The 279,998-nt window shown below is 49.6% G+C and overlaps 5 protein-coding genes, 1 non-coding gene and 1 pseudogene across 13 annotated transcripts; 4 read left to right on the top strand and 3 right to left on the bottom strand.

The window, feature by feature from the left end:
* The first annotated feature begins 38,774 nt into the window (after positions 1-38,774).
* On the top strand, positions 38,775-140,834 carry LTBP2 (latent transforming growth factor beta binding protein 2). 8 transcript variants are annotated; one of them, XM_032622087.1, is made up of 37 exons: positions 38,775-42,571; positions 48,949-49,019; positions 61,631-61,877; positions 89,278-89,468; positions 91,478-91,648; positions 92,173-92,379; positions 93,383-93,669; positions 94,711-94,813; positions 105,156-105,230; positions 108,174-108,296; positions 109,926-110,090; positions 110,347-110,562; positions 111,680-111,699; positions 112,900-112,939; positions 113,852-113,965; positions 116,090-116,218; positions 116,917-117,045; positions 121,731-121,850; positions 126,653-126,772; positions 127,860-127,982; positions 128,195-128,320; positions 128,747-128,865; position 129,172; positions 129,883-130,005; positions 130,103-130,228; positions 130,617-130,739; positions 131,403-131,534; positions 131,809-131,934; positions 132,506-132,649; positions 133,516-133,707; positions 133,835-133,918; positions 134,619-134,747; positions 135,025-135,162; positions 135,252-135,419; positions 135,678-135,959; positions 137,274-137,423; positions 137,872-140,834. In XM_032622087.1, the coding sequence occupies exons 1-37, from the start codon at positions 42,093-42,095 to the stop codon at positions 138,015-138,017; spliced, it is 5,439 nt and encodes a 1,812-aa protein (XP_032477978.1). In that variant the 5' UTR covers positions 38,775-42,092; the 3' UTR covers positions 138,018-140,834. The 8 variants fall into 8 exon arrangements, 3 of the variants coding, with proteins under 3 accessions (XP_032477978.1, XP_032477976.1, XP_032477977.1); XM_032622085.1 differs by lacking the exons at positions 128,747-128,865; position 129,172; XR_004348344.1 differs by lacking the exons at positions 128,747-128,865; position 129,172 and having other exon boundaries at positions 135,678-137,423.
* On the bottom strand, positions 139,795-145,193 carry ISCA2 (iron-sulfur cluster assembly 2). The gene is given in 7 exon segments (XM_032622088.1): positions 139,795-144,057; positions 144,059-144,134; positions 144,579-144,595; positions 144,597-144,695; positions 144,816-144,886; positions 144,889-144,917; positions 145,123-145,193. Coding segments are annotated over 7 exon segments (468 nt in total). The 3' UTR covers positions 139,795-143,952.
* Positions 145,194-145,386: 193 nt separating this feature from the next.
* NPC2 (NPC intracellular cholesterol transporter 2) lies at positions 145,387-154,735 on the top strand. Its single transcript, XM_032622090.1, is given in 5 exon segments — positions 145,387-145,690; positions 145,692-145,728; positions 148,946-149,053; positions 150,658-150,830; positions 153,884-154,735. Coding segments are annotated over 5 exon segments (450 nt in total). The 5' UTR covers positions 145,387-145,645; the 3' UTR covers positions 153,971-154,735.
* Positions 154,736-213,129: 58,394 nt separating this feature from the next.
* SYNDIG1L (synapse differentiation inducing 1 like) lies at positions 213,130-215,254 on the top strand. Its single transcript, XM_032624890.1, has 4 exons — positions 213,130-213,255; positions 213,456-213,955; positions 214,818-214,958; positions 215,096-215,254. Exons 2-4 carry the CDS (start codon positions 213,533-213,535, stop codon positions 215,252-215,254), a joined length of 723 nt encoding a protein of 240 aa, XP_032480781.1. The 5' UTR covers positions 213,130-213,255; positions 213,456-213,532.
* Positions 215,255-256,562: 41,308 nt separating this feature from the next.
* Positions 256,563-258,704, bottom strand: VRTN (vertebrae development associated). The gene has a single exon (XM_032617808.1). It carries the CDS (start codon positions 258,702-258,704, stop codon positions 256,563-256,565), a length of 2,142 nt encoding a protein of 713 aa, XP_032473699.1.
* A 14,360-nt stretch (positions 258,705-273,064) lies between these two features.
* LOC116746134 lies at positions 273,065-273,695 on the top strand (annotated as a pseudogene).
* A 2,147-nt stretch (positions 273,696-275,842) lies between these two features.
* Positions 275,843-275,949, bottom strand: LOC116750293. Its single transcript, XR_004348989.1, has one exon. It is a non-coding gene; the product is annotated as a U6 spliceosomal RNA (small nuclear RNA).
* Positions 275,950-279,998: the final 4,049 nt, after the last annotated feature.

Below are 279,998 nucleotides of genomic sequence, written 5' to 3'. Positions count from 1 at the left end.
CTTTTAAAAATGAATAATTCTTTTTTCTTTTATTTTGAGAAGAACATATTTAAAAAAAAGGCATACAAGCATGTACATTTTAACAAATAATTATAAGGGAAGAGCACATGTAACCACTATCCAGGAAAGAAAGAAAACATTACAGCACTGCAGAGCAAGTCTCCTCCCACCCTTCTAGAGGTAACTTTTCCTGACTTTTAGAGTAATTGTTTTACCAGTTCCCTGTTCAAACAGCATGCCCTAAAAAATCACAGTGGGGAGGGGGAAAAAAGAGCCCATGTGATCTTTTATTTATTTATTTATTTATGGCCGTGTTGGGTCTTCGTTGCCGTGCACAGGCTTTCTCTAGTTGTGATGAGCAGGGGCTACTGTTGCAGTGTGGGGGCTTCTCATTGCAGTGGCTTCTCTTGTTGCGGAGCACAGGCTCTAGGTGTGTGGGCCTCAGTAGTTGTGGTATGCGGGCTCAGTAGTTTGTGGCGCACGGGCTTAGTTGCTCTGCGGCATGTGGGATCTTCCCGGACCAGGGCTCGAACCCGTGTCACCTGCATCGGCAGGCGGATTCTTATCCACTGCACCACCAGGGAAGTCCCCCCATGTGATCTCTTGATAAGATGCTAACCAAAGTCAATTTCTCCATAGTAATTCCTGTACCTCACAATTAGTTTTAAAAGTCTTCTGAAACCACTGTTGGCCTGTGAGAATCTAGTTCCCGTTCCTGATGCTGAATCTGAGGAATGATATTCAAAGACCACCAGGTCTCTGCAGAGGTCTTTCCCCAGATACCGTAAATTGGACACTCCTTTGCTTTCATACCCCGAAGAGGTTTTATGGATCGATCTGATGTGATCATGATTCTCTTTGGTGGTCAGTAGCAGGTTCTTGAGTGTAGTCGTATTGAAAATGACTTGGTACTAAATCGTCCCCCAAACTGTGGGATGGGCTAGTATTTCTGATTCAGAGTACTGAATCTGTGCACCTTCTAACAGAAAGCCATCCCAAAGTTCTTGGAGAGCTTAGGCTTTCGCTTGGAGTACAAAGGGAGGGGATTTAGAAATCTGCAGAGGCTATGGTGATGATCTTGGTCTGTATGTGATAGAGGGGTGCTGCTAGTTGGGATATGCCTTGCTACAAATACCTTCCTTCCCAGATCAGTTCACTTTAACGTTGCTTGTATATGAATACTTTGTGGTAGCCACAGCAGGGACCTGGTTCGCTGTGGTGAACTCAGGTGTGGTCTCTACAAGATGCTCAGTGAATTCCTGGTGAGGAGATGTAGAGGACACAGCCTCTTTCGAGAAGTTAGAGGAGTGTTAGCTATAGTTCTTTTTTTGTTTTTCGGTACATGGGCCTCCCACTGCTGTGGCCTCTCCTGTTGCGGAGCACAGGCTCCGGACGCGCAGGCTCAGCGGCCATGGCTCACGGGCCCAACCGCTCCGCGGCATGTGGGAACTTCCCGGACTGGGGTACGAACCCGTGTCCCCTGCATTGGCAGGCGGACTGTCAACCACTGCGCTGCCAGGGAAGCCCGCTATAGTTCTTTTGATATGGCATCAGAGGTGGCTTTAGCAAAGTTGTCCAGGTTGTCGGTAGGGTCCTGGCTTGTTAATACCAGCCAGCAGCCACAGCTTCTTAAACACAAGGTGGAAATAATGTTGATACGTCTAAGGGCAGGGATCAGACACACTAGCACAGAACCAGAGCATCTAGTCACCTTGTAAGAACAGTAAGAGACTCTCCTTGTAGTCTTTCTTCAGGGAGATGATGGATAATTTTTCCAGGATGAAGCCTGTGGATATGGTTGCTACTTCCTTGCAGTCCCCAGTTAGCAGGCCAGCACGGCCTTTGTAGTCTTTGATGGCCATGAATGCCTTAAACCATGCTTGGCCGGCCAGCCAGGCAACTTTCCGAGTGAGCAAGGTCTTAGGACTTCATCTCTTAGGGGTGAAGAAGTCAGTCGAGCTAGGTGAGGATACAAATTTCTTTTACAAACTTCATTGTGTCCTAGACCAGGTGGCTCCTCCTGATGACAGGAACCCACCTGTATCCTGTGTTTCTGACTCCAGAGCCCCTGGGCCTCCAGCCTCCCCTGCGGGACGGTCATCTCCTGTCATTTGGCCTTTTCTAAAAGAAGATGCCCCTGAATGCTTTTGCATCCAGTGTGCAGAATGGAACCCTCAAAGGGTAGAGAGCCATGAATTGATGAACTTGGACTTTCATATTTTATTTTTAACTCCCACGGTTCAACCTTGGGCAAGACAACCTTTTAGTATTAGTTTTCTGACCTGCAAAATGATGTTGTTCACTAAAGAAAATTGACTAATAACTTGGAGCCCTTGGAAAAGTTTTCCTATATATAATATGTGTGACACCATATTGATTATGGCTTAGGGCCCTGGTAACTTCCACAGCAGGAGACTGTATGGGTCTGGGGGCAGTAGGGGATGCTAGAGTGGATGACTGGTGTGCGGTGGGGCTCTGGCTCCACCTTGCCATGGCCAGGCAGGCCAGAGAGAATGGGTATTCAGGATACCTAGTCCAAACACCTGTGAAGAAGAGCCCAGGTCAGAAGAGACCACCTCTCTCTTCTTCATGTGACCCTCCAAAGGCCAGAGGAAGTATTTGAAGGGACTGCATCTCAAGCCGTGTCATGCGGTAGGCAACCTAATACCCTTGACTTGCCTTAACTCACCCGATTACTGAATCATAATAATAGCTACTGATTTTTGAGCTCTTCCCTTATGCTAGGAGCTTTAATATATATTGTCTCATGTTGACAGTGACCCTGCAAGGTAAGTCTTGTTTTCTCCATTCTACACGAGACACAGTTGAGACTCAGAAAGGGTAAGTAGCTGCCAAGGTTCCTTAGCTAGTAAGTGGCAGAGCAGTATTTGAACTTGGGTCTGTTTTATGTCAAAGCCCAAACTCTTTCCACATTGCTGGTTTGTCTCTAGCAGGTTAGCTTAGACTAAGAAACAACCCAGGCACTGGGCCACCTGTGTTCACTGACTCTGTCTCACATTCACTTGGTGACACTGCGTGACAGATGAATACTTTACCTTTGTTTACCTGTCAGTCATTTCAGGCTTTGGGGTTTATGAGGAGAGGACCCTATTGATTCAGCATAGAGAGCTTCTAAGAGATAGAGCTATTGGCAGTAGCTCTAACATTTTTTTGTGTAGAAAGTTCCAAAGAAAACCAGCTAATGACTTGAGTGAAGTGACTTCCAAGTTTAAATGAATCCTGCATAAAGTGTACAAGACACCGTTGAGGATATAACTGAGGAAGAATATCCTGAAATTTTAATATCCCCACTTTGGTTGAAAATCCATAGGTTGCAAGCAAATGAAATACTAGAATGAGGTCCGACATGCTACCCAATACCCTGATGTTTATCTCTGGTAACTAAGTCTGCAGAAAAAGCCTCATTTAAAAAATCTTTTGTCTCTAAACTCTCCTGACATGAAACGCAGCACCGTTTGGCATAGGCCAAATCTCTGGTGGTTATCTTGCTGAGGAAGTAAACATTTTCAAGAATGCCAGAGTTAAAGGGAGACACACACCTCAAACAAGACTGACTCTATTGGAACTATAAACATAGTATCTTCTGCAGGGTGAGGGGTCCTGTGCCTCTCTAGGGTGAGGTCACTGTTTCTATGGATTTGCACATGGAGGAGTCTTTCTGAATCTTCCCATCTTTAGATGGACCAACAGTGTTCCCTCTCTATGCAGAACTCCCACTCGAAGGAGTTGCCAAGACAGTCTTCTGTTTGCCCATTAGCAGAGTCAGGGATCTCAGTATTTGCAAGCCAGCGGGAGAGCCTTTGATGGTGTTTATGTTATGTTGAAAACAAAATGTTGTGTTATTATGTAAGAGGAAGATTATGTGTGTGTCATCATTTTGTGCTAGTTCTCATAAATCCTGGGTCTAATCCTACTCTCAAGTTGTCATTTCATTTCCTATAAGTGTACCCCTTGCCCCCACTACCAAAAAAAGAATCTGATGTTTCTGTTCCATCACTGGGTTTATGGCCTCCCGTTTCCCTTTAGTTCTTTGCATCTCTGCATTTCAGCAAACATCTGTGGATCAGGCACTATGCAGGGAGCTGGGGACACAAGATAGAATGTGATCCCTGCTTCTGAACAGCTCACAGTCTCATGGGGGGAGACAGACACATAAACAATGCATTTTCCTTAGAGTTTCCTTCCCCCAAGGCTTGAGCACCCAAAGCCATCACCACCTACCCCCATAGTTTCTCTCATTCCTGTTTAATCTGGTGGGGGAGGGGCATTTCTGTTTATGCATTTAGAGATTTCCCAAAGGATAGAGTAACAGCTGCAAGTGAAATTTGTTGAGCTCCTTACACATATACAAAGGGAGAGAAGTTAGTCTCCCTGTTGATCTTCAGAGAAGCAAGAACCCTTGCAAGGATGGATTCCAAACCAAGACCCCAAGCAGCAAGCCCCTAACTGTGCCATAAGTCAGCCATCACGCCTGAGCCATTCCCAGAAAAGGGAAGTCGGTCATCTTAGGACCCCACTCCCCCTTTAACCTTCTCTCCCAGACAAAGCAGACCTGAGGTGTTGACTTCGGCAGCAGGGGACTGGCTAGTAGCCTGCAGATCAGTGAATGAAGGTAAAATCTTGAGTGAATGGGGAGAGGGACGTATCTCCAACACTAACAGCAATCAAAGGGTTCCTCCTATGGTCAGAATAACTAGGGGGTGGCAGAGGAAAGGCAATGTTATTTCCCAGGAACCGAGAGGCATGAAGAGGCAAGTCAATTTCACGAGTAGCCATGCAGTTGGTTGTGGCCACTGTAGGTGGAAACACCTTCACTCCAGTTTCCCCTGGAGTTTCTCAAGCCCAGGAAGCTGGAGTCCTTGGTCATGTCTTTGTAGCGTGCTGCAGCTGACACTTAGCCCTCTGTGGTTTGGGCAGATCTTAAAGGTGATCCCCCTAGCTTCTGGGCTGCATTGCAGCTGGATGGGCCATTGCCTTGAGGATAACTTTCAGGCTGCTTTTCCCAGAGTGATTTCTCTGATACCTTGCCATGGTCATGCCAGGCTGCATCTCCTCAACAAGTCAGAGCAGCGGAATTACACTTGGGTGTTCTCCTATAATCTGACATTTGCTATCCCGGTAGGGGTAGACAGACGTGTTGTCGGATCCTGGCAGGCGCACGTGTGGCGCTCTGGAGAGGTCTGGAGGTGGGTGTGGGTACCACAGCGACGCATCTGCCTGCTCCATAAGGGTCTGGTTTCAACAATTCTGACTGAGATCCCGCTACACCTTGAAAGTTCTGTTGTTTTGGCATGCAAAGCTGTGTATTCCAGACAGCCTCTCATACTCGGAAGCAGCACGAAACTCTTTTGTCAGATCATATCTTGGGTTTTGGCTCCAAAAATATCACTGGGGATTAACTATGGGAGGATGAAAAAAAAAAAAGCAAAACTCCAGTCCTGACTTTTGGGGGTCAGGCTGGGCTTAGGGGCTTGGCATGGTGGGGAAAGGGGGCCAAGACAGTGGTTGGCACAAGGATATGGAGAACTTCGGAAGCAGAGCCAGAGACTCTGAGGACTGAGGCCCAGGAAAGCCTGGCACGAGTAAACGCTGGGTATTTAACCAGGAACAGTCGCTCTGTTTTTCTCAGCCTTGGCAGTAAGTCAGGGCAACAAGCAGTTCTAGCAGGGTCCACATCCTTCCTGTTGTCTCCACCCCAGCCTCACTCCTCATCCCAAACATCTGCTTCAGATTTGGGCCCTTTCCTTCTCCCCGATTCCTGTACCAAACCACGGGTGGCAAGGGTGAGGGGTCTGCAGGTGTGGGACAAGGAAGAAGAGGAGGAAAACTCTGGGAAAAGCTTCTGAAACAGAAAAGTTCTGCTTCAGGTGCTGCAGAAGGGTCTGACCTTTTTTTTTTTTTTAATGTGCCTATATATCACCAGAATCTTACCAGTAAGTTGTTTCCCTCTCGGAGTAGAGGGAGCAACCAAGGGAGGGAATTGGGACCAGATGGGGAAATCTCCGGGCATCACATGGCCTGCTTTTCAAAGGCAGCTCAGGGTCACTGCAGAGGGAGCAATAGATTAGTTCCCACGATGAGCAGTCGAGTGGTGGGGAGGTGCTAACGGGCTATTAAACACCTCTTCTCTGGCGAGCAGCTGCGATGACAGCCTGTGAGCCAGAGCAGCAGAACTAGCCTAGGACTGGAGGCGGCAGGAGAGAAGAAACAAGCCAGTGCTAGCCGTCAGTCACAGAAGCCTCAGAAGTCTCACTAGAAGGGATCTAAGTTTCTCCGGTACTTGCCCTGAAATCCCAATCCATTTTAAGTGACAGGGACACCCCAAGAGAGAACGCTGGGACATCTAAGGGAGTAATCTCAAAATTCTTGTAAAAATAACAATAGCCAGGGCTTCCCTGGTGGCGCAGTGGTTGAGGGTCCGCCTGCCGATGCAGGGGACACGGGTTCGTGCCCCGGTCCGGGAAGATCCCACATGGCGTGGAGCGGCTGGGCCCGTGAGCCATGGCCGCTGAGCCTGCGTGTCCGGAGCCTGTGCTCCGCAACGGGAGAGGCCACAACAGTGAGAGTCCTGCGTACCGCAAAAAAAAAAAATTAATTAATAAAAATAACAATAGCCAGCATCTAACACTGTGCCTTGCCCTGTTCTAAGCACCACCTATATTAACTCATTTAATCTTCACATTGGTCTACAAGGTAAAGACAATTACTATTCCCATTTTACGGAAGAGGAAAATGAGGCACAGAGAAGCAGCTCGCCAAGGTTACATGTCCAGTGATGTGTCTAGGTGTCAAGCGGGCCCTAACACCTTGTATCACACAAGGTCAAAGGAAGTGGAGTTTGGGGGCAGGACAGTCAAATCCAGAGTGTTCTGTTCATCCTCCAAACCAGAGACAGGTTGTGTGGGCTCTGATTTCTGGGACCACAGGGAGCCCGTCTGGCAGGCACTTCTCCATCCAGTCCCACTGTTCTGTGCCTCCTCAGCCTTCTGCTGCCCTTTGAGCCTTTGGTTTCTACCTCCGCCTGCAGGGCAAGTGGCACCCCTCCATCTCCAGACCGAAATCAGCTGGGGGAGGTTCCTCAGGAAGTTGCCTGGGCTCCTGGCCCCTAGCGGGGAGTGGAAGAGGAGCTAAAGTGCAGGAGCTGGCCAAGGTCTGCAGACCAGGAGTCCCATTAAACTTCAAAGCTGTGGGGTAGGAGCCAAGCCCATCATTTGGCCTCACTGACATCCAGCTCACCCTGGCAGGCCTCTATCTTGTATAGTGACAGGCTGCAGGCCTCTTCCAGCTGCTGCTGCCAGGACTATGCCAGAGCCCACTTTCCACTTTATGTGGTTGCAGCCCCTTTCCACCAAGAGGGAAGAGTGCGCTGGTCCTAGGAGGCCCACCTGACTGGCCGGGGGCCCGAGGACAGCGGTTCTGCAGTCATGGTGAATATGGTCTGGCCAGGCCCAGCTCATCCTGCCTTCCAGCCTTTGCTTATATTGTGGCTCCATGAGGACTGCTGCCCTTCTCATTCCATCCAGTGACCCCGTCCTTCAAACCTAGCACGTGTCAGAGAATGTGAGGATTCATGAAAATGCGTGAAAGCGCTAGCAGAGCCTGACACATATCAAGCCTTAAAAAATAACAGAGAGGTATCATCATCATCATTAACAATGGTAAACCGATATCCATAGCTATCTTTGGCTTTATTGTGGATTTGAAGTTGGAAGATCTGGGTTCAAATCCTGACCTTGCCACTTCTTGGTTGAATACTCTTTGGATAAATTGCTCAACCTCTCTTAACTAGAAAAGATGGATTCTAACACCCACACAGTGTACCCCACAGAGGGAGTAGGAAACTCAGATAAGATAAAAGATGTGAACAATATTTTGTAAATCACAGAACCTGCTGCAAATGCTGGCATTGCCTTTCTTACCTCCACTGGCTCACAGGGACCTCTGGTGCTTGTGAACCTCCTGCCCGCACCATGCCTGTCCCTTGGGATGATCTCATCCCTGCTACTGGCCTAGCCTGGGGGTGGCTAAATCCATTTGTCCTTCTAGCCAACAAAAACAAAAGTGGAATTTTTTCAGAAGAAACTTTGGTTTCAAAATTAAGGAGGTAGGGACTTTTCTGGTGGTACAGTGGTTAAGAATCCGCCTGCCAATGCAGGGGACACAGGTTCGAGCCCTAGCCTGGGAAGATCCCACATGCCGCGGAGAAACTAAGCCTGTGCGCCACAACTACTGAGCCTGCGCTCTAGAGCCCATGAGCCACAGTTACTGAGCCCACACGCCTAGAGCCCGTGCTCTGCAACAAGAGAAACCACTGCAATGAGAAGCCCGCGCACCGCAATGAAGAGTAGCCCCCGCTCGCCGCAACTAGAGAAAGCCTGCACGCAGCAACGAAGACCCAACACAACCAAAAATAAATAAATAAATAATTTTTTGTTTTATTTAAGAAGGTAAATGAAACCAAGAAAATGCAAAAGAAGAGGAGCAAGTGGACTTACAAATACTGATGTCTCCTGCTATGAAGTCCAACCTCAGGGGCCAAATTCATTGTGAGCCCTGACCCCAGGTCTCAGCCTTGCCTGGTGGATTTGGGGTTGAAAAGCACCAAAGGAAAAGAGAGCCCAGAACAACAGTGAACCACGCTACACACACACACACACACACACACACACACACACACCCACACACACACGGTGGGGATAAAACACACAGACCTTACAATGTTATGTGTCTGAGCCTCAAGTGAGTCTGGCCACCAAAGGCAGATGTCCTGAGAAGCTAACGAGGTACACAAGCCCTTTCCAAGTTTATGTATTTTTTCAAGGTCATAGATTTTATAATACTTGCTAAAGTTAAGATTTTTTAACTGTAGTAGGTTTAGAACACTGTCTCCACCCCAGTTTCTCCTCTGTCACGCCTCCCTTTGTGTCAGTGAGGGGAGGTGGCTGTAGCATTTGGAAGTGTGACTAAGGGAATTTGAGTTGGCGATATATTCAGTTGGATTTACTGTCATATATTCATTGGTTATTTTGGGAAAACATCCATTTGGGTCATGTGTAATACATTTATGTCTTGTAATATATTTACTGCTAGCCAACCTGGTTAGAAATGGCTTTCTGGAATATTCCCACCGCACATTCTGGGGGTATTCTTACCTGATGCTGTGACAGGTGCAGAGCCAGAGCCTTATCACATCTGGCACCAGAAGTCTGCAGGCGAGGGAAGAGAAACAAGGGTTGAGATGGATGGAGCAGAAGCCAGTCTGTGAGAAATTCTTCCACGCCTCAGATGGTCAAAGCATGTTGAGGTTTTCTGTTGCCTGAAGCTTATAAAATTTGGGGAGCCTGCTTTAAGAAAAAATACAAAATTAGGTGTGAATGAGAATATTTACTTAGAATAAGAAAAAGAATCACAAATTACAAAATTTTTAAAAGCTAGTAAATACCACAAACATCACGAAGTCCAGAAAAATAATCCAGACCAGCGTCTGGATCTGCCCCTGCCAGTGCTGTGTGTAGATCTGCCATTTCTCCTCTGATGGGATGTGGGCAGAGGGACAATAAAGACAACTTCAGCTTACCCATTTAGGGTTCCCAGGAACGGAGAAAGGTGGCAGTAATTAAATATGAATTTTATGCCATCTTTTGGCACCCTGTGCAGGCCCCTGGAGGGAGGACACAAACACTCCTGAAGCCAGTGGCTCAGACAGTTTCCCGAATTGAGGGCTGAGAGCTACAGGCCAGCGTCCCACGTCACTGGCCTTTGCCATGTTCAGATGCAGGGAGCAGAGATTTCCTCCGAGTTAGAAGGCTACAGTGACTGATTCCTTAGGAACTTGGGAGGACCTGCCTAGGCCAGAGGGTGGCTCTGCAGGAAGACTGGGTCACACAGCTTAGCGGACAACTCCTAATGTTTACTTGGCACTTCCCTGTGTCTTAAATCGTGTCCCTCAAAAGGAGACCCTGCAACAAGGATTTGTGTGAAAGTGAAATTCTTAGGAGTCTTCCCAGGAGTTGGGGAGGGAGACTGAGAGGAGAGAGAGGCCAAGCGAGGATGTGATGTCAAGCAAGAGGTCACGGGGGGTGGGGAGGGGGGGAGTGGTTCAGTGTGCAGGGAGCTTGGGAGATGGAGGTGTTTATACCCCTCACTCAGAGCCGTTGTCGGTTAAGGGCTGCCTGGGGCCTGAGGGAAGCAACTTCCCACGCACTTCCCTGACCTCCATGCAGGCAGCCAAAGCAGGTTCCAGCAGCTGCGGACAGGTGCTGGCAGCGGGGGATGGGGGCGGGGCGGGTCCTGAAGTGATACGGGGACCTGAGGACCCGTGGGCAGAGCACCGACAGCATATGCTATGCCCATGCCCTGTCTGCTGCTACTAGCCACTGTAGCTGCCTGGTCCTTATCTGTGCTTTGTTATCACTACCAGTTACCATGCATTGATCTCAGTGACTCCTCAAAACAGCCCCATTATCGCCCCCACTTCACGGGTGAAGCAACTGAAGTCAGAGACAGCAGCTGTGACCTGCTCCAGGCCCTTCCTGGCTGCCACCCCAGGTCTTACCACCCCGTTTGCTTCCTTCAGGAGCTAAGACACCCTGTCTGGTTTGTGCACCACTCCTACACACTGCCTAGTGTAGCATCGGCACGAAATAGGTGCTCAATGCATAAAGGATTCCAGAACAAAGGGCTCAGCCGGGGACCATGTCTCATGATACAGCACTGTGGTGATGCCCCCTTGGTGCCAGCCCTGTGCCAGGGACTACAGGGTGCCCCTGGGGCCGGGAGCAAATGCCTCAGGGCAAAGGCAGCCCTGAGCACAGGCTAGGAGAGTGCCAGGCTGACGGGCCCCAGCTGTATTCTGATAGCACCCTCTTTCGCCTCGGCAGCAGCATTTGTGAAATCGCCCTCTAAACGATTCCCGTCTCCTGGGAACGGCAGCAGCCTACTTGGGGATGGTTTTCAGTGTGTCCCTCGAGTTTCCCCAAAAAGTTGTGTCACATTCTCAGCCTGTACATGAGTTTAACGTTAACGTGTGGGACCATTAGTGGTCTCTGGAACGTGCCACAAGTGGTCCCAAGATCCTGCCTGAGAGCTCAGAGGGCTATGGACAGCCTCATAGGGGAAAATAAGGCAACTGGAGGTGGAGCCCATATCAACTGGATAAAGTATTTAGACTGTACACAAGCCAACGAAAAAGCACGTTTGCCTTTGGAGGCTGTCTGAGGCCCTGCAGGGGTTGAAAGGGAAGAGCAGTGAGGAATATAAAATACCCCATTCCGTCCTGCTTGCAGTGACCATGGTGCCTGGCTGTGCTGCCTCTCCCTGCTGCTGGAGTGGGTAGGGTCTGGGCCAGGAGGGAGAGAGAAATGTTACACTGAAGGGAACCTCAAGCTGGGGAGGGGCTGCAGCCGAGCTGCTCTTGCAGGCTCGGGAGCTCCAGGCTGGTTGCCACCTGCCCTCCCCAGCTCAGACTAAATATCCAGCCCTGCGGGTAAGTGAGAAATTCTTGGCCTCGGCCTGCCTGGGCCTCCCTGGCTTAAAATCGCTTTCCTTCATGGAACAGGGGCTGCCGTCTGCCCTTGGCCTGTTCTTCCTATTCCTCACTCTGCGGGCTCAAGCTGATTGGCAGACTTATCCAAGCATGGAGGGTAGGGGCACTGCCCTTGGGAAGCAGTCAGGAAGAGTGAGGGAGTGAGATCCAGAGACCAAGCACAGACATGGGGTCAGAGACTGAGACAAGAGACAGGGTAAGACAGGCAGTGACATGAAGACAAAGAGATGGAGTGAGAGAAACGGAGAGAGACTGCAAGACAGAAAGAGAGACAGAAGCAGAGAGAGGCAGAGGAGAGGTGGGGAAATAGATATATCGCATAGGACTGCCAGAGAAAGAGAAATGCAAATAAAGGAGAAAAGAGGGGGCAACAGCTGAGCAGACTAACTGGGCCCTGAGCTGGGATTCCCACATCTGAGCGCAGCCTTGCCCATCAGCCTTCCGCAGGGACAGGAATGAGTTCTCCAAGGTGGGCCTTAGTGGATGGAGCGGGGACTTCGCACATCCCCACATCTGCTTCCCATCTGCATCCCACTCGTGGATTTGCATCCCCAGGCTTTTTCTCCAGAGCCACAATCCATTCAAAACAAACCTCAGCTTTTCATCTGTAGCTGCAAATCCATGTAGAAGTCTGTGGCTCTCTTGAGTTGTAGGGGGCCCCGCAGGCTCTGGCAGCGCCAGTGCAGAACCAGGGAAGGGGAGGAGAGGCTGGAGGAGTGGAAGAGAGAGAGATACTGGCCCCCTGGCTCTGACCTGGAGAGGACTTGGAGTCCACGCTGAAAGGCTTTTGGGAGGCGCCCAAGACCACCAGACCTCCCAGGCCCCTCCCCAGAGGCTGTACCTGCTGTGCTGGTGACATGGCCAGCTGTCCTTTCCACATCTAGGGGAGAGATACACCAGAGCAGAGCCCTCAGCCATCAAGACTGGCCACGTCAAAGCAAGATGCACAAAGTTCTTGATGAATGACACTTATATTAAAAAAAAAAAAAGTTTTAAAAGCTAATAAATGGGCTCTGTAAAGGAGTCCGGGCCCAAGCCCCAGCATCTGTCTCCTTCACGTCATTCTGCCATGGTAGCTACCTATCCTCTCCTGTCTCCTTTCTCTGCTCCTCCCTTCTCTGGGCCCACCCCCTCTAGGGCTTTTTGATCCTTCTATCATGTCACTCCAGTCCTACTACTGCCTCTCCTCATTAGTCCATTCATTTAGTCATTCACTCACTCATGTCAACCATTCATTCAATAATTCACATATTCAACCACTGATTTCTTCATTCAGTGTTCCCTGAGCACTGCCCTAGGCTTACAGTCCCGTTGCTGTGGATTGAATGTTTGTGTCCTTCAAGAATTCATATGTTGGAGCCCTAATCCCCGGTGTGATGGTACTTGGAGGTGGGTTTGAGAGGTAGTTAGGTTTAGAAAAGGTCACAAAAGTAGAGGCCCCATGATGGAATTAGTGTCCTTATAAGAAGAAGAAGAGACCAGAGCTCACTCACCCTCTCTCTCTGCCGTGTGGGGACACAGCAAGAAGACGGCCATCTGCAAACCAGGAAGAGGGCTCTCACCAGACCCTGAACCTGCTGGCTCTCTGATGTTGGACTTCCCAACCTCCAGACTGTGAGAAATCAATTTCCATCGTTTGAGCCAGCCAGTCTGTGGTATTTTGTTATGGCAGCCCGAGCTGACCAAGACACCAGTCAGTCAAAGAGGCAAATCATATACTGAGTGAAAGTTAACAGGAGAGGGGTTAGAGGACAGCACAAGAAATGTCATAAGTCAAGGTATGATGATGAAGTAGTTTAGACAGCAAGTTCTCTAGAATATTGGAGAAGGGAGATGAAAATTTTGTGAAAGGAAGTGGAAGTTTGGATTCCCCTGGTCTCCCTTAGGATACGGCTTCTACCAGGACATGGAGGGGGAGAGCTCCAACATCCTCAAGTCAGCCCTGAAGCTGCCCAGGCCTAGAGTTACAGGAAGACCCCAGGGACAGATTAGGTAATGAAGGGGGGCCTTCTGAGGTGGGAGTCTTAGTGTGACTCCTGAGGTTGCCCGCGGCACTCTCCCGCTGACCATAGGGGACTGCGCAGGGCTCCCTCAGTCCTGCCGGAGAGGCAGGGCAGGGCCACAAGAGGCAAGACTGAAGGCTGGGAATTCAGCCAGACTTGCCTCCAAGGAGAGGCTTGGGCAGAAGAGTTTGGGGGGTGGGAGGGTCTAGGTGAGCAGCGGGAGAGACTCCAGCTCTGGAGGATGGGGGAGGGGAGGCTGATTACTGTCCTGGGGCTTTCCTGGGGAGGAAGCAGGGGTGAGTGGGCCAGGGGTGGGAAGCGGGATGGAGTGGAGATGTGTGGGGTGGGGGGGAGCGGTAGGGGGTGGTGGTTTACACTTGGGGACAAGGCAGGAGATGAAGCACTGCTCAGATTGGGAGAAGGAGCTCAGAACAGCGCCCAGCTTCCTGCTTGGGCATCAGCTTTCTCGGGGATTGAAGCTCAGGACTTCCTCAGTAATGAATAGTAAAAGAGAATGTATTGGGCTTCCCTGGTGGCGCAGTGGTTGAGAGTCCACCTGCCGATGCAGGGGACACGGTCCGTGCCCCGGTCCGGGAAGATCCCACATGCCGCGGAGCGGCTGGGCCCGTGAGCCATGGCCGCTGAGCCTGCGCGTCCGGAGCCTGTGCTCCGCAACGGGAGAGGCCACAACAGTGAGAGGCCCGCGTACCGCAAAAAAAAAAAAGAGAGAATGTATTTGCTGTGTACCTGAAAAGTGCAGGTTAGGACAGACTTCAAACCCATTCTCGACATCATCAGGACTTGGTTTCCCTCCACTCTTGGCTCCACCCTATGGCAGTGGCTTATTCTCAGGCCAAGTCCCCTGCCCGCCGGCTCTTTGCTCATCGGTTCTAACCGTTAGCAGCCCCAGTGCAAAAGTCTCTCTGGTGCTGACTGGGTGTGTCCTTGCCTCAACCAATCCCTGTGGCTAAGACAATACAATGCTTTGATTGGTTAAGACCTCCATCCCATGATACCTTGGGGAAAATTACTTTCACCAGAAAAGTGTGAATGGTTTAGAAACACAATTGTCCCCATCCCCTCACTACTGTCTTAAAAAAGTATTGCAATCTCTTGTAGGGTTGGATTACTTTTATTCCAGGAGAATGTAAGCTCCATAAGAACAGACTTTGTCACTTTTGTTCAGTGTTGGAAACACAGCACAACAGTGCATGCTACAATGCTCAGTAAATAACTGCTGAATGGATTCACAAGGCTGAGTTCATTGCTGTAAACACCAGACTCCTGGCTAGTGATTATTCAGCGTTTAGTGTACCATAGACTGTTCTAAGCAGTTCAAACATTTAAACTTATTTAGCTATTACACAATTCCATGACAAGTACTGTTATTATCACCTGCATGTTACTGATGGGGAAATAGAGGCATAGGGAAGTTATGCAGCAAGTGGCAGACCTAGACTTCAGACCCAGGCATATGGTTCCAGCACATGTGTTCGTAAGCACTACCTCATCTGCTCAGTAGATGTGGCAAGTCCACGAGTTGGATTTCCAAGGCAGACAAATTTCCCAGACTATAATTTCTACAGATACTGTTTCTTTTCTCTTCAGGTTAAAAGTTCCTTCAGCTTTCCTTGACCCTCATAGGGCAGTGGAAGTGAGTGAGTCTGTGGGACTTGGGAACAGTACCTGTTCCTCCTCCCAGCTGAAAATTGAGTTGGATACAGCTTCCTAGTTGGGGAATCACAGAGGGGCTGAGTTTCTATACATGCACCTTCTTTTTCATTCTATCATTCAGTCATTCAAAAAGACTTACTGAATCAAATGAGACTGGAACATCTTGTGGTGCTAGAAAATAAGGAAGTGTTCGGAAAAGGATGGGGCATGGCAGAAGGACAAGAAACCAACTTGTGGGAGTTTCCAGTGGGCGGAGCAATTTGAACAACACAATAAAATAATAGTAAGACTGGATTATAACCCATAGAATAAAATAAATAGCCATGAATCCCTACTGAAGTCAAAAAAATTGAAAGAAAATGAGGAAGAAGGAACAGCTCTTCTTTATAGAAGAATTCCAATTAATAAATATAGAAGTAATGAGGGAAATACAAAATCACCATTAGGCAAACACAATAGTAATAATCGTAGGCAAGATTCACCAGTGATGGGTGCTAAAATCAGTGGGGAAATGTTTGAGGAGAATCAGGATATTTGCATAGCTTCAAAAAATCTCCCCCTACCAAGATACTTACTAATTACAAAGGGAAGGAGAGTAGTGATTTTTACAGCAGAGAAACAGTTGAGAAACCCGGCAGACACAAGCTTAACCAAGTGATCAAGTTTAACATCATCAGTAATAGACATGTCCTCATGTCCTGATGAGGAGGGACCAGCATCACTTCCGTGGTATTCTTACCCAAAATGAATAACCTCAGTATAATCACAAAAAAACATCAGATATACTCAGGCTGAGAGATAGACTTAAAAAATAACTGAGGAGCACTCATTAGAAGAGTTAAGGTTGGGACTTCCCTGGTGGCACAGTGATTAAGAATCCACCTGACAATGCAGGGAACACGGGTTCAAGCCCGGGTCCGGGAAGATCCCACACACCACGGAGCAACTAAGCCCATGCGCCACAACTACTGAGCCTGCGCTCTAGAGCCTGCAAGCCACAACTACTGAGCCCGTGTGCCACAACTACTGAAGCCCACACACCTAGAACCCATGGTCCGCAACAAGAGAAGCCTGTGTGTCACAACTACTGAGCCTGCGCTCTAGAGCCCGCAAGCCACAACTACTGAGCCCACGTGCCACAACTACTAAAGCCCATGCGCCTAGAGCCCATGATCCACAAGAGAAGCTAACGCAATGAGAAGCCCGCACACTGCAACAAGTGGCCCCCGCTCGCCGCAACTAGAGAAAGCCCATGTGCAGCAACGAAGACCCAATGCAGCCAAAAATAAATTAATTAAATAAATAAAATAAAAGAGTTAATTTCATGAAAAACAAGAACAGACTAAAAAACTGTCACAGATTAGAGGAGACTGAAGAGACTCAACAACTAAATGCCACAAAGGGTTCTGGAACAGAAGAAGGACATTAGGGGCCAAACAGATGAATTCGAAAAGGGTCTGTGGTTCTGTTAATAGTCTCATAACTCTGTTAGTTTACCCATGTTAATTTGGTTGTTGTGCTATGGCTACATAAACTGTGACCGTTAGGGGAAGCTGGTGAGGGTATGTGTGAACACTGTACTATTTTTGCAACTTTTCTCTAAGTGTAAAATCGTTTCAAAGTAAAAAGTTAAAACATATATTTATCAAGCACCTACTTACTGCCAAGCACCTGGGATACAAAAGCTTACTTGTACAAAGATAACTCTGCGGGGGACAACTCCTGCTTCCACGTAGCAGTGTTTCTCAGACTTCAGTGTGCATTCAAATCCCTGGGGATCTTGTTAATAAACAGATTCTGATCCGATGTGTCTGTGATGAGATTCTACATTTCTAACGAGCTCTCAGGTGATGCTGTTGCCGCTGGTCCATGGACCACACTCTGAGTGACAATGACTTGAAGTATAATAGGAGAGCAAAACGTGCACACACAGGGCCATGATGAAAGCTGGAGAGTACGCTGTGTGATGATGGCTGGAGGGCACGTGGGCCAAGAACCACAGGCTTCTCACATGGGCTCCTGCACAGAGAAGGATCCTCCAGGCTACTCGCTCCTTCTGGCCTCAGCCTGCTTCTCAGAAGTATTGGCCACTTCTTTCCAGGCTGCCTCTGGCTGCAGCCTTTCTGGGCCAGGCCAGGCTGGAGCTAAGTGAGAAGGGACAGGTGCAGAGCTACTGACACACTCAGAAATTCCGTCAACGACACGAGAGCCGGGCCTGGGCCTGCGGTTGCACACACGTTCCCAGTTCATCTGCTGGCCAGCACCAGTGTCCCTTTCCCAGGAGCTGTCCCTCTGGTCAGCCCCTAGGCAAGGAAGTGCTGTGTGACACATTGGATTAAACTCCACCCCCGGCCCAGCCCCATCATTTTTATAGCTTAAGTGAAGTTCGAGCTTCTCCCTAAAATTTCTGTGAACTCCTACAGACTTGCAGACGCACAGATCCTTCTGCATTCATACTTGCTGGGGCAACCCTACCACAGTTATAGCAAAACAAAAGAGCTTCCTCAAAGCAAACCAGTGGTCAGTGTGGAGATGACGGAGCAGGGGTTGGTCAATCTGACTCTGGCCAACCCTCTGCCAGGGCCTCCCAAGGGATCTGTTGCCATTATTTCTCTCCATTCTGATGCTGGACTCTCTAAGCAGACCTCACAGGTTCTGGTTCATGCTCTGAATCCTTTCTTGGACAACCAAGTTGGCCAAATGACACTACATCAGAGGGAAGCAATCCCTTGTGTTCTAAGGACGGGGGACCTCCTGAGGTTGCATTTTTGAGTCCTATGAGACTTCAGGGATCATCATCCAGCTTAAAACATCTCTCTCTTTTTTTAAAATTGAAGTATAGTTAATTAACAATGTTGTGTTAGTTTCTGGTGTACAGCAAAGTGATTCAGTTATATATATAATATATATATATATTCTTTTCCATATTATTTTCTATTATAGTTTATCACAGGATATTGAATATAGTTCCCTGTGCTATACAGTAGGACCTGTTATTTATCTATTTTATATGTAGTAGTATGTATCTGCTAATCCCAAACTCCTAATTTATCCCCCACCCCTTTCCCCTTTGGTAACCATACGTTTGTTTTCTAAAACATGTCTCTCTTTTGCTTTACCCATTTGGTCCTTCCTTCAGGATCCTGTAGGGCCCACGGCCTCCAGAAAGCTTCTTTTGACTACCCCAGCACACAACATCTTCCTTCTATCCCCTGTAACGTAATTGTATTGTCAGATGCATCATCAGAGGTGTAGAGTGTAGAGCTTTCTAGGGCAGGTTCTGGATTGAGCTGTCTGGGTTCAGATCTCAGCCCTGCCATTTGGGAGTTGTGTGACCTTGTTGCTTAATATTTCCAGGCCTCGGTGTCATCATCTGTAAAAGGGAAACAAAAACAATTCCTATCTCATCGAATTGTTATGAAGATTAAAAGAGGTAATGTATGTAAGCTACTCAGACTAAAACCTGGCATGCAGTAACTGCTCAGTAAATATTACTCATTAATAGCTATTGGTATCAACTATTCAATCAGTACCTAATTTTATATTGTTTTGTATCAAGGAAATCAGGGGTAACTTGGTGATGTGATCACAAGAAGAGTTCTCTTAATAATAATAATCATTGGACTTCCCTGGAGGCACAGTGGTTAAGAATCCGCCTGCCAATGCAGGGGACATGGGTTCGGGCCCTGGTCCAGGAAGATCCCACATGCCACAGCACAGCTAAGCCCGTGCGCCACAACTACTGAGCCTGCGCTGTAGAGCCCACAAGCCACAACTACTGAGCTCACATACCACAACTACTGAAGCCTGCACGCCTAGAGCCCATGCTCTGCAACAAGAGGAGCCACCGCAATGAGAAGCCCGCGCACCGCAATGAAGAGTAGCCCCACTCCTGCAACTAGAGAAAGCCTGCGTGCAGCAACAAAGACCCAACACAGCCATAAATTAATTAATTAATTAAAAAAAATAAAAATAAAGCTTCACTCACATTATCTCCCAACCTCAGGAGCCATTTGTCCAATGATTAACCAATGAAATCCTGTGGAAAACATAATGTGTCACGAGGGTAATTTGAAATAAAGGACAAGTGCAAATACAAAGGTTTTAATGTTTTGGCTTGTTTTTGGTTCTGCTTTGTTTTGTTTTGGTCAGCATAAGTTGGAACAGAGAACTGAAAGGTACGGATTTGCCAAAGTTTTTCCATCCTTCTCCAGGAGGAAAAGTGTTATGATTCTTTCCTGAGGAAGAGCTGTAAATCTACCAGATGGTGCAGAGGGGCCAACCTGAAACCCTTCGGTGTAGATTCTGGGTAGCTTCATCAAATCCCTCCATCAGACCTAAATGAGGCCCGGAAGACAGAGGCCCGTCAGCTGGGAGAGTTGTGCTTACCATGCACATTCTCTACGATTAGGTGGTTAAAAGAAAAGGCTAGTTTGGCTCCCAGCTCCACTGCTTATAAGCTGTGTTACATGGACAAGTTGCTTAACCTCTCTGAGCATCTGTTTCCTTATTTGTGAAATGAGGCTAATAATACTTGTCTCATCGGTTACCCTTGAGGATAAAACGAAATACCATATATCAAGAGTATAGTGTCTGATACTTGGCATAACCAAAAGCTATCCTTACTTTCCTTATCTTAGAATATGAAAACTGCTTTATAAACTCCTCTCTTCCCAGATTCTTGGCTTTTTATATTTTAATTTTGTTCTGTTTTCTTCTAAGTTTTCTAGATAAGCTCCTTTTGAAAAATTCTGACCATGCCTTGGCTGGCCTTTGGGAAAATGAACACGTCTACCCCTAGAACCGTGAGGGCTGCCCTTTGAGCGGTCACCATGGTGGCAGCTGGAAACCTGTGGAAACTGAGGCAGATGGTGATGGGAAACTAAGAAGTGGGCTACTTGGGATGGTGGGGAACATTTCAGATTCTGTTCTCTTCTCTCATGGGGACATGAACCTGTAGTCTTGCCTCCCCAACAGATGATAAGCCCCTTGGTTAAAATTCTTACTTACCCCGTGCCTAAGTTTCTCCATCTGTAAAATAGGAATAATAATGATGTCAGCTACGTAGGGTTGTTATGGGGATTAAATGAGATAATACACATAAGTGCTTAGAGCCTGGCAAATAGAGTGTGCTCAAAAATATTCACTTTTCCTCTTTTACAGCGTGGTGATGCTGAGCAGTGCTGGGCATACAGCGAGGTCCCTGAGTCCTGGCTTCCACTCCCAGGGGTCGGTGCTGTCTGCCCTAAGTTCAGTCCCACCTTGTTGATCCAATTGGGAAACGATGTTGAAAGCAAGTGATGCTCTGTTTGAGGACTCTGAATTGTTTCTGGACCTTGTGTCAGCAGTGTTAAAGGGAGCCAGGTTACAGCCATACTTAACGAGGAAAACAGAAGCTGAGTGCCTGCCAGAGGGCAATGGAGCGTAGAACACCAGCCCTTCCTCCAGAGGAGACGCTGTCTGCCTGGGCTCTTGGCTGAGGTGTGTTGTGAGGTCTGACTTCCCTCTTTCTGTTTTCTTTTTAAAAGAGAATAACTTTCCCTAACCTCAGGCCCTCACCACCCACTCTCCAGCCCAGCCTCTAGCTTGGAAATGGGGTTTAAAACCATGACTGGGGCTTCCCTGGTGGCGCAGTGGTTGAGAGTCCGTCTGCCGATGCAGGGGACGCGGGTTCGTGCCCCGGTCCGGGAAGATCCCACATGCTGCGGAGCGGCTGGGCCCGTGAGCCATGGCCGCTGAGCCTGCGCGTCCGGAGCCTGTGCTCCGCAACGGGAGAGGCCACAACAGTGAGAGGCCCGCGTACCGCAAAAAAAAAAAAAAAAAAAACATGGCTAACTAAATGATAGCTAACTAAGATCATTCTTTTGTTTCATCATTCAATCCTTTCTATGGTTCTACGAGGTAGGTCTTCTTCTTCTTCTTCTTCTTATTATTATTTTAAACTCTGCCTACTGGACACCACCTCTTGGATGTCCCATTAGCATGTCATAGTCTAGAAGTATTCATCCCAGTTTTACAGAAGAGGAAGTGGAGTCTCAGAGAAGTAAGTTGTGATCTTCACTGAAGAGCACACAGCTAAAACGGGGAGCAGTTAGGGCTTGAAATCAGGCCTCTGACCCCTGCACCCTCGCTCCCCTGTACCTGCCTTCCTCTGCAGGAGGATGGCAGGTGCCCGATGCTCACAGAGCAGGAGGGAAAAGTGGGAAGGAAGGAGGCTGATGTGGCACAGTTCTGCCTCAGGCCAGCCTTGGCTGATGTAACGGCCTTCAGGCCCCAAGGGACTTCTTGCCCTACGGCGCCTCCTTGTCTGGCCTGGGTGTGACTGCCTCTGCCTCCTCCTCCATCTACGCAGCCTTCTCACAGCCCTGACTTGCTTGGGCTTTGGGCCCTTGCAGGGCTGCAGAGGGCTCGGCCATGCTTGTACTGCCTGGTCCTGCTGGGGGGGCTCTTGGTCCAGCTGCCGTCTCCAGACTGGCGGCCGCCTTTGGCTTCTGCCCCAGGAGCTGCGGAGGCCAGCAAGGGTCACCAGAGAGGCCAGACTCCAGGGTTAATTAGCTGAGAACTGGCTGGCTTGGGGCAGGAAAATCCCCACCTCAGCTCAGATCCCTGCCATGCGCCCCTTTTCCCATCACCAGCTTCTACTTCTACTTCCTTTCAGGCCCCTCCTCCCTGAAGCCCTCCCCGAAGCCCTCTTGGTGCAGCTCTGCAGCAAGAGCCAGGTGAATGCTCTCCTATCCAGCCTGTCTTCCCCGGTAGATGCCCTTCTAGGCCGGGGCAGTAGCTGTACATGTCAGGAGGCGCCTCTGCTCTCCAGGCCATGGGAAAATACCCCACATCTGACCCTGACCCCCGGGTGGAGAGGAATGTTGAGGCCGGAGCTTGAGTGGGATCTGCTGTCCTGGCAGGCGGCCTTTCCCTGCCTCGGGTTGAGTGATGGGGAAGGGCCCAGGGGGTCAGGGACTCTGGCAGCACGGGGGGGATAGTTTGAGAGCCCCAGGGGCAGGCAAGGGACAAAATCCCATCCTTGGGGCCCATCCCCCATGCCAGACACTGGACTGACTCTTGAGGCTCCTTCTTGAAACATTAAGATGTGCAGTGTTCTTGGAGCCTGTCCCTAGATCACACCCGGCCAGTCTTCTCTCCAGGGAGGCTGGGATAGGTGCCCAGAGTTAACAGAGAGGACCCTGGGGGTGGATGACCATCAAGTCTCACTCTTAGCATCTGAAAATGGCAAGTAGGGCTGGATTAGTGGTTTCCAAGCCATGTTCTGATAAGCTGTGTCGTTCGTCTGAGATCCCTCAGAGGCCACAAGTCAAGGGGATGAGTGTGTGTTGGGGGGTGAGGAGGCAGGGCCGGGCCCCTTTTCAGCCAGAGCAGCTCCCCAGTTTCATTTTCATCCTTGAGCCGGCCCATGAGGCCCTGTGGTCCGGTCCCTGCATCCTTCTGTCTTCATCCGAGCTACCCTGCCTGCCTGGCTTCACCACAGCCATCTGCAGTTTCCTCCAATACAAGGGCTTTCTTGCCTCTGGAATTTCTCTTGTAATATGTCTTGTCTGGACCTCTTTGCTTATTTCCTATGCACCCTTCAGATCTCAACTCAAAAGTCACTTCTTTGGGGATGCCTTCCCCAACGTCTCTCAAGGCTATGTTAGGCCCCCTAGCTGCATACATCTTTTTCATAGCTCTACTCCAATTGTAGCTCATAATTGAGTCACAATTATTTGTTCAACGTCTGCCTCTCCCACCAGACTGTAAACTCACGAGGCCAGGAATCAGGTCTGCGCTGCTGCTGTGCCCCCTAGTGCAGCGCCTGGTACACAGTAGCCACTCAGTAAACATTTGCTGAATGCTGAAATACTGCACAAATGTTCTTGCTAATCTTTTTTTTTTTTTTTTTTTATGCGTTACGCGGGCCTCTCACTGTTGTGGCCTCTCCCGTTGCGGAGGACAGGCTCCGGACGCGCAGGCTCAGCGGCCATGGCTCACGGGCCCAGCCGCTCCGCGGCATGTGGGATCTTCCCAGACCGGGGCACGAACCCGTGTCCCCTGCATCGGCAGGCGGACTCCCAACCACTGCGCCACCAGGGAAGCCCTCTTGCTAATCTTTGAAAAAGTTTGGGAAGCGCTGACCTACAGTCTCCTTAGCCTTGTCCAGTTTTGCATTTACATCTTGAAAACTTGGATGCAGTGACTTTCACCACCAAAATATTTAATGGGCCCCCCCCCCATTAAAACCTTACCTGGCCTTTTCTTAACTTCCAGGGTGCCCAGAAGGGAGTGATGTGGACTGTAACGGAAAGAAAAATAAAGGAATCCCAAGAAAGGCAGGGCAAGAGCCCCTCCCCGCGCCAACACTGGAGAAGCAGGTTGGGGTGGGGAGGACAGCCATGCGCAGGACCCAGGATTGAGTCCCAGGGCACACCTGTCCCATATGCATCAAGCTGCCTTGTGGGGGAGGGGTGGGGAGCCCCTCAGGCCACAGTGACCACAGCTCTCAGGCCAGCTGTTTGCTTGCCTTTGAATCAGTGGCTGACCCCATGCTGTCCCCAGTCTGTTCCAAGCATCTGGGGAGACTTCCAAGCATGTCTTTTGCGAGCCAGATGTGTGTCCACTGGCTGTGAATTCTTGCATGGAGAACAGGTGGGTGGTAATTATTCTAGCAGGAGCCTAGCGTGACTGGAAGCTAAGTAGACAATTCTGCCGAGCTCTGAAGAACAGAAAAACAGCATTCTTTCTCTGAGCTTGCTTTTATAGGGAGAGAGGAAGATGGAATCTAGGGCTGGAGCAAGAGCCTTGGTCCCCATGGCAGATTCTGGAGTGTCCTGCAATTTCCTATACCCCACCCCTTTCATCTCCCTCCTCTGTAAATAGACATGCCGTGTGTAGTGAACATCTGTTGCGTGCATATGCCCAGCACTCCTTCTCCTTCCTTAGATAATGGAAACTCAACTTTCCTTTGGGGAACTCTGCCTTGCCAATTCCAGGCATTCCTGGTGGGGCTGTCAGCCATTGGGACCCTCCCACCCATCCACCCCAAAGGGTGGGCACAGGACCCCAGGTACGTCCATGAAACTGTCTCCTAGGGAATTTGAATCTGGGATGGAGTTGCTACTGACTACGGAAGGCAGTTGGCTTAGAATCATCCAAAGCCCTGCAGCCCATGGGTTCCTGCCACATGGGCTCCCATAGCTGCCCTGGTCTCTGGCTTCCCAGGCCTGGCTGTTGATCACCTCCTTCAGGACCCTGTATCTTTCCAATAAATTCGTTTTCCCCAGTTAAGTTTACTAGAGACGGCTTCTAGAACTTGCAGTCAAAGCTGATGCGTAGCCCATATTCTTGTACCTCCCTGCTTTTCTAGCCCCTCCCCTTCCTCTCAACCTACCTGCAGACCCGTTTTCACTTTCCACACCCTGAAAAACCTGATGCTCCCAACCATTTTCTCCTGTCCAGGTCTTCTCTCAGGAAATGGTCTACACCCATCACTACACTTCAGAGTGAATGAAAACTTTGTCTTGCTCTTCTAAGAGAAGATGGATTTCCAGCCCTGTGTCTAAGTGTTCACTGAGTGCCTTTGTCTCTTGTTTCAGGAATGAGAGGTATTCATGAAGAGGTGGAAGAGATATTTTGGGGACAGAGTGGGCCTTCCCCCAAACACCCTGAAATGGGTCCTGACCACTTCTCGCTGGCACTCATCACTTGCATGCAGTGGGAACTGCCTTCTCCAGAAACTGCTTATATCTGCCCTCCACAAGTATCATGCTAAGTTTCGTCCCCACTGGAGTTACCTGCTTCAAGTGGTGAGATCTTGATTCAGTGCAAATGAGCACCTACAGCGCGCAAGACCCTCAACCATTTGTATCCAGGATACAAATGTGCTTAGTTGTTGATGGTAGTCTTGTTGAGCAAACAGACTCCACCCCACCATGTCTCCTACATGAGGGGAATGTTGTTGGAGAGCTGAGCTAATGGCCCTGGCACCACAAAGGAGGGAGGACGGTAGAGAGGAGGGACCCACCATCTAAGCCACGCGGCTTTTCTCTCTTGGTTTGTGTATAAATTAGGATTCTTCGCTTGCAAGCAACAAAGAGCACTCTGACTAATTTGTACATTAAAAAAAAAGAAGAATAGGGTTACCAGAAGGATTTTAGGAGCAAACAGAATAGATCAAAGAACTGAATAGATAAGCATCAAGAAGGTCAGGAATCTAGGCAGGGACGGGGTTCTCAGGCCCAGAAACTCCTTGGAGCATGTCTGTTTTGGGAGCTGCCATTGGGTATTCCAATTATAAGCCATGTGTCTCTGGGTCAAATCATGAGAGAAAATCTGATTGGCCAGTTTGGGTCATGTGCCCCCTGGCAGGTATTGTAATTGGCTGCCCCATCAGAATGATCTAGAAAATGGAAGCACAGTTACCATTTAAAGGAAAAGGAATGTTGATAGCAGAATAAGAGAGAGGAGGAATGCTGGGCAGATGAAATGACAAAGCTCTCCTTAATCATAGGCTAGAGGATGATACCCCTGTCTGCTGGATCCACCTTTGACTTGGGCTGTACCCACGGCAACCACAGGCTGAGCAAAAGGCTGTAACTGATGAAAATCATGTTGTATAGAGCAGACTCAGTCTGCTCATGTTGCAGGTGGATAAACTAGAGACAGGAGGTGACTTGTCACAGCCTCGGTTCTAACGGGCAGCCAGTGCTGAACGAGGAGCACACAGAAAGTCAGGCTGGACCCACAGGCTTCTGCCCCTGGTAGAAATTTTCCACGCCAGCGATGGAGTAGGGGTGAGGGTCCCTATAAACACCATTGGGAGGGGGTCCTAGGATCCTGCACGGGAAAGGTTAATGTGGGTGCTCCATAAATATTTGTCCAGCTGCCCTGGTTCCACCCTGGTGCTGGAGGGCAAAGTGGGCTCCCCCTACCCCCACTTCTAGTGCCATGCCCAGGATCCAGACAGACATGCCAACACCGAGTCCCCAGATCCTGTGCCCCTGCAGGAGTGACTGTGTCTGGGGCTGTGTCCAGACCCTGACTCTGGTGGGGCTCTCTGAGCTGGCCTTGGGGCTCCCAAAGCGACGCTTCTTCCAGGGCCTCGGGACGGTCCACTGCAGAGAATGCCAGGCTCAGGCCTCTGTCTTGGTCCTGCCCCTCCCTGCTCAGCCTCGCCAGGTCCCTGCTGACCCAGACAAGGCCCGTCCCTCTTGGTGTTTACAGTCTGTGAATGCTTATGGCCATTTCTGCCACCCCGGCAGGGCTGGGAGGACTCATCCATCCTGCCTGCCCTTATTAAGTCAGCCAACTGTCAGATTTGCCTCTTTTTGGCTACAGCTGACGACCGCCCTGGGGCCTTTTCCCTCCCCAGCGTTGGCAGGGTGCCTCAGCAGCCCCTTGGCTCTCTCTCCCCCTATGCCACCGACGCTTGGCATCTTTCTAATCCCCTTTCCCCTAGGAGGTCTCATTTTAGCCTTAGCCGATCTGCCCTTACCTCCCAAGTCCGCTCTCTTGGAAGTTCCAGCCTCCAGCTTGAGAATTCAGGGTGTGGAGAGGGGATGGGCCCTGTTCCCGCCCGTTTGGTCCTCTCCTGTCCAGCTGGCATGGGGAGGCCCTTCCCTTTGCTGGCCTTCACATGCTGGGCCATTTCCGCCTGCTTCTAGCTCATTAGCGCAGGTACGCTGGGAGCCAGACCTGTCTCCTGCCTAACACTGAGCTCACAGCCCTGCTCCTTCCTGGACGGCCCCTCCCTGCTTCCCTGTCCCTGTACCCTGCATTTCCCACCCAGTCTGGAGTGCTTGGCACGTGGTGTGCCACCCTCCTCCCCTCCCCCACCCCCACAGGTCCTCTCTCTCTCTCTCTCTCTCTCTCTCTGGTTTTCCCTGGCCTGGCTCTTTCCAGTGTCTGGAAATGGGGAAGCCTTTCTGCTTGGGGATCCTACGGATCTAGCCCAGCCTTCCTCAGCCAATATGGAACCAGTGCAAAAGTCCACGGGCAGGTTTTGTGGGGTGAACTTAAGAGGTCATGACTCCTAGCGCTGGATGGGACCGCCTCAAGCCATCTAGCCCTTTCCCTGTCTTCTGGAAAAAACGTTAAAACCATCCTGCTTCCTTGGCACTTTGGGGCAGTTCTCCTTGTACCTCAAAATGAACAGACTGCGGGCTCTATGAGGGGGCCTGGCACGTAGAAGATGCCCCACGAATATCTTCTGGATGAATGAATTGTAAGTGTCTGTTGTGGTGAACAGGCAGCACCACAGTTTGTCAGATCCACTCTAGGGGCTGTTAAGAAGGAGCCCTTCCCCTTCACAATGGAATCAGAGTTCATGCTGGAGCAGTGCCAGCAGCTACAGTCATGACCATAGGCAACCGGGGCCATGCAGAAGCTCCACACAGCTTTCCAAGTCCTTGAAAATAAGCCTCTTCCAACTTCTAGATGCTGGTTTTTATTTCTACACCATGGTGGCCATTCCTGGTGCGTGACGAAGACAGGGCATCAAATAAACGAAGCCCCTATTAAGAAATCTGCATTCAATTCTTCTTGAACTCACTCACATGATGGGTCCCCAGCTCCCTTTTGCCCCTCAGGAGATGTGCAGATACATTTGTGTTTCATCTCCTCCTCTCCTTCCTCCCTCAGGAACCCTCCACGTGTTTACCAGGAACTTCATCTTGCATCCTCTCCCTCGCATATCTTACCTCTGGGGGGTGTTGGATGAGTGTGTCAGAGACAAAGGCAGCACTGGTCCTCTCATAGCATCTCTCAGGCAGTTCAGCCTACTTCCTCCGGTCCCCCAGGATTACTCATTTCTCTGCACTGACTTTGGTGAAACCTGCTGTTGTCTGACCACTGACCTGAAGCCAGCTCATGGCTCGAGGGAACTCTCAGCGGCTGAAGGACTCCTGGACCACAGCAGTGGGGTCCCTGGGGGTTCAGGAGGCAGAGCCACTCTGCCTTCCCAAAGGTCAACTCTCAATGTCTGAGATGAGGAGCCCAAGGCCAAGAGTGGAGAGGAGGCCTTGGGCAAAGAGAGGTAATGAAATCTTAGGAAAACCCTGGGCCTTTCACATACTGAGATGCTCCTTAGAGGTCTTCCTCCCGTGTAGAAATCCTTTCTAAACGCCCATCCAGCCTCTCTCTGAGCACTTCAGAGAGTACATTGCTCAGCAATGGTATCGGTCCTGCTGTTGGCCAACTCTGAAAGTTGCATTTACTGTAAGTGGAAATCTGTGTTCACATGATTTTTCTTGTTCCTGACTCTGGATCTGGAACCATACTGTGAACCCTACTGTGACAGAGACAAGAAAATTAACCTTCCATTTTATGTGACATGTCAGTAGCTTTGACTACAGTTGGCCATGCTTTCTTTCTTTAAATCTTCTCTTTCCTTGGATTCTGTGCCACTTCCTCCTTCCACTTTGAATAATCCTTTACTATATCCCTTGTAGGATTATTCTCTTTCCCCCAACCTCAAAATACGAAACCCTTAACTCTTGAAAAATAACATTATTGACGCATATATATATATATATATATATATATATATTTTTTTTTTTTTTTTTTTTTTGTGGTACGCAGGCCTCTCACTGTTGTGGCCTCTCCCGTTGCGGAGCACAGGCTCCGGATGCACAGGCTCAATGGCCATGGCTCACGGGCCCAGCCGCTCCACGGCACGTGGGATCTTCCCAGACCGGGGCACGAACCGGCGTCCCCTGCATCGGCAGGCGGACTCTCAACCACTGCGCCACCAGGGAAGCCCATTGACACATATTTTGTAATCATGTAATGCACCATGTTCAAATTTACAATTCAATTATTTTTTTAGTAAATTTACCAAGTTGTGCAACCATTACTAGAAATCAGGTTTAGAATATTTTTATCACCCCAATAAGACCTCTTGTGCTCATCTACTGTTAATACCCCTCCCCCTACTCCCACCCCTGTCCCTTGGATCTATTTTCTGTCTCCATAGCCTTGCCCTTTTTGGATATTTCATATAAACGCCATCATACAATATACGGTGTTATGACTGGCTTCTTTCACTGAGCATAATATGGTCGAAGTTCATCAAAGTGGTAGTTGAAGTTCATCCATATACTGGTAATTTACTCCTTTTTATTGCTGAATAGTATTTCTTTGCATGGATATACCAGGTTTCGTCTGTCCATTTACCAGTCTATGGGCGTTTAGACAATAGCTAACCTTTGATTTTTATGAATAATGATGTTAAGTTTGTATTATTCATGTGTAAGTCTTTATTTACATAGATATACTCTAACCCTTAACTCTTCTTACTCCTAAGGCAGTCTCTTCCAAATCCACAATTCTAAAGCCCACACCCACAGCCTTTTTCCTCCTGGGCCCACAGTTAGAATACATTTTCCAGCCTTCCTTGTTGTAAGGTATGGCCCTGTGACTGAGTTCTAGTCAATGAAATGTTGACAGAGTGATGTTTGTCTCTTCCAGACATTGCTCTTAGAAAACCTGTGTTATTCTCCACATTTTTTTCTCTCCCTTCATTTATTGGCTGAATGACAAGGAGGAAGAATCTCTATATTGGCACTCCAGATGGAAGGATCCTAGGGCCCAGCATGACCGTGTGGATCAGAGCTCCACTTGACGTGAACAAAAATAAACTTACTTTTTTGGGATTATTTGTTACTGCAGTTAACCTGTTATGACTAATGCAAACATAGAACAACTCAATCCCTCTCTTACCTGATAATCCTGCAATGGTTGAAGATTGCCAGACTCTCCTCTAACAGGATTTCTCTCCTCCAGTATCTCAACTATTCCTCCTGGGTTATTTTTTATCTTCATTCAGGTCACCTTCTCCTAGACATACTTCAGGGTTGTGATAAGCCGTTTAAGACATGGCAGCAGAATTAAGCACAAAACTGTTATTGTGCTATAACAGCTTGGAGTACACTGTTACCCTGCCTGTACTGAGCCCTGGATTCTACCCTAGATGGCACTAGACCTTTTAGAAGTTTACATTGTTGGTTTATTTCAAACCAATGGTTAACTAGGATCTTCCTTGTCAACAGTCTCTGCCCACCCCCACCCCAACCCCCAAAATACAGTCATTTCACTGAAACTGCTATCGAAGCAAGTGTCTCTCATTCTTTAATTATTGCCTTTTTTGGACTAAGATGCAAGCCTTTTTCACTTACCTCTATTAAATCTCAATTTATCTGTATCAGTATAAATCTTGCTTCTATCCTCCAGTTTCTCATTTATCCCTCCAGTTCTATGTCATGTGATAATTTGATAAAAATGCTTTTTCTGACTTCATCCAAATTGTGAGAAGTCTTGCACAGGCCCCAGCCCTGTCTTATGTGCTACTATAGATCTCAGTGACCTCCATCCATCCTTCAATGTGGGGAGTAATTGTTTCCCCACATAATTGCCTTACTGTAGGCTCTGTATTTTTCCCAGCCTATCCACATTAAATATCACTTGAATTTCATTCTACTATCATTCAAAAACCTGACAAAATTTCTCTGATCAGGGACCCCATCCCAAAAAGGAAATGGGGTAGACCCTGGTGTGATTTAATTTTTGCAAACTTGGCTCTAGTAGTCATCACTGTGCCTCTTCCTCACCATCTCTTCCACCTTCTCTGAGCTGAGACTTGCCCTGCCTTCCAGACCCCACTCAGATAGAATCCTCTCTAGGATCTTCCCTGACCAGTTGTCCCGTATTCCCAGCCTGGGGTGCTCTGCCCTTGTACTCACATTGCTCCCTGAGATTATTTCAGTCACAGCACTTACCATGATAGGTGTTGCTGCCTTTCCTACTACACTGGACACTCCTTGAGGACAGGGACTAAACCTTATTCTTCTTGGCAATGCTGATGCCCGACAAAAAGATGTTCAATAAGTGATGGCTGAAATGCACAGGGCACTCCCCAGAATATCTGTTTGACATCAAGCCCATATGGCTTACCTCTCTATGGGGCAGAGCTATGAGGGAGGCTGCAGAGTGCGTGGGCTTGGATATGTATATTATGACACTCAGGCATGATGTAACTTCAGCAACATGAGCTTGTGGGATTACAGAGGGACCTGAGGCCCAGGACGAGTGAGACTGGGGGACAGGAGCCTGACTGGGGGGCTGAGTCTCCAGGGGTTCAGAGAGAGGGGGGAATTCAGACAATAGAGGTACCTGGGGAAAGGGTTGGCAAAGAAGGGGCATAGTTGGGTTGGTGGGTCATGGCATCAGGAGGACAGGAGTCGGGCAAGACTTGCTCTATTGGCAGTTCCACAATTTCTATAATAGAGGAACCATGTTGGGGGACAGACTGGCTGGAGGGAATTGTTTTTAAGCATGGCGAATTCACTGGTTTCGTGTCGATTGGTGTTCATTTGGGATGACTTTGGGTGGGTTGATGGAGATTAAGAGCATGCCACGTCCTCCTCACACAAATGACTCCTTGCAATTGACCAGAGGACATCAGTCTCAGAATTCCAGATAAATAGTCTGTCCCCTCCAGGGCCAGCTGGTGGCTTAGATGTGGGGAACGGGTCCTTCTTTCTGAGAAAAGGAGCTGACTAGAGCTAAGCACGCCATTAATTGACCCCAGCCTACCCCTCCAGCCTCATCTCCTTCCATAACCCCATTCCTATCCAAACTCCAACCACATAAGTTACTTGTCATTCCCCCTAACAGCCCAGGCTTCATCTTACATCCCTGCCTTTCCCTATGCACTGCTTCTCCTTGACATGTCCCCCCTCCTACATAGTGAACTCTCCCTTAGCCTTCAAGATTCAAGTCAAAGTCAGGGCTCTCTGAGAAATGCTCCCTAGCCAACCCCACTCGCATGGTTAGTGGTTTTTCTTCAGTGAGCCCGCCAGATGGTTAATTCCCATCCCACAAGCACTGAGGATGTCCTACCCACCCCCAGTGCCTAACACAGTGTTTGGCACAAACCAGGTGCTCAAAAAATGTTTGTGGAATGGGAAGGCCTCCTGATGCCAGCCAAGCAGGCTAAGCATTAGAAGGTAGGCAGGAGCTCAGAGGCAGCTCAGGCAGCGAAAGGAACTCCAAGCCCCACCAAATAGTACACCTGAGAATGTCAGTACACATCTTGAGACTGAAACTGCAGGTGGCAGAACACAGCAGCTAAATAGAGTGTGTGTGTCTGTCTGTGGGGTGTGTGTGTGTGTGTGTGTGTGTGTGTGAAAGAGAGAAAGAGAGAGAGAAAGAGGAGAGGGGGCAGAGAGGGAGGCCAGTCCTCTGTGGAGCAATGGCTCGATCAGAAAAGGGGACTGTTTCCCCTCAATCATCATGGACCCTTCTGTGTTTCTTCTTGCCATCTGGAAGAAGGGAGATGCTGACAGCTTATCTCCAGTACACCCTCCCTGGCTCCCAGCCCGCTCCCTCCCCACCAGCGGCTTTGCCACTTGCACCTACGCTGTCAGAGATGTTCTCAGGCTCTGAGGCCCCACTGCTGACATGCACAGCCACTCTTGGCTCCCCGGGCCCAGACAGCCAAATAGCTCCCAGCTTCTTGAGGGAGTTGAAAGAGAAAGAGTTGAGAGGCCTGGGAGTCAGGAGACCCTGGTTCAAGTGCTGGGGCTGCCAGTAGCCAGTCATGTGACCTTGGACAAGCATCTCTCCAGCTTCGGGCCTCAGTTTCCTCAACTGTGAATTGAAGGAATGGGCTGGCTGCTCTCTCAGGGGGGTCCTCTCCAGGGTTCACATTCTGTGGATCCTGCAGTTCTTGGATCCACACCCATCCCTTGTCTGCCTGCTCCTCAGATCAAAATCAGTGTTGACAGGGAATTTGAGTTCATCCAGTAAAACCCTCTCTTTTATACATGAGGAAACTGAAGTCCGGGAAGGGCCAGGGGCACGACAGGGAGACACTGGGGGCATATGCAGGACCAGAACCAGGGTCTGTGCCCCCTGCTGTGATCTGAGCTTGTCCTTGAAGGACTGCCTTGTTCCCAAGCTGCCCAGAGCAGGTTGATGCAGGGCATGGTGGAGCCTTGGTCTTCTTCAGGCAATCAGCTCAGGGCCACTGCCTTTTGAGCCTGTCAAAGAAGCCCACTACCCTGGACCAAACTCAGGTCCAGAGACCTGAGCTTCAGCCCTCTCTGTGTTACTGTCCAGCAGCGTGACCCCAGGCAAGTCATTATACCTCTTCGGCTTTATTGTTCTCTGGTTATATGGACCCCCTTCGACTGTGAGCTCTCAGGAATGAGGACTTACCTGTTGTTTTAATCCCAGGGCTTGGCTTTCAAAATCAAGTGGCTTAGTTCAAATTTTCAAGAGAGGATCTTATTTGGCCAGTAACCAATGACGTATGCATTCAAATCAGACCACAGAAGTCTTAGGTACAGAAGTCTTAGGTCACTGACCAGCCAATGTAAAGGCTGCCTTGGGTCATGTGTTCATCCCTGGTCCAGTCGGCTGTGGTCCGGAGTGTTGTGTTGGTAAATACAGTTGTATCTAGGCGCTGTGTTTTAAAGGACTACTATGACAGTCTCTTGCTGGTGAGGAAACTGGCTCAAAGAAGTTAAGTCACTTTAGCCAAAATACACAGCTGGTGAATGATCGAGCCGAGTGGCACTCCAAAGCCCCGTGTATTTCCCACTTCTCCGGGACCTTCGGTGGTGGACTAGTCATGCGGGGCAGAGGGCGGTACAGGAGTTCATTGGAAGGAGCGAGCTTTCTGGATTTGGCGGTGGGGTTCTAGGAAGTCTTCTTGGAAGAAGTGGGAGTTTTCAGATGGGAATTAAAGGACAGGCAGGCAGGGGTGGGAAGAACATCCCAGGTGATGAAAATGGTGTGAGCCGAAGAATTTGGGTAAGGGGACGTGGGTGGGGAAACTGGGGGGAATTCTGGGTGAGTGGGACTGTGTTGAGTATCTGCAAACAGGAGGGGAAGGGTATGAGACCCGCTTGGGTGTGGGGCCAGTAAGAAGTCTGGGCTTGATTTGTGAGGTAGTGGGGAGCCACTGAAGACTGTTGAGCAGGTTTTGGCCTCATCAAACCTGTGCAACCAGAAAAATGTATGATTCGTTGTTTACAAGTCTGTTTCTCCCTCACTGCTGTCTTCGGGCAGAGGTGGGGAGGGGTGGAGTGCTGCCGAGGAGGTGCTGGTGGCACCAGCATCTTCACCAGGGCCTGAGCGGGAGTGAGAAGAAAGTGCGTGGTGGCCAGGGCTTCAGGACTGGAGGTGGAGGGTGAGGAGGAGGGGAGGGGCCAGAGATGCCTTTCCTCCCTCCCTTGGCCATCAGCCCCCTCCGGCCTGAGGTCTGGTCTGGTGAGGCAGAGCACGGAGCATGCCTCTGCTGTCTGTGTGAGTTCCTGAGGAGTGAGATCTTTAATTTTTGTCTGCTGAGTCCCGATGGGCGAGGGGCCAGCCTGTGTTACAACCTCCCCGAGGCCCCTGGGCCAAGGCACTCAGACCAGAGTGGACGGAAACAAGGAATGAGTCATGTAGACTGGCAGGGGCCCACTGGGATCTGCACCTCCTCCTACCCGCCCCCCACCCCACCGAAGCCTGGTGTCTGTACCCTGTCCTGGGGAGTCTGGGGGTTTGGGCCTGTCCCTAAGGGCTCGGGGTCCTAGAGAGAGGGGATGCAGGGCACCAGGGAAAACCTCACTGAGTATCCCGATTCTCAGCGTATAATTAGGGGAAAATGGACATCAGAAGGTGGAGGCAGAAGGTGTCATCCCTCTTTCTTTGTCTTGATCAAGAGTGAGCTGCTTATGGGCTTATTCTGGGAAAGACCCTACGGCAGACCCTGTGCTCTCTCCCCCCAAACCCCTATCCCTTGGGCTGTGAGGGATGCTGCCGTGTCCCAGCGGGAAGCCAGATGGGGACAGGCTGGGAGACCTCAGCAACAGCCGAGGAAAATTGTTTCCTGCTCAACTTGTCCTCAAATCCCTGCCCAGCCGTTCCAGAATCCAGGATAGGGCTGCATCGCCCTTCAGCCCACAGGGCTTTCTCCCTGGGCATTTGGAAAGGATAATACAGTGTGTAATCTGTCCCTATCTGAATAACTCCCTCATCGCAGGGAGAGCACCTGAAACCCCTGTGGTCTTACGGGGGGAATTAAAAGAAGGAGACCTTCCGGGCTGCTCACATCGTTTTCCTGCTCAGGTCTTCAGAGACTCAGCTCGGGGAGAAGTTATGCTTCAGCCCCCAGGAGTTCTAGAGGATTCCACTCCAGCCAGAGGCTGAAGGGATTTATGTAGGTAAATAGGAAATGTGGTCTGAACTTTAGCTAAATGCACAGAGCTTTCAGGTCGGCCCACCCTTGTATCAGGGATTGAAAATGAAGGGAAACGGAGTGAAATCAGTGATTTTGAAGAGCTGCCATTCCACATCATTGCAGGACATCCTGGAGTGAGTGCAGTGTGCTGTAGTGGAAACAGCACGGACTTTGGAGCCAGTCAGAACTTTTAGTTGAATCCTGGCTCGACTCCTGGCTGTATGACCTTGAGCAAGAGACTTCACCCCTCTGAGTCTGTGAAGTGGAAATTACGATGCCTACCTCACAGGGCCACGTAGATGCTCTATCTGTGCTCTAAAGAGAAAAGCTGAGGGTTGAGATGAGGCTTACTCAGAAATGGAGAACGACGACTTGATGTAGGGTAAGCTTATTTCCTTCCTTCCCCTTGGTGAGAGGGAATCAGATTCAGTGAAACTCCCCGTGATGACTTTTGCCTGCCCTTGACCTAAAATAGACCCCTAGCTGTAAATAGGCCTGAGAAGAGTGGGGTGTGCTTGATGGGGGCCAGCTCGTGACAGCCATTTCATGTGTCCATCAGCACCAAAACACCCCACCCCACACCACAAAAGGCTGTGAAAGCTTCTGGTTCCCAGACATCAGCAGCCAGAGGTGCGATTCCTGAGAAATGCTCCTCTGGAAGCTGGCCTGTGTATAGTGTCTGGAACCAGAGAAACCAGGAGTGAATCCTAGTGTAACCAAGTACTGGCTTTGTGATTGTGGGTAAGTCATTTTACCTCTCTGAGCTTTCACTCCCTCTTCTGCTACATGATGAAATAACAGTACTTTCTTCAGAAGGTTATTATGAGGATTAAAGGAGAATGACTGTAAAACACTTAGCACAGTGCCTGGTACCTTTTAAAAGCTCCAGAAATATCAGCTGGCAAATGAAAGTAGCAGTCATTGAACCCCTCCCATCACAGGGTAGATAGGGCTGGTTATCTATTTGCCCTGAAGGTGGGGTGGCAAGAAAAGCATCATTATCTCTATTTTCAGATGGGAAAATAGAAGCCAAGCATAGCTGAGAGCTGAGCTCACCAAAGACAGAAACATTCACTGCACCCGGAGGGGACAGTACTGGCAGACCAGAGCAGGGTGGCTGTGAGTACTGGGGGGTTGCCAGGCCACGGCGTCTGAGGTGGCGTGGTCTTGGCAGCCCCTGTGGGCCTTGGAGGCCTTGAGCAGGAGGGAACTGGCGCCTTTTCATACAGCCTCTACCTTCCAGACTGGAGGCTGAGGCTGCACGGTGCAGGGTCCCAGCTGCCCAGTCTCTGGACAAGGACGTCTGAGCCCGTGAGCTGCTCCCATCTGGAAGGCTGGGGGCCCAATCAACCTTCCTTCAGCTCTTCCGCCCACTGATTAACCAGGAAATGTGTTATTTGTTCTAAGCAGGGTAACAAGCTCTCCTGGGGAGAGGAATTCAGGACTGGAGGTCCAGTCACTTCCAAGGAAGAAAAATCCCTGGAATTCTGTCCAGAGTCTGGGTCTCAGCAAAGGGAGCAGAAATGCGGTCCTTGTTTTTGGTCCTTATTTACCAAGTTAGTTCAGGTTCTGGTAGCTCTCTGGCTGCCGGCGTTATTCCAAGACATGGGAAAGCAATGAGGTCGCCTCTGAGTGTCTAGCAGACTGCCATCCCCTCTCATGGTGCACGTGTCCCGGCAAACCTTTCCCCACTGGAATCTTTTTAGCAGCCCCTTGGGACTCTCTCTGCAGGGTTTCCAGAGACGATTTCCCTCCCCAGACCCACGGGGTGGGTTAGTTGGCTTAGCAACATTTTGTGCCTCTTTAGGGGGGAAGCGGGAATCAGGGGTAGGGAAGTGACACGTGGTGAGTCAGGGGCCTTGCTGGAAACGGTTAGCTCCCCTTCTTTTCCTGAGCAGGGAAGGGAGAGGGGAACAGAAAGTTCTGATACCCATTCCCTGGGAATTGAGTGGTGGGCTAGCTGTCAGGGAAGAGGCTGGGGAATGTGCGGTGGAGAGTCTTAGGTGGGGACAGCTGCAGAGATGGCTGGAAAAGGTACCACTCAATTGTCAGGAGGGCTGCCGAGGCTCAAGCCCAGAGTGAAGGCAACGTGGTGCAGTCTTAGAAGCTTGGGCTCAGGTGGCAGACGACCAAGGTTGGAACACTTCCTCAGCTGTGTGATTGTGGGCAAGCCAGTAGCTATTCCCAGCCTCAGTTTCCTCCTTTGTGTACGTGGAAATCAAAACACCTCCTTTCTTTGGTTAAAGGAGCCAATTCACGCAGCAAGCGTAGCACAGTGCTTGGATCATAGTAGACTCCATAAATGTTCGCAGCTTCAAAAAGGGAAAACAAACGAAAAACGCCACTGTTTATGGGACTGGAGATTCTGAAGAGCTGCGTCAGCAGATCCCAGCGATTACAGGGAAAGGGAGTGATAGGCAGTAAGTGGGAGGCAGGACAGGAGGTTGGTGCTGGGATGGGGGAGTAGGAGATGCCAGTCTTCAAAGTAGATTAGCCTGGCTGTGGGCCCCCAGGAGAACAAGGTGGGAATTTCCAAGGACCGCTTGTACTCACCAGAGAGTGGGAGGGGCGCCTAGAGGTGAGGGAAGTGTGTCTGCATGAGGGTTTTGGCTGAGCTGGAGCAGTGAGAGGCTGAATGGGCAGCAGACTTCCAGAAGTGCAGACGGAGGAGACAGAGCAGTAATAATGACTTGGACAAGTGGGAGGAAAAAATAGGTCAGGGACGAAGATGATGCCAAGGTTTCTGGCCTTGGGAGCCTCATGGGGATCTGAGGTGAGCGTTGAGGGATGACGAGGAGAGATCCTAAAGGAACTGGGGAGGTAGTGGGGTGAGGAAGGGAGCCTGGAACTACAGAACTGGGTAGATAATGAGGCAAGGGGAGGGAAGTGTGGAGCTGAGGCTTTCCCATGGCTGTGAAGGAGCAGTGTCTCAGGGAGAGAGCTGAGCATCCTGGGAATTGAGATGGCATTCATCCCAAAATGCAAGGTGCAGAATTCAAGGAGACCCTTAGGACCAGCCTTAAAGGCAGCAAGCACATGAACTTGGACCAGTAACTCCCACCAGGAACTCAGTTTTTCTCTTTGAAAATGGGTCTAATGATACCAGCCCTCCCTACTTGTTGGGATTACCCTGTCTTTCATTCAGTTAGCCATCCATTGAACACGTATTTCTTTTCTTTCTTTCTTTCTTTTTTTAAATATTTATTTATTTATTGGCTGTGCCAGGTCTTAGTTGTGGCACTCGGGATCTTTTTTGCTGCGCGAGGGATCTTCGTTGCAGCATGTGGGATCTTTTTTTTTTTTTTTTAGTTGCAGCATGTGGAATCTTTAGTTGTGGCATGAGAACTCTTAGTTGCAGCATGCAAACTCTTAGTTGCGGCATGTGGGATCTAGTTTCCTGACCAGGAATGGAACCCGGGCCCCCTGCATGTGGAGCGTGGAGTCTTAGCCACCGGACCACCAGGGAAGCCCCTGAACACATATTTCTTGGCTGTCTATTAGAGGCAAGCACTGTTCTAGGTTTTGGGGAAACAGGGGTTATCCAGGCAGGCAAGATACCTGCTCATTTAGAGCTATCATTGTGGCTTGGGAAGTCAGACAATAATTTTACAGGTTGTTGAACAGGATTTTTCCTGTGGGCTTTGAATTTCTGCTGAAGATGCAAAGGCTAGAACAATAAGGACTATATATTCTCACATGCCAAAGAGAAGTACTAGGCATCTTACTAAAGGCAGAACCAGTTCAACAACTGTCAAGATACATCCCTGGATTCCAGCCTACGAATAAAAAGGGATTGAAGAAAGTCATTGAGTCAGAGAACAGTTGCATTAGTAAGCAGGGCTGAGATTTCCCCTGAGGGTACTCCCCAAGCAAACCGAGTGAACAGGGCCCTAAGAAAACCAGTCATAGAGACTGGGGGCCTCCAGAGAAGGGGAAACTAGCATGACTCCCCATAACTCTGTCTCCACTGATGCTAGCTGAGGTGCTAGAAGCTGCAAGCACCCCAATGCACCAAAGCACAGCAAGAAAGTTCCTGGGAGAACCCAACCTATGACTTTAGGAATTGGGGATGTACATAAATGAAGAGGCTTGTGTGCATTTTCTGTCTGGAGAAATCTGACCATGGAGACCGGCTGGAGTGGCCCTTATAGCAGGAAGAGATGCAGCCAGCTCACCACTGGTTTGCTGGCATGGACAGGAAAGTCCCATGGGGGGTAGGGGACACAGGGAAATTGTCCAGAGAGTGCCTTGCCATGGTAGTGCAGGGTGGAGATCATGCAGAGAGCTTCCCAAGAACCCACAAATGTGCCTATGAAAGAGCCAGAGCTTGGCACCTGTCAGCCAAGGGCACCTGTCACACAGGACTTTACCATTTCCCCCCTAACACCTCTCCCCCGACCCTGATGTGGAGGAGCCACAGCAGAAAAGGAAGGTCAGAAAATCAGACCACACCCCACTCTCCCTAGTACATGATCTTGAGCCAGGGGACAGGCCTGTGGAGGGAGAGGAGGGGTGTTAAATTGGATACGAGATTGATTAAATTGGATGAGGTTTTGATTTGGACAGAACCAGACTTTTTAGTGCCTGGAAATTGGTCTTAATTATAGAAACGAAACTGTTCTTGTGACTAACGGCGATGGGCAAGCCAAGGACTCTGCTTGAGATGCCATTAAGGGTGGAGAAGAGAAATTCACCATAACATGGTTGAAGGCAGGGAGAGGAGAAACATAGAGCTGTTTCCTGATTGTTCCTCTTCAGGTTCAGCCCATTCAATACATCAGTTATACAGGTAAACAAACAATTTCAACTACTCTAGAGCAATGAAGGTGAAACAGGGTGATGTATTAGAAGGTGATGACTTGGGAGTGGGAAGACTGCTCTAGGTTGGGGGGTCAGGGATGGCCTCTCCAGGGGGTGATGTTTGAGCTGAGGGGTGAAGTGATGAGCGTGTCCTGTAAAACATCCCGGAGATGAGTGTTTCGGGGAGAGGGAAGTGGGCGTGAACTTAGCCTGTTCAAGGAGTAGAGAGGAGGTCAGTGCAGCTGCGGTGTGGTGAGTGCCCCAGCAAGAGGTGGGATAGATCAGAGAGGGGGCCAGTCCTGCAGGGCTTTGGAGGCCAAGGTCGGGAGTTGAGGCTGTTTTCAACATTAGACTGGGTCTGTCCTTTGTGTGGTGTGGGTCCCTATAAACTGGTGTCTTCCTGCCTGCTCGGTCCCTCTGCCTCTCCAGGAAGCAGTAGGCTGCAGAAATGCAGGGGCGGGGTGGGGTGCTTGGGGGAGGCAGCCATGGTTGCCAGGCCTTTAGACTTTAGGGCAGGGGACCACGGTGTGAGTGATGAGCTGACTGTTGGGGGTACTGAGATGGGTGGCCGTTGGCACTCTAGCACCCCTGCCCTCTCCCTGCCAACACAAGAAGATGTGAGCACACTCACTGCATCAATCAGAAGCTCATCGAATCCCGAGGGAGTGAGGGGCTGGATGGGAATCAAGGAAATGGATCTGAGCCGCAGGCTGGAGGACTGGATTTCATTCACTTCTTGGACACACGCTGTCTCCTTGAGTGACCTTATTCCAGATCCTCCATGTTTATTCCTCTGTGGAAGAGAAGGCACCTCTTGTAGGATCCGCCGCCATCAACGCCTCAGGCCTAGGCTCGATCCTGACGCAGCAGGAAGGGGATGAAGATCAAGGAGCTAAGGCGGCTGGCAGCGACAGGTCTCTGCCGGCCGCAGGATAGCCAAGGACGCGGCCTAGTCCACTAGAGGGCGCGCGCCCCCAGGGGACCTTCCAGCGCTCCCGCGTCCCACGGCGGCGGAGGCAGGCGAGCTGCCCCGTGCTGTCCCAGCTCCAGCCGCAGCCCCGGCCGACGCCCCCAGTGGCTCGGGCGGGAAGCGAAGGGTCCGGGGCCCGGCCTTTGGGTCCTGTCTCTGTCATGCCGTTCTTCGTACCTCTCCTGAACTCCTTCAGACCTTCGAGGCTGCAGCCTTGGTCATCGAACAGGGAGTTTGTCCCTGAGGTTAGGGGCGGGAGATAAACTCTGGACAGGTCAGCAGTTCAGTTTGCCCAGGACAAGAGAAAGGTGGCTTGGGTGCCCCTGTCCCGGCAGGCGTCATCTCGCCTACTAGCCCTCAGGCCGGCCCTGCGTCGCCCCCAGCTCCTCACGGGTTAACACCCCTCGCCGCCCGCTCGCTTCCCAGTGCCAAAGTGGGTGTTGCTGGAATTCCTCTCTCCCTCTCCCGTAATGAGGGGGCTGAGCTGTCCCTCCGAGGAGGGGGCACGGTGTGGATAAAAGAGACGAAAAATCGGGGGAGGTTTCCAAAAATAAAACCCTCCGGTTCCCATTCAGAAGGCTACAGTGACGGGGAGAAGGCGCGGCGGTGCGACAGCGGTGCCCACCCAGCTAGAGACGGAGCGCGGCCGCCGGGCTCATTGCACGCAGCCCCGGGCCGCTCCCGCAGCCTGGCCCTCGCTCCACGGAGAGCCTGGCCCGCAGTCTGATTCGGGGCCCCTTAGACGGGGAGAGGCGGGCCACCGAGAGGGGACCGGAGCGCAGCCAGAGGGCGGCCGGGCGCACAGACTGCGAGCCCCGGGACAGTTACCCGCGCGCGCCGCTTTCCGGGCGCCCCGGCGCCATGAGGCCCCCAACCACCACCCGCTGCCCCGGGCGCGTCCTTCGGAACCCCTGGAGGAGCTTCTTGCCTCTCACCCTGGCTCTCTTCGTGGGCATGGGTCATGCTCAGAGGGACTCGTTGGGCAGATACGAGCCGGCTGGAAGGGACGCGAGTCGGCTGCGGCGCCCCGGGGGCAGCCACCCCGCAGCGGCTACAGCCAAGGTGTACAGTCTGTTCCGGGAGCAGAACGTGCCCGTTCCGGGTTTGCCGCCCGCGGAGCGGACCCAACCTGGCTGGGGGAGCCCCAGCAGGCCCGCCGAGGCGGAGGCCAGGAGGCCGCCCCGCGCGCAGCAGCCGCGGCGAGTCCAGCCACCTGCGCAGACCTGGAGAAGCCGGCCCCTGAACCAGCAGCAGTCCGCACCCCGGGCCCAGGCCCCCCCGGCTCTCCCGCGCCTCGGGACCGCGCAGCGGCCGCGGGCTGCGCGAGGGCGGCTAACGGGGTGAGCACTGGAGAGGGAAGCATGGGGGCTGGGGGAGCGAGGGCCGGTCTCCCGTACGCTCGTTCGTGGAGGGATGTGCTGGCTAGAGGACAGGGCGCCGGGCTCTGCCTTTCGTCCCTCTGTCCTCAGTACTGCGGAGGAACAGACCGAGGTCCCGGAGCTGGGGCTCCATCTGACCCACTCTCAAAGAGTTGAGAGGAAAGAGAAACATCATCCACACCCTTTCGTACCAGCTCGCCCAGACCCGACGTTAATCCTTTCCCAAGGCGCCAGGGCATTCGCCCGCTCTCCTCCCTCCCGCCTCCAACCGGTGCCTGCTGACGCCCGTAGCGGTGCGGGGATCTGAAAGGGATCGGGGAGAGGGCAGCGGGGTGGGCGTTCCACGCGCTTGAGGCCCAGGGGAAGCTGAGCGGGCTTAGAGCGCGGGTGGGTGGAGGACGTCGGGGGCTCCAGAGCGCGAGGGCAGATGCATCTCCAGGAAGGAGGCTGGCAGCAAAGCCTGCGCGGGGGAACGAGTCTGTGGGTTGCGGCAGAGGTCGGCCTGGGCCCGCGGACGACTGGACGTGGAAGTGGGCATGGGATCGGGGGCACTTTGGGCAGGAAGCCTGCTCGCGATGTGGCTGTGGCACTGTGGGTCCGTGGGGGAGTGGGTCTGTGTGTGCCCCTATGCAGCTAGGTGTCAGCGCGACTCGTGCACTTTGCAGGGCTAAGTCTCCCCCCTACCCTGAGACTACCAGCTGCTTGCCGGGGGCTCCCTCGCAGCGTGGGAGAGGTTCCCCAGTAACCCCCGGCCCCGCTGAAGATCCTCGTGGCTGCTGGAGGCTCAGTCTTGCCTGAGTATGACAGGTGTCTCCAGAATGGAGGGCACTGGAGGCCCGGGCAGTGTGGGGATGCGTGGGGACACCATCGGGGAGGCTGGGAAGGAAGCTGGCAGCCCTTCTCTGCTTGGGCCCTATTTGCCAGTTGGGTTCAGTCCCCTGGCTCATAGCCTGAAGGACACTGCAACCCCTGTTCTACTCCCGAGGATGTTCTTACTGCCTCTCCACTCACTGTTTTCCGAGGCTGCAGCACTCTTCTCCTGTATTTCTCTGCTTAGAGAGACCTTCCTGACTACTCCTGCCCCGCCCTCTCTCTTCCTTCACCCTGCTCTACGTTTCTTCGTAGCACTTATTCCCATTGGACATATTATGTTTCTGTTTCTGCGTGTATGGTCTGGTCTCCCAGCCCACGCTAATGTAAGCTCTATGAAAAGAGAGGCTTTGTTTTGTGCATTGCTGTGTCACCGGTGCCTAGAACAGTGCTCGTATATAGTTGCTGCTTGTTAAGTATCTGTTGAGTGATTGAATGAATTCCCCGCTGCCCTTGGAAGGCCCAGCTTCAGGCAGACAGAGTAGACCCGAGCACTGCCAAGTCGCTTACACAGAGGATCAGTCAGTGGGTGGTAATGGCCTGTGCAAGTGAATACATACTTCTTAAGAGCAAGTGTGCAGGGCCTGGGATAGGGGATGGGGCCCCGAGACAAAGACATTGTTCCTGCCAGGAGGGCAACTCAATTACTTCAAATCGAATTGGAGAAATGGACAGATAGGCACTGGTGAACACGCTTTCTAGTTCCAGAAGCTTCATGTTAAGCATAAAGGAATGGACGGTTGTGGCTGACGAGCCTGGAGGAGAAGGAGGCCCTGGGGTTCGATGGGCAGCATGCGGGGAAGCAGAGGGGAAGTGGCAGGAGTGGGGTCCCGAGTTGTAGCACTGCCCAAAGACAAGGGCTTTTCACTGTTGGCACTGGCCTAGGGGCAGGACTGCACCCTGGTGTAGGGGAGCCACAGGGCTGAGGCTGGAGGCATAGGCTGAGCCAGATCATGGAGGAGCTTATACTGTCAGCATTCGGGTGGGAGTTGGGGGGAGATGGGATAGTGGAGTGGGGGTGGGAGGGTGCACTCTTCACAGCTGTGAAATGAGGTGGTGATGAGCAAAGCAGATTGTCACCGTGATAAGGCTGGTAGATGTACACAGGTGTGTAAGGACCTGGGCTGGGTGCCACCCACAATCACTTGCCATATACAGGTGCACACGTCACATCGCACGCTGGGGTGGCTCCTCCCCCAGATTATTTTCTGCAGCTTTGATAAAGGGTGGATTCCTCTGGCACTGCGGCTATAGCCACTCCAAGTCATCTGGGGAGGGGCTGAGCGGCAATCTTGTCCATCGGCTTCCTCTCCCCAAGTCCATTCTCGCTCCTGGCTTCTGGCCAGGCTGGCCTCTCTGACAGTTGCCTTGTGAATTGCTCAGGGCCAAGGACTAAGTGCCACCTGCTGGTAAAGCTTGGAATTGCATCACCACTACTGGGGATTCTTCATTCAACAAACGTTTGGAAGGTCTCCTCTATGCCCGGCACTTTGCTGGACCATGGGGATACAGCAGTGGCCAAGACAGCCTCTGTCTCCGTGGAACTTGCAATGTAGTGGGGTTTTATTGCACATAAGGAAGATTTTAAGTGTGCGCCGGGCACAGTGCTAGGTGTCTGGGACCCAGTGTAACCAGAGCAGAAAATTCTTGCCTATTGAAATTCACAGTCCACAGGGGACTTTTTAAGCCATTGTTCCCCAGCATTCAGTGTTTCTTAAGCTTAGCCTCACAGCATACCACCTTAATAATATTTTCCTCTATCTTTTCCTCCTTGTTCTATTATTTTCTTAAATTTATAAACTGTTAAAATAACAGGATTTTGTGTTTTATTTATTTTTAAGTATTTTATATTATGAAGTTTTATACAAACCTACAAAAAGTATTGGAAATAATACAACTAACAATCCAGCTTTTTCAAACCTTAATATGTGGGCCTATTTTGCTTCTGATTTTTTTAGTCGAAATATCGTCTATAAATTTGTCTCCCTCTCTCCCCAGAGTTAACCACCACCTTGAATTTACCCGTGATTCCAATCTAGGTTTTTATAGATGCATGCATCCATAACATACACAATATTGTTTTGCATATTTTAAACTTAGATAAGTGGTGCTATGCTGCATTATCCCTCTAAAATTTGCTTTTCCAATCCTCATTAGATGTTTGAAATTTAACTACATTAATATAATCAGCCCAAGTTTATTCATTTTACTTGTTGGTCATTATGTCGTTGTCTGAATATACCACAGTTTATTTATTCATCCTTCTGTTTTTGGACACTTAGATGAGTTACATATTTTGGTATTACAAACAGTGCTTGGCATTTTTCTACATAAATAAATCCATTTTCAAGGACACTTTGTATCACTATCATAAGCTGAAAATAGCACCGCTTGTCATAAGGAGAAAACTGTAGGAAAACTGAAATGAAAACAAAATGTTCTCAAAGTCTAGTCAAATACCATTATCATAGGAAGTTCAGCCCTGTAGTTCTCCCTACTGGAAATGGCAATTGGCAAGGGCTGGAGAGAGAACCTGGCGTGAAGACCCAACCTCCGACAGAGATTTTTTCCCACTGGTCTAATCACACTAGAACGATCACTGAAAAGGGAATCACTTTCTCGCTGTGTGATTCAGCATTGCCGCATGTTGTGGTTATGGAAACGTCACACTTCCTTTCCTACCAGAAGTGTGTTGGGGAACATTGGATTAAGCGAAACAAAGAGGTATTAAAAGTACACCACATGTCAGCCACTATGTTAGACTCTAGGGGCACCAAGAGGAATAAGAAAGAGCCCTCAAGGTACTCGAGACAGAGACATACACCAACAGCCTGAGGTAATCAGTGCTAAATGGTGTGGCGGCTGGAGAATGGGGAAGGCTGGGTAGATGGCAGGGGAGGTTTTACACAAAGGAGGTGACGTTTGATCTGGAAGTCTTGGAGCGTGCCACGGATCTCGGTCGGCAAAGGAGAGAGGGAAGGCAGTCTAGGCAGAGAGAGCAGCTCAAGCAAAGGCATCAAAATGTGCCCACATACAGTGCAGCTGGGGGACAACAAACTTCGTATATCTGGAGGATCATAGTTCTGGTTGTAGGTGGCCATGGAGATAAGGGGGCAAGGGGGGCAATTAGACTCCACAGGCAGGAGGGGTCCGGTTGGCTTTGTAGAAGCCAGTGGAAAGCCTTGAGGCGTCTATAACAAAGGACCAGTATGACCAGATTTGTTCCAGGTGGAACAGCAGCTGTCCTAGGCTCTTAGCCAGATGGGTTGGGCAATGATGTTGGATACTGGGCTAATGTTTGCTGAGTGGTGTGGCCTGGAAGGCTGGGCTTACATAATCTCTGAGTCGTATCTTCCAGAGACTCAGAGCCACTGAGTCATTGGCCCCAGCTAGTCAGGCTCATTTGCTCTCTCCAGATAGCCAGAGCTCACGGAATGGTCATCTCCCATCGGGCACCTCCCTGAGCCTGTACCCAAGACTCTGGCTGGGCTCCTGTATCCCTCTTGAGTGCCCGCTTTGCCAAGCCCTGCCCCCCTGCTTGGCAGCTTTGATTCTGACCAGTTCTCACTGTGGCCCTGACGGCCTTGAGGGCTCTACCGTGGTCAGGCAGGGCATGCCGAGCTGCTGCCTTCCTACAGTCAGCTCCGTAGCCATTCTGAAGCCATCTAGGGTACCAGCAGGCTCAGGGGGGCCTCCTTGAGCTGGGCTCCACGCCATGACCTCTCAGCCAGGTGGGCCCCACAGTCCGTGCTCTCTGGACTCCCACAGACCCTAGTTTTTAGAAAACTCCCAGGGCATGCTGTCTGCTTCCTTCTCAAAGACCTCTCAGGCCTCTAAGAGGCCTTGCCACCACCAGAGGGGGTAATGACTCACCAATGGGTGGGTAGTCCCCCCTCCCACCAGGGCACACACTCAGAAGCCCTGGCTGTGAGGACCAGCCCCTTCCCCAGAGCCCAGTGACTTGGGCCCTGATGGGGAATAGGCCTTCGGGAGCCAGGAAGCCGATGAAGGCAGCGGTGCAGAGGGGCTTCGAGGTGGCTGAAATGGCACAGCCCTTGGGTGGGAGGGCATTCTGGGGCCTCCCTGGGAGGCAGCTCCCCACAGCTTTGGGCCAAAGGGCCAGGAATGGGCCTCAGCTTTTTCAAGCTGAAGGAATTTATTTTGAATGTTTCATAAGGTTTCAAAAACCACACGAGCTTTGGGGGCCACACAAATGTCAAACAAACTCCTAAGTGGGACCAGATGCTCACCACGCCGGCCACGAAGGTCACAGGAAGGGCCCCCTGGTCTGTCCTTCACCCCACTCTTGGGCTCCGTACTTCTGCTGCCCCGCTCACCCTGAGCTTCAGCAAGTGCTCAGTAGAGAATTTCTGAGGGTAATGATGGGGTCTGTGAAGCAGAGCCAGGCCCAGCCTGAGCTGAGAAGTCAGGGCCCCAGAGGTCTTCTCCAGATAGAGCCCTTCTCGGGAAGTCACCTCTGTCCGGGCATTTGGGCTTTAGATTGATGGTCAGGGTGGGTGAAGGATAGTGGTGCTGCAGGGGCCTCACTCCACACCTGAGGGCAGAGTTTGGGTGAGTTAGGTGAATGGCCCTGGTGGCAACTGCTGGTCAGCGTCTCCTGCAGGTGTGTCGGTGCCAGCCCCAAGGAGTAGCTGGGGGAAGGGCAATCTCCCACCGAGTACGTTCCATCAGCCTGCCCAAGTAAAAAGTGTGCTCACCGTGCAGTGCAGCTTATCCCGAGTCCCCAGCCCCATCTTCCTACCAGCTTGCCACTTCCTCAGCTCCTCTTAAAGAGAAATTCTGGAGCTCCGGCTCCTTCTGTCCCAGCCAGTGCTCCGTCTGACCGTGCACCAGCCTGCCAGAGGGCTAAGCCTCCTCCCAGTGTGCGTGTGTTGGCAGGTGAGGCACATGTATGTCCTTAAGACTGTTTTGGGTATGTTTTCCAGCTTCCCTTGGATTATCAGCATTTGTTGGCAAGGGCCATGGTGATAATTTTTTGGTGAGAGGCCATGCAGAGCTGGAGCGTGACTTAGAGTTGGGTCAACTGAGGTTTGAATCTGGCTCTGACGTTTATTTATTGTTTAGTCTTGGAAAGTGACTGAGCCACTCTGAACTGGCTTTTTGATCATCTTCGTGATCCCTGTGCCAGTGTGTCGGGGGCTATTGTCCTATCTCATTTAATCCTCACAACAACATTAAACAGGTATTATTATCGCCATTGTACAGATGAAAAGAATGAGGCTTCCCGAGCTTGTGCAGAGAATGGCAGAGTCAGGATTCAATCTTAGATGTGAAGGATCCCAAAGCGCCCGCCCATGGGCCACGCGGCCTCCCTAGAGAAGGGGGACAGTGCCCGGCCTGGCAGAGTTCCCCCAGGCCCTGCCTGTAGAGGGTGGGACCATCAGTAGGGCTCTGTGAATAGTCCCGCTCTGAGCACCTACGCTGACCCTGCTTTGGTGACCCCGCAGGAGGAATGTCTGCGGGGGACACTGCTGCCCAGGATGGACAACAGCAAACAGTACCAACCACTGTATCAAACGTGAGTGCCTCCACTGCATCCATCCTCTCCCTCTCTCTTCCTTGAGCTGGGCGGGGCATGGGGACTCCAGAATCTGTGCGGGGAGCACAAGTGTCTTCCCCGATCTGCCTGCTGAGCAGGTAGCCCCTTTCCAGGGGGGAGGCAGTGCAAGAGAGGAGATTGAAAAATGCCTCCAGGGCATTCCCTGGTGGTCTGGTGGTTAGGACTGGCGCTTTCATTGCCAAGGGCCTGGGTTCAATCCCTGGTTGGGGAACTAAGATCCCACAAGCTGCATGGCATGGCGAAAAAAAAAAAAGGCTCCAACTGAAGATGACTTTTCAAATAAAATCCCCTCTCTTGTTTGTAAAGTTTCCTGTATTCCCCACCTGCTGCTCCACTGTGTTGGGGCTCCTCCCCAACTTGCCCTGTGGTGCTCACATACCCCTGTGGTCTGCGGAACACACCTGGCCCCAGAGTCTCTGCATCGCACATTCCTGGGGGGACCACTCCCAGCGCCGTGCTAGGGGAGTCCACCTCTGCTCTGGCCCCTGGCCCCTGGTGGGCATCCTACCAGGACGGTCAGATGAGGCTTTGATCCTGTGTCTGGAGCAGTCTTCCTTTCAACCACTCCAAAGCCTGGCAGGCTGGCCCAGATGAGAAAAAAGAGGGTAGTCATCTTAGTTATGTGGAGACCAAGGAGTGAGGTAGGAAGAGCCGGGCTCTGTGCCCTAGCCTCCACTGATGGCACCCTCGGAAGAGGTGACAGCAACACGAGAGCCAGTAGCTATGCAGCACTCGCTCTGTGCAAGACTCACTGCACACGTCCTGTGGGGCGGGGAGAGCCACTCACCTTTTGGCAGGTGAGGAAACTGGGGCACAGACAAGTCACGTGCTCAAGGTCACATGGCCTAGAAATGGCAGGATATGGACTCAGGTAACCTGACTCTAGGGTCCCTCACTGTCGTGGCCTCTCCCGTTGCGGAGCAACAGGCTCCGGACGCGCAGGCCCAGCGGCCATGGCTCACGGGCCCAGCCGCTCCGCGGCATGTGGGATCCTCCCGGACCGGGGCGCGAAGCCGCGTCCCCTGCATCGGCAGGCGGACTCCCAACCACTGCGCCACCGGGGAAGCCCAAGGGTCCCTCTTCTTAATCCCCACACTCTGCTGCCGGGTATCTCACGTCACTTCCTGCGTCTGTGAACCGGGGATGGCCGTGTACCACTGTTTCCTTTTTTACTCCTCCTCTACCTCCTATTACTACTGCCACCATCACCTCTTCCATCACTACTACTACAGCTGCTGCTGCTACCACTACTACCACCATTACTCCTATAACAATGACGACTACTACTACTAGCTAACAGCCGAGGATTTACTATACACCCCACACTGCACTAAGCTCTTCACATACATCATCTTAGCTGTCTCCCAATCCTATAACATGAGTATTGACTGATCATCTATCCTACTTATAGTCGAGGAAACCGAGGCTCAGTTTGGTTAGGGAATGTGCCCGAGGAGACAGTAGTACTCCGAGTCCTGGAGCTGAGGCCTGGGGTGGGATCAGGGGCTGGAGATGAAGAGGAGAGCCCGTAAGTTCTATTGAGCTTAGCAGAGAGTGTTGCTGAGGTTTGAGTTGAAGTTGGAGAGGGTGGCTTCAGGGCGGGTGGGCTTCTCCACAGCTGCCCGAGGGGTCTGGGCATGGGCCTCGCTCTGGCCCTTCAGCCCTGAAGGTTCTCAGTTTCCTAACTTTCTCATGACTTTCCAGCATCAGTCTCTGCCAATCTGCAGTTTCAACACTGGAAACTCGAGGTTGGGTGAGTCTGTAGATTGTCAGAATTGACGTGCGTGTGCACCCTCGTGCCCTGATCCGGGGGTGCTGCTCCAGCCTGCTGTCAGTATCCACTCCACCCCGGGGGGCCTCAGCCCCACTGTTTCTCTCCCCGGCCCTCCGCTGCTCCCCTGGTCATACCTGTGGCCCTGGCACACAGGCTGGCAGCGCTCCTGGAGGAATTGCCACTGGGCGTTAGCCTTTCCCACACGAAGCTGGCTTGCGCACTGAAGGCCTGTGTGCTAATTAGCTGGGCCCAGCGCTGTTTGCTTGTTGCTGTTTTGCTGCTAATGAGCTTGATGAGAACCACGTGGGCAGTGGGGTGTTGGCCCTGGATGGCTAGGTCCGGAGCTCTGTCAAATATGGGGCTCTTGGTTCCACGCCCTGTCAGCTGGCTCTCCTGCTTCCTCCGTGGTTTGCGTCTCCCTATCCCCTCCCCACAGCTGCCCTTCTGGCTGGAGCAGAGGCTGCCAACGCTGGGGAATGCTCATGACTCTGGCCTAGTGGTTTCCCACGTGTGGGGTGCCTCTCCTGACCTGGCCGCTGTGGGGATGGTGACAGGGAGGGGTGTGTGACATCCCCCCAACTGCCAAGAATAAAGAATAGTCCCAGAACAGTGTGGGGACACAATCCATCCCCTGGTCTCTCCCAGATATCTGTAGGTCCAGCCCACTGCCCCTGCATAGCGAGTGATGGCCTTTGTCCCCTGGACCACCCCCGACCCCCACTTGCCCCCTCTCACAGACTCCTAGGTTGCCGTAACATACCAGCCATCTCCTTGGCAGGCCCCTTTCTTCATCCCTGTGCCGTCACTGGACCTTGGGGACCCACTGTGTCTGCAGGTGTCCACTGCTAGAAGCCCAGCTGCTCTCTACACCCTGGAGGGCTCTGGAGCTGTGCCCCCATCTCCTCCTCTGGTCTTGGTATCTGCCTTTCCTTCTGTGGCTTTGCCAGCTCTGCCACACAATTTGTGTGTTTACGTATTTGTGGAGGCAGCTGACTGGGGCCTGCCAGCCCGCTCAGCTGAGGGGAAGCAATGTAGGGCGTGGGGTGCCAGGGTCCTGTTTACAGTTAGGGCCTTTGGAAGACTGTCCAGTCTTCCCAGACTGGCTCGCCCCAATGCACACACAGCCTTTGGGAGGCTTCTGAAGGCTCACACTGGGAAAGAGGATTTGAAGAATTCTTTGGCTTCTTGTTTTATCTCAGCCTAGATGCACGGGGGCTGGGGCTGTTCTGGGGAGAAGGCTATTGAGGAGGGGGCTAGGTGGATTACCATCTTCCCCTCCCCCACAGCAGTCAGGCTCCAAGTTAAGAGCATGTGCTTTAGATTCTGGTGCCAGATTCAAGGAGTCATGGGTTTGAATCCCAGCTCTGTGTCCTCAGGCAAGTGCCTGGCCCTCTTCCAGCCACAGTGCCTCACCTGTTAAGTGGGTATAACAATCTTTATAGAGCTGTTTTTGAGAATTTAATAATAACACACCGTAGCTCTTACAGTGTGTTCTGTGCGTCAGAACTTTATTATTAATTTTGCATCCTCACAACAACCCTGTAAGCTAGATTTGATCTTTATCCCCATTTACAGATGAGGTTAACTATTTGTCCAAGTCACGCAGCTGGCAATCAGTAGAGCCTGGGTGTGAATCCAGGTAGCCTGCTCCAGAGGATAGGGCTTAACACCGTGCTCCTGGGAAATGAGCACGTGTGTGTAGAGAGCCCGGAACATGGTAAGTTTAGTTGTTATTTTAACCTAGATCCAGGTGCTGCCTGCCTGGGTTTCAATGCCGACTCCATCACTTAGCTACAGGACCCTGGGCAAGATGCTCAAGCTCTCTGTGCCTCAGTTTCTTTTCCTGTGAAATATGACTAATATTAGTCCCTGCCTCAGAGAATTCTGAGGAACAAATGAGATAACTTAGGGCAAGTGTTTAGTTCAAGGCCTGGCACGTTCTGTGTGTTCTGTACATGTCTGGCCTTGATGTTGCGAGCAGGGACTGTGTCTAACAGCCCACACCGTGCAGCACAGTGGCAAGTGTTCACCGGATACAAGGTAAAGGCTCAACAAGAATGTACTGAATGACACAGGGCCTTTCCCAGGTCTGTGCAGAGAAGTCCCCTTCTGCTGCCCCGGATTCATCAGCGCTTTTGGAAAACTCCCCACGGTGCCGGGAGACCCTGGAATGGCCTAGACATTTGTGCTTGCCTTTTAGTCCCAAGCCTGTGTGCGCATGGGGCCATTAGAACCACATGCCTCTGGGCCACATCTCAGTGCTGTGAAGACCCTCATCCCTCCTGAGCTGGGCTTCTCCTGGGCTCCCCTGAGGGAGTTCCCCTGGCCCACCCATCCCAGCCCTGTAAATGACCCCATCCCAAGGGGCAAGACTATAGCCACCCAACTTTGGAGCCAGAATCCCCGAGTTCAAACCCTTGCTCCATCATTTACTAGCATGGTGATCTCAGGCACGTTGCTGGACTGCTCTAAGCCTCAGTTTCTCCGTATGTCAAATGAGGATCAGAATAGCACCTGTAGTAGTTCTAAGAATCTACAGAGGAGATGTATGCAAAGAAATCGACCTCATAATGGTAAGTGCTGAACAAATGTTGGGGAAAAGGGTCAGGGCAGGGGTGGGATTTGCAGGTTCTTTACTGACTGGTTAGGAACTGCCAGGAGCCAGAGGCTTGAGTCTACATATGGCTCATCTCTGGATGAACCATCCGATGAAACTCAGTAGTCGGTGGGAGTGGTGGAGAGGAAAGTGGAAGGTGTTAAGGGGAATAATCACATGACTTCAGTGGAGACCCAACTAACATGAAGGGTACAGACCTAGCAAGAGACACTGCCCATCTCTCCCCTGACCATGTAGAGGTACCTTAGATCTTTTTGGTAAGCAGGTGTATGCCCCCAAGGCTTTTTGCTTAAAGGAGTATTTAGGAGATGCTTTTATCAAGGGGATCCTGAAGCCAGGGACTGTATCCTGTTGATACCAGCAGAGTGCCTATTTAATACATGTTTGTTAAAGGACTGAGTGGGTGAATGATTCCACAGGTGACCTGGAGGTTTTCTTCTGCCATTCTCAGCTGCCTCTTCTCACCTCCTTGGTTGGCTTCTCCTTTTCTACCTAACATCTTTTTTTTTTTAAAGCCAAGTTCTTTTTTTAAATTTTATTTATTTATTTATTTTTGGCTGTGTTGGGTCTTTGTTTCTGTGTGTGGGCTTTCTCTAGTTGCGGCGAGTGGGGGCCACTCTTCATCGCGGCACGCGGGCCTCTCACTGTCGCGGCCTCTCTTGCTGTGGAGCACAAGCTCCAGACGCGCAGGCTCAGTAGTTGTGGCTCACGGGCCTAGTTGCTCTGCGGCATGTGGGATCTTCCCAGACCAGGGCTCAAACCTGTGTCCCCTGCATTGGCAGGCAGATTCTCAACCACTGCACCACCAGGGAAGCCCTCTACCTAACATCTTGATGTTGGGCTGCCTCAGGACTTTCCCCAGATCTTCTAAATCCCCCACACAAAGAGGGGGCCATATGAAGCAAGCAGAGCATTATTGAGTACCAGTAGACACTGTGCCAGGCAATTCACACGCAACAGTAAGAGTGGCCCTGCTCACTCTGTACCAGGGACCACGCTAAACCCTTCAACTCCCTTCACCCTGTGAGTGGCCGTCACATCACGCTCTGTCCTGGCCCCTCCTGTGTCCCTGGCTACTGCTTCTCCTCTGCCCGCTACTAAACACTGGGTTTCCCAGGACCGAGTTCTGGGTCCCCTTCTTTTCTTTCTCACTGCACTGCTCCTGGAATGATCTAATGCATTCCCATGGATGTAAACATCGTCTCTGGGCTGATGACACTCAGATTTATATACATCTTCAGCCAGTCCTCTGCTCCAACCTCCAGGCTCCTTTTGTCCCGCCGCCTCCTCAACATCTGCTCTTGATGCCTCCCAGCCACCCCCACCCCAAGTGAGCGCATCGTTTCCCTCCCTCTGAGCCAATATCCCTGCCCAGGTCTTACCCATCCTGTCAGAGGCATCTCCATCTATGTGAATGCTTAAGCCAGACCATTCAGGACACCTCCTCTTGCTCAGGCTTCTATCCAGTTCATCCCTGAGCCCTGTTTGCTTTACTTCCTAAATCTCTTGAGAGTCTGTTTGCTTCCCGCCCCCGCCCCCCCAACCCCCGCAGGCTGCTTCTCTAGTCCCAGGCACCAGCACGCTCCCCTGGGTGACTGCTGCAGCTGGCTGACTGCTCCCACTGTCTCCTTTTCTCTCCAGTTCTTTCTCTGTAAGTTAGATCACAACACATCCCTATTGAAACCTTCCTGTGGCAGTGTGTCCAGCCTCGTCTGTCAGCCCCTCACTCACCAGATCCAGCCTGGGTTCCTGGAATGTGCTGCCCCCGGGCTGTTGCACATGCTGCTCTCTCTGTCTGCTTTTCCTGTCTCTTTATGTAGCTGCTCCCTGTCTTCGTTTCCAGCTCCCCATAACCGCTCTGTCTAGAGCTGCCTCCAGCAGCCTTGTTACTCTGGATCCCAGCCCCTGTATTGTTTCTTCCACCATTCATATCCCTATTTCTCTTCCTCTGCTTGTTTTTTCACTTGTTTTATGAATTTCTCTAAGTTGGAGTCTCCATGAAGAAAAAGACACTGTCTGTCTTGCTTACCATCCTAAGCAAACAGTAAATGTTGGACACACGACCACTTTCTAGACGCTGAGACTCGCAGAGGTGAAGGAACTTGCCTGAGGTCGTGGGGTTGGAATTCAAATGCAGGTGTCTTTGACTATAAGGCTGCTCTCTCCTCCACACTTCTGCCCCTGCCTTCATTGAGTTGTAAATGGCAATGGTGTATTGCTTCCCTCTCAACCTACATGGGTCCTGGGCACGGAGCCGGTGTGACTGCAGAAGGGCTTGGATGGCTCCATGTCAGCCACAGAACTGTTTTCCATGCCCTGGAGCTGCTCCCCTGGAAAAGGCTGGGTCCCCGGGCTTGTCCCTGATGGGGGCTGCTCCAGGACCCCATCTTCTCTCATCTCCCCGGCCTCTCTGGCACTGAGGCCTTTAAATCCCTGCCTCCTCCCAGAAAAAGCCCTCAGGGCTGTGATGGGGATGGACAGGTGACTCATCTGCTCTAGAGCAGGAGCTAGAGGCAAACCCAGGCCTCTGCCCCGGGCCACGAGCCCTGTCCAGTGGTCCCTTCCTCATGCCTGCTGGAGCCAGTGGGAATTGGGGCTGCTCTCTGCCCCAGCCCCTGGCCCCCAACTGGCCCAGTATCTCGGTGTTTGTTAATGCAATTAGCAGGGCGGTCCATGCTGATGGGCTGGGGCCAAGGTCTGACTCACAACCCTCCTTCCTCCCCTCCGGCCGCCAAACGGTAGAGGCCCTCTCGGCCTGCCAGACAGCGTCTGCAGAGCGTGCACAAGAGGCCAAGAACGGCATCTTTCTCTCATTAAAGGCTTTTATGTGAACACAACTGCAATTTTGGAGCAGGGCGCTTGGCTGGCCCCTGAGCCCCAGTGCTGTTTCCAGCCATCCTGAGCTGCGACCCCAGCACAGCTGTGGTGGGACTGGGCCGAATCCTTGAGGACCTGACTTCTCCCACAGCCTGGGGGCTCGGGGCTGAGGTCGGGGCTTGGGGGACACAGCCCCTGGGCAGAGCTTGGGTGTGGAGAGGATGAGTCCTCGGTGGATTCTGAGGGTGTGTGAAGGCCAGTGAGGGATTTCCTGGCCTCGGGGAGCTCTGACATCAGGATCCCCTTTCTGTGGAAACCAAAGGTCAAGGCTGTGGAGAAACAGCTCAGGGTCACATGTAGACCCCCAGTTACGTGAATTCCAAGGGCAAACTGAGGCCTCCAGGTAGGGGTCTAAGGTGAGGGGCGGGCCCAGGGAAGGGCAGCACTGAGGGTGGTGGGTGACCGTCCTGCCTAGAAACGCCTCTGGGTGTGGAAGGGACAGAGCCCCATCCTGAGGGAGGGATCAGGTACTCAGTGGGGAGGTCCTTAGTGTCCCACTGACACAGAGTTTAGGAAAGATGGAGCTTTAATCTGAGGAGCAGCTGAGCCTCAGATATGGGGGTGCTGGGCCCAGAGTCTAATCTGGAAGGTAGGTTCATCTCCCAGACAGGAGGGCCTGGTACTGGAGGCCTCGGAGGAGGGCACAGGCTTAAGGGGCCCACCCTAAAGTCGGTGCCTCACCTAATGGAATTGACGGAGGGAGAAGGCATCTCTAGATCCCAGGAGAGAGAGCTGATGACAAAAGCCCTACCTGGCTGGGGTGGAAGGAGGTAGAGAGGGGACGGGCTGTATTTAACACCTGAAGAGCAGCCCTGCCTCTGCACCACAGTGCTTGGGGCATCTCTCTAACCAGGGCCTGCCTTGTCATTGTCTTTTCCTGGGAAAAAGGTCATGGCAGAGAAGTTCAGAAGCCCTCTTGCTTCTGCCACTAGGTGTGTGGTTTTTTTGTTTTTTAACTTAGCATTGATGTCCAATACAACTTTTTCTGTGGAAATGTTCTATATCTTGCCATCCACCGTGGTAGCTGTGAGCCACATGTGGCTAGTGAGCCCCTGAAATGTGTCTAGTGCAACTGAGGAACTGAATTTTAAATTTTATTTAATCAATTTCCATTTCAACAGCCATATATAGCTCATGGCTACAGCATTGGACAGCACAGCTTTAGAGAGTACAAAGTACTTCCATGATCTCTGTTGAGACTCACACAACTCTTTGAGGCAGGAATTGTCAGACCCATTTTATGGATGAGACAGCTGAGGCACTGGTTGAGGCGTCTCAGTGAGATGAGACGCGCCCAAGGTCACGCAGCTGGGATGTGGCTGAGCGGGGCGGGGGTCAAACCAAATCTTTCTGACTCCCGACCCCATGTTCTTTTTGCTACCAAGTCTCTGGTCGCAAGGGCTCTGAGTGGATGGTAGGAGCAGCCTACACGGTGGGAGCTATTTCCAGACTCTCCCCCAGGCATGCCCATTCCGCATTTGGTCTCCTCCCAAAGGCAGGGGTTTTGTTTGGAAAATCTGAGCAAACCTCTACTTGACTGTTTTGGAGCAGAGTGAAGGTAGAAGGGGCACAGCCAGGAGTGGGGGGCCCGGGAGAACGATGCCTTCTATTTCCTGTTTCAAAGTAATTTCGGGAGTTTTCTTTTTATTCCCCTGTCTTTTGGCATACGGCTACCTCCACAGAGCTGAACTCCCAAAGCTGAAACTTTCCACATGTCCAATCCTCAGTGAGAGAGAGAGTGCCAGGGGAGTGTGGAGAAGCCAGAGTTCAGGTGGAGCCCAAATTTTGAATGGCTAAAGGCTGGCATTGGCGAGCGGGCACAGGGAGGTTGGAAGCAGCATCACCTTCGGGCTCTGAGGATGCCAGCCCCTCACGGGGAGGGGCTGGGTGTGTCCTCGATGGCTAAACACTGACCTCGTGGTATCATGCTTGATAACCTCTCACCAATCATCAATCACCGAAGACTCATTAAAGCCATCTACCCCATCCTGTGTTGATTTCTCAAGTATAAGGCATGACCTCTGCCCTTGTGGGAAAATGGGAGGAATGAGACTCCTAGAGCAAAGCACGAAGACTGCCCAGCCCGTCACGGTTGGGAATTTTCTCTCTTAAAATTCCCACAGCACTGCATGAAATTGCGTCTCCGGGGTGCCTCGGCATTTCCGTCCTTGCTTTATGCAACAGCCCCTGCCATGGGGCGATTCTGTGATGGCTGATCCCCTTTCTGATACTTCAGTTTTGAAATCTGTGCTCATTTGCCTCAGGAATATTTTGCTTCAGTTTCCTTTAAATGAAAGGCACATGACCGCTATCGCCCCCCTCCTTCCCAAAGGGTTCCAAACTTTTGGATTTCACGCACCAGTAAATATCCCCAAACATCTTAGGTACCAGAGTACAATAGCCAGGTTTTCCTTTTGCTAAGTGAGGATATTAGAAAAACAAACTACCATTTGCCATCACCTTTAATTTTAAAAGAACATTTGAACACCAAAAAAGTAATACAATAATACTCTCAAAATAAAAGACACTTTTTAAGTGGGAAAAAATAGCATCACAAAAACACAGAAAACTGTTTTTATTTTTCTTGTTTCACGGCAGACCAGTAAACACTGTCCTAAGAATGGCGCCTTTCATAGATAGGCACTTGGAGCCACCATTTGGGGCCATTTGTGGGGTGGCTTTCGGGGGAGTGGAGAGAGAGGAGAGGAGTTTATGCTCCAATCCCATAATGCAGATGCTTGGCTCAGAACAAAACGCTTGAACACTGTAGTAAGGAAATCACTTCCTGCTGAGACTTATGGAGACAACTCAGAGGAAGATACAAATGAAGTTGGTGAGAGCTGGCTCTGAAAACCCAGCACTTGGAGGACCTTTCTTAGCAGATCTGGCCTCTGTGCAGTATCATAAACGATTGGTCCAGAAAGGTTATCTTCCCAAACGGGTTTATTTCTGCCAACAAGTCTGGCTGGTTTGAAAGCCTTTTAGAACTTTTATCAACCACAATATTACATGCATATTTTTAGATGCATATTTTACATGCAATATTACATGCATATTTTACATGCCAATTTTATAGTTTCCCCCCAAACACCCACTTTCTGTGAGCTGTTCATCATACCAACCAAAGTCTGCCAACCCTTGTCCTCATTGAGGACCTAAGTGCCTGGGGGCAAGGGGCTTCCATGATTCTGAGAACCCTCCCGCCTGGCAGAGCTTCCTCCACCCAGGGACCAGCCTTGTTGTCTTTGTACCCCCCGACACCCAGTCTGACCGAGAGAGGATGCTCACTAAATGTTTGCGGATGTATTGGCGAATAAGGGCAGAACCAGAAGTAAGCGAGTCTCAGGAAGACATGGGCTCGGCTTGCAAGATTTGGGGCCTTGGGTTTCTAGACAGAGAAAGATCTTACTGTTGAAGTCAAGGATGGGCCATCCTTGGGGCCCAGGAGGGGAAGGACAGAAGCTAAATTAGTTTTGAAGGCTGTCTTAAGGGCAGGGACCACCCACGCAGAGGTAGAAGAGACACGGAGACTGGGAGGGGCTGTGTGACCTTCCCTTCACCCACGCCAGGCTTTGCTGGCAGAGGCATGTGGATCTGAGGGGCTAGGAGTGATGTAGCATCTGTGGTCCACACGGGAAACCACTCAGGCCCTCCCTTTCTACTCCCTCCCTAAAATAAACCAGGGCTGACACCTGTCCTGGGCAAACCTGCTTCCCCAGTGTTCGCTGGCCCTGGTTTGGCTACAGGGCTGGCCCCAGCAGACCGTGTCTCTGGTGGTGGTGGTGACAGTGGCCTGGCGTGTGGTCAGGTGGGGGCTGACTCTGCTTGGGCAGGTGGAGTGGCAGCCAGGTGATAGGCCAAAATCCTGCCAAGGTGGCAGTTTGTGTTTGGGGAAGTGCTCAGGTTTACAATTCTCTTACACAGTCTGCTTACCTGGAGGCCTGGGGCTGCCAGGAAGGGATGCCCAAGCACTGAGGAAAATGCTCTAGCCTCAGGATCTAGCTCATGGTTGGAATCCTGCAGCGAGACCTATGATTTCCCCACCCTCCCCTGAGTAGACAGGCTGCCCTTGTTTGACACGATGCCCAATCTACTCATCCTTGCTGTCTCTGGTCAACATCACCACCTCCAGGAAGCCTTTCCTGATTTTCCCTTTCTTGCCTCAGCCTGGGTTAGAGGCTCTGACCGACACTTATCACATGACCTATGTCCTGGCTTCCATGTGAAACAGGACACTCTTTGAGAGAGGGATCCTCTTTACCACAAGTCTAACACCTAGTGAGTGCTCGGTTAATGTTCACTGAATGAATGCAGGAGCTGGTAAACATCCTCCCTCAATCTAAGATTGACTGTATGGGCTTTGGAGAGAGATGGGTTTGAGGGTCTGTGGTCTCCACCACCAGAGCCAACCTGGGACGTGCAGCTTCCCAGGCCAAGGGTGCATTCGGTGGCTGACTTGAAGCCAACAGATCCCTTTTGTTTCATCATCACCTCCAGGCCAAGGTTTAGAGATGGTTCAGCCCTGCTGGGAGGCGGTGGGGTGGAAAGAGCTTGGGCTTTTCCATCAAACAGACCTGGACTGGATCCTCGATCCACCATTGCCTAGCTGGGTGACCTCAGGCACATCTTTTAACCTCTCCGAGCTTCAGAGATTCTCATTTGTAAAATGAGGATCATAATCACACTTGCTGTATAGGGTTGTTTTAAGCTTAAATGAGACAGTGTGTGCAGAGCCCAGTTCCTCGCATGTTGTAGCGCTGAACAGATAGTAGCTGCCGTAATAAAAATAATATTGATTGTGTCATTGTTAGGCATAGGCTAGGAGTTAAGGAGGCAAAGAGGTGTGAGGAGCAGCCGCTGCGCTTGAGGGCGCTGACCATATTAGTTAAGGAGTTGAGACACATACATAGCAAACCCATCACGCTGATGGTGGCCTATAGGGCCTGAGTGCTGTGCAAGGTGAACACTCGTCCTAGCTGTTCGGAGGAGGGAGCAGTTGCTGGAGGCAGGTCATCAGCGATGGGGAGGGGGCCTGGAGGGAACAGTAGCACTTAGGTAAGTGGAGAGGAAAGGGAAACAGCTCTGGGGAGGGGAAGCAGCACACACAAAGGCAGAGAGAAGAGGAAGCCACGCCGGCAGGCCAGGTCCCCAGATGGACAGACAACAAAAAGGGAGCACTTCAGTATATGTACAACCCAATGTTGGGTGCTCTGCCGGGGGTGCTGGTGTGACGGGTCACCCAGTCTTTGATGGGTTGTCCGACGCTGACAGGCGACCCTCACCCTCTCCCTATCTCTCCAGCCGTGTGCCAGCCGCCCTGCCAGAACAGGGGCTCCTGCAGCCGGCCCCAGCTCTGCGTGTGCCGCTCCGGCTTCCGCGGAGCCCGCTGTGAAGAGGTCATTCCTGAGGAGGAATTCGACCCCCAGAACTCCAGGCTGGCACCCCGACGCTCAGCCCAGGGGTCTCCCAACCATCGCAGGAGCAGTGCGGCCAGAGAAAGCACCACGGCCAGAGCGCGGCCGCCAGCACCACAGCCGCCGCTGGCCAGGTGAGTCCCCTCCTCAGCGGGGCCTCCGGTCTGGGGGCGCAGCCTCTCTGGAGGGGCTTCTTCCTTCGGCCCGTTTGGTGAAGACCCTGGTGGAGAAGGCCGGAGAGTCCTCCTTTCCCTTCTGCTCCACCAGAGGGGCGGCGAGCAGGGCAGCAGGTACGGGGGTGGCACAGGCTCTGGCAGGGCGCCCAGGGGAGGTGGGAGGGGAAATCTTTACTCTCCAGGCCCCAGGGAGAGAGCTGAAGAGGGCACATCCCTGGGACCAGGCTCTCTTGTTTCGAATCCTGGTGTTGCCACTTCCTAGGTGGGCGACCTTGGGCAAGTTACTTATCTCTCTGATTCCTCATCAGTAAGTTGGGGAAAATGATGACAATCCTAGTCATGGTATTGTAAGGGTTAAGTTAGTGACTATGAGGAAAAGGCTTAGAACAGTGCCTGGCACACAGTAAACTCTATAAATGTTTGTCTCCGCCTCCCACTTCTCTGCCTGTGGTCCCTGTGATGCAGGAAGGGCTCCTCTACCAGAAGAAGCCCCTTCAGTTCAGTCACCACCAGTGCTAACCTGTCTCCTCGGAGGGGCAGCTGGAGCACGTAGGGGAAGCGAGAAGATTAAAAAGTGGGAAGGGGTGTGTTCATGGGCAGGATTCCCTGGGCTGCTTGCCAGCCGACCTGGCTAGACATTTCCTAGCTCAGCTCAGGAAATCTGAACTTTGTAAACTGGTCCATTTCTGGGGGCTGTGTTTTCCTTGTGGTTTTTCAGGTTACTTTTTCCATTCGCTTCCTACTTAGGAACTTCTTTCTGAAATGTTTGAACTTTTTGTCAAAAAAAGTTTGTCTTGCTGAACTCAGCGAAAAAAGGATTTGCCCTCCCAGAGGAAGCTGGGAGAATCAGGGAGAATCAGGGAGAAGAGGCTGACCTCGAGGCCAGGTCCCCAGTGGGGAAAGCTCGGGAGAGAAAGGAAAGGAGCTCAAGGTTGTCCAGCAACTCTGAAGGGGGAGGGGCAATGGGGGCTGGGCCAGACCAGGGTCTCAGTAAGGGCGTTTCCAGGGCCCTGGCCACCCAAACAAGCAGGTGGTTTCCGAGAGCAGCCAGGAGAAGAAACAACAGAAGGATGAACTTGGGTCAAGGCCTAGGGAGCCCCAAAGTTAAAACCAGAAGAGCCAAACTCTTTCACCAAGGCCTTAGTATGCTGGGGCAGAGATGGGGGGCAGAGCTAAGGGCCAGATGGACAATGCAGGGGGCAGGGTGAACTGCCTGGGATCGGCTGTGACCAGTTGGGCAGGGCCTGAGCCTTGTTCCCATTGGTCCCGGCTCTGGGTCCAAGGTGGGTGGGCCTGGTGTGAAGGCACTTGGAGGAGCCCCAGAGGTGGCAGCTCCAGGGCCAGCCCCGGGGCAGGATGGGAGCAGAGTCCTTCCAGCCTGGCTTTCCCCCTGCAAGCTCTTTTTTGGCTTGTGGGATTCATTCATTTTATAATAGATTTATCCCCTGTGTGCGTGCACAAGTGAGTGTCGGGGGTGGTTGCTTGGCAGGTCATTCTGTTCCTTGTACCCTTGAGTCAGAAGGCTTTTGACATCCCCTGCCCCATCTTCCCAGCCTATCCCGCTTCTATTTTTCAAGGCCCAGTCCCACTTCCTCCAAAAAGCACCTACTCCCTCATATCCACCAGGCTCTGACCCCCTGCAGCACACACGTGGCACACACATCGCTGTGAGTCTGCACCCTGAGCCTGCAATCAGACGGTGTGGCCTGCGCCCTGGAAGGCAGCGCCTGCGTCTCACACTGGATTTCCCCACAGTGCCTCCTGCAGTCCCAGCTTGCAGGAAGTGCTCAATCTGCATTGCTTTCTGTTGCTTGCTCCCAACCCAAGACTTACCTAACCAAGGGCCCATTTGGCCCCGAACCCGAACCCTGCCCTGGAACCAAGGGCACCACCCGCAGTGGTGTTCAGAGTGTGGGAGGATGGGAGGCTCCATGCTTCCCCAGTGTCACGCTTTTCACTCTGCCTCGGGACAGTCTGTGCATTTGCTCACTGGACCAGGAGCTCCGTGAGAGCAGGGACTACTGTGCCCTCCTCTTTCATGAACACATCCCTGGCACCTAATACCACACCTGGTACCCTGTAGGTGCTCAGTCAACACAAGCTGAATGAAGAAATGGACGAGGCTCGATGCTGGGCGGGGAGGAGGCTGGGAGGGAAGGAGGACCAGCTCTGTGAGGCTTCGGTCCCCCCACGAAGGTGTGCGAGAGGCAGGGGAGGGTGAAGACCTGGGCTGAGGTCTCCGGCCCACAGCAGGGCTGTCCTTTTTGAGTTTCACAGGCTCCCTGGCCAGGGGCTACTGTAATGTTTTTAATGAGCTGCAGCCTCCAGGCCAGCCCAGTCTCTCTCTCTCTCTCTCCATGTCTCTCTCTCTCTCTCTCTCTGCCTTGGCGTGTCAATGCCATGAAATCTGGGAAAGTCCGAGCGGCCCACTGTTGGCCCAGCTGTGTTTTGCTTTGGGAGGCCAAATCCCACTTGCCTGGTGGTGTCAGACATTTCCTGTGAACTTGGCCAGCTTTCCCAAGCAGCCGCTGGACTCTCTCCTGATGGCAACTTGGACAAGCCCTTGGTGTCCAGATAAGGGAGTGACATAAATGCAGGGGGCATTCTTGGTGGGGGGTGGGGGACGCTGCAAAACGTCCAGGGAGGAGAGACACTGCCGGGACTGGTGATGGCCAGAGGCCACCTTCAGGAGAGCACTAGACAGAGGCCAAGAGACTTGTGTCTCAGAAGGAAGACGAGAGGGAGGGGTCAGGCGAGTCTCGGGCAGCAGGCAGCACGCCCTGCAGAGAGCCAGACATGGATTGATGTTGTCCAGCTGCAGCCTGGACTGGCCGCGGGGGGCCTGCAGACTCCCTCCGAGCCCGGGGCTCAGGCTTCTTCCCCAGGCTGGGCAGAGAGCCTACCCCACCTGTGGAGCAAGACCTAGGCAGCTGGGAAGGGCCTTGAGAGATTGGGGGAGGAGGTGGTTACAACAGTCGAGGACCAGCAGGCCTTGGAAAACAGCGCTTCACACCGTGCTTCTCAGACTGAAACAGGCACATGTGAATCACCTGGGAACGGGTTGACATGCAGCTTCTGATGCGGCAGGTCTGGGCTGAGCATCTCTAACGTGGTCTCCGGTGACGCTGATGCTACTGGCCCACGGACCACCCCTGGAGGAGTGAGGTTCTGAGCCTGGGCTTTGGATTCGGGGAATCCTGGAGTCCAATTCTGGACTTACCAGCTGTGTGACATCAGGCAAAATAGCCTAACAGCTCTGAGTCGATAGTCTCCACCTGGTAGGATTGCAGAGAGGGTGAAATGAGACCATTTGAGTAGAACACCTAGTAGGGTGCCTGATATGGGTTAGTGCTCAGTACATGCTAGCCATCAGCAGGCTGGTTCTCTTTGCCATGAGGACTTGTGTGGCAAAAAGCAGACAGAAAACTGGGGTGCGTGTGTGTGTGTGTGTGTGCGTGCAGACCTGCTCTGGGGAGAAGTTAGAGCCCAGGCCCAGTCTCGGGTGGTGTGATCCAGCAGTAGCACCAATAGTGGCTTTTGGCTGGCTTGGGTATTCCACCAAGGCCGTCTCACCAGCCCTATGGGGGAGGGGGGGAGGGAGGTGTCACAACAATTCGCCGAATGGGAGGGACCTCCACTGAGTTTACTCCTTAGTCTGACCGGAGGACCTAGAGGTGGAGCCCTGGGGACATCCTCGGCAGGCTTGATCGGCGCTTGGACAGCAAGGGACCTGGAGGACAGTGTTGAGGTGGACAAGCGGGGCTGGCAGGGAGATGCTGGGAAGCTGTGGGCCCCGTGATCGTGGCTCTTAGCGGGCTGTTCCCTGAGAAGGCAGCTGGGGTCAGCCTTCCTTTTACTGTCCCCGTCGGTCTCTCCCTCTTCTTCTCGATCTCCTCCTCCCTGCACACCCCACAAATTTAGCTGCTTAAAACGATGCACATGTATTATCCCACAGTTCTGTAGGTCAAACATCTGACACGGGGCTCACCAGGCTAAAGTCAAGATATCAGCAGGGCTGAGTTCCCGGAGGCTCTAGGGAGAATCTGTTTTCTTGATCATTCAGGTTGTTTGTTGGCAGAATTCACTTCCTTGCAGTTGTAGGACTGAGGGCCTCACTTCCTTGCTGGCTGTCACTTGAGGGCCATCACATCTAGAAGCCACCCACATTCCTTGGCTTGTGGCCACCTTCCTCTGTTCAAAGCCAGCAACAGAGGGTGATCTCTTCATGTTTTAACTCTGCCCTCTGTCTCCCTCTTCAGCGGAATCTCTCACTGACTCTTCTGCCTCCTTCCACTTTTAAGGGCCCCCTGATAACCCAGGACACTCTCCCCTATTTTAAGGTCAGCTAATTAGCAACTGTAATTCCACCTGCAGCCTTGATTTCCTTTTGCCATTTATATACATATTCAAAGGCATAATACCAGGGAACAAAGATCACGGGGGTCACCCACACACTGCAGCCCACGCCATTTGGGACCCTCCATCTGCAGTGTAATAGCTCCTCTTATCAAGGGCTCGCCACAAGGACGGCCCTACATGAATGATCTGGCCCCCAAAACCTTTCTGACATCTCCAGCATCAGCTCTCACCACTCGCTCCCCTCATTCGCTCTGCTTCTGCCACACTGGCCAACTGGTTTTTCCTCAGATATGCTAGAGATGCTCCCGCCTCAGGGCCTTTGTACTTGCTGTCCCCCCTCCCTGGAGTCCTGTGTTCCTTTCCTAGGGCTGCCATAGTGAATGACCACAAACAGGACGGCTTAAAACAACAGAAATGTATTCTCTCACAGTTCAGGAGGGCAGAGCCCAAAATTAAAGTGTTGGTAGGATTGCTCCTTTGGGAAACTCTGAGGGAGAATCTGTCCTACGCCTCTGCCCTAGCATTTGATGGCTCCCTGCAATCCTTGGTGTCCCTTGGCTTGTAGCTGCATCACCGTAATCTCTGCCTCTGTCGTCACATATTGTGTGTGTGTGTGTGTGTGTGTGTGTGTATGTGTTTGTGTGTATGTGTGTGTGTGTGTGTGTGTGTGTATGTGTGTGTCGGGGGGTATTCTTTTTATAAGGACACCAGTCATTGGATTTAGGGTCCACCGTAATCCAGTATAATCTCCTCTAACCCTAACTAGTTACATCTGCAAAGACCCTATGTCCAAATAAGTTCATATTCATAGGTTGGCAGTTAGGACTTCAAGAAATCTTTTGGGGGGTCGGGGACCCAATTCAACCGACATTAAACCCTCTTCCCAGATACACACATGGCTTGGTTCCTTCCCCCTTCCAGGTCTTCTCTCCTCAGTGGGAACCCCACCTACGTTCACCTGATTTTACACCGCACACCCGCAAACACTCCCTACTCCTATCCAGCTATTTTGCTCCACAGCGCTAACGTCTTGTGTATTTTACTTATGTATTAATTTCTTACCTCAGTAAAACGTCAGGCCCAGGAGGACAGGGCTGTTATCTGTTTTCTTTGCCAGTGTATCTCCAGCACCTCGAACACGACGGGCCCAGAGTAGAGTGGAGTCAACCCTGCTGAGGGCAGCTTGGCTGTCTCCCCACGGTCTCTCCTTTACTCTCATAAGCCCTGCAGTGGGTTCCCAATGTCCCCATTCTGCTGACAAGGCTCCGAGGTGGGGGTGGCCGGCCTCTCGGGGGGGCCTTTGTCAGTGGGGAGAGGGAAGAAGGGCAGGGGCACTAGTGCAGCTCCTGCCGCAGGCCTGGCCTCGGGGGTGGGCACCGGGCCACTGGGTACGGGTGGGTGGCATAGGACTCGCCTCCCCAGCAGGACCCGGCATTGTTCAGCCCCACGTCGTCGCCACTCGGGCCCTCGTGGGCTTCCCAGTGTGTGACCTTTAACCTGCTGTGGCGGAGGGTAAGCCCGCAGGTTTCCTGCGGGAGCGCGGCCTCCCCTCACCCCCAGGCCTTGCCAGGCCTCCTGCAGGGGGTGCGGGGACTCTGCCCCAAGGGGTGGTCTCTGCCAGTCTGCACTGGGACCCGCCGCAGGGGGGACCCAGGCATCCTTCCTGACAGAAGGGCAAGGCATTTGCCCAGGAGATGGATGACCTAGAATCAAATGAGGTACCTGGGGAGAGGGCAGCAGGTGCAAGGAGGCGACCCCGTCGCGTGTGCCGGGGAAGCGCTGGGCTTTGGAGTCAGGTAGTATTTAAACCCTAGTGTCCTCACAAACTAGTCGTGCAAGTCGCTTCGTCTCACTGAAACTCAGGTTCTCTGAAGTGGGAAAACGGATGCTCATCTCAGAGGGTGTTTTCGAGGATTCGCTGAAATAACGCACATAGAGAGGTCAGTAGGGTGTCCGGAAAACGTGAAACGTCTTACCATGCCTGCGTACTCCCCCATGCCCATGGCAAATCAGTGAGATGCCCCGCTTGCCAGAAGGGGTTTTCTTCTCCAACCCACAACCTGGGCTTATAGATGGGGAAACTGAGGCAGGACGAAGGTTGGCAGCTAGATGGTGGGCCTGCCCTGGGAACCCAGGAGATCCTGACTCTGGGACAGTCTGAAGGCTTGCCGGGGTCCTCTGAGCCTTGCTCCAGCTGCGGCCGCCTCCCTCCCACTCCCTTCCTCTGCTCTGGGCTCCAGCATGCTGCCACACGACTTTGCTCACGCCTCTGGGCCACATAATCCCCTGTAGGTCCTCCCTCCTCCTTATTCCAGTCCCTCGGACCCAAGGCTATTCTCTGATACACCTGGGACCTGATGAGAGACCAACTCATGCTAGGAAATCTTGGAAAAGTCCCTTGTCCTCCCTGGGCCTCAGTTTCTATATTTGTAAATCAGAAGCAACAAGTGGATCTTCTCTGAGGTCGAGAGTTAATGGTCTCAGTCTCTGGCCTCCAGCCTGGCCATTTTCCATCCCCGATGGTGAAATGTGCTTACTCCCCCTTTACCCGCTTCCAAGGTCGTTACAAGGACACGTGATGCCTTTCACCAGGGCAGACCTTAGCTCTCCCTGACGGTAAGCCTCAAGTCCTCCTCGGCAAGGCTGCAGTGGGGTTAATCAGCCTACATCTTTCATCCTGCATCACCCGCTTCCTCAGGGCCACCAAGTGGTGCCTCTGTGCTGGGTTGACTCAACCCTACAATCCTGACTGAGTCAAGCTTTCAGGACCTCCGGGGGTTGAACGCCTTCCTTCATTTTCTTTTCTTTCTTTTTTTAATCTTCTATTTTTCTGATTTGTTTTTATAACTCTGAGCCCCAAGCTTGCTCCCTGGGGTTTTTCTGGAATTCCCCAACCCTCAGGATTTTCACTATACTATTTTGAAAAGATTTAGAATCAGAATATCCAATTTGGTTTCCAAGCTAGGCCACTAACTAACCTCATGACCTTGAGCAAGCCACCTAACTTCACTAAGCCTTAATGTCTCTATTTGTAGAAAGGGAAGGATCATTCTTTCCTCTCTGGGAGGTTTCACCCACTAAAACAATGTGGGTGAAAGACTGCTTTGTGAACTGTAATGGGCCTCGCAAATGCTGGTTATTCCTGTTATTTTGCAGTCCTGACAGTGGGCTGGGATACTTACTTATGCCTTCTGTACATGCCTGGCTCAGTTTCAGGAGCAGCTCCTCACTGAGGCCCTCCCTGACCACCTTTGTAAGGTTTTAACCTTAGAATTAGCCTAAGCCACTGGACACAACACTAGGGGATGTGCTTCACGTCATAGTCTCTGGGACCGGTACAGCGCAGTTGTGCAGTGCACAACCCGTGCCACTGTATGTGGTGACCCTGAAACTGGCTCTTTCCCAGGAGGGAGATGTCTCCTATTTTCCTATCGTTTAATATTATAAACCCCTAACCTGAGGATGCCCCCATCTGGTTCACCTTTTAATTTCCACAAACATAACATATAATTTAATTATTATGTTTATTATGTACCGTCTGTTTTTCCCCAAGTACAGTGTGAGCTGTTTTGTTCACTGACATATCCCCAGCTCCTAGAATAGTACTCAATAAATAATGGTAAGCACTCAATAAATAAATAAACAACTATCTACTGATTGAGCATCCCTGTCACCATGTATCCTCTGTTGCTGCCTGGAGCAAAGAAAGTTGGTCTCAGGTCCCTTCCCTTCTGAGCTGACACTCAGCCCATCCCCTGGCATGTTGTTGATCAGGAAGGGGGCTCTCCCAACAGGTGGGTACCTGCTTGCCCTGTGCCCCTTGGTCTCAGGGGTCTGGAGCCAGGCAGGCAGAGAGCAATGCTTCTCTCCTAAGGGTGACTGGAGCACAGCCAGAGCAGGGCTTAGCAAACCCTTAGGAGTTCCAGGAGTCTGTCAGGGGCTGCAACAGCTGTAAAGGGGTCTCCTCCCAGTTTCTTCTATCTCTTGGGCCTTAGAAGAGTCCCATGCCTGCTCTTCCCTGGGGCTGCGGGTTTGGAAGAGGGAGGGCTCAAAGGGGAGTAGTCAGAGGGAGATGCTCACTCATGGGCCTCCAGCCAGAACAAATGGAAAGGCTTTTGTTTTCCCAAATCTGAAATCACGGAAGCCCTGCTGCTGCTTTCTGAAGACAGTAGAAGAGAACTGTGTCTCAGCTGAGAGCTTCCTTCACCACCCTGTCCCCCTCCCTGCTGTTTGCAGAGGGTTCTGGAAACACTGCCACTTTAAGGTTTGTGTAATGTTCCTTGGCACTTAACCCCTGCCAGCCCCACCCATCCCTGCCCAGCAGAGACTGCTTGGAGTAGCGGGGTGGGTCTGAAGCATTCCATTTCCACCGAGGAGGAGAGGGAGGCAGGCTGTGTGTGCTGGACCTTTCAGTCCCTGGACACACACCAGGAGATGTCTGTCCCATTCATAGTCTCTATGACAGGTACTCCAAGATTTGTGCAGTGCACAGCCTGTGCAGCTGTATGTGGTGACCCTGGACCTGGCTTCTTCCCAAGAGGGAAATGTCTCCCATCTCCCCCACAAAGCATGTTGCTTCAAGGCAGTCCTCTCCAGCTGGGTTTGGCTGCTGAGGCCCCTCCTAGGTTTCTCCGAAAGGGAGGTGGACCTCTGGACTTTGTAGAGTATTAACATGCACCTCTCTAACCCACACAAATACCCGAGGCCCACGGAGCTCAGGGCCACAGCTGGCCTTAGGGTACTTGAGTGTAAAAACAAAAGGACACAGGCTCTGGACGGACGCGGTCTTGCAATGCTTTCGCTTTCGCTCTAGGCCGAGAGAGCCCGACAGAGGCCGTGAGGAGGGAGGGGTCGGTGTGCCTCGTCTCCAAGCAGCGGAGCCTGCAAATCCTCTTCCTTCCACCATGCTTGGCCCAGGGCAGACACTTCTGGGTCGATGAAGAGGCCAAGCTCAGGCCTCTTTATGCTCAAGGGAGAAAGGGGCCCATGGCCTTCTAACACCTCTCCGCTCCCCATGCAGTGAAGTGGGCAGATTCCAGGGAAATGGTGTCTGCTTCCTGCATACTTCTCTTCTCTTCCTGCCTCTCGTATTGAAGCTTGAAAGTGGACATCTGGCCTGAGGTGGCCCCGAAATCTCTGATGGAGACTGCCTGACTCCCTTTTCTAGGACAATCCCAGAGCTGAGGGTTATCAGGACCCTCCCTAGGTTGGCTTCCAGAGAGGGCCTCCCTCCCAGCCCAGGCCTGGCCCCAGCCCTCTACAGATCTCTGAGATGAGAGCTGTTCACCTCCTGTTTGCCCAGAGCCGGCAGCCAAGTGATGCAGAAGCCAGGAGCAGCTTTGTCTTCTAATTCTCCTTTCTCATCATCACCACCAACAGGATTTATTGGCGCCTCTGCTCTGTCCCAGGCCTCGTGTAGGTGTTCTGCCCTCCTGGTTCTCCCCACACCAAAGTCACCAGTCAGTTACATGAGGCAAGTGGATGTTGCATAAATGCCTCTTGCCAGTTGCGTTGAGTCCAACGAGGGGAGAACAGATGGAGTGGGATGTGGGACGTTCCTGCCGCTGGGAGGGGGCAAGCTCCCAGGTGCGGAGGGCAGAGAGACTCCCCATTCTCCCCACAGCCCTGATCTTAGCCTCCGCCGGTGGTTATGGTGAGGAATGTTTGGGTTACGAAGGGTGGGATGAAGGTTGTGGTCGAGGTGACTTTCTAGTTCACAATAGGGTGGTGGTGCGGTTAGACTGGAGCGTAACTTTAGTGTGGTACTAGAACGAAGGTTCAACCTTAGGACTGTGGTTAGGGCGGGGCTCGCGTTACGCTGGAGTAGAATTTAGGACTGTGGGTTTTCTGAGTGTGGTATAGTTGTTATTTTAACCTACCATTGACGAAGCTTTATTGAGTCAGCCGGCCCTACTGTGCAAAGCACTTTACAGGCACCACCTCACTTGATACTGGGGACCATACGGCATAGTGGTCATGAGTCAGACCTCGGCTTCATCTGATTCTGTTGCTCCCCAGCCGCTTGATGTTGTGTGAATCTCTTCACTTCCATGAGTCAAAGTGGATGAAGTGCTGAGTCACGTAGCTAAGGGCTCAATACTTGATAGCTGAGACTCTTTCTTTTCTGTATCAGTCAGGGTTCCAGCAGGAAACAGACGGCACACTCAGTGAGGACAATTTGATAAAGGGTCTATTTGCAAAGGTGTGGACAGGGTCAAAGGAAATAACAAGGGAAGCAGAGTATAGGGAAGCCCTTAGCCCTGCAGGTCTAAGAGACAAGGGGTCAGCGGTTACTGGAACCCAGAGTAGCTCCAGCCACAGGAGAGGACCACAACAGGGCTGTGACCTCCGGCAGAGGAATAGAGCCACCACTACCCACAGTGGCCCGTCAGGAGGGAACTGGAGGATCAATACCTCCACTCCGTCTGCTGCCCTCTGCCCTCTTGCTGGGGTCCCATGTGGGCTGAACAGGACTGGAAGACAGGGTGAAGGAGCCTCCTAGGTCCCAGAATGGGACAGAGAAAGGTCCACAGAGACAAGTGGAAGATCTCCAGCACCTTAACCGTTCCTCACAAGGATCCTATGAGGACGATTCTCCACCAGGAGGAAACTGACAGGAAGGGCCATTCTAGCCCAGCTCCACTCAGGACTCTGGAACCCGTGCTCGTAGCCATTTGGCTAAGTGGCCCCGAGAGCAGGTGAGCTCAGGCCAGTGCAGAGCAGCAAGCTTGGCGTGGGAGCTGCCGAGGACTGGGTCAGGCAACGCATCTTGTGTCTTTTCAGGAAACTCCAGAAAGCTGGCGAGAGCCTGGAGGAGTTGTTGGGGCATTAAAACGTTAATGTATACAGTTTCCAGCATCCGACAAAAAAAAGTAGTAACGATGAACATTTTGAGCTTGTGGCTGTACTGACCTAAGTCCTCTAGGATTTTTGTTTGAAAGGAAAGGTTAGGGAGAGATGAAGCCACAAGGTAACAGAAAGACAGTCAATGCTCTTTTTCAGATGCCCCAGGGGGATGCCCATCCCATCTGGTTGCTTTGTACGGAACTGTGGCTGCTCAGTGAATGTAGCCCTCTGGGGTGGGGTGTGTGTGTGTGTGGAGAGAGAGAGAGAGAGAGAGAGAGAGAGAGAGAGAGAGAGAGAGAGAGAGAGTGGAAAGCTGTGCAGAGAGAACATGCCTCAAAAATCATAATCATAATGGAGATTTTTCAGGCCCTGTGAATTCTCCTTTTGAGCTCAAGGTTTTCAAATATATATCAGGTTTCACCCCTTGTCTGGGATGCAGAGGATGTTTCTGATTTATGGGTCCAGTAGTTTTTCCAGTTATGCAATCTGTAAATCTGCCCTCAGTTAATTAATTTGCCACTGTAAGCTTCCCAGGTGAAAATCACTTTACCAAAGTAAAGTGCTATTATGATAATATTAATAAAAAAGGGACTGTGAAATGTATACTTGTTTCCACTTGTGGAATTAACTGAATCAGTGTCTCAGCATTCCTCCTCCAATCACTGGCAGGCACACATGTGCACAAACACACCCCACCTCTGGAGAGGGGCTAAGGAGGAAGATTTAAGCCTTGCTGTGTAATTTCCCAGAAAAGGATTAGAAAGGGAAAATGGGTGAAATGCAAAGTTATCTGATGACCGAGGTTGTAAGATTGGCGGCTTAGGACCCAGAGGGGTGTGTCTGCGCGTCTATTTGTCTGTCTGTCTGCAGATGACATAGTGAAGATTGCTAAATGATTTCCAATAACAAGATATGAAAACACATAGTTCCTTTGTTAGCCACATAGCTGTGGTTTTGTGTCCGTGATTCAATGTGGAAGTGAGTAGCTGCGACAGGCATTTTGTGGGGGATTTTTTCCTTCTTTTTTCTCCTAAAAAAATATTTGTGAAAGGTCTAAAATTCAAGGAAATCCACTGCTTTTTGAAAAGAAAAAAAAATCCCCATTCCTTGCAAAATGAAGATCGCAAATCAAAACCTCTGGAGATACCATATTTCTGCTTCCAGCCAGTCGCCCACGCTCGGTTTCCTCCCGGAGCCTGGGCTCCTCACTGCTACCTAACGTGTCCACCCAAGGGTGCACCCAGCCAGCGGGGGTGGAGGGTGGGGAGGGGTTGCATCAGAGGCCTCTGGAGGGAATCTGGTACTCCAAGGGGCGGGGATATCCTCTTGAGACCCCAGCCAAGCCACACCCTTGAGGAACAAACTGATTCCACATTTCTTTCTTTTTTTTGGAGGTTCTTGGGTCAAGGTCAGAGCCCCTACAGCAGGCAATAGTGTGTGAGGGAGCAACTGTGGCATAATTGATGTCTTATTGTTAGATACGTCTGGGTTAGAATCTCAGCTCTGCCACTTAATAGTTATGCTGCCCAGAGCAAGTGATTTAACCTCACGCGCCTCAGTTTTCTCATCTGTAAGATGGGGATGCCTGCCACTAATAGAATTGTCGGGAGGATTTACTAACATACGTAAATGCATATACACACCTTTTAGGTGTCCTATGAATGGCACCAACTCTTATTTGTCCCTAGACTCTGGGATTACCTGAGCGCTTTGTTTATAGCGACAGCGGTAACTGGAAACTCTGAGAGTTTCCCCAGACCACTTGAAGGTGTTTCTGGCTCTGGTGAGGTTTCCTATCTTAGCCAAGGGTGAGCAGCATGTTGGGGAATGTCATCCACCAGAGGTACAGAGCTCAGACCTTGAGACCCCATCCCAGCACCTCCCTGCCCGGTGGTGATAGTGGGCAAGTAAACAGCTTCTCTGTGCCTCAGTTTTCTCTTCTGTAAAATGGGGAATGATAGTTTTTATAGCATAGGTTTGCACTAATCAAGTAAAGCGTAAAAAAATCACACTCTCAAGCGTAAAGAGCCTAGTAAAAATTTTAAAATGAAGTGCGTGTAGCAGGTATATGGCACATAATTGGTTGGTAGGTTTGGGATGAGCGAAGGCTTCTCAGATTGGGCCCCCAGGTCTTTTAGAAATCTCCTTTTGTTTATGGTCCTGGGGAAGAGTTCCAGGCCCTGGAAGAGCAGGCTGGCTGAAGGCTGCCAAGACTTTGACCAGCCCCTGAGAAGTATATCCTTGACCCAGGCTCCAGCTGCCTTTGTCTACAGTGGGCCTGTCCGGGTGGGGTAAATTCATCTGAAGTCACAGGCCTGTGTTTGCTGTCCTATAAGGCAGGCCAGCTAAGCTGTGTGTGTGTGTGTGTGTGTGTGTGTGTGTGTGTGTCTGTGTCTGTGTGTGTGTGTGCGTGTGTGCATGGACGTGTGTGCCCGCCAGGGGTTGGGGGAACATACATGGAAGGAAGATGGGTCCCAAAGACCACAGGCTGGGAACTCGGGGTTCAAGAAGTGGGCGTCTCATGGCCCATTTGGTGGTGGTGAGACGTACCAAGTTCTTCATGGCTTTGGGAAGTGGTCCAAACTCAATCCCCCCAGCCTAAAGTTCTCTCCTCTGATCTGTAGCACTTTCCAGGTGCCCATACGCCCTGACTCGTGTTTTCTTTCCCTTCACCTCTTCACCTCTCCAACCACTTCCCTTTTTCACTTGCTTCTCTGTAACTCATGCAGCAGCAGCTTGCGGTGAGAGGGAGGGTGCAGTGCTGGGAGGAGTGTGATAGACCTGGTTTGAATCCTGGGTTTTGCCATTCATGGGACACGTGAGCTAGGGCCAGAGACTTACTGTCTCTTCACCGCAAGTGCTTCACAGGTGCTGTGGGGATAGTGAGAGCCGCCTTGCAGGGCACTGGGGACCTTTCTAAAGCGATGTTTGTTCTGTGCCTGAGTTTCCGTAAACAGAGCAGTTACTTGAACCAGTGGGTGTGTGTGGAGTACTGTACTCCACAGACTTCACTGCCTCACCTCTGCCTCACCCTGGGGACCACAGATGCCCTGAGAAAACGTCTGGGGGGCAGGGATGGGGGAGGAGAGCACTCTTGGCCAGGCAGCTGGGCGGTCAGCGTGGGTGGGAGCTCCAGGGAGGAGTTGTCCATGATCGCCTTCCTCAGAGACCATTTTTAACCTTGTTTTCCTTCCTGGTAAAAACACCTTCCTTCAAGGCTTCCCTTTTATACGTGAGACCCAAAGGATAAGGCTCTAAAGCTCAGACCCAAAGCATAGCTCTCAAGCCACGACCTAGTGTAGAGGTTTAGAGCACAGGCTCGGGAGCGAGGTGCAGATGCAGGCCTCCTGTGTCGGATTCCCAGCTCTGTTAGTCGTTGGCTCTGTGACCTTAGGCAAGTTACCTAGCAACTCTGCGTCACCTGTAAAATGGGGATAATCATAATACCTACTTCCTCATATAATGATGACTGAATTAGTTTATATACATAAAGTGCTTAGAGCAGTACCTGGCAAATAAATGCAGCTATTTGCCGTTATTTATTGTCATCCTTGGCCCTTCCTTTTTTCCCTTTAACCAGATACACCTGCTTACCCCCTGAACACCATCACCAGCACATTCTTGGATTTGTCCCTTTGCACTCGTGGTTCTCTCGGCCTTGGGTGGACCCTGTCCTCCCCATGCCTTCCTCCAGCTAACATCACACAACTTCTAGAATGTCTTCCCCAGGCATCCAGACCCAGGGCTACACCTGCGTAGGGAGGCCTGGAGCATCTTGGCCAGGCTGCTCACCTGACTACCTGCTGCTTTTTCACTCTTGGATTGTAGGAAACACTCATGTGCAGGGTCTTCTCCCAGGACCACTGTGCATTGGGGGGGGGGGTGGTGTGGGGGGGGCGGGTTGCACCCTACACAAAGGTCAGGAGATGAATGGGGCTACACTCTAGCCTACGTTCCGCTTGCCCAGCCCTGGCACCATGCTACATCAGCCTGAAGGAAGCAGGGCAGCCTCTGTAAACTGGCTGCCCAGGGCCCCTTTTCTGATCCACACAAAGGAACCAGGTGTGCCAGCCCTCCCCTGCCTCCTGCTTCCCTGCCTGGATTGTAAGCCCTCGGGGGGCCAGATGCTTTTCCCTCAGTGCCCATGTTGGACCACGTACCATCTGAGGTGCTCACAAGTAGACCTTGGCAGTGGTTAGATGATGAATTCATGACCTCCAGGTTCCCCACAAGCTGACACGTCTTCCTGGGGGAACTTGGAGCCAAAGGCTTTAGACTGCTCATTGGCCCTGGATGGCTGTGGAGTGGGACCTGGCCTGGGCTGGGGAGATGGCTCCAGTGAGGCCAGAGTGCTGGGAGCCACAGAGTTCAATGTTCAATGTGATGACTATCTGGGGGGTGGCAGCTGTCTGCCCAGCGCTGTGATGACTCCATGAAGGATATAAAGAAGGTAAGGGGCTTCCCCAGTGGCGCAGTGGTTGAGAGTCCGCCTGCCGATGCACAGGACACGGGTTCGTGCCCCGGTCCGGGAGGATCCCACGTGCCGCGGAGTGTCTGGGCCCGCGAGCCATGGCCGCTGAGCCTGCGCGTCTGGAGCCTGTGCTCCGCAACGCGAGAGGCCACAGCAGTGAGAGGCCCGCGTACCGCAAAAAAAAAAAAAAAAAAGAGGGTAAGATCCAGTTCCCTCCTTTCCCCTATCGGGGTCTGTATCCCTGGCGGTGCTGCAGCCCTTTGGGTAGTCTTGCTGGGCCCAGAAGGAGGCAGAGGAGCTCCTGGAGGGACCCTTCCTTTATCTCCTTCCTGGCTGGAGGGAGAGGGTGATGGCCTGGCAGTTTGACACTTGGACAAAATGAAACTTACGTAGAAAATGAGGGGCATTTCCTGGGGCCCTGGGCAGCCCTTCAGGGCACCTCCTCCTCCCCTCTCTGCCCCCTGAGGTGCCCTAGGTGTGATCCCAGGGCCTGGGCAGCCCACTCCAGCTTCCTGCCCAGCACCCTGGCCCATCCAGGAGAGAAAAAAGGCAATGCAGAGTCTCAAGGAGCAAGGGCTGTGCGGCCCGTGAGGCAGGCCGCTCAGTGGCAAAGCGTTCGCAGCTGACCAAGGCATGAGGGGTCTGGAGGGTGGAGGGGCTTGATGAGGCTCAGAGGGGTCTCTGGACACCTGGGACACTGAGGCAGCACCTACGTAATGCTGCTCTAGAAGTGGGAGCCAGGCCTCAGGCCCGGACTCGGTGTCCCACAGACAATGCCCCAGACGTGCACAGCTCTACCAGCCTCCGCCTCTTATCTGCCTGCAAGGAAGCAGGGTGCTGTGTTCTCTCCCCAGCTACTGGGCAGAGCAGGGTGCAGTTCTGAGCAGGCGAGGCTCCCTGGGTTCTGCCCCCTCCCCACCCTCAGCCTGGCAGGGGCATCCCCTGGGGTCTGTGAGCCTGAGCTCCGGACCTCTCAGACCTGGCTGTGGCCACGGAAAAAAGCTAAAGGTGCAGACCTCAGAGCAGGGGGATATGACTCACAGGTGGCCGGGGGTGGGGGTACCTCAGGCAGACCGGTGAGGCCGAAGGGGTCGGGCAAGTGGGCACAGCAGGACCGGCAGCAGGAGAGGTCTTGAGACATGTAGGGGAGGCCAGCTCTCAGCCCTTCCGGGAGGGCAGCAGGATATGAGGGTCCCAGTGTTGGGGATGCCGCAACTGTGTGCCAGGCAGTGGGAAGGGGCTGGGTCCCCCAGGACTGCCCCACTGAGCATGCCACCCTACTTGTCTCTCAGATGTCACGGGCCCAGAGCCCCGCCCTGAGCAGGAATGGCTGCTGCTTCCTTTCTGGCACGGGGTGGGGGGGTGGGGGGTTAGAGACGAGGACCCAGGTCCTCGATCCCAAGGACAAGGTGCTCAGGCCTCTCCAGGGGCCACCATGTCGCCAGGCAACCCTGGCTTTTTAGACATCCTTCCTCAGGCCATGCTGAACCCTGCTCCCCTGTGACCTGGTCCTGGGTCCATGTCTTCTGGAAATCCAGTCTCTTTCCTGCCACATCCTCAGGACAGCAAGGTTTAAAAGGGTGCTGATTCCCCTAGGCCAGGACAGTCAGGGAACCCAAGTGCCTGGGGACAAAGAATGCAGTGAGGGTAGCCAGGGAAACTTTTAACCACATAGCCAAGATAGACTTTCTGGGTTCAAATCCAGACTCCTCCATTTTCTATGCTGTGCTGTCCAATGCAGTAGCCATCAGCCACAAAGGGACTATTTAAATTTAATTTAATGTAAAACTCAGTCACACCAGCTGCATTTTCAAGTGCTTCAAAGCCACAATGGCTAATAGCTAGCATATTGGATGACTCAGACTATAGAGCATTTCCATCACCACAGGAAGTTCTACTGGACAGTGCAATTCTAGATGAATGACCTTGGACAAGTCCTTAATCTCTCTGTGCCTCAGTTTCATTTTCTGAAAAACTGGGGTTAATAACAGTACCTAGCCCCTTAAGGTGGCTGTGAAGATTAGATAATATATGCAAACAGAACAATGAATACACAGCACATAGTGCTCAATAAATGTTCACTATTACTGTCTAGGACAAGAGGGGCAGAGTTCAAGTCTTCCCCTCCTTACAGTGACACCTGGGAACCCACCAACCTGGCACCTCTGATACCCAGAGGCTGGGGAGTGATGGCTGCTGTCTTAGCCCAGCCTGGGCCACACCTGCTCAGGCCCCCAAACTATGCATCACCTAGAATCAGCAGGCTCCTCGCTTTGTGCCAAGGCCATGGTGTCCCCTCCTCTTCGCCCACCAAGGCTGGGTGCCCCCTTGTCCCCTGCCGGGGCAGGGCAGGTTTGCAGCGGGGGCTGGAGCGTGATGTCTGGAAACACTACCTTGGGTCCCTGGGGATTAGGCACAAGGGCCACCTGACTGTGGCCTGGGCTTGAGGCCTGGACAGCGAGGAGGAGAGAAGGAGCAGAGCTCTGCGAGGGCTTCCCCCCGCCTCTCCAGGACCCAGATTCTCAGGGGAGACTGAGCCACTTGGGAGGCGCCAAGGTGTGTTCAATTGTAACGAGCTGGGCCTGCAGTTACAGGAAGGCCAGGAGCAGGAATAGAGTTCAAGGAGCGCCTCCTGTCTTGGTGCTCTCTCCCTGTCCCCTCCTACCTCTCTGACATCTCCACAGCCTCTTTCTTGGTCTGCCTCTCAAGCCTTGCTGCTCCCCAGCCCCCCTCCTCTGCCCTTATTTATTCTCTCTTTGCTCCTGTATTTCTCAAAGTGTTTTGGTGTCAGAGCATCTGGCAGTCATAAGGGATACCATGAGCTATCAATGTAATTAATTCCATAATTAGAACTGGGAACAGTTTTACTAGCAGAAACTATGATGATCGTCTGTGTGTGCAAAATAAAAACCCGCTATAGGCACACGCACGTAGCCATGTAGACAGCAAGCTGTCGAGTGAAGTGTGATGGGCTGTTGCCACGTTTTCCCGTCAGTATTCCTTTTTGGCTTGTCGTTTGCTTTATCGCATGCTAGCAGGCAAGCGGTAGCAGGCACCAAAGGTTGGAGACAAATTTATGGGAGCAAAGCCCAACACGGGGACCAGTCTGTTCATTAACACATTTCCCTTTTTAAAACAGGCAAGTGTAAGCAGAGTCCAGCAGTGGAACTCTGAGTCGTGGTTTGTTATGAATACTCTCCCCGAGTAATATGGTCCCTGCAGCCCCACCTCTCCACCAGGACTCCCTTGACTGTGTCTGCAGACTGTGTCTGCAGCCTCTCTCCTGAGTGCTGCCTCCTGGGTATTTCCATCTGCTTCTGAGATCCGTCCTGAGGCACCAGCACTCACCATGTCCCAAACTGAGTCACTTCTTGGATCACTCCTTGAGATCTTGGAATGTCCTCCACCCATTTGTCTAAGCCACAGCTGGGAACTCTCTATGTATTAAATATCCCCTGAATCCCTATCCTCTTCTTGGTCCCATCCTTGGTCCCTGCTAGCCTTAGAGAGCAGCCAAAGCCTTCCAGCTGGCCTCCAGCCCTCCCCTCTCTGGTCTATCCACCACCAGGTAATCTTTCATCAAAGTAATAAACATTTGAAAAGGCCCATCCCATCATGTCCTAGACCTGCTTGAAGACCACCTGCATCTCAAGGCTAATGTGTGGCTCCCGCTGTACCTCCACACATGTGCTGGGATGCTGGTTCCTTTGCTCAGTCTCCACTAGAGCAGAGAGGGTAAGAGAGTCTTTGCCACCCTTGGACCTGGATACCTGGCACGTGGCAGGCATTCAGTAAGTGCTTCCTGAATGCGTGAAAGAGTGTGGACTTCTCCAAAATCTCTAGGGACTCCCCCTTACCCATTCAGTACAGCCCAGACACCTCCCTGATATTTCAAGCCCTCCAAGATATGGACCCGAACCTATTCTTCTTTAATCCCTCACAGCCTCAGTGAATTGGCGATAGAGAAATGACAAATGGTGGGGTGGCTTGAGGATGAACTTACCTGGTTTGGTAACCTGGCTTCTGCACTTAGGAGTTCTGCGACCTTCAGCAAGGTATAGAACTTCCCTACCCTCTATTTTCTTGACTGTAAAATGGGGGATAATGAGTATCTAACTCTTAGGGTTATGGAGAGGATTCCATGAGATAATGCATGTGACATGCATTGTTGGCATGCAGCCCGGCACAGTACAAGCATTCATTAAATTGTAGCACCAGTTTCTTCCCCATCCATCCACTTCCCACTCCCCCCCCAACACACACACACACACACACACACACACACACACACACGCACACACAGAGGAAACCACTTATTAATTCTCAGGGTATCCTTCCAAGGTTGCTTTATGAATATGCAAATAAATTCATGCTTATTTTCTCTATTTTCACACAAAAGTTTACATGCCCCACACCAGGAGTCAGCAAACTTCTTCCACAAAAAGCCAGATAGTAAATATTTTAGGCTTTGTACAACATATGGTGTCTGCAACTACTCAGCTCTGCCACTGTAGAGCAAAAGCAGTTTTAGACAATGAGTGTGACTGTGTTCCAGTTAAACTGTATTTATGGAAACAAATTTGAATTTCATATCGCTTTCTCATGTCATGAAATATTATTCTTCGTTTGATTTTTTCCAACCATTAAAAAGTATAAAAAACCATTGTTAGGTCACAGTCTGTACAAAAACAGTCGGTGGGCCAGATTTGGGCTGTTTTTTCACTTTTCTATATATCTTGGAGAGCTTTTCTGTGGATGTAAAAGGGCTGCATCTTTCTGTTTTGAGGGCATAGGACTCCATCCCGTGGATGTCTCTTAGTTTGTTTAACCAATCCCCTACTAAGGGACACCTAAATTGTTTCTATTCTTTACAAAATATTTTGCTATTACAAAACAGTGCTACTATGGATAATCTTGTTCATCCATCATTGTGGACGTTTACAAGTGTCTTAGGTCAGTTCCCCCTTGAGGCGGAGCTGGGACGTGAATTCAGGTGTGTGTGTGATTTACTCGGGGAGGGCTAAGGGCGGGAGGGAAGCAGAATGGAAAGGCGGAAAGAGCCAAGCAAGGATTGGTCCCGGGAAAATCAAGCCAAAGCCTAACAGAGGGCGGAGCTTGGACAGCTGTCCCACCTTGAAGCAAGGAGGCGGGGCTTTTAAACTTCCGGTTCAGTCAGTCATTGGCTTCGTGGTCATGATGGTGGGAGGAGCTTGTCAGGTGGTTGTCTTCCGTCCGGAGCACAGCTCAGGGGAAGCCAGTGTGGGGTGCACCGGCCGCAAAGGGGACTGGGCAGGGCGGCAGCAGTGCCTACCACAGCAGGTGTATCTGCAGCACCGCCTCGGAGGGGGACCTGCAGGGGCAAAGCATTGATGCATTGCGGTGTGGATAGACATTGCCAAATTGCTCTCCAAATGGGCTGTGTCGACTTACATTCCTACCAGCAACGTCTGAGTGTCTGTTTCTGCACAATCTCACCAAATTAGTCTATTATTAAACTTTTGGATTTTTTGCTAATCTGATGGACTGAAAAATGCTATCTCAAAGTAGTTTTCATTTGCACATCCCTTAGAATGAGAAAAGTTGAGCCTACTTTCATGTGTTTAAGAAACATTTGGGGCGGTGGGAGCATCTCCGCTCGCCACCTGGGGACCCGCGCCGCGCTCCCCGACCCCGCCCGCCCGACGCCCATCCCCCCGCCCGACGCTCGCCCGGGTTATAATTGCCTCTTACCACCCGTAGGGGTTATTTTGGGGGTGGTTGGAGGTGGCGGCGGAGGCGAGGAGGGGAATTGTGTCTCCTTTCCCGGGACGGGGGAGCGGCGTCGGAGGCCACGGTTTCCAGGGTCCCTACCTATGGGAGGAGTGCTTCCTTCTTTCCATTGACATCAAGCTTGGCCATGGGACTTGACCAAAGTCAATGGAAGATGAGAAGTGATATAGGTCATGTCTAAGAAGAAGCTTTGGAAGCCAATGCATGAATTTTTTTTGCTCATTTTCCTCTGCCACAGGAAAAACAGGTGCCAGATAAAGACTTTTTCTTTTGCCAGGATTCCAGAATGAAGATACCTGTACCTAACCCAAAGTCAACATAATAAAAATGAGAAATATATTTTTGTTCTAGTAAAACAGTAGTTCTCAAAGTGCTATCTGTTGAGCCCAAGACCCTTTAAGGGTTAAAACTATTTTAATAATAATACTAAGTTCCTTTTTCATTGTGTTGACAATTGCACTATGGTTCATAAGCCATGGTGGGGAAAACTGCTGGTGCCTTAGGAAAAGTCAGTGCAGTTCCTTCAAACTGTGCTCTTTGTCACCATATATTTATAGTAAACAAAAAAAAAATTATACTTGAGAATGTACTTGATGAAGCAATGAAACATTAATTTTTAAAAATCTTGATCTTGAAAAAAAAAGAAACGCTTGGGGTTTTTTTTCTGTGAACAGTTCATATTCCTTTGCTGACTTTTCTTCTAGGCCTATTGGTTTGGTCTGTCTTTTCTGTTTCTAGGAGCTCTTTAAATATTATGGCGATTGGTTCTTTATCGTGATATGAATTGCACATATTTTTCCCATTTTGTCTTTTGTCTTTTTACTTTGTTTAAAGTCATTTTGGCCAAGCAGAGGTTTTTGATCATAGGGTTGGTTGTTTGGACAAGTAAATGATATGTTATGTAAAACACCTAGAATGATGTCCACTACTTGGTAGGCACTGAATGGATGTTATTTTCCTTCCCTCCCTTCCCTTCCATTCTATGCTTTATCCAACTGTGCTCATTGTCCTTCCTTAAATATGGCCCATGCTTCCCACCTTCATGCGTTTTCTTGTTACTTTTCTTATCTGGAATGTCTTCCCCCTCATTTTGGACTGTGAAATTCCTACCCTTCTCTTAAGCCCCAGCTCAAATGTCATGGTCCTGCTTACATCTGAACTCCTGTACCTCTGTTAGCCATCAGAGTCCACCTTGGATCCTAGTAATATACACACATTTATCATGCTTTTCCTGAGCCTCAATTTCCTTACCTATAAATTGGAGTTGCTGGGGAAAATAGAGATTTATTTTTATTACAACATAATGCATGTTTACTGTAAAACTGTAAAAAACAAATTTTTTTTTACTGAAAAAAATCTAAAAATATGGAAACATAAAGTTTAAAACAGTAGTTACACAAACCTAGGCATTCTCATCCCCAAGGGGCAGCCACTGTTTACAGATCCTTCCAGACCTTTCCTATGCCTATATAAATATCTGTAGGGAAGAGAGAGAGGTTTTTCTTCAAACAAAAACCTGGAAGTATTACTGTCCATATTATTCTGCAACTTACTTTTTTCATTCAATAAAATAACATGAATAAGATGATGTATTTAAAGTACATCCTTCAGTGCTCTGTCCATGGGAGCTGTAATTATTCTATGTACTTTGCAGTGATGTTTTTAAACTTTCTTTTGGCAGCAGAACACTTAGCAAACAAAATAGTTTGTGGAAACCCAGTTATCAATTAGATAGAGTGGAGCCACCAGGCTAAGGTGAAAGTGGGTGGGAAGGAGGGCACGGAGCCCCTCACCCACTCATCTCCCCATCACTGTTTGAGAACCTTAGTGAGTTGGGCAGAATATGGGGGCACCATGTTCAGCTGAGTGGCATTATCATGGGTATGCACTGTCCAGGGAGTTTCCACTCAGGTCTGAAGATCCCAGCCAGCTGGGATGGAAGGTTTTTTCCCAAGTTAGTTGAAAGAGCCGGAGAGTCCTCAGGCCAGAGCACATCTTGTTGGATCATACCCAGTGGCTCCTCCTTGGCTCCATGATGGTCTGTGATGAGAGTTTTCGTTGGTCCATGAAGAAATGAAAAAAATAAAGTCAATGAGGTGAGATATCCACGAAGTTAAGCTTATTCAAATATTTCTTATTGGCATTGAAATGTCTTTTCTTTCATAAAATTATGGTGGTAATAATTGGGAGTTGTGTGTGTGTGTGTGTGTTTTAATGTCTTACCTAAGTAAAAAGTTGGCAACTTTATGTTGGTCCCCTACATTTGTTTCAAAATTTTACTGATCCATGAAATCCTGAAGTCTAGAGAGATGGATGTTCCCATCAATTGCGGCAGCTCTGCCAGGACCTCCTTGGAACAATCCCAGAGAGATAATCTTGGGCCAGGCGAGTCTGAGAACCTTTATGCTATCCTTTAACAAAATCGAAGCAGTTCTTCCAAAGCTGAGAGTGGACACAGCCCCGCTCCGGGGACTTTAGTCAAAGAAAGTCACCTTCCCAGTGCAGCTCTCACTTGCCTCTGTTGCTACCACTCTCTAGGAGCCAGAGCTGAGCTGAGGACCTGAAGCCCTTCACACATGGGGTGGGGGGCCCTCCCTCCCCGTCCACCTCCAAGGACTGGTCTGGGGTTTATGAAGGGAGATAGCTGACTCTTTAGAGGGGTGTTTTCAGTGTAAGACATAGGACCTATCAAAGAACCAAGGCTTCCTTCTTTACTTGGCTGTGAGCCTCTCAGAAGGTAGGACTTTTTGATTTCTATCGTTTAATCCGAAATCCTCATCACAGCAGTAGATGACAATGGATTGAGCGCAGAAGGCTGTGGTTGTTAAAAATGTATTGACACCAGATTAGTCGCTTGGCCTTTTATATGTAAGGATGCTTGGGCAGTATAACAAGATATTTGAGGTGTCTTTTATTCCTCTTAGATGAAGAAGAATTTTTAGTGGCTTGGGGAGAGGTATTTTGTCTGAACTATAGCTAGCACTTTCTTTTCTTTGTTCATGTGATTTTAAAGTTCTGGCATAGTTTTCAACTTGTGACAACTTATTTATATTTTCAAAATAATCACACGGTGTCACTGTTCCCCTTGGTCCTCACCATAGCCCGGTGAGGTGGGTGTCACTATTCCTGTTTTACTGATTAGGAATCTGAGTTTCAGGGGATCTCAGTGACTGGTCAAGTAGGAGGCAGAACTGACATCTGCCTGGCCCAACTCCTGTCCTCTCTTCTCTGTACAGACAGGTCCTTTCTACAACTAGGGAAGACATTTTTTTTCTTCTCTGCAAAGTTAAACCTCTGGCCCTTAAGGGATTTGAACTCAGGAATCTTGGGGCCATTAGCATTGAGTTCCAACTAGAGAAACAAGTGATGGCAACAGTAACAACAGTGACAGCAAACGACCAAGAAAGAACCCTTTGAGTTTCCACCTTGACCAGACTGGAGAGCTCTTTGTCAGCATCAAGTTCAGAAATGTCCCAGGTGGTCCGGGCAGAACCTGAACTACTCCCTTTAGCTCCCTGGGTGCTCTGTGATGCTGACACTAAGCTGAGCCACGGCACCGGCTTGGTGCCACCAGGAGGAGACTTCCACCGACCCACCAGCTCGCTTACCTCTCACTCTTTGGTGAACTCTTGGAAGCCATTGGAAGGATTGTGTTTTCTGCTGTAGCTGGCTGTGCTGACCTTCTCCTCGGAGTTAGGAGCAGGTGCCTGAGGGTGGAGCCCCCAAATCTGGTCCATTACAGCTCCCAGAGCTTCTGGGGTGGCTAACAGGCCCTCTCTCTCACTCCAGCCCTCAAACTCGGGGAGCAGGCTGGGGCATGTTTGGAGCTGTCAGGGTGAGTATTTGCTGCTGGTCGCACTGGAAGAAGAGCAGTGGTGAAGCTCACGGGAGCCAAGTCCCAGGCCAACAGGGCTGGGGAAGGGCTGGAAGGTGCCCAACTCTGACACCTGTGCTGCTCTGGCTTCTGCCAGGAAGGGATGAGAAGGAGATTGCTCATGGCCTGGACACCCGGGGCCAACAGAACAGGAGTAGGGATGATGGAGGGAGAGGGTCCCAGGACCCACCTGGGCAAAGAATCCAGTGGAGAGGCTAGGGGTGGGACCTACGGGAGGAAAGAGCCCACCCCAGGCCTGAGCAGAGGCCTCTAGGCTGAGTTTCTGTCATGGTCTGGGCTGCTCTGGTGGGTGGCACAGGAGTCAAGCTCTGCTGGATTGGAGTCCTGGGGCCTGATTTACCTGTTGTATAACCTTGGGCAAGTAAATACTCTCTCAGCTTCAATGTCTACAATGTGCTCACACCCACCAGAGTCCAGACACTGTCACGTATACAGTGGTTCGTATACATTTTGACAGTGACAGAGTATTTACCACAAGGCTGCCTTGTAGAATGACATGCCTTATAATAAACACATAAAGAACCGTTCAAGTTTATGAGCAAACAACTCAAATAGTTAAGACATCAAAGGACATGAGCAGAAAATTTTCACAAGTGGTAAAGAGATGTATGAAAAAAATTCAACCTCAGAAATGATAAAAAAGGTAGCTAAAGCGACATTGAAGTATCATTTAAGATGATGATGAAAAATTAATAATACACTGGCGAGGCTGTGTATAATATAATAATGCTGGCGAGGCTGCACTCTGAATGGGACATTTATACAACCTTTTGGAGAGCAGTCCTCCAGTGTATACCTAGAGCCGTAAATGTAACCTCTGATATGGTCATTCTAGTCCACAGAATTAATCCTAAAATAATAAGCCTTTTCAAAATGTTTCTTATAAATATTTTTCAAATATACAGAATAAAAACAGTTTAATGGATCCCCCTATACTAAAGGAATATTTTAACCGAAGAAAAAAAATCCATTATGAGTCAGGATGTCCACAGTTAAAAATTTTTTAAAAATCTAAGTATATAAGAGGAGAATGTCTGAATAAATAGTGATTCATCTTCAGATAGACTACCTTGTAACAATTAAGATGATCAATATGAAAATTGTGGAATTGTATAAAGTATGATCTAATGTTAAGTGAAAAATCAGAATTTAAATGGTATCTGCAAGTGATGACAACAGTGTAAGAACATATACTTGTGCGAAGGTTGAAAGGGAATATGCCAAAGTATTTGCCGTGTTGGGGTAGGAGGACGATGAGTTCATTTTTTTTCTCCTTGAACATTGTTGTTATATTATTTTTACAATAACATTAATCAGAGGGACCCTGCCCCCGCATCAATCTGTTAACGTGTATTTGCTGGACACCTGTTCCACAAGCAATTTGTATGAAAGGTTGTGTTAAGAAGTGGCAAGGGGCTTCCCTGGTGGCGCAGTGGTTGAGAGTCCGCCTGCCGATGCAGGGGATACGGGTTCGTGCCCTGGTCCGGGAAGATCCCACATGCCGCGGAGCGGCTGGGCCTGTGAGCCATGGCCGCTGAGCCTGCGCGTCCGGAGCCTGTTGCTCCGCAACGGGAGAGGCCACAACAGTGAGAGGCCCGCGTACCGCAAAAATAAAAAATAAAAAAGAAGTGGCAAGAAGCAGGCACAGGACTCAGTTTTAGGGCAAGGGCTGGTCCATCAGAGTCTCAAACTCTTCAAATGTCAGAGCTACATGGGACCAATCTAACACCTTTATTTTGCAGTCGAGGGCCCTGAGGCCCAGGGAGGCTCAGTGACTTGCCCAGAATACCCAGCCACAGCCTGGCAGTTCTACATAGGGGTAGACATTCCCACCGAACTAGCCAGCTGGCCTTAGCCCTGTTCCCCTGTCTCAGGGCACCTCTGTTTTCCTGGAGTTGGCAAGAAGGCAGCCAGAGAACACTCTTCTAGTGCAGAGGCGGGGGTGGACGTCCTGAACAGGAAGGGCACAGAGACACTGTTCCTGGGATGCAAACCCCATGCCCCGGTTGTCTCCACAGGACCCTGAGTGGGCTCAGCCAGACACACGCCACCCAGCAGCACGTGGGGCTGTCCCAGACTGTCCGACTTTATCTGGCCACTGCGGCCAATGGCCCGCTGACCTCCAATGCCCTGCCCGTGGGGCCAGGCCCTGAACGGAAGGATGGTGCCCAGCAGGCAGCATATCTGGGCCACCCGTCATCCTCCTGGGGTAAGGACACCCTGGCTCCAGGTTCTCAAAGAGCAGGGCATCTAAATCTTGGACCTCCTTCTCCCCACCTCTGCTTCCCCCTTCACCCTCTCAGAAGGGCTGAGTTGTCACCCTCTTATCTTTTCAGCCAATGGACAAAACAGTTGTCAAGCATCTGCTTTGTGTCGGGCTCCAGGGGTCCTAAACCGGCTGTTGGAGGCTTTGCCCCTTTGAGACACCTAGACCTTGATTGCTCCATTTCTGCCCCATCTGTCACCTGTCCTGCCTTTGCTTCCCTCATATCCAGTTGTGAAACTCACCTCCCTGGCACCGGTCCTTCCACCTCATCCTTCCTATAAACCCCTTGTTACCTACAGTGGGGCCTCTGCTTCCCAGAGGAGAGAGCTGAGCATCCCTGAGGATTCAAGCCTCCGCACATTCTTGCTCATTGCCCAGCCATCCTTCCCGGTGTGCCTGGACACTTTCTCTCATTCCTCAGAGCAGCTACTCCAAGCTGCCCCCACCTTCCCCAGCCCCATCCCATGGCCATGCTTTCCACTCCCCAGAGTCCTCACCTTCCTGCCCATTTTAAAGTACACATCAGTGATGTTTAGCATATCCACAATTTTGTGCAAGCACCATCTAATTACAGAACATTGCCATCACTGCCAGAAGAAGCCCCGTGCCCATTAAGCAGTCACTCCCTTCCCCGCTCCCACCCTCACCTCGGCCCCTGGTCCCACTAAGCTACTCCCTGTCCTTATAGATTTGCGTATCCTGGACATTTCATATAAACGGAATCATGCAACATGTGGCCTTTTGTGTCCGGCTCTTTCACTTAGTGTAATGTTTTTGAGGTTTATCCATGTTGTGGACAGCATGCATCGGTGTCCTTTTTATAGCTGATGACCTTTCTTGCCATCTTGAAAAGGAAGTGCCCCCTCTTCTTGTCTAAGGCACATCCCACTGTTTCTTGACTCTTCTGGAACCCTAGGCTGTCACTTGCCCTCCCCCCACCCCGGTTCTCCTCCCCCTTCAACCTGTCCCCCACTCGGCCCTTTCCCTAGAGCATATACAGTTACTTACAGCTCTCCCATTCACACACACACACACACACACACACACACACACACACACACACACACGCATGGCTATTTCTCCACTTCCCTCTGCCTTCCTTTCTATCTCTCCTCCCTTCACAGTCAAGTCTCCATAGACCTTTTATACTTCCCTTCTCAACCCCTCCGCCTCCTGGCTTCCCCGCTGGGCCCCCTATACAGAATGAATACCACCCCTCCTTTGTATTTCCACTTGTGTTAAATGGAGCGACCTCAGCTCACACTGCTACAAAGACCTCCCAACAAGTCACCCTGTCTCTCCATCCACCTGCACACCCCAGCTCAGATGGCATTACCCTCCCCCCACTTCGTCTTTGATCTCTCACTGAAAATTTTCAATGATTTCCCACCACCAACTGAATAAAGTTCCCTATCCTTGTTCTGGCCATTAGGGCCTCCAACACCCGACTCTAAATCATTCTTTCAGGTGTTCTCCTGGAAAACTCTCTTCTCTGGCAAGTCTGAGCTACATTCTGTTCTCTGCCCTTTGGTGCAAAGCCCAGCTGCAGCCCTTGCTAGCTGTGTGACTTGGGATGCAACCCACCCTTCTCTGAACCTCGGTTTCCTTAACTGTCAGATGGAAATATTAGGTTAGATATAAGAGCATTGCCAATATTCAACCATTTTAACCTACAAAAATGGCCATTTCTAGTGGTTCAACCTAAAATAATACTCAGCAGGGTATTGTGTATAAGGCATGAACTCAGGTGTTGGCCTGTTGGCATCCCTCAGTAGATGTTGGCCTGTGAGCTGTTACTCGGCCCCCGCTATGGAACCTCGCATCCAGGAGGTACTTAGCAAATGCCCTTGGGATGGATTCAACCCAGTCCCGTGGGCCTTTCTAACCAGCCTCTGGAGGTCACAGCTGTGCCTCTCAGACTTGCCCCCTGGACCCAAGCCCTCTCTCTGCAGGGCTGAATCTCACGGAGAAAATCAAGAAGATCAAGATCGTCTTCACTCCCACCGTCTGCAAGCAGACCTGTGCCCATGGGCGCTGTGCCAGCAGCTGCGAGCGTGGCGACACCACCACCCTGTACAGCCAGAGCGGCCACGGGCATGACCCCAAGTCTGGTTTCCGAATCTGTGAGTCCATTCCCCGCTCACATGGCTCCTGGCTGGCCCTGGCGCTGGGTGCAGGGGTAGCCAGAAGGGCAGGCCTGCCTTGGGCTGGATCCCAGCTCTTCTGCAGGAAGGGGGCCGGGTGCTCTCATACCGTGGCTCCTGTAGATGGTCTCCAACCGCACAGTGCTGAGTCCTCACCCAGCTCTGTCACATGTGACTCTGAGCAAGTCTCACAACCTCGCTGAATCCGAGTTTCCTCCACAGAAAAGTGAAGGCGTTAACAGTGCCACTCCCCCCAAGCCCCCCACTCCCGTCCCATCCCCCAGGTTACTGCAGGGTGGAGGAAAGGCAAGGCCTGTTATTATCCATCCTCCTTCATCCTCCCAGGCTTCCTGGAAAGTCCCTGCATTTCAGGGGGTGCCCGGTTCCCAAAGCCAACCAGATTTGGGGGTCTTGCTCCCCCTGCTTCCCTGTTGTCACCCAGCGGCCACATAGTAGGTGCTGCTGTGTTCTTCCACCACGTCACCTTGAGGTCGATGTTGTAGATTTCTGCCAGATCCCCTGCCTGAATGGAGGCCGCTGCATTGGTAGGGACGAATGCTGGTGCCCCACCAACTCCACTGGGAAGTTCTGCCACCTGCCCGCTCCCAATCTGGACAGGGAGCCTCCAGAGAGGGGGGTCCACCACAGGGCCTCGCCACAGGGCCCCTTGAAGCAGTCCACCTTCACGCTGCCTCTCTCCAACCAGCAGGGTGAGTGTGGGGCTGGGAGGCGACCTGGGTAACCGCATAGGGTGGGTGCTGGCATCTTCATGGAGGGGACGGGAAGCTGTCTCCAGCCCTTCCTTCTCCTCTACCCTTAGCGCTCAGTTTCATTCCCTAAGTTTTTCTCTGCCCTTTCATCTGAGTTCATCAATTTTTTTTTTTTTTTTTTTTTTTGCTCTTATCCCCTACTGGGTGCGATGGGGGAAACAAAAGAGTATAAGGGTAGGGTCCTGATTTCAAGGAACCCATGGTTCTGAACCCATGGTTCTTTCTCTGCATGAGAAAGAATAGCATCATAAAGCATTTCCTTTCCTCTGCATTCTGTTATTAGGTGCCAGATAAAGGGTACAAAAAATACAGAATTTTGTAGGAGATCAGGGGATGGAGAGCCCCAAGCCTGGGGAGTTCAGGGAAGGCTGCATGGGGGAGGTGGACTTCACTTAGGCCTTAAACAATGGATAGGCTTTGGTTAAGCAGAGGGGAGTGGAGGGCTTCCTGGGCAGGGGGACTGGTGTGAACAAAGGCATAGAGTGGGGACCATGCAGGGTCTGTTGGGCTGGAGCTCGAAGGTTGTGCAGGATCATGGGGGGAGGTGGAATCAGGAAGGTAGTTTGGAAGTTGGTAATGAAGGTTTTTCAAGAAAAGGTGTGGGGCTTCCCTGGCGGCGCAGTGGTTGAGTCTGCCTGCCAATGCAGGGGACACGGGTTCGTGCCCCGGTCCAGGAAGATCCCACACGCTGCGGAGAGGCTGGGCCCGTGAGCCACGGCCGCTGAGCCTGCGCGTCCGGAGCCTGTGCTAAGGTGTGGAGGGAAGGAGCCTGTGCTTGGTCCTGTCCTCCCTGGGGTATTGTTCTGGGTTTTGAGTAGAGAGTGAAGAAATGGAGGCGAGTTTTGGGGAGACACAGCCACTGGCTCGCCTGGCCCAGGGCTGCTGCACTCCTCAGAGGGTGGGGCCCTGTTTCCCCACCTCTGACCCCAGCCTCTGTGCCCAGCCTCTGGGAACCCCTCCTTGGTGAAGGTGCACATCCACCACCCGCCTGAGGCCTCCGTGCAGGTCCACCAGGTGGCTCGGGTACGGGGCGAGGTCGAGGAGGCCCCAGAGGAGAACAGCGTGGAGACCAGACCCTCGCCCTGGCTCCCCGCCGGCCCCAGCCATGGTCACTGGGACAGCAACAGCATCCCGGCTCGGTCTGGAGTGATTCCTCGGCCGCCACCCCCGGTGGTGCCCAGGCCTCCGGCACTGCTGGGCCGGTGCTACCTGAGCGCTGTGAATGGACAGGTGAGAAGGCAGCTCCTGCCCCAGCTCCGGGGTCTTCTGGGACCACAACTGCTTCCTGCAGTGTCCCTCTTCCTTCTCTCTCTCCTTCGTGTTCTTAAGGAATGTGAATCTACAGGGTCTCCCATTCCCCACATGGGAAAACTCAGGGCATAAAATCGCCTGAGTGTAGAGAGGTTGAGCCTCCTACTTGGTCGTCACTGGGTACCTGTCAGTGCCGGGCACACAGAAGAGGACCCAGGAGAGGCCCCCTCTGGAGGGGAACAAGCGTCCTTGTGTCCTAGCAAATCCTGGGCTCTCCTGGAGCTGAGTGTAGGACTCCCGGTGCGTGGGTCGTGGGGCTGTTAGATCTGGCGAGAAGGAGTTTGGTCTTCAGTTAAGGGTGGAGTCACAGAGATGTGAAATTAGCAAATGCAGGTTAAACCCCAAAGCCTTGGTGGTGCAAAGATAAGACACTCCATCCCCCCTACCCCCGGTGGCAGCCTCAGTCGGTGATGGGAAATCATGTAAGCTTTTCTGAGTCCAGGCACCTAAGGATAGGGGCTAAGCCAGACCCAGGATGGTTTTCCCTAGGATTGCAGTTTGGCGTTCCCGGAAACCCCTCCTCGGAACTGGGGGAGGTAGTGAGTAGCCAAGGGATAGGGCCTCTGAGTCCCCAGCTCCTCCCCACCTCTCAGCTGTGGTGTCGCTGAGCATGGACCCTGCTCACGGAGGTGGCCCTGGCATACCCTGGAGTTTGATGGAGGAAAGCCCAACCTCTGTGGGCTGGGAACATGGATGGGGGCAGTTTGCAGACTTCACAGACAAGATCTTATCTGGATGTGTTCCTGCCACTCCCCTCCCAAGTTTAGGGTCTGGCAGAGTGGACTTTGGGTTTCACTGCTTCCTTCCGGGACAACTCCTCCCCTCTCCTCCCCTCCCTTTGTGTGGGGGCATTCTCTGCAGGATGTGAGTGGTGAGCTCATGTCTCAGGCTTTCCTGTGACATCTCTGTGCACAGCAGGGGAGGGAAGCAGGTGATGAGTGTCCATGGGCTTTTTTCCAGTGTGCCAACCCCCTGCTGGAGCTGACTGCCCAAGAGGACTGCTGTGGCAGTGTGGGAGCCTTCTGGGGAGTGACCTCCTGTGCCCTGTGTCCACCCAGACCAGGTGAGTGCTGGGTGCCGGGGTCCAGGGTTGTCAGCAAAGCTCTCCCAGGGCCTGGCCTCTGCTGCAGGCACCACCCCGCGCATTTCCCACCAGGACCTCAGAGGCCAGGCAGGTAGAACAGGCTGGTAAACTAGGAAAGCTTTCCAAATCGACCTTGAGTGTGCTTTTGGCTGGTGGCGGAGGCTTCTGACGGCACAGACCCATTGCCAGGTGCAGCGTGGCCTGCCTGCTCGGTCTGATGGCCTGGAATGGGTTACTCTCTTTTGCCAGTTGTTCTTGCTCAGATTTTAGGAATTACATCCCATGCTGGGCCCTCTTCTACCCCTCAACCCCCTTCCACATACCTCCTGCCCAGGTACCAGGGGCCCAGAGGTCTTGATTTAGTGACTCAGTGTTTCTCTCACTCTCTCCCTGGAGGGACCCCTAGGCCTCCTCCTCAGCTCCTGTTTCCTGCCTCTCAGCCTTTGAATCAGTGTTGGGCATCTGTCCCCGAATGTCCTCGGCCTTGGGGTATGGGAAACTCAGCGGCCAGCCCTCTTTTTTGTGGTGGGAAAACCTAACATATTCATTTATTCTTTCAGCAAATACTCAGCAGGTGCCTTGCCTATACTGAGCACTGAGAATTCAGGAGTGAGCAAAATGCCACTCTCATAGGCATTGATCTTAAAGTTGGGAGACAGGTGATGAGGTACTTACGCCTGAGTGTGGCTCCTGCCCGATCAGCCTGTCTTCCTCTTGCAGGCCTCGCTTCTGGGCTCGGGTCCAGGCCTGGCATGTATTTCTTTTGCCTGTCAAAAGTCAACTCGGGGGCTTTCCTGGTGGCGCAGTGGTTGAGAGTCTGCCTGTCGATGCAGGGGACACGGGTTCATGCCCCGGTCCGGGAAGATCCCACAAGCCACGGAGCAACTAAGCCCGTGCGCCACAACTACTGAGCCCGCACTCTAGAGCCCACGAGGCACAACTACTGAGCCTGCGTGCCTAGAGCCCGTGCTCCACAACAACGGAAGCCACTGCAATGAGAAGGCCCTGCTCACTACAACTAAAGAAAGCCCGCGCGGCTACAAAGACCCAATGCAGCCAAAAGTTAAATAAATAAATTATTTATTTTAGAAAAATAGAATTATTAGAGAGGGCCAAAGGGATGGGAAAGAGCTTAACAACCCAAGGAAATTGCACAGGCAGGTGAGATCGAGAGAGTGAGAACATTTCCTGGAGCATAGCACACCCAAGGCTGAGCACCCACCCCCTCCCTGTCCCCTGCTCGCACCACCCCTCACTGTGTTCGGCACACCTCAGCAAGCTGGGCACAAGGGTGCAGACCCTGGAATGTTAGGCATTCCCCACACTGAGCAAGAAATTGCAAAGGGCAATGTAAACATTTAAAATGCATTAAAGCGCAGCTGGGCATTGTAGAGAGAAGGGGCAAGATGCTGGGGAGCCTTGTTTGTGTTGACAGGGTGCCAGACACCTAGCTCCAGTCCCAGGCCTGGGGCCGGGGTGGGGACTGTTTCTTTAAGTAGGCAAGACAGGCAAGCTGCTGTACAAGACTCTAGAAAAAAAGGCGAGCTGCTGGGGTAGGTTTGGGAATGGTCGGCAAGACAGGCATACTCCTGAGTTCCGGAACACTCTCAGCCCTGGTGGCCATGCCCCTCTGAACCTCTATTTCTCTTCTGATAAAATAAGGCTGTGCCCCTCAGGGAAGGGCTCTGTCATCCCCAACAAGGTGGTCTAGTAGAATCAGGGGGTGAGGGGAGTGATGGAGCCAGCAGCGGGGGGGTGGGGGGGAACCACGTGACTTCATGGCTTCCGCTAAATCAGCTTTGGCTTCTGAGGCTGTACAGGACGGTTGAAGAAGGTCCCTGCAGTGCTGCTATTTCTGACATGGGAAAGGACTGCCTTGAAGTCTCAGTTACATGGCACAGACAAATCCCTTTTCTTCCAGAAAATTCCTCAGTGCCTTCTTAGGGAAACGGCTCAGAGAGTCAATCTAGGTCAGCCTCTGGTCCCCCCACCTTTCTCCCTTCACTCTGAGTGACAGATGCAGCTGATCTGCCAGAACCTGGCCTGAGCCACATCCTTCTGACCCCTGGGGAGGTACCAAAAGTCGCAGCTCACAGCTTCTGCAGGGTCTGGAGAGCACACAGCTCTCAAAAGCCACTTTGACTGAGACCACATTTTTGAGTTCTCATCCGAGAAAGACAGACATCTGGGTTGACTGGAAAGTTGGCAGCTGCCCCATCTGGCTTGGCACCGGCTGTGTCAACCCCAAGGCCCCTTTGCTGGGGCAGGCTGGGCTGGCACACGGCGCGCGGCCCGCAGTGGTGGGCCCCGGCTGTTTGCCACGAGACCATCTCTCCGTCTGCCTGGCGTAGGATGAGTTCACCCCAGAATCCAGGCCCCTCCCTGTGTCTCCAGGGAGAGCTGATTCTCTTGTTCGTCCCCTTCAAGAAATTCTGCGTCTTTCCCTCTTAAAAACAACAAGAGCCGCCAGGTACTGAAGTTTTCCACTGTGCCGTGCTTTGCACCTACGTGATCTCATTTCATTGTCACAACCAGCGGCAAGCTAAGAATCTTTATCCCCATTTGACGGAGGAGAAAAATGTAGCTCAGAGAGGGCTGAGGAACTCGTCGAAGGTCACACAGCTAGGACAGGGGAGCTAGGATTCAAATCACAGTGTGTCTGATTCTTAGGAGACCAGGATCTCCCTAATCATTCTGGGGAGGGGGCCGTTGGGGCAACCTGAAGACGATACAACTCAGGATGCTAGACCAGGATTTTACAGTCAATAGGGTGCATCCCAGGACTGTATTCCACGTATACATGAAGGACAACATCCTGCCAGAAGATTGGACTGAACAGACAGGCAGGGCAGCAACCTGCAGTGCAGGCCTGAATTAACAGAGATGCGTTGAAAGAAACATCCGGGGGTTGCGGGGGAGTGGGCAGGCTTGTTCCGTGTGGTTTCAGGGCGTGGGCAAAAGCCAACGTGTGGGTGTTTCTAGTAGGCAGAACTCAACTGGAAACTGAGCAGTAGGGACAACTTATTAAAAACTGCAGTTGCCCAGCAATATAATGGGATGTTTCCAGAAGTCCTGAACTCCCTGCCACGAGGAGTATGCCTACCAAGAACAGGTGTGTGGAAAGGAAATTGATTTTTGAGGGAATATAGGTTTATATATACATCCGAACATTTATTTGAAACTCTCAATAGAAGGAAAGCCTTGGTTTGGCTGGGTTTTGCCATGGCCCTTGCCCACAAGGAGTGTTCCAGGTGTAGGTCTGTGATGCCAGCCCCCGAGGAGAGTGGGCATGTGAAGGTGATGTCTGAGGAGGCTGGAGCAGAGAGCCCTAGGGCGAGTCATGGCAGCAACACTCTCATCACGTCCTCATTAGCAGCCCTTTACTCAGAGGATGTAATTCGCGCCGAGCACCACGCGAAGTTCGTTCTCATTTCCTTGCCTCTTAACAACATCTCTAGGTGGGTGTTACTATCTTCATTTTACAGATGAAGAAATTGGGCCTGAAACTCCAGGTCTATGTGACCCCAGAGCCCTGCTTCCAATCGCTCTGTAATCCCCTTCCTCTGCTTCTTGGCTTAGGCATTCAATGAGCTAGAGGACCCCGGCTGGGGGAACAGCTGTGCCGGGGTGGGGCTCCTGTTCTCTGTAACTCTGGGTCAGACACCCAGTCTCCTGCCCTAAAGAAATGAGATTTTCAGAATTCCCATTGTCGGGCTGATAAAAGTGATTCTTTGGCTCGAAGCCTCCTGGGAATTGTGACTCAGCTCCAGTTAGCACCCTCCCTACCCTAGCAGGGGTGTCACTGACACGTGGCATCTCTGGCCTGGAGAGCCCTGGGAGGGATAGGGTTAGGGTGGCGGAAGCGGCGCCTGTCTGAGCCAGGGCTCTGACCAGACCCCTCTCCACCTCGCTGCTCATGGTGACCAAGACACCCACTCTGGCTCCGGAGCCTCCCGAGGAAGCAGTCAGAGCCTGTCTTTGGGTGGCATTTCCACAATCATTGCAGGATCCATTAGGACTCCACCAAGGAGGAAAATCTGGAATAATGGACATTATTATAATTACCAATATGTGACACGCATCACGCTCCGGGTTTTGCACGCCTGTTTAGTGTTCACAATGACCCTCTGAGAAAGGAAAAGTCATCCCCATCTTGCTGATAAGAAAGCCAAGGCTCAGAGAGTAACTTGCCCAAGTGTCTCCAGCCAGTGAGGGGCAGCAGGCCACCTTGCTTTCCTCGAAACTGTGTTTCGGGAAGGAAAGAAGGAAGGAAGCGGGGGAGGGAGGGAGGGAGGGAGGGAGAAAGGAAGGAAGGAAGGGAGGGAGAGAGGGAGGGAGGGAGAGAAGGAGGGAGGGAGAAAGGAAGGAAGGAAGGGAGGGAGGGAGGCTTGAGGAATACCTACAGGTACTGTGCCAGGCATTATCATTATGCTAGCTTCAGTCTGACATTGGTTGTTTCAGTAAACAACCAGTTAATCCTCACAACAACCCACGAACTGAGTTTCTGTCCCCACTTCTACAGGTGAAAGATCTAAGACCGAAGGAGGATAAGAAATGTGCCCAGGTCACACGGCTAGTCAGAGTGGAGCCAGGAATTAGACGCTAGTCTCGCTGCCCCAGCACCCACACTCTTTCCACTGCTCCCGGGGAGTCAAAGTTTCTATCCAGCTTACCCACCTAAAGTCTACAGATCAAGGGTTCAGCTCCAGCCTGCTCACGTGCCCCTGTGCATCAAACTTAGCCTTGTCCAGTGTGTGTGTGTGTGTGTGTCTGTGTGTCTGTGTGTGTATCTGTTCTCTGGGCAGAAGGGTGTGTGGCAAGGGACCCTCCACATCTCCCTGCTGCAGCCATCTGTCATCACAGATTGAGATCAGCATGGCTTGTAAACAGCCCTGTGGCCAGACATATGGCTCCACCGTCTCCTCCCCGAGCTCTGTCTCGGAGTCAGGGCCAAAACTGTCTCCAGCAATCAGTTTGCTCTCGTTGAGGCCTCCTTGGGAATTCCAGCAGCCAAGGGTGAGAATCCACAGGGTGGGGGCAGCCTGCAGCCAGGGGACCCTCTGCTTCCTTCCCCATCTGTGAACAACCAGGGTGCAGCAGTGAGTGGACAGGGCTGGGGTCCGGGGCCAGAAGACCTGAGTTCCAGGCCCGCACGGCCCAGGTTTCCTGACCAGGAAAGTCATGCATGTCTGCCCTATGTGCTTCACAGGCACTTGGTGATGTTCAGACTCCTTGGAGTTGAGGTTGAATCCAGCTGACCCCTCAGCAGCTGTTTTGGCTTCTCAGGTCAAAGTCCAAAAGCTGCAAGACCACTTCCCAAAAGAGCCTCTCTGAAGCACCCACAGGAATCCCAGATCAGCCACTCTCTTTTTCCAGATCCACAAGTCCTCTGCTCTCTACTCTTGACTTATCCTTGATCTGGCTGAGGGGCCATGGGAGGCCATGTTCTTCACTATTTCCTTTACCGATTCTACATGACGCTTTGGTTGTACACATTACGGAGCATCTGCCCAGCATCTGATTACTTCTTCTGACCTCCTTCTGGGTGTCCCTGCCTTTTTTTGGCCACTCACTCTCCTGATCCCTTGTTTTAAAAAAGGGAGAGGAGGACTTCTCAGGAAGGGTCATATGCTTCCTGCTGGGCAGGCATCTCCCTGTGGCCTCTGGACCCTAAGATTCTTGGCCTAGACAACTCCTAAGGCTCATCATGAATTCGTTCATTCATGTATTTATTTGTAGGCAGTAGAGGGGAATAGTTCAGAATTTATGCTCTGGAAGCAGATGCATAATCCCAGCTCAATCCATCAGCTGGGTGACCTTGGGCATGTTTCCTAACCTCTCTGTACCTCAGTTTGCTCATCTGTAAAATGGGGATAATATTAGTATCTCCAAGGCCTGTTATGAGGATTAGATAAGTTATTACCTGTAAAGCTTTTATAATAGGACCTAGCCCACAGTATGAGCTATTTTAGTGTCTGCTATTATTACTCATTCCATTTTGATTGCCTATACTGTTCCGTGTGCTGTGCTTGACTCCAGAGACATAGCAATGACAAAGAAGGCAAGGTCCCTGTCCTCACAGAGCTTATGTACTAGCAGGGGAGATGAACAAGCAAACAGGCAGCCACAGCACAGTCCATTAAGCATTACAGCAAGGGAAGGCCTACGTGTGCTGGGAGCACTCGGGAGGTGCGCCTGGTGATACCCGCCCTCTCCCATCACTGCCGAAATCTCACTCAGAGCCGTGGGTGAGTGCTGAATTCTCACCCCAAGCCAAGGTTTCTCCCTTCCATGTGCTCATCTCAACTTCGACTTTCTTTCCCCCAAAGATATATAAGCAGATTTTTCTGGATTGGCTGCTGCACTTGGTCTTACAGAAGCTGGGATCCAGCGCCCTATAGGAGGCCTCTGTGAGGTTTGAGGAAGGGGGCTGAGGGCCCTGGTTCGGGGTGGGTAGGGTGCAGGGTGCTGGCAAAAATGGGTGTCTCACGAGGAACGCTGGTTTTGACACTTCTTTCTCTCTAGAAGTCTGCCCTCACCAAGGGCTGTCCAGCCGACAGTTTCTCTTCAGGCCAGTGAGAAGGCAGAGTCCTCTCAGGAGGAAATCACTTTCTAGAAAAAGCGCATGTTTCCAGACTAACGGATGAGCCCCACTCCTCTTAGTTCACGCATTGCTCAGCTTCTCGGGGTACCCTGCAGGTGCCACAGCTGGTGCCCAGCCTTACTGTGATCCCAGCTCTCTGCCACCCCTCTCCTGCTCTGTAAAGAAGCAAGGTCCTTCTGCCTACCTCCTCCCTCCTGGTACCACCTTGCTGCCCTGGCTTCCTGGCTCCCCCCTCCCTTCCTCTCTGGCTGTAGGAGGGATGTGCCCTTGGCAGCCAGAAGCTTGGTTGCAACCCCGACTAGGCCTCCTCTGAGCTTCACCTTCCTTCCTAACCTGTGAAACAAACAGGAAACAGACAGGAGAAACAGACAGGACAATACGCACCAAAGGCCTCAGGCCTCCGAAGCCCTGTCCAGATGTCCCCTTGTCTCAGTTCTCCAGGCCCCTGGCATCAGCCTCAAGATATTCCTTCCCACCTTCTGCGCCTGCATCTAATCTGCTTGCTTTCTGAGTTTCTCCAAACAACTTCCCCTCTTTCTTTCTTCCTCCCCATCTTCAGTTCATGCCACCAGGCCCCGGGCCAGGCGCTCACATTTCCCGGCCTCACCCCATCCTTTTTCTCAATGTCAGCATTTTCAGAATACTCACTTATCGCCACACAGCGGCCTTTTAGGCTGAAGCCTAGTTCCCATGTGGAAGAACATGCAAACCCTGGGGAATACCATCTGTGGCAAAAAAGAAAAAATTACAACTTCAATTTACAGTTCTTTAATCTTAAAAAAAAAATGAAGCTTTACTAATTTACGTCCTCACTTGATCTCTGTGTCAGACTGTTGCAAGTGTCCTCAGGGAAGTGTGGGGCTTCCAGGGAAACACGGCACCTCCTCATGTCTGTCTTTGGTATCACAACATGTAATGCACGACAATGCCCTGTTTGTGGGGTTTTTCAGTTAGGTTGTCTAGTTTTAAATAAAGCAGCCCTCACCAAGTGGAGAAATGACTCTAAAAAATTCTTGCAGAGAAACAGGATTTAAAAAATGAGGGGCTTCCCTGGTGGCTCAGTTGTTAAGAATCCGCCTGCCAATGCAGGGGACATAAGTTCGAGCCCTGGTCCGGGAAGATCCCACATGCCGCGGAGCAACTAAGCCCGTGCGCCACAACTCTGGAACCTGTGCTCTAGAGCCAGCAAGCCACAACTACTGAGGCTGTGCGCCTGGAACCTGTGCTCCACAACAAGAGAAGCCGCCGCAGTGAGAAGCCCGCACACCGCAACAAAGAGTCACCCCGCTCGCCACAACTAAAGAAGGTCCGCACGCGGCAACGAAGACCCGACGCAGCCAAAAATTAATTAATTAATTATTTTAAAATCCTCTTTTAAAAAATAAATAAATAAAATAATATGAATAATCCTAAGCGATCCTTTAAAAATGCAATGCTGACACTTCTCCTTTGACACGTAATCGGCCATATTCCAAGGTAAAAATAATGATGACCTCTCAGATGGGACCCAAAATGGACCCCAGGAGCCAAATGATCAAGAAGTCTATATAAAATACAGCTTAAAAAAAAAAATACAGCTTATATCTACTATCGTTAATACCAGACTTTGCCTTCAGTGTATAATGTGCCCAGAGATAACAGCTAATGACAGAGTAAAAGCTATCTTGATTAGAAAAACATTTTAGAAACTTCCCTGGCAGTCCGGTGGCTAAGACTCCGCTTCCAATGCAAGGGGCCCAGGTTCGATCCCTGGTCAGGGAACTGGATCCCGCATGAATGCCACAACTAAAGATCCTGCATGCCACAACGAATATCTCACACGTGGCAACAAAGATCCCATGTGCCCCAACTAAGACCCGATGCAGCCAAATAAATAAACAAATAAATGTTCAAAAAAAAAAAAGAAAACATTTTAAAACACTGAGACACTCACATTTTGCTGTATAACTGGATGAAGGTATAGGTATTATTAACATGTCTCTTGGTATTTGCAAGAATCTATTTCAGCAATAAAATATATGAAGAACTGTTTATTGCATAAGCCACTAAAGGTTGAACCTGTTTAGAAGATACAAGACCTACATTCTCCACAGTAAATGACTTCTTGAATAAAAATAAGGTTTACCCAATAACTCTATAAGTACAGCGGCTGATGTTAGGACCAGCAAGGCAATGGAGCTGGGGAATGCTAACTGGAAAGTCCCCTCCCCGTACCCTTCATAGGCAAGGTATTGCCACAAAGAAGTCAAAGCTGGGAGAAGACAAGCTGTCACAGGAAGTCATCATGCAGTTAATTTCATAAAACAAGATCTTTAAAGTCTAAAGGTATCTTTACGGAGCTTCATCCTGGAATAGTGTCTGTGGAAATGCCTGTGCCCCTTGAGAATTACTGGCTATGTCTTGGCAAAGGAATCATCAAACTGAAAAAGCAGTCCTTCTTCATTTTTTTTAAACAAAAAGATGGGTGTTCCACATTTCCTGCCTTTTTCTGTGATCACAGGCAGCTGTCAATAGTATACTACCTGCTAGCCCTTTTCAAGAAAAAACATCTTCAAAAAAAAAACACCTTCAAAGCACTTCTTTGGAGGTTGACATACGAGTCTGACCCTCCAAGGTAGTGGAGATGTTTTCCCTGTTTTTACTGAATGTCAGTTGTTTTTGTTTCTTTGTTTTTGTTTTTAAGCACACTTTCTCTCTCTCTCTCTCTCTCTTTAAAGTAAGAGGAATGGTGTGAAATCAAGATAGGACATATATCAGCACCAAAATACTGACAGTTATTGCCTTATTGGCCCGTCTGGACTCAGACCACTGCCCAGTTTTGTTATAAACTTTAAGCGGGGCTGCTTTTCAAGGAAGTTGTGGTGGGACAGAGCCTTTTGAAAATGAATGTTTGGAAAAAATGCCATCATCCTGTAATTTGCTGCTATAAATCCTCTCCACTTGCATACTTGAAAAACTCAAGAACTGGGATATTCTAACTCTTTTTGACTTTGTAAAAACAACTAACTGACCTCAGGGAACGTGAAAATTACTAACCAAATTTCAACAACAACATCCCGTGGTTGGTGAATGTGAGTGAATGGATATCATGGATTTATAAGTGCAATCGATGGCGAGCTTCTTCCAGGATCGGGGGGCTTTGTCAGCTAGGGTGGCATTCAAACCAAGTATCAGAATAAACTGAACTTAGAACCAGACTGTGAATTGTCATATTCAGATGTTTAAAAGCTAACAAAACAACTAGAGTTGTGTAAGATGCAGCCATTGGGAGAAAGTGGGTGATGGATGCACAGGACCTCACCGTACTATATTTTGCAACTTCCTGCAAATCCATAATTACTTCAAAAACAAAAAGTAAAAAAAAAAAAAACACACAAGTTTGTTCAATCACATGTTATATTGTATAACATTGATATCATATAATATATACTGTATCTAATAACTATATGACTATATTATTATAACTATATATACAAGATATATAGTCACTAGGTATCATTTTTAGTAATAGCAAGGTGGGCTGAGAGTAGCCTGGTGAGAGCCAGGGAAGGGATTTCAGCTAAGGAGGTGCAGCTACCCAGGGCAATGGCTTGGGGGGATGGGGCCTCACAGCTGCAGAGTGGGCTGGACATCCAGACTGTACCCCACTTCCCAGCATGGGTGACAGAGGAGCCCAAGGGCCCTCCAGTGAAACCTGTCTGTATCTTCAATCCTTAGCCTCCCCAGTGATTGAAAATGGCCAGTTGGAGTGTCCCCAGGGGTACAAGAGACTGAACCTCACTCACTGCCAAGGTAAGAATAACCAGGGACAGGGCTGGGATTGGGGAGAAGAAATAACAGAGGCTTGATGATGCGGGAAGACACCCACATCCCCAGATAGAAGGAGCAGCCGCCACTGTCTGAGTGGTCCCCACTGGGCAGGTCTAAGCCCCGGCTTGGGGGAGCTATGGGGGCTGCTGCTTCCAGGGGCCCAAGGAAGTCAGAGGATAGCGATGGTGCAGCTGAGAAAGCGCCTGGGAGCCAAGCCCTCCCCTCCTCCCCATCTCTACCCACCCCCACCCAGATCTGGGTGTGTGACTCTGTAGGGCTGTGTTGTGCTGTATCTCAAGGTGCTCCACGGTCCCCGCACATCCACTCACCTCCTGGGCTGCTCTCCCTGGAATGGGAAGACTTTTAACTCCAGGGTGGGAGGTCAAGTCAGCCTGAGTTGGTGGGGACCACTATGGACTCTTCCCAGCAAAGCACCTCAGCTGCTCAGGCCTCCTTCTCGCAGCCGGGAGCGGGGAGGGCACAGGTGAAGGGGATGGAGGGGGAGTGGGGGAGGGGGACCATAAAGCACAGTCCTTGGCCTTGCTGGCCTGGCTGGTAGGCTCTGTAAGGCCAGCTGAGGCCCAGGTGCTCTGCATTAGAGGCCCCCAGAGGGGCAAGGCCCAGGGACACCTCAGGACAGAAGAGCGGGCAGGGGGGAGCTCAGCCATGGCTCTGAGCAGGGAGCCCTTGTTGGCTGTGGACCTGGCAATAGGTGAGATATGAGCTGGGCCTTCCAGCCAGTGGGAGGCTCCTGGGGTTGAGGCAGCTGCCCCTTTGGAGAGCTTTGGGAACTGGACAAATCACTGTCTGTGCAGTTCACTTTGCTTGAAGCTAGGTTAGAGACGGGGTTGACCCAGATGGTCTCCTAGGTCCCCTCCCCGTGGAGGCTTCAGGAGAAAGGAGTCTGGGGCGGCTGAGCTATCTGCCTGTGGGGATTTCTGGCCCATGGATAAGAACAGGTGCTTGGACCCGGCAAAAGGGAAGACCTCTGACCCAGCCGAGCCCAGGCTTAGCCTCCCTCCAGGGCAAAGAGGCAAGGACCTCACGGACAGTGGGTGTGGGGAGAAGTCGGTATTTTTGCCCTTAGAGAGTGCGATGGGGCTGCTCATATCTAAACTGTCCTCAGCGTCCTCTCCGCCTGGCAGGTTTCCTAGTCTGCAATGTTAAAGTTATTCCCAGGATCTCGAATGTGCTCTCTGTCCTTCCTCCACCAAGCCCACAGGATTCAGGATGCCAAGGTGCCCTCCCCAGGAGGCCCTGCCCCTGAAACCTCCCCCTTCCCATGTCTGTGGCTGTGGTCTCCCTGTCTGGGATGGGACCCGCTCATCTCTGCACCTGCAGGCACCATCCCTCCTCTCTCCATCCTTCTCTCCTACTTCCACAGGCTAATTTTGGGGTATTGCTATGATCTGCATACACTGTGCTAGGTGTTAGTTCACAGTGATGGATGAGACACAGCCGCTGCCCCAGGTGAAGACAGATGCCTTAACAATTACACACTGTGAGAGAAGTGCTCTCGAGAGAAAGAGGCACTGGGTGCTATGGGATCCTATGGTGGGGCCCCTTCCCAGACTGGAGGATCAGGGAAGGTTTCAGGTGATACCTGACCTAGACTTAAAAAATGAATGGAGTTGGCCAGCTAGAAGGGGATGCGGGCATTCCAGGCCGAGGTATGAGTATGAGCAAAGGAGCAGTTTGGGCTGGCTGGAGTACAGCCAGTGCACCCACAGGAGATAAGAAGCGCATCCCAGGGTCTCATCAGAGCCACCGGCCCACCCACAGGCTTTTGGAAAATGGTGGAGGGCATTGGATACCAGGTGAGGGTTTAGAAGCTCCCTGTAGGAGGTGAGGGGGAGCCCAGAAGCTTCTCAAGCAGACATGAGGCAAGTCAGATTTGTGTTTAGACATCACTCTGGCCATAGACTGGAGGCAAACGGATCAGTTCCCCTTCCCAGCTCTCCCTCCCAATAGAACGTCCTGCTAAGCAGTAGGTCCCCTTGGTGCCCAAGCTGAGTCATCCCTCAGCCCCTTTATTCCTGTACTCAGTGCCAATTTCCCCAAAGCCTGTGAATGAGCAGGCAGCCCTGATGACACTGGGCTGCCATGTGTCATCTCCTGGCACTGGAGGTGGGCGGCCATCACAGATCTTCCATGCTCACCATCATCAGCAAAGGTGCCATTGCTAAGAGGGTCCCTGACTTCTTGGAGCTCAGAGTGTGAGCACTGTGATTTCCCCTGTCCTCCTAAACCTCTGCTCCACCTCCCAGCACCCGCCTCCCTCCTCCCGCCTCCTCGTCCTTGCCAGGGCCCCTCCATCCTGCAGCTTCTCACTGTGGACATGGTCCCTGGATCTTGGGTCCCGCAGAGATGCTTCAGGGTCTCTCAAGGAAGACTGAATAGGAGGGACTGGGCAGCCTGTTCTCCACCCTCCAACTCAAACTCTGCCCTCATCTACTCCCCCGTTACGTCCCAGGATGCCGCTTACTAGTTGAGTGACTTTGGGCAAGTTACTCCTGGAGCCTCAGTTTCCTCACTTATAAAATGAGGCCGTGTGGACCTACTTGATAAAACTGTGAGAATTAAATAAGGTATCTTATGCAATCCACCTGGCATACTACCTGGCACGAGGCACTCAATAAACATTAGCTCTTAATATTATGACCATTATTACCATTTCCTAGACCCAGCGATTCACAATTTTTATCTCATTTTATCCCCCTAACAGGACTACATCATCATTACTATTATTATCCCCACTTTACAAATGAGAAACTGAGGCCCAGAGAGAGGGATCACACTTAGTAAACGGCAGCTCTCTTATTGCTGTCCTTCTATTTGGAGAATCATAGGAGAACTCTGCCCCGACCCCTCCCCTCCATCAGGCCTGGGTCGGGGGTCACTTGGTCATCTCCGCCAACCCTGCAGATATCAACGAGTGCCTGACCTTGGGCCTGTGCGAGGACTCGGATTGCGTGAACACCAGGGGCAGCTACCTGTGCACCTGCAGACCCGGCCTCCTGCTGGATCCATCCAGGAGTCGTTGTGTGTGTGAGTGCAGGCGGGACCCAGGGTGGGGACGCTGAGAGGCCAGATGGGACTCTCAAGGTCCACGGGCCAGACTGAGAGCAGAAGTGCCCCTAGACCCTATCGCAGAGTCCAGGGGCTGCTCCTCCACCTGGAACTGGGCCCCAAGTACCAAACCTGATCCCTCATCCTGCTGGGACGGAGACAGTCACTGCTTCTCTGTTTTCTTTATGTATTTCTTTGAGGGCTTTGCAGTTTGGGATTTTCTACCTCCTCTGTTTTTTCTCTCATCATTACTGTCCCATCTGTTGCCTCATCTGCTTGGGGAGGATGTGTGTCGCCCCTGCTGTGATGTCTGGCTGAGCTGTGGCTGCCTCTTCCAGTGCCTGAGCTTAGAAGCCTGGTCCTTTCACTGCAGACCTTTCTTAAGGAGCCTGCCCATAGCAGGAGCAGCACTGCTGCCGGCCCCGGGGCCTTTCCGTAATCCTGTGGTCCCCGTGTGTCCGTGAGCGCGTACGTGTCACTAGTCGTATCAGCATCGTGTCCATGTGTGTGCATGTGTGAACACCCAGGCCGCTGTTTCCAGTGACCTCTGTGGTTTCCAGCTGGGAGAGGCCCAGGCTGGCAGTGCCTCCCTCCACCCGCCACTCCCCATGGCAGAGCTGACGGCACAGCCAGACCAGGGAGGCCTGACCAGTACTGAATAAAACCAGTCCCGACTGGCCTCTGCAAAGTAGCGACCCAGGTCAGGTGGGCCACCCAAGGCGCAGCAGAGTTCCCTGTGGCCGGCCAAGCCCTCTGTTTGTGAACCGCCAGGTACTGGGTCTGGGGAGGCCACAAGATGAACAGACTCCAGCACCACCCAGAGGGAGCACCCATGTGAGGGAAAGACTGGACCCAGCATCCCCAGGGCAAGGAGGTAGTAAGAAAGAGCCTTAAAGGGGCAGCAGAGAACGAGGGAACTCAGAATGGGGAGAACCCAGCTGGCCACTCTCAGGAAGAGTTCATGATGACTTATTTATTAGTTCTGGAAAGAGACCCTTCATGCAGGGAGGCAGAGATGGCCCTTGGTGGTGTTATTTTCTAAACCCAGCGTGGCTCACATTCACTGCAGTCCATGGGATTTTGATTCATGGATCCAGCCAGCCAGCCATCAATCTAGCGAGCATTTACTGAGTATCTACATGCACCAGACATTGTCCAGAGTGTCTGGGCTGCAAAGACGACCAAGACAGGGCCTGGTCCCCAAAGCTCCCCATCAGGCCTGTGGTTCTCAATTCGTCTCATCTCCCCAGGGAGACTGTGGCCCTCAGAGCACACTGCTCCTCCCTCGTGCTCCCCAGGATGGGCTTTTGTAAACACGTATAGACTCAGAATCTGGAGACAAGCAGAGACATCCACATTTCCTGCTCTTAGCTTCTCCGCATGAGGGTGAGAGTCAAGGGTCGCCTCAAACAGATAACATGAGGAGGTGCTAAAAGCATTCCTGCAGCTACTCTTCCAAATGTTTTGTGAGCATTTTCAGGGCCCCAAATTCTACATTGAGATGCAGGCCAAGCCAATCTGAACACACGTGGCCAGTCACTCCTCCACCCACTGCCTTTCCCCTCTCGCTGGCCACCTGCCCATCCCCACCTGCCGTGTCTATTGCAGCGGACAAGGCCATCTCCATGCAGCAGGGGCTGTGCTACCGGTTGCTGGGGCCCGGCACCTGCACCCTGCCTTTGGCCCAGCAGATCACCAAGCAGATATGCTGCTGCAGCCGAGTGGGCAAAGCCTGGGGCGGCAAGTGTGAGAAGTGCCCCCTGCCTGGCACAGGTAACCCTCTGTCCCCATCTCAGCCCCAGCCACCGAAGGGCTTCCTCCAAGCCATTGGCCAGTTTCCCCTACCTGACCTAACGTCAGGCCAGAAGACTCTTAATTTTCCTTCCTGTTCAACTCCTTAACCCAACCTGGGGCCCCTCCCTCCTTGCCGCTACAATTGCCCTGTCCCTCAAAAGGCAGGAAAAGGAGGGCGCTGGGTTCCTGCGGGAGCAGCATCCCTCAGCTTGTCCTCTGACTGTTGAACTTGCAGAGGCCTTCAAGGAGATCTGCCCTGCCGGCCACGGCTACACCTACTCAAGCTCAGACATCCGTCTGTCCATGAGGAAAGCCGAGGAGGAGGAACTGACCAGGCCCTCGAGGCAACAGGGGCAGAAGAGCAATGGGACCCTGCCCAGACCAGCAGAGAGGCAGCCACTCCGGGAGGCCACCGGCACCTGGCTGGAGGCCGGGACCATCCCTGACAAAGGTATCTGGGTTGGGGAAGATGCCTGAGAGATTCCCCCGCCCCTCGGGTTACAGCACCTCAAAGAGCCACTGGACCCATGGCAGTCCATCTCTGGGGCATTAGAAAAAGGAGTTCAGAGCAGCAGCACAGCCCTGGGAACGTGCTCTCATGGCCTGGCCTGATGACATGGCCTCACCTCCTCTTTCTCCTATATAGGGTCAAGAGGTACCCATGTCCCAGGGAGCTGCTGGTGGGGGTGGGAGAGGTCCGCCGCATCCTCCACTCCAGCTGACCAGGCCTTTCCATCCCTTGCCCCCGGCCATGCAGCTTCTGGGGCTGGTGCTTGCTGCCAAGCCTGAAGAGTCGGCAGGTGGATCCTGGGGAATCTGGGGGCTTTAGATCCCTTCCCATGGCCTTAGAGTCAGAGCACTGGCTCCAGCTCAATCGCCTTGGGCCCAGGAGGCGTGGGGCTGGAAAGAGACTGGGCTCGAGGCACCCCTGGCAGGTGCCCTGGGCAACCACGCAGAAGGCAAGCCCGGGTTACTGGTAGCACAGGGGGCAGGGGGCCAAGGACATATGAGGACCAGGGGAACTAAGTGATGGCCAAAGTGCTCCAGGAATTGGGAACAGACAGACACGGAAGTCAGGCAGAGCCCCAGTCATCATGGTAACCAGACACTGGCCAGGCCAGGAGCAACTCCTCCCCTTCCTAGAACTGTTGCCCTGGCCTGTAGCCTGGGGCAGGGGCGGAGTGACCCGATGTGGTCGGGAGGAAGGAGGTGGCAGTGCAAGGAGGGTTACAGCGAGGATGGGGTGGCAGTCCACCCATGGGGTGGACTGGCCCGGAGCGGGTGGGACTCCTGTCACCGGGGGCATCAAAGGAGCCCCGGAGGTTTCCTCTCACCAACTGACTACTTTGTAGGCCTTCCAGACCTGGGATTCTGGGATCTGGGCTGGCCAGTGCCAGAAGGGTGGCAGGGGCAGAGGCAGGTAAGAAGAGTCTGGGCTCTCTCTACCACTGAGCCTGCGGGGGACGAGGTCAGGAGGTCACGGACTGAACCAACCCTGGCCATGGGTGGGAGGGAGAAGGCAGCCAGACTCTCCTCCCTGAGCTCACGCTCTCACCTTTCCTTCCCAGGTGACTCTCAGGCTGGCCAGGTAAGTGAGTCCTCCCACCAGCAAGTCGTGCAAGGGTGGCAGAGAGCAGGACCTGGTAGCACTGAGGCCGCAGGGCAGCGTCCCGTGAGGGAGGGAGGGGAGAAAGATGGAGTGTACGTAGGACTTTACTTGCAGAGAAGCCGTGGTGGGAGAGTTGATCCAAAGACCCAGTTTTACCCTAAAGGAAGTAATAACAACAGCTCCTGTTTTTCCAGCAGCTGCTGTGCAAGTACTCTCATTCGGGAAGCTCTGGGGCCCCGTTCAGAAAGGAAGCAGGAACGTGTCCTGTTAGTCCTGGCTGTCACTCAGGCTTTCATCACAGCAGTGAGGTCTAGAACTGGTTCCAGATTAATTCCGGATTCAGCACTTTCTGAGCCTGACTTGCTTAAGGTCTCAGGTCTCCTCTGTGAGTGGCTCGTGGGGAAGTAGAAGCAGAGCTGTGAATAGCCTCAAACCACTTCATTGAGAAAGGGGGAGCCCACCCCCTCTCCTGAGCCCAGGATTTCCCTGTAAAGAACTGAGTGTCCTCCTAGAAAAACATTCCAGAAGAGTGAAGCTGCTTCTTCCCTCATCAGTCTGCCAATCCCTACCCTATCCCTTGGCCCCTCCAAGCTGCATCCCTGACTCTCTGCAAATATTGTTTCCCCAGGGAGCTTCTTCTCTCCCAGACCAAAGTTCTTCCGTGTCCTCCCAGCCCCAGCCATGCTCCTGGCCCTCTGCCATCCCCTGCCCATTTTTCTTTCCCCTGCTCCCCACAGCTCATCTACCTCTGTCCATGGGCTATGGTGAGGGACACCAGGTGTGGCCTGGGGTCCCAGCTTCACCACACTGGCCCTGTGACCCTCGGTAGACTGGTTAACCTCTAAAGCTTCTGTTGCTGTCTGAGATGTGGAGATCATAGCACTGATACAATACTTGCTGCTGTAACACTGAGCTGGCCCATTACATACATCGGCTCATTTGATCATCACAGCCTTCTACCAGGGGATAGTTGAGAAGATTCATTAAGACAGTAGACAGAAAGTGCCTGGCAGAACGCCAGGGTGTAGCAAGAACTCATCAACACCTGGAATGAATGAAAGACTGAACGAGGGAGTTAGTTGGACGGGGAGCGTGGAGGCAGGGGTGAGTGTGGAGGAAGGAAGCACATCATGGGGGTGACAGGGAAGCCAACAGTGACCTCCTCCCGTTTCTGTGCAGGTCACAACCAATGTTACCCAGCTATCTGCCTGGGTCCCAGGTGAGTGCCTCCTCCTAGTGGCGCCCAGCAAACAAAGGGAGGGAAGGAGAGACCTTAATCTAGGAGCGGAGATAGTACCCGGGAGCTGGTGCACAGGCTCAAATCAGCTGAGGTTGTGGGTGATGAGACGTGTGATCAGTTCCCCTGGGAGCTCTGTATGCCGAAGGTGTTATAGGTCCGTGAAAGGCACCGCGATGCCTTACAGATACCTCCGCAGCCACAGCACTCTTTCTGCCCTTCATGGTGCTGTTCAGCAAATAAACAAGACCAAAGAGGAAGGGCTGGCTGAAGCAGGGGCGGGTCAGGTTCCCAGAGCCCTGCCCCCAGCCTGTCTTCCCTCAAGAAATGGTTAGAGCTCCACAGAGCCCAGCTTGCCGGTCCCTGGGGCTGGGGACAGGGCACTGTTCAGAAGTCGGCTTCAGCTTCCTCTACTATGATGTGGACACTAATGCCTGCCTCTTAAGGCAGATGAGACACTGGTGGTTGAGGCAGAGCCTGTAAACTGTAAAGAACTCTGCAGACAGAAGGAGAGTGCTGAAGTAGGAGTCAGGAGACCCAGGCTTCGGCTCCATCCCCAACAAGGTAGCGGCCTTGGACAAGTGGCCATTCCCACGAGCTTCCACCTCCTTCCCTGCGGAGCAGAGTGGGGAGACCAGATGTGCTCTGAGCCCCATCAGGGCTCTCAGATACTCTGACTCTGTTTGGGGCCAGGTTAAGTTTCAGGAGACTAAGAGGCAGGGGGGGATGACCCGCCCTAGGCTCCACCCCTGGTTCTCAGAGCCCGATGGACTGGAGGGCAGGGAGGAGGACAGGGCACTGCACCTCTGCAGGGGATGTTATCCAGGGGGTGGGAAAGCGGGCACTCAAGGGGCTGAGGCCCACTCGCTCCCCCCGCCCCTCTCCCCTCCGCAGGAGACACCATAGGAAGACCAACGCTGCCACCGCCTGGACAGGGGATCCCGGAGGCCCAGACAGAAGAGCAAGTGACCGCCCCCACTGATGTGCTGGTGACCCCGGCCCCGTCAGGTACCTGCAGCAGCCCCATGAGGTGTGGGCAGCCAGAGCCAACTCCAGGGCTCTCCCACCGGATGCACAGTGTCCAGTGAACTCCCGCCGGGGTCAGCGGCCCCGGCCGCATTCCGCAGAGAGCACAGGGTGCCCCTAGTGACTGGGGGAGTCCCGTCTGGAGCACCGGTCAAGCCAGGCAGGAGAAAGAGAAGGGGTGCCTTCCAGGAGAATCCACGGGGCCTTCTCAAGGAAGGCGAGCACATGGGGCCTCCGGGAGCCTGGCTCTTCCAGGCTGTTGACCCTGGGTCAGCTGAGTACCCTGGCGGTGGGCAGCCTCCTGCCCACAGGGAGGCCCGACTTTAGGGAAGGAAAATGATTCTATTTCTCAAAGTTGTTTAGCTGCCCTGGAGCCTGTGTTCCCCAGGCTCTGGCCGCTGCAGTGGTTGCGGGGTGGTATGGGGGAGATCCCTGGCACATCCACATTGCTCTGGAATGCACCCTCCTCAAAGGCTCGTTGTCTGGGGACTTGGTTCAAGAGAAGCAGGGCCGGTGTTGCTGCAGCTGTTCCCTGCACACGTGTGTGCTCACATGTGTGTGCTCGTGCATGTGTTCCCACGAGCGTCCTCATCAGGGCCTTGCTGCTTGTAACCTCATAGACTGAGGTCACCTTGGGGTGAGGGGTTTTTCCAGATCTCCTCCAGCAGAGGGAGAGACCCTGCAGGTTGGTGGAACAGTCCAGAGAGTGTGGGTGGGGCTGGGAGCTTGGCCTTCCTAGGCCTGAACCAGGGCGTCCCTGCTGCCCTCTCCCAGGACCCCTCTTCTCTGGGCTCAGTGCACTGCTCCAAGGAGTGTCCTCGGCCCCCCTCCACTCGGCAGGCAAGATGAGCTGGGTTAAGGGGCTCAGCTGGGGATTCAGCTATGTGGGGACAGAATCCCTCCCACGATCTATAGACTTTCGCCTGATCCCCCTTCCCCCTTGCCATCCCCCAACCCCATCCCTCTGGGAGGACATTTAGAACCTGGCTGGAGGTCCTCCTGAGCCCCCAGGCTGACACAAACTTGGAGCCAGGCCAGGGGCAGGGTAGCCCGACAAACAGGCCGGCGTGCACGTTCAGTTCAGTCCAATTCAGCAAACGCTGTGAAGCCCCGCTGTGCGCCACCACAGGCCACATCCTCACCCATTTCCTTGTGTCTCTGGGGCTCCCTCAGTGCTGTGGGGCAGGGCTGGGAGTGTGGGTGTGTGGGCTTCCGGCTGAGACCTGGAGTGAGAGCATCACTCACTCATTCAGTCATTTGTTCATTCGGCATGTTTTAAGTGCCAGGTACTTTTCTGGTATTATGGACACAGTTCAAAAGACTTATAATCTCTTGCTCTCTGTGCAGCCTCAGCCCTGAGTCCTGGCGAGTCTCCAAACTGTTTCTGAATTCAGTTTCCATCTCCCATTTTTACCCATTACCACCACCCAAGGCAGTCCTTGTTTAATTCATTTCAACAGGTTTCTAGGGGCCCTCTGTGCCTCCCCTCCCACCCCAGTCCATCTGCCATCTTGCTGCCTCTCTGAACAAGATGACATGCAAGATGCGTGGTCTTTCTGAGACAGTTCTGATCACACCCCACCTCCCATGACCCCCTTGCTTACAGGCCTGTCTCAACATGGCACTCAAGGCCCTGCTCAGTTAGCCCACGCCCACCTCTCCCCTCTTCCCCTGGCAGTTGTCCCAAGACCCCCCCTCACCAGATGTGTCTGTCTGCCTAAGAAAAACTGGTCAGGAGTTGCCAGGGAAGGGAAGCGCTCGCTGTGGATGAGAGCTGTCCCCGTATTCAGGGTGATGTCAGGCTGGAGGCCTCAGCAGGGGAGCCCCTTTGCTGGGACGCGGGACACAGGTTACTGGAACCCCCTGGGTCTCAGTCAGAGGGATGCAGTGCTGCAAGCTCCATCCTGGTAGGGCTCGGGGCCCTGAGAGGAGGTGCTGTGTGTTCTTACACAGGCCATGCTATACGTGGATGTGGGAGGGCCCAGCTAAGGCTGGAGTGAGGCTTCTGTGGTCCTCTGAGGCCCGTGTGCCCTGCCCCCACCCCACTCCACTGCCTTCACCCATCCGCACCCCACCATAACCTCTGCTTTGCTCCATCACCCACAGGCATTGACAGATGTGCTGCTGGAGCCACCAACATCTGTGGTCCGGGAACCTGTGTGAAGCTCCCTGATGGATACAGATGCACCTGCAGCCCCGGCTACCGGCTGCACCCCAGCCAGGCCTACTGCACAGGTATCCACGGGGGCAGCCTGGGCTCACTCAGTGGCTGGGGCGGGTGGAGGCAGGGCTGGAGGACAGTCCAGAGTCCAGGCAGCCGAAAGTCCGAGCAGTGCTGTGTGGTGGATGGACTGAGGAGAGCAATCCCTATGGACAAAGCTAACCTTAACCTCGGGGAGAGCGGTCTCTGGGAGCACCATCTGATGAGTCCCCAGGACTTCAGGAGGATGGGAAGCCACCCCAGGGTCCCCTGACTGGTACTTGGAACCTTCAGCTCTGAGATCAGCCCGCCCCTCAGTCTGCATAGCAGACTGATGCCACGGCCATCCCTGGGGGTGAGGTTCGGAGGCATAACACATAAATCATCCAGTGTGGGCCTCATCCACACTCCCAATATTTTTATACAAGGGAGACACATCCACTGTACCGTGAAGGAGAAAGGAAGTTATCACCGGGCCACTGGGTGAGGGGGGACACGGGGCAGGGGGGAGGTGCGGGGCCACTGCCCCAGGCCCTTGGTTCTTGGAAGGGCCCAATGAACCAACTTCATGGCCCTCAGCCTTAGAGATTTTTCAACTCCCAGCCTCCTCTGCTCCCTTATCCCCTCCTTGCCCCACAGCACCATTCCCTGTCCAGTCCTTAGCATGGCAGGTGGCTGGCAGGTGCCCAAAGGAAGGCCTCCCTGACTGTCCTTCTCACCTCCCTCCGCTCAGATGACGATGAGTGTCTGAGGGACCCCTGCAAGGGAAGGGGGCGCTGTGTCAACCACGTGGGCTCCTACTCCTGCTTCTGCTACCCTGGCTACACGTTGGCCACCTCGGGGGCCACACAGGAATGCCAAGGTAAGGTGAGCCACCTTTGCCCCTGGGAGGGGCACAGGACCACACAGGTAGTGTTGGGGTGGAAGAGGATCCAGGCATTCACAGCACCCAGTGACAGAGCTGCAGACTGTGGGGAGTACGGGGGGTCGCAGGAACCAAGATCAGGGCTCTAACCTGGACCTGGGAGGAAGCAGACCCTGCGCTGAGGTTGAGGTCGCTGAGACAGATGGAGGAATAGGAATCTGAAAGGCAGCAACATTCACCAACATTCCAAGGAACTGTGACTGGAGCCAAGAGTGTGAGGGGTCTGGGGACATGGCTGGAGATGAAGCCGAAAAACCAGGTCCCCAGATCCTGAGTGACAAGGAGCTTCTTTCCTATTGGATAAAGAGGGTGACCCGTGAGGACACCAACTGGGGCTCCAGGCAGCCTTGGGAGCAGGCTTGCCTTTGCTGGGAAATGCCTGCAAGGCTTTAAGCTTCCCTGGGAAGCTCTGCATGGGGCCGCTGGACAAAGATGCTTCCAAGAAAGGCCCTTTAATATGTGGCATTTATACCACATACGAAACACTCCACATACTTTTTTATGAACTACAGAGAGTAGGGTGCAGCAGTTTCCAAGCAGTGCCGTAAGATCCATAACCGAGTGGGAATCCTTCACCTAGAGAATGACACTGCTGTTCTTGGGGCTCACATTGCTGGTTCTGGCCTGGGTGCTGTGTGAGCTCTAGGGTTACTGCAGTGAGTGAGGTGTGAGTGTTGGCACTGTGGGATGAGGAAGCACTGGTTCTGTATGGAGGAATGTGGGAAGGTTTCCCAAAGGGGTGTTTGAGCGGGGACAGAATAATTACAACTACCATTCAATGAGCACTTCTCATATGGCAGCACCGTCCTAAGCCCTTTTTTTATGAAGCTCATCAGCCCAACCCCGTGCTGCACAAATCCTTATCCCCATTTTACAGTTTAGCAAACTGAGGCTCAGAGAGGTGAATTGAACCACCCAGAGACCTCACACCTAGAGCCGTGGCAGAGCTGGAAACAGAATCAAAGTCACCCTGGCCCCCAAACATGGTTTGCTTCCAACATCTTCCCTTACACACACGGTGAAGGAAAGGAGGGAGCAGAGGCTCTTTCGGGGAAAGGGAACCATTTCTGCAGAGGGCAGAGCAATGAACAAGCCTGGCGTGCTCTGGGAATAATGATAAATCCAGTGTGATGGGAGCACGGGGTATGCAGAGGAAGTGTCAGGAGCCGACGCCAGTTTGCGAAGTGTCTTGAGTGCCAGGCTGAAGTGCTTGGTCGCTGTCCCGCAGACAGTGGCAGCCAATAGAGGTTTGTAAGCAGAGGGCGGCGATGCGGTCAGCCAGCTTTTAGGGAGATGACTCAGGCAGCAATGCTCAGAACAGTCGAGTTATCAACGGCAGAGGCCGGGAGCAAGGGGCTTCTCTGGGCTTCGCGGCCTTGGCAAGAGTTGTGGGCCAGAGGCACTGCTCCCTGCAGGCCCAGCCCGAGATGCTGGCCTGGGACAAGCAGTGGCTGCTGCAGGGAAGGGCGTCGCCAGGACTGGCCCAGACAAAGGGTCCTGCCTCGTGCCAGCCTGGGTGTCCGGATGTCTCTGCCAACCCGACAGCTGGGGGAGGAGGCAGGAAGGTCAAGGTCAGCTGTCAGAGCTTCTCCCAGTGGGGTCTGGCTGCGGTGTGATGAGGCCTCATCCAGGATAACATCCACTTTCTAAATTTTGCTGCTCTGGTAAACCAATATCTCCTTATTTTAAATATTTACTTTATTCTTATTTATAAATTATTTCATTAATTTATATAATTAATAGAAGGCATTACAATTTCTAGAATTGAAATAAATATAAATAATTGATTAAGATAAATTATTTGATTATTAAATATTTAAAATAATGTTTACTTTACTAGTATCTATGAGCATCTTTTCGTGTATGAGCCTTTGGGTTTCCTTATCTAGAAACTGCTTGTTCTTATCTTTTGCTCTCTTTTCCAGTGGTCTTTGCTGCTTTTCCCTGTGGCTCTTTAGGAGTTCCTTATCGATTCCAGATACTTGCCTGGGTTTAGATATGACAACTCTTCCACCTTGTCCTCTGTCCATTGACCTTATCCACATGTCCTTTCTTTAACAGAAATCATTAATTCTGATGTATTGAAATTCACCTTTTTGCCTTATTTTTTATGCTTTGGGAGCTTTAGTTAACAAGTTCTTCCCCACTGTTAATTCACAAAGATATTCTCCTATACCTTCTTTCATTAAAGTTACAGTTTTGCCTTTCACGACATGTTTTAATCCATCTGGAGTCCATCCTTGCATGGGTGTTAAGATCGGGTCTTTTCCATTTCCATTTTTCTCCAGTTTTCCCAGGCTTATCTATCAGGCAGTCATCCTGGCCCTACCAGTTTGTGGGTCCTTTTATCAGGTTCTCTTTAGCTTCCCAAAGGGAGGACCAGTTATTTCAGAATTGCCAGGAGAGTTATTAAAATGCAGGTTCCCGGGCCCGCCCAGTACTGCTGCATCAGAATCTCTGCACGTGGGCCTGGGAGTGTACATTTTATACCATCTGCCGGTGACTCCGCTGTGCACTAAAGTGTCATGAAGTTTTGCTCATGTCGGTAAACAAATGCTTGCTATTCCATTCATGCAATAAGTACTCTGGGGGGGGTCTGGGCTAGGTACTAAGGACACTAGGATAATAAGGCACATTCTCGGCAGTCAGGGAGAAACAAAAGCAGTTACTATTCAATATAAGGGTTGATTCCTAAGGGAACCCTGGGAAGGGCCATATGGGTTGGAGGGGCGAGGGCAGCCTCACTGAGAGATGAGAAGGAAACAGCCAAGCTGGTGGGTGGGAGGCCACTCCAGGCGCGGGAACAGCACGTGCAGAAGCTCCTTAGGCTTATCCTGTTGGCCTCAAAAATATCGAGCAGTTGTATTGCCTGTGTACCTCCTCATTACTAGAGCAATCATGTGATTACTATATGTGCTCTTATTTGGGATAAACATGATGAGTACCTCTCCACTCAACTCCATTCACGCAATCACAGATAACTATGCCAGAAATCAACAGCAGAAGAAATACCAAGAAGAGGCCATCTCAGCATTAAGAGATATTCCTATTAGCGAAGTAAACCAAGTGTTTTTTCGTGAGGCCAAAGAACTCTACACCAAAAACTGAATTGTATGTGGGCTCATACCAAACATTTATAAGTTTTTGACATTAAAATTTTGACCATAAAAGAAAAAGAAGGAGGCATGTGGGAAGCAGCAACCCAGGTGAGAGAACCAGGCGGGGCTAGGTCACAAAAGGTCTCACATGCCAGGCTGAGGAGCTTGGATTTTATAGAGTAGGTTTAATGCTAGAATAAAAATAATAATAGCTAACATTTCTTCAGTGCTCACCTTGTGTCAGGCAGGCACTGTGCTAAGCCCTTTACCTGGATTATCTCATTTCATCTGCACAAAGCCTCTGTGAAGTGTCTGAACCATTGCTACGGGTTGGGGCAAGGGTGAGTCCTCCATTAATTTGACTGTGGGGGGCAGGGAATGGGGAGTGGCCAGAGTGACCTAGAGTTGACAAATTGAACCCACCCTTTTTTTTTTTTTAATTTATCTTTATTTTATTTATTTTTGGCTGCGTTGGGTCTTCGTTGCAGTGCACGGGCTTCTCATTGCAGTGGCTTTTCTTGTTGCTGAGCACGGGCTCTAGGCACGCGGGCTTCAGTAGTTGTGGCATGCCGGCTCAGTAGTTGTGGCACACGGGCTTAGTTGCTCCACGGCATGTGGGATCTTCCCGGAACAGGGATTGAACACGTGTCCACTGCATTGGCAGACGGATTCTTAACCACTGCACCACCAGGGAAGCCCTGAACCCATCCTTGGAATGGGAGTAGGGCTCTGCTGGCCATCAAACCAAGCAGAGGCATTTGTGTGAACAAAGGCTTGGAGGCTGGACCAGTGGGGATCAGCACACACAGCAAGGCTGGGGTGAGACCTTGTGAGGCAGGCTGAGCAGCAGGGAACCCAGCAGGGGAGGGGCATGACCAGGCTTGGGCTTTCAAGCCATCACAGGGCACCATTATGCTTTGGGACAATGGCAGAAACCAAATGGACAGATCCACAGCTGCCTAAGATGCTGTCTCTCACTGGCTGCTTAATCCCTAAACTTATGTTTTTGGGGGGTGGGGGGGCATGCCACGTGGCTTGTGGGATCTTAGTTCCCCTGACCAGGGATCGAACCAGGGCCCCTGGCAGTGAAAGCACCATCCTGGTCCTAACCACTGGACCACCACGGAATTCCAATCCCTAACCTTTAGGAAGGCCCCTAGGAACTCTAGGAGCAGACTTCTAGGGGATTTACTGGGGTCAAGAGGGGGACTTCGTTGGCTTCCTCAGATAGTGCCATAGGCACAGCCACCTGACCTCAAGACCAGCCCTTGCACAGGAGTAAGGAGACAGCTGTGAGAGTCCCCATGGGCCCCCAAAGTAGCCATTCCCTCCAGGAGCAAGGAACTCAGGAGTTTGCAGGGGCCTGAGTTGGTCAGTCTCAGACCCTGCCATTCATGGCTGCAGCAAGGATGCCTTCCTTGCCTGGGCCTCAGCATGGGTGTCCTTGGCCTTGGCCTCTGAACAGGTGTCCCAGGATCCCCTGCAGGGCTGGCCCCAACTCAGGACTTTTCTGTGTGTTCACAGACATAGACGAGTGTGGGCAGCCCGAGGTGTGCAGCGGGGGGCGGTGCACCAACACGGAGGGTTCCTACCACTGCGAGTGTGACCAGGGCTACATGATGGTCAGGAAGGGCCATTGCCAAGGTAAGGAATGGGGTGCCGCTCCACCCTCTCCTGGCCCCTCCCCGGGCACTGCCCACCACCAGCTCCCCTTCCAGCTTATCCCCGACTGGGCCCCTTGATGCCGAGCCCCTCCTGCACACAGAGAGACCTATCCGTGGATTCTGGAGCCCTTCTGTCCCCTCAGTGGGATTTTGACATCCTGTCTGTCCTGGCAGCACGGAGCACAGTAACTTTATGTACATGAGATCCCGGGAGCGCCCCTCCATGCACCTCTGCCCCTCACCTTGACTCATGCGGCAGAGGGAAGGTTGATCTATCTGGGAGGTGCCTGGGGCCTTGGGCTCGGCCTACTTGCTAAAGCTTTAAGGCTGTGAGCTCCTCAGAGCTGGACCATATCCTTAGATGACCATGCATGGACACCTGACAAATGTCCATGTGTTGGACACCCCAACAAATGCTAGTGGAATAAATGAACAAATGAGCCCTCATCCTGGCCCCCTTTCCCAGGCCCTGCCATAAGTTGGCTGTGTCATTGCCAACTGATGTCCTCACAGACTGGCTTGAACCTGCCACCATCATGTCAGCTCCTGGTAGCCCTGCCACTTCCACCCCCTGCCAGGCTGTGGGTCTCAGATGCTTGCAAGAGGCCTGGGTCATGTGCTCCCAAGACTGGCTGAGACAGGAAGGGGTGAGGGGGAATCCAGGCTCTCTCTGGAAGGAAGTCCTGCCCTGGATCCAAGGTTAGGCCCAGACGCCTCCCTGCCTCCAGGTTTCCCCGGGCCAAGATTCAGAGGGTCCTAGAGGTGAGAGATGAGCTTCTGTGTCTGGTGAAGGGAGCCCACCCCCTTCCCAATGCCACTACCACAGAAGCAGAGTCCAGAGCCCTGGCAGGTCTTGGCAAAGGGGAGAGGTCACTAGGGGTGTAGGACAGACAATGCTCTGTCTGCATCCCTGGCGCGTTACTTTCCCCTCTCAATGCCTCCCCGTTTAAACTCAGGCCCACTTATGATCAAAACCTGAACCCACTTCCCTTATCCTCACTAACTTACTGGGGACAGACATCCTGGCATGTTCCGGGAGAAGGGAGAGTGAAGGGAGTTAGCGTTTGATGTGTGCCTGCTATGTGCCAGGTGCTGTGTTAGGGATCTGATAGACTGCCTCATTTAAGCATCGAACATTATTAATTTGGCATTAGACTTTGTAAAAAGTAAAGCAAAACTAAAGGAAATGAACTAAGAAAAATACCAGGACATTAAAAATATCAAATTTTTACTAACCAGTCCATGCAAGAGCACAGGCTCTGGCGGAGACAGGCCTGGGTTTGGCTCTTGTCTCAATGTCTGAAAATGGAAACCATAATGCCCATCTTAGGGGCTCCTGTGAGGACTGAATAACCTGCCACATACAAAGTGCACGTGCAGCCCCTCAGCGAGTAGGGGGCGGCACTGCTGTCTGAGGACCCGTTCTCTCGCACGTCTGATCTCCCCTCAACGCCAGGTTCCAGACACACACCTCGGCTGGGAGGTCAGGCTGAGTTCCCGACCCAGGGCAGACACTCTGAGTCTGCTGAGAGAAAAACGGATGTAGCCTGCACACTTCCCCAGGTTTCCATCCATAACCACAGACCCGGCCCATCACCCCGAGAGCCCAGTGAATTTCCTCTCCTTCTTTCTTCTTCTTCCAACTAAGAAACCACTCTCTCCACTTAAACTTCAAGTATCTGCTGAAAGGCCCGAGTGGTCTGGACAGCAGCCCATCCAAAGTCTCGACGGCATTTCCATCGTACCAGGACTCTGGGTTCCCATGGAAAGGGGTTAGATTCCCCTGCAGACTGCCAGGGCTCTGCTGTCCCCACCCACGTCCAAGGTCACCTGAGCGTCTGGCGCCTGAGTGAGCACGCTCCCCACCCTGTGCCCTCACAAGGAACAGAGGCAGCACCCTCACATTTCCTCACGCAGAGGCTGCAGTGCTGGTTAGAGAAGCTCCAGGATCCTCCCAGTGTACAGACAGCGGGTTCGCAAGCTGGTCCCTGGGGTGACTGTTTCCTTGGGTCTTCTGGGATCTCTTCAGCAGCCTCATACCAAGAGGATGTGAAGGTTTAGTTAGTCACATGGTCTCATTCTTTGGTCAGCAAACACTTGTTGAGCGCCAGCTGGGTCCCAGCCATGGGCTAGGAATATAGCAATAAAAAGACAGACAGCTCCTGCCCCCCAAGGACCAGGGTAAAAGCTACCAAAGCATACCATAAGCTTAGATTAAAATTCAAACCTTAGACTAGGCAGAAAAATCTGGCTCCAGGCACCAAGAGGTTGGTGGAACAGCCTCAAGATATCTGGTGACATCAGAGCTTGTGCCTTTAACATGGAACCCACTTCATCCAGAATCTTTATCTGGTTCCTTTAATCGGCTAGGCTAGTGGCTCTGTTATATCCACCCCCACTTAGAAGAGGCCTGCCCTGCCTCAGGTGGAGACTGTGGGCTGCTTTGATCCTCTGCCCTCCCTCTCTCACCTGCTGGCAGACCTCTCACACATGATCATCGCTGGCTGGGGCTCTGGTCTGAGGAAGGTGTGCCAGGTGTGCCAGTGGTGGGTGTGCCAGGACAGGCCAGGTTATACTACATTAACAACCAACCTCAACCTTAGTGATTTAGGACACCGCAAACTTGATATCTGACCAAGGCCACATGTCCATCATGAGGAAACATCCCGCCCCACGTTTCCTCACCCTAGAGCTGGCTAAAGGAATGGCCGGCATCTTGAATGTGGCCAGTGTTCATGGAAGAAAGAAAGAGCGCCCTGCAGGGTTGCACACAAATAAATGTTTGGGCCCATGAATTATACACGTCCTAGCTACTGGCCAGCACTAGTCCCCTGGCCCCATCCAACCACAAGGGACCAGGAGGCACAAGCCCACCGTGGCCCAGAAGTGGAGAGCTGGAATTCTCAGTGAACAGCATTCGTCCTGCAAGTCTCCTAATGCCCAGTGTGAAACAGTTCGGGCACCACCTCCACAGATGTGCCCAGAACATTTGGGGCAGGGCAGACCTCAGGGCCCTTTGCTCCTGGTAAATCTAATCTCCTTCCTGTCCTGCCTGATCCCCGCAGGAGAGGTCCAAAGACTCCATTTTTCCTCATTGTGGTCTTAGAGGAGGATCCTTGCCTCGTTCTTTCTCTTCATCCCGGAGTCTCGCATCCCTGAAGCAGGAATTGTGGATAATTCCCAATGGCTTTGCCCATTTTCCTTCGGTACCTCAGCCAAGGCCAGCGGGCCATGGTGCTGGCCAAAGTTGGTGGCCCTAAGACCTTCATTTCCTCCACCTCTGTCTCATTCTCTCCATCTCTGTCTTTACAGAAGCCCTTAGAATAGTTTAGCCTGGTGTCACCACAGCCCAGCTAGGGGCTCTTGGCTGCCCTCTTTCCAGAGGTGAGCCTTATCTCAGTGTCCCCAGGATTGCCCGGGAGTTCTGGGTATCTCCTTACACACACCACCTGAAAAACCACCCACCCTGTGTATGTCTTCCTCATGTGGACCCTCAGGGTGAAGTTTTGACCTTGAGAGGTACCTGGTTCCCTGGGACAGAGGGCTTTGATGTACCCGGTCTTCTGTAGACCAGACAACCTCAGAGGAGATTCATATTCACCCTCCACTTCCGGGCCCATGTCCTGTTCTATTATGACAGCTGCTGGCTTGAGTCCCTTTGCAGAAAGCCTGTGTTCTGACCCTTGGCCCTGCCTCCTGCCTTTCTTTCCTCCATGGGTGCTGAGTAGGTCTTCCTCCTGGGCAGTAGGGTCTCTGAATCTACATGAACTGGTGGCCTCCCTGCAGGAGAATGACAGTTATCCACATAGGGAGGGTAAATCTGGCGCTCGGTCAATCTGTCTGTCATGAATACTTCTGTCTGTCATGAAAAGTGACTGGGAGCCTCGACACTGGGCCAGAGGAGCAGAACGTCCTCCTGCAGTCCTGACCCAGAGTTCAATCCCTGTGTCACAACCTCCCTAACTTAGCCCAGGTCACCTGGGGGCCTTGGATGGTGGACTCCCCAGTATGCAAGCTTCACGCTGGGAAGAGCCCTGCATGCAGTTCCTGGGAGCAAGCTCACCCTCCCGCTCCCTGTCACTCTCCCAGGACTGGCTGCTCTCTCTCTCCATGGATCACCCCTTCCCCTACTTGTCCGGTTGGTGCTCAGACTCATCCTTTCTGGCTGACTTTCCTGGATCTCACCAGAGTGGGTGCTGGAGCTCTATGTGGTTCTCAGCTAGAAGAAAAGTCTCCTCTCCAGCTGAGAAGCCTTGCCAGCCTCCACCCTTCACTCTGCATCAGCCTCAGGGCTGGTCTTGGCCACATCTAAGATTGGGGGATCATCCTCAGTCCTCATTTCCTGGTGCAGGGAAGCCCACTTGGCCCTCATTGCCCAGCTGGGATCTATTCTGGGGCCTCTGGGATCTGCCAAGCACGTCCAAACACGTCATTGTCACCCCTTGTAAAGGAACAAGGGAGATACGAAGGCCCTTCCCAAGAGTCCAGCTCATGAATTCAAGCTCTCTCACCCTCCCCTAGCTAGTGGAAGGGCAGCCTCCTTCACCAGGGCGTCTCCCTTCCTAAAGGTCTTCCATCTCTCTTTTGTCCAGGACAGTGGATGGGAGGTGGGGTTGGGAACACAGGACAGCACTCACTTTTTCCTAGTTTCCATCAGTACAGAAACTGACATCCCTCCTTCTCCCCAGCCAAGGGCAGGGTCAAGGATTTGCTTCTTCACAGCCCACCCATGTGCCATGGTTCGCAGAGATGACCAAGGCGGGCGGGGTTGTTATTTTGCAGATATCGACGAATGCCATCACCCCGGCACCTGCCCTGATGGGAGATGCGTCAACTCCCCTGGCTCCTACACTTGCCTGCCCTGCGAGGAGGGCTACAGGGGCCAGAATGGGAGCTGTGTAGGTGAGGGCTGCTTGCCAAGGCACTGAGGGGGCTGTTTGGCCTTGGGACCCCTGGATGAGCCCACAACAGGAAGGGGAAGGGGTGGGCAGAGGGAAGTGGCTTGGAGGCTATTGTCCTCCATGACCTGGCTGGGTTCCCAGATGATGCTGGGGCTGAGATGGGTGTGCTTCAGTTACTGGTGCTCTGCCCTCTGAATCAGCCGGGGGTGGGGGGTGCCTGTCAGCTCCTTGGCCATATCCATCCTTGGGCTACAGCCCAAGGTCCCAGCGGCTTCTGTGGCTGGATCCTGCTAGGTAGGGTGAGGTACCAAGCATCTTTGGAAGAGGCTGACACCAGCGGTGTGTTTCCCAGGGAGGAGTGGTCTTCTGTTCTTCTGCATCTCAATGTCTCAGTGTCTAACAGCAACGCCTAACTGAACAGCGGGTGCTCTTCGCCCTCCGGGGGGAGGGGTGCTGCATGTCATCTGTAGGAGGAATGCTCTTTCCCTCAGCCCCTACAGGAAGAAGGACCCAGGGTTCAGAATGCCACGAGGGACTGAGTTGTGAATAGACGCTTTGAGGCTCTGGAGAGGGCAGACGTTTCCCAGGCCCTTGAGACTGCCACTCAGCCACCCAGGCATAACTTGCCCTCTCTCTGCGTTGCCCACTCACCTATTGAACCTGGTGGGTGGGCTGGGAACATGAGATAATGCCAGTCTGGTTGGCGGGTAGGAGACCAGAGAGGTTCAGACTCACTATAAGGTGAGTCAAGGGTCTTAGACACTTGACTGCAGGTGTCCACAGATGGGCCAAACCAGTCCCAGGGCTGGGGGACCTGGCCCCGTTTTCTAGGAATTTGCAGGATGCTCTGTGTCACTAGATAGAGCTGAAGTGAGCTCGGTGGGGGGAAGTGAGCTCAGGGGAGAAGGGTACCCTGTCTAAGTAGGTAGGCCCAGGAACAGGAAGGACTTCATGCCCTTCCCAGGGTGCCTATGGCCCCCTCTGAATGCTGATTCCCTGGCCTCGTAATTGAGATGCTCTCAGCCTGATGATGGAGGCTGCGTGAGGAAGATGAGGCCAGCCCGCCATCCTGGACTTCTCTCCCGCAGATGTGAATGAGTGTCTGACCCCTGGGGTCTGCACCCATGGAACGTGCATCAACCTGGAGGGTTCCTTTAGATGCTCTTGTGAGCCGGGCTACGAGGTCACCTCAGACGAGAAGGGCTGCCAAGGTACAAAGAAGATCTGAAGCACGCTTTGTCCGCAGCAAGCCAGCCTGCAGCTCCCTCCTTCTGGCCCCGCAACCCTGAGCACGCTGACCCAACGTGTGGCTGCAAGACCCGTCCTCTTCCCCACCCTGCCCCACTCCCGCCCCACCGGTCTCTGCCTAGCCTGGCGTGTCTGTCCTGCAGAGCCCCACACAGAGCTCAATGGCCTGTTTCAGATGTTGACGAGTGTGCCAGCCGGACCTCGTGCCCCGCGGGCCTCTGCCTCAACACGGAGGGCTCCTTCACCTGCTCGGCCTGCGAGAGTGGGTACTGGGTGAACGAGGACGGCACCGCCTGCGAAGGTAACCCGGGAGAGGGGGGATGGCCGAGAGGGACTGAGAACACAGGCCCTCTTACCTCTCAAAGAACACTCCATTTGTCCCCCAGCTTGGGGCTGATGCTGAGGGTCTCCAGGCTAGGCTAGAGGACCCTGTGAATGGACTTGGCCCCAGGGACAGCTTCTATTTCCTCCTCCATGAGGACAGGAGGAAAAGGGAGTCACGGAGGCAAGAGGGAAGCTGACGGTAGAGCTGCCCCAGGAGCATCCTGGGGAGAGGGTACTGGGGTTGCCCTACAGAAGGCTCACAGCCAGGGCCTCCCCTTCCCCAGGGACCCCCAGAAAGTCCTATGAGCTCAGAGAGGGAGCCAGAGGCGTGGGGTGCTTCCTGCCTCACCAGGTGGAGGGAGGCCTCCTAGGCCCCCAGGGACTGGCTGGCTGTCTGCCCCAGAACTAGACGAGTGTGCCCTTCTGGGAGTCTGCCCCTCGGGAGTCTGCACCAACACTGCCGGCTCCTGCAGCGACTGCGAGCGGGGCTACCGGCCCAGCGCCCTGGGCCACACCTGTGACGTGAGAGGCTCCCCCCCGCCGTGGGGGAGAAGAGCGCAGACTAACCCATCACCCTTAAAGAAGGGCGCTCACCTCAGATGGTGGGCCAGCTGGGGACACCTATTCTTGCCCCTCCCCCAACAGTAGTTGGAAAGGCGACTGCAGAACTGGGTCTAGGGGACCACTGAGCCACTGGATCACAAGCTTCAGCGCGTGTCAGAGTCGCTGGGAGCTTCCCGGGGCCTTGTCCCAGGCCTACTAAATCCACCTCTGTCGGGGGCCCTTGGGATCTGTCATCTAAGAAGGTCCTCAAGGTTTCCTTGTAAGGGTGGGTGCTGGGACCATATTCTGAAAAACCTTGGCCTGTACCAGGCAATCTGTAGGCCAATTTAAATAATCTAGTTTTGGGCTTCCCTGGTGGCGCAGTGGTTGAGAGTCTGCCTGCCGATGCAGGGGACACGGGTTCGTGCCCCAGTCCGGTAAGATCCCACATGCCGCGGAGCGGCTGGGCCCGTGAGCCATGGCCGCTGAGCCTGTGCGTCTGGAGCCTATGCTCCACAACGGGAGAGGCCACGGCAGTGAGAAGCCCGCGTTTCCCGCCCCCCCCCAAAAAATAGTAATAATAATCTAGTTTCTGTTACCTTCTCAGGTTCTCTGTATCTGCTTCCTCGGCTTATTTCTCATTTGCCTTCCCAATTGTTTCTCAGTGAAATCTCAGCCATCTCAGCCATGATGAGGGCAGTGGGGTTCGGCCACCCTAGGCCAGGGTTGCTGGGATAGGCCAACTGTCCCCAAGGTGGGCACTGTGTGAGCTGCCAGAGGCGGGGGAGCTGGGACAGAAGGAGGGAGCTGCAGTTATCCCGCTCCCCAAAGGCTCCCTCGCCAGCTTCTCCCAGCTGTACTGCTTTACAAGGGAACGATGCCCCTATGGGTCCAGTCTCCTCAGGCAGGTGCCAGGTCCTCTGGAGACCTCCCCGTTGGCTCCTGCCCTTGGGAGGTGCTGCCATCGGCTGCCCTCCTCCCTGTGTGACCCTGCAGATGTGGATGAGTGTGAAGACCCCCAGAGCAGCTGCCTGGGAGGCGAGTGCAAGAACACGGCTGGCTCCTACCAGTGCCTCTGCCCCCCGGGCTTCCAGCTGGCCAATGGCACCGTGTGTGAGGGTGAGTGGCTCAGGTCTCCCCACCGGGGACGGGGGCAGAGTGCGTGGGGAGGCGGGAGCGTCCCCGGGAGACAGCACAGCCCATCTTCTCCCTACAGACGTGGACGAGTGCGTGGGAGAGGAGTACTGCGCACCGCGCGGCGAGTGCCTCAACAGCCACGGGTCCTTTTTCTGTCTCTGCGCCCCCGGCTTTGCCAGCGCAGAGGGGGGTGCCAGCTGCCAGGGTGAGTAGCCAGCAGCAGGGGGCGCTAGAGGCTATCTAGAGTACTGAAATAAAATGCTCACGGTCCCACCCAGGATGGGAAGATAGGAGGCTGAGTGATGAGGTGGGAGGCAGGTGTCAGGAGGGTCTCAGTCTTCCTCCAGGGCATCTCCATGGTGTCTATGGCAGATGCCCTCACCCTCTCTCCCCTTGACACAGCCCCAGTTCCAGGGCTCCGCCCCCCAGTCGGGCCTCTGGCTTCCAGCTCTGGACTCTCCCTGGGACCTTCCAGCACTTTCCTACTTCGAGCCACTCCCTGGCCCTCCTATGGGCTCCTCAGGGCCCAGAGGAAGCTGCACAGGGCCCTGGGGACCCATGGCTGGTCCTGCTGACAGATGTCTCTATTCTAGATGTGGACGAGTGTGCAGTCACTGACCGGTGTCTCGGGGGGCAATGTGTCAACACTGAGGGCTCCTTCAACTGTCTGTGCAAGACTGGCTTCCAGACCTCCGCAGAGAGTGGGGAGTGTGTGGGTAAGGGCTCTGGGGGGAGCGAATGGGGCCCCTCCCCACGTCTGTCTCCTCCACTCTGCCTCCTCCTCAGCTCCCTGGGACCCGGACCCCCAGCTTCCAGGAAGCAGAGAACTTTCCACAGATTAATCATCCAATGCATTTATTGAGCCTCTGCTGACTCAGGGGCTGTCTCAGGGTGTCCTTGTGCTAGCAGAGCACATAATCTAGTTTTTAAAGCCAAACTGATGCAATAGATGTTTATTAAACACCACCTAGGTTTAATGTCTTTTGCTGGAACAAATAGACAGTTATGGACAATCTTGAAATTGACCAAGGGAGACAGATATGAAGACGACTCTCCATAATACACTTTGGGGAAGGTTTTCTATAAAGAGAAGTAGAAAGTGCTCTGCTGTAGAGAGCAGGGTGTGGGGGACAGGAGTGTCACAGAGGCTGAGAGCTCGGTGCTCTCCTAAATAGCAGAGCGCTCACCTCCCAGACGCTCAGCCCTGCGGGTCAGGGGAAATGATCCTGAACTTGATGCTCGGGGGTTGACACGAGCACAGTAGTTTGGAACAGATCAAAGACCCCAGAGGTTGTGGGGCATGACCTTTTAATGCCAGAGAGGTGGGGCCAGAGTAGTGACCCAGCCACTTCTGTCCCCTCTCATGACTCTGGGGACAGACACTGATGAGTGTGAGGACTTCGGAGACTCAGCGTGTGGGGCCTGGAGGTGTGAGAACAGCCCCGGCTCCTACCGCTGTGTCCCGGGCTGCCAGCCCGGCTTCCATGTGGCCCCGACTGGAGACTGTGCTGGTGAGTCGGGAGCGGGTGTCCAGGGTGAGAAGCCTGAGGACACCTATTTTTCATGTATCCAGCTAGAAACTATTTTTTGCTGCTGTCTGAAGTTTGTGTATTTTCCATACAGCAGTGCTCACACAAAAATTGAAGAGGAATGCCAGTGTTAGAGTTTTCCTTTCCTGTATTCAGAAGTTAGCTTTCAGAAATCTTGGTGTTAGTAGACAAAATAAATAAGAATTCCCAGCAAATAGAGAGCACACCCTACACTGTAGCCTCCCCTGTCCCACAGACATAGACGAGTGTGCCAACGACACCATGTGTGGGAGCCACGGTTTCTGCGACAACACCGACGGCTCCTTCCGCTGCCTCTGTGACCAGGGCTTCGAGACCTCGCCCTCCGGCTGGGACTGCATTGGTGAGAAGCCTGAGCCAGGGAAGGGAAGGCCCTTGGGCCCTTGATCCCATCTCCGCAGATCTTGGCTGCCCTGCATAGAGGGGCCCTAGGGCCCTCCTCCTGAAATGTTCAGGGTCTAACAAGGCTCCGTAAGGGGTCCTCATAGAGTGGCAAGGGAGGGAGATTTCAGCCCCACCCTACAGGGGCACCTTGGCCAGGTTGGTCAAGGAAGTGAGGCCACCTTCAACCAGCAGGGGAAGCAAGCACGCCAGTGAAGTCACCACCCTTCCCCAGAGACCCTAAGGTCTCAAGGGGCACATGTGGGGACCATGCGGCGGGAGGAACCCTTCCTCTTTGTCCACTTACGGACTCTTTTCTGCCACCCTTCTCCTTCTTCCTCTGCCTTCCCATGCCCTCTGCTCATCTGTTCCTCCTTCCTGCTAACTCATACCCACTTCCACTCTTGCCCCAAGGCCTAGCCTGTTTCTTTGGTGGGGGATGAGACAAGGATCTGCCTGCTGGGCTTGAGGCAGGGGCAGGGGTGCCTGGGCTGCCTCTCCTCTGCCCACGAGTCTGTCCTCCTGCCTGGCAGACGTGAATGAGTGCGAGCTCATGCTGGCGGTATGCGGGGCGGCACTCTGCGAGAACGTGGAGGGCTCCTTCCTGTGCCTCTGTGCCAGCGACCTGGAGGAGTATGACGCTCAGGAGGGGCGCTGCCGACCGCGGGTGGCTGGAGGTGAGCCCCGGACCCCACCCCATCGTTGTGCACCACCACTCCATGGCTTACAAAGCACTTCCACTGCTCCAGCTCTTAGGGATGTGGGCCGGGCCGGGCTGCAGCTCAGGGATGGAGCGCCGAGCAGTGAGGAGTCTGAGAGTGCGGTGCCGAGTCTGCTCCAGGCCAGGGAACTTCCAGGAGGCTGCAGGGTTGTGACGACACTACAGGAGGCTCAAGAAGCTATAATGCCAATTTAGGGGGGCCTCAGGGATCTCAGATTGAGCCTTGGAGGGAGCCTCAATCCAACCCCGGGGAGCTCTTGGCTGAGGGAGACTCTGAAGCTGAGCTAAGTTCGACTCTCCCCGTCCCACTCCACCGAGGGATGCTGCAGGGCTCAGCCTCTCAGCCCTGGCGGGACTGGGACTCGGCTGGACTTCTCTGACTTGGGGAAAAGCAAGCAGGACTTAGAACAAGGAAGGGTGGGAGGGGCAGGGGTACAGTGTGAAGCAGAGGAATGGGCAGAGAGGGCTGCCCATACGGTATGCCAGGGACTGGGGGCGCCCCACTGCAGTGGAGGGAGGCAGGATGGTACGCTGGAAGGAGCGGGGGTTTGGCACCAGAGGAACGGGGGTCAACTCTCTGCTAAGCCACTAGGTGGCTTTGGCAAGTCACCTAGCTTCTCGAAGCCTCAGCTGCCTCTTCTATGACAGATGGCCTAGGGTGAGCTCTCCGTACGGGTGTGGAGAGCATCAGGCGAGACAATGGAAGCATTTCGCACACTGTAAAGCGCTATATAAATGGTTAAATTTTAAAATAAATTCAAGGGCTAGGGTGCCCCAGGGGGCCATGAACGGACAATAATAAGGGGCTTCTATCGCAAATAGGTCACAGGATCCCTGAGGCCCGGCCAGGGGAACACCCCCCAGGCCCCATCCGCATGGGATGCTACTCTGGGCAAAAGGGCCAGCCGCCCTGTTCCAGTCTTCTGGGCCGGAACACCACGCAGGCCGAGTGCTGCTGCACCCAGGGCACCAGCTGGGGAGATGCCTGTGAGCTGTGCCCAGCCGAGGACTCAGGTAAGGCCCCCAAGGGTCCCAAATCCTCTCAGGGTCAGCTCTGCAGGGTGACACTGAAAGAAGGGGGGAGAGGAAGGGGGGGTGGCAGAACCCTTCTCCCTCTGAGCTTGGATGCCTCCCTGAACAGTCGAATTCAGCGAGATCTGCCCTAGCGGGAAAGGCTACATCCCTGTGGAAGGAGCCTGGATGTTTGGACAGACCACATACACAGGTAACCTCCCTACAGACCCTCCTTCCCAAACGCCACTCACCTGACTAGGCCCGGCCTGGTCCTCCAGGAGGCCCCCAGGGAAGCTCTGCATGCAGTCCCTGCCTCTCAGGGTGCTTCCAACCAACTTCCTGTCCCAGGGCTGCAGATTTTTAGCTGGAAGTTCTGACCTGAGCTCCTCCTGGAGTGTCTATACAACCCCACTTTGGTTTCTCTGCTCACTCGAGGCTGAACCCTCCATGGAACAAACTATGATGCCTTGACTAACCCAGTCACAGGGACATAGGCCAGAGGCAGCTGCTGGTCTCCCTGGCCCCACTTACGAAGCCCGAAACTTTGGGGAACTCACACTCAGAAAGGGTGGTTCAGGAATGGGCTCACACCTGAAACTGGAAAAGGAAATAACAGAAATGGAAGTAGTTCCCCTTGAATGCTTGCTATGTGCCAAGCACCGTTTTAAGCACCTTACGCGTATTAACCTTTTAATCCTCATTAACTCTAAGAGGTTAAGTAGTGGTATCCATATTTTCTAGGTAGGAAACTGAGGCAAGGAGAACTTAAGCAATTTGCCCGAAGTCACCCACCTAGCAAGTGGCAAGGCCGGGATTCGACCCCAGCCAGTCTGGCTTTGGAACCCCTAGTCCTAAGAACTGCCCCATCCTGCTTCTCGCCTTCCCCTCGCCTCAGCTCTGCCCTCCCACAGATGCCGACGAGTGTGTGATGTTTGGGCCCGGTCTCTGCCAGAACGGCCGGTGCCTCAACACGGTGCCTGGCTACATCTGCCTGTGCGATCCTGGCTACCACTACGACGCTGCCCGCAGGAAGTGTGAGGGTGAGACACCTGGCACCCCTCCCCACCCTGCAGCCCAGAGCTGAGTGCTCACCCACCCCTGCCAGCCAGCCCAATTCTTGCTGGGAGTTCCCCTTCCCGGGGAAGACACCCACTACAGCGGGCAGGTCTGAGGTGAGGGAACCTACCAGAAAGGCATCCCTGGGAAGGGGGTGAGGAGGAGACACAGTTACAAGAAAACCCCCTTCCCTGAAGGTGGCCTGTGGGCAGGCCGCGTTGGCACTGCCCCCAACCTTCCTCCCATCTCCCTGCCTCCCAGATCACGATGAGTGCCAGGACATGGCCTGTGAGAATGGCGGGTGTATGAACACGGAAGGCTCTTTCCACTGCTTCTGCAGCCCGCCCCTCACCCTGGACCTCAGCCAGCAGCGCTGCGTGAACAGCACCAGCGGTGCGGGTCAGTGGGGGGGCCGTGGGGCGGTGGGGCAGCTGGGGGAGCGGACCTGGGCTGGGGGGCTCACATGCCTCCACGCCCTGTGCCGCCAGAGGACCTGCCTGACCATGACATCCACACGGACATCTGCTGGAAAAAAGTCACCAATTACGTGTGCAGCCATCCCCTGCACGGGCGCCACACCACCTACACTGAGTGCTGCTGCCAGGACGGCGAGGCCTGGAGCCAGCAGTGTGCTCTGTGCCCCCCCAGGAGCTCTGGTGAGAAGGGCGGCCTGTGCCTGAAGGAGGGAAGGGGGGACACCTGCGGAGCTGAGCTGGGCCCCAGGGTAGGGGATGTCCTCACCTTGGAATCCACAGCCATCCAGGTCTGTGGATTTAAAATGGAGTAACGCAAGTCAAGGCCCTGTCTTCCGTCCCTCTCTCCACGGGGCGGTGAGCATGAGCTGGGGAAACAGCACTCCAGGCTTCAGCTACCAGGAGCCAGGCCCAGCTTCCTCTCTCCCTCCTCCCTGACAGAGGTCTACGCTCAGCTGTGCAACGTGGCCCGCATTGAAGCGGAGCGGGAGGCCGGGGTCCACTTCCGGCCCGGCTATGAGTATGGCCCTGGGCCCGAGGACCTGCACTACAGCGTCTATGGCCCGGACGGGGTCCCCTTCTACAACTACCTGGGCCCCGAGGACACCATCCCTGAGCCGCTCTTCCCCAACACGGCCAGCCACCCAGGGGACCGCACACCGGTCCTTGAGCCTCCCTTGCAGCCCTCAGAACTCCAGCCCCACTACGTGGCCAGCCATCCAGGTCTGTGTTGCTGCAAAAATGGGGAAGAGGTGGGCTCTGAAGCTGTTTCACTTCCATCTCCTCCATCTGCTCATCACTGTCAGCAGGGTGAGGACAGGAAAGGGAAAAGACCCCCAAGCCCCCTCACGGGTCACTCAAGGGAGAACTCCAAACGCCCGGGTCACACATTAACACCTCCCTCTGATGGACTAGCACAGGGGACACAGAGAGGTACAGGGCATCACCCCAACCCCAAAAGCTGCCTGTGGGAGTTGGAGAGGGGGACAGCAGCACACTCCCACCACGCCACTTACAGTATGCAGGACACCCTGCTCTACAGGTTCACACCACCACGCCACTTACAGTATGCAGGACACCCTGCTCTACAGGTTCAGGCCACCACGCCACTTACAGTATGCAGGATACCCTGCTCTACGGGTTCATGCTTGTGACCTGAAATGGGAATCAAGGATTTCTAATCACTTTAAAGGTCCACTGTGGTGACCCAGTTTTGTAAGTGGCAATGACCCAGCACTCGGGACTTGGATTCTAATGAGGAAGTCGGGCGTGGCATCTGTGCAGTGGACGCGGTACCTGCCACGGGGACAGCCACTGCATCAGACTGATCAAAACTGCACTGAGATTAGGGACAGGGTCTTTTCCAGGGGAGGGGGGGTGCTTAGAGAAAGAAGAGGGTTAGGCAGATCTTGGAGGAGTTTTGCTTTGTGGTGAGTGAGGGTAATTCCCTTTTGCTACCAATCATGTCCGCCCCAAAAAAACTATGTAAAGATTTTAACAAAATACGCTGCCACCAACCACAACAAAATCAAAACTGTACAGGGACACCCAAGCGCTCAGGAGCCCTGACGTTGTGAAAGCAGTGAGTCCCAACCTCCCCAGAGCCCTCATTTAAAGTAAGCGTGGGCTTCCCTGGGGCGCAGTGGTTGAGAGTCTGCCTGCCGATGCAGAGGACACGGGTTCGTGCCCCGGTCCGCGAAGATCCCACATGCCGCCAAGCGGCTGGGCCCGTGAACCATGGCCGCTGAGCCTGCGCGTCCGGAGCCTGTGCTCCGCAATGGGAGAGGCCACAATAGTGAGAGGCCCGCGTACCGCAAAAAAAATAAACAAAATAAAGCGTGCCTCTCCATCTAAAATGACGCGTACTTATTTTTAAGAGTATTGCTTTTTGTCTCAGCATCTTTCTGTGAGAGTGTTATGATCCTTCCCACCCCGACCCCAGGAGTTCATTAGGGGAAACCCTCTGAGCGGAGGGCAAGGGCCCCAGGGTGGAGTACAAGGCCTTAGACCCCTTCTCTCTCTGACTCCTCCTACCAGAGCACCAGGCCGGCTTTGAAGGGCTTCAGGCCGAGGAGTGCGGCATCCTGAACGGCTGTGAGAATGGCCGCTGCGTGCGCGTGCAGGAGGGCTACACCTGTGACTGCTTCGAGGGCTTCCAGCTGGACACGGCCAACATGGCCTGTGTGGGTAGGTTTGGAATCAGAGTGGCAATGCCCAGGGAGCAGGACGGCCCTGCTGGCTCCATGTGGAAAAGTCAGACTGGCCCACTGCTCACTGAGGGTACAGGACTGAGCCTAGCTGGGAGATCCACTGCTGCCCCCTAGCAGGCCTGCCGGGCTCCAGGCCGAGGGGTGAGAGCTCCAAAGGTCTAGGCTGTGTTTAGAAAGCCCTTTCCATGGAGGTTCCCAGATAGAAGAAAGGCAGGGACAAGACAGCATGTTCACAGTATGGGCTCACTATCACCGGCTTTGTATCCGTGAGTTGCTTCCTTTGGGCAGTGGCTTTATCCTCCGGCCGCCACATCTAGGATTCCACTGCAGGGCAGGGGTCAGGGCTTAGTGGCCAGAGGGGCAGAGGCAGCAGGCCGGAGGCACGTGGGCTCCCTACAGCTCTCTCTTCCCTCTCCTCCTCTTAGATGTGAATGAATGTGAGGACTTGAACGGACCTGCAGCACTCTGTGTCCAAGGTCACTGTGAGAACACGGAGGGCTCCTACCGCTGCCACTGCCCCCCAGGTTATGTTGCCGAGGCAGGCCCCCCACGCTGCACCGCCAAGGAGTAGCGGCGAGGGGTCAGTGCAGGCGGTTACCTGGAAGTGGGCCCTGGCCACAGGCGGGGCCTTGAGGAAGCTCTCCTAGTTGGGGAGACGACACAAAGACACCGGGCAGGAGGCCCTGCAGCCAGCTCCCAGCCAGCCTCACCTGCTTTTCATCTCCCCCAGCTTCGGCTCTGCCTGTGAGCTTCTGTCACCACCTCCACACCGCCATGCCCTTGCTTGGCTCAACCACCACCAAATGCTTTAATGCTTCAACCACTGGCCGTGAGGCCCAGTCTGCCATCTGTCCTGGCCTTGCTATGAGATGCTTACCAACGGATGGCCCTGAACCAGCCCCTCAAGCTGTGCAAACATGCAAGATCCTTCGGCCTCACACTGCACACACCCTTTTCCAGCCATGATCCACGTATCATCCTGATGATTCCACACCTGGATCAGAGCTATATCTGCCCTGGGATGGTCCTTCAGAATCTATCAAGCAAAAAAGGATTGGGGGGAGTTTGGGGAGCAACTCCAATGCCTCCTCCCAAGAACCATCACCACCACTCGGCAAATCTGGTCTGGGCCAGTTGTGCACATCTCACCTTGTTGCCAGTTCTGTGGCCCCGGGGAGGGGCAGAAGATCCCCTCATCTCAGAGAAGCAAGACTGATACTATATTGCTAGTAAGAGACACAGATGAAGGGGAGCAAGGAGCCTGAGAAAGCAGCAAAAAGGCAATGTAAAGAAATATGGGGAGTTGATAAAAAAAAGGGGGAGCCAGGGCTTTATACAAGTCTAAAGAAAATATTCAGTAGCTTCAGGTAAATAAACATTCAGAATCTACGCAGCAATAGCTCCTGTACACCACAGCAAGGGCTGCCACAAAGCAGGGCGCCCACCTCAGAAGACCTCTGTTAAATACATACTGCTTCTTACAGGAAACAAATCTCTCCTGGGCTCTCCTTTTGTGGACACCAGTTTGATGTGCTAAAAATAAAGAGGTCTATTTCTAGCTTATGAAATACAGTGTAATCTTGTTTAGGGGAAGCGAGATTTCCTACGTTGTTTCTTCTCTCTACTCAGAGGCCTCTGTCCTCTTCCCTTCATAAAACGGCTGGCTGGCATCCCACTGAGTTTACAAGTAGAGACTCACTCCAACCTTGGCTAGCTGGGAGTTTAAAACACGGTGGAATAAAGAAATGTACATCTGGGCTCTTCTGTTTTTGTTTTATTTCATATTAAACCAATTTATAAACCAAATTTCTTGGCTGAGTCTAAATGTTAGAGATGAGGCTGTACTACCCCCTCGCCAGCTCTGCCGATAGCCTATGATTGGGTTCCAATATCCAATAGGAAAAGGTTCTTTCCTCTTCTAAGACAAAGAAAGCTCTGACTTTGCATTTCTCTGATGAATGGCAATGTAAATGAACAAGGCTCTGTGTGCCTGAAGACATGGAGATGAATGCTCTTTTCTTAATTTAATCTGTCCTGTCCTGCCTGCTGCTCTGTCAGCCATCACAAAATAACTTATTGAATGCTTGCTATGTGCCAGGCCTGTGTTGAATGCTGTACACAAATTTCATTTAATCATCCAACAATCCTACTTACTACTTTTATTCCCAATTTACAGATGGGAACTTGGACTTACAAAGCTTAAATAATTTGTTCTATCTAGGTCACTATACTAGTTGAGATGTTCTCAGCAGACAAAAATATATAGTTCTTAACATATGAAAAATATTCTGACCTTCATTCATAATAAAAAGAAATACAAGTTAAAAACTACACTGAGACACTTTTTAAACCTGTCAGATTGGCAAAGATTTAAGTTTGTTAAACTCCTAGTTGGCAAGCACCTGGGGAAAGAGGTACTCACGTACATAGCTGACAGGAGTATATATTGACACAACTATTCTGAAGAGGATAATATGGCAGTGTCTTTCAAAATTATAAAAGCACTTACTCTTTAAATCAGTAATTCCACTTCTCGGAATTTAACCTTCAGATATATTCTTACCAAATGAAAATGACGTTATGTAAGAGGTTATTTACTATAGCATTATTTGTAATAGCAAAAGGTTAGAAGCAATTAATTGCTATGGAGCCCTAATAAGAAAAAAAAAGTGGCTCTAAATGCCTGGGTAAGATTTCCAAAATAGGTTAAGGGAAAAAAGGAAGGTTATCCAACAAAGTGAAGCCTACGCTGCTATTGCTACTTCTCTAAAACAGAGGGGGAAAAAGGATCGGATATCTGCTAACCTCATCCTTGCCGCTCCACCTCAGACGCTGTATTTCAGAGAAACTCACCGTTCCTCAATATACCCTTCGGAAGTGCACTTCCTTAAATGCCGTTCCACTGTTCCTCCTCCCAGCCATCACCTTCCTGCTCGCCCTTCCCGCAATAGTTCATGCATATACACGTACTTCCTTGTATTAGAAACACAAATGGCATACCGTGCATGCTGTTCTGCACTTTTTTTACTTAATACATACTTGCACATAAGGGCTGCTCATTCTATTTGATAACTGCATACGTCTCCACTGAACGGATAAATCATAATTTATTTAATCAGTCCCCTATTAATGGGATATTTCCATTGTTTCCTATCTTTTGCTATTCAAAAATAATGCTGTAATGAACATTCTTGTGCTATGTTATTTCACATTATATCTACGGAATTGTACCTGTGGGCTAATTCTTAGAAACAAGGGTCGTTGATGGGGAGGGCAACAGAGTGGATGGGCACAGGACTGGGAGACTTTTCACTGTATTCCCTTTTGTGTCTTTTTGAATTTTGTACCATATGTCTTACCTATTCAAAAATAAATATTTTTAAATACAGCTGCTGGACATAGACTGCTTAAATGCTCCCTCTCTTTATATACTTATCTGACTATATTTTACAATTAAGCCAGATGATAATTATTTCAAACTTCTTAAGCAAACATCCTTTAAACAGCCCTGCGGCATTTCTGTGGAGAAATGGCAAACAAGGATTTTAAAAGAGCAACCATAAACATCAATGCAAAGATAATCTAGAAAAGTAGAGGAGTTTCCTGCTTTTGAGATAAACACGCAAGGCCATGATAATGTTGCAAGGGACAGTGTTAGGCTCTGCCCACTGCAGGGTGTCAGTTCAAGGCCAGAGTTCACGGGAGGGCTACCCCATGACAGTCAGTGCTGCCCACTTCTCTGTATAGGATGCTCCTGCCAATATCGACCCTCCGCTCACGCTTTATGACAAAAGAACCAAAAGAATGGGGCGCGCTGCTCAGAAGAAAAGTTAGAGAAAGAAGAGTATCTTCTTGGACACCTACCTTAGTAGTCCTTCCTAATCTCTTACTTCTGAATCCCTTGTAACTGGTCAACATTCCCAAAGAAACTAAGGGTGGGTGGGACACCTATAGCTTATATACCACGGGTCACTAACCATCATGTAACTGAAGAGTATGACTCCGCAACAAGGAAAGATCTGGATGTTGACCAAGAAGCCCACCCTTTTGAGCCAACAACATAAAGATTCACACATAAAGCAGAGGGAGGGCTCCTGTGCCTTCAGTTCTTACACAATTATGTTTGGCTACGGCAAGGGTGGGGCATGTGGCCCCAGGCAAGTCACTAGCTTATGAAGTCAAACAAAACCAATTCTGCAATAAATAGCTCTTGATTAACTCCCCTCAAAGTAACAGGGAGGCAAAAAAATCTTCCAGCTGATACTGGAAGAGTATAACATTTTCCTAAATGAACCGCCACAGTGATCAAAATTTGTGAAAACGTGTGGCTGGCTTTTATGGCCTGCCAGGAAGAGGGCATCTGGTCAGAAGAGCCTACAGAAGACCCTAAACCTATTTTACCACCACTTACTATTATTCCAAGCCAACTGCCCTGTCCCCTTGATGCTATCAGCTCCCCCTGCCCTGTGTTTCTTAAAATTTCTACATTGCCCTCCTCCAATGGGGACCTCTTGTCCACCACCCTCAGGTTCCCTGTGAAGCTTTTCCAGTGCGATATAGGTGATCCTCCCTAACCACCCTTTGTAAACACAAAATTCCAATTCTTCCATTAATATGAGGTATTTACACATGTCAATCAAAGAGACACTGTTTCCTGCCTAACTGACCGCTGGAAATTTAATTGTTTTTTGAACTACAGCTTTATGCCGGTGCTAAGATCACCATATAAATAAATAACCCACAAAAATATCATGGAAGAAGAGGTTTAACACCTAAAATGTAACAAAACTCTCTTCTAACGAGGATGAGAGGCCTTAGTCTGAGCTGAAAATCTTATTAGGCCCAGGTATTGGCAGCAACTTTCAATGGCTTAGTAAAGTTACACACGGACACTTCCACAGTCGCTGCTGTTCTGCCCCCTTCTATGGATAATCTGCTAAAAAAAAAACTGCTCAGGTTTCTGAGTGTCCCTTTCTTTCAATCTTTGTACAGCTGCACACACGATAGGTTTGTTTTCTCTAAGTCCTAGGTTGCCCATATTGAAAATTAAGTATGAGAGTTTCTGTCTCAGCTATTTGTCTCTAAATTCTGTATTTCTATTTTCTAATGGTAAATTCTTTATTGAATGACCTTAATTCCAATCCAGTCTAGAAAAATTTCAATCCAGTCCAGAAATGCAAGATTTGCCAACATGAACTTTTAGGCTCTCGAGGAAAAGATGGGTTTAACCCAATAATCCTTACAGAATCAACTTGGTTGTGGTTTCCCAGCATTAGCGTTCATTAATCATTTGTCCATGGTGGTGGTGTTTTTATCTTTTTTTAGTTGTCTGTCCATGCAGTTCTGGCTGCCCCAGCTCCGTCAACACACATACCACGATTATTTCTAGCTCTTTAGCTTATTTAAGTGCTTTTACCAAACAAGTACTTTAAAATTCATTGGAATTTGTGGCTAAAAAAGCTCTTCTTTCAGTGACTCTAAAGTAAGGTTACCAAGTTTAACAAGTAAATATACAGGATACCCGGTGAAATCTGAATCTCAGATAAACAACAAATAATTTCTAGTATTCACTGAAGGACACACTTATACTAAAAATTATTGCTATTATCTGAAATTCATATTTAAATGGGCATCCTGCATTTTATCTGGTAGTCCAAACTAAAAAAAAAAAGAAAAAAAATCCCCAAGTATCTATTATCTATGCCAACAAAGGGACCACTTCCCTGCTATGCAATGAGACCAGAAACATTTTACACCATAAGGTAAGTGAAGCAACATATTCTAAAAAGATTCAGTCACCTAAGGATCAAAGAAGCTTAAAATGTCTGTGTGAATATGGAGTATGAGGCTATTTTCAAACAATTCAAGTATCAGTGAGGTTTAGGTCCAAGTTTTCTGGGTGATGGGCAAATGGTTTTGTGAATCTAGCAGATTCATGAGTATGAGAGGAAAATGTATCTGCTGTAACAAACGGGAAGCAGAGAATGGGCTGCATAGAAAATAAGGGTAAGTCAACTAGCACATTCAGGAAGGATGAGATGAAAAAGATAACATTTCATTTGCCTTTTTCATCCTCATCTGGCCTAGTAACCAGTGTTCAACCTACCCAATCTATGACCCTGATCCACAACAACAAGTAATTAAGGACTTTCTTTAAAATGAAGCTTTTACACACAGCTATACACATATGTACAAGCTAGCTCCGAAGGCCAGAGAATTCCAAATTCTGGAACCCTGAGGCTCTACAGATGATACTGGTTTCAACAAGTTACTAAATCTTACGTAATAGCATCTACAGGCTTGGCCTTACAAACTGTGTGGGAGAAATTAACTCAAGAGTAAAAGCTTCACATTCTGAAATAAACTAGTGGTGAAACACAGCATTCCTGGATTGAGGGAAATGAAACTGTGAGAGGGACATGATTGGAAGAAAAACCTCTAGAATTCTTCTAATCCCAGGTTCCTCAAATCCGTACAGATGATGGTAATCTCTGGGTCACCTGTCATCACATCAAAGTGTTGACAGAGAAGGATGACCCACAGGAGCAGCCTTGCTGTGCTTGAGGATTGTTCAACACTTGAAATGAGCTTCGGATCAGTTCTTGGCTGAAGTTCCACATGGGCCCCTTTCACGAAGGCCAAGCTATCAGAGTCAACCACCACTCTTGCCCCACCCTGTTCAAATACCCTGAAAAGATGGGAGGAAGGCATTAATGTATATCATACACACAAAAACATAACACCCTCTGAGCCCAGAGATACACGTCCTCTGTTTTTCTGAAATACAGAGGAAGCTTCCCCTTATTACCTCTAACAGGTGCTGATCTTCTCTGAGGCAAAAAGATTCAACGCAATGAATACTAGGAAATGTTTAGAGGTTTAAGCCTGGAATCTTTTCTAGTCCAGCCTGACCCTCTACCAACTACCCTATGCACCTAGACGGGCCAGTTTTCCTCCTATGACTTAGTTATTTTGAATCAAGACAACAAGTCTTCACTGCATCCCCACTGTGTGAGAAGGGTGATGTTAATTATCCTAACAAACGTTTTAAATGTGGAATAAAGTGCACCTTAACTGAGACCCTTTTATCTCTCCTGCACATTCTCCTGGGAACCCACCCCTTTCTCCTTGCCTGTCGTCGGGGTTGATAAACTGTATCCAGTGAAAACTTGTACTGGAATCCGGAGCATCCACCTCCCTCCACCTCCAGCCTGAGGAATTCTGACCCTTCGGTGATTTCCAGAAGCCTCTGAAATGCAGGAAGGGGGGTCAAGAATGCCAGGCAAGGGGAGAGAGAAAAGTGGGCCAAGGGGAGATCCCCCCACTCCCGCCCTCGCCCGCCACCGCTGCCCCGCGTCCGGCCTCTTACCTGGACGCAACTGTCGGTGAGGTGGATCTGCCCTTCGCCAGCTTCGGGGCTGGAGGACGACAGTTCCGAAGCGCCCGAGGTCCGCGAGAGGCCGCGAGGAGCCTGCTGTGCAAGGGGGGAGGGTGAGCCTGGGAGCAGAGAGGCACCTGGCGCCCTCCAACTGGACAGCCTCAAGCCAAACCTGAAGTCCCTCCCAACTGGACAGCCTCACGCCAAACCTTCACCTCCCCCGCGAGCCTCAGTTTCCCTTTAGTCCTGGAGGCGCAGAACCAAACACCCTTCCGAGGTGTTTTTCTGGGCTTGGTACCTGCCCCCTGGCCAGAGAGTGACTGCTCTCAGGGCCACAGCGGTTAGACTCAACCCTCTGACGGCCGCCATTTTCTTTCACAAGCACCGCCCCTCGCATTGTCCAATCCCCTTCTGCGTCTGGGGCCTCGGGAAGCGGATCCACAGAGACCCCGCCTCTGAGCACACCTATTGGGTGTGCAGGAGGAGGGGGCATTTGATTGGCTAGAAATGCTCCCGTTGCGGAAGCATTTGTGGGGACTCACCCACAAAGCCCGGACGGAGCATTGGAGAGAGGAGCTGGGCCGGAGGGAGGTGGAAGCCAGCTGGCCCGGCAGCAAAGCGGACCGGAATGGGCGGGTTTGCGAATGTCTGGGACCTGTGTCTGGCTCCCTGGAGCCGGGGGCGGGGGCGGGGCAGGCCTCGGACCCGGTTGCTGGTGACCGGTCGCCTGACTGGGCTCCTCCCCCGGCCCGCCCCTGAAGGTTTATCTTGTGACCGCGGAATCTGGTTCTTCGTTCCTTGAGCTTGCAGTCTTAGCTGCGATGCGTTTCTTGGAAGCCGCGTTCCTGTTCCTGGCGCTCAGCGCCCTCCGCCCTGGCCAAGCCGGTGCATTTCAAGGACTGCGGTGAGCCCCGGGGCCAGCCTGAGGTTCCCGCACACTCTGCGGGAGCCCCGACAGAACCCGGTGCTAAGATCTCCGAGCTAGGTTGGGTGGGTCCCCCGGGCCGCCAGGCTCAGCCTCGGACCCCTCGTGGAGTGGGGCTGGAGTGGGTTGGGGTAGGGGACAGGGTGCTGGCCTGGATGAAACCCGACCACTCACACTTTTCTCCTTCCTTGGAACGCGTGTTTGGGATCCCAGCACATTCCTGGAGATGGGCCTCTTGCTGAAGTTTCCTAAAGATTGTAGGGCAAACAACCGAAGGTCCATGTGCAGCGTTGGGCGTAGGGGTGCGGCGCAAAACTGCTTTTTATTTATGCCTTGTGCCTTGGATGTCTCTGCCTATCCACTCCTTTTGCTTTTTTAAACTTCCGTCTTGCTGATAAGTCGAAAGTCGGTTCTCACTTTTCATGAGTTATTCCGTTAGGGCGTCCTTGGGGCTATGGAATTTGAGATTCTTATCAGTTTTCCCTCTCCTATTATAAAACTCATGTTGCTGGTCACAACTTGTGATGCATAACTCTCTCATGCAGCTATGGTTGGAATCTTGTTGAGAACAACAGGGGTAGAAACTGTGAGCTCCTTCAGTCAAGTCTATCAAATTGTTTGAGCAGAACTTTTCTGAAGTGGAGAGGTGTAATAATAAATGAAAGAGGCATGAAACTGATTTTATAAAATTTATGAGCTGGAAGGAAACTTGGAGATCCTATAGTCAATCATTGATTCACGAGATGTTAGGTTACTTACCCAGTCACACAGCAGAATGGCAACCAGAATAATTTGCTCCTTCATATCCAGTGCCCATGTAATAGTAACTGCTTAATAAATATTTGTTGGAAAAGTAAATGAAGGGAAGAATACTCTTTCCACATATCTCCAAAATTCATGTTGAGTGCCAAAAGCAAAGTTGGGGCTTAGGAGACAGGAGTGATTAAGGAATAAAAATTGCTGGCCTATTTATACTAACAAATGCTGTTCCACTGACTAGGAGACTTGCATTTGAAAGATCCTATTATCACCTCAAATTACTGGCCTTTCTCTCCACTAAACTTAGTGGCCAACATTTGGATGAAGACACTGTTAACTTTATTGTCACTCAGCTCTCACAATCTATTTACAGATGAGGAAACAGGCACATTAAGGTACTTGCCCAAGTTCTTACAGCAGTAAAGGAACCAGGGTTCCTAGTCAGCAGTAGGAACTAGTGGGTGTGTGTGAGTCACTTTGGGTTTCAACAGTAACATTAACATTAAAAAAAAGGTGGGGGGGACTTGCCTGTCGGTCCAGTGGTTAGGGCTTCAGCTTATACTGCAGGGGGCAGGGTTTCATCCCTGGTCAGGAAACTAAGATCCTGCAAGCCCGCGGCGCGCCAAAAAAAATTAAAAAAAGGAAAACAACTAAGGAAACTAAATCCTGACATTGTTCTGCTCATGTGAATAAAGCAGGTGTTAGGACCTGTGGCAAAAACCTCTTAAGGGGAAGGAGAGTTTCAGTTACAGACTTTCAATTTACTTTTGAATTGGGAAATACAGTGTAAAAACTTCAGTGCCCACATCAAAAGGTTTTTTGAGGTCCCACTCTATGCCCCCTTTCCCTGAAGTGGTATTTCCTCAAGTGAGAAATGGGGCCAAGCGAACTAGTTTTGCAATTTTTGCAGGTTAGGACTGAGAAGTTTGCTCTATTGACACTGGAAGTCCAGGAGCATCTTGTCAGCAAAAATAAAACTGGATGAAGGAGCTACAGTACTGCCCTCTACTCTGTTTTCTACTAGATCACGTGACCCAGCCTTGAAAGAAACTAGAAGTTGAAAGTTGAAACTAGAAGTTCAGCATAAGCACTGATTTTCAATAAGTTTGTTGACTAAAATTCCAGATATTTTCTTTCCTGGCCATAGACGATAGGATAGAGTGGAAGAGAGTGCTTAAAGAAGAGAATCTTGTATTTATTGTGGAGAACTTTGCCATGATGGAGAAGCAAGTTGGTGATAGGGAACTGCTAAGTATGATTTACAGACTAGCTGAAGCAGTGTTAGTCAACACGATGCAAACTCTTCCACCCAAGAGCAGGCAGATAATGTGCTCTCAACTGCCTTTCCTTTCTGTCTTCATGCATTCTACTTTTGAGACAGAGTCCATTCTGTTGTCTAGATCCATAATTTCTGCCCACAAGTAAATTTGAGGGTGAGAGGCTCACCCTTTGTATGAAAGGGAAACTTGCTAACCTTACACCCAGGAGCAGCTACTCTAGATTGAATTCATGGACTAAATCCCAATGTGATAGTAATAGTGAATACCTATATAGCATTACTATGTTCCAAGCACTTATTTCAGAGCTATATGTGTATTAGCTCAACCTACCCTATGAGGTAGGTACCAATTATTAGCCCCAGAGAGGCTAAGTATCTTGCCTTAAGGTTCCATAGTAAGTAATGGAGCCAGTGAGATTTCAAAGCCAGGTGTCGGATACCAGAGTCTAGCTGTCAGCAGTGGTATATGAGTGGCGGAGCTTAGGCTTACCCTGTTGTTTACTTGCATTCTCTCCCATTCAGCTGTCTGGTTTCAGGGGCCTGGATGAAGTAAGGAGATTCTTAAAGATTTGTACTTAACCTTTTTTGGTCAAGGTATTTTTTGTCCTTGTTTAGACTGAAAAAAAAGGACACACACCCTGCCTCAAAGACACTTATTTTTGAAGAACACAGGTTCCAGAGTAGAGTGTCCTACAGATGCATGCTTGAGATTGTTCTCATCGGGAGGAGTATACAAAGCTCAGAGACCACTGATTTGGAGAGCTACCAGGACAGGATTGAAAGATGGTAGGGAAAGGCAGTTAGGGAGCAGCCAGTCTCAAGATTCCAAACGGAAACAGTAGCGGTGCAACCTGGGCCATCGCTTATGCCGAGTGTGCTGCTTTAAAATCCTGTGTAGGATGGAAGGAAGGGTGGGGATGATTTCCCCTGGAATAGCCCTCCCAGGATATAGAGCAGGGGAGCTGACTAGGTATATACTCAATAATTTCTTTAATTCCCCTTTCACCTGTCAATGTGAACAGTTTTCCCCGGGGACCACGGATGGTCGGAGAAGAACTCGCCCCCATGGGGAAGGCAGAGCACCTTCCCGTTAGGTAAGAGACAGCCTAGGAGGTTTGTTTTCCCACCCATTTCAATAAATTTTTTCTTCTTTTGCAGGTTCTGGGGTCGGAGTTATAAAGGAAGTGAATGTGAACCCGTGCTCCACCGAACCCTGCCAACTGCACAAAGGACAGTCTTACAGTGTCAATGTCACATTCACCAGTAGTGAGTAAAAGTGGCTCTTACCTTCAAATTCATCTTAAAGCGTAACATCAATCTCAAGTATTGGAATAAGTGTGGGAATATGAGGGAGGGGAATTGCAGTCAGGAATTCTGTGACCTCCCTCTCAATGGGCAAAGCTGGGATTCACTATGCTCCCTTCTCATACTGGGTTCCCATATGCCTGTTTCTCAGAATCCATAGTTGCCAGACTCCCTTTGAGCAAACAGGGGGATTTCCATGTTTTCACAGGTCAAAGAAGACAGCTTGGCTTCTCCGTGCCCTGTTTTTGGTTCACATTGTACAGTGGATTTCATGGAGTGTCAACTCTGTTTAGCTACTGACTGCAGGGTGTTAGTACAGACCCTAACCCTGTAGACTCTGGAACGTCTCCAAAGTGTTATTTCAAGCAATATATCTTCTGGCTGTTAAGTCTATATTCTGCCTGAAAATATAGGAACAATTAATATTTAGCCTCTGTAAGGTTTGGGGAACTCACTGGTGACCCAAGAAACAATCAAGAAGCTTTCTTCTTCAACTTGAAGACATGTTATTGGAACTTGTTTCTTTCTGGTACCACATTCGTTTCCTTCAGATTCCCAGGAATCTAGACAATGTGAAAATCTCTGTTTCTAGAAAGAGCATCTACCTTGAATCTTTCCCTCATTTTCTATCCTATGGAACTAGACTAGACAGACTAATTAGGAACTTTGAGATTTCTGTCATCTCTTGTTTGTAAGCCTAAAGACAGCTCTTAAGTCCTAGAGTTGTTCTCTCTCCTGGACAGTACCCTGTCCCCTCTATTGTTCCAAACCAAAAAAGTACCTTCTAAACAAAAGTAATTCCCAACCCAGACAGAAAGAAAGAGGCAGAGCCAATGCTTTGGATCTCCAGAAGAACCTAACAGTGCATAACTCCAGTTGCCCTAATTTTAGTATATTTATTCCTCTGCCCAACTTGCAATATGGAGGGTAGAGGTTAGCAAGAAATGTTCCTCTTTCTTTTACCCAGTTTCTGAAGGGTTACTGCTTTCACTGCTGTTACAGCCCGTGGCATTTCTATGGAGACTCCTGTTCACTCTTTCCATATTGTCTTCCATTTTATTCTTAATTTCTATCGGAATCCTTTGGACAGGGTATTTGAGAATTCAGAGACCAGTCTCCCCAAACCCTTTAAGATACGCAATACACTTTGACAGAATCTGATGTAAATAGTAAACAGAAAGTTTACCACCAAAAATCAGTTAGCTTGTTCGATAAAGTTATTTATCCATCCAGGTGGCTCTGATTCTCCTGAGAAACTATGAAGGCAGTGAAGAGCAAGGTGGGGTCAACAGCAAAAAAAACAGCCCCCACTGACTGCTTTTTTTTTTTTTTTTTTTTATAATTCAGTAATTTTTCAAGTTTCAGAGTGAATGCTTACTGTATAGCATTCACGGAGGTACTAAGTATAACTCCAAAGAGAAATAGACCCTAGGAATTAAGAGGTACGGAATTTGGTTTGCTATCCCAGCAATGCCGTTGCTTGAGAATATGTCTGAATTTTTTTATTTACAGTTTGGAAATAGGCAGTTTCCATCACCATCTTATTCTCTTTTTTTTTCTCTTAGGCACTCAGTCGCAACGTAGCAAAGCCGTGGTGCATGGCATTGTGATGGGCGTCGCAATTCCCTTTCCTATTCCTGAGCCTGATGGTTGTAAGAGTGGAATCAGCTGCCCCATTGAAAAAGACAAGACCTATAGCTACTTGAATAAACTACCCGTGAAGAGTGAATACCCCTCTGTAAGTGACATTGTAGTTGAGGACACCAAAGGTCCTGTGACTAGATTGGAAATCTGAGGAGAGGGGGCAGGAAGAAAAGATTAGAATAGGAATCCTTCATCTCTATGAGGAAGAGTTGGACACCTGGGAGAAAGGAGTGTAGGAATCTTGAGCTGGGGTGGAGAGTTTTCACTGTGTCCCTTTGTTCTTTGTCTCTTGCTTAATGGTCAGCCTGGGCCTAACGATGCCTTTTTTATATACCGTATTTCACTGGATTCTTGTGACCACCTGTGTAGAGGTGATACTATCCCCATTTTACAGATGAAGAGATGTTAGCCTCCAATGCTATGCAATATGAACAGGGTCCATTCTGCCAAGAATTACAGCCTAGATTGAGACCCAGGTCTTGTGATTCCAAAACCTGTGCCATGTTACAGGATTTTAGCTAGGTACCAAATAGTTCAAGATTTCAAGTAGTCAGAGCACTGTTATCAGAAAAACTTGGTTTCTCCATTAATCTCTTAACAAGAAAGCAGTAATTTATTAGGTCCATAGCAGAGCGGTGGCTTTTTCCTCTGCTTTCTCTCCGCCACCACCACCACCCCCAACCTTCACCTCTGACTTGCCCTGCTATACCTACTTCTTTTTCTACCAAACACTTGTGAGATAGAGCCTGCTGGAATGAGACTGTGTTAACAATATGAATCTTGATAAGAATGGAGGAAGTAAAGGAATTACTTTTTTTCCGTGAAGAAAAAGAGCTGTATTTCTTTGTTGTTGTTTTTTTTAATTTATTTAATTTTTGGCTGCGTTGGATTTTTTTTGTTGCTATGCACGGGCCCTCTCCAGTTGTGGCGAGCGGGGGCTGCTCTTCGCTAAGGTGCGCAGCTTCTCACTGCAGTGGCCTCTCCCGTTGCGGAGCACGGGCTCTAGGCGCGCAGGCCTCAGCAGCTGTGGCATGTGGACTCAGTAGTTGTGGCTCCCGGGCCCAGCCGCTCCGTGGCATGTGGGATCTTCCCGGACCAGGGCTTGAACCCGCGTCCCCTGCATTGGCAGGCGGACTCTCAACCACCTCGCCATCAGGGAAGTCCCTAGAGCTGTATTTCATTTTTTCTTTTTGTTTTTTGCAGTATGCGGGCCTCTCACTGTTGTGGCCTTTCCCGTTGTGGAGCCCAGGCTCCGGACGCGCAGGCTCAGTGGCCATGGCTCACGGGCCCAGCCGCTCCGCGGCATGTGGGATCCTCCTGGACCAGGGCACGAACCCGTGTCCCCTGCATCGGCAGGCGGACACTCAACCACTCGCCACCAGGGAAGTCCCTAGAGCTGTATTTCTTAAAAGGCGATCAAGTAGAACCAGGAGCAATCTGGCCATTTATTTCCTAGAAACAGCAAGTAATTAAAGGACATTCTAAAAAGACTCAAATATAGGGAGTCTGTGCTTAAGTGGTATCAGAGACCCTAAAGGTCAGGAAGAGATTTGTAGATTAATTTGCAGAGCAGCCATGTAATCATGGGCATATCTAAGCCTCAATAACTTAGAGTGTCTAGTTAGGCCCTGATACCGAGTAGGCACTTAATATATGGTAGCTATTGTTAAGTGACATTTCATTTGTTTTTTGTTTGTTGGTTGTTGTTTTTGTTGGTTTTGCCATGCCACGCAGCTTAAGTGACATTTCATTTGAAAACCAGCTTAAACTATGTTAATGTGTGCACTAAGTGAAACAGTAGCTGATGTGTACTAGTCTTGAAAAATTTATCAAACCAGTTTCAAGAAGCTGGGTATCACTGTCACTCAAATATTGCATTCTGAAGAAACATTTTGAGTACAAAAGAGAGGTTGTAACTAAAAGCAAGTAAGCTTAAGGAAGGACTGGCAGAGTGCCAGAGCCTTATTAAGAATTAGAAGAGAGAGCTCATAGCATGAGTGTAACAAGTCAAGGCAGAGATCTCTAAGGGGGTATATTACTGAAGAAAGAAAAAACAGTTTGGGCTTCCCTGGTGGCGCAGTGGTTGAGAGTCCGCCTGCTGATGCAGGGGTCACGGGTTCGTGCCCCGGTCTGGGAAGATCCCACATGCCGCAGAGCGGCTGGGCCTGCACATCCGGAGCCTGTGCTCCGCAACGGGAGAGGCCACAACAGTGAGAGGCCTGCATACCGCAAAAAAACAAAACAAAACAAAACAAAAACAGTTTAAGGGCATTAATCAAAACTGTATTGCCACAAAGGTCATTGTCCCTGAAAGTATTCATACAACCCTAAACTTCTTTGAACATCCTTTGTGCTTTGACATTTCATTTTCCAACTAACAAGTAAGTTTTCTGAGACCTAGGAATCTAACTTTTTACTCTTCATACTTCATAGTTAAAGTTGGAAAAAGCTGGATCAGGTTGTCAAAATGCATGTGAAATTGTTTAAATGTAAAATTATTTTTCATGGATGGCTTTGTTATTTTTTTAATTAATTAATTAATTCATTTATTTATTTTGGCTGCGTTGGGTCTTCGTTGCTGTGCGTGGGCTTTCTCTAGTTGCAGCGAGCAGGGGCTACTCTTCATTGTGGTGTGCGGGCTTCTCATTGCGGTAGCTTCTCTTGTGAATCATGGGCTCTAGGCACACGGGGTTCAGTAGTTGTGGCTCACAGGCTCTAGAGCACCGGCTCAGTAGTTGTGACACACGGGCTTAGTTGCTCCGCGGCACGTGGGATCTTCCCCATCCAGGGCTCAAACCTGTGTCCCCTGCATTGGCAGGCAGATTCTTAACCACTGCGCCACCAGGGAAGTCCTGGCTTCATTTATGTACCATTGATCTCAGAGGGAAAAAATGCTTTAGAAATTGTATTTGAGAAGCTAACTGCTAACACCAAATCCTAGGTGTAACTTGGTTTGCCTTTCTAAGCTAAAGGACACGGGCTGTGCCCACATCCCAAGCAGCCTTCATGGTGGCGTGACTTAAGAAGAAAAGGATGAGGAATTAGGCAGTTTGTTACAATTTACATTTAGGATTCATAGTTAAACCCATTCTGGATTGAGGTGAGGTTCTAGTTTCATTTTTCCCAATTCTTTTTCTCTTTCTCCAGATAAAACTGGTGGTGGAGTGGGAACTTAAGGATGACAACGACCAACGTCTCTTCTGCTGGCAAATCCCAGTACAGATTGAAAGCTAGAGCTATTTGATGCCAATATGTCCGTCTGGGGGTGAGAGAGCACGGGTGGAGGGAGAGGAGGAGAGATCAAGTCTAAACTAAATCAGTGCCATAAGATGAAAGGAATTTCTAGACTGCCATTCTAGCCTCTCAACCTCCAAAAGCATCTAAGACCCTATTTCCTGAGAGCTCAGAACTGTCACCCCTGCATTATCCTTTGTAAAAGGGTTGAAGGAAGGAAGAGAAAGTGAGACTGTAGGGATTGATTTAATTGGCTTCAGGGAGAGTTTTTTGTTTGTTTGTTTTGGTTTGGTTTTTGCTTTTGGAATAAGGAGGGTCTAACCAGACATGATCCAAATGAGGCTGCTTGGGGGATATTGGATAACTTGCCCTAGGGTTACTAGCCCTTGCAGCAAAGCACGGGTTCCAAACCACATCCATCTAGGTGGGATATTACATCTGCAAGTTCCTCATCTCCACGTGCCTCGTTGAGTTCAGTGCATCTGGTCAATGAGCTTCCTCACCTCCAGCTCCGCTGCTTCACCGGCCATGACTTGCTCTGCAGTGGTGTGCAGCGTGGTAGTGGAGGGGAGGTATTCTACAACAGAAATTCTCTGCAGTTAGCTCATGTCTCCTTTACTATCTTAGGTGGTTTTCATTAAATGCATCACTTGATTAGCAGATGTTTGATTTTTTTTTTTTTTAACAACACTAACTTGTGGCTTCTTTATGCACCTGGAAATGTCCCTTTGAATAAATAAAAACTCGTCGATCTTTTCTTCTGCATTTGGGCTGTGGACACCTGCTTCTTTCACAGAGTATGTTCCCCCAGATCCATGGTAGGTGGACACCTGGTCCCGTGGTCCCAGAGTGCAGTACTGTAAAGACATGACTTTCAGAAACTCCCACTTCTCCCTTTCACACAGTTAGGCCTCACCTCTCTATCTTACACAAAACGACCTTGTTTGCTACACTTTGCACAGTCTTATACCACCAAGTGTGCTTGAAAGAAACAGTGAAAGCAAACATCACCTAGTTGAATAACAACATCTGCAGTGTCAGGGGAGCTGAATTTGGGGTTGAGGCGGGGAGTAGGAAGTTACAAGTTGGCATAAGCACAGCAATCTTTGGGAACCTCCTGCCTTGAAGAAAACCTAGAAGCTTAAAGATGAAATGTGAAGTTGCAGGAAGTAATGGCTAGATGATTTAAATCTTGGAGTGTCCTGCTCTTGAAGTACAAGTATAATCATGGGGCATATATTTTGCTGTTTTGAATCAGTGTACTATCCATCAGGTTTTAGCTGTCACAGAGATTACAGCCCTATTCACAAAGGAGTTGGGTAATGTGGAAGGTCATCTCTTTCAGTCTGGGGGGCTAATGCAGCAAATAAGTCATTTGGTCCAGTTCTTTTCATCCTGATTTCACTAGATTTCTTGGATTTCTTTGGCTTGTGAGTTTCCCAGGAAAACCACCAGGGGACAGCAATAGATTGGGAAGAATGTTATCAACCGCCAAGATTTCCTAGTTAATTCCTGGAGCCATTCAACCACTGTACTCTAGCTAAGATGTTTTGTGTATCCTATCACATTGTGTCTAGAGGGACAGCCCACTCTGTCTCCGCATGCTGAACCCTGGGTATATCAAACTTAAATGGATTCCAAAGGTGGTTAACTGCTGTAGTTTCTGGCTTCAGACTGCCGGTAGTTGGATCCTGGCTTCACCAATCAGTAGGATAACCAGTATGATCTTTAAATCCCTTAACTTTTCTGTGTGTCAGTTTCCTCATCTGTTAACTAGAGTTAACAACAGTAGAGCTGTGAGGATTAAATGAAGCGATGCATGTAAAGCATTTAGAATGACCCCTGGCACATTGTACATAATCAGTAAATGTTAGCTGCATTCCAAGAGACAGACATTGTCCCTCATCTAGGTATAGCAGGAAAATCAGAAGGTTCAATCTGATGTGTGATGATACGTCACCTCAAAAGTGAGGCAATCCTCTATGCACAGGAACTTTCTCATGTGCCTGGAAAACCTCAGTTCTCATATGAGTCTGCTCTCGCCCTAATCCCAGGAGACTCTCATGTCATTGAGCTCCTTTGAGGCTAACAGCTGCCTGCCCTGCATTTTGTACTTCTGCCCTCATATGTTGAAGGAAGACAGAAAAAAAGTAGTTCCACTAGTGTATACCCTTCTGTTAGAGCAGAAGGGTCATGCAACAGCTTAGAACTGTTTACCAGCCATTGTGAGGCTACATGGAGCCTGCAGCAGTGAGCTGGGTAGGGCTCCCACGGAGGGATTAGTTTGAAAGGTCGTCTTCTGTACAGAGGGTTTGCGGGCAGCCCCCTCAAAAAGGTCATGCTCTTTCCTGTGATGCTCTCACGCTTTTCTAGTCCACTGAGCAAGCCATGGAGGCTTAGACAGCTCCTCTCTTGCGTGAGTTCCAGAGTAGAGAAACCCCAGACTCCAGTGGTTAAAAAAAACATGATGCAGGCCCCTGTTTACAGAATAAAGGGAATCCAATACCCAGTATCCCCAGTTTGGGAGAGCGTTAGATGGGAGGGCTAGCATTTAGTCAAATCTTCAGGCTAATGAAAAGCAATGAGCATGGAGTAATTTCTAATCCCCTGTTTGGTTTGAAATTTTAGTTGACTTTTTAAAAGCAACAGATTGATCTTAATTATGCTTTGCGAAGGTTGATAAAAGTCTGTTCTCTGAGAACACCCACGGACATAGGAAAGTGGCTTGACATAGGTGGGGTCCAGGCTAAGGGAAGGTGATCTGGGATTAGCCATTTACATCAGACAATCCAAAAAGCAAATATTGCTTAAATGACTGGGTTGTTGTGAGGACAGGGTCATGGTACATAGGGAGAGCACTGACACAGAGGAAAGGGTTATGTGTGAAAAATGTCGCCAAGGTGATAGTTACCTTGAACAAGTCTTTTCCCAGGGGCCCTTGGGAAAGAGATCAGGAAATAGAAGCTGGGGGATTTAAAGGCCTGAGATACTCAGCTGAGGAGGGTGAGGGTGTGTGTGTGTGTGTGTGTTGGGAATGGGAGCTGCAGTCTTGTGTGCCCTGCGGTAGAAAGTGGCACAGGATCTCCACAGATGTTGCCTAAAAAAGTCTTTAGAAGAGTTGAGTCATTTTGGGTTGTTGTGTTTCCTTCTATGAAGAGAATCCCCTGGCCTATCCCTCAGATTCTAAGCTGAATCCTATTCACTTACAGCTGTCAGTTGACTAGCAACTAAATGGTCTGGGTGTTGGTTGCCATGGAAACAGCTAAAAGGCCCATCGCTATGGGAACCTACCATGCTCTCCAAACCAGGGATTTGGTTTCTAAAAAGAAGTGGAGGGGAGGGTGGTGGATGGGGCCCAGGAGATGGGCTGCAGAGGTGGCTTGAGGGTCCTTGGAGAAGGTGGCAAAGTGGTGAGCACACATGGCTAGCTCCTTAGTGACGGGTGGAAGAGGGGCAGTGGTGTCTCCCACATGCTGCAGGCATTCCCTGCCTGTTCTCGGCTCCTTGCCCCATGACTCCAGAGTGCAGATGTTTGCTGTCCCAAATAGAGGAAAGGCATGAGACCCTGGGGCAGACCTAGCCCATCAGCGCTGCTCCCCTCATCTGCTGGGGCTCTGAGAGGAAAAGTCGTGGCTCCTATCTGCCTGGCAGGCTGTTCTCCACACGTCGTGTGTCCCAGATAAGCAGCCAGCAGTGAAAGGATGAGCTTAGCTCTGCCTGCCGGTGGGTTAAGCTGATAAGGAGCCTGGCAGACAAAATGAATGACTGCTGGCCTTGAATACGGCAGAGATGCTGGGAGTTGGAAGATGCCAGGTGAGGAAGCAGTAGGGCTTCTGTTCTTAGCGTTAGAGAAATGCATTACTCTGCTCTCCCCTACCCACTCACAGGCCTCTACCACAAAAAAAGGGGTACTGCAGGTGGAGCAAAATATTAAAGATGGGGTTTTGCAGAGGTTCTCAATGGATGCGCACAACAGTTATAAGATTCTTTTCTGGGTTTTGCAATCAAGGGAAATAGCTTACATCAGTGTTTAGTGGTAAGCTGACCTTTTACTGAAACAAAGACGAAACATCCTAGTGGCTCTGCCATGAATTACTGTCAATGTGTAATATAGAAATGGAAGGGATTGGGCTAGATAATCTCTAATGTCTCTGTCAGAACTAACAGCTTATGATTCGTCAAGACACTGAAGGGAAGCTCAAGCACCACGGGCCAGCGGATGCAGACTAGTCACACCTGTGAGAGCAAGGACACTTCCCCGTGTCCAGAGGGGCTTAGGACAGAGACTAAGGCCAAGATATTTGATTCAGAGACCATCTCAGACAGGTTTGTCCCTGGGGACTTTCACCCGATTCTCCAGAATTCTGAGATGGGTGGTCTTGATCTTCTCTCCTCATCTCGCCTTCTCCTGCCTGCAGGCACTGGTCTTGGCCCCTCCTGGGGAGCTTTAGAGTCTAGGAGCCTGGCACCAGAGACAGATGCCATCTGCAATCTGAACCACTCCACAGGACCATTGAGCATTTCCCCAGGCTCGTAGGGAGGTTTTCACTTTTGGAACACAGCAGTTGTTTAGATTTCTATACTGTTTAAATTTTTAAATACATACTGGGTTTCTATCCCAGCTCCAACTCTTTCCCCAGCTGATTGACATTGGATGAGTTATTTAACTTACGTTTAAGGCTTCAATTTCCTCAGCTGTAAAACAGGAGGATAAGCGTGTCCACCCGGGGGTGGTTCTAATGATGACCCGAGGTGGTGTGTGCAAAGCATTCAGCTCAATGCCTGACTCTAACAAGTACCTGATTATTATTATCCTTCTAGATAAGAAAAGAAGGTTGCGTCCATGGAAACTGCTCAGTGGCCTAGAATCACAGGCATTTGCCATGAATTTGTCTTCTAGGCTTCATTTCAGGTGCCATTCAAGACCAGTGGCCTCCTGATAGCCTGCCTCCCTGTGGTTTGCCTTCATTAAGGCCGATTCTAATCCTCTCTTTATGACACTTAACCACATTCTTTTTCATGTGTAATTTGTAATTATTGTGTCAGCTTACCTTCCTATTAGACTGTAAACATCTTGAGAATAGAGACTGCCCTTTCCTCTCTAAGTAAATGCCTAAAACTCAGCACTCAGCAATTATTTAGCAATTTTTTTTTCTTTTGTTTTCTCTTTTTTATTTTTTGGCCGCTCCACAGGTCTTGTGGGATCTTAGTTCCCCGATCTGGGGTTGAACCCGGATCAGCGCCGTGAAAGCGCCAAGTCCTAACCACGGACCCCCAAGGAATTCCCATTTAGCAAATTTTTTTAATGTGGAAAAAATGTCATGATTCTTTAAGTTTTGAATCCAACCATTTAACCCTACAGTAGCCTTGGTCTCCAAAGGGCTGGGAAGAGTAACAGTTGATTTGGTTTCATCCACAGAAAGAAGGACATGGTAGTACCCTATCCTGGGTTGGTAGCTCTAGAGCAGGACTCGGGCTCCCATCCTGTAGAAGTCAGTTGTCATCTGTGTCCGGGGCTCATTGACAACACTTGCTTGTCTCCAGCCTGCAGGCTCCCTGGCCTTGGGCTCAGGAAGAAATGTCTCCCCCTCCCTTCCTGGCAGCTGTCTGTCTTCAGTTCTGTTCTCCCAGCCTCCTGGCTGCTCTTGGCTGTCTGGGTCACGATGCCAGTTCTGTAGCTGCATGTTGTATCAGGTTGCCTCTGAGAGTTCGAGAGAAAGTGGATCTGGCTTATCCAACTCTATCCCCTCTCCGGTACGCTGAATCTCTGCAGCCTTTCGGCTTCCCTCCAGAGCTTGCCAGTGCTTAGCTCAGCAGGAACAAGGCCCATAGAGCTATCCAGAGCATCTCCAAGAGTGTGGCTGCTGAGAAACATCTCCTTTCAAGGTGGGTAAAGGAAAGCGCTGGGGTAGGGAGTAAGGCAGCAGAATGGATGTAAGAGAAAAGACTCTAGGCTGGACCGATTTGCCGTAGGATCTTTGGACGAATCATTTAACCTCTTTTAGTTAAATACATCACAGAGTTGTTGTATGGACAAAAGGAAACGATGGATGTGCACATATAGCTTGGAAATACAAAGGCTACTCATACTCAGAATATTGATATCATAGGCTAGTGGAGAGGACGGGCAAGTCACCCTGTAGATTTTCCTGCTTAGTTACTGATGACTTGATGAGCTGGACATACCCACAGAAAAACCCACAAGAAAAACAACGTCCTGGATTTGATCACTCTGAGAGCAAGTTTAAGATTTCACCACAAAACGGAAGTCTAAGGCAGCTGACTCTTCTGAAATGTTTGCTGTTAGTCCTGAGGGCATATGCAGCTAAGGCAACTGCTCATTTCCGTCGTCCTCATTCCCTTGCAGAATTTATGTGGGCAGGACACTGTGCATTACTTCAACCAACGCTTACTGAGCACCTGTTGTGTGCCAGGCACTCTGCTCGGCCCGAGGGATGAAAAAAATGAGTAGGGCAAGGTCCCTGCCTTCAAGGAGCTCAGAGTCTAGTGGTAGAGGCAAGTGGCAACCCATCACGGCGATACAATGGGACAATGCTGTGACAGTCACACGTACAGGAGGCCATGGCATCCAGAGGGCAGAGCACTGAGGGCGATTTGGCCTGGAAGAGGCAGAGCCAGGTCAGTCTTCTGCTGGGAGCATGGCTGCAAACGGAGATGTCTAATATGGTACTAGATCTTTATTCATCCATCCTTTATCCTTCCTTCCGTCATTCAACAAACATGTCCCTGCTCTTTGTCTTCTGAGGCTTTTTGGAACATTTATTGTAGTGAATTTACCTTCTCCTGAACTTCTTGTCTTGGTTAATTTGTTTTCACTTAAAGTTCTTCCTCCTCCGTTTACTCTGGAACTAAGTAAACATACTTGGTTATGTCCTATGTACCTAATACACATATGTGTATCTCCAGCTAAAGTTATCAATTTGGATTTTAGACTTCTGGCCCCCATCTGACCCACTTCTCCTTTCTCTGTCTATGCTCCAGCCACACTGGTCTTTCAGTTCCTCAAATTGGCTGTGCTCCCCTCCCCCAGGCACGGGACACTTACACATGCTGTTCCCTCTGCCTGGAATGCTCCCCCTCACTTAGTTAACATTCATTTAGTTAACTCTTAGTCATCCTCCACATTTCTGCTGAAATACCTCTTCCTCCCGGAAGCCTTCCCTGACCACCTCCCCCAGATCAGAGCAAGTCCGTACTTTGCTCTACGTTCTCATGGCACCCTAGTTCCTCCCTCCCAGGCACGGTTCAAAGTTACATGCTGGTAGGATTATTTGATTAATGTCATTTCTCTCAATAACTTGTAACCATCATCAGGAGAGAAAACATTTCTATTTTGCTCATCACTATATGCACAGTGTCTAGCACAGCTCAGTCTGAGGAGCAGGTGGCCAGTAAATATTTTTTGAAAGAATTAATTAATGGAGTGATTAATGACTTTTTGGCCACTATTTGCCTTGGGCCTAAATGGCTGTGTGTCCAAAACCAAAAACAATCCCAAACATAAAATCAAGGACCAGAACTGAACAGGGAACCTCCTCTAAGAGAGGCACAAAAAGAAGGTAAACCAGGGGCAAGATGTCCCAGAACTAGGGGGCTCCTGCCTTGTAGGAGTGGAGGGCCAAGGTAGGAAAAATAGAAAGTCTGGAGCCCCCTGGCAAGGTCAGACCTAGGAGGTGGGTTGGGAAGGAGGGAGAACCAATAGGTAGGTGTTGAGCTATTACCCTGATTTTCTCACAGGGTACTTGTGTTCCTTGGGTGTAAGATAATGTACGGTGGTCCAAAAGACAGGATAAGTGTCCCATTCTCCTACTGCTTCGGTTATAACTAGACTTTGAGGAGTGTGGGTTTGAGGGGGAGGAAGATCATTTTATATTAAAACCAGTACTGATATAAAGTGGAGTATAAATTTCATATGATGATAAAAACACAAGATTTCAAAGACATTGATGCTATGACTTCAGTGGTAGATCAGTGAAAGAGTCTGAAAAGCATTAATACCTCAAAGTACTATATTCCAAAGGATTCCATATGATTGAAGTTTTATAAAGCAAATATTAGATATACATGAAGAATACGCTCTTTTTTTTTTTTTTTTTTTTTTTTTTGCTGTACGTGGGCCTCTCACTGCTGTGGCCTCTCCCGTTGCGGAGCACAGGCTCCAGACGTGCAGGCTCAGCGGCCATGGCTCATGGGCCCAGCCGCTCCTCAGCATGTGGGATCTTCCCGGACCGGGGCACGAACCCGTGTCCCATGCAACGGCAGGCGGACTGTCAACCACTGCGCCACCAGGAAGCCCAAGAATACGCTCTTTTGAGGCAAGATTTTTCTTGTTCATTTTTGTACCGCTCACCCCTCCCTCGAAGACCTAACACAACAGTAGTTGTGCATGAAGTGTTGAACGGAATCCACAGCAAACCACTCACTGTTAGTCTGGTCAGTAAATTGTTCACTGGATTTTATTATCAAGGTTGCTCTGCCTACCCACTCCTCCAGAGAGAGTTGGGGTCACTTCTGTGTCTCTCTGGAGAGGAGCTAAATAAAGAGGCTCTGTGGGGTGTTGTGTCCAAACTATTCCAGGACGGAATTGTGTGGGAGACAATGGAGAGGAAGCAAGAGTGAGATGCAAAGCAGAAAAGTTTGAAGAGGATTCAACTTCCTGCCATTGCCCGTAAGGAAATTATTCTCTAGTTTCTCTGCATGTTTCCTTGGTTTTCTGTGTTTACCTTGACTCCAGGAGGAACTGTGAGCTTTTAGAAGTCAGGGCTGTGTCTGTTTTTCACACAAAGCACCTGAAAACCATGCACAATAAATACTTGTCCACAATCTGGCCCAGGGAATCCCCAGGACCAGAGTCGATAGAATCTTGGCAAAGATAACCATCCAGATTGCAAAGCCACGAAGAGCAGAGTTCTCAGAGGTAGGTGGTAGGAAGCAGGAAGTTGATAGAGTAGGTGTGTGAGCAAGGCTGGTGGGTCCTTACGAGTGAGCTGAGCCTTGGCGAGCAGCAGTGGGGATGCGGGTAGTGATTACTGGGATTGATTCTCAGCAGGCTCTGAGATGAAGGAGACAATGTTCTCAGACTTAAATCATTGCTTTTAACTCCCCCAGCGTAATCTCTAATGGTCCCTGGCTGGTGCCACTCAGAGCATCCACCCCCAGACACCCCACTCTGCCTACCTGAGCAAATTCTTCCCAGCTTCTCAGCAACTCTGTATCTCAAATCCATGGCTGCCACCTCCCTTTCCAATGCAACGCATCCCTGTCCCTAGTCATTCAGCATTTAGGGAAGGCGAGGGAGTTTGCAACTCCGCAGTCTGGATACTGTTTCCAGCGTGTATCAAATCAACTACCCCCAGAAGCAGCTCTCTGATGAAGGGACCAGACCCTCCTGTAAAATGTAGCAGGCTGAAGGTCTTGGATGGTGAATGCGCGGGAGGTGCCTGCAGCCAGTGATGGGGTTTGAAAGCAGGGCGCCAGGCTGCACCCTTGTCAGGAGAGGGTTGGAAATAAGCCAAATAGAGCAGAATGGAAAAAGAAAAATCATCTGCAGTTCTTAAAAAAAATAAAAATAAAAACGGGAAAGTAGAGTCAAGGACACGAGACTTGTTGCCAGAGAAGTTGGGGATGAGGGCAAGAGATGCGTGACACTTTTCTCCTCTCCTTCCTGACTGCATTTTCTCCTTTTCTCATAACCTCCCCGATAAATCACCTGTAAATTGTAACCGCGCAAGCTGCACCCACTTGAAATTGCAATCTGGCAGCCCTAAGATTGGCATTCAGGGACTGTCTTTGTCACGAAAAGCAGAATTTTTGTTTATTTTGGTAAATTAATTGCTGGCAGAGAGAGCTTTTCATTTTCCAACCCAAACGATACAAAAGAACACTGCAGGGTTGGAAAGCACCTAAAGGGTATTCTGGGTTAAATCACCAGCTGAGCAGCAACCACGGACTGTCCTTGGCATCTCTGGATATAAAACCACAAAATAGGCCAGGACTGTGTGCTGAGCCCAACGTGTGCACATAGCAACCCCTGAGCCTTTACCCTTTAGCAACGTGCAGGCAACCAAAACAAACCAGCCTGCCATCCTGGGGATGGGTGACAATGTCTGTGCCTCATCTACAATTCCTGCCACAGGCGATGAGTGCTTCAGGTGGCATTAGAGGAGGACAGCCTGTGGCCATATCTTAGGGAAAAGGCTGGGACTTCCCTGGTGGTCCAGTGGTTAAGACTTCACCTTCCAACTAAGGGAGTGCAGATTCGATCCCTGGTCAGGGAGCTAAGATCCCACATGCCTCAGGGCCAGAAAACCAAAACATAAAACAGAAGTAATATTGTAACAAATTCAATAAAAACTTTATTTATTTATTTATTAAATTTTATTTATTTTATTTTATTTATTTTTGGCTGCGTTGGGTCTTCGTTGCTGTGCGTGGGCTTTCTCTAGTTGCGGCGAGTTGGGGCTACTCTTCGATGTGGTACGAGGGCTTCTCATTGCGGTGGCTTCTCTTGTTGTGGAGCACGGGCTCTAGGTGCGCAGGCTTCAGTAGTTGTGGCACACAGGCTCAGTAGTTGTGGCTCACGGGCTCTAGAGCACAGGCTCAGTAGCTGTGGTACATGGGCTTGGTTGCTCCGCAACATATGGGATCTTCCCAGACCAGGGATCAAACCCATGTCCCCTGCATTGCCAGACAGATTCTTAACCACTGAGCCATCAGGGAAGTCTCAATAAAGACTTTAAAAATGGTCCACATCAAAAAAAAAAAAAAAAATCTTAAAGAAAAAAGGAAAAGGCTCTGGGAAGTCTCATTGTCATAAAGGTCACTGTGGCCTCTGCACGTGATGCTGTCCTGCCATCTTCCCCAACATCAGACCTGGCCTGGTCATCTTCCTACATAATGAGTCTTACCAGTTGGTCGGCCGTCTGTACCAATCCCACCATGGGGAACAAGTGGGTGTGGTGACTTGGGAAAGATGACTGTCACAGGACTTAGCAGAGCCCACAGACACATACCACACAGGTACACACACTACAGAGATGCCAATCCTGTTCTATTCTAGAAAGTATTCAAATGACGGAAAGGCAAGGTTTCAGTGAGGTTATTCGGGAAAGGTTTCCTGGAGGGGAGGAGATGTTTGACCACTTATTCAAGGGGTATTTTCTTGGTTTAGCAGAAAGAAAGGGGAGGGCCTTCCAGATGGTGGTTGAGGATATGGTTTGGAGCAGGAGGAAGTAGGAAGCTGAGTGTCTGCAGGGGGCCATGTCAGGTGGTGTTTGGCGGGGGTGGGGTCGGGTCAGTAAGAAGTGAGTGGCCCAGGCGACTCACTTGATGAGTAACTGGGGCTCAGTGTGGGTTGCACACTGAACACGCAGCAGGTTTCCAAGCAGGGGGAGGGGATAATGAGGCCAGCCGAGTGTGTGGGATGAGCTGGAATTGGGAGGCTGGAGCAAGGGGTCCAAACAGGAACTTTGCCTTATTGGGAGCTCAGCATCAGAGGCTGGACCAGGGTAAGGGCTGGGGAAAGAAAGGGGAAGGCAGGAGAATATCTTTGAGGAGGAAGGCGGAAGGAAGTTCAAAGGAGAAAGAGAAGTAGGCCCTGGGCCTACTTGCTCTCTCACTGGAGCAAGTTTATAAGAACAGGAGGAAGAAGAGCCTGGAAGAAACAGAGTCCTGCCAGCTAGACCCCAGCCCTCTGGCCATTGAGTAATACCTGCAAAGCAGTTTCAGTATGTAGTAAGAAAGACTTTCACATCTATAATCTGTTTTGATCAGAATGCCTCTGTGATATAGGCAGGGTCAGAGGTCATCTCCCTATAACAAGGGAGGAAAGGGAGGCACATATGATTAAAATAACTTGCCCGAGGTCCCGGTCACACCTCATTCCTTTCGTAAGGCAGACCAAGAGGAAAGGCGAGGAGTTCCCTGGGCCAGGCTTCCCTTTCCCTGCAGGCCTTCCTGCCTTGCTGGTAACCATGTTCCCTGGGCTCCACGGGGTCAGCACCCAAGCTGGCATCCAGGTCCCAGCACACCAGGCTGCTGGATCCCCCTCTTGGGATCTCAAGGGTCTGCCGAGCCTTCCCACCTCAGGACAGTCGGGGGTGGCTGGATCCTGTCTTCAAGTCCCTCTTCTGGCTCTCTCCTCGGAACTCTTGCTGCCTCAAGTCTCCTTGCCATCTCCACGGAGGCTTGCTTCTTCTCGAGGTCTAGCTGTGGGTTTGGATCAACCCCTGGTCTGCCCCTTCCAATACACCCTCCTACTGCCCTGCAAGGGTCTCTCCTTGGCCCCTCCTCATCCTTTCTTGGGCACTTCACATTTTTTGTTGCTCAGATAAGGGGTTTTCATATCAGTCCTGAAGAGAGACAGTAGAGGGGCTATCCTTGCTACCTGCTCCAAGAGGCAATTTCATTCCGGCTCCTCAAGTCTGGATGTGTTTGGGGAACAGAGCTGCTCTTTGTCTAAGAGAATTCTTGGACTTCCCTGGTGGTGCAGTGGTTAAGAATCCGCCTGCCAACACAGGGGACACGGGTTCGAGCCCTGGTTCGGGAAGATCCCACATGCTGAGGAGCAACTAAGCCTGTGCGCCACAACTACTGAGCCTGCGCTCTAGAGCCCGCGAGCCACAACTGCTGAAGCCCGTGTGCCTAGAGCCCATGCTCCGCAATAAGAGAAGCCACTGCAATGAGAAGCCTGCGCACCACAACCAAGAGAGCCCCCACTCGCTGCAACTAGAGAAAGCCCACGCACAGCAACGAAGACCCAACGCAGCCAAAAATAAATAAATAAATAAATTTATGTTAAAAAAAAAAATACCAGTCTCTGCTTCCCAAACCAAAACATCCACTACTCTGGATAGTGTACGTAATTATTAAAAAAATAAATAAATAAAAATAAAAGAATTCTTTCCAGGAAGCTCAATATTCAGAATTGATAAAAGTGACTCAATCCCGACGGAAGAGGTAGGAGAGCGTTGTAGTCCGTCATTTCCCTTCCTTCCAACTCAAGCACCCAGCAGCAGCACCTTGTTTATGGAGGTGGGGTGGGGGATTAGAGGCGGAGGTGGATGTAGTGTCAGTGGTCCACAGAGGTGGTCTGAAAACTGCTTATCTAGTCCCCTTTTACAAATGAAGAAACTGAGGCCAGGAGGGGAAGTCACTCGCCTAAGACCACACGGAGTTCCTTCCGGGTCTGTGACTTGGTCTGTGGACCAGTTGGCCCTGCTCTCATCCTCTCCTCTGGGGTCCTCTGCTCCATCCATGCTTGGCTGCATCCACCCATCCATTCAACCAGTATTGGGGGAGCTCCGTGCCTACCACTGCGCCAGCCACAGATCCAGCAACGAACACCACGCAGGCCCTGCTCCTTGCAATCGTGCCACCTCAGCAAACCAGGTAGCTGCAAATTTTTCCCACCCCGGCACAAGCCCCCGGCCTGCCTGTCACTCAGGCTCCCAGCAGCCAGAGCTAAAGATAAAATTGAGGGCAGCGTTTTAAGTCAGCAGCGGCAGACCTGGCTGGCGCAGTGTGGAAGGGGAGCTAGGCTGAGCTAGGAGACCTCCTCCAAGCAGGCGGCTGCATTTCTGGTAGCGGCCCATTCCCGCAAGACTGGTAACAGCCACTGCTGGTCTTCCTCCCCCTGTGGACACAGCCCTGGGCGGGGCTGGCAGAGCCCCCGTCTGACACCTCACTCCAGATGCCAGCCTTCCCTGGACCTCAGATGTATTCTCCTGGCTTTTCTTCTTTCGTATCCACTGTTTTGCTGACCCTGGGCTTTGCTTATTCGCAAAGCCAGTGAAGACCCCACTTCTACAGATCTGCTCTGCCCTCGTGCTGATGTTCACAGGTTATAGTATGGCCAGGGGAAACTGGAAGGGGAGGCCCAGGGGAGGTCAGGTGTTCTGCCTGGAGCCCTCAGGGCTTACCTCCTGGGGGATTCTGCTGGCTGGCAGGACAACTTTCTGGAGGATGAGGTCACCATCAGACCCCACCCATCTGGATTTCCTCTCCCCATCTTGAGGCCACCTACTTCTCTTTGCTGCTCCCTAGTAATGGGCCAGCTGATGCTGGCAAGCATCACACTTGCTCAGCAGGAAAGTGAATAATGTGGGGGAGGAGAAAACCCTGGGTTTGTTCCCACTCCCAGCCACTCCACTCTGCAGGCAAGGTGGGCCGCAGGCAGCTGAACAGTCCTGGGAAGAAGAGCAGGAAGAGAGAAAGGACCAGCCACCTGGAGCAGCTCACGCCTCCCCCAAAACGCAGGAGACGAGTGGAAGCTGCTTCCCCTTGTACCTGGGCCTGACTGGGCCAGACCTCAGCACCTCAGCATCAAACCAAGTGACAGAGACAAGATGCCGCCTGCCATCCTCCAGACGGCTGGTGTGCTGGTGTCGGCCATTCTTTCTAAATCAAAGGGTTTGGTGAGAACCCCCAAGGAGGGGCAGGCTGGAGAGCTGGGGGGGCGGGCGTCTCTGCCTGACATTCACCCCCTTCCCGCACAGTGGCAGAATGGGGACTCCCATTCCAAGAACCTGCTTTCCAGGGACAGAAATAGTATGGAAGGGTGGGGTGCGGGGGCTGGAGCTGCCACAGACTGCTTCTCCATGGGCATTCTGGGTAAGAATATTAATGAGACTATTAATAACTTCTTACCTCTGTATAAGTCTTAAAGACTTTTCTCTAGATGCTTTCACCACCTCCACACCCATTATCTCATTTGATTTGCAAGGCAACTCTGTGAATCTTTGGGGTCATCACCCCCATTTTATAGATGAGGAAACTGAGTCATGGAGAAGGGATTGTCATGTGCTAACCAGGTCATTCTGCTAATAAGTGGCTGAGCAGGTACCAGAACCCAGATTTCCTTGGGTCATCTCTTCAGTTGTCCCATTGGAATGGGGTTCTGAGAAACCAGGGCTTTCTGCTGGGCTATACTGATGTTACCTCTGGGGATGATGTGATACAAAGTCCTCCAATGCCTTTGTTCCCTAGGTTAATTAGTTAAGACTGATTTACCCAGCACTTTGCATGGTCCACATGCTGTGCCAGATCCCAGAGACAGCCGTCAACAGCACATGGTTCTTGCCATCAAGGAGCTCATGGCTTGATGAGTACAAAGACAACCCCTTAGACCATCTCAGTGCCACAGTGTCCATTTGAGGACCAAGGGAGCACAGGGCATTGTGAGAGCACAGAAGTGAAGCCAGTCTGGTGGTATCAGAGGGGGCTTCCTGGAGGAGGTGATACACCAACCAGCTCCTTAGCCAAGGTTATTCTCTCTGGTTGTGCTCCTCGTCTCAATACCAATTCATGCTTGTCTTCACACCACTCCTCCCTACCTATAACCCCAGGCTCTGGCCAGTTTCAGGACTGATGCAGCCAAGCAGCAGTGGCTAGACTGCCCTGACCCTGCAGACCACAATGAGCCCATTCTGCAGCCCAGTGGCTTCTCCCGTTGCGGAGTATGGGCTCTAGGTGCACAGACTCCATAGTTGTGACTTGCGGGCTGTACAGCACAGGCTCAGCAGTTGTGGCGCATGGGCCTAGTTTCTCCACGCCATGTGGGATCCTCCCAACCAGGGCTCGAACTCGTGTCCCCCGCATTGGCAGGCAGATTCTCAACCACTGCTTCACCAGGGAAGTCCCTTTTGGGTTTTTTAATTATTTAATTAATTTATTTTTGGCTGCGTTGGGTCTTCGTTGAGCACGGGCTTTCTCACACTCCACTGCTGGAAATGGACAAGAGATTGTGTTCTGAGCTCAGTGCCACCCTGGAGTTCCCCTCATGCGGCCATGGAAGATGTGGTGAGTGACCCAATCCACCTGCCCACCCTTAGCTCAGTCTACCCAGGAATCATCTCAAATGTGCAAAAACCTAAACTACTTTAAACAATTTGCTGATCAGACTCCACATTGCTCTAGCTAATTCCTGGCACTTAACGCTTCTCTATTTTAACCTGGATCTGTCATTACTAAAACTTTACCTTTCCCTATTTGGTTTTTGGAAGAGACAGGGCAATTGGTCATATTTCTCAAAGCAAGGGGCCTCTGTAGACTTGAAAACAATAATCAAACCACCCCGCAGGCTTCTCCTTCTGAGGTTGATGAATTTCGGTTACTCCCTGCATTAATTTATGCCATTATCCTTACTTCCTTCAGGCCTCTTCCCTCCTCCTCTAGTTGAGGAAGTCATGAGTGGACAAAGAGTAGCCCCGAGGTGCTGATCTGAACTGATGACAGTGGGAGGAGGGCAGGAGCCAGGAGACATTCTGCAGGGGTGCAGGGAGCGCCAGGAGATCAGGTTAGCAGAGGCCAAGATGATGTTCACAGAAGGGAACGCTGAGATCAGAACCCTGAGGTGCAGCAACCCTAAGAGATAGACAGATGGGAGGAAAGAAGCTTGTGACCGAAACCAAGGAGGGGCTGAAAGGTGAAGGAAATCCAGGAGCCTGTGATATCACAGGAACCAGGGAAGGAAGTGTTTGTGAAGGGGGGACTCAACAGGCTGGAATGCTGTGGAGAGGCCACCTGAGATAAGGACTGAGAAGTAGCATTTGGATTTCAAAATAAGGAAGTCACTGGGGACTCAGTGAGAGCAGTCTGAATGAAGAGCAAAATCTGGAGACACCCAAGGTGAACACCTCTTTGAACAGGTCTGGGTACAAAGTGGGGTGTGGTAGCCAGCCTCCGAGGTGGCCCCTGATGACCCCCACCTCCTGGGGTTCTCACCTCCCCCATCATATCAGGGCTGTTCTATGTGACCAAAGAAATATAGCCGAAGTGAGGACATTTCAAAAGGGTCAAACAATAATCAGTATCGAGGCTGCAAAGAACAAAGAGCTTTATTTGGGGTCTTAAGAATTGTAATTCAGGCAATAACCGATTCAGGTAAAACCAAAAGCGTGTTCCAGGGAAGAGAAAGAGTCAGGGGCTCATAGAAAGGCAAAAGCCATGAGGCTGTCCTCTGATACAAGAAAAGAATTATTTGTCCTTAAGGAATAGGCTCTCAAGAGTGGTTTTAAGGGTTTTAAGGGTCCAATAAGTAGACAGATTGTCATGAGTTATTTTAAGGTAAGAGTCCGATAAGTATCTTGAGTTTCCGGCAGATGTCCTGGATGTCTTCATTAAGACAATAAGTGGTCAAAAGCTCAGATTTCTTCCAAGCTGAGATGTGTATGAGTCACACTTCCTCACTGGCCTCTCGGCTCCATTTTAGAGAGCTCTGTGAGCAATACCAACTCCATTTTGATTTTCTTTTAACAAAAGATATTGCAACTTCCATCTTAGCCACTTTCTCTCGGATCACTCACTCTAGGGGAAGACGGCTGCCACATCATGAGAAACAGAGGCCACTGACCAACAGCCATATTTGAGCCATACTGGGAGCAGGTCCTCCAGCCTTGGTCTAACCTTCACACAATTACTGTCCCATCTTGACTGCAGCCTCAGGAGACAGGCAAGCCATCTTGCTTAGCTGAATCGAGGTTCCGGACCCTCAGAAACTGAATGAGGTAATGTTTATTGTTTTGTGTTGGTTGTTTTAAGCTTCAGAATATTGGGTTGAAACTGTTACGTGAGCAATAATGAACACAGAGGTATTGAGATAAGAAGGTGGGTTTAAGGGAGAGGATCGTTTTGTTTTGTTTTGAAACAGTGAATCTCAAACATGTTTAAATGCTGATGAGAAGAAGCAGGTAGAGAGGAAGAAACACAAGATGGGAGCAGTGCACGGAAAACCAACCAGAGGAGATTTCAAAAGGAGGTGGAAAGGGAGAGGGTCCAAAGCACTTGAAGGGATTAGCCTCAATTCTTAGGAGGGTTATCTGGACCCCTACCTCATCCATTGTGACCAGAGAGCAAAGAAGGAAAGAATAAAGTCTGTTTGATGGCAAGATGCTGATGGAATTTCTGCCAAATGACTCTTAACTTTCTGAAGGTTATCTGCTGGGAATGTGTAGGGAGATGCTGGGGAAGGTGGTGTCTTGAAGAGAGTGGAGAAGGTCAGAAATCGCTGACCATGAGCTCTAGAGAGAACTGACTAAGGAAAAGAAAGAAAATTCCGGGCCACTTTGAAGGCCTGGTTGTGATGCTGGCTGTGGTTGGTGCAGCTGTGTGATTTTTCTACCACAGTACCCAGTATCCTAGGTAGAGGTGCAGAAAAGGCAAATAATTGAATTAACTTTACACTGGGGTTTTGCCAAAAGGATGTCATGAAAAGACAAGGGGACAACACAGGTAAGAGCAACTAGAAAAAAAAAAAAGGAATACGGACCCCAGCCTGGCTCAGGATGGAAGGGAAAACAGGTGGGGCTGATACGAGGAGGAAATTAAAAGCCAAGGAACTGGAGGACCAATGACATCACAGGTCAGGTGTAGGAAAGGCTGTGGAGAGCACAAAGGGTGTGGGATTATGGCCTGTCCACAGGGCATTTGTGTTTAACACTCCAGAGGTGGGGTAGTTCCAAGATGACTAGGTCCAGGCAGTGGCCGTAAAGTAGGGGCTGCATCAGAGAGATGAAGCTGTTGAGGAAGCAGCCCATGGAGATGCGATATCATCCCACATGATGGTGACGTTTAGGCTTGCAGCTGATAAAGTTGTCCCCAGAAGAGGAAGGGCGATGTCTTCCTTGAATGAGGTGGTCTCAGGGCAGCACCAAGGAAGAGTGGAGTGCAAAGCAGGCGGCGGGAACCCACTGGGGCCGGTTTTCACCGTAGAGGGCTGGGTTTAATGGTTTGTTGAGGCAGAGTCACCATCCCACCTCCTGAGCCCAGGGGCTGAGAGAGAAGGGCAGCTTCCACCTGAGACGGCCCAAAGGGAAACCGCGCTCTGAGGGGAGAGCCACAGCGCATCAGTCCATGGAGGCGCAGGGAAGGGAGAACCCAGAAGCCCAAAGAAAATTTTGGAGGAGAGAGGGTCTTGGAAGGTGAAAAAAGGGAAGCTCAGAAGGATTCGGGGATGAGTGTAAGGAAGAGCCTAGCTGGCAGAAGGGGCTGCATCCTTGGGCTCGGTGGCTTTAACTGGCTGCAATTTTTTTTTTTTTTTCGGTACATAGGCCTCTCACTGTTGTGGCCTCTCCCGTTGCGGAGCACAGGCTCCGGACGCACAGGCTCAGCGGCCGTGGCTCAGGGGCCCAGCCGCCCCGTGGCATGTGGGATCCTCCCGGACTGGGGCACGAACCCATGTCCCCGGCATCGGCAGGTGAACTCTCAACCACTGCGCCACCAGGGAAGCCCTGGCTGCAAGTTTTAAAGGAATCTGCCCAGGCAGTGAGTTATTGGGTTTGGGAGAACTGGAGCCTCTCTGAAGGGGTCAGCAGCAGCCCTGATTATTCTTCATGGTTCTGAGGGAGCCCTGGTCTGCGTGTGCCGGCTGGTGCTGTGATTCAGCCTGTGTGGGAATGAGCTGTGGCCTTTGGTGGCTGGGGCTAAAGTGGTAGTCAAGGCCTGGATAATTACACTGGCTGCCTGGAAGGGACTGCAGGTTCAGACACAAGTTCCTGGACCAGAGTCTGGTCGCATGGCCTGAGGTTGTGGGGTACCAGGTATATGTAGGAGGTGATCTGATTGGCCCAAGGTTAGCAGAGAGTAAGAACAAGTCCTTGCTAGACTCTTGGGCTCGGAGCCCCACGTTCAGGATCTTAGTCACGTGACACACCATGCCTTCCCTTAGGCAGCCCCATTTCCTGCTGGTTTCTGGTCCCACCATGCCCTTTCGCTCTGGAGACAGCACCGCTTGTGCCACCTCAGCCCCCCGGGCACTCTGCCACTCTCAGAGCTCCACCCTGCCTGTTCCAAATAGCTCCTCTGCCTGGCACGTCACTGCGTCTTTCTAGATGTTGCCCATGCCCAGGCACACTCACACATTGCCCCCTACCTTCCATCAGATGAGATGGAACAGGTATACTTCCCAGCCCACTGCAGGGGGATGGAGGGCAGGGAGGACAGGAGGGCACAGAGGGAAGTGGAGAAAACAGGCAGAATTCCCCAGACTCCGTTTTCTGGGTCTTGGCCTCCTTATCTATAGGGTGGGGCCGATCATATTTGCTTACTTACTACAGAGCAGCCACGTGAAGCTCAATGAGATGATGTATGTATGAAATTTTGTAACAGAACTGGTCAAAAGTACCCATTGAATTATTTTCTGGGTACAAAGGAGAGCCATGTGGATGCCAATAGCGGCTTTCTGCTTTCCTTTAATAACAGGCATTTGCACAGCACTTTCTAATTTACAAAGCACTTTCACAAACATGCTTAAATGCAATCCTATTTGAAAGTGCCTAGTATGGAGCCTGACATAGAGAATTTACTCAGTAAATGATAGCTGTGATTTTCTCACTCAGTCATCACGGCTCCGTTTTATAAATGAGAGAACTGAGGCTTAGAGAGGTTAAGGAACCTACCCAAAGTTCTCTCAGAATTAGTTCCCAAACTAGAGTCCCCTGATTCCATATCTTTGGGCCTTTAAATGGCATCGTGTGCCTCTGCGGGAGACTGTAGCCTTCTTTCCTCGAAGGTCCTCAACTTTGGAGAGGAGAGAAAGTCACCTGGAAGGGGACGTGAGTGCACTGCTTTGAGCATCTTTTCTGACCCCCTCTGCAGGACAGCCCTGAAAAGCAACGCATAGCAAACCCAAATCCAGGAACAAGTGGAGGAAAAGGGAGTGGGAGGAGGGGAGAGAGAGAAAATAAACAACAAAGCTGAAGACAGCCAGCGAAAGTAACTGTGACCAGCGAGGCAGACAGCTGATGGATAGCAGTGTCTCTGGAGGAAGAGAAGCAGGGCCCATAGGATGGAGGGAGTGCACCAGAGGCCCAGGGAGGGGCTGGGAGAGCAGCTCTTGGTGAATCAGGCATGCAAGGGGCTGTGTGTTCCTTCTCAGCATGGGATGTTGATGGCTATTGACCCGGAACATGGGAGAAGGGTGGCTGCAGGAAGAACTCTGCTCAGGGCTGACTGGGGGGAATAGGGAAACGGGGCTACGGGCAAGTGTGGGAAGGGAGGCCCAGGGAGAGAGGAGAGGGAGGACCGATGTGAAAGAGGAAGGGGTGGAGAAGGTGGGTTGAGCAAGGGAGGGCATTGACCCAACAGCCAGCTTGGTGGCCTGAAGTCAGCGGGGGGGTTTCAGGCAACTAGAAACGACCAGCAACTCTGCCCTGCCCTCCCCATGCCACGTCTCTCCCTCGGACACCCTGGCCCCACTCACACGCCCACGCTGGTCCTAGATGCTCAGCATGCATCGGACAACATGCAAATGATTGCGACAAAATTAGTCAATTTCCCAAACCCATTAAATATGCCTCCTGATAGCATCTCTCTCAGGGCCATTTTCAAAAGCATGAAATGCCTGGGGAGGCTTCACAATGACTGGTTCTGGGCTGTCCTCTTCTCCCCCTCGGCCTGTTTCCATGAACTGAGTGATCTCTCTTGGTGGCTTTTGCAGAGGTGCTGCCCCAGCTGCTGGAATCCTCACAGGCGCTCTCAGTGCCTCCCTGGGAAGTCTAATTGCATGCATCCAGCCCCGACTGATGGCCACTGCAGTGTGCCAGGCTGCTGGACTGTGGGTGCCAGCTCCGACTTTGCAGGATTGACTGCGTGACCCTCCCCCGAGCTCCAGTGATCCTTCTTTTAAGATGGAAACAAAATAAATATATAACTGACTGGGGAAAGGAAATGCAATCAAGAAAATCACAGAGTTGAAAAAGATCTTTAAAATTACCTACTCTTATCTCCCTCACTTTATATGTAAAAAAGGAAAAAAACCAAGACCCAGAGAGGGAATGTGACTGCCCAGTGTCACACAGCTCGTTAGCAGTAAAGCCAGGGCAAGAAGCCAAACCCCCAGCTCCAGGGTTTCTGCTCTCCCCATGGCTCAGTCTGGTGAAGAGAACTGGGTCAGTTATGGAATAACCATTAGACTCCTAGAAAGTGCTGGAACTAGAGTCCAAAGACCTGGGTCCAAACCCTGACCTTGTCCCTTAAGAGCTATATAACCTTTGGCAAGTTATTTAACCTTGTTTGCCTCAGTATCCTCATCTATATAATGGGGAAAACAGTACCTTTTATTAGGAGTTTGCCCATAAAACTCCATATAAAATGGAGAAGGCATTTGCCCGGCACATAACAGGTACTAATATTCATTTTTCCCCATACCCCTCTCCTGCCCTCCTTTCTCCCCTGTTCCATAAAAAAATTCTACCTTTTATTTAATTATAAATTCCTTGAGGGAAAGGACTGCTTTATTCATCTTTTGTAATCCTGGCACCTGGCACATAGCAGGGCCTCAAGAGAAGATTCTGCAGTACTGGGAAAACACCGCAAAGCAGTCCTTTGTCTTTCTCGGCAGCTCTTGCTGCAGTTTTCTCATCAGGAATTTTCTCAGGCAGCACAGAGAGGGAAAAGAAAAGGGTATGAGGCAGACACACTCCCTGCTTGCAGCCTGAAGTCAACTATACGGCCGCAATGGACATCTGAGAGGCATCCCCTGCAGACGCGGGGTTAGGGCATCTGCTGCAGGGAGGCGCACCCCTCTTCTGGAAAAAGGCACCACAGAGGGACTCAAATTAGCCACGGTTGCAGGAGAGAGAACAGCAGGTGTGGGGAGGAAGGTAGCCAAGAAGGGGGCTCAGAACTTCCGGTAAAGAAGGACTGAAAAAGGAAAGGGGGTTGGAAGTCTGAAGGGAGGAGAGGCTGAAGAGAGAACGGGAAGTCTCAGAGGTCATGTCAGATTGGGGAAGAGAGAGGGATACTAGCATTTTCTGCTTCGGTGGGGCAGCAGCTCCGGATGGGATGGCACTGAGCAGGGTGAGGTGTGCCAGACTCCAGGGCAGCACAGGGACAGAGAAAGTGTTCCCGGCCAGGCCAGCCTCCTCCCTGGTTCTCCCCTTCTAGGCAGATCACCAAAAATAGTAAGAATGGACAGCCCCCCAGTAGGGACGGAGGGGAGTAAAATGTGAGGTAAAAAACGGGATGTGAAATGCAGCAGTTCAGCCCAGCTGCACATTATAATCACCTGGGAGCACTTTCAAAATGTATTGACGCTCAAGCTCTTTCCCCCCCGAGATCCTGATAGAAGTGGTTTGGGGTAGACCTCAGATACTAGAACTTCTAAAAAACACTCCCCAGAGGATGCTAAGGTGCTGCCGGAGTCGAGAGAGGATGTGGGGGACAGATGGGTCCTTTGTGTCTCGGTCCCTGGTGTGGCTTTCCACAGAGACCACAGAGTGGGTGGAGTGTCACCATGGACAGCTCCAGGATCCCTGATAGGAGCACAGAGGAGATTCACAGCTAAACTGGGAATCAAGTAGCTCTGCCCCTCACCTGCTGTGTCCTTAGGCAAGAGACTGTTGCTCAGGCTTCATCTACTTAAAAAGAGGGTGGACCGGTGGGGTGGGAGTGATTCCCAATGGCCTTGGACAATTCTTGGGCTATGATGCTAAGAACGACCTACCTTGTGGGGACTGCATTCCTTTCCTTTCTTGTCCCCACCCCTCCAAGGTGATAGGTGAGCCCCAGAGAGGTGGGGAGGCTTACCCATGCTGCTTCCTGCATTTCCATTCCCCACGTCACGAAGGGAGGGTTCTTCGTCTGGCCCCACTTGGCCCACCACCTCTCACTCCCCTCCTCCCTACCCACTTATTTCCTTCTCACCTTGCTTTAAGAAGAAGAGTGGAAGAAATGAGTGATACGTGGGTGTATCCGTCAGGGTCCTCCAGAGAAACAGAACAGGAGGATACATGTATGTTAAGAGATTTATTTCAAGGAATCGGCTTATGCGGTGGTGGAAACTGGCAAGTCTGAAATCTGTAGGGAAGGTCCACAGTCTGGAAAATCTCAGGCAGGAGGTGATACTGCAGTCTTGAGACAGAATTTCTTCCTCCTCAGGGAAACCTCAGTTTTGTTTTTAAGGCCTTCCTACTCATTAGATGAGTCTTACCCACATTATCAAAGATAATCTTCTTAAAGTCAGCTGGTGGTAGATGTTGATCACAAATACAAAATACCTTCACAGAAACAGGTTAGTAGTGTTTGATTGAGTTACTAGATACTATAGCCTAGACACGTTGACACATAAAACCAACCATCACAACGGGTAAATTTTTTTCCTTTGAATTGATATGTATTTATTTTAATGTGTATCAGGAAAATTCCAACTGCTTATGAAAACCTATTCACAGCTATTATTGCCTAGAATGAGGCTAAGTTTAAAAAGTGAGTCAATTTAAAGAAAAATATTAAGCTAACAATAGTAGGTGGTACTTGACAAAAATCTTGACGGTGATACCGCATGACCAAAATTGGGGAAACAGAGCTTACCGGGTGGCGCAGTGGTTGAGAGTCCGCCTGCCGATGCAGGGGACACGGGTTCGTGCCCCGGTCCGGGAAGATCCCACATGCCGCGGAGCGGCTGGGCCCGTGAGCCGCGTCCGGAGCCTGCGCCCCGCAACGGGAGAGGTCACGACAGTGAGAGGCCTGAAAGAAAAAATTGGGAAAACAATGATGATGTTTTACTTATGTTAAGAAAACAGGTTTTGGAGTCAGACAAATCTGAATTTGGACCAATTCTGCCATTCTCTAACTGTGTGAACTTGGATAACTTACTTATTTTATTTTATTATTTGTCATTTCCTTCTTTCTTTGTGTTTTTTTTTTTTTTTTTTTTTTTTTTTTTTTTTTTGCGGTACGCGGGCCTCCCACCGTTGTGGCCTCTCCCATTGCGGAGCACAGGCTCTGGATGCGCAGGCTCAGCGGCCATGCCTCACGGGCCCAGCCGCTCCGCGGCACGTGGGATCCTCCCGGACCGGGGCACGAACCCATGTCCCCTGCATCGGCAGGCGGACTCCCAACCACTGCGCCACCAGGGAAGCCCCTTTCTTTGTGTTTTTTATTCAGTTCTCTTTCTAACTTCTTTTTTTTCAAAAGAAACGAGAAATACTTTATTCATTAAAAATCCCTTTTATATATCTTTCAAATGTAAATAATAGGCATACTAATATGATTATATAGCTTTGTATCAAGTTGAAAAACTCAAACTGACAAAACAGTCACAAACGTTACCGAGCTTATAAATGCAGATAAAGTATCAGTAATGAAACTGATCCTTACAGTTAAGAGTCATCATCCAAGTAAATTAAATTAAGCTGTTCTGAAATTTTAAGAGATCAGTGCAAAATTATGAGCATTTAAAAATGTTGTCAATGAATATCTTAGAATATTATAAGATACATTATTTTTGCACTGAACAATGAAAAAATGAACTGATGGATGAATCAGTTCTATCACTTAATTCCATCTTATTGCTGGGTAGTTTTCCACTGCATGGATAGATCACATTTCACTCATCCATTCATTGGTTGATGGATTTTAGGTCGTTCCTGGTTTGGGGCTATTACAAATAAAGTTGCTTTGAATATGAATGTACAAGTCTTTGTGTGGGCTTATGCTTTTTTTTCTCATAGGTAAATACCTGGAAGTAGAATGGCTACTGATTTCTACAAAAAAAAAAAAAAGGGCAGGGATTTTCATTGGAAAGCCAATGAATCTACAGATAGATTTGCAGACAATTGGCATGTAAACAGTCTCTGATCCATGATCTAGGAATAACTTTCCATTTTTTTACGTCCTCTTTAATTTCCCTAAGTAACATTTTGTAGTTTCCAGTGTACAGGTCTTGTACACTTTTGGTCAGATTTACCCTTAAGAACTTCATTTTTTTGGTGCTATTATAATTGGTAAAGGTTTTTAAAATTTCGGTTTCTAATTTTCATTGATGGTAATAAAAATACTATTGCTTTTTGTATCTTCTATCTTATAATCTTGCTAAGACCACTTGAATGTACATTTTTGTAGATTCCATCAAGATTTTTTACCAGCCATCTTCTCAGTAAATAAAGATAGTTTTACTTCTTTTCCAATATAAATAAATGTCTTTCTTCTTGCTATATTTCACTGGCTAGAAGCTTATACAATGTTGAACAGAAGTGGTGAGAGCAGACATTTTCCTCTTACCCTGATCTTTGCGGGGAAATGTTCAGTCTTTGATTAAGAGTGATGTTGCCATAGATTTTCCATGGATGCTTTTTTTTTCTTTCCTAGTTGAGGGAGTTCCGCTCTATTCCTACGTAGTTTGCTGAGAGTTTTTATCAGAAATGGGTGTTGGATTTTGTTAAATATTTTTTCTGCATCTATTAAGAACATCTTACGGTTTTTCTTTTTTAGATTATTAATAAGATGGATTGCATTGGTTGATTTTTGAAAGCTAAACCAATTTTGTATTCCTGGATAAACTCTACTTGGTCCATGATGTATTATCCTGTTTATATATTGTTGGATTTGATTTGCTAAAATTTTATTTAGAGTTTTTTTGTATGTTATTGGCCTTTTCTTTTATTTTTTAATTTATTTTATTTATTTATTTTTGTCTGCATTGGGTCTTCATTGCTGCCCACGGGCTTTCTCTAGTTGTGGTGAGTGAGGACTACTCTTTGTTGTGGTGTGCGGGCTCCTCATTACGGTGGCTTCTCTTGTTTCAGAGCACCGGCTCTAGGCACGCAGGCTTCAGTAGTTGCGGCTCGTGGGCTCAGTAGTTGTAGCTCATGGGCTTAGTTGCTCCGCAGCATGTGGGACCTTCCCAGACCAGGGCTTGAACCCATGTCCCCTGCAATGGCAAGCAGATTCTTAACCACTGCACCACCAGGGAAGCCCTTGGGGTTTTTGTTTGTTTGTTTTGTTTTGTTTTTGTCTAATCTGACAATCTCTGACTTTTAATTGGAGTGATTAGATCATTTACATTTTATATGTTTATTGATATGATTAGGTTTGACCTATTATCTTAGTATTTATTTTCTATTTGTCCCATCTCTTCTATGTTTCCAGAAGATCTCCAGAAACTCTTTTCTGTCTTTTTATGGATTAATTGATTATTTTTTTGATTCTGTTTTGTCTCTTTGTTAGCTGTAAGTATTTGTTTTGTTACTTTAGTGCTTGCTGTAGGATTTATACTTCACATTTTAAAATTATCATAGTCTACCTCCAAATGATATTATACCACTTCACATAGAGTATAAAACCTTACAATATGTAGTATACATAAGTATACTTGTATTTTCCAACTCCTGGCCTTTATACTATTATTGTCATGCATTTTACTTGTACATATGTTATAAATCACACAAAATATTTTTATTGTGGTTTCATTCTCCACTTTTGGATGAAATCTTCTATATTTTACCAATAGACCAAGCTGGTTATTTGTGTTTCTCAAACTTCCTATATTCTTCTGACCTTTTTGTCTGCTTAATTTATTAAATAATTATTGAAAGAAGTGTTAAAATCTCCGACTATGATAGTGGATTTGTCTAGTTTTTCCTTGCAATTTTGCAACTTTTTTCTTTTTTTGAGGATATGTTATTAGGAACATATAAGTTTGGAATTTTTGCTGTTGTTTGGTAAACTTTTAATTATTATGATTAACCCTCTATGATTATACATTTTCCTTTTTGCCTTAAATTTCATTTTGATATAATTATTTATATTATTTGATATAATAATTATTTGATATAATTATTAATATAGCTACAGCAGAGTTTTTTAAGTGAGTGTTTTCCTAGTATATTATTTTCCATTTGTTTTTGTATTGTTGTGTTTTGGATGTGTCTCTTTTAAATAGCGTATAGCTAGATTTTGTTTTTTAATCTAGTATGAATCTTTTACAGTAGAATTTAACCCATGTATATTTATTTTAATTGCAATAAACAATATTTAGATTTCTTCCTACATTGTATTTTGTATATGTCATTTGTTTTTATCCTTTCATAGTTCTCCCCCCACCCCTTGTTGATTTTTTTTCACATTAATTGAATTATTTTCACTCTATTTGCTTCTGATACTAGTTTAGAAGATATTATTCTTTTGGAGATTATCTTAGAAAAGTCTACATGCTTAAACTATTGAAAGCTAAAGTAAATTAGTATTTTTACCCTCTTCTCAAACATTACAAGAATCTTGGAACACCTAGGCTCTGTCTTCTGAGCACTGGGAGTCTATAAAACCTCAAGCCTAAGTTTACTAAGGTTGAGAAGACATCCTCAGGGATTCCTTCTTTCACTCTAAGATTCTTTACTTCCTTTGTTAATGCCAATCATTGATGCATTAAAAACATTTTATCCAGATAATTTAGCTGTTTTTAGTGGAAGGGTTGTTTAATATATCTAGACTTTCATGCTTCCAGAAATAGAAGTCTGCTTAATCTCTCTGAGCCTTACATTAAATGGGGATAATAATAATAATTACCCTATAGGGTTGTTTTGAGGAATAAATAAAAATATACTAAAGCAGTTAATACAGTATTCAAAAAATAGTTTGTCAAATTTATATGTATATAACATATATGTGTGTGTGTATATATGTATATATATATATTTTTTAAACATTGGAAGCCTCTTGTTCTCTGGACTAGCTCATTTTTGTGCAAACCTTAGAATAAATATCCTTTTGCCATCTTTGATTAATTAGAGAATATCCTGACATTGTTAGGTAAAATTGATATTATTTGCAACTACTAATCTGAATGAATCAGAATTTGAAGGTTCTTTTATAGTTGAAACAAAATAAAGGAACAAATTGGTTTCTGAAGCCAATAGAACTCCAATTTTCTTTCTTTTTTTTTTAACATCATCAGAACAGCCTCATTTTTCTCACTTATTGACCTTATAATAAATAAATATTGAACTTATAAAATAAGTTCCTTGTAATAAATATAATTTTATCTGTTTGATTTATTAGAGTCTCATATAAACAACTGATAAATTATATAGGGTCCTCAGTGCTACAGGAGTTGATACCAGTGAGTTGAAGTAGCTGATCAAAGTTTCATGGATTTTGACTGAATTACACTGAAGGAGAGATGCTCTGGAGGTTTGGATGTTCAGAGGGAAATCATCTCTCCCCATGCCTCACCCTTAACCACAGTTGTTGATTCTGCTTGCCCTCCCTGACCCTGGGACCGTGTGATTCCTGAAGAAAGCAGCTTTACTCTCTTCCTATCCCAGCTGTCCTCCAGGTTCCCTTTCAAGAGGACTGAGTCCACTTTGTAGTTCTAGAATGTAAGTTTCACTAATGACATGTGGAAGCACTAAAGTCAGGGTCCTTGGGTCTTTCAAACAACTCATATCTTTTTCTCTAAGACAAACACCCTCAGTCCCCAGTTTACTCTGGGTGAAGCACTGTCCTAAGTGTTTTATACCCATCATATAATTTATACCTTCCAAGGATCTCAGGCTACCGTCCAATTTCTCTCCTCCCCTTCACAGTTGTAAAGCACTGTTCTATACTCACTGTGATCATTTCCTCACTTCCCACTCTCTCCTCAACCCTGGCATCCACCCCGTCACTCCACATCTACCACTCTGGCTAAGGTCACCAGTGATTTCTGTGCTGTTAAATGCAACGAGCATCCTTCGGTCCTATTTTACTTGACGTTTCATCATGTTTCCACATGGCTGAGCACTGCTTTCATGAATCAGTCTTGCCTTCACTTCAGTGACCCACGATTTTTAAGCTTGGTTTCACCTCCCCTACACCCTTGTCACCTTTTCAGGCTCATTCTTCTTACCCAAAAATAAGTGTTGGGTTTCCTTGAGGTTGAGACCCAGGCCCTCTCCTCTCTTTACATTATACTTGATTCCTGGGGCACCTCATGCACATGCACAGTTTCTGTCTCTGCTAATTTTCACCAGATTGTATTTCCAGTTCAGCTTGAGCTGCCTGCTGGACAACTAAACTTGAATGTCTCAAGGGCACCACAAGCCAACAGGTCCAAAATCACTCAGGCTCCTTCCCCAACACCTACTACTCCCCTGGGAGTACCTCTCCCACAGATTGGCAACATTAGCCATCCAAACCAGAAACATGAGCATCATCTGTGACAAATTCCTGTCCCTCTCTACTCCCCTCCTACTCCATCCCATCTATTACCAAGTCCGGTTCATTTTATTTCCTAAATAGTTGTCTGATCTGTTTACTTTGCTCTAACTCCCTTTATTCCCACCCCTTTGTAAGCTACCATCTTATTTCATCTGGACTACGGTAGTGGCCTCCTAGCTGGTATGCCTAAACTAATTTTACCACCTTCCTCCAAACCTATTCTTATTAAGAGATCTCTTCTAAAGGAAAATCTGATAATAGCAACTCCCTGATTAAACCCTCAATGGCCTCCCACTGATTTTAAGGTAAAAACAAAACATTGTGAAACCCTTCTTATCTCTTCACCCTCACCTAGTTCCCTTTTACTCTCTTCTCTTCCCTCCAGCCTCCCTGGTCTTCTTCCTCATCTGCCACCACAGGACTTTTGCACGTCCTGTTTCCCTTCTTATCCAGTTAGCTATCCTCATTCTTAAGGGCTCAATGCAAGTATAACCTTCCCAGGAAAACCTTACCGAAAATTTCTTATCACATCAGATCCCCCTTTTATAAGTTCTTGTAACTGCTGCTATTCTTAGCTGCATTTTTCACAGTTACAATTTTATATCCGTTAGTATGATTATCTAGTCATTGTCTGTTTTCCATCTGGTATTTCTCATACTTATATCCCAGTGCCTAACACAGTGCCTGGCTCACAGTGAGAGCACAACAAATATTTGTAGGATGAAAGATCAAAAAGATAGGTAATATTTCTAAGATAGGTGCTATTATTCACCCCGTGTTACATAATGAAAAAATTGAGGCTCAGACAGATTAAGTACGTTACTAAACTAAGAAGTAGCTGAGGCAAAATTTGAGCCTGTCTTTCTGATTCCAGAGCCTGCAATGCTTAAGCAGCACTCTGCTTTCCCAAGTGGACCAAACACCAGACTAACAAAACACCAGTCTGGACAAAACCAGACTAACCAGCAGCTTTTTAAGGACACCAGTTCTCTACAGCCACATCTGCATAGTCCTGGACATCAAAAGCAGAATCCTGCAAATCAGAACAGAATCCTAGAATCCTGGAGTTGGATGGGATTTAGAAATCCTCTGTGGAGAAGACACAATCTGTCCAAAGCCACACAGCAAGGTGCTGTCAGATTTAGGGTTAGAACTTCTAACTCCAAACTCGGTGCTTTACACCCTGAATTCTATATATCCACCCTGCCTCCTTTTCCAGGGCAGGAGTTTAGTGTCCAAGGTCCAAAGTTCAATCTGCCAAGAGCAATGGCCTCCAAACTTTTTTGACTGTAGTCAATTTGTGATGAGGGAGGGGGAGCAAAAGGCAACAGATCCCTGGATCCACTTATTCTCACTTTCCAAGGTAAAAGAACTCAGTGCTATCAATTAGGGGCTATCCTACAAGCAAATTTAGGGAGATCCTTATACATCTGCTGTAGCAGTAGGAGTGTGGCTGCTTCAGATTTGAACTACATTACTTGGTCTGCCCCAGACAACGGTACTAAACTGCTAAACCCATTAACGGCATTATCTGTTCTAGTGTATACAACTACATGAGGGAGGTACCATGATTAAGCCTACTTTAAAGATAAAGAAACTGAAGTTTAGAGAGATTGAGTAATTCCAAAATTACAAAGGTTTTGAGGGACAGCGTGGGAACTTAAATCCAAATGTTCTAAGTCTAGGCTCTTAACCAGCATACTAAGCTCCTTCAAAAACAAATAGCCACGGGGACTTCCCTGGTGGTCCAGTGATTAAGACTCCACACTCCCAATGCGGGGGTGGGGGGGTGGCCTGGGTTCCATCGCTGGTCAAGGAACTAGATCCTGCATGCCACAACTAAAAATATCCCACGTGCCACAACTAAAAAGATCCCACGTGCCACAACTAAAAAGATCCCACGTGCCACAACTAAAAAGATCCTGGGTGCCACAAGGAGGATCTTGCATGTGGCAACAAAGATCCCATGTGCTGTAAGACCTGGCACAGCTAAATAAATAAATATTGAAAAAAAAAAAAAGAAAAAAAACAGCCATGCGTATATGTCTTAAAGTCAAGTAATCGGAACTTCATTTCTTTCACTACTGTTTGCCTAGTATCATTTCCCTCTAAAAACTAGTTTAACGTAAACAAACATGAGGTGTCCAGATATGGAAAGATATATTAAATGCAAATATGTTCAGATATGGAAAGATATATTAAAGGAAAAAAAAAAAAAAAACCCAGCCATGGTAGACTATGTCTGATCTCCTATATGCACTAAAAAGTATATATATACTTCTGAAAAAAAAAAAAAAGTATATATATACTTCTGGAAGGATACACAGTTAACTATTAATCTATTAGGAGTGGGCCTGGGGAGGCCATAAGGAAGCAGCCTTTTACTATTTACTTTATAAGCAATTATTATTTGTATAATTTTTAAACTTGCAACATGTACTGTAAATGTAAATAAACATCTTTTTACAGTATATTTAACTAAAAAGCCACCAGAAACTAAACTGATTCAAAACTAGCAGTAATGTAATTCCGCTTTTCACATTCAAACCAACACCCATGACAATGAAGGCAAAGAGTGGTAAAGCAATGCAAGCACTGGAATCTGATCAGAGTTCAAATCCCTGATTCCACCATTTACTTGCTTATGATTTCAGATAGGTTATCTAACCTCTATGAACCTCGGTTTCCTCATCTGTGAAATGGGCACAATCCTGCCTCACGGGATAGTGGTAAGGATAAGAGAGATAATGAATGTTAAACAGTACAGAGCTTGACAGGTAGTCAGCAGTCAACAGTACTGGTAGCCATTATTATGCATTGATGACAAAGCATTCTCCCCCCATCAAAGAAATTCCAGCTATGCTCACGCTTGTGTAATAGGAGATGAGAGGTTGCCCAGAGTCCAGGGGCAGTCAGGTTTGTAGAAAAAAGGACTAATGGGCTTCTGTTTTTTCAATCTGTGTGCTTCCAGGATCTCCAGCTATACTTTAAGAATTGTTGACTATTTGTCCTCAGGAGAAAATTATGCTTGTGAATCTTTGTGGGTGGGGAGGTTTGAGGACTATACTTTAAGCTGCTTTTCTTTGGTGTAGTTTCATTCCTCATCCATCCCCTGCGTCCAACCCCCACTCAGGACATTTACAAACTGAAGAAATTTGATCAACCATAGGAATTTTTGCAGGTCAGTTTGACCCAAGGTGGAATCCAAGGATGGCACCACATCCCTTAACCAAAATTCTGAAATTCAAAACACTCTAAGATCAAAAGCTTTTTCATAAGTCTAAGGCAAACTCATTTGCAGGAAGATCCTGAACTGCCATGAGGCCATTTGACATCTTTATCGATCACACTTGGGATGAGTATTCATACGTTTTTCTGAGGAGATATGGATGTGCTTGATTAAGTGGTGCTGCCCTGGACCTCACTAAGGATTTTACATAATAGGCAGTAGATGTACCGTATTACCTTGTTAAAATCTGAAAAATTCTAAATTCTGAAAAACATCTGGCTCCAAGGGTTTCAGATAATTTATTGTGGGTCTCTCTGGAAAGATAGGCTCTCAAGTATTCCTTGTCCACAGCCCAACTGCTTCCTATCATTCATCAGCTGGGTCATCTGTGAGGGCACACAAGCCTGGCTAAGACTCAGAGGCCTCAAGGCCCCACCGGGAACTCAGCACCATGGACAGTAACACACCCCATTTTTGCTGCCAAACAAATTTGCTAACATCTTGGACTTGGTTTTCCTACATGTAGAAAGAGAGTGACGCAGTGCAGCATGCCAGAGAAATGCAACCATTGTTTTCTAACAGTAAAACACAAGGTATAGGGATGGGGGTGGGGGACAGCTGATGTGGTCTGGGCAGAGGAAATAAATGTGTTTCTTATCTTCTTCCTCCAGCTGGTTCCAGGCTCTTCTCCTCTGACATTATTAACAGCCTGGCAGGTACTCTGAATGTTTGTCTCCATCAACTTTCCTTCCTCTTCTAATCTACAAATACTTCTGGCTGGTTTTCTTTCCTGAGTGTTCTGTGTTGCTTAGCCACTGGATTTTCCCAGCCTCATCTACCCAGCAACCAGGTAACTAGGTGGAAACATTGTTAGACATGGAAAGGAAGTTCCTAGTGGCTCCTGCCAGCCCTGGCCATTCTAATAAAAGGGAGGTGAAGTAAGCCACAGGTTCCCAATGTTGTCCATGCTCAGATTATCATTAGGTCCCTGAGGAGGAAAAGAGGGGCAACAGTGAGGTAGTTTCCGTCACTACTAAGGGCAGTCACATCCAGCCTCAAAGAAAACAATGCCTCAACTGGCAAGTGTAAAGTGACAGTAAGTTAGAGCTGCAAGGGTCCTTAGAGAGTCTACGCTGGAGGCGGTAGAAGCAGAATGGTTGCTTTTGTCTAGTCAACAAATATCTATTCATTGTCTAGTTATGTCAGGTACAGCCTAGTTACCAGGGATGAAAAAGCCCCATCTTTCTCCCTGAAATCAGAGTCAGGTGGGAGAGAGAGAGACAAGTAATATTTAGAAGTACAGAGTACTGAGTGCTATAGTAGGGAACATGGAGGGACTTACAGGAAGCCAGTAGAAGGGAATCCAACCCAGCCTGAGGAATCTGGGAAAAGATGCCTGAGGAGGAAACACCTGAGCTGAGATTTTAGGGATGTGCAGGTGGGTGCAGCAGCAGATTTCAAGAAAATAGAATAGAACAAGCAAGGGAGGGGCACTGTTCAAAACCTCAGACTCATCACCTCTTTGTATTTGTATGTATTTGACCTTATTCCACAGCAAAAATCATCTTGTCTCTGATGACCAAAGCCATGTCTTGTATCTCCATGTATCCCCAGAACCTGTTCCGTTCCCTATATACAGTAAGTGCTCCATCAATGGTTATCAGTGATAATGGCTTTAAGGCCACACACATCAGAACTGTGCCAGGCAGATGACGTCACAGTAGAAATCGGAATGTGACAGTAGAAACTTGGACATGCTCACTCTCTGCCTCTAACCCTTGATAAGCTGCCCCAAGCAGGAATTTTGACCTGAAGTCTCCAGCAAACTGCAGAAATTGAAATTGCTCCCGACTTCCCGTGGCTGAAAGTTCCTCAGGAAAGTGTGTGGCCCCATACTCTCATTCTCAAGAAGATTTCATTTTGAGCCCCAGCACCTTATTAATCAGCCCATTAACACTGAGAGAATTCCATGGCCTCCCTGAGCTGCTGCTTTTCTACCCACAAATATCAAGCTTGTTCCTGGGTTACCTGTCTCAGGGGCATATTATGAGGGTAAAAGAAGGGTAGTTAGATTCACAGTGAGCCCTTTGAAAACATAAAACATCACTCAGGTTATAAACGACGTTCTACTCATAAGAAATCAGAAAGCGCAAACTCCCCTGCTGCCAACCAGCTGTTGGTCTTAGCTAATTCTTTTTCTCTCTCTGGACCTCATTTCCTTCCCTGTGGTAGATTCTACAGATGACCCTTGCAGATCTCACATTGTTCCATGATTTTTTTTTTTTTTTTTTTTTTTAGTACCTATAAACTAAAAGCCTTAGGCAGCCTTTGCAAACTGTGTTCTGGGACAGCTGGGTGTTAATCCTGTGTTCATGTCATAACTCATGTGTACCAAAGTTCCCAGCATTGGCTGGATGAATTGCAGCAGGCATAAGTCTAGTTGTCCCTGGCAAACTGCAGTGGTTACAGCCCAGAAAGGTCCCTTTTTGCTGGAGACTCAAGGACTGGGGAGTGGCCAGGCAGCTGGGAGACAGGTTCAAGTTGCAAGCCCAAGGAAAGGCTTCCCCTAGATGCAAGCATCATTTAACTGCAGAAAATGGTTTCTGTAACATTGGGGCAATCCACTGCAGCTTAACAGGAACCTTGGCATTGAAAAGTATTAAATCTCTTACAGGTTGCTGTGTTCTCTCTCTCTCTCAATCTCTGTCATCCTCTTTCCTGCCCACTCTTTATCTTGCCTCATCACTGATTCACTTTCTTCTGTCGCAGCTCCCTGACCCATCTTGGGGCTCCAGCTCTCCTTCCTCATTTCCCCCTTCCTCCCCAAGATGTCTCCTCTGCCCCCTCCTTCTCTCCTAACCTTATGTTTCCCAACTCTGCATCCTCCCTGCTGCTTTCTTCTTTGCCTTCCTTTTTTCTGTGAGAATCACTAGGGCTTCAGTCCACCCAGCTGTAAGGAGAACATAACCCTTTAGAAAGGTGACCTCATTTATTATAATTCTCCCACCGCGCAGGCCAGGGGGAGAGGTCATCCCCCCTCCAGCCCCTCCATTATCCCTGCTGGAAGTGATGAAATTGAGAGAGGAGATGAGTCTTCCAAGGGCACCCAACATACAATACAGTAAATACCTGTTTTTATTTAAGTTTTAAAATAATTTTAAGGTAAATCATGTACATTACAGAGAATTTAGAAAATACAGAAAAGAAAAAAGAGGAACATTTAAATGAACCATGGTTGCCTCCATCCAGAGACAACCCTTAATAACACTTTGCTTTAGTTCCTCCTAGGATGTTTTTCTAGTCTTTTTTGCATACTTGTGGTTATACTGTACGTACAATTTTGTAACCTACTTTTTTCCACTTCATATTATAACATAAGCATTTCCCTCATGGTATTGTAAACTCTTTAAAAACATTATTTAAATTTGCTTACCCTGTGCCCTGTTTTGGGGACATTTATGTGTGTTACAAATTTTCTATAACAATAATCCATACTGTGATAGCCATTTTTTAATTTTGTTTTTGGTTTGTTTGTTTGTTTTTATTTTTGTATCTTTGACCGCACTGCACAGCATGTGGGATCTTAGCTCCCAGGACAAGGGCTTGAACCTGCGCCCCCTGCATTGGAAGCACAGAGTCTTAACGACTGGACGGCCAGAGAAGTCCCTTTGTGTGTGTGTGTGTGTGTGTGTGTGTGTGTGTGTGTGTGTGTGTGTATGTGTGTGTGATAGCCAGTTTTAGCTATCAGTTTAGCCAGTTTTATGTGCAAAGTTTATACAGTCAGTGTGGTGTAGAGTTGAAGAGTGAGGCCTTGGAGCCTGGCTGCCAAGCTTGGAATCTGGGCTCCACCCTTACAAGTCATATAACCTTGGGTAAATTATGGGTCTTAGTTTTCACTTCTGTATAAGAGGGATGATAAAAGTAACTTTTTCATGGGGTTGTTGTTAGAGTTAAATAAGATGACTCGGGACTTCCCTGGTGGCACGGTGGTTAAGAATCCACCTGCCAACGCAGGGGACACGGGTTCAGTCCCTGGTCTGGGAAGATACATGCCGTGGAGCAACTAAGCCCATGGGCCACAACTACTGAGCCTGCACTCTAGAGCCAGCGAGCTACAACTACTGAAGCCCGCGTGCCTAGAGCCCGTGTTCCACAACAAGAGAAGCCACCGCAATGAGAAGCCCACGCACTGCAACGAAGAGTATCCCCTGTTCGCTGTAACTAGAGAAAGCCCGTGTGCAGCAATGAAGACCCAACGCAGCCAAAAAACTAAATAAATTAAAAATAAATAAATAAATAAATAAGATGATTCATCTAAAGCAGTTAGAACAGTGCCTGGCATGAGTTGCCTTATGGTAGATTCCCAGTAGTGGATTTAATTTGGTCCTTGATACATAGTGCCTAATTGCTTTCCAAAAAAGAACACACCCATATTGACAAACCTATCATGATTTGAGCTCGGGCCTGCCTGATGCCAAGGCTCCTGTTCTTTCTACTTGCCACGCCCCTCCAGTATCTCCTCAGGGAAGGGCTAGGAATCCCTGTATTGATTATTCTCTTAATGCAAAAGAAATGGATTACTGTTAAGACTAAGTGAAACATTCAGCACAATGCCTGGCACCTATTAAATTATTTGAGAATGAATACAACTTACATTGTATAGCGTATTCTTACTTCATAGACTTAAAAGGTGATGCATTAAGATAATACTCAGGCTCTTAGCCCAGTTCCTGGCACAAAGGCAGACACTCAAAAAAGTCAGTCATCTATCCATCCATCCATCTGTCCATCTCTCTGTTGTCTATTGTACTTCTCTGTCCTTAGTTCTCCAGTGTCCAACCTGGCAAGGTGTGCCTTCACTACCCTCGTTGTTAAACATTCTCATTGACACAGCAGAACCCTGTTGTGGTGGTGTAGTCAGGGTCCAAAGTTTGTACTGGAATAATAGGTTTGGGAGCCAGAGGGAAAGGATTGAATACCAGGATTGGATGAGAGATGGGACATAGGCTGCAGTGGAACCAAATATGTGCTCACTAAGAGGCAGGGCTTATGTGGGTGCCCCGAATGCTGCTGGGACCATGGGGGACCAGGAATCAAGAAGCTGACAACAGCAAGTAGCTTGGTCTCTGAGGACTTAATCCCTGTCCCTTTCACAGACACACACACACACACACACACACACACACACACACACACACACACCCCTCTTCCAAGACAGGCGAAGAGAAGAGCTCTTGGGAGTGGGTGTTCTGGAAGAGGGAAACAGCAGCCTGAGTGTTTCATTCTGGAATTTGTCACTTTCCTCTCAGATGGCACACCCTGCTCGCCCCCAGGGTTGCGTTGCCACTGCTCCGCCCCCATTCCCTCTTGGGTCCCCTTAGCCCAGCTGAGTCAGGCCAGGATCTTCAAAAAGAACGTCAGAAAAGTCAAAGAATAACAAAAGGGAAATAAACCCCCAAATCACATGAAAATCCTTAGCCTCTGAGTTTGGCAAGTACAGGTTCCTGACCCAGCAGAGAACGTGGGGCCTTGTGGCATCCCAATTCCACCTGAGAGAGAATGTACATCCAGAGAGGCTCTTCTTACATTTTGAGGTTGTTTCCACTTGTTTTTTTTTTCCTGCTCCCTCATTAAATGTCCCAATCCCTCGGACCATGATGGAGATGAATAGGGATGCTGGGGAAGAGAGTGGAAACGACTCAGCTTTGGCATCAGAGAGACTTGGCTTCAAACCTTGCCTGTTGTTTGCTGAATGTATGAATCTGGCACATTAACTTAACGTCCATGAGCCTTGATTTAAATTATTCTGAGGATTAAAAGATAAAAGAATTTAACACAGAGTAGGGACCCAGAATGGATCTCTCTTGCTCACCCTGAGCGGAAGGATGTAACAAGTACTCAGCTTCTCTAAGAACATTTTCTTAGCATCAGTAGCTCTTTCGCCATTCAGCTCCCTGCCTCCCCAGACCCTGATCTGGCGAGGAGTGAAAGGTCGTTTCTCTCATCAGCACATTAGACACACAGACACATGCAGCAGGGAGGCATAAGAAAGTGTCTTCCTACACACAGAGGAAGAAAAGTCTTTCCTTTCCCAGCTTAGAAACACACACACACACACACACACACACACACACACAGTCCTGGATGAGGGCAGGACCTGGCAAGAGTTCGGGGCCCATTCTACACTGTCTCAGTTCAGGGTGAAGGCATAGAAGGCCTCCTCCTGGAGACCCCACCTGGCTGACTGTAGCTTCCAGGGCAGGGGAAAGGCAGGATAATGCATCAGTTTTGTCGAAAGCCAGTAGAGCAGACGAGGTGCTGAACACCTTAATTTTATGACAGGCTTTGGCCCGTGGACAAAACCTACCCTAAAGCCACACCTACATGCTTTGAAATGCTTTTCATCCCAATATCATGGAAAATAATTCAATTTTAACTTATTTCTGTTGCCTCATATTTACCATTCATTTATTTCTTCTCTACAAACCTGTTATTTCTAGATCTTTCGTATAACATAATGATAGACCATAAAATTGGTTTATCTCCTCAGAAAGAAAAAACGTTCCCTCTCGGTGGAATTAGAGTGGCACAAGGCCCCACGTTCTCTGCTGGGTCAGGAACCTGTATTTGCCAAACTCAAAGGCTAAGGATTTTCATGTGCTTTGGGGGGGTTTATTTCCCTTTTGTTTTTCCTTAATTTTTCTGATGTTTCTTTTGAACATCCCGGCTTAACTCAGCTGGGCTAAGGGAACCCAAGAGGGAATGTAGAGGAAGGAGCAGTGACAATGCAACTTTCCTCTGGCCTACTGTTGAACTCCGACATCTTTTTCCAAGTTGGAAGTTGCTTAACTTCTCTGGGACTCATTTTTCCCAGCTGTAACCTGGGAATGACACACATTTATGAGGAACATATGAGATAATGGCTGAGCAGATTGCTGAGCTTCAGAAACTGTAGCGTGCAAGGCAAATATCAAACATTCGTATTCTTCCACTCATTTTCATTTTCATTATTGCATCAGGTGAAAAACCCAGTCAGCCTGCTTGCTGCTGCTGCTAATTCCCACGCCCACCCCCCCAGACCCTCACACATATACGCTCACACATCCCTGCTCCGGAAAAGTGTGGAAGTGTTAACACTGCAGGTTCCTCTGCCAATGAGCCAATGCTCACATGCCCCCAAGGCAGCCTGCAGATGCCAGACTTGATGTTGATGGAGTTCTGAGCTGTGCAGTCTGCAGTTGCTGTGTTCCTCCACCTTATGCTCTGGTTCTGCCTCTCAAAGTTGCAGTAACTCATCCATTCTCCTTCCCAGACTTGAGTGAGCCTGTGCCTGGCGGGAGAGCAGGGAGTTCCACAGGAGTGGTGCTGAGAACTCTCCTCATCTTATTTCTCTGGCATGAATGGGTGTGTTGCTAAAAAAAACAAATTAAAAAAAAATTGGCTTTGCAATTCAGTTGTTTTTTTTTTTTTTTTTTGCGGTACGCGGGCCTCTCACTGTTGGGGCCCCTCCCGTTGCGGAGCACAGCCTCCGGACGCACAGGCCCAGTGGCCATGGCTCACGGGCCCAGCCGCTCCATGGCATGTGGGATCCTCCCAGACCGGGGCACGAACCCGCATCCCCTGCATCGGCAGGTGGACTCTCCACCACTGCGCCACCAGGGAAGCCCTGCAATTCAGTTTTACAGTCTCTTTTTTTTTTTTTCCGGTACGCGGGCCTCTCACTGTTGTGGCTTCTCCCGTTGCGGAGCACAGGCTCCGGACGCGCAGGCTCAGCAGCCATGGCTCACGGGCCCAACGGCTCCGCGGCATTGGAATCTTCCCGGACCGGTGCACGAACCCGCGTCCCCTGCATTGGCAGGCGGACTCTCAACCACTGCGCCACCAGGGAAGCCCCTTACAGTCTCTTAAGGAGAGAAGTGGGCAGCTGTGGTAATGAAATCCAGAGTACCCAAAGAAGTTTAAGAAACAGACTACAGGGACTTCCCTGGTGGCGGAGTGGTTAAGAATCCGCCTGCCAAGGCAGGGGACACGGGTTCGAGCCCTGGTCCGGGAAGATCCCACATGCCGTGGAGCAACAAAGCCCATGTGCCACAACTACTAAGCCTGCGCTCTAGAGCCCGTGAGCCACAACTGCTGAGCCCGCGTGCCACAACTACTGAAGCCCGCGTGCCTAGAGCCCATGATCCACAACAAGAGAAGCCACCGCAATGAGAAGCCTGTGCACCGCAGCAAAGAGTAGCCCCCGCTCAGCGCAACTAGAGAAAGCCCGTGCGCAGCAACGAAGACCCAACACAGCCAAAAATAAATAAATAACGTTAATAATAATAATAATAAAAGAAACAGACTACAGACCCTGTTGGTGGTGAGGGATGGGGAAGAAGGTCTGCCTCTAACAAAGGGCCTGACTCAGAAGCAATGAAGATCTCCAGTGTTCTCTCTTGAGTTCAGAGTTATGCTTATACCCAGAAATGAACCCATCCTTCGAGCCATGTCCGTGGGAACAGGATTTGGCTGATGAGCAGCCCAAAGGCATACTTGTCCCTGCACCCTGCCAGCTTGTCTCCCTATCACCACCCCACCCCAACCCAGGGTTTGTGAGTCTCAGCCATGTAGCCTTGAACATGAGCTTGACTTGGACTGAGCTCACTGGGATGGGGGTGGGGTTTGCCTTCTTCCTTATGGGGAGCATCTCTTCCAATATGCAGCCTATTGATGTAGCGAACAAAGCAGATCTCCCCACACTTAGTGGTGATTTACATTCCTCAGGGAAGGCTGTGAGTAAATCAACCCCTTGTAGAAAGAGCTAAGAGTTTGTGCGTGACAGAGCTTGTGAAGGAAAAGTCCCCAGGTGGAAAGAGATTAGCAACCAGAGCTAATTCCAACAGGAATGGAGCCCATCATGCTTTTCCGTTTGGGGATGTCAGAGAGGTGAACAGGACATGAAGGCATCTCTTCCAAGGTTTTCACCCAGTGCCTACTCTATCCCTTATCTGTGGATCTTGCTCTGGTCCCAGCTAGGTTACCTGCTGCTTCCTCCAGGAAGGCTTCCAGGGCTGCTCTGCCCCACTGACCTCTCCTGTTCCAAGCCTGAACCTTTCCCTTTTCCACTAGGACAATCAAGATAAGATGGGGGGCTTCGCTGGTGGTGCAGTGGTTGAGAGTCCGCCTGCTGATGCAGGGGACACGGGTTAGTGCCCCAGTCTGGGAAGATCCCACATGCCGCGGAGCGGCTGGGCCCGTGAGCCATGGCTGCTGAGCCTGCACGTCCGGAGCCTGTGCTCCGCAACAGGAGAGGCCACAGCAGTGAGAGGCCCGCGTACCGAAAAAAAAAAGATAAGATGGGATTTGGGGCACAGGGGTTAAGAAAATTTCCTAGGAACTAAAAAAAGAATAAAATTGAAACAGACAGTATAAAAGCCTAGAAACTGAGGGATTTATGGCCCTCAGTAACATTACCCAGGGTAAGCAGAGTTTGCTTGCTTCCCTCCCAGGGCCCTCTTGTAGGTAGCATCAACTTCCCAGAAGCAGGAGGCCTCAGCATTATCCTTGATGCCCTACTCCCTTCCCCACAACCAATCTCTCCACTGTGTTCTCCCCGAGAAGTGTCTCAAACCCATCCCCTGCTCCCCATCCTGCAGACTCTGCCTTATTCATGTTCTCACCATTTCTTTCCTGGACTCTGCTATAGCTTCCTCATCAGTTCTCCAGCCTCATCTCTTCACTCCAGCCTTTCTACACCGAATTTCCTCCTTTCCTGGGCTGCCTGAGGAATGTCTCATGCTTTAATAAAACACGGCTCAAATGTCACCTCCTCCAGGAAGCCTCCTGGGACTTCCCCAGATAGGGCTAATCATTTCCTTTTCTGTGTACTTTTTACTTACCTTATGAGAGTATTTATCTTGATGTGTTGGAATTGCTGGTTAACATGTCTAGCTATCCCACCACCCTTCATGGCAGCTCCTCCAAGGACACAGACTTTGGCTTTTACTTTGTATTTTCAGAGTCTAGCAGGGGAGCTGACTTTCATTACATAGCAGAAAATGCTCAATGGAGAAAGGAAGGGAGAAAGGAAGGAAGGGAATGGTGAATGGAATGGAAACTTGGCACAGCTATAGATGCTTCAGTTCCTGAGCTGCCTCCTATATCTTGTGAAGGATAAAAGGTAATTTCCCTAAAACAAACTCATACTGGTGCATTGGCCCACCGTTCTCTGTCACAAGTTTCACATGGTGCTGATGGCCCTTACACTTCCTTCAAAGCTACTGAAGAGGCTTACAGTCCTAAAGAAGAAACGGCCCAGGGAGATTAGGCAACTGCCTAAGTTCTCACAGCCAATTTGTGACAAAGAGCAGACTAGAACTCAGGGCTCTTGGTGGGCAGAGACCAGGGCCCTTGACACAACACCAATGGCCTCACTTCAGTTTTCCCTCCAGGCGACAGCATATAATTATCAACATTAGTATTTAGAATTTATATGCAGCTTTTGCTTCACTGGCTTTTTTACTATCCTTTTGATTAGTAATTCGGTATGCAGCCCAGATGTGGAGCAAAGCCAGGGTAGGGAGGGGAGAAGCAGAGGGAGGCAAAGGCCAAGTAGGGGACCATGATCCCCTGTGAAAGGGAGGACAGAGGGGAGTAAAGGTGCAAGAGGGCACATAGACTCAAGGGACAGTGTCTTGTGCGGGGGTGGGGGATGTCTGTACAGATGCTATACAGGCCTCAGGTTGAGTGGTCCAAGAGCCTGTCTTGGGGCTTCCACTCTGATGGAGCAGAGGCAAGAAAAACAAGAATATATTCAACACCCAGCAGGTTAAACACCAATATCAACTCTGAGACAGACCACAAGGCTTAGGGGGTTCTCTGCCCAGCGCTGAAGAGGAGACCCAACCTCCATGACGGGGGCTCTTGGCTCCTATAGTGCATGCTAGGAGCTAAATGGAACTGGTCCAGATACTCCACGTCATGTGGGAGTGTCCCAGAGACCACCATTCAGTGTGCTATGGTATCTTTGGATGGGGGAGGGAGGACTCCCACTGCCAGAGCCTGGTTCTCCCAGAGCCTGGTTCTCAGTGCCTCCTTCCATCCCCAGTCCCAGCTTCAGCTTGCTCTGGGGTTTACTTTGCAGGCCCCTATTTACCTTCAGAAAATGAGGCTCCTCTCCTTTCCCAACCTCTTGGCAGTATGGTGAGACTCAACCTTATAAAAAAAAATAGCCTCATCCACTCCTAACACTCAAGATGAGGCTACCTCCGTACTTAAAAAATGGAAACTGATGGTGGGGGAGTGGGGGGCGGTGATAAAGAGCAACACAGTCAGGGAGACAAAGCAGCCAGAAACTCTGGCTGATATCTGAGGATATCAGGTACCACTCTGGGAGAACTGAGGGAACACTCACCCACTGAGGGCCTATTTGGGGCCAATGTGTCACACATGTCATCTCACTTTGTCCTCATATGACCCCTATGAGGTGATTCAGCTCCCCCACTTCGCTAAGGAGAAACTCAAGGCTTTGAGAAATTAAGTAACTTATTCAAAGTTATATAGTTAATAAGAGAGAACCTAGGACCAAATCTTAGGCCCACAGTCTTTAAAGCCTGTGCACTTCCCAGCACAGCACTGTTATCTCTAAATCAAGAGATTTAATCTCTATGAGCCTGGCATCTTCATGTGTAAAATAGAAAAAGGAAAAAAAAATATATATATATATATAGCCTCATAGAGTTGTTAAGAAAATTAAATGTAAGATAATATTGGTTAAAAACATTAAAATCCAGCGTAGTGTCGGGTACATAGTAGGTGCTCAATAAGTGGTTTTTGTTTGCTTGTTTTTCTTTTTAGGGCAGATGAATGTTTAAACTCCGGGCTTGGGTGCCTAGGGGCTCCAAAATGGGAGTACCGCCCATCGCTTCTGGGGGAATGCGGAAGTAGGGTGAGGAAAAGGGCCGGGAAAGGGGGCTCGGTTCCAGGAGCCAGAGACGCCAGTTCCAGCTGCGCGCCCATCGCTCCGCTGCCTCCTCTGGGCTCCCCCGACTTCCCGCCCCGCCCCGCACCGCCCCGCCCCAGAGCAGGTCCGGAGTGCCTGGTGGGCTGATTCCGGAGCGTAGAAGGGAGCACGGAGCACGGAGGCGAGAGAGAGGCGGCGGCGGCAGAGGGAGGCAGGGAGGCGGGGGACCGTCCTCGCTGCTCTCCCAAGTCGGCGCGGAGCCGCCTCGGGCCGGGCTGAGGGCTGCGCGGCGGCGGCGGGGCCGAGTCAGGATGCGGGGCTCCCGGGACCGCGCCGGGCTGGGCGGGCTGCGGCGGCGGCGGCGGCGGGTGGCGGGAGGAAGCTGTCCGCGGTGCTGAAGAGGCGGCGGCGGCAGCAGCGGCAGGTACCCGGGGCCGGGAGCAGAGGCGACCTTCTGGGAGCTTCACCGAAGCCGCGAGGCGGGGGCGCCGTCGCTCACCGGCTCATGCCGGGCCCCCCAAGCCCCGCGGAGGAGGTGGGACTGCCCTCTGCGGGACAGGTAAGGAGCCGTCTGGGGGCGCAGCGGGAGCGCACAGCTAGGCGCCTAGGGGATATTGAGCTGGGGAGGGCAGTGGGACCCCTCTCAGCGATGGGGGCTCTGACTTCCTGCTGGCGGCCCGAGATAGCGCCAAGTCCATCCTTACCCTTCCCCCTACAGGCTGGAGAAGCTGGGAGGGGCCTGAGGGACTGGGGCCCAGCCATGCACCTGGGTACCCTGACCCTACACCACCAGGCCTTGACCCCGACCTCGGGCAGCTCTGAGACACCCTGCTCACAAGGAACGGATGAGAGTCTCTTGGACTCCTGGTACCCCAGTCCCCACCAGGGCTCTGCGACACTAGGGAAATCTGAGCCAGCTTCACTAAGCTCCCCTCTCCTCCTCCAAGCCTGTTCATAAGGGTGACCGGGTGGCTCTGGTCCCTCTGCCTCAACATTTCTTTGCCCTCAAATGGCCCTTGGGCCAAGGGATGGGCCAGGCCCATTTCTCCAGAGAAGGAGGGAGGTACCAGAAGATACCTCAGTTTTTTTCCTGTGGCCCTCTGGACTCTCATGGAAGGAGGCTGGTTTTGCAACACGCTGCTTGGTGCGTGAGGGCAGAGCTGGGGAACCTGAGTCCCGTTTTCTATTATGTGACTGAATACTGGTGACCCTAGACAGACCTCCATTTGGAATCCTCCCTCTTTCTGGCAAGAGCATGCTGAATGAGCTCATTCATGCCTGCAAAGTGCTTCCATTTCTTCAGAGCAGAGTTCTCTGAGTGGCAGAAGGTAGTGAGCAAAATAAAACTGCGTAGAGGAAGACTGGCCTCCCACTGTGGCTGACCACTGCTTTATCCCCATCCTCTCCACCCAGCACAACGTCTCCACTGTCAATCGTAGAAAGAGCACTAAACTAGGAGTTCCTAGCTGGGCGCTGGCATTTACTGGCTTTAGGCCAGTTACCTGAGCTCTCTGAACCTCAGGTTCCTCATACCTAAAGTGGCGATAAGGTAGCTGCTCTGTTCACCTCAGGGAACTGCCTTAGGAGTCAATGAGACAATGCCCATGATTGAAGCCTTGTCAACTGTATGCCACCATACAAGTGTGAGCTGCTGTCACTGTCCCCATCCACCAGTCAGGCCTGCTGGCGGAGACCTGATCATTGCCACCCTTACCCCATTTTCTCCCAGCCCGGCCATAGCTTTCTTTGTCCTTGGCCTTCCTGGGGCACCAGAGTAAGTGAAGCTCAACTTATAAATCTTGAGGAGCCCAAAGGGTTCCCTCCCCTTCTCCTCTTCCATCATCACCTATAGAAGACAATATAGGGTGAGAGTCTGACTCACAGTTTTGTTTTGTTTTGTTTTGTTTTTTTCCCAAGAATCACAGATCTAGGGAAACAGCTCCTTGGAGGCAAGGATTGTGTTGTTTTCATCTCTTTGCTTTCCTCCACACCTCCTCTCCCCCATAGCACCTGGAAGATAGTAAGGACTCAGTAATTGGGTGTAAAATAAGAGAATGAAGTTTTAAAATATCTCAGAATAAAAGCATTTGACTGGAAGTCAACAGCCCTGTGTTCTGGTCCCAGATCTGCCACTGACTGTCGCAGACATCTCCCTTCCCCTCTGTGGGCTTCAGTTTTCTCATCTGTAAAAGAAGAGGGGTGAGCTAGATGAATTTTAAGATTCTAAGCCTTGATGTTCTGTGGGGCTCTCTGAGGGCCAAGGCCACAAATCCCTCGGTTCTCCTTGAACACAGAATACCAGCTTTATTAACCTGGTTTGGAGAGTAAGTTATGTCCTCTCAGTAAAGAATTAGATTTTATTAATGGAGTAGAAGGGAACAAAGGAACCAGAAAAGGCCACATATGGTTTTGGTGTTTTCTTCAGATTTCCCTCTCTTCCTTATTTCCCTGAGAAAGCCATGAGGGTGTACAGAGTTGCTGAGCTGGGAGGGTCCCTGCCTCCAAGCCAAGAGGCCAGGAAAGCACTCCCCCCAGAACATCACTGTGAGTAGCCATTTCCTCCCAGGGATGCTTCCTGGTAGGGATCCCCCTCCTAAGAAGACTAGAGATGGGCACAGTCTGGAAAGATCCATCCCTGGGGAGAGTTTTTAAATTTAAAAACAAAATGATCTTCTCTGACAATAATTTTCCTCAACTGCGGCAGGCCCGGTGATGTTCAGAAAAACCTTAGCTAATTGGCACTTGGGTAGAGCTGAGTAAGCCATGCCAGTGACCTCCCAGACTTACCCTGCAAACGCCCAGCCAGGGTGGGGGAATCAGCCCCTCCCCCATGTCAGCACTTTCTGGCTCCCAGCTGTTGGTGCAGCAAGAATCAGCTCTCAGCTCTCCGGAGTTAATGGACAGTCACTAACCCTCATAACAAAGTGACGGCAACGGTGGCAGCAGAAAGCATAGAAAGGGGCTTTATTTTCCGCGAGACTCGCCTGTCAGGGTGCTGGCCTGCTGTGGGGACTAGAACAGGGCAGCACCCCTCCTTCTGCAGCTGTCTGGACAGACTTCCCACCCCCAGAGCTGTCAGGGTGCAGGGCACCTCTGGTCACCCAGGCAGACACATCTGGCTCCTCTCCCAGCCAGGGAAAACTACCCACTGGCTACTTCTTATCTTCCCCTCCAGCCTCCTCCCTACCGAGGCTCCCATTCTGACCGTCTTCACAAGGCCTCAAAGGGAAGAAGAGAGTCAACCCTGGCATGTGACTTGTTGATCTCAGTTATCTGGTGCTGGGGGTGGAGGGGGTGGGTGGCAGGGAGATCTGAGGAAGAGGAAGAAATCAATGAGACATGGTCATTTAGAAATGGTGTGTGTGTGTGTATGTGTGTGTGAAGAAAGAGATTGAAAACTGAAATACTCACATGCAGGCCCCTTCCCCTGGTAGCACACACAAAATGACAGAGGCAGAGAATATCTGGAGAAATCTGTACGTTATTAATTATCTTCAGGTTCAAAAGGCCAATTCATCTGTGCATCCTCAAGGGACTTCCAGCCCTAAAGTACACCAATTCCAGGGAGAAAAAAGCAGAAGGAACAGGCTTCAATTTGGGAAGAAGAAACATCCCAGATCTCTAAACCTTTGGCACTTTACAACCTCCTTCCCTTCTTAGGGGCTCGGTGGACAGCCTGCCTGGAGCAAGGCCCCCTCTGCTACAAGCCAGGGGACACTAAGGACTGATCTCATTCCTGCTCTTTGTATCCAGGTCCTCTCTTCTCTTGCCTCCTCCTTTATTCTCTCTCCCTCCTTCCTGCAGCTCCTCTACCACCCTGCCGCCTCCCAACCTCACCCCCCTGCCCCAGGCAAACCAAGCAGGGAGTGAGGGCCCAGTGCTAGATGTGTTATCTTCCACCATTAGATGCACTATTTGATTCTAAGTGGTTGAGAATGAGCTGCTTCTGTGGGGAGACAGGTTGTTTCAGCAAGAATAATGATCTGATTTCCACCTGAAAATGGACTAATTTGAGTAGTGGTGTCACCACCCAATTCTCCCAGCAATTTTCACCTTTCTCAGACACAAACCACCCCCCCAGGCAAGCAGCTTTTGCTCTGAAGGAGAGGCCAGTCCAGCCTATAGGAGCCCAGGGTGGCAGTGGATAAAAAAGAGGGTGGACTGATGTTCCTGGGAAAAGAGCAACTGAGAAGCTTCCCATTGGAGCTGAGAAGTGTTCCAGCTGTTTCTCTCTCTTCCCTGAGTTTCCCCCTCAGCCCTCTTCTCCTCACTCTCCACATGTCCTTCAATCATTCTCAAATCTCTCTCCAGCCCTGACCAGCACCCGGGGCTTCAACTCTATACATCAATTGCCAGGTGGAGTTTCTACTCTTATATCTCAAAGGCACTTTAAAACCAAACTCAAACACGTATTCTTCCATTTGCGCGCGCGCGTGTGTGTGTGTGTGTGTGTGTGTGTGTGTGTGTGTGTGTGTGTGTGTGTTTCATTTTTCCAGCTTGGTACTTGATGACCCATTTCAATCTAAATATGCTTTTTTTTTTTTTTCAGCTCAGGAAACACGTTCTGCTTTTACTTCTTTATTTACTATTTTTCTCCTCCAGCGTCTCTGTTCTGTCTTTCTGACACTCCTGTTAGATGGATGTTCGATCTCCTGGGACTCTCTTCCATGTCTCTTAACTTGCATATCTTCCATCTTTTTGTCTTTTTGCTCTATGTCTTGGGAGGTTTCACTAACTTTTTCTTTTACATTAAAAAGTTAGTCTTTAACTGTGACCATTCTATTATCCAGCGTCTCCACTGAATTTTTGAAAATTTAGACAATTATTTTCAATTTCAAAAATACTTTTTTGTTCTTTGCTCCTTTTTCATAGCAGACTGTTCTTCTTTTATGGATGCAATGTCCTCTTACATCTCTCTAAGGACATGAATTGAAAAAGATTTTTAATATCTTTTCTATAACTTGAATGATTTGGGAATCTTATTGGATCAATTTTCTATTTGTTTATTTAATCTTTCTCTTTTATTTTCATGTAGCTGTTTTCCGTAATCCTCCAAAGTTGGGTAAGTTTGTTTCCCTAACAGGCCTCTCCTTTGAACAGGAATTGTTCTTACTTCCGGTGTTTGGGACTGTGAGTGTCTCTACTGATTTCTTCACCAGGGAATCTTATCTGTTCTTTATCTCCTAGAAATTCCTCTGTGCTTCTGATCCACTGATATCATTCTTTTCTGTTTTCCAGTTTTGTTGTGATTTTATTCTTTTGAAAATATATGTCCTGTCATTTTAATGGAAACTTACGAGGGAGAAGAGGTGGTCATTTGTGCTCAGGCTGCCTTCTTGAACCAACAGCTTCCCCCTAGATTTTTTGCCTAAGTTGGTGGCATCACCTTCTACTTAGTCAAAAAAAAACCCAGAACCTGGGAGTCATTCTTGCTCCTACCTCTCCCTCACTTATAGTTAGTCTCAAAGTTCTATTCATTTAGCCTCCTAACTACTCCTCAGGTACGACCCTTCGTCTCCATCCATTTTGCTATAGCTCAGGTTCAGATCCTCATCCTCTCCTGCCTGCATTTTTGCAATATTCTCTTAACAGGACATTTTCACACTCTTCAAATCCTTTCTGCTGCCACCCAGAGTGCTCTGCCTAAAACATGGGTATGACCGTATCACTTCCTTGCTACAACCATCATTGGCTCCCCACTGCCCAAAGAAAAAAGCTTCTCTGCAAGGAATAGGAAGCCTTCCCACCTCTCTTGCTTGATTCCATCAAAACCAAGCCACCTGGTTTCCCCTCTATAACACCACCCCATGCCTCTGTGCTGTTTCCTCTGCTGGAAATGCTCTTCTCTCATTGTCTCACCTAATGACTCATTTTTTTCTTCAAGACTCAGTTCACGTGTCACCTGCTGTGAAAGCCTTTTCCGAGTTCCCACCATCACCTCCACTCCCATCTCAAGACAGGAGTCCCACATCAGGTCACACATAACACTCCATGGACTGCTAGCACAGCTTACTCCATGGCATTGAAACTTTGTATTTGCTAGTCTGTATTCTCCACTACTCCTCAAAACAGGTACCACTTCTGGTTTATATTTGCATTCCAAGAACTGGTCTGAATTGCTTAAGAAATGTTTGTTGTGCAGAGCTAAATGTGCCCCAGCCAGATGTGCTCCACCCATCCCAGTACCGGAAAGTACTTTCTTAAGGAGGAGACTCAGCACACCTAGCTCATTCATTCACTAATTCATTCACTCATTCATGAAATCAACTGTTTATGGAATGCCTACTATGTGCCGGGAAAGGGGCTGCAAATATGAGGGACAGCCACACTCCCCACCCTCTTGAAGCTCACGAGCTCTGGTGAGGGAGAAAGACACTAATCAAGGAATCACACATATATAGAGACTGTGATAAGCTCTTGGAGAGGAAGAGTTGGAGCCTGGAGAGCAGATAACCAGGCAACCTAAATCTAGGCTGAGGATGGAGGGGTGACCTCCCTAAGGAGGTGACTTCTGAGCTGAGAGCTGAAGTATTCTGATGTGCACGGAGACAATGCTTCTGAGCAGTGCAGCTGTGAGGTAAAGGAGAGGGAGAGGACAGGAGCTGAAGGGGGGAAGTGGCACTGAGGACAGATGTTCCAGTTACCTATTCCTGCCTAACTACCCCAAAATTTAGTGGCTAAAAGAATGGACATTTTATTATATCTCACAATGTTTAGGGTCAGAAATTCATGCAGGTTTGAGCTATGTGATTATACCACTCCATGTGGCATGGACAGAGGTCACCCTGTGGTATTCAGGACAGATGGGCTGGTTTGAAGAGTCCAAGATGACTTCACTCATGTCTGGCATCTTGGGGATGGCCAGAAGGCTGGGCCCAGCAGTCTTCACCGACCAGAGCATTACACACACAGCCCCTCCAGCATGGCGGCCTCAGAGTAATCCACAGCAGCTCAGGGTCCCAAGAGTGAGTAGTCTAGCGAACAAGGCGAAGGCTGCATGGCCTTTTATAACCTGGCCTCTGAAGTCTCATAGCATCACTTTTGCTGGGCTCTGTGGTGGAAGCAGTCACAAGCCCACTCAGATTAGACAGGAGGGACATAGAGCCCTGCCTCTCGATGGGAGGAAAGGATTGGCAGTCGGGTTTTACAGTTGTCACTTTTTTAAGCCAGGGGAACAACAATGTGTTTAAGTGCCAACAGGAAGGATCAGGAGTTTGGAGCCTTTGAAGACAGAGGAGAGAGAAAGGATAATCCATTGCGTAAGCTTCCTGAGGAGGCAGCTGAAGCAAAGAAAGCTGAATTCCCCATTTTCCTTCAACTCTGCTGCCTTCCAACCTAACCCCGACCCCCGACTCTTGCTCTCTTTACTGTGAGATGCCACAAGCTGCAACCAAGACTCCAAAGCTGGCTTGGGGGCTCTCTCGCTTACAGGCCAGAAATCATCAAATCCAGCCCTAAGCCACCTACAAACAGCCACCAAAGTCACAGCACTTCGCAGTTTACAGGACAGTTTACATAGTATCTGCCTGGAAGATAGTCTAGCACCAGTTCTTAAAGACAGCACCTCTTCCCTGGATTGTAATCATTTCTATTTAATCTTCTGCCCTGCTAGGAAGTTCTGGCTTTTATCTTACAGCTTAGAAGCAATCTCTCTTGCTGCACTGAGAGACAGTGGTCAGAGGTTGAGCTCCCTCGCAAAAACTCTGTATTTATTTGAATCCAGACCTTAAAGTTATCTAGGCAGCCATCTCTGGGCTGCTAAATCACCACAAATCTCTTAATCTTTTCTTAAAGCTCCCATTTCCCATTCCCTTCACTAAGGCCCTGCTTTTAACCCATTCAAGACCAAGTCTTCACCATTCTCACACCCACACCATCTATCACAACCCTCTACACACGGGTAGGCTCGGAAATGTGTAGTAAATGAAAGGCCAGGATTTGGACTCAGTTAAACCTAGGTTCACATCCAGGGTCTGTCACTGTTTAATCTTGGGCAAGTTACTTAACTTTTCTGAGCCTCAGTTTCCTCATCTGAAAAATGAGAAATAATAATAGCCAATTTCATGAATTGTTGTACAGTTTTGAGATAAAGTGTGTGAAACACGGGGCTTGTGTGAGGATGCAGTAAATAGTAGCTGTTATAATTTTACAGGCTTCTGATGAGGACTGTCCCCATCCTCCTGGTCCCACATCACACTGTCCCTGTGGTCTCTCTCTTTTATTTATTTATTTATTTATTTATGGTCGTGTTGGTTCTTTGTTGCTGCGTGCAGGCTTTTCTCTAGTTGTGGCGAGCGGGGGCTACTCTTTGTTGCAGTGCACTGGCTTCTCTTGTTGTGGAGCACGGGCTCTAGGCGCGCGGGCTTCGGTAATTGTGGCTTGCGGGCTCTAGAGCACAGGCTCAGTAGTTGTGGCGCACGGGCTTAGTTGCTCCGCGGCATGTGGGATCTTCCCGGACCAGGGCTCAAACCCATGTCCCCTGCACTGGCAGGTGGATTCTTAACCACTGCTCCTGTGGTGTCTTTTTAACAGTATTCATGGTGCCTCTTCCCAGACATTTCAGAGCCCACCAGGCAGTGCACGAAAAACACTTCCTCTAAGCCGGACGCCCACAGCTAATCCTGAACTTGACGCTGTTCAGGCCAGCATGAGCTCTGAACAGACAGGCCTGGGTCAAATGGGGCTCTGTCACTCTCCAGCTGTGTGTTCTCAGAAAGCCTATTTAACCTCTCTGAGTCGCATCCTCCCCACCCATGTGAAAGGGGATGGATTCAATGAGATACTGCATTGGAAGTACTTGGCACAGTGTTCAAACACAGCAAGCACTCAATAGACGGTAGCTGACATGTGATGACACCAGAGCACAGTCGCTCTTGAGTCAGACTTCCAGGTCCATGCCCAGCTCACCACTCACCAGCTGTGTGCCTGTGGGCATTTATAACTTTCTTATGCCTCAATGTCTTTATCTGTAAAATGGAGATAATGATTCATAGAGTTACTGTAAGGATTAAATGAGATAATACATCACATTTGGAACAGTGCCTGGAACACAGTAAGAATTTAGTAAGTGTTGAGGTGTTATTATTTCATCCTTTAAATTTGAATTTTTTTCTATTTCTATATTTAGGGTACATTGATTATTAGTAGCATGTAGTTTGCATTGTGTTGTTTTAAAAATTTAGTCTTTGTCTTTTTAAAAAAATCAGCTTTGAGGTATAATATACATACAATAATAGTCACTCATTTCAGGTGTACAATTCAGTGAGTTCTGTGAAATACCTGCAGTCATGTAACCACTACCATGTTTCTCTCTTCTGTGAAATCTTGGCACCTTGACCCCTCAAGTTCTTGCTCCCTCGGTGATTCTTCAATGCCTTCATATTTCCCCCTAGCTTTTCTAGCTGTCATTGGCTGGTTTGGTGTGACACAAGTTAGTCTGCAACTGCTGGAAAGGAAGCCCTCTGTCCTATTGTTATTCTCCCACTAGAATTATAGAGTCAAAATGAGCGTTTAGAACAGTTCAGTTCCTGGCACGTTGCAAAAAGCTCAATAAGTAAGTTCTTCTTCTTCTCCCAGTAGAATCCCAGGGTCATGTTGAGCTGAGCTGTTAAAAATCAACCCCTTCCACTCCTTCTACCCTTTCCATACATTTTATAGATAAACTAATGTCACACTGTATGACTGGACTCCAGTGCAATCAGACTCCCGTGGGAGGCTGTATTTGGACTCCAGTGGATTCCTGGATGGTTTCCTTTCCCTAGTCTGGGAGGTGTCATTGTGCTCTCCTTCCCCAAATCAGGGCATGGAAAACCTTAGGGTCCAGTTCACTTCTCAGCTCAAAAGGAAACAAGCCAGGGACTGTGGCTTCACAGACGCACCTCTCTCCCTCTCCTCTTGCGGGGCCCAGACCTCCAGCCATGACCACACGTTTGGAGCAATCTTCTTTCATTCAGAATCCCAGACATCTCATGTTTTCCTCCGGAGCTGAGTGCACACGTGTGCATGCACGTGTGCACACACACACACACACACACACACACACAGAGGAACATGTTCACCAGCAAGTGTGCATGTACACAGTACCACACACAGTTTGGAAGGACGCGCAGTCCAGGTGAGACCAGGCAGCAGAGGTGGAGATGAAAATTGCTCTGCATTGAATGCTGGTCCCTTATTCCAGGGAACAGAGAGAGAGAGGCAGCCCTAAGCAACAGGCCAAAGGTCAGGCCAGGCCAAGGGCAGAGAAGGCTGGGCCTGGAGCCCAGCCACCCCCCCCCGGTGGCCAGGACTCGGTGCTGGGTCCCCAGGGTCAGCTCAGTGAACTCCTGTGTGGCCCTAGCAGGTTATGGAAAGAACATGACCTGTTAGAGAACCGTGACCCGTGGCTTGGCTGTGAGCGGGTACTGCAGCCCCTGACTTGGTGGAGGTGTGGGTGTATGCACTTGCATGCGTGCATGTATGTGCGTGTGTGTGTGACGTGCCTCTCTGTGCATACTGGCGGGAGCGGGGGGCAGGTTTTCATGCTGTGCTCAGCCTCCAAACTCAGAAGGAATGCCCCAGCCTGGGGAGGTTTTAAACTGATTTTAGATAATTTGGCTCAGAAAAATCCATTAATTTTTGCCTGGTTTAGAAGTAGTGCGTGCTCATCGTAAAAAAATGAATGTGGAAAACAGAAAAAACATGGTGTCAAAAGAAAAAAAAAATGAAAAGCACCTGTGCTCCCACCCCTGGAGATAATCACCGTTGACATTTTGGCAGAGTTGCGATTACGTGCACATACGGTGTTCTTTTCTCCCTTCTCGCTGAATCTGCAGAGAGCACTTTCTCACGTTATTCCTCTTTGCAAACCCGTTTGAAGGCCTTGTACTGTTGTGTTTTTGCACCATAATTTACTTAACTTGTCCCCAAATGTTAGACGTTCAGGTGGCTTCCAGTTTGTCCCTACTGTGGAAAACCCGGGGTGAATGCACGCTTCATGTTTGTGCGTGAAGTGCTGAGAAGTTCTGCCTAAAGGCGCCATCAGAGTATGTGTGTGTTGGGGGGTTGGAGAGCAGTGATCCAGGCGAGGCTATGTGGCTTGGGTTTCCGAGGCTCAGCTGGGTGTACTTTGGCCAAGAGAGGGTGGCTGGTAGGAACAGGGGGGTGAGCTGGGACACAGCCACTCCTGCCTGCCCTGGACGAGCACCCCGCAAATGCCCCTATGGTCTTCAGAGCTCCAGGGCCTGATTCCTGGACACAAGTATCCCTCCTTTGCTTCTGGGGGATTAGAGCTTGGCCTCTTGGTGAGGCAGAGCATGGGGCAGGGGTGAATATGATGCATTAATCTGTTCCGAGGGCCCTAGGGTTGGTCTCCACAGCCCTACTCCCTCAGAAAGGCCCACATGGATGGAAGCGCAGAGGGTGGGCGAGGTGAGCAGGGGCAGGGCCGGGACGGGGGCAGCCCAGGGGGAGTGGGAAGCTGGGCAATAACTCCTTGGCTCCACGGCCCATTTGGCAAATAGACGTGTTGCCTTTCCTTTGCCTCCCTCGACCTGCTGGAGGGGCCATAGTGGGGAAGGTGAAAACTGCACTCACTGGGGGCTGAGTGTGCTCACCTCTTCCTGACTATTGAAGAAGATAGGGAGCGGGGGGATTTCACTTCTGAGGGACTCCTTGAGGCTATGGGATCACGGTATATTAGTGCCACTATCACATCAATGGCTGTTTAATCCAACCCCTCTTGTTACAGATGGAGAAAATGACTGTAACTGTGCCAGGTCAAAAAGCTAATGGGGGCGGAGCAGGAATGGAAACTCAGCGTACCTAACTGAGTACATGTGCCTATGTTCACATGTCCTTTGGCTCCACATATGTGGGTCACATCTGCTGGTGGAGGCGGGCTGTGACAGGGGCTCCGAAGCTGCCCTTGGGGGTTAGAGAGACCAGACCTGCTGGGAATATGCCCCAAGGAGCCCAGGCGTCAGCGTGGCCCTGTGAGGCCTCTGCCTTAGGTGCCCAGCTCCCCCACCAGCAGGAAGGAGCCCTTCCACGTCACTACAGTCCAAGGGCTCCCTCCCTGCATGTTTGCCCTCTGGAGAGGAAGGAGAGAGAAGTAGTGAGGCCCCTGCATTTGTGAGCAGCCCCGAAAGTAGTGACCTAAGCTTCCCCACTTCCCCAGTCCCTGTATGTGGAGAAACTTCTGCCACAGCTGGTTAATGCACCCACAGGCCCTCCAGGCACGTAGCAGTCCAGTGTCGCCAGCACCATTTGTGTCCTCCCTGGGTGAAGAGCTGGGCACCTGGACCACGTGCTCTCCTTTGCGCCCCTCCAGGATTCTCTGTTAGACGTTCTTGGAACCCCAGCTCCAAGGCCTCACTTCTCAGGCTCTCAGAGCCTCTGAGCCAGCGGCAGTCTCTCCTTGACCCTTTGCCCCGAGGCAGGCAACAGCCCACCCTCTGCCCTCATAGCAACCCAGCCAGGAGAGCCTGGCCTCCCTCGGACACTCCCTCACTGCCCTCCCCCAATCTCGCCTGGCCTTCTTCCTCCCCTCGCTCTGTCCCATTCCCTGGGCATTATATCTGGGGCCATGCTCTGTCTTTAATGCTCCCCAAGAACCAGCTTTCTAGAATCCAGCCACTTCTCTTGGGGCAGAAGAAATGGCCTTTGCAAGGCTTTGGCTGTGAATTCTTGGTAGGGAATAGGACTGGGGAAGATAAACCCAGTCCCGAGGGCAAAAAATATCTCACCCTTTACCATTAGCAGAGCACCAGCTAGAAGGCCAAAAAAGGTCCTGGCCAGAGATGGGGGTGAAGACAAGTTCTAAAGCCCAGAAATGAGCATAGCAGCCCCTCCCACTTATAATATACAACATACTTGCATATCGGCCATCTCTTTGGATCCTCAAAACAACCTCGTGTGGTGGGCAGGGATTATCACCTGCACTGTACAGGTGAGGAAACTCAGAAGGGCATGAAAGTTTGCCCAAAGTGTCAGGGCCAGGACTGAGTCTCCAACCTCCAGTTTATAAATCCAGGGCAAGACATGACCCTGGCCCCCACCAGCTTCATGATGTGCCTGGGAGGGAGACAGCAAGCCTCCTGAGGCCACCTGGCGTGCCCCTTCTCTCTCTCCAGACCCCACTTCTACCTGCCACACCCCAGAGTGTGTATGGATTTGCTGTAGACACACTCAAAAGTTACCTTTTTCTCCTTCAGCCAGTCCTGAGCACCCACTATGCGCCCTTCCCAAATGCACAGTAGGTGCTCAGGGCTGACTGAAAGAGGAAGAGGCAGCCCCTGAGGGTGTCTACATTTCCAACTGGGATGTGCAAGTCCATACCTTAGCACCCAGGAAGCCCTGCCCTAGATCCCACAACTTGCCTTATAAGGGAGGTTAGCCTAAGGTGCATCCCCCTAAGACCATACCTGGGGAGAAGCATCCTTCCTCAGGAAGAACGGACCTCTGTGAGCACATGGCATGTAGCGAGCTCTGAGCTAACGGTGGTCACACCAACCCTAGAACAAATCCTCTGGCAACCCAACATCCCACCTGCCACCAAGTCCTGTCAGTATCTCCCAAGGCCGGCCCCCTTTTCTCCATCTCCTCACCGTTGAGTCCCAGTTGTCCCCAACTTACCTGAAGCCATGGCAAAGCCTCCTACTGGTATCACAGTCAGTCCAAGCCGCCCCCCACACACAGCCACAAGGAAGGCTTCAGGACCCAAATCTCATCCTATCACCCCTGCCAAGATCCCTGAAGGCCCCTTAGACCTAAACGGGGTTGCACGGTCTGGGCCTGCACTCCATCTCACACCTTTCACTGTACCCTGAGCCACACCAGCCTTCTCTCAGCTCCCTTGCCTACCATCCTTTATTCGGCCTCTCCGTGAAACGTGTCCCCCCTCCCCTCACCTTGTCAGCTCATCTTCTTCCTTCAGATCTCAGTTCAAAAGCCTCCCCTGCGCCTCTGTGTCAGTTCTATCCATCGTACATTCTCACACCCTCTGCTGTACTTCTCCTTCAGGGCAGGCGTTTTCTCCACCAGTTGTAAGCTCTGGAAGACAAAGTGTGCATCTTTCTTCCTCTCCCTGCTTCCCGTCCTTCTCACCATCGCATCCCCAGCATCTGTCCAGTGCCTGGCCATCGCTGATGCTCAGTAACTATGTGTTGAATGGATAGATGAATGAACCAACTCTATGAGGTAAGTACTGCCGCTATCCCTAATCTGCAGACAAAGAAACGGAGATTCTGAGGAGTTGAGTGGCCAACTCAAGGTCCTGCGGCTGGCCAGTGGTACAGGCAGGGTCTAGAGCAAGTCAGACTGCAGAGTCTGTGCTCTTCACCACTTCCGGTCCTGCACCCAGAATGCCGGCCTCAGTGTCTGTCTTGCTCTCCCAGCAGGCTCTCTGAGGACTGCTCAGCTGGCCACCAAGTCCTGGGGCTCTGGGGCTCTCCTCCCCAGAGCTGCCCCCAGAACCATGGAGAGTCTGAGTGAGCTACAGAACCCACTGCTGCCTCAGAACCCCGCACACCTCCATGGCCCCTACCCCTACCCCGAGGCTTCTCCCGCCTGGCCGTGCCGGGAGAAGATCTACTCCTACCTCCTGGGTGGTGCTGGGCCTGCTCACGCCCACCAGCTCCTGGACCCAGGATCCCTGCAGCTGGCCGTGGAGGCCTGGTACAGGCCCAACTGCCTCCTGGGGAGGGACAAGCTCAAGGAGCCCAGGGCAGACAGCTGCGAAACCAGCTTCACAGAGAGCAGGGAGCCCTCCGCTGGGCCTACGGAGCGGTCCACAGAACCTGGCCAAGCGGAAGAGGATGTCACCATCCAGACCGTGTCCTACGGGGTTCAAGAGGAGCTCCAAGGCCAAGAGGACGACCAGGAGGAGGAGGAGGAGGAGGTGAGTATGTGTGTTTAAAATGCAGATTCTTGGGCTCACCTCCAGGTGCTGAGATTCTGTAGGCCTGGCTTGGGGTCCAGGAATCTGTATGTTACCAAAAAAAGGCACTTCTGACACGGGTGCTATCTACACTTTGAGAAACACTAGCTTGGGCTATTTAATTATTTTAAGATTAACTGCATTAGGGTATCTTTTTTATTGAAGTATAGTTGATTTACAATATTATGTAAGTAGGTGTACAACATAGCGATTCACAGGTTTTAAGGGTCATGAATATTTAATTTTTTAATAGCACTTTTTGTTCTTGTTTTTTTTCTAGCTCAATCGAGAGATAATTTGTATATAACATTGTTTAAGTTTAAGGTGTATAATGCCATGATTTGATTCATGTACGTATTACAAAATGTTTACCACAATAAGGTTAGTTAACACATCCTTCATCTCACATAATTACCATTTTGCTGTTGCTGTTGTAGTCCTCTTTAAGCAACGTATGTCAGTTTTGCTCCACGTAATCTAATATTTTCTACAAGGTGATTTTTAAGGGTTACATGGTATCCCGTTGTAGGTTCTTGCATCAGTTATTAACCCAATCTCCTGGTCATTGGGTGTTGAGATTGTTTCTAATCTTTCACAATTACTACCCTATGATGAACATTCCGGTACGTGTATATTTGTATTCTTTCCTAGTGATAAATTCCTAAGGGTGGAATCACTGGGCCATTCACTGTCAAAGCTTTTGGTGGAGAGTACCGAGCCCAACCCACACTCCCACTAACAACAGATGGTCTTCCCGTTGCCCCACATCACTGCCAATGGGTGATCCTGGGCCAGGTCACAAGAGCCCACTCGTGTTTTGCAGAGTGATGCAACCTCGACAGAGAGTGAAAGCGAAGACAACTTCCTTACGCTGCCTCCCAGGGACCACCTGGGTCTCACGATCTTCTCCATGCTCTGCTGCTTCTGGCCACTGGGCATAGCTGCCTTCTACTTCTCCCAGGGGGTAAGAGCCCGTGGGGCCCAGGGCTTCTGCTCTGGCCACCCCGCTCCTCTGGGGGGCCTGGGGTCAGGGCCTGGCAGGCTGGGGCTGTTTGCTGGGCGTGGGGATGCTCCCTTTCATCAGCGCCTCTCTCTCCCTAGACCAGCAAGGCCATCTCCAAGGGGGACTTCCGCCTGGCCAGCACCACCTCCCGCCGGGCCCTATTCCTGGCCACACTCTCCATCGCCATCGGGGCTGGTCTCTATGTGGCCGTGGTGGTAGCCCTGGCAGCTTACATGTCCCAGAATGGCCACAGCTAGTGGCCAAGAAGTCCTGGCGTCCTGACTCCCCTGATGGACCTGAGGAGGCAGGGGGGCTTGGGGTAGCAGACTCTCTGGGAAGTCCTGGCCCCTGAAGACAGCTCATGAGCGTGGCTTATTGGGAGGAGGCCTCCCGGGCTGCAGCCTGAGGGGTGCAACCTTCACTTCTTCCTGCCTATTGCAACCAGCCTAAAGCAGGGCTGGGAGCATCACTCTCCAGCCCAGGCTATGTTGGGAAGCAGCAGAGGGTAGGGCTGCCCACCTGGCCATCCAGGCAGGACCTCCCTCTAGCTGGGAGCTCTCCCCATTCTGCTTATTTCCTAAAGGGTCTCCTGCCCTGCAAGCACCCCACTACCCGACTCCGTTAACCTCTCCACAGAGAAAGAACAGATTACAGGGAGGGAAAGGGATGCCTGGGGAGAAGAGGAGCTGACCCAGTCCTTGCAGCCCACAGGCATCTCCACCTGGGACACCCTGACTTTCCCCAACTCCACTCTCTGCCTCATGCTGCCCAGACCTCAGCCAGCCAAGAGGGAAGTACATAGAGACATAGGGACCCCTTGGTCTTTCGGGTTCTGGAGGGTGCTTACCTCTCCTGTGGGCTTGTAAGACAGTGTAGATTCTAGGCAGAGAAGGGACATCTCGGGTGTATAAACTCTGTGCTGAGGGCAGGTTCTTGGAGCGTCTCTGTGCAGGAACGAAAGGCAGATGAGATGACACAAAGCCTGGAGGGCCCTGGGATAGTGTTGCCCCTGTTCCCCCAACATCCTTTTCTAAGCTCCTCCCGGGGGGCTCTGAGCTGGCACCATCCCAGGTAGACAGAGAGAGAGTGCCATCAGCCCAGCAGCCACTGAGCACAGGACCCTAAATCCAGCCCTGTGGGGAAATAGCGAGGAGACCCTGAGTAGTGAGTGAGATGAGAGGAGGGACACAGGTCTGGCATGGCAGCTGAGCAGCCCAGGAAGGCTTCCTAGAGGAGGCGAGCAAGGTCTAGATAGATGAAGAGAATGTATCTAAGGGATACTAAGGGATGACCCTTAGTATTCATGGGCAGGGATGTGGCAGGAGCCTCCCAAGGGGGGTTCAAAGCTGTTTGGATTATGCCTAGAACATCCAGGCTGGAGCCAAACTGAGGGCTCCACCAACTCAAGGAAGAGGAAGGTCAGGCCTGTGTCTCAAAGGCCAGTAATGTTTTCCCACCTCTGAATGCTGGACCCCTGGTCAGCCTTGGAGCTTCTTCACTGGCACCCCGGCTCAGAGCTGCTCTTAACGCCCTCAACCTCTAGGAATCCTCCAGAATTCTAGAGACATCCAGACAGGCAGGAGGAGCACATTGTGAGGGCAGGCCTTTCAGAGTTCAAGCTATGGACCTCATTGTACACAATCTGTGGACCTGGTCATTCCCGTCCCCCATCCAGAGCTCGGGGCTATGAATCCACCAACTTGTCCCACCACCTCCCCTAATCCCAGGCGTTACCCAGCCCTCCGTTCCCTGCATCCCCTGAAGTCTCACAGGCCCAGGATCAGCAGTTTTAATGTCCCATTATTGTATATAATTATCCTTGTAATAAACATTTCTGTAACACCTGGTGCCCTCTGGGCCTCTTACTGTCCTCGCCTGCCTCCACCTTGGCCTGCGTCCATTTCTTCCCCAAGACTGACCTCCATCCCCAAGCCTACTGCTCCTGGTCCCTAGCAGCATGTTCTTGAGAGCACATGCCCACATCCGGGCCTTAGGAGAAGGGGGAGGCACTCTGGCTTGGAGGACTTCTCTGCTCAGAGTAGCCTGGATGCAGGGTGATGGCATGCATTTGACTCTGCGAGATAAGGCAAGGTCCATGCTGAAGAAAAATCCCTTCTAGACTCGAAGGCCTTGGAGATCAGGTGGAAGGGATGCGAGCCAGGGTGACTGAGGCTCCACTGAGCTGCCTGGAGCTATCAAGGGTGGACACAAGGTACGGGGTCACCAAGGAGCCCCATTCTGCCAATGCCCTCTCTAGAGTCCCTCATACCTCCCTTATGGGGGTTGTTCACGGGTGGTATGGGGAGGAAACCATCTCTGTCTGCCTCAGACCACAGCCTCAGCACCAAATGCTCTCGGTCCCAGGCCCCCAGGAACCTGCCGGGACTGAGGGCGCTGGCACACTCGCACCCACATGTGCCTACTTGCAAGACACAGCTATGGACACACATGTTGCACAGGCTGGGTACCCCTGAGACAGAGATTAGCGCATGATGTATGAGCATTAGGAGATGCTCTTGGGATAACATTTGAGGAAGGCCTATCTGAACGGCGGGGAGGCCAGGCTGCGATGCTGGGCCAACCCAAGGTGGGGTCTGGATCCAGGATGCCCTTCAGGGTTGACCCAAGGTAGGACGAAGGGCCAGGCCTTTATATCTGCTTATCAATCAGTCATTGGATGTGGGCCACCCAGAAAAGGGCTGTGACTCTCAGGCGAGGCGGATTTCTTCAGCTGGAGCTGCTCCCTAAACGGGGTGTGCCCTGAAGGCTGATTGCCGACAGCACCTGCAGCAGCTGGAGGCCTAAGCCCATCATTCCTGCGGGGTCCGAGCAGCACATCACCGCGCCCGCCGCACCCACCAAGCGGCAGCAGACCTGGCGGTGCCACCGAGATCCCCTCGGCATTTGCCTCCCCACGACGAAGGCCGCTTCCTGGGAACTCTGCGATACTGGGCCCACAGGCAGGATAAGCCGAAAGTGACTTCAACCACTGACGGATGGAAGCCAGTGGACAAATAACCCCAGATTTCCTGGCATCTGGAAGGGAGGACACTAGTCGTATTCTCCACGCTCTCAGGGTTCCCCAGCAGGACCGAGCTTCAGTCGCCTGCAGTGGCAATTGGCTTAAAGCACATCGCTCTCTGGCTGCCTTCCTGTCCCCATCTTCTTCCTTACTCCCCTGCTGCGCTTCCTGGGATCAGCTCCCAATAAACTACCTACAATCGAACGCTTGTCTCAGAGGGCCCCAGGGGAACCCAAACCAAAACACAGACATGCACGCACACGTGCACCTATACACACAGCATGGGCGTACTCACACCTACACACATACACACAGGCGCGGGCACGCAGCCGCGCACTCCTTTGTGCACGCGCGCACACGGGCACGGCCCACACAGGCACAAATGCTTCGTGCCCACACTCGCGTGTGTCCACACGTATGGCACGCACACATGCCAGGGGTGAAGCGGGAGACCCCGGCCCTGTCTGGTCTGCAGTGTCCCTGTACCCAGTCCCACTGGGCCCCGGCCTGGGCAGCAGGCAGCACAGACTCCAGTCCAGGCCCTGCTCGGGCTGGGCAGGCTGCCTCACAGCCCTGACAGCTCCCACCTCCTTCCCAGCCCTGCAGAACGCTGCTGCAGGCCTGGAGACAAAGAAGCCGCCGAACGGTTTCCTATGTTCAACCCTGGTCCTGCTACCCACCTTCCTCACCCCATCCCCTTCCCTCAGCTGCAAATTCAGGCTCTGCAGAAGAAAATGGAATCAGAAACGTAGCCCCTAGGGACTTCGCTCCCGGCCCCCTTGGAAGGGCCCATTCTGTGGAGCCTGGGCTCACTCCATCAGTCCCTGCCACTCTGTCAGGGCCCCCTCCCCTGTCACGCCGAGCCTCCGGGCATGCCTGGGGCACTTTAGGCCTCCTGCTTCCCAGCTCTGCCTGTGTCTCACTGCCTGAGGCTCCTGGGAAGCAGGGGGCTTGCAGTTACCCCACTTCCGGCTGGTTCCTCAGGCTGGCAGAGAAGCTGGGGGCAGGGAGGGTCCCCTGGGTATAGGTGCCCACGATGAGCTGCAGTGCCGGCACATCTGTGCAAATATTACCAATTATTTTCGTCACTATAAACACCCAGCAGGAAGGCAGGGAAGCAAACAACTCAAATTGTCTAAAATAGAAACCAAAATTGCTGCACAGGGAAGTCAGGGCAGCCGGCAGAGAAGGGGCCGTTTACCAGAAATCCGGGGTCCCTTAAAGTGCACCTGCTCCCCCTAACCCAGCCCTGCAACCCCACCTCAACTTTCTCCTCCAAAGGCCAGGCAGAATGAGATTGGAAAGGTCATCACCTGGGGGAGGGGGACAACAGGCCCTGTGCAGGGGAGGGAGGATGGCTGAGAGGGGCAGACACAAAGGAAACAGGAGCCAGTGGTTCAGGGCAGGTGGGCTAAAATGCTGTGTGGAAAGGAGCTGCGGGGAGGAAGCCTCCCTTCACTGTACCCAAGGGCAGGGGGAGGAGGGGGACCCTCAGGTGGCAGGCCAGGGGCCTTGGGACGCTGGGCCAAGTGAGAACAGTGACCTGCCACCCACTCTGAATGAAAGGAATTCTTTTGATAGTGGAAATGGCTAGAAACCAGCTCCCCGAGGGGCCCAGCAGCCTTCCCTTTCCCTCCCTCCCTCTCCGCAAACAGGGTTGATAGATAGCAGGTCGCTGACACAGTCACACGGGTTGTCAAAATGCTGAAACATTTCCTCACCAGTTGATAAACAGGCCCTGTCCCAAGCCCCCCAAATATTTCCCTTTCCTGCCTTCCTGGTCCCTCCCCCAGGACCCTGATACGCCCCCCAGGAACTAAAGGGTTAACGGTGGGCACAGCTGCCCCCCTCCCCCAAGTGCTCAGGCAGCCTGAGCTGCCCTGACTGCTAAGTATCTCAGATGTCACCCCTGCCCACAAAGACATCATCTGTGTGCACACGGCCTCTCTCCTCCCCTAAGGATGCTCCCGGGGAATGGGCTCTAGGCAAACCCACCACTTCTCAGTCTGCCCTTGCATCCCTGCTTCTTCCAAGAGACAGTCCCAGCACATTTCCTGGGTCTAGCCAGGCCTGAACCCCACCCGGAGGATAGGAAGTGGGTGTGCTGAGGCAGGGGCCCGTGGCCAAGTTGTCAAGAATATGAATCTGGAATGCTGCAGGGGGAAAGAAACCTGGAGGTGATCTAATCACAGTCCCTGATGCTACAGAAGAGACAACCAAGGCCCAGAGAGGGAAGTGAGATGCCCAACGTCACACAGTAATTTATGAGCCAAACCCAGGCCTCGCCTCCCAGGCCCTGGAGTTGCTGAGCTAGGCTGCTGATGTCGCTGCCTGCTGTGGAGACGCTGAAAACCCAGGGAAGACTGTTGCCTCCGCTATGAATATTAACAAACTGCTTCCCTGAGCCTTCCTCCCGGCTGTTTCCTGCTTCGAAGACTGTCCCAGGCAGCCCCTCCCTGGGGCTGGGACCTCAGCCCTTCTGTTTTGGTGGAGTGGCAGGGTGGGGCGGGAGGGTGAGAGCTTTGCTTAGCCTGCCTGCTCCAAGCTCACAGCAGTCCCCGCCACCACCACGGGCGCTCTCACATCCTCTCGGCAACGGGCGGGAGGCACTACTCTGGGACGTGGGGGACCCACAGAGACACTCAGATGTTCTGAACGAAAATAAAAGGTGCTCCTGCGGCCCTTCTGCATTTCCAAATACTTCCGACCTACATCCCTTGAACTGCTCTCACCTCCCTCCCTCTAAAGGGCCGGGCAGACTTCAAAGCCACTTGTAGCTCCATGAGGAAATGACAGAGAAAGGAATTCCCAGAGGGCAGGGTGCCCCCAGAGGCGGCCAGGAGGGGGACAGAGGGGACAGCAGGCATGTTGGCAGCAGAGGGCAGGGCTAGCGGTGAGGCAGCAGGGGCAGGCCACACTGACAGAGCACCTTTGGTGCACAAAAGACCTCCACTCGGGCTCCCCCTGCTCTGAGGCAAGTGTTCCTGTCCCCATTTTACAGACTGGGAGAACGAGGCCAGCAAGGTTCTCTTTCCTCCTGGTGCCACAGCTCAGTGAATGGTACCATCATGGTGTCTGAGCAGCTGACGTGGCTCCACCCTCACCCCCCACCCTCATCCCATCTGAGCCCAGCTCCTGGTCATTTTCCCCTCCTTCATCCACTCCAGCCCTGTCCTAACACTTCTGCTCAGAGCTGGCTGAGAGACGCAGCCTAACACAGTGGTTGAAAGCACAGAGTCTGGAGCCAGACTGCCTGCTTCGAATCCTATGCCCTGCTCTGTGCAACCTTGGGTGTTTTCCTGTGTGGAAAAGGGGCACCATGATGGTGACTACTGCAAAGGGTTGGTGCAACTATTACGTAAATTAACACTTGTATGTCTTCTACAACAGCATTAGGTGTCTAGTAAGTGCTATGTGGAATTTTTTATTTTTATTTTTTGCCGCACCGCGCCTCTTGTGGGATCTAAGTTCCCTGACCAGGGATTGAACCGGGGCCCTCAGCAGTGAAAGGGTGGAGTCTTTTTTTTTTGTGTGTGTGTGTGTGTGTTATGTGGGCCCCTCACTGTTGTGGCCTCTCCCGTTGCGGAGCACAGGCTCCGGATGCGCAGGCTCAGCGGCCATGGCTCACGGGCCCAGCTGCTCCGCGGCATATGGGATCTTCCCTGACCGGGGCACGAATCCGTGTCCCCTGCATCGGCAGGCGGACTCTCAACCACTGCGCCACCAGGGAAGCCCAAGGGGTGGAGTCTTAACTGCTGGACTGCCAGGGAATTCCCTGGAGAATGTTTTTAACTATCTCCAAGGGACCACCACCCTAAAGGCTTCCCTGCCAGAAGCCCCTCACCTTCCTCCACCCCGACACCTTCCACCACCAGAGAGACTAAAGCCAGATACTGGTGTACAGAGACCCTGCTGACTTCTCCAGGCAGACGTCTGCTGATAACAAGCTGACGGCACGAACCTGTTTCTCGTGTCCCCCTGCCAAGAATTCCCTTGTCTGCCCTACTGCCTGACCTTTTCCTCCAAGCTGATAGAAATCTTCCAAGACACAGTTCTAGAAAATCCCATCTCTAGCACTTTCTGACAACTCTTCCCCACCGCCCCGCCCAAAACCAAGTGGAACAAACCACCTTCCTTCATGAGCCATCACCACACCTGTTCACACTGATATCTCTGCCACATCTACAGCCTTTTGCTCCTCCGAGGATGGGACCCGTGTCTGTCTCGGCCTCGATAGGCCTGGTGCGGGGCCTGCTTTCTGTAGACGTTCAACACAGGCTCTCTGGGCACATTGCTGGGAAAGAAGTGACTTGCCACACAGCTGGAGAAGGTTGGGGTTAGGATTCTTTCGTCCGTGATTTCTCTCTCAGAGGGGAGAATCACCCACTTCTTCGGGGAGATGAGATCTGGGACGAGGGTCTCCAGGTGAGAGGGGCTTTACAATTCCAAGGAGAACAAAACAGACCAGGGACAGCAGGGTGGACCCTTGTGGTGCCCAGCCTGGTAGTATCTGAATAGGAAGGGACAGGGCACAGAACTCTTAGGTGCCTCCTCCTACTTTTCATCTGGGATGCCATAGACCCACGTTTCCCGTGCAGCGAGGTCTGTGCTCTGTAAGAGGATACAAACAAGGGGGCAAAGAAGCTGCTCTCTCCTTGTCCTCTCTGATCTCTGCGAGACTCTGGGCTGAAGACAGAGAAGAGGCTCTTTCTCAGTTTCCTCTACTCACAACTCAGCCCCTTGGTCACCCACGTCCTCCAAAGGAGCCCACGAGTCTGAGTGACACTGGCCTGTCCACAGCCTCCTCTGAAGGTCAAGGCCAGAAGCGGCAGCCCTGCCTCACCCGACTTCATCACCTTCCCATGCTTCACCAAATCCTGTGACTCCGCCTCCCCCCAATCTCCATGATCCCGTCTTCCTTCTCCTTCCTCTGTTGCCAAGTCCCAGTGCCAGCCCCCATCAGCTCGCACTCGGGCTCCTGCAAAAGCCTCCAAGATGACCTGTCACCGGCTACAACATGGATGAGCCTTGAGGACATTATGCTAAGTGAAATAAGGCAGTCACAAAAGGACAAGTACTGCATGATTCCACTTCTGTGAGGGACGTAGAAGAGTCAAATTCACAGAAACAGAAAGGAGAGTGGTGGTTCCCAGGGGCTGTGGGGAAGGGGAAATGGGGAGTTATTTAATGGGACAGAGTTTCAGTTTTGTAAGATGAAAATGTTCTGGAGATCAGTTGCACTACGTTGTGGATATACTTAATGCTACTGAATTGTACACTTAAAATGGATAAAATGGTAAATTTTATATTGTTTTTTACCATAATTTTTTAAAAGACTGGGGAAAGTAATAATTATTATTATAAAGAAATATTCTAATACTATTATAAATCTGTTCAGTCTCTTTTCAAAGATGATTTTAATGAAAACAAAAAACCCTCCTAAATGGCCTCCCTTTTGCTAAAGTGAACTTTTCTAAAGGCAAATCTTGTCGAGTCAGCCCTTCATACTTGCAGGGTCTTTGCTATTTCCTCTGCCTGAAATATTTTTCCTTCCTTTCTTGGACTAATTAACTCCTATTCACCCTTCAAATCTTGGTTCTAAAGTCACTTCCTCCAGGAAATCCTCCCTCACCCACCTGGCTGGGTCTATGCCCATCATTGTGCATTCTCTGAGCCCCATGTTCCCGTTTTCAAAGCCCAGATCCCCACTGCAACTGTACGTTGGATTAATGAATATTGGATTAATATTGGATTAATGAATATTGGATTAATATTATATTGGACTAATATATTGAATAATGAATATTGGATTAATGTCTGTCTCCCTCAGTTGTAACCCCAATGCCCAGACAGATGACAACTTAAGCAAACAAAAACAAATTCACTGTCACACAAATCAAAACCACAATGAAATATCACCTCACACCTCTCAGAATGGCTATCGCCAAAAAGACCACAAATAACAAATATTGGCAAGGATGTGGAGAAAAGGGAACCCTAGTACACAGTTGGTGGGAATATAAATTCGCACAGCCACTATAGGAAACAGTACGGAGGTTCCTTAAAAATCTAAAAATGGAAATACCATATGATCCAGCAATTCTACTCCTGGGTATTTATCCGAAGAAAATGAAAACACTAATTGCAAAAGATACATGAACCACAATGTTCATAGCAGCGTTATTTATGATAGCCAAGATATGGAAGTAACCTATGTGTCCATCAACAGATGAATGGATAAAGAAGATGTGGTACATATACGCAATGGAATATTACTCAGCCATAAAAAAGAATGAAATTTTGCCATTTGCAACAAAATCGCTGGACCTGGAGGGTATTATGTTTAGTGAAATAAGTCAGACAGAGAAAGGCAAACACTGTATGTTATCACTTATATGTAGAATCTAAAAACTAAAACGAATGAATATAATAAAACAAATGAATGAATATAACAAAACAGAAACAGACTTACTGATATAGAGAACAAACTAGTGGTTACCAGTGGGGAGAGGTAAGGGGGATAGGGTAGGGGATTAAGAGTTACAAACTACTACGTATAAAATAAATAAGCTACGAGGATATATTGTACAGCACGAGGATTATAGCCAATATTGTATAATAACTTTAAATGAAGCATAATCTATTAAAATATTGGATCACTATGTTGTACACCTGAAACTAATATAATATTGTAAACCAACTGTACTTCAATTTAAAAAATTCACTGTCAAAGATATGTAAAATCGATTACATAAGCTGAAACAAAATAAGAAGATATTGAGTACTTACTCTGCGACAAGCCTATACTAACACTTTACGAATATTAATCAGTGAAACCTTGCGACATCCCTAGAAGGCTGATTCTATTAGTACTTTATCCCTATTTTAGGGATAAGAAACTGAGGTCCAGAGAGGTAAAGTAACCTGCCCTTGGTCACACAGCTAGTAGGATAGTAGCTGGAATTTGAACCCAGGCCATCTGGCTCCACTGTCCACATGCCAGGGCCATTACCCCATCTTGCCCAAGTCTGATGCCACCAGAATCACAGATATATGTAACCCCCTGAGCAGGGGTTATATGTAATCACAGATATATATAATCACAGATATATATAACCCCCTGAGCAGGGGTTAGGGTCATGGAGAGAGGACCACATGTTTTACCCCCAACGTATTTTAAGGAATATTTGTTCCCTGTAACCCAAGAAGCCCAGCAAACCTGCCCAGCACCTGTCAAGCCATCTGGTGGATGGTGAAGACCAAGAACAGCCTCTAGCCCTCTTCTGAGAGGCCAATGAGAAGCAAGGACAGAGTCATAGGCATCCACAGCCCATCTAGCTGTGATCCAGAATGGATCCCTACAGGAGGAGCAGGAATCTTGGGAAACAAGACCACCAGGACCTGGGGAGGGGGGGTCGTGCAAAGGTGGGTGTGGTGGCTGGTATCCAGCCAGAGACACAGGAAGCATGCCTCTTTGACAGGAAGGCAGGTCCTTGCTTCCATATCCTTCCCCCAAATGCTGACCCAGTGCCCAGGGAACAGGTCAGCTGTCACCCTGCCCATGCAGGTGACCTATATGTTGCCAAGGGGAGCTGGGATGGATGGCGCTTGAATCATAAGTCCTCATGGAGAGCTGCTGCTCAAGTGAGATGGAGCAGAGATCTTCTCAACCTCAGATAGAAAATGAAAGGCAACTTCAGGGTTTTAGGCTTGGATTGTCGAGTGCCACCGTTATACTGGCTACTGGGCCTCTTACTTTTTATGTCAACCCATATTTTATAGACAGGAAAACTGAGGCTCAGAGAGACAAGTTAAATTGCCCAACTAGCTGGGAAGTTGGGGAGCCTTAAAATTAATTGCCAAGTTTTCAGTCTTTAAATTAAATGTCTGTACCTCAAACCCCATTGATCCAGCAAGGTGAGTCAGAAAGTAAAGTAAAAATAAGCGAGCACGGGTCAGGTTCCACTCTTGCCTGAAACAACTCTTGTTTTCTTCTTTACCCCAATTTGGGCAGGAGCTGTGTCTGGTTATTCAAGCAAGAAAACATCTCAGAACTCACCAGCTCTTTGCCCAGCACGGATACCCCACCTTAACTCAGAGCCCCTGCCAGCACCCACACCAGCTCCAGTCCCCCTCTTTCCATGCCCCCCACCCAAAGTCTGCAGGTGGAGAGGTGATGAGCAGCTCTCTCCAGCTGCATGGTCTCCCTGGGGTGGTGCATAGAGGATTCCACACTCAGAAGCCAATTAAGGATCGTCATCCTGGCGGAGCTGCCTGACTCAGAGCTGCTTGAACCCCTCCGCCCCACCCCGCAGGAGTCCACCCAGGGAGCCTCAGGGAGCTCCCCTCACAAGGGCCAGGGGCCAGGCTGGGTAGATGGCAGCTGTCCTGACCTCTCCACCAGGCAAAAACCTGTGTAGCTTCAACATCCACCCCAGACTCTGCTCAACCTCTCAACTTCCTCCATCCTTGAGCATCAATTAAATATTGGCTAAGCAGCTATTAAGCAGGAATGGTCTACCATGTTCTCCAGGGCAAAATGAGTCTCTCTTTCTCAGAAGTGAGGCAAATAGAGACGGCCTCCTTGCTGGTCCTTGAAAACACCAAGCATGATCTTGCCCCGCTTCTGCCTTTGTACCTGCTGGTCCTGGTCCTTCCGCTAGAAACAGCCTTCTCCAGATACCTGCTCTGCATTGCTTGCTCAAATGTCATCTCATCTTAGAGGCCCTCCCTAGCCGCCTCCCACCTACCACTTACCTGCTTTGTTTTCTTTCATAGCTCTCTCCCTGCTTGATATTTTACTAACTGTGTGTTCGTCAGCCTTCCCCCATCAGAATGCAAACTCCATGAAAAGGGACTCCTGGGTCTCATTCATGGCTGGTTGAATCCTCAGTGCTTAGAACAGGGACTGGTTCTCAATAAAGATCTGTTCTGTGAATGGGACCTGGGTTCTGGCTCTATTCCAGCTGGACCAGCTCTGTGACCCCTGGTGAGCTGCTCCTCATCCCACCTCCCAAGGCTTCTCCTTTATAATGTGAAAGGATTTGTGGTTTCTAACTGGGGTCTTAATTGGAGTCCCTAATGGCATCAAAGGGAGAATGGAGGTGGGCTACTTTTTTATTGAGGTGAAATTCTCATAACATAAAATTAACCATTTAGGGTTTCCCTGGTGGCACAGTGGTTGAGAGTCCGCCTGCCGATGCAGGGGACACGGGTTCGTGCCCCGGTCTGGGAAGATCCCACATGCCATGGAGCGGCTGGGCCCGTGAACCATGGACGCTGAGCCTGTGCGTCCGGAGCCTGTGCTCCGCAACGGGAGAGGCCATAGCAGTGAGAGACCCGCGTACCGCAAAAAAAAAAAAAAAAAAAAAAAAAAAATTAACCATTTATTTTTACTTTTTATTGAAGTATAGTTGATTTACAATGTTGAGTTAGTTACTGCTGTACATCAAAGAGATTCAGTTATACACATATACACATTCTTTTTTTAATATTCTTTTCCATTATGGTTTATCATAAGGTACTGAATATAGTTCTCCGTGCTAGAGTAGGACCTTGTTGTTTATCCATCCTATATATAAAAGTTTACGTCCACTAACCCCAACCTCCCACTCCATCCCTCCCCAAACCCCCTCCCCCTTGGCAAACACCAGTCTGTTCTCTATGTCCCTGATTCTGTTTCTGTTTCATAGATAGGTTCATTTGTGTCACAGTTTAGATTCTACATATAACTGATATCATATGGCATTTGTCTCTTTCTTTCTGGCTTATTTCACTTAGTATGATAATCTCTAGTTGCATCCATGTTGCTACAAATGGCATTATTTTGTTCTTTTTTATGGCTGAGTACTATTCCATTGTATATATGTACCACATCTTCTTTATCCATTCATCTGTCAATGGACATTTAGGTTGTTTCCATGTCTTGGCTATTGTGAATAGTACTGCTATGAATATAGGGGTGCCTGTATCTTTTTGAATTATAGTTTTGTCTGAATATATGCACAGGAGTGGGATTATTTTTAGTTTTCTGAGGAACCTCCATATTGTTTTCCACAGTGGCTGCACCAACTTACATTCCCACCAACAGTGTAGGAGGGTTGCATTTTCTCCACACTCTCTCCAGCATTTGTTATAAAATTAACCATTTTAAGTGAATAATTCAGTGGCAATTAGCACATTTATAATGTTGTGCAACCACCACCTATATCTAGTTTCAAACATTGTCATCTCCCCCAAAATGAACCTCATACTCTTTTTTTTTTTTTTTTTTTTTTTTTTAGTGAAACAAATGTTTATTAGGAGGAAAAAGAGTACATGCGAACAGGCACACACAGGTCGGCTCAGAGAAAAAGTCGCACCCTCGTGGTAGTTTTAATCACTTACATGGGGCATTTCTTCTGGGTTTCCTTTGGCCAATCATCTTGTTTGCCGGGCTCTGAGTCTGTATTTGGTTTATCTCAGGGTCCTCCCTTGTGTGTGTGCATATCTCTTAGCCAAGATGGATTCTAGCAAAGAGGCCTATGGGTAGGTTGACATCACTCCCTTTTTGACCTCCAAGGAGCATTTATTTACATGTACAGTCAGGAAGGTCTCCTTGACTTCGAGAATGAGGAATATGTGGTTTCTTTTATCTAGGCAGGGCCCAGCCTCTCTTATTATCCTCCTGCTACTGTCTTCATCCTGGAGTATCTGTCCACAGGGGACAAACTCCAGCTGCTCAGCCTGGGGCCCATCTATCTCCTGCCTCATTGTCATTTGGTGGATCGAAGTAAGACTTTGCACCAGTCCTGGGCAAAGTCCTTCTGGCCCTCGGATTCCTTCCTCACTCTTCTCCTACATGCTCCGAGCCATAGAGGGACTTCCCTGTGAAAAACGTTTTCCCAGAACCTCATACCCTTATATCCATTAAGTAGCTGCTCTCCGTTCCCCCTCCCCCAGCCCCTGGCAACCACCAATCTGAGTTCTGTCTCTATGGATTTACCTATTAAGAATATTTCATATAAATGGAATCATACAATACGTGACCTTTTGTGTCTGGCTTCTTTCGCTTAGCATAATGTTTCTGAGGTACATCCACATTGTAGCACTTTCCAGGGCTTACTTCTTTTTATGGCTGAATAATATTCCATTGTGTGGATATACAATTTGTTTATCCATTTGTCCATTGATAACATGAGTTATTTTTAAAAGCTTTTCCAAATCTGTGATAAGACCATACCATCTGGCTAAAGTATGTTTAGTAGACAAAAGTTTATAAAATATGGACAGTACAATAAAAGAGGTGCTTGCAGGTTCCAGGCCCTCATTCCACAGCTCTACATAAAGTAATATAGCTGGGCCCACGAACACAGCCTCCATCTCTGGACCAGTCTAAGCACTGATGGCTTTCTTTCACCCTCACCCTCAAGCTCTCTGCGGTGGGGACTATTATGATGACTCATGCAGATAAGGCAAAACCCACTGCTGAAGGTCACACAGGTAAGAGTGATGGAGTTGGCATCTGAGCCCTGATCCACTGGATGAACCCTTAACCACCTGGTACACTGTCTGCCTGGGGCACTCGGGCAGCCTTCCTGGTCACACCTCACCGAACAGTACTGCCAGCTAAGGGCCAGAGCGGAGCAGGCGTGGGCTCTGGGGGAGGCAGTAGGTCAGGCGGAACGCTGACATCAAGTGGCAGCAACCTAACTTAAGGGCTGTTGAGATATTTAAATGAGATCAGGGCTTCCCTGGTGGCGCAGTGGTTGAGAGTCCGCCTGCCGATGCAGGGGACACGGGTTCGTGCCCCAGTCTGGGAAGATCCCACATGCCGCGGAGCGGCTGGGCCCGTGAGCCATGGCTGCTGAGCCTGCGCGTCTGGAGCCTGTGCTCCACAACGGGAGAGGCCACAACAGTAAGAGACCCGCGTACCGCAAAAAAAAAAAAAAAAAAAAAAAAAAAATGAGATCCAGTATGAAAATACAAATCTCAAGGCTGTTATGTCATGTCATAATGACTAATATATATTGACTGCAGTGGGGGGAGCTCAATCTCACAACAGATGTAAAACAGTTGTGATGGATCCTGACTCTCAAAAGTGTGTGCTCGAAAGGGGAAAAGAGATCCACACCAGTGACCACGGTACAGTCACTTGGGCTTGTGAGCTTCAGTTTCATCATCTATAAAACGCTCCTATTGCATTTCACACATACCCTCATTAAATCACCTCACTGGCTTGAATCATTTGTTTGCACACATGTCTCCTTATTCTTCTGTGAGCTCCTCAAGGGTAGAGACTCCATCTGCTCATCTGGTAACCCACCATAGACATTCGTGAAATAATAAATAGTGAACTCTGGAGCCCCTTCCCGCTCAGAACTTCTCCACATTTGAGCTTTCTGTTCAACTAATAATCTACCATGTACTGGCCTGAGCACAGTACACTCAGTACACACTGCAGGACACACAGAGGTAAGCCAACAACAGTACTCCAAGAACATTCACTTTTAGTGAATCCACTCTTAGGAATTCAGGCTACAAATATCCTTGCGCATATGCCCAAAGGTGTATGTTCAAGGACAGTCACTGACTCATTGTGTTACGGTAGCATTAAAAGATTACAAACAGCCTAAACCTCCATCAGTAGAGGGCTGGCTACCTAAATGATGGTACAGTCATCTCATGGATGCTCTGCAGGCATTACAAAGAATGACTTCGTAAGGCCTAGTTCAACCAATAGGTCATAATCTCTGAGAAAGATGGTTGAGGGCAAAAAGAAATTTACAGAAGTCTGCTATTTGTGTACGTATTGTGTTTTTAAAGGAATACATATGTACATGTATACTTATAAATGGCAGAGTCTAGCTCTAGAACAGTGTTGTCCAAAAAATTATAATGTTAGCTACAAGTGCAAGCCGTATATGATATTTACATTTTTTCAGTATCCCCATTAGAAGATAAAACAGGTGAAATTAATTTTAATATATTTTTCACCTCATATATCCCAAATTGTGTCACTTTAACATTTAATCAATATTTTAAAGTTATTTTTCCAGCTTTATTGAATTATAATTATGTTTTTAAATTATTGATGAGATATTTTGTATTTTTTTTTGTACTAAGTCTTTGAAATATGGCATGTACCTTATACTTACAAAATATCTCAATTCAAATTAGTCACATTTTAAGTGCTCAATAGTTATGTATAGCTAGTAGCTATTGTATGGGACGGCACAGCTTTGGAAGGACTTCACATTTGCCCCGTAGAGAGGTTTTGGAGAATTGAAAATCATGGTAGGAAGAAGTTTCTTTCACCATATGTTCTTTTGTTCTGTTTTGACTTTTTCCCCCAAGTGTGTGAATTAGCTCTATTTTTTAACTCACAGTTTTAAAGGTAAGGAAAAACAGAAAATCCAGAAAGAGACACAGAAAAGCAGTGATCTTAGAAGTAGGAGGAGATTCCAGACAGGCAGGTGCAATGTCAGGGAGGTCAAGAGAGGAGAGCTATTCAGAAGATGAAGAGGAGGAGGGGGTGGAAGAAAGAGCAGTACCTGAGGTGACTTCAGATTTGGCACCTGGGACATCGCTCGTCACTCACTGGTGACATTTGAGAGCTGTGTCAGAAGAGGGAAGGGGTGGAACAGGCCCGAAGCAGGTTGTTAGGAAGGGAGGCAATAAGTGAGGCCCTCTATGGAGAGAGACCCACAGACTCGAACATGGGAGCCAAACAACGGTGCCTAACTCAGAGGTGGCCCAGGCAGTAAAGGCTGCTGGGGACGGCTCCTTGAAGTCTCGAGGGGAGAGGGTGTGATAGGAGGCAGGTGGAGAGCAGGTTCAGGCAGTAAACACAGCCTGGAACCAGCACAGTGCGGGGGAGTGGAGAGGAATCAGGCCCGGCTGGAACACAGGGAGCCGGAGGAGAGCAACAATAATCAGCTTGGCTAACAGTTAACGTCTTAACCTCCTTGGAGACACAGACCCCTTTGAGGATGCACTGGCAGCTCAAGACTTGCCCCAGAGAGATGCACACCTGCACACTCAATTTTATACACAGCCTCAGGCATACCCAGAGCCCCTACGGCCACCCCAGAGCACAAAACCTGCTGAAACTGTTCACTGTGGCCCCCAAGATGTGCCCAAACTCCTCACCGCCCCTCGAAGTCTGGCCCCACGCCTACTCTGGCCTTATCCTCTGCCCACGACACCCCCATTTTCAAGAGCCCTGTGCAACGCTCTTCGTTCCAGGTGTTTTTTTTGTTTTTGGGGTTTTTTTTTTTTGTTTTTTTGGCGGTACATGGGCCTCTCACTGCTGTGGCCTCTCCCGCTGCGGAGCGCAGGCTCCAGATGGGCCCAGCTGCTCCGCGGCATGTGGGATCTTCCCGGACCGGGGCACGAACTCGCGTCCCCTGCATCGGCAGGCGGACTCTCAACCACTGCACCACCAGGGAAGCCCATCCCAGACATTTTTGATCCTAGGGTGCCCTTTCCCCTCAGGAACTCCTCCTCCTCCTCCTCACCATTCAGAAGCTGCCTCTCTCCTCCAGGCATGTTTAGTCACATCTCCTACTTAGCACAATCTTCCAGGGTCAATGTTGCATGTCTTTATTGTCTGTTTGCATATCTGATCTGTTCCCATCCCCTCACCAACGCAGGTTTTGTGCAGCCAGAGGGCCAGGACCTAATCTGATCCATAGCAGGTATGTGTGTACTAAATGAATGAACCCAAATATCACTGAATTGGGGCAGAGCCGCCAGGAGGTCCTGTTTCCCAGCAGCCCCTGAGGGCCCAGAGAAGGGTTTTTAAGGGCTGTGGTTGGTGATGGGCAATGTTCTTAGGAATAAGAATTGAATCTGATTCTGTAGTTCATGCATAAAAGTCCATGGAACCGGGGGAGGATAAGGCACAGGGTTGGGGAGGGGCCACGTGTAGGGTTGCCAGATATCGTTTTTAAATTAATTAATTAATTATTTATTTATTTTGGCTGCGTTGGGTCTTCGTTGCTGTGCACAGGCTTTCTCTAGTTGCAGCCAGTGGGAGCTACTCTTCGTTGCGGTGCGCGGGCTTCTCATCACGGTGGCTTCTCTTGTTGTGAAGCACGGGCTCTAGGTGCACAGGCTTCAGTAGTTGTGGCACACGGGCTCAGTAGTTGTGGCTCGCGGACTCTAGAGCACAGGCTCAGTAGTTGTGGCGCGTGGGCTTAGTTGCTCCGCAGCATGTGGGATCTTCTCGAACCAGGGCTCGAACATGTGTCCCCTGCGTTGGCAGGCGGATTCTTAACCACTGCGCCACCAGGGAAGCCCCAGATATCTTCTTTAATTGAGGTGAAATTCATACAACTGATCGTTTTAAAGTGTCCAATCTAGTGGCATGTAGTATATTCAGCAATGTTGTGCAACTACCATCTCTTTCTAGGTGCGACATTTTTTCATCCCTCTAGAACACCCAGTACCCGCTAAGCAATCACTCCCTGTTTCCCCCTCCTCCTCTCCCCTGGCAACCATCCACCTGCTTTCTGTCTCTATGGATTTACCTATTCTGGATATTTTATATAAAAGGAATCATACAATATATAGACTAATCTGTATGGCTTCTGTCACTTAGCATAATGTTTTGGGGGCACATGCAAGTTGTAGCATGTGTCAGTATTTAATTTCTTTTTTACAAAGATTATTTATTTATTACTGGTAAAATGTATATAATGCAATGTTTGCCACTTTAACCATTTTTAAGTGTACAATTCAATGGCATTAGTTACACTCACAGTGTTGTGCCGCCATCACCACTGTTTCCAAAATTTCTTCCTCACCCCGGACAGAAACTCTGTAACCATTAAGCAGTAACTGCCCATTATTCCCACCTACCCAGCCCCCCCGATAACTTCGGATCTACTTGCTGTCTCTATGAATCTGCCCGTTTTAGGTACCTCACAGAAGTGGAGTCATACAATATTTGTCCTTTTGTGACTGGTTTATTTCACTTAGCACGTTTGCAAGGTTCAACCACGTTGTTGCAAGTGTCGGAACTTCATTCCTTTTTACTGATGAATATTGTACGGATATACCACATCTTGTTTATCCAGTCTTTTGTTGATAGATATCTGGATTGCTTCCACCTTTCAGCTATCGTGAATAATATTCCTATGAACATTCACATTCACATGCAAGTATCTGTTTTAGTATATTTTCAATTTGGGGAGATTATACCTAGAAGTGGATTTTCTGGGTCATATGGTACTATGGACTAAATTGTGTCCCCCCAGATTCATATGCTGAAGCCCTTGCCCCCACTGTGATGGTATGGAAAGTTGGGGCCTTTGGGAAGTAATTAGGTCATGAGAGAGAATGGAGCCCCGTGATGGGATTAGTGCCCCTATAGGAAGAAACATGGGAGCGCTCTCTCTCCTCTCTCTGCTAAGTGAGGATACAGCAAGGAGGCAAGCCAGAAGGAGGTTTCCCACCAGAATTTGGCCATTCTGACACCCTGATCTCAGACTTCTCAGCCTCCAGAACTGGAAGAAATAAATTGTTGTTTAAGCCACTCAGTCCATGGCTGTTATAGCAGTCCAAACTGACTAAGACATACGGTAGTTCTTTGTTAACTTTTCAAAGAGCCACCAAACTGTGTTCCATGGTGGTTACACCATTGTATATTCCCACCAGCAATGTACAAGGGTTCTGGTTTCTTCACATCCCGAACAACATGTTATTTTCTGTTTGTTTTCTTTTTGTTATTTATAGCCATCCTAATGGCTGGGAAGTGATACCTCATCGTGGTCTTTTATTTGCACTTCCTTAATGACAAGTGATGTTGAACATGTTTTCATGTGCTTATTGGCTGTTTGTATTTCTTCTTTGGGAAGATGTCTATTCAAATGCTCCTTTCTAGAACTCAGTTGTTTGTCTCTTTGCTGTTGAGTTGTAAGAGTTCTTTATGTATTCCAGATACGGAATGTTTTTAGATACATGATTTTAAAATATTTCCCCCATTCTGTTTGTCTTTTCACTTTCTTGATGATGGCCTTTGATGCACAAGTTTTTAATTTTTATGAAGAAAAATGCATCTATTTTTTCTTTTGTTGCTCACGTTTTGATGTCAACTTTAAGAAGCCGTTGCCAAATCTGAGGTCATAAAGATTTACCCATATGTTTTCTTCCAATAGTTTTATAGCTTTAGCCCATATACTTAAATTGTTGATCCATTTTGAGTTAATTTTTGTGTATAGAGTGAGGCACTATTTCTTGAAGAGAGAATTCTTTCCCCATTAAATGGTCTTGGCACCTTTGTTGAAAGTCAACTGGCCATAGATATTTGGGGTTTATTTCTGGAATCTCAGTTCTGTTCTACTGTGCTGTCTATCCTTATCCCAGTACCACACTGTGTAATTATGGCAACAGTGTAATAAGTTTGAAATTTGGAATGTGAGTCCTCCAACTTTGTTTTTCCTTTTCAGTGTTGTTTTGGCTATTCAGGGTTCCTTGAAATTAAGTATAAATGTAAAAATCAGCTTCTCCACCTCTGAAAAGAAAATAAAGTCCATTGGAACTTTGATAGGGATTGCATTGAATCCGTAGATCACTTTGGGAGTATTGCTATTCTTTTTTTTTTTTTTCCTGTACGCAAGCCTCTCACTTTTGTGGCCTCTCCCGTTGCGGAGCACAGGCTCCAGACACGCAGGCTCAGCGGCCATGGATCACGGGCCCAGCCGCTCCGCGGCATGCAGGGATCCTCCCAGACCGGGGCACGAACCCGTGTCCCCTGCATCGGCAGGCGGACTCTCAACCACTGTGCCACCAGGGAAGCCCCGCTATTCTTTTTTTTTTTTTTTTTTTTTCTTTTCTTTTCTTTTTGCGGTTCGCGGGCCTCTCACTGTTGTGGCCCCTCCCGTTGCAGAGCACAGGCTCCGGACGCGCAGGCTCAGCGGCCATGGCCCACGGGCCCAGCCGCTCCGCGGCACGTGGGATCCTCCCGGACCGGGGCACGAACCCGCGTCCCCTGCATCGGCAGGCGGACTCCCAACCGCTGCGCCACCAGGGAAGCCCCGCTATTCTTAATATTAAGTTTTCTAATCCATGAATATGGGATATCTTTCTATTTATTTAGGTCTTCTTTAATTTCTTTCAGCAATGTTTTATAGCTACCAGTGTGCAAGTCTTTCACTCCCTGGTTGAATTTACTCCACAGTATTTTATTCTTTTGGATGCTATTGTAAATGGAATTGTTTTCTTAATTTCCTTTTCAGATTGCTGAATCTGAAATCTTAATTTCATTGCTGGTATATAGAAACAAAACTCGTTTTGTGGTTGATATTATACCCTGAAACTTTGCTAAATTTGTTTATTACCGCTAATAGTTTTTTTGTGGATTCTTTGGCATTTTCTGTATACAAAATCATGTCATCTGCAAATAAGTAAATAAACTACTCTTTCCTTTCCAACTTGCCTTTTTTTTCGGTTGCGCTATGCGGCTTGCAGAATTTTTGTTCCCTGACCAGAGGTCAAACCTATGCCCCCTGTGGAGTCCTAACCACTGGACCACCAGGGAATTCCTTCCTTTCCAGTTAGGATGCTTTTTTTATTTCTTGCCTAATTTCTTTGGCTGGGACTTCCAATACACTGTTGAATAGCAGCATTGGTGCTGCCAGATTTAGCAAATAAAAATACAGGACTCCATACAATATTTGGGACATATTCATACTAAACAATTATTCACTGTCTATCTGAAATTTAAATTTAACTGGATGTCCTGAATTTTATCTGGGAGAGTCCAGGGAATGGCCCATAAGTGCTTGCACTGCCTGCCAATCCTTCACCCTTCCCATGACCTCCAAGGCTCTTGACACACTTGCCCTACCCTTCAGGAAGCCTGGATGCCAGAAACAGCTTTGTCTAAACCCCGACTCTGATCCCCAGTGTGCTGGGCACTAAGAAGGTGGATCAAAATAATTGCTTTCTTTTCACTCCTGCTCTCAACCAGCAGAGGTGTGGGTCAGATTTGGGAGAAGCTAGGAAGACAAAGCCTAAGCCACCATTACAGTATGGCCAGATGCTGGGACCCTGAGGAGAAAGGTGTTTAAGCTAGTCCAGAGGTTTGGGTTAGGATGGAAGAATCCTGAGGACAGAGTGAATGCCTAGGGCTTTCTAGCTCCTGAAAGATTATTCCCACATGTTTTTCTGATTGATCTTCCCAACATTCCCTGAGGAAAGCAGGGCTGCTACCATTGCCCTCAGTTCATGACTAGGGAGATTGCGTACTGAGAACTGAAATGACTGCCCAAAGCCACACAGCTGACCAACCCTCTAAGGAGCAGGGCCTGTGCCAGGCCTCTGAGTCCCACCAAGCTCAGTGCCCTCCAGGACGGAACAGAGTGGGACTTTGACTCCCAAGCCTAATAACCACAGAGCTGCAGGAAGACCAGCCCCTCAACTTGATCTGGACCATATCAAACCCCTTCCCTCCCCAAGGTACCCTACCCATCTCTTCACCCCAAATTCCAGGGTGACTGGGGATGCAGAGCAAAGTCCACATGCATCTAACTGGAAATGAGCCTCATTACTTGTGCCTCACTGGTAATCTAGTTTACCAACACTTCACCCCCAGGGCCTCTCTTTTTGCCTCCCTCCCCAACCCCAAACTTAACACCAGTGATGCCTGTCTTATTGTTTTTATTTTTTATATCGTAGCATCATTATTATTGATAGTGGAAGATCCACACATTGCTTGCAACACATTTACATTCATTCTCTCATTCTCTCATTGAATCATTCAATCATTCATTCAACTAATATTTGTTGTATTTCTTGAGCACCTACTACGTGCCAGGGACTATGTTGGACCCTGTGAGTAAGCCAAAACACCGGCCTTCCAGCAGTGGTTCTTAACCCTGGCTATACATTATGACCACACAGAGAAGTTTTTAAAATCCTGATCCCCAGCCATGCCCCAAATGAATGATTAGGATTGGGCGGGGGCAGGGGTAGGACCAACACATCAATGTATTTTCTGTTACTAGGTTGATTTGTTGTTTCATCTGCCACTTATTTCCTATGTATCCAACATAGACAATGCCATAGCTAGTTGGGTTAAATAGGACAGAGCAGTCATCTTCCTCTTTAACATTTAAACACCATCTTTGGCATTAAATGTTTAAAAGTGGTATATTTTAAGCAAGACCCAGTACTTCTTGGAAGAGACTTCATCAGGACATTTTATAACTCCCAAAATTTTATTATAACAAAACTTTCAAACATACAGAAAAACTGGAAGAATTTTACAGTAAACGCCCACCTAGAATCTCCCATTATTACTCTATCCTTCTATCAATCCCTTCTAATTTTTTTAATGTATTTCAAAATATATCATAGACATCTATCCACTTCTCCCTAAATACTTCAGCATGTATATTATCAGCTAGAGTTCAATATCTGGTTACAGTATTTTTTTTTACTTTCTACATGAAATTTATATTACAATGAACTGCAAAAATCTCAAGTGTACATTTGTCAAATTTTGACAATGGCATATACCTGTGTAATCCAAAACCCTATCAAGATATAGAACATTACATTCACTCCAGAAAGTTCCCTTATTCTCCCTCCCTGCTAATCCTTGCCCTATCCCATCCCCACCCCCTGCAAAGAGGCAATCTCTTTGCTGGGTTTCTTTTCCCCCTTAAAATAGATTGGATTTGCCTGTTCTGGAACTTCACAGATATGGAATCATACAGCATAAACTTCTTTATGTTAGGCTTCTTTCACTCAGCATAGTGTTTTTGATATTTATCCATGTCATGTGTGTCAGTAGTCTGTTCCTTTTTATTGTTGAATAGTGTCCTTTATATAAACAACAGTTTATTTATCCATTTTCTTAATTGGCATTTGGGTTGTTTCCAGTTTGGAGTTGTTATGCTTCTACGAACATTCTTACACAAATCTTTTTGTGGACATATGTTTTCATTTCTTTTCGGTAAGTACCTTGAAGTGAAACTTTTGGGTTGTAGGATAGGTGTATATTTAGTTGTTTTAAGAAACCGCCAGACCTTTCCCATCAATTATTTATGAGATGGCTCGGATATCAGTTTTTTGTCAGATGTTTTATGAATATTTTTCTAACATGGGAAACGAAATAGTCACCCAAGTCCAGGAAGAACAGAGAGTCCCATATAGGACAAACCCACCAGAAACACACCAAGACACATATTAATCAAACTAACAAAAATTAAATTCAGAGAAAAAAATATTAAAAGCAGCAAGGGAAAAACAAAAAATAACATAAAAAGGAATCTCCCTAAGGTTATCAGATGATTTTTCAACAGAAACTGCAGGCCAGAAGGGAGTGGCAGGATATACTTAAAGTGATGAAAGAGAAAAACCTACAACCAAGATTACTTTACCCAGCAAGGATCTCGTTCAGATTTGAAGGAGAAATCAAAAGCTTTTCAGACAAGCAAAAGCTAAGAGAATTCAGCACCACCAAACCTGCTTTATAACAAATGCTAAAGACACTTCTCTAGGCCAGAAACACAAGAGAAGAAAAAGACCCGCAAAAACAAACCAAACAAACCCAAAACAGTTAAGAAAATAGTAATAGGAACATACATATCAATAATAACCTTGAATGTAAATGGATTAAATGCCCCAACTAAAAGACACAGACAGTCTGAATGGATACAAAAACAAGACCCCTAAATATGCTGTCAACAAGAGACCCATTTCAGATCTAGGGACACATACAGACTAAAGGTGAAGGGATGGAAAAAGGTTTTTCATGCAAATGGAAATCAGAAGAAAGCTGGAGTAGCAATATGCATATCAGGTAAAATGGACTTTAAAATAAAGACTGTTACAAGAGATAAGGAAGGACACTACATAATGATGAAGGGATCAATCCAAGAAAAATATATAACAATTATAAATGTTTATGCACCCAACATAGGAGCACCTCAATACATAAGGCAAATGCTAACAACCATGAAAGGGGAAATCAACAGTAACACAATAATAGTAGGGGACTTTAACACTTCACTTACACCAGTGGACAGATCATCCAAACAGAAAATAAATAAGGAAACACAAGCTTTAAATGACACAACAGACCAGATAGATTTAATTGATATTCATAGAACATTCTACCCAAAAGTGGCAGAATACACTTTCTTCTCAAGTGCACACAGAACATTCTCCAGGATAGATCACGTCTTGGGTCACAAATCAAGCCTCAGAAAATTTAAGAAAGTTGAAATCGTATCAAGCATCTTTTCTGACCAAAACACTATGAGATTGGAAGTCAATTACAGGAAAAAACTGTAAAAACCACAAATACATGGAGGCTAAACAGTGTGCTACTAAATAACCAAGAGATCACTGAAGAAATCAAAGAAGAAATAAAAAATACATAGAAACATATGATAATGAAAACACAACAACCCAAAACCTACGGGAAGCAGCAAAAGCAGTTCTAAGAGGGAAGTTTATAACAATTCAATCTCACCTCAAGAAACAAGAAAAATCTCAAATAAACAATCTAACCCTACACCTAAATCAACTAGAGAAAGAAGAACAAAGAAAACCCAAAGTCAGTAGAAGGAAAGAAATCATAAAGATCAGAGCAGATAGAAATGAAATAGAAATGAAGAAAACAATAGCAAAGATCAATAAAACAAAAAGTTGGTTCTTTGAGAAGATAAACAAAATTGATAAACCCTTAGCCAGACTCATCAAGAAAAAAAGGGAGAGGATGAAAATCAATAAAATTAGAAATGAAAAAGGAGAAATCAGACTGACACTGCAGAAATACAAAGGATTATAAGAGACTACTACAAACAACTATATGCCAATAAAATGGACAACCACGAAGAAATGGACTAATTCTTGGAAAGGTACAATTTTCCAAGACTGAACCAGGAAGAATTAGAAAATATAAACAGACCTGTCGGGCTTCCCTGGTGGCGCAGTGATTGAGAGTCCGCCTGCCGATGCAGGGGACACGGGTTCGTGCCCCGGTCCAAGAAGATCCCACATGCTTGCATACCGCCAAAAAAAAAAAAAAAAAACAAAAAAACAAACAGACCTGTCACAAGTAATGAAATTGAAACTGTAATTAAAAATGTTCCAACAAACAAAACTCCAGGACCAGATGGCTTCACAGGCAAATTCTATCAAACATTTAGAGAAGAGATAACACCAACCCTTCTCAAACACTTCCAAAAAACTACAGAGGGAGGAACACTCCCAAATTCATTCTACCAAGCCACCATCACCCTGATACAAAAACCAGAAAAAGATATCACAAAAAAAGAAAATTATAGACCAATATCACTGATGAACAGAGATGCAAAAATCCTGAACAAAATACTAGCAAACAGAATCCACAACATATTAAAAGGATCATACACCATGATCAAGTGGGATTTATCCCAGGGTTGCAAGGATTCTTCAATATATGCAAATTAATCAATGTGATACACCATATTAACAAATTAAGGAATAAAAACCATATGATCATCTCAATAGATGTCAGAAAAGCTTTTGACAAAATTCAACACCCATTTATGATAAAAAGTCTCCAGAAAGTAGGCATAGAGGGGAACGAACCTCAAAATAATAAAGGCCATATATGACAAACACACAGCAAACATGATACTCAATGGTGAAAAACTGAAAGCATTTCCACCAAGACCAGGAACAAGAAAAGGACGTCCACTCTCGCCACTCTTAAATTCAACATAGTTTTGGAAGTCCTAGCCACGGCAATCAGAGAAGAAAGAGAAATAAAAGGAATACAAACTGGAAAAGAAGAAGTAAAACTGTCACTGTTTGCAGATTACATGATACTCTACATAGAGAAACCTAAGATGTCACCAGAAAACTACAAGAACTAATCAATGAATTTGGTAAGGTTGCAGGATACAAAATGAATGCACAGAAATCTCTTGCATTCCTATACACTAACAACAAAAAATCAGAAAGAGAAATTAAGGAAACAATCCCGTTTACCATTGCAACAAAAAGAATAAAATACCTAGGAATAAAGCTACCTAAGGAGTCAGAAAACTTGTACTCAGAAAACTATAAAACACTGATGAAAGAAATCAGAGATGACATAAGCAGATGGAGAAACATACCATGTTCTTGGACTGGAAGAATCAATATTGTGAAAATGACTATACTACCCAAAGCAATCTACAGGTTCAATGCAATTCCTATCAAACTACCAATGACATTCTTCACAGAATTAGAATGAAAAATTTTACAATTTGTATGGAAACACAAAAGACCCCGAATAGCCAAAGCAATCTTGAGAGAGAAAAATGGAGCTGGAGGAATCAGGCTCCCCAACTTCAAACTATACTACAAAGCTACAGTAATGAAGACAGTATGGTACTGGCACAAAAACAGAAATATAGATCAATGGTACAGGATAGAAAGCCCAGAGATAAACCCAAGCACATATGGTCACCTTATCTTTGATAAAGAAGGAAAGAATATACAATAGAGAAAAAACAGCCTCTTCAATAAGTGGTGCTGGGGGGACTTCCCTGGTGGCACAGTGGTTAAGAATCCACCTGCCAATGCAGGGGACATGGTTCTGAGACCTGGTCCGGGAAGATCCCACATGCTGCGGAGCAACTAAGCCTGTGCACCACAACCACTGAGCCTGCACTCTAGAGCCTGCGAGCCATAACTACTGAGCCCACATGCCACAACTACTGAAGTCTGCATGCTTAGAGCCTCTGCTGCGAAACAAGAGAAGCCACCACAATGAGAAGCCCATGTACACACGAAGAGTAGCCCCCGCTCGCTGCAACTGGAGAAAGCCCGCATGCAGCAACGAAGACCCAACGCAGCCAATAAATAAATAAATTTCTTTTTAAAAAGAATAAATAAATAAGTGGCGCTGGGAGAACTGGTCAGCTACATGTAAAAGAATGAAATTAGAACACTACCTAACACCATATACAAAAATAAACTCCAGATGGACTAAAGACCTAAATATAAGACCAGACACTATAAAACTCTTAGAGGAACACATAGGAAAAACACTCTTTGACATAAACCACAGCGAGATCCTTTTTGACCCACCTCCTAGAGTAATGGAAATGAAAACAAAAATAAACAAATAAGACCTAATTAAACTTCAAAGATTTTGCACAGCAAAGGAAACCATAAACCAGATGAAAAAACAACCCTCAGGAGGGGAGAAAATATTTGCAAATGAAACAACGGACAAAAGATACAAATATATACAAACAGCTTATGGAGCTCAATATCAAAAAAACAAACAATTCAATTAAAAAATGGGCAGAAGACCTAAATAGACATTTCACCAAAGAAGACATACAGATGGCCAAGAGGCACATGAAAAGATGCTCAACATCACTAATTATTAGAGAAATGCAAATCAAAACTACAATGAGGTATCACCACACACCGTTCACAATGGCCATTATCAAAAAATCCAGAAACAATAAATGCTGGAAAGGGTGTGGAGAAAAGGGAACCCTCTTGCACTGTTGGTGGGAATGTAAATTGATACAGCCACTATGGAGAACAGTATGGAGGTTCCTTAAAAAACTAAAAATAATTGCTTTACAGTGTTGTATTAGTTTCTGCTGTATACTCCAATAAAGATGTTAAAAAAAAAAAAAGAAGAAGAAGTCATGAGTGAACACTGATGAGGATAATTTCAATAAAGTAACTGTGGCTAAGGTCAAAAAAAAAAAACTAACTAAAAATAGAATTACCATATGACCCAGCAATCCCACTATTTGGCATATACCCTGAGAAAACCATAATTCAAAAAGAGACATGTACCACAATGTTCACTACAGCACTATTTACAATAGCCAGGACATGGAACCAACCTAAATGTCCATCAACAGATGAATGGATAAAGAAGCTGTGGCACATATATACAATGGAATATTATTCAGCCATAAAAAGAACAAAATTGAGTTATCTGTAGTGAGGTGGATGGACCTAGAGTCTGTCATACAGAGTGAAGTAAGTCAGAAACAGAAAAACATATACCATATGTAAACACATATGCATGGAATCTAAAAAAAAAACAAAAATGGTACTGATGAACCTAGTGGCAGGGCAGGAATAAAGAGGTAGACATAGGGAACGGAATTGAAGACACGTGGGGGGAGGGGGAAGCTGGGGCGAAAAGAAAGTGGCATCGACATATATACACTACCGAATGTAAAATAGCTAGTGGGAAGCAACAGCATAGCACAAGGAGATCAGCTCGGTGCTTTGCAATGACCTAGAGGGGTGGGATAGGGAGGGTGGGAGGGAGGCTTAAGAGGCAGGGGATATGGGGACATATGTATGCATATGGTTGATTCACTTTGTTGTACAACAGAAACTAACACAGTATTGTGAAGTAATTGTACTCCAAAAAAGATCTATTAAAAAAAAAAAGAAACCTCCAGACCTTTCCCATCAACTATTTATGAGATATCCCGTGTATCAGTTTTTTTTTTTTTTTTTTTTTTTTTTTTTTTTTTTTTTTTTTTTTTTTATGCGTTACGCGGGCCTCTCACTGTTGTGGCCTCTCCCGTTGCGGAGGACAGGCTCCGGACGCGCAGGCTCAGCGGCCATGGCTCACGGGCCCAGCCGCTCCGCGGCATGTGGGATCCTCCCAGACCGGGGCACGAACCCGTGTCCCCTGCATCGGCAGGCGGACTCTCAACCACTGCGCCACCAGGGAAGCCCCGTGTATCAGTTTTTTGTCAGATGTTTTATGAGTATTTTTCTCCCAATCTGTAGCTTGCTTATTGGTTTCCCTAGTGGTATTTTTCAACCCAAGCATCAGTATTTTACTAACTTTTAATTGAAATATACATAAAGTACGCAAATTTCAGTGTACAGTTTGACTGATTTTTCACAAGCTGAACACACCCAGAATTCAATTTAAGAAATAGCATTTCCAACACCCCAGAAACTCCCTTCATGCCTCCTTTCAATCATTACCTCCCTGCAAAGATAACCACTATCTAACTTCTAAAAGTATAGATTAATTTTGTCTGTTTTGTACTCTATATAAGTGGAATCATCCTCTTTTGTATCTAGCTTCCTCACTTCAACATTGTTTTGGAGGTTGATCCGTATTGTTGGGTATAGTGTACATCATTCATTCTCATTACTGCATGGTGTTCCATTGTGTAACTCTACCACAATTTATCCATTCTACTGATGGTGGCATTCAAGTTATGTCCAGGTGTTTGGTATAATGAAAGTGCAGTTTTAAACGTATGCTTGGAACTTCCCTGGTGGCGCAGTGGTTGGGAGTCTCCCTGCCAATGCAGGGGACACGGGTTCGAGCCCTGGTCCGGGAAGATCCCACATGCCACAGGAGCAACTAAGCCCATGAGCCACAACTACTGAGCCTGTGCTCTAGAGCCCATGAGCCGCAACTACTGAGCCCGCGTGCCACAACTACTGAAGCCCGTGTGCCTAGAGCCTGTGCTCCACAACAAGAGAAGCCACCGCAATGAGAAGCCCGCGCACCGCAACAGAGTAGCCCCCGCTCGCTGTAACTAGAGAAAGCCCGCGCACAGCAACAAAGACCCAACACAGCCAAAACTAAATAAATCTATTTTAAAAAAAAAAAGTGGGCTTCCCTGGTGGCGCAGTGGTTGAGAGTCCATCTGCCGATGCAGGGGACGCGGGTTTGTGCCCCGGTCCGGGAAGATCCCACATGCTGTGGAGCGGCTGGACCCGTGAGCCATGGCCGCTGAACCTGCGCGTCTGAAGCCTGTGCTCCATAACGGGAGAGGCCACAACAGTAAGAGTCCTGCGTACCGCAAAAAAAACCCAAAAAAATGTATGCTTCATGTTTTTCTGAACATATGTTTACATTCTCTCAGGTATATACTTAGGAGTAGAATTCCCAGGTCATAGGGCATGTATATGTTCACCTATTAAATATCTTTAATAGATATTGCCATACAGTTTTCCTAAGTGGGTAAATCTCTTCACACTCCCATCAAAGTCACCAGAAGTTTTCACCATTCCCCAGGTGATTCTAAGGACAAGAACCACTGCCTTACCGTGCTGATGAGAATTGCAGTGAGAGCTCCAGCAGACAGCCCATGAGAACCGAGAATGACAAGGCTCTTAAGAGACCAGGGAGGGGGAAGATGTGGTATATATATTCAATGGAATATTACTCAGCCATAAAAAAGAATGAAATAATGCCATTTGCAACAACATGGATGGACCTAGAGATTATCATACTAAGTGAAGCAAACCAGACAGAGAAAAAGACAAATATCATATGATACTGCTTATATGTGGAATCTAAAAAATGATACAAATGAACTTATTTACAAAACAGAAATGGACTCACAGACATAGAACACAAACCTACGGTTACCAAAGGGGAAAGAGGGGGAGGGATAATTTAGGAGTTTGGGATTAACATATTCACACTACTATATATAAAATAGATAAATAACAAGGACCTACTGTATAGCACAGGGAACTATACTCAGTATCTTGTAATAACCTATAAGGGAAAAGAATCTGAAAAAGAATATATATATGTATATATATACATACATATATGTATATATATATACATATATATGTATAAAAAGAATATATATAAGTATGTATACATGTATTTATAAAAAGAATCACTGAATCACTTCGCTGTACACCTGAAACTAACCCAACATTGTAAATCAACTATACTTTAATTAAAAAAAAAGAGAGAGACCAGGAAGGGGGGTATTGGTTGAACTCTGAGGTCTGAGCAGGGAAAGGGGCAACAGGGAAGCATTGCAGGCAGAGACAATCTTTCCTCTGAAAGGCCACAGCATGTGAAAGGCTTGTATGTCAGGGAGAGTGATCTGAGACCGTGGAAGAGGCAGACCAGGGCTAGACAATGCTGAGCCCTTGAGGCTGTGTTAAGGATTTTCTTTCTTTTTTTCTTCCTTACATTTTCTTCATTTATTTCCATACAGATATTTACATCTAGATAACAACATCTATGAAAAGAAATCTAGTGAAGTGAGATGAGCTTGAAGTTTTCACATAATGAAAGATACTCCAGGCTGCTAATACTTTTTTTTTCCCCACACATTTAAATGTTTATTGACCATTTGAAATTTTCTTTTGTGAATTTCTAGTTCATGTCCTTAGCACATTTTCTTATCAACTGTAAGAACATGTATGCCTCTTTGCAAATCTGATGCCTAGTATAGAACCTTACACACAGCAGTTACTCAGTAAATTTGTTGAATACTCATTTGTTGGCTGCAAAGATATGTTTATTCCCACAGGACACAAGGCCAGGGGTTCTAAGTTTCAATCCTGACTACCAAGAATTTACTATCTAACTTTGGAAAATCAAATTCTTGGAACTTGAAAATGCTGACCACAGTCAGACCCCCAGTAGGCTTGACACCATATATTCCCCAGTCCAATACTTTAGAGACAATAGCTCCTATATAAAATTTTGCTTAAAGGGGCTTCCCTGGTGGCGCAGTGGTTGAGAGTCCGTCTGTCGATGCAGGGGACGTGGGTTCGTGCCCCGGTCCGGGAAGATCCCACATGCAGCGGAGTGGCTGGGTCCATGAGCCATGGCCGCTGAGCCTGCGCGTCCGGAGCCTGTGCTCCGCAACGGGAGAGGCCACAACAGTGAGAGGCCCGCGCACCGCAAATAAAAAAAAATTTTGCTTAAGAATAGACCAGGAAGGAGAGCAGGGACCATCTACCAGGTATCATTGAGAGGTACCACATGATGGGCCTGTCCCTAGACCTCCCTCTTCTTGGTCTTCCAGAAGCCCAAAATCCATTTTCTAGCAGTCTTATACCTTAACAAGACTTAAAGGATTTTCTTTTTAACTTTTTATTTTGAAATCATTTTAAACCTATAGAAAAGTTGCAAAAATAGTACAGGGAATTCCCATCTACCCTTCACCTAACTCCCCCTAAGATTAACAGCTTGCATGGGTATGTACAGTTATCATAACCAGGAAAATAACATTGGTACGATACTACTAACTAAACTACAGCACTTATTAAAATTTCACCCAACTTTCCCCTAATCTCATTTTTCTGTTCCAGGATCCAATCCAGAGTCCACATTACATCTGTTTGTTGTGTCTCCTTAGTCTCCTCCAATCTGTAACAGTTCCAGTTTTATTCTTTATAAGCTTCAGACCTTTGAAGAGTACTCATCATTTATTATGTACAATGTCTCTCAATTTCAGCTTGTCTGATGTTTCCTCAGGGTTAGATCAAGGTTATGAATTTCTGGCAAGAATTGCATAGATGTTGTATGTCTTATTACTGGTATTGCTAACCTCAATCACATTATTTCATTGATGTCTGTCACATTTCTCCACTGTAAATTTATTGCTTTGATCTTTTTCCTAAGAAAAAAGGTATGGCCTTGAAGGATTTTAAGCAAGGGACGTGACGTGTTCAGTGACGCGTGTTTCAAAAAAGCCCTCTTTGTGGCAGCATGAAGAACAGACTAGAAGGGGCTAGAATGTACCTGGGGAAGGTTGGTTCAGGGTATAATACAGTCCAATATATGATGATGGAAGTGGGGAGAGGTGGGCAGATTTTAGAGCTATTCAGAAGGTAAAATCATAAGGCAGGTTAATGAGATCATGCAGAGGTTCTGATAGAATTGGCCTGTAACTGAGCTTGGGCAAAGCCAGTTTAAAAACACTCAGGTGGGAATTCCCAGGCGGTCCAGTGGTTAGAACTCCACACTTCCACTGCAGGGGGCACGAGTTCAATCCCTGGTCGGGGAATTAAGATCCCGCAAGCTGCGCGACATGGCCAAAAATAAAAATAAAAGCACCCAGGTGATTGTAATGTTTAACCACATTGAGGTCCACGGTCAGCCCACGGCTCGCTCCAGATGGGCTTCAGGTGAAAGCCACTCAGAGTGGTCAAAGTCAAGCTGCTCAGTACCTCTCTGGATACATGGGGAGAAAGATGGAGGTGGGAGACCCCTGCCATCCTCCCACAGCCCAGAGAGAGCTGGCAACAGCTCTTGGCTGGGAGCGGGGAGGATATTACTAAGACCAGAGGGTTCAGGGAGCGCCCGCCAGCACATCACTGCTGACTCTCTGAGTAGGGCTGCCAGATAAAATATAGGACACCCAGTTCAATCTCAATTTCAGATAAACAATGAATAATTTTTTAGTGTATGTCTCAAATATTGCATAGAACATACTTATACTAAAGCATTATTTGTTTACCTGAAATTAACATTTGCATCTCCTATTTCTATTTGCTGAATCTGGCAACACTATCCCTAAGACAAGGATCTGATGGGTTTGCCCATTCCCACCTCGTGCAGGAGCTTCTAAAGCAATAGAGACTTTCCTCCTCCTCCCCCTCCCCTGCCCCCTTCCTCTCCTCTATCACCTCCAGTGTGGCCTGGCTAAGAGCAGGCCAGTACCTGGCATCAGCCTTTCCACTGCAAGCCACAGGGGGTCCCTGGCCCAGGGCCCAGGAGGAAGCAGCCTCCCACTCCAAACCCGCTCTTTTCGCAGTTCAATAAATATTTTTGTGCACCTACCATGGGCCAGGCCCTGTTCTGGTCAGAGGCATAAAGCAATGAACAAGTCAGATGAGTTTCCACTCTCTGGGGGTTTGCATTCCAGTGGGGGAGATGGACAGTGATGCAGAAAACAACTGTTTCAGACACTGATGACGGCCACGAAGGGATGTGGTAATAGTGACCGGGGCCCAAGTGAGGTGGGGGGGTCAGGGAGGGCCTCTCTGAACAGGTGACGAGACTTTGGCTTAAGGGACTGACAAGAGCCAGTTTTGTAAAGATCTAGGGAAGAGTGTTCCAGGGAGAGGAAAGACCCCAAGGGATGTCACAGGACATCTGAGGGCGCTCCAGCACATCTGGCTGATTTGTAGGATTTGCCGGTTCTGCAGTGGAAATACTCCATCGTGGCCATTTTCAAGCTACCAATATGACATGGTAATTTTTAAGAAGCTGATATTTTTAGATGATTTGGGGCTTCATCAAGGTGCCAGGGCCAACGGCTGTAGCAAAATCCTGCTCTCTTGGGGTTTTTCCCAGCTCCAGACCTTTCATTCTCCTCAGTTCCTTCCTCCCCCACTCACCCCCACAGGGTGATCCTATGAGTCTTTTAAGAGGCTTTTCCAGAAATCTTTCCCCAATCCTCAAGCAGAGGCAGGCTTGCTCCCTTGTACCCCATAGCATCATTGCCTCCCTCTGTTACAGCTCATAACATAAAACAAGTCCCTGGTTCAAGAGACTGACTTTAAAAACCAAAGCTTTATTGCATTGAGATGTCATTCAATGGCAAGTTATCGTTGTAAAAGGCCTCTGCCTTTATCTCTCTAATAAAATGATTTCGGATTATCATCTAAGATCCTGAACAAAGACATAAAATTGCAAACTACGCTTACTGGACCCCTGAGAACCTCTGGATTTAGGATTGAGAACCGGTTATATAGTCAATGTTTCTAAACCACTCCAGGGGGCGCTAGGTCTTATCAAGCTTTGTATACTTCCTCTCCCTCACCTCTAGGTCCCAACAAATGTGGACTGACTGAATGAATGAATGAATGAAGTACTGAATATCCCTTGGACTTCCCTGGTGGCACAGTGGTTGAGAACCCGCCTGCCAATGCAGGGGACACGGTTCAAGGCCTGGTCTGGGAAGATCCCACAGGCCGCGGAACAACTTAAGCCCATGCGCCACAACTACTGAGCCTGCACTCTAGAGGCCACGAGCCACAACTACTGAGCCCACGTGCCACAACTACTGAAGCCTGCAGGCCTAGAGCTCATGCTCCACAACAAGAGAAGCCACCAAAATGAGAAGCCCGCGCACCACAACGAAGAGTAGCCCCTGCTCGCCGTAACTAGAGAAAGCCTGCACGCAGCAGCGAGGACCCGACGCAGACAAAAATTAATTAATTTTTTTTAAAGTACTGAATATCCCAAAGATACCAGCCTCCCTCCTGTCCCCACAAAGGCGAGGTCTGAGGAGCGAAGGACTCCACAGCCACCAGCCCCCTGTCCTGGGTACTGCAATGCAGCCTAGCTATACCCCCTCGCTATCCCCTAATTCTGTCTTAAATGACAACAGAGAACTCTGCCCAAAGTCAAGGGGTCTAGAAACTGAGCTTGGCTGACTGTCAACACGTATGAGCCATAAAACTGCATTGACCCTTCTGAGCCGGACTCGGCTGGGGACAGGCAGAACACAAAGATGCTCAGGTGCTCCCCAAATACCTCCCTGACTCCCCACAGCCTGTGCTTTCCCTTCTCCCTGTTGCTGGCCCCCCACCAGCCTGCATCCTGGGAGCTGCAGTCTAGCCCAGGTGAGGCATGGAGAGGATCACCTGCAACCTTTCGCCCTCCACCATCCCTGCGGTTTCCGCAAGTGGAGGGCCATCCGTGAGCAGCTGTCTGCCCCATCTCTTCCTGGCTGCCCTCCGATCTAGGTCCCCCTCCAGCTCTCTCTGCCTGGCAGAGCCGCTAGAGTTAAGCAGATTTCATGCTATTTTCAAAGTCATTTTCCATGGAAAATTTTTTTTATACCGTTAAACCTACTTTCTGCTGGTTCTCATCTCCCTGAAAGCTTCCTCCTCCCCTTCCGTGAGATTAACCAGTAACGGCAATATTTAGGAACCTGCTAGTGACAACCTATTGGCATCCTCAGTTGGGGAGGGGAAATCATACTAGAACCTTCCTGCTGGAAGTCAGACCAGTGAGATGAGCAGACAGCACCCAGGGCCAGAGCAGGTTCCCCTCGCCCACACCCCCTGGGCCTTCCAGCCCCACCTTAACAACTGCCTTGTGTCAGGGCGCCTGTCCCTCAGTTCCCATCCTCCCATGACAGCCACCAAACTGGGGTGAGTTTTTACAACCAGCATGCAGAGTCATTTGAGGAGCAATTGAGGCATTTCCGAGACCCCCAGGCAGCCTACATTTCTCAGAGAAGAGGTGGCCCTAGGAAGCTACAAGTTGGGAGGGGGTCCGGATGAGCTATGAGATGCCAAAGCCAGCATATGCTTCCTTGTGACCCCACTGCACTTCTTGTGCATTCCGTATGAAAGCCTCTGTCATATTGAATCAGATCTCAGCTGCCAGTAAACCGAGGCCTTTACGAGGACACGAGCTGAGGTCAGATGGTTCTGTATCCTCACCTTACAGCACAGGGCTCAGCCTATCGTGGGTTGCTGGCTAGGAGCCTATTACATCTGCCAGACCCCTTTGGGTCTGAGCAAGGCTTGATCCAGCACCTCAGCCACAGACGATTGGACCAGACTTGAGATGCAACCTGGCATGACAGCTGTGCTCAGATGAAAGGATGAGAATGGCCTGGACCAATCAAGTTCTCTTCCTTGTGATAATCCGGCAATGCGGAAACACTGGAAGCCTGCAGTGTTCCTACGGTCCTTCTGCAATGGAGATGTGGAGGAGAGAAAATTCTAGGATGACACCCAGCTTTCTGTCCAGTTCATCTGATAACCTGACTCTGGCAGCAACCATGGTAAAAAAAAAAAAAAAAAAACACTGAGAGAAGAGCAGATTGATGGGTGTTGGGGGGTGAGCCCAGACTGGTGGTTGGTGAGACTGAGATAAGGGTGGAACAGCCAGGAGAGGCAGGTGAGATATGAGGTGATGCTCAGGGCCCAAGAGTCACCCAAGGGTCTGAGTGCTGGACTTCAGAAATATTTGAGGAGCAAACCCATGCATCAAGGTAGACAAGATGATATCCACCAAAATAGAGGATCCCTGCCCCAGGCGATAAACATATGGATACTGAATTTCTTTTAATTATTCATGTTTCACCTGATTGTTTTTTTAGGGTGAAGCTTTTATATTCAAAATTTTAGAACCCGTTGTTACCTTACAACAGCACCAAATGTGAGAAGCTAACCTCACATATTCTGTTTTCTCCCTTTATTCAAACATTGTTCACTTCACTGGAATTTCTTTCCACATTTGCATCTGAGACAGAAAGTGGTACCAAAAGATACAAATAATTTCAACAAATGTCAGCTTCAAAATCAGCATGAAGTATTCTTAGCAAATATGGTCACTGCTTAGGTATTTCTGCCTTTCTAAGAAGGTTATAAAGGAAACAGCTTTCTGCAGAAGAATAATATAACCATCTTATGAAACCTTTTCCAAATCAATAAATATTGACATATCATTTTTCTTAATTCTTTTCCAACAGAAGCTAAAGTATCTCCCTGTGGATTTGGGCTCAGTGCTGGCCTCTGACAAAAGGAACTTTACATCTTGGGACAGGAGTGTTTTTAATCATCTAGAGAGTAACCTTGAGCAAGAATCTCCTTAGGCATTAGCTTCCTCCTAGAAAACAGGAATTAAATTCCCAGGGGTTCTCAGACTGGACATCATTGTTACCAATAGTAAATCCTCACCGAGCATTACTACATGCAACATACTATACTATAGGCGTTACTACAATCCCATTTATAGAGAAAGTGAGGCACAGAAAGGTAGACTACCTCGCTCCTGTGCATATACTGCTTCTCCAATGTCTAAATCAGTAGGTCCAGGTGGAGCCCTGGAATCCACACTCCTAACAAGCTCCCCCAGGAACTGAGATCCAGGTGGTTTTTAGACCCCATTGTGAGACACTGCTCCAGGTATCAGATCTGCTCTGGTTCTGACGGTGCAGGAAGGGAGCAAACAGGAGAATCTGAGCTCCAACCAGGGCATTTCACAGGACGGAAGATGCTGCCACCCTCTGAGAACTGAGGCAGTAAGGGTGGTAGGCTGTGGTTGGAAACAGCGTGATACTGTTTCCTACTGGGAACCCAGACTTTGTCTCCTGCTGCACCAGAGTGCCACCTGCTGGCTGTAGGTAGCCATCGCAGGCCAGGCAGGAACATCACTTGTCCAATCTCTTCACTAAACGTTAAGGGACTACCAAGCGACTACATCGGCGCTGGGGGTTCAGTGGAGACCCCACAGAGAAAGACAGGCAGAGACAATGCCATAACAATGCTGCATGATCCCTGGAAAAGCAGGAAGGAGACAAGGTCAGTCTGGGTGAGGGCTACAGCATGAGGGGTCAGTGGGGAAAAATAAGCCTAGAGGTTGGTAGGGATCAAGCTGGGGGGCCTCATTAGCGTTTGGATTTTGCGCTAAGGGTAATGGGAAATCTAGTAACAAGTCAGATTTAGGTTTCAGTGAGATCATTCTGGACTTTGTCGGGGGGCTGGAATAGTTTGAGTGGAGGCAGAGTCAATTTGGAAACCATTCAAGTATCAAGAGATGAGAGCAGCTGCTGGCCTACACGAGGCGGTAGCTGCAGGGATGGAGAAATATGGACAATGAGAAATAGTTAGGATTAGGTTTGATTTAAAAAAAACAAATGTCAAAGAATAACAGCAGGACATCACAGTGGCCCCGTTTCATTCATTCCTTCTTTCAACAAATTGTAGCACCAACTGTGTGTCAGAAACTAATCTACCTGCTGGGAATACAGTGGTGTGAGCCAGTCAGGGAAGAGCCCTGCTTTTCATGGAGTTCATGCCCTAAGGAGGTGGGGGGGGTGGGGGGGGACATAAGCAAATAAACAACAAAAACACATGGGAATAGGCACCATGTAGAGAATGTAGAAGAGATATATACGGCAGTGACTCATATCTGAAGGTTAAGGAGCCTGCCCTGTAAGGATAACAGGGAAAAGCACTCCAGGCCAAAGGAACAGATGCGAAGGCTCTTAAAGGGAGAGTAAGCGTAGCACATTCAAGATCAGAGGCAGCCAATGTGGCTGGATGTGGTGGGTAAAGGCAAGAGGGGCCAGAGGCAGGAAAGATAGTCAGGGGCCAGTTTATGAAGGACTTCGTAAGGCAGTGCATGGAATTCTAAGAGTGAAGGGAAGCCACTGACACCTTTCAGACAGGAAAGTGACAGAATCAGATTTCACTTAAAGATCTCTCTGGCTGCGCCTCGAGAGTGGATTGTGTGGGACAAGAGTGGAAGGAGGAGGCAGGTAGAACCTGAGATGTGGGCCAGGAGAGATGGTGGTGGCAGCAGCATGAAGGGGAGGATTCTGGGCATACTTTAAAGTCAGAGTCAACAGGACTCGCTGATGGATTGGATGTGGGGTCAAAAAACAGCAGAACAAAGAATGACTCCCCAAGACCATGAGGATGACAGCTACTGCAGAATACCTAGACACGGGGAGAAAGGGCCTAAGGGAACGTCTTCCCCAAGGATGTGGCATCCCAACAAGCAAAGGCCTGGCCTTAATTCTCAGTACTGCTGGAGGGGGCGTGTGAGTGAACCACACTGAAGCTCAGTTTCCTTACCTGTGGCTGGGCCTAGCCTGCCGGGGTGCATCACAAGGACTGAATAGAAGCCTGACACAGACTTGACCCTCACGCTGGCCTGACCTCTGGGCACACTGAGTTGGCCAGTTTTCTCCCATTGTTGGGAAGTATCTTTCCAGGCAGCCATAGCCCTGCCCCCAGAGGGAAGAACACCCAAGGTCAATAACCAGTTCTAAGCAGAAACCCCAGAGTAATCCCCTCCATCCTTCAAGTCCTGGACCTGGGAACATCAAGGGAGAGAAATGGTCACTCTGCTCCTTAAACCAAAAGGGAACGTGGGAATGGGCAGTCACATGGGACAAAACAAACACCAGAGACCAAAGGCTGGGAGCACCACATCACTTTATTTCTTTGCTTTTCCAACTTCACTCTTGGACAATGCAAATTCAGTCTCTTGCCTGCGTGGCCACTGTGTGGTCTCTCACTGGAGATGGGGCACAGGCTCTGAGGAGGAGCTCAACAGAAAAACTGGGGTCCCCAAGGGCCAGCCGGGCTGGCCAAGGACTGCGGGGTCCACAGCAGATGCACCAAGCACCAGCAAGTAGAGACCCAAGGCCCTCTCCGCAAGTCCTTTACCACACTCCTCACAATGGACAGGCCAGCCTTCAGTGATCCCCTAGAGGCCAACTTGGTTCTTTCTCTACATCCCTGCTTCTGCTCACACTGAGCCTGGCACCCTCTCCCTTAGGGGCACCAGGCAGAAGCCATGACCTGCTCCACATCTGATCTCTTAATGTTCCTCTGGGAAACATCTTTGAGTAAGGGGGGTGCCAACCCCCAAAAGGAACCGAAGACATATATTCTACCCAATGGGACAGACAGCCATGCTACAACACTCCTTTTGTCCCGGGGAAAAGCTGAAAGCAGCTTTAGCTAACCAACCCCACTTCGGGTCCCCACACACATACAGCTTCCAACACCAGCAAGGGGGCCCAGCCAACGCACTTAAATCAAAAGACTAAAACCAAGACACAATAATAAAAATAAGAATGGTAAACAACTGAAGAGAATATCTCTGGTCCTGTAGCTCTCTGCAGGGGGCCAAGATGGCTGATCTCTGGCTCTCTCTGCCCTGGAGCTGGGAAACAACACGAAGCTGCCCTTGGATTCAGGGTTGATGCTGTGAGAGCAAAAGGGATCCTGGCCAAGCCACGGAGGTGCAACTCAGGTCTCTGACCTTCTCCAAAGTTGTCCTCCTTCCTCCCAGCCCCTTTCATACCTCCCCGTCAGCCATCCACCAGGGTGAGGCCATCGTAGAGGGCACGCTTCCACATGTAGTAGGTAGAGCGGGCGGTGAGGGGGAAGAGGGCACTGAACTCCTTGTAGGAGGGGAAGCTCTTGGACTGGAAGCGCTTCTGCAGGAACAGCTTGGCCTGGGCCTTGAACTTCGTGGTGGCGAGCATGTCCATCACCAGCACCTGGCCGTCCCTGCCACCCGCCGCTGCTGCCACCACAGGGTGGCTGGACAGGGACCCACTGGGGGGCCGGCCCTGGGCCGTGGCCCCCTCTTGCAGGGCCCCCTCTCTGGAAGGCCCTCCCAGGGCCTTCCCTGGATCCTCTCCTGGAGAAGCCGCCACCCGCAGGCTCCCTGCAGGTGGGGCCATGGCAGCTGTCACATTCCTACCAGCTTCTTTCTCCCGTTTCTCCTCCGCTTCCTTCATGCCCCCTTTGCCCAAGCTGGGGGCCTGTATCTGGAGCTTGGACAGACTTCTGGGCCAGCCCCGGGCAAGGCTCTTCCAGACCCAAAAGGTGGAGGGAGACAGGCTCGGGTAGCGGAGGCGGAAGCGACAGAAAGGGAGGTGCCCACTGAGCACCTGCTTGCGGGCTGCCCTGCGCAGGCGCCTCTGCCAACGGGACAGGGGCATCCTCAGGGGTTGGAACTCCCGGGGGGCAGGTGATCCCCCACCCGTTGCTTTCCCTGCCCCTTCTCCTGCCTCACTCTTCCAAGGGAGCAAGGCCTCTTCCCCAACAGATGCTGGCTGGGAAGCCCCGGCTACCGAGAGGGCTGGTGCAGGCTTGAAGCTGGGGTTTCTTCGGAGAGCCTTTCGGCGCCAATTGTAGTAGGTGGACCGGGAGATGCCGGGGAACCTGCGTTTGAAGCAGCGATAGGGTACCAGTGTATTCAGGGAGATGCAGTGCTCCAGGTACAACTTGGCCCGCTGCATTAAGACCACTCCAGGGCTTGACATGGCCGACGAGGAGCACCCCAGCCCCTTGGCAACCTGCTGCTCTGGCAGCTTTTCCAGCTCCTCCATGGTCAGCTCCTCCTTGGGGGCCAGGGCACGGCAGGCGCCAGAACCCAAGAGCTCGTGCTTCCAGGCATAATAGGTGGAGCGGGAGATCTCGGGGAACCTCTGGAGGAACTGCTGCAGCGGCACGACACCCCCGCGGTGGAAGCTGTCCTGCAGGAAGTGCTTGGCCGAGAAGCGGGTGGCCACCTTCTGCCGGTGCTCCTGGGACTGCCGCCGCCAGCGGTAGAAGGTGCTCTTGGTGATGCTGTAGCGCTCACCGAGGTGGGAGTAGCTGAGGCCAGGTTCCCGGTTAAGCAGCTCCAGGGTCTTGGCGAGCGGGGGCAGCGGGGCCAGGGCAGTGGGAGTCGGGGCCCGGCCGGGGCTGGCACTTTCAGCCTCCACCTCCTCCAGCCCCACCACGGGGGCAAAGTACTGGTGGCGGAAGAGCTGGCTGGTGAGGGGCTGGCCGGCCCACATGATGTGCAGCGTGGCGGGCATGTGGTCGCAGCGGCGGGGCCGGATGACGCGGTTAAAGTATGGCCGGATCTTGAGGTTGCGCAAGGGGTAGATGGAGTAGATGTTGCGCTGAAGGACGGAGGCGAGGGCGTACAAGTGCCACACGTTGGAGAAGCTGCTAGGAAAGCAGGTGGCCTTGACGTCCGCATCAAAGATGGCCTCTAGCGTGGTGGACGGCAGGCTGGTCATCTCCGGGGACTCCTCAGAGCACAGGGAATAGCGCACGGCCTGCAGCATCACCTTGGAGTCAATCATGCCCTGGAGGTAGTAGTGCCGGTGCAGCAGCATCTCCACCACCGTGCGGGCCCGCAGCTCCAGGCTGAGGCCCGCGTTGCCCCACAGCAGCATGCTGGCCGCCTCGAACAGCAGGCTGCCCTCGCCCTTGCACACCAGCGGCAACATGTTCCGGGGAGCATCCTCTGGGTACAGGCTCAGGGCCACCGAGTCCACCTCCAGCACCTGGGGGCCGGGGCCTCCCTCCCGGCCGGTGGGGAGAGCGAAGGAAGACAGGACCTGCTTGGCCTCCAGAGCAGCACCAACGAGACCCTCCAGGCCCTCGGACTCCACTGCCTCCTGCAGCTCCTGCAGCACCTGCTGCACCAGCTGCTCCCGGGATGTCATCCTACCAGGGCAAAGGAGAGAGGGCAGAGGTCAGCCAAGGCACCCAGATGATACCCAGCAATGGTGCCTTATCCACTCCTCTGCCTTCTCCCTCAAGATCTATCTATTCCCACCCCCCCATAGCAGGTAATGGCTACGTGCCTCCTGGGGTTTGTTTAATTACTCAGTGGTGCAAAGGAAGAGCTTGGCCTTAGAGAATGGCTTTGAATCCTGGTTCTGATATTAGCTTGAGCAAGTCACTCAACCTCTCTGTGTTTCTGGTTCCTTTTCTGTTAAAATGGGGACAATAATAAAAGTATCTACCTTATAGGACTGTTGTGGATATAAATGAGGCAATGAAAGTAAAGGACGGAGACATCTAAGTGTATATAAGTGTATACACACATACATATATTTATATATATGTATAGTCATCCTTAAAAACGTGTCTGGCACACAGTAAAGTACTAAAGAAGCATTAGCTATTATATATTAGAGTATTATCTAGTACTATACATATTATATAGTGCAGGTATAAAAGCTGTACCTCTACACCTGTTAAAGACAGACAATCACACATAGCCTAAATTGGTCTCCTTTTTCCTAAAACAGTGATTCTCAAAGTATGGTCCATGGGGACTTCCCTGGTGGTGCTGTGGTTGAGAATCCGCCTGCCAATGCAGGGTACACGGGTTCGAGCCCTGGTCCTGGAATATTTCATATGCCGCGGAGCAACTAAGCCCGTGTGCCACAACTACTGAGCCTGCGCTCTACAGCCCGCGAGCCACAACTACTGAGCCCGTGTGCCTAGAGCCCGTGCTCCGCAACAAGAGAAGCCACCGCAATGAGAAGCCGGCACCGCGATGAAGAGTAGCCCCCGCTCGCCGCAACTAGAGAAAGCCAGCGCGCAGCAACGAAGACGCAGCGCAGTCAAAAAAAAAAAAAGTACGGTCATGGACCCTTGGGGTTCTCTGAGACTTTCTGAGGGGCTGCAAGTTAAACTGTTTTCATAATAATACTAAGATAACAACACTAAGATGTGATTTGCCTTTTTCATCGTGTTAACATTGGAGTACAGCTAGTACCTCAGCATGAATTAAACTAGAAATCACTGTGTTCTACCCCATGATGTAGCCACAGCTGGGAAAAAGAAAGCTGGTATCACTCCAAAATGTCCTTGATGCAGCAACAAAGATCATTATTTTTTAAAATCATAACCCTTAAGTACATTGCTTCAATGTTGGGACTGACAAGATGGGGAGTGCTCATAGAGGATTTCTGCTGCACACTGGTGTGTAATGAATGAGTGACAATTGGGTTGCATGATGAACTAGCCGCTTTTTCTTGGAATACCACTTTTACTTGAAAGAAAAATTGAGTGGCATTAGTCATTTAGACTTGGATATATTTGACAGACATTTTCTCAAAAATGAACAAGGTGAGGCTGTCACTTCAAGGAAAACTGCTACTATTTATGGCCAGTGAAAATTTCTGAGCTTTCATTTGAAAATTAGAATTTTGGAAAACTTGTATCCACTACAGTGAGCTTGACAGCAAATATAATGGATGTTCAACATTTGAAGATTTGCATCACTCAATGAACTGTATTTCCCAAATAACCAATGGGATGGCACGGGGAAAAGATCTATTCAAAGTATAAAAGAAAGCAACGGATTTTTAATATAATACGGTGCAAAAGTTCCTGGATATTATTTCAGATTCTGCATTATAACTAAGCTTTGAGGAACTACCACCTGTCGAGTTGCGGTGTAGCTGTCAAAGAATATCCACTGAAAATGCTACCAAAATACACTTCCTCTGGGAATTCTCTGGCAGTCCAGTGGTTAGAACTTCACACTTTCACTGCCGTGGCCCAGGATCGATCCCTGGTTGGGGAACTAAGATCCCGCAAGTGCCGTGGTGGCAAAGCCAAAGGAAAAAAAAAAAATACTCTTCCTCTCTCTATTTATGTGTCCGGATGAAGTTGGATTTTCTTCATGTACTTCTACCAAAATAATGTATCGCAACAGATTGAACATAGAGACAGAAAAGAATCTACTTGTCTTCTGATAACCAGATATTAGAGATTTGAAAACTCACTAAATTTTTTTTGTTCTGGAAAAGTTATTTTTCATAAAAACTATTATTTGTTACTATGTAACAGGTTTGTTCTTTTTTAATAAAGAAACCTTTTCTAAATGTCTAAATTTTAATTTTGAATGTAACATGTTGACAGATGTAACCTATATAAACAAAAGCTCTTCAGGGTCTTCAAATTTTAAGAGCATACACGTGTCCTGAGACCAAAACGTTTGAGAACTGCTGCCCTGGGATAAAGTTAGTCTTTTCAAAGAGGTAGCAGCAGCCTAGCTACTGTGCTGACATAGATCTAATAACTAAGGTTTACTATTTGCCATGCACTTTCCCAATCCTGGCAGTGGAACTTTAAGATGGGTATTACCATTATCCCCAAATTACAGGTGAAAAAACTGAGACAATCAAATTTAGGCTCATTTGCCCAATTTGCCCCAGGCCTCATAAGTGGTGCAGCCAGTGGATGAAACCAGATGCTCTTTAGGGCCTGTGATTCATCTACTCCAGTTTAAAATGCCAGCCACCTTTCAATTCAAACTAATCATCCTAATTACTGGTGGGTTTTCCGTGTTGTGTTGCAAAGCAGAGTAATATTCCTTTGTGGACACTGTTTTTAAATTAAAAAGGAGACCATTACCCTCTCTCAGATCTTTGTTCTCAGATTTTAATAAATTCCTTTAGATTAGCCTTAGGTTTAAAAATTGTGTTTGGGTGTATACACTTGTCAACTCATCAAACTGCACACCTAAAAGGAAAGTGTTTTGCGCACTTACAAGGGATGCATTTGGGTGTAAACTATGGTTCAGTAAAGTTGAAAAAAAGTTTTTAAAGAACCAAAGGCTTACCACCAGAATTTTACTTGGTAACCATAAAAAAGAAAGCTTTTTAAAAACTGGTAATCAGAATCACCTTTGGATAAAAATTTCTTGCTTGTAGATTTTTTTTTTAATGTGTTTATTGTGACAAACCTGGTCTAACCTCTCACCAGATTTCTATTTGTCCCACATTAACTGACCCTGGAACTGGGCTTTTAATCTGTTCATCTTTTATATACTTCATATTTACTTTTTAAAAAACTGTTAGTTTTTTGGACTCAGGAGATAAACTTCACCGAGAGCACTTCCATATGCGATAAAAAATTGAGCTCCGAGGAGCAAACTGTATACACAGAAGAGCTTTTTCATTCTGACAGACAACAAAGATGCTGGGGGTTTTGTTTTTCTTGCATGTCACTTGTAAACGCTGCTATACAGACGCTTATAAATGAGAGCTCTGCTCTGCTAGATACTTCGCAAACAAAATTATGAAAATAACCACCATTCACCTACTGCTTACATTTAGGTAATTCAACCAAAATCTCAAAAAAAAAGAGGGGATAATTAATTTAAATTGTGTGGGTGATTCTTCCTGCCCTTCCACACCAGGAGGAGGGCACAATGTTTCCTTAAACGATTACAGGTTTCTGTGGGCTTTGCGTTGGGTGAGCGTTTGGACTTCAGGCTTTTCAGAGGTAATATTTATATGTGGTTCTCACTTTCCTTCTACATGAATTACAACTCCATCACACCTGCACCTTCACTAGGATAGCTACTTCTAGTTCACACATAGAGAAATGGAGGCTTGGGGGTTAAATAACATTCCCAAGACCACAAGCTATTAAAACTACAAAACCTAAGCAATCTCACTCCAGAGCTCCCCTCCTAACCCCTGTGATTCCACCATACAGGGAAATACAGGGCCCAAAATGCTCATTATCCAAAGGATGCAGAAACACATGGATTCTTGGGGCTTCGAGACAAAGCTGGTCATTTTACAGATAAGGAAATTGAGGTCCAGAAAGGTAAAGTTGACTTGCCTGAATTCCCGCTGTAGTATCCAGATACCTGCCAACACGTCCAGATAGACCACACGTCTTCCTGCGCAAACCCCACCCTCCTCCCTCCCCTTCCCTGTCCCACCCTACCTACTCTTCCCATCCCAGTCCCACCCCACCCCACCCTAACTCATTCCTTCCTCTTCCCCAAAGAAGTAAGAGGAGATGTGAGTAGGTAATACCCTACTTCTTTTTTCCTCAAAAGCTTGCTGAGAAAAAGTAGCTCCCTGGAGAGGCTCTGCACCTCACGTCAACTCAGGTGGGTCTGGACCAGGAGAGAATGGGGCAGCGGGGAAAGGCCAGAGGCCGTGCGGGGAAGCTAATCATACTTAAGTAGACAATTGGTTGATGGGGTTCAGGTGCAACAGTCTTTTTGGTGATGGCTCCCTGGAAACGCAATGCAAAGCAGATCTGACAATTACCAGGTGCATTCGTGGAATAAGGTGCAGAAAGTGAGAGCTAATCTAGGGGTCTTGCCCAGCTGGCCTCCCCTGGCCCCACCACTCTTACAAGGGACCTGATAAAACATGAAACCGAGGAGGCAGGGCCCCTCAAGGCGACACAGGCTCCCCGGCTTGAGGTTGGAAGGGAGGAAATAGGACAGCATCCAGCCAGCATCTTGGCACCTAAGAAGGGCTCTGGAGCCCAGGAAGGAATGAATGGACACGGGCAACTCTGCAGGCAATTCAAAGCCTCACCTTCACCAAGGCCCACTTCCTCCTCCCCCAGTCTCCTTATTTCAAGCAGATGGGGTCTCGGAGCCCAGCTCTGGCCTCTCCTTATTTCAAGCAGATGGGGTCTCGGAGCCAGCTCTCTAGGCAGGGCAAGGGAAGAAAGGGCCAAAGCACCTGCTGACAGTGTTGGTAGGTCTCTGGCCTCTAGAACAAACACCCTCCCTGCCAGGCTCATCCTGGGCTCCGCATTCGCTCACCAAGGACCCCGTGTTCTCCCCATCCCTCATAAAGCAGGCCCTGCCGTCTTGATAGCCAGCCAGGCCCTACAAGCGTGAGGGAGGGCCACACTGGCCTCAGCCCTCAGTAAGACTGCCTAAGGCTGCGCAGGCATGGCTGGCATCTCAACCGGCCTGGCTCCACACCTCTCTGGCCGGCCCAGCTGCCCAAGCTGCGGCCCTGGCTCCAGGGAGCGCCAGCCATCTTGGCTTCTTCCCCGGTGGCCAGGAGGCCTCGCGGGGCGTGGGCGGCCACAGGTACTGGCTGGTGGCAGGCAAGTCCCTTGGCTGTGACTTTCCAAGGAACCTCCCACCAACCAAGGGCAGCAGGAGGGTCTGGGGGCACCAGGGTGGGCCTGAGGCCACCCAGTCAATCATGCCTCGGTAGTTCCCAAGCTGAGTAGCTCCAGGGGACCACGCGCCTCGAAGGGAAGGAGAATGGGCAGCGAGGCCCACGAGGGGAAGCGGAGCGAGCCGCCAGGAGGCCCTGGATAGTTGGGGAAAGAGCTGGCTGGCTAGGGGTATCTGAGACAAGGGACCCAACCGGGTAAACACCGGGAGTCTGGGGAGGGGCTAAGGCCAGACCATTGTGTAGGGTGGGGAAGGGAGATAGGCGGGCGAGCGGGGGGTGGGGATGGGGAAGAGGCTGGAGGTGGGGGTGGGGAGAAGAAGAACTTGAAACAATGCGTCCCCTCTCCACACACACACACACACACACACCTCTACACACACACACACACACCTCTACACACACACACACACACCTCTACACACACACACACACACACACACACACACACGGCATCTCCAGAGTCACTCTATGACCCTTGAGCCCTTTAGTGTCCCAAGGCCACCCCCTCGTTCCCCTGGGGTCTCCAAACTGCTCGAGGCACCCACCCTTCCTAATTTTGAGGAAACTTCCTAGTTTACTGACCTCGAGGGTGGCCCAGAGCCCAGGGGGCGTCCGCTTCTCTCTCCACCTTCCAGCTTGGGACATTTAAGTCACCCTGTGGGCAGTGTCCCCAGCTGAGCGCCACTCTCACTCCAGAACTGGTTTCATATCTGTGGTGGACCATTGAGCATGGACCGTCTACAGCCAACTGGCCGTTGGAGAAGCGGCTTAAGCCACTCCCCCCAGGAAATCGCCCACCCTCAAGTGCTCTGGTCCCAAGATGAAAGAGTGCAAATTCTGGGGGTCACTTCCAATGGTAAAGTGATAGCAGCTATTGTCTCGTCCACTCTACCCAGCTGTGGGTGTTAAAGCGCCCTGACCTAGCTCTGAAACGGACCCCAAACTGCCCAGGGAAAAACTTGAAAGAAAGTCGAAAGATTTCCAAAGAATTTGGGGGGAGGGGAAAGGGAGGGGAGGAGGTTTAGATAGAAAGACCTAAGGAAAGTCTGTGGCAAGGGCTAAGAGGGGGAGGGGGGCGAGAGCGAAGCTGGAGCCGGAAACTAGCTTGGGATTGGTTAGAGGACTTGGGGCTCTCTGAACCTCCAAGATGCATCTCCTCCTGAGGCAGCTCCCCCATCCCTGGCCCCCCAAGAGACAGGGAGGCTGGAGAACTCACTGCCCCCACCTTGGTGCAGGCCCCCTTCCCTTCCAGAAAGGCCTCCTATCCCCACCTTTCTCTGAGCATCCCCCCAGGCTTGAGGCTCAAACACCTCTCACTCCCAAAGTGTGCCTGGGCAAAGATGCTTCTGTCTGGGACCAGGGCACCTATCCCTGGACACCTGGTTTTCTGAGCCCAGCAGGAAGGTAAGGACATGTGGTACCTGAGGCTTCCGTCCCTCCCCGCAGCTCACCTCAGCCCAGAGGCCTCAGATAATCCCGGAGGAACTAGTCCTATCCGCCCGTCCAGTTCCCCGCTGGTGGGGGAGGTGAGGGCTGCCAGATTGCAGCCTTTGGTGGTAGCTCCCCCCAGGGGCTTTCCTGCCCAGCCTTAACCCTTTGGAGTGCTGGGGCTAACAGCTTCTCCCGGGCTTCAGTTCCACCCACCTCTCCTCTTTATCGCCTTACCCCTCGCTACCACTGTAAAATGCCCCCCAGTGTCGGTTATGCCCCAGCTCCACTAATCATCTTCTCCTCTGACGATCATGATGAACCCTACACTTATCACCTAAGTCAAAACTCGTTCATCAAACATCCATCCTCAGGAAAGCTGGATGAGGGGGCCTCCAGACGTGAACTCAAGTCCAGTCCCTGCATCTTAAACACACCAGCCCCACCCACCATGATGGCAGTCGCCTGAGGCAGTGGTTTGGACGCCTCCTGGACTTGGATTTGAATGCCAACCCTGCCCCATACTAGAGTATGGCTTTAGGCAAATTGTTTAAACCTCAGAGCCCTGATTTAGTGGTTACTGGGGCCTAACATTTACGCCAGAGAGTTCGTTTACCCCCAGAGTTGTTGGGTGGATTCAATAAGATAAACATAAGTATTTAGGACTGCTTGGCACAAAGCAAGTATATTCCAGTTCTCAGGCTTTCCAGTGAATCTGAAATCTTTTTTAAGTTCTTAATATAAATGCAGTATTTTAAAAGTTTCAGACAATAGTGGTGATTTTGTAGAAGGAGATGGAATTACGAGATAACTTTTTCTTTCCACATAGCTTTCTGTGTCTTTTGACATTTTATAAGGAGTCTGTATTACTTGCTATCATTTAATAAAGGCAATGAAGATAATTTAAAATTCTTTAAAAGGCTAATAGAATCTTTTAAAGTATTTTTTAAAAAGAAACCCTAGTGATAAAAAGGCTTGTTGGCACTCCCATTACCAAAGTAAGAGTCTTATTTATAGACTAATTGGGAAAATGAATAATTGGGAGAATTTTAAAAGTAAAGTAGTAAGCAGGAAAAATCACCTATAATCTCATTATCTAAAGACAGCTGTTGTGAACATCTTGGTACATTTCTTTCTAATCTAGTTTCTTTTCTTAGACTACACAAGTTAAACTTTGTCTTTACAAAAGACCCAAACGGGTACAGAGTAAAAAATAGAGTAAATTAAGCCAGTCCTCCCTTTTAGTCCCAAACCCATTCTCCTCATTATGAGACCTAAAACAACTGCCCAGTTCTTTTTCTGTATATTTTCAGCTTTTTCTGTGCATATACACATGTATATTTTTCTAGTCTCTCTGTGCATATTTTTATTCTGTGTTAAATACTTTACTTTTGACTAATATATGTTATATATGTGCCTATGTATTATATACATAAATGATATCTAAATAATAATACAGTAGTCCTTCCTTATCTGCCGTTTTGCTTTCCTTGGTTTCAGTTACCTGTGGTCAACTGCAGTGGAAAAATATTAAATGAAAAATTCCAGAAGCAAACATTCATGAGTTTTAAATTGCTCACTGTTCTCAGTAGCGTGATGAAGTCTCTCATCCCCCGGCTCTGTCCCACCTGGGATGTGAGTGAATCATCCCTCCCATCGGCCTATCCACGCTGTAGATGCTACCCAACTAGTTAGTATAGGGAAAAACATAGTATATATAGGGTTCGGTACTCTCCACGGTTTCAGGCATCCACTAGGGGTCTTAGGATGGGGTTGGGGGGGCTGAAGTAGGGGAGGGACCACAGTACCACTGTATATTATTCAAAATGCTTGTAAATATTGGTTCAGTAATTTACTAAAGTATTAAAGATTCAAATTTCAGCCCTGTTCCCTTTCTACAGTTTCTCTTTTCAGAAGCAACCAATATCATAATTCAAAAAGAGACGTGCGCCACAATGTTCATTGCAGCACTATTTACAATAGCCAGGACATGGAACCAACCTAAATGTCCATCAACAGATGAATGGATAATGAAGCTGTGGCACATATATACAATGCAATATTACTCAGCCATAAAAAGAAACGAAATTAAGTTATTTGTAGTGAGGTGGATGGACCTAGAGTCTGTCATACAGAGTGAAGTAAGTCAGAAAGAGAAAAACAAATACCATATGCTAACGCATATGTATGGAATCTTAAAAAAAAAAAAAGAAGATACTGATGAACCTAGTTGCAGGGCAGGAATAAAGAGGTAGACATAGAGAATGGACTTGATGACATGGGGTGGGAGGGCAAAGCTGGGGCAAAGTGAGAGTAGCATCGATGTATATACACTACCGAATGTAAAGTAGTTGGCTGGTGGGAAGCAGAAGCATAGCACAGGGAGATCAGCTCAGTGCTTTGCGATGACCTAGAGGGTGGGATAGGGAGGGTGGAGGGAGCTCAAGAGGGAGGGGAGGGCTTCCCTGGTGGCACAGTGGTTAAGACTCCTCCTGCCAATACAGGGGACATGGGTTCGAACCCTGGTCCGGGAAGAGCCCACATGCTGCAGAGCAACTAACCCCGTACGCCACTACTGAGCCCATTTGCTACAACTACTGAGCCTGCACTCTAGAGCCCATGCTCTGCAACAAGAGAAGGCACCGCAATGAGAAGCCCATGCACCGCAACGAAGAGTAGCCTCCGCTCTCAGCGACTAGAGAAAGCCCACACACAGCAATGAAGACCCAATGCAGCCAAAATAAATAAATAGAATAATAAATTTTAAAAAGATGGAAGGGATATGGGGACATGTGTATGTCTGATTCGCTATGTTGTGCAACAGAAACTAACACAGTATTCTGAAGCAATTATACTCCAATAAAGATGTATTAAGGGGAAAAAAAAGCAACCAACATCATTTCTACGGTATCATGCCAGAGATCTGTTATGTATAAAGAAGCAGATCTCTCAGAGAGCACTTTTGTCCTTTCTTTAAAGCATAAATGTAATATACTACTTTTATGTACCTTGCTTTTTGTTTGTTTTTTTTTTTTTTGCGGTACGCGGGCCTCTCACTGCTGTGGCCTCTCCCGTTGCGGAGCACAGGCTCCGGACGCGCAGGCTCAGCGGCCATGGCTCACGGGCCCAGCCGCTCCGCGGCAGTGGGATCCTCCCGGACCAGGGCACGAACCCGCGTCCCCTGCATCGGCAGGCGGACTCTCAACCACTGCGCCACCAGGAAGCCCTGTACCTTGCTTTTTAAAAATATGTTTATTTATTTATTTTTGGTTGCATTGGGTCTTCATTGCTGCACGTGGGCTTTCTCTAGTTGTGGCGATCAGGGGCTACTCTTTGTAGCAGTGCGCGGGTGGGCTTCTCATTGCGGTGTCTTCTCTTGTTTGTGGAGCATGGGCTCTAGGCACACAGGCTTCAGTAGTTGTGCTCATAGGCTCTAGAGCACAGGCTCAGTAGTTGTGGCGCAAGGGCTTATTTGCTCTGCGGCATGTGGGATCTTCCCGGACCAGGGATCGAACCCATGTCTCCTCCATTGGCAGGCAGGCTCCTAACCACTGCACACCAGGGAAGTCCCTATCCAGTCCTCTATTGATGAACCTTAAGGTCATTTCCTTCTTTTGCTCTTAAACCATGCTACAATTGGTAACCTTGCACATACATAATTTTGCACATGTGTGGGTGTAACTATACCTTCAAAGTGTATGCATATAGTAATTTAGATAGATTTTGCCAAAGTTTCTCTTCGTAGGAGTTGTACCAGTTTATTCCCCCCAAAACAAAGTATGAGTGTAGTTTTCCTACCCCTAAGCCAGCATACTGTGTCATCACGTTTATTTTTTATCTTTGCCAATCTAATAGGTGAAAACTTAGTCTCTCAGTGTGGTTTTAATTTACAATTTTCATTATGAGTAAAAGAGCATTTTCATCCATTTAAGGAGCCACTTATATTTCCTTTCCTGTGAATATCCTTGCCCCATTTTGCCATTTGGTTATAGACCTTTTCTTATTGATTAAGAGAGTTTATATGAAGACTGCCCTTGGTCTACGACAGGAACTAGAAATATTTTTTCCTGAGTTTGTGGTTTATAATTGGACTTGGCTTACGGTGTTTTTTTTATCATGAAGAAATCTGCTTATTTTTACATATATTGAACAATATCTTGTCTTTAATGGATTCTGGATTTGGTACATTTTAATCTACCTTTATTTAAACCATTAAGATGAGGTATCACAAATTAAGGGCCTCGTCATAAGCTGTCCAAACACCAAAAATCCCAGATTCCCAGCAATAATTAAACCAATTCCTACAAGTAGATATCTTTAGTTAATATATACCTTGCTTTGAACAAAATTCAGATTTAGGAAGCAGATGAGTTCAGGGTAATCCTTCACTTATAAAGGGGCATACAATAGGACAGCTTCCTTTACATAATGAGCATGAGATAAGTAATTAACTGTGTTTAAATTTACAGCTTTCCAGGGGTTGTATAAGTGGTGGTTCACCTGTATTTGGATCAGCTACAAAAACAAGTCCGGTATTGAGTGAAGTAATATTGATTGGAACACTGACTGTATAGTGGAAAGCCTGAGCTTTGGAGCGTAATGGCAGGATTAAAATTCCAGCTCTGTGCCTGTGTGCCCTTGAACAAGTTTTCTCACATCTCCAGACCTAATTCCTCACTTAAAGAATGATAATAGTACCGGAGAGTTTGCTCTGAGAATTAAATGAAAAACTGCTTATGAAGTTCTCAGCACAGGTCTCATGATAAGATGCTCTGGACATGACGCTACTGTTAGACTAGTTGTCTTCCCACTTCATTCTCTTCTATAGATATTTAAAGAATTCATCCATTTGTCACTCAATTAATGAAGCCACTCAATGCCTTATTAAATAATTTACATATTAGTCCATCATTTATTCAGTTATTCATTTACTCACACATTCACTCATGCACTGTCATTCATTCAACAGATATTTGAGCTCCTAGTATGGGCCAGATCCTGGGCTAGCTCTGAGTACATAATGATGTCCATGGACCTGACTCAGGAGTTTGGGGGTTGAGGTTCAAAAGCTTCTCATTCATTCCACAGCAGAACAAATACCTGTGTTCACTGTATACCATGGCTCTTTATCCAATGGCTGCTAGTTTTAATTCCATGACATCATAATCTCCTGGCTTCCTTTCTTTGTTCCTTTCTCTTCTTCCCCACCCCCCCCACCCCCCGTGCCCTTTTACCCTCTCTTTGCCCAGGACTCTACACCGGACTCAGGCCTTTACTACCCCTATCAGAGTCCCTTGGCGATTACCAAGACAGATGACCACTCAGACTCTGAGTCAGACTAACCTGAGTTGAAGCTCAGCTCCTCTACTTCTAGTTTAGGGAACTTAGACAAGTCTGACCCTCAGTTTCCTCCTCTGTAAAATAGGGATAATAATATCCACTTTATTCGAATGATTGAATTAAACAGTGAAGTCACTCCTTCGCTGCAAAGAAACACTTAACACCAGGGAGGCATGATGATCAATTCACATCTCAATTAGTTGAGTGTCTACTCTATGTAGGCATTATGTTCAGTACTATGAAGACACACAGAGAGCTGATGTCATCTCTTCCAGTCAGAAGCCACAGCACAGGGGGGTCCACAGTAAGTGCTCAATAAGAGCTACTATTACTTGCTTTTCCCAAGGAATGCCCCTCACTCCTGGACACTGGCATTTCTCAGAGACCTGTGCTGAGAGGACTGCTGGGTTGATGCTAGCTTCTCTGGTCTCATTTGCAACTCCGATCTGGCATTCTTTATGGCTTTAAAGTCATTTATTTTGTGGTAAATTTGAATATAGACTGGGTATTAGCGTATTCTGAGGAATTAATAATATTCTAAGGAATTAATGTTAAATTTGTTAGAGGTGATAATAGTAAGAAAAGGTCCTGAATTTTCAGATATGTTTGTAAGAATTTCAGGTTGAAATGGTAGGACTTTAGGTATTGCTCTTTAAAAATCAGAGGAAAAGGGCTTCCCTGGTGGCGCAGTGGTTGAGAGTCCGCCTGCCGATGCAGAGGACAGGGGTTCGTACCCCGGTCCAGGAAGATCCCACATGCTGTGGAGAGGCTGGGCCCGTGAGCCATGGCCGCTGAGCCTGCGCGTCCAGAGCCTGTGCTCCGCAACGGGAGAGGCCACAACAGTGAGAGGCCCGCGTACTGCAAAAAAAAAAAAAAATGTTTGCCATTAAACACTGATGTTTTGTTACCTGATTTTTAAGAAAAGGAAGAGAAAGAAAGGACGGAAGGAAGGAAGAAGGGAGGAAGAAAAGGGTAAAGCATATATGGCAAAATGTCAATAATTATTGAATCAGGGGTTCATTTTACTATTCATTCAAGGTGGTTCATTATGCCATTCTCTCAGTTTTGATGTGTTTGATAAGTTTTATAATAGGAAGGTTTGAATATCTATTTTTGTTTAATGGGAGGATCACTTTATGGAAGCGAAGAGGAAGGAACTTACCACGTGCAGCATTCCCCATTTAGGCGAAGGGCAGGCCTGCCCTATCCTTAGCCAGGAGGAGAGCTTGCAAAGGGTGGGCTATGTCGTTAGATTGCCACCTGCTTTATTTACAGGGCCTTTGCAGGTGCCCTTGGGGAATTCACCTGGACAAGGAAGAAGGCTTGTGGATAACTTACCCCTCCCCTGTCCCAAGGAAACAGGCACAGGTACCCCACTGGAACAGCTAGGCCTCAGACCAGGTTTTTTTGTTTTTTTTTTTAAATTTATTTATTTGTTAATTTATTAACTTTTTGGCTGCATTGGGTCTTCGTTGCTGTGTGTGGGCTTTCTCTAGTTCCGGTGAGCAGGGACTACTCTTGGTTGCAGTGCATGGGCTTCTCATTGCGGTGGCTTCTCTTGTTGCGGAGCACGGGCTCCAGGCACACGGGCTTCAGTAGTTCCAGCACGTGGGCTCAGTAGTTGTGGCTCGCGGGCTCTAGAGTGCAGGCTCAGTAGTTGTGGCACACGGGCTTAGTTGCTCCGTGGCATGTGGGATCTTCCCGGACCAAGGCTCGAACTCGTGTCTCCTGCTGCATTGGCAGGTGGATTCTTAACCACTGCACCACCAGGGAAGTCCCCAGACCAGGTTTTAAGGCCTTGTGGTCCTCTCCCCACCAAGTTCATTACATTTCTTCTGTCACCTCTATTTCATCCGTAAAGGAGAGACAAGACCACAAGCCAAACCCAAGTTCTCCCAATTACTCTGTTCGTAATCTCAAGCCTGGTGCCTTTGATCTTGGTTAGTTTATTCCCAATTCCCTCCACTCCCCACCACCACACACAGGTAACCCCTTTCATTAACTTCCTTCCAGACTTTCTTTTTGTAAGTATAAGCAAATGCAAATATACATCCTCCAATAGGCTTAAAACTAACAACAAAGCAAATTGAAAATAGAGAAAATTGCAGTGTTCCAGGTAAAGAGTGAAGTAAGTCTGGGAGTTGTTAGCATATAGATGGATAAGCTCTAGAGGCAAGGGAATAGAAGAAGAAGGAAAAGAAGGGAGAAAGAAAAAGGACTAAACTTCAGAGTCACCCAGAGGAAAAGAAAAAAGAGGCAGAAGGAAGGTGGGCGCCAGGCCCAGGCTCAGGCGCCAGGCCTCCGAGGCAGAGAGGTGCGCTCCGGCGGGCTGGGCAGCCGGCGCCATGACACTATTCCCCTTTGGGGACTGCTTCGCCCTGGCCTTCTTCTCCCCTGCTTCATCACCTACAAGTGCAGCAGGCTGTCTGAGTACAGCGCCTTCCGGAAGTGCGTCCAGGTCGGGGTCACCTATTTATTCGTGCAGCTTTCTTTCCCAGCTGGGAAGGCGGCATCTGTGACTTCATTGGGGAGCTCATGAAGGCCAGCGTGGCTGTGGCAGACCTGATAGACAAGGTTTAGACACCTTGTCATGTCCCAGAATGCCGGCAAGGGGGGATACAAGATCATGGTTGCTACCCTGGGCTGGGCCACTGCCAAGTTCATTATGTCCTGCTACATCCCCCTCTGGGTTGGAGCTCGGGCACTGAGTTTGACTGGAAATACATCCAGATGAGCATTGACTCCAACATCTGTCTGATCCATTATGTCGTCGCATCTGCCCAGGTGTGGATGATCACATGCTATGACCTGTACCACACTTTCCAGCCAGCAGTCCTCCTACTGATGTTCCTTAGCATCTACAAGGCCTTTGTCATGGAGATGTTCGTCCACCTCTGTTCCCTGGGCAGCTGGACGGCGCTGCTGGCCCTCAGCACCCTGTCCCTGTATGTCGCCCTTGTCAATATGCACTCCTAGGCTCGGTGTCCCAGACTTTCACATACCTTTTCCCCATCTCCAGGTTTCAGTGAAGTAAACAGTATTTGCAAAGTTCCAAAAAAAAAAAAAAAAAGGCAGAAAGAAAAACCCAGAGAGAATATTTTAAGAAGAGAGGGCTAAGTAGTCAATTGTGTTATCTGCTCCTAATATGTGAACAAATCTGCATGAACCACCCTGGAAAGATAGCCACGTTAAAGAGAGAGTTCAAATGGGCTTCCCTGGTGGCGCAGTGGTTGAGAGTCCGCCTGCCGATGCAGGGGACGCGGGTTCGTGCCCCGGTCTGGGAGGATCCCACATGCCGCCGAGCGGCTGGGCCCGTGAGCCATGGCCGCTGAGCCTGCGCGTCCGGAGCCTGTTCTCCGCAACGGGAGAGGCCACAGCAGTGAGAGGCCCGCGTAACGCATAAAAAAAAAAAAAAAAAAAAAGAGAGAGTTCAAAGTAAAATATATGTTATGATCCTACTTTCGAAAAATTGATATGTATATACACATGTTCAGTGAGTAGAAAGAAGTCTAGAAGAATTTAGAAAGAGTAGACTAACAGGGGAAACCCTGGTGAGCTTGTTTGTGGGAAATGGTGGCCTTTTTACTTTGCACACTTCAGTTTTGTTTGCATTTTTTACCACAAGAATGCATTCTTTTGGTAAATAAAAAGGATTTGTAAAAGGGGGAAACTACTGTTTAAAACCATCTATATTCAAATTTTCTGTGGAGTAGAGAAGGTGATTAAGAACGTTGGCTTCAGAATCTAATAAACATGAGTCTAAACCCCAGCTCTACTCCATGAACCAGTTAACCTCTCTGAGCCTCAGTTTCCTCATCTGTAAAATGGTGATTATACTGATAATTACTTCAAAGGATTGCAATAAGGATTAAATGGGGAGCATGAGTAAAGCATCTAGTACAATGACTGTCATACAGAAAAGGCTCAATTGATATTAGTTATACATATATAATATATATATAATTAAGTTATATATTATATTAGTTTTATATATGTAATAAATAAAATATCTATTACTAGATCAAACCAGCCAATCAGAGATGTACTCATTTGGACATTATTTTGGTCCCTCTAGAACTGCTGTCGCTGAAATGCATTTTCTGTGTCATGCTTTCGTTGTTATAAGAAATGGTGATGTGAAGTCAGCCACTGTTATCTATTGCCAGGATCCATCCCATAGAATCACCTACCGTACCAGGGAACTCAGAAGGGACCTGTGTCTGCCCAGGGAGTGTACAAGATGGTCCTCAGCAGAATTTCCATGTGTTTTTATAGTTTCTCTCATTCTTTTCAATTTCTATTTTTGTGTTTTACAATGCACATAATATATTAGTTCATCAGTGCAAATGTATAAATATACCTGTATTGGGGAGTTTAACAATTTTTACCCATGGAAGATTAACTTATAAAGTTTGAAAAACAGTGTCTTCTTGATGAGTTCTCTCAGACTCAAGGTTACAAAAAGCTGCATTTCTCTCAAAGATTTGGTTTATTGTTTCTAATAAATACAATCACTCCTGTCATTAAATGCCTTCTCTTCTTGGCTTTGACTGCTAGAAACTTCAGAGCCAGATTCATAACCCAGCTCTACACACAGAATGTCTGTGGTTGGTATCCTGAGGGCTGTGGTTATGAGCACAGCTTCTTTTTTTTTCAGTGCGTAGGCCACTGTTGTGGCCTCTCCCGTTGTGGAGCACAGGCACCAGACGCGCAGGCTCAGCGGCCATGGCTCACAGGCCTAGCTGCTCCACGGCATGTGGGATCTTCCTGGACCGGGACATGAACCTGTGTCCCCTGCATCGGCAGGCGGATTCTCAACCGCTGCGCCACCAGGGAAGCCCCTGAGCACAGCTTCTGAAACCACATTGCCTGTGTTCACATCCCACTGTGTGAACTTGGGCAAGTGACTTAACCTCTCTGTGCCTCCATTTCCTCAAATGTAAAATAATTATAACAGTAATCACCTCCCAGGATTATTATAAAGATTAAATGAGGTGATGCATGTAAATCAATCAGAACAGTGCTCAGCATTAGTAAGAACTCAAATATTTTTGTTGTTATTATGGGCTCTCATTCCATGATTTCTTTCTTTTTTAAAAAAATTTATTGGCATATAGTTGCTTTAAAATATGGAACACTTCACAAATTTGCGTGTCATCCTTGCGCAGGGGCCATGCTAATCTTCTCTGTACCGTTCCAATTTTAGTATATGTGCTGCCGAAGCGAGCACTCTCCTTCCATGATTTCTTTACCCTTGCTTTTCTTCAGTCCCATTTCTGCTACTCTTTATGTATTTCAGTAAGGCACTTAAAATCCTTTTTTGGAAAGAGTTTAAGCAAACAACCGTATGAATTTCTTTTTCTTAATATGCCAGGCACTGAGTTAGGTTCTTGAAGAATACAAAGATAAAGAAAAGATTGTGGGAATTCCCTGGTGGTCCAGTGGTTAGGGCTCCGCACCCTGCCGAGGGCCCGGGTTCAGTCCCTAGTCGGGGAACTAAAATCGCAAAAACTGCGCAGCTCGGCCAAAAAGAAAAGATTGCTTCTGCCTTCAAGGAAATGTTCAGTCTAGTGGGGAAGACATACATACAAATAGCCATAAACCAAGTACAGGATATGGAAAGCCATGCAGGAGAGGTGTGCAAGTGCTGTAAGGACATGGAGTAGATGAGATCCGTGAAAGCTTCCTAGAGGAGGTGGCATGGGGGTTGCACGGCCCAGGAAACAGAGACGATAGAGCAGAGATTCCAGGTGGAGGAAGTACTGGTGATCTAAGGCAGACTCTCCAGGACCGATGTGCTACCCACAGTGCTGGTTAAGGTGGATACTCAATAAGTCCCTGTTTTTGACTGCTGTACTTGATTCAAGTGGTGTGAAAAGGAGGAGGAAGAGACAACAGGACAAAGCCCAAGAGCACCTCCCTTTTTCAAGGGAAGTGAAAACGAACGGGAGCAGAACCAAATCCTCTGAGGTGCGAAGATAAACTCGCCAGCCAGGCCAGGAAACACAGATGTGAAAACCAGGCTCAGGCAGTTGCTTTGAGGGAGCAGGGAATGGAAAATTTGGGGTGGGAGATTGGAGGAGTCTTCTGCCTGCGTCCATTTGCAGTGCAGAACAAATGCCCAAAGCCCATAACGTTTCCTTTTGGGCTCAGAGATAGAACTTTCCTTTCCTTTCATGGTGTGGCTTCAACTGCAGGCCTTCCAGACCACTTTTGGGCACAGTCTTTTAAGGTGTCCTATCATCTCTAAGCAGAGTGATCCCAGGTAACTTCAGCCACACATTCCCTTCCTCTGAAGGTAAATGAATAGTGAGTCTAAAAATGAGAGCCCTAATCAGAGTTAAATCCCTGCCCCAAAGGTCCCTAAGAAGGGACAGAGAGTGGTAAGCAAAGTACAAAATATAGAGTTGGACAGAACCGGCTTTTAATTCTGGTTTCTGACAAGATGCCAACCCCGGTACGCCCCAGGTTCCTCATCTGTAAAATGGGTATATGAATGTTGGCCTCAGGCTTGTTTGGATTACAGGACACCATATATACGTGCCTGGAACTCAGCAGGCACTAAGATTATCTCTGAGCTCTTTCCATTCCTGAAAAGAAATAAGCTACCACATGTTAAGCACCGCCACTGTGTCAGGCTCTGTGCAAAGTGCTTCATTTGTGTTCCCATTTACTAATGAGGTGGTGGCCCACGTCCTTCAGAAGGCGCAGCAATGCGGGCTCTTAACCTTCCCGCTGCCCTTGGAGACTTCATCTCCTGAAGTCAAGTGGTCAACTTCTAGAACCCCTCAGGTGTCATCAAAAAGTTTGGCATTGCTCAGAGCTAAACTCAACTAATCAGTGCTTATAGAAGGCTAGTGATAATTCGAGGCGATCCAGCCCCTTTCTTTTCCCAGAAAGAGCAGAGTAGGTAATATCTGTTTAAATTTCATGTAAAGAGGTTACAACTTGATTTTCCTTTCTGAGTCAACCTTTCCTTCCTTCTGTTTTTTTAAGGTAGCGTTTCCTAAGTTGGCTGCTCATTGGGATCACAAAAAACTCCCTCCCCCCCACCCTCCCCCAAGAGATTGTGATATATTGATACATGGTCTGGAGTGGGCCTGGGCCTCTGGATCTTTTTTTTTTTTTTTTTTTTTTTTTGCGGTACGCGGGCCTCTCACTGCCGGGGCCTCTCCCGTTGTGGAGCACAGGCTCCGGACGCGCAGGCTCAGCGGCCATGGCTCACGGGCCCAGCCGCTCCGCGGCATGTGGGTTCTTCCTGGAACAGGTCACGAACCTGTGTCCCCTGCATCGGCAGGCGGACTCTCAACCACTGAGCCACCAGGGAAGCCCCCAGGGAAGCCCCCTCTGGATCTTTTTAATTCCTGGGTATTCCGATGTGCAGTTAAGGTAACAACCGCTGTCCTAAATCCTTAGGTTAAAAAAATTATCTATCTACCTTCTACCTTAATAAATACATTTTTTTTAACAAAAAGGAATGACATTTATATATTGTTGTGCTACTTGCTTCTTTTCACCCAACAGTATTTCATGGGTTACGTGCCTTGTTGGTACGTATAAAATTAGCTCACACCTTTTAGCAGCTGCCGGATACCTGATTGTAGGGATGTACGATAATGTATTTAATCAACTCTTTGCAATTGGACATTTAGGTTGTTTCCACTTTTTCCCTGTTACAAACAATGTGAAAAGACATATTTGCACACATTGTACAAACATTTCTGTAAGATTCACAAAGTGGAAATGCTTAGTCAAAGAAGGTAATATGTAGAGAAGTATTTAGATACTTACGTATTTATTTCTGTGTTTTGGTAAATGAATGAAGGAAGCACTTTGTGTTGTCATTTGCTGGGTACGTGCAGTGCATATAATTATTGTGGCTAAAGTGGGTTCTGAGCCCTTTAAGGGATGGGACTGCTGGGCCCTTTGAGGACGCCAAGGGCTGGCTGGGCTGACTGAAACCATGATCACCTCCGTGGCTGTATTTCAGCTTTTCTCTCTAAGGCAGGATGTGGCTAGGTTCCAGACTTTTCATTCCTCTCCCTGCAGGGCGCCTTTTGATGTGTTGGCCCATATCCTAGGAAGTTGGAGGCGCCTTGGGGGGCTATCAGAAGATGTGGAACATGCCAGTTAGAATCAACTGGCCCTCATTTTGTCTGAAGCTTGGCCTCAGTCCACAAGGGCAGGGCCTGCAAGAGACGGAGGAGGGTCAGGGAGCAGCAAATCTGAGCAAGACCTGAATCTCCACAGGGCTTTTCACAGACGTGAGGAATAACTGTCCCTTTTCCTGGCCTGTCCTACTGAACTACTATTTGAAACAAAATGTGGGCTTCTATAGGAGGCTACCTAGGAGGGCAAGGGGAGCCCAGGTGGGGCCAGCCCTAAGGATCAGGAAAGATCAGGATGATGGTCTGTCCGATTTTAGAGCCACCTGGTAAACAGGTAAACAGCAGGGACTGAGGGATTGTGCAAGAGAGTTTGAGGAAGGAGTTGCCCAATCGGTCCTCAGACTCAGTCAAGGTGGGGGGGGGGGGTATGAGGAGACCTGGGTTCATATCCTGGCACTACTGCTGACAACTGATAGGCCGCTGACTGCGTGGAGGCCTGGGGGGACACACCTCTCCTGTCTGAACCTCTTTCCTCATCTGGAAAATAGGGTCCACACTTATTTCACCTGGGGTTGTTGTGAGAATTAAATGAAGGAACAGATGCACAGGCATTTTGCACTGTCCCTGGCACGCAGTAGGTGCTCAATAAATAGTAGCTGCATTTATCAAGGGATTAGGGAGCTATGCAAGAAAGATAGGGACCCATATCCTACGAGGAAGTCACTCTGTGGGGCCTGGAATCAGGCTTACAAGGAACCGGGAAGCAAATTCTGGCTGCTGCTGCTGGGTGGGTGGAATAAATCGTCCCGAACAAAAGGCCTGCACCTTCAGCCCTAGATTCTAGGATGTGGACCCAGCATGGAGCTCCATCTGTATTCCTGCTGCCCTGGCTCTCTGCTTCACAGGCAACTGCCTTCAACCTCCAGGGAACTATAAGGAGAGTCCCGGGGCCTAAAGGACCTGTGGCCCTGGCCATGGCCCTAAGGGAGAGGGGAGTGGGGGGTGGGAGGGAGGCTGTAAAAAATGTAAATGGTGCGGTGTGGAGCGGCTCCAGCCGTCTGACACTCCCCGGAGCTGGCAGGAGCCCGGGGAAGGAGCCCCAGGCCCCGGGCGCCTTTTGTCCCGCGGCTTGGCTATGTAAAAGGTGGGGGAAGGGGCAAGAATTCGTGGA

This window comes from Phocoena sinus, chromosome 2 (genome assembly GCF_008692025.1).
Source record: "Phocoena sinus isolate mPhoSin1 chromosome 2, mPhoSin1.pri, whole genome shotgun sequence".
Classification (NCBI taxonomy): domain Eukaryota; kingdom Metazoa; phylum Chordata; class Mammalia; order Artiodactyla; family Phocoenidae; genus Phocoena; species Phocoena sinus.
This window is presented reverse-complemented; position numbering and strand designations above follow the sequence as displayed.

Excerpts from the sequence above, each read along its gene's own strand:
- VRTN (XM_032617808.1), bottom strand. The coding sequence starts at position 258,704 with ATGACATCCCGGGAGCAGCTGGTGCAGCAGGTGCTGCAGGAGCTGCAG.
- SYNDIG1L (XM_032624890.1), top strand. The coding sequence starts at position 213,533 with ATGGAGAGTCTGAGTGAGCTACAGAACCCACTGCTGCCTCAGAACCCC. Across the intron at positions 213,956-214,817 it reads AGGAGGAGGAGGAGGAGGAG|AGTGATGCAACCTCGACAGA; the intron begins GTGAGTATGTGT and ends CGTGTTTTGCAG. Across the intron at positions 214,959-215,095 it reads CCTTCTACTTCTCCCAGGGG|ACCAGCAAGGCCATCTCCAA; the intron begins GTAAGAGCCCGT and ends CTCTCTCCCTAG.
- LTBP2 (XM_032622087.1), top strand. The coding sequence starts at position 42,093 with ATGAGGCCCCCAACCACCACCCGCTGCCCCGGGCGCGTCCTTCGGAAC. Across the intron at positions 92,380-93,382 it reads GCCTCTCTCCAACCAGCAGG|CCTCTGGGAACCCCTCCTTG; the intron begins GTGAGTGTGGGG and ends CTCTGTGCCCAG. Across the intron at positions 135,960-137,273 it reads CTACGTGGCCAGCCATCCAG|AGCACCAGGCCGGCTTTGAA; the intron begins GTCTGTGTTGCT and ends TCCTCCTACCAG.